Consider the following 274,653-nt stretch of genomic DNA (forward strand, 5'->3'; position numbering starts at 1 on the left):
AGGATTTCAATCATCATGACTGTCACGACCCAGAGCCAGCCTCCCGCTCTCACCAGTCCCTTGGGAGCTGAACCCCCGTCACATTTTCTTAGCCTTCTCTTTAATCTCAACTAGCCCTTTCTCTACAAGCGGCCCCTACATCATCTTTGAAGGCTGGCACAAACCAGAAGGGAGGGAGGAAAGGAGGGGAGTGGCCTGTGGGGACATCCCCAGGAAAGAGCTTTGTTTGTGCTCCAGGACAGCTGTCTTGAGGTTCCATTCAAGAAGGCTGGGCCAGGACAGCCACCAGCCCAACCTTGGGACTGGCTGGAGCCCTCTTGCCCCACCCCCCCATGGCATCTGTGGTCTGGACCAGGCAGGCTGAACCTGGGGCTGGCCATTTTGAGCAGTGTCATGGTCACTGCCTCTGACCTCATTGACCGCATTGTCCCACCCACCCATTCTGTACCCAGTGCTCCTGGGCTCCCATTCTGGCCACTCTCCCACTCAGGCACTGGCTCCCTACGACCTACAGATTTGGGTTCAGAGTAAGCACATTGAGTACCTTCTGCTCTCCAAGCAAGATTCTGGGTGCTTCCATAAATATCAACCCCTTTGAAAGACGCTTCCAGGATTCCAAGGCTGTTTTGGCAGCTCTACTGCCATTTTGGCTAGAGAAGATCAGACCTCTGCTGCCTGCCTGCCCTTGCTTATCTGGCTGTTCCCCCTGGGCCCAGCCCCTAGCCTCTCTCAAGGTCAAAGTCTCAGTGCAGAGTTCAGGTTCTGGTCCTGAATCCCCTGACTATTCCACCTGGGAGGCCCATATCCAAGAAAGACTAGGAGGACAAAGGACATGCAGCCCAGATGCCCAAGTGTGTTCCTTTGGTTGTTCTCCAGCTGTATGAGCTCTCCCCCCACACCTTTCTCTCTGGTCAGGACCCAGTCCAGCCTTGGCTCTACCCCAGACTTACTACTACATTAACCAGGGCTGTGGTGAGTGAGGATGGACATTGCACAGAGAGGCCAACTTCATACCTCAGGATTGGCTGGCCTGGCCTTGCCCACCTTGTTCCTTTGTCTGGACTCTACCCCAGCCTCAGCAAACCCTCCCCAAACCCTCCCCTGATGCCTCCTGGGGTCCTTGCCACCTGTCACACAGGAACTGGGCCGTCTCGGCTGGTTATTGAGGTCCCACATGGCTCCTTGAAGGCTTCTTATCCAGGTTTTGTCAGATAGGTTGGGAGGAGGGCACTCTCCCTTCATGGATGCCGTGTGTGGCCACTGGACACTTGAGACTTGCCCCATCTAGATCGAGATGTGCTCTAAGTAGAAAATACACACCGGATTTCAGAGACTGACAGCTACAAAAGAACGTAAAAGAGCTCAATAGTTTTTAATACTGATTATATGCAGAAGTGATAATATTTTAGATTCTTTTGGTTAAATATATATTTAAATTCATTACACCTGCTTCTTTTTTCTTTCAGTGCCTTTCCTTACTAGCGTGTGTGCCTTACCCTTGTGGCTCATGCTGTTTCCGCTGGCCAATGTTGATTTAAGGGCAGGGTTTCAGACGTCCCTGAACACAGAGCTGTCCGTGCAGAAGAACTCGGAGGACTTGGAGGTGTTGACGGTGGGAGCCCTGGAGGAGTTTCAGCCTCGCACCTGAAAGCCAGTTCTGGGCTTGTGAGGAGGTACATGAAGAACGATTGTGGCAGGTGTGGGGCCGACCAGGACGGGGACTGGGCTGTCTGTTGGCTCCTGGTGACAGAGGTCACAGGGTCTTAGCAGTGAGGTCCCAATGCCAGGGCCCTGAGTGCTTAAAGCTCTGGAACAAGCAGCGCTGGGGTTAAATCCTAGCTCCACCATCAACTAGCTGGGGGCCCCCGGGGACTCTGGGCCTCAGTTTCCTCATCTTAACATGGAGTTACTCTGAATACCCCCGTCACGGGCTCTTTGGAAGAGTAAATGGGTTAATGCATGTGAAGGAGTCAGAATAGCATATGACACATGGTAAGTGCTCGGCACGCAGCAGCCTGTGGCGTCAGAGTCCTGGGTACCCCAAGGGGAGAGTAGAGAGGAGGTAGGTGGGGGGTGCAGCTTGAGAGTCATTTCTACTATGGCCTCACTATCCTCAGTTTCCTCCCTGTCACACAAGGACAACTGGACCCGGGATGGCCCTGGGGTGGTCATGGTGACCGAGGGAGCTTGCACGCTCCTCCTGAATCTCTTGCCCGTGGGAGGCCCCACCATCTCCTCCAGAAAGTCTGTGGAAGACTAGAGTCCCACTGGGGCCTGGCCGGCTGGGAAGGTGACCTTGAGGCCCGGTGGGGCGGGGCACAGGCCAGGCTGGTGAAGGGCTAATAGCTAGAAGACCCAGGAGCCTCAAATCTGCCAGCCCCTTGGAAAGCCTGGTCTAAACACCACTGGAAATTCTTAAGCTGGGATTTCAGTTTAATTACATATTGATTAAACGGAACAAAGGCACAGGGGCTCCAGGGAGCAGGCTCAGTGAGTGCCTGATGGAATTTCAATCGTGCTTTTTTCCTGCCTCCTACTCTCTTAGAGGCTTGGAGCCCTCCCCGCTGAGGAGGCCTGGTTCTACATGGGCTCTGCGGGCATCTCAGTCCCTGCCTTGGGCAGAGGAAACTCATGTGCCCTGGGCTCAGCTCCCTGCCCCAGCTCCCAGCATTCTCATCTACCCACCATCCCCCAAACCTGGTCAGGCTCAGAGAAGTCCTGCCCAAGGTCACACCCAAGGTCAGGGGGAGACCTGGCACCCGAACTTGAGTCTCCTGACCTGGCCTCTCCCTGGGCAGGGTACTACTCTCTAGAAGGCCCTGGGTGGTATGGAGAACTGCTCTGTCTTCTCTGTCACCACAATTCTACAATGAGACGTGGTCCTATTCAACAAGTACCTACTCTGCGTAGGTTCTGTGCCAGACCCTGGGAAGTGAGTCGGCTATGGTCTCTGTCCCTCACGGAGCCCTTGATCTGATCTGGGGGACCAGGTGTGGTTTTCCTGTGGAAACAGCATCTGGCCTGAAGCTTAGAGGACAAGAAGAAGTAGCCAGGCAAAGGTGGGGAGAGAGGCAGAGAAAGGGAAAAGCATTCCAAGGAAAAGGAACAGCATGTATGAAGTCTTACAGGCAAAGGAAGGCACTTCGGTGGACCCGAGGAGGTTAGATCATAGAGAGTGAGGTTGGGTGTGGGGGGACAGGCTGGGGGCAGGCCCTGAACCCAACGCAAGAGGGCTGTGCAGGAGCAGTGAGTGTCACAACTTCCTCCCCACCCATCCCCCCAAACAGCGGGAGAATCCACCGACCTCAGCCCTGGGCAGTGGAGTGGCCAGTCGGTATCTTTACCAGTGAATGCTTGGCTCGAGAATGGACATGTGACCCAGTTCTGGCCAATGAGAAGTGAAAGGAGGTCCACCTACTTCGACTTCCTGTTTTGTGCATACATTTGTCTAGATTTAAGGCAATACTAGTTTGCTGTTTTGTTACTTACAGCAAAAACCATGCTGACGTATTTCCCTGCAGACCACAGGAAGGGACTTTGGACTTCACTTTGAGAGCAATGGTGTGTGTGAGGGGGTGTCCACTGAAGAATATTAACATGAAAATATTATGAATATATTGGCTTAAATAAACTATATCATTAAAATTAATTTCACCATTTCGTTCCACTTTTTAAATGAAACCACTAAAAATCTAAATTATCCTTCTGTGGGATAGGTTGCACCAGACCCAGGACTGACAAACTAGGGCCCGTGGGCCAAATTCAGCCAGCAATCTGTTTCTGTGGCGCGGGTGAGCTAAGGCTCCTTGGTGCATCCTGAAAGGGCTGTAAGAAAACAAAGACGAATGTGCAACAAAGGCTATATGTGGCCCATGAACCATAAAATATTTACTTCCAGCCTTTACAGAAAATGTTTACACTAGACTCTAAGAGTGACAAAGGCAGGAACCCGTCTGGGTTTTGTCCTTCACGGTCCCCAGTGCCTACAGCAGGAGGAGCACTGCCTGGCACACAGTGCATAGATGTTGAATTAATATTCGATGAATGAATGAATGAATGAATGAATGAATGAATGAATTGTACCTACCCCACCAGCTGGCCTATCTGCCCTTTCCCCATGTGCGCTACTACATGGCTGTACCTGAGGCCCATGGATTAGTGGTGGGTTGGGAACAATACACTCCCAGCTGTGTGTGCATCTTACTCCCACCCCTTCAGAGGTCAAAGTCACCTCCATTATTCCTGCTGCTCCATGATCCCTGCCTGGGGGCAAGGGAGATGGACAGAATTCACCCACCCCTTAAATCAAGAGAAATCCAGATCCGTAAGGGACAAATTTTTTTTTTTTTTAAGATTTATTTATTTATTTGTCAGAGAGAAAGAGAGAGCACAAGCAGGCAGAGGCAGAGAGAGAAGCAGGCTTCCCACTGAGCAAGTAGTCTCATGCAGGACTCGATCCCAAGACCCTGGAATCGTGACCCCAGCCGAAGGCAGCAGCCCAACGGACTGAGCCACCCAGGCATAAGGGACAAATCTCTTGACAGAGAGGGAATCAGCCTTGTCCTGGGCAGCTGGGTTTAGATTAGTTCTTCTTCAGGGTCAGTTCTCCAAGGAGTCTGTCAGTGAAAGGCAAGGTGGCCCAGAGCCACAGAGGCCCAGAGCCACCAGGCCCAGCAGACCCAAGGCTTTACTGCCCTGCTGCAGCCTTGACAGATTTGAAACTGGGGCTTGGCAGTCATGTCCTCATGCTTTAAGAAAAAAAGTATGTCTTGATAGTTTGTTTTTGGCTCCTTTGTGCTTTGTTTCTATTTATCTTTTTAAAGATTTGTATTTATTTGAGAGAGAGAGGATGAGGAGAGGGGGAGCAGCAGAGGGTGAGGGGGTAGGGAAAGGGGCAGAGGGAGAGGGACAAGCAGACTCCTTGCTGAGTGGGGAGCCCAACTCAGGCAGGGGCTTGAGCCCAATACGGGGCTTGATCCCAGGACCCTGAGATCCTGAACTGAGCTAAAGTCAGATGCTTAACCCACTGAGCCAGCCAGGCGCCCCTGGGCTTTGTTTTTACACCCCTTTCAATAAAAATGCTTCTGACCATCTTTACCCATCCAGTATAGGCAGTGAGAAAGCAAAAAGGATTTTGAGGATTTGGGCTGCTTTCCTCGTCTGTACCCAACCCAGAGAGGAGGAAAGAGAGAGAATGTGGCTCTTGCTGGGACAGCAGAGGTAGTGGTAGGATTGCCCAGGAGATGCTCAGACCCTCTGAGGGGGTAGGCGTGCTCATATGGGTGGGCGGCAGCATGGTTTCATGGAAAGTGCAGACTTTGAAATCAGACCTACTTCCTAGTGGGGAATCACTTTCTCTTCCTGGGCCTCAGTTTCCCCCCTCTAGAATGGCTTGTGGTAAGTGTTGCTGTGATGATCAGAGCAGTGGTTGAGCCAAGTGCCTGGGACACTGAAGGCCCTCAATGAACGGCAGTTGCAATGTATCATCTTCATTTCATGGACAATTCCCTCACCAGGGGCCAGAGCAGGAGAGGTCTAGAGAGCTCCTACCCGCGTGGTATGGCCAAGAAAGTCTCTGGCCTGGAGAGGGCCCAGTATAGCTCGTCTTGGAGCCACAGATGGTAAGAAGGTACAGTGTGAGAACCACTCTCCGGTCTGAAAGTCTCCCTCCCACTGCCTCTGTCCTAGCTCCGAGCTCCTGGAATGGGATGCCGCAGTGAGAGGCTGGCAGCGTCTGCGATTTTCTTCCCTGTCCCCTGCCCCCCCTCGTTTATTTGTTACTTGTTACATGAGCTGTAATTAAGGAGGGAAAAAATCTGTAAAAATTAAGTGATTCTGAATGTGCTGAGCAGGGACTTGGGACGGAGTGGGGAAGGGATTGGAGGGAGGCTGTGTCCTTCCTTCTTGACAAGGGCTCTTTGGAGAAAACGTCCTAGAGGAAGCTCCTAGAACTATTCCCCCACCCCCTTACCTCCTCTGGAAATCCAACTGAGGAACACACCTTTTTGTGCCTGGCGCTGGGTGAGACAGACCTGGACTCTGATCTCTCAAGTAGATGTAGCTGGTGGGGGAGACAAACACCAAAATAGACGACCACACCGCAGATGACAGAGGGAAGCTGGGGCTCTGTCCTGACTTCTGCTTTCTTCTTGACTTGCTTAGGAACAAGCCCTTCAGGGCAATTCCTCATGGGGAAAGTGGGCTTTCTTTCATATTTGTCCAAGACATAACCTCTCTTATGGGTGGTTCCCTTAGGTGACCCCAGAGAGAGCGACTATGTAACCCAGCCTGGGATAGGCAGGGGGAGCTGGTCAGGGAAGCCTTCTTAGAGGAGGTAACACTGGCATAGGGGTTTGAAGGGTGCTCAGAAGTTTAGCAGTTTGGGGCAGGGTTAGGGAAAAAGCAGAGTTGAGTTTCCAGTCAGAGGAAGTAACATGTGCAAAGCACAAATCTGTATGCAGGGAAATAGGAATGAGGGGCGGGGTGGAAGAGTAACTAGGGAGGTGGAAAGAACCAGGCCAGATGGCCTTGAATGCCAGCCTTAGGACCTTAGAAATCTTGGCCTAGGGATGCCTCCGGGCTCAGTCATTTGAGTATCCATCTGACTCTTGATTTCAGCTCAGGTCGTGATCTTAGGGTTGTAAGATTGAACCTCACGTCGGGCTCTGCACTCAGCAGGGAGTCTGCTAAGGCTCTGTCTCTTCCTCTACCCACCCCCTCAAATCAATAAATACATCTTTAAAAAAAAAGACTTTATTTATTTGACAGAGACACAGCGAGAGAAGGAACACAAGCAGGGGGGAGTGGGAAGGGGAAGCAAGCTTCCCCTTGAGCAGGGAGCCCAATGTGGGGCTCAATCCCAGGACCCTGGGATCATGACCTGAGCTGAAAGCAGATGCTTAACAACTGAGCCACCCAGATGCCCCTAAATAAATAAATCTTTTAAAAAAAGTTTTTTGCCTATAGGTGATGGAAGCTATAGTGCTAAGTGTGTGTGTGTGTGTGTGTGTGTGTGTGTATAGGTGGTGTGTGTGTGTGTGTGTGTATAGGTGGTGGGGGTTGGGGGTCATTTATACCCCAATTTATAGGTGAGGGCCCTGAGATGTGAAGGCCTTGCCCAAGTTCCCCAGACTGTGGGTTGGGCCTAGAAGGCAGGCGCCAACCTCTGCCGGCCTCTGATAACAGTGTTAATGACTCTAATTCACTTAAGTCCATTAATGAGTCTTTATTGAGCAGAAGCAGGCGCCAGTGGTGAGTGAGTGTGAGCTGCCATGTGGGCGCTCCAGAGCCCTGCCCCCAGAGAAGATGGCCATCTGAGTCACCCTGGACATCAACCTGGGAGGTCAAGATGTCTCCTCCTGCTTCCTGTCACCACCCCTGGGCTGCAGTGCCCCCACATGTCCCTCCAGGCTAGTGAAGACTTTATTCAGGAAGTAGATGGCAGACAAGGAGGTGGGCCATCACTGTAGTTGCTTATAACCTGCCTCAGCCTCATCCCTCTTGGGGTCCAACTAGGGCCTTGGGGAGGTGACAGGATGTGTGGCAGGACCGGCCCTGCTGATGCAAGTGTTCCTTCCCACCAGGTGGAAGCATCTAGAAGCAGCCGTAGCAGCAACCAGAAGAAGAAGAAAGGCATCCCAGCACCCAGAAGGAGCATCTGGCCCAGCTTCCCCCCTTCAGCTCCCAGTGTGTGTTGGTGTGGGGTAAAGTGGGCCCATCAGTGGGCTCCCTGAAGGAAACCTAGGAAGACTGGCTGACAGAGAGGGTCCTAGAGCACAGGAGGACCTAGCCAGAAAGTACAACCTCAGCTCAGCTTATAATAGGAATAAATCATACATATGCATGAGGCTTCATGACTGTGCATGTCCAGAAGAAGCCTAAATGCTCCAAGGGGCTGGCTCAGCTGAGCTTGGGACAAGGCAAGGGTCTCTGGCCCTACTATTCCTGTGGCCCTAGGACTTTAGTTTGTGTGGTTGACAGCTGTCAAAGCAGCTGGAACTGGAGCTAGCACCCCAGTTCCTGCCTTGGCTCTGCTCCTGTCTCCTGCTGTGAAACAGAGAAAATTACTGCCTAGCATTAGGCCTCAGCTATCCCATCTGCAAAATTGGGATAAACTTCTGCTCAAATGCCTTTGGGAATTGTGCGGAAGGTCAAAGCCAGCCCTGGGAAGTTCAAGAAGCGCCTTTTAGAGTCAGAGGTTGCCTACAACTCGCAGTTAAGGTCCCAAGGAAGCAAGGCTACAAAATTAACTCCTTTCACCACTTGAAAACTGTGGCCCTGAAAGGTAGAGAAGCAAGGGTACACTAGTGGATTCTAAGCCCTGTGGCCTGGTCCTTGCCACGGTCAACTTCAGGACCGTGGACAGGGCTGCCCCGTCCCAACCTAGGCGCCCATGCTGCTCACTGTCATCTCACCAGGGCTTTCTGAGCCATTTGTTTTTATGTCTGTATGTCGGGCAGCCTGCGAGCAGGGCTGGCGTCCGACTGTGAGTCTAAAACTGACAAGAGGCGCTGGCGGAGTGTGGAAACTGTCAGCAGAGCAGCCGCCTGTGAAATTAACATGATATCGAAAGCGTCAATGTTTATTTACTGGAAATATCTGGACAGGATGCAAAGCAGGGCTGCAGCTGCTGCCTCAGGGGTGAGGGTGAGGGTCACCCCTGCCCATCTCTCTTTGCCAGCTACCAGGCCTCGCTAGCACTATCAGCTGACCTCCTTGTTAAGATTTCCACTCTCTTCTTGACTTGCTGAGGAACAAGCTCTCTTGGAGAAAGTATGGGTTCATTTAAGTTTATCCAAAAGTCATCTCCCTCATGTCCCAGAGTTCCAAGGACGGTGTCCAGGAGCCGGTGAACAAGGGTGGGTCCTTGTTCTCCACGGCAGCCCTCCCCCAGCCCTAGCTGATTGGACCAGTTTGAGGTCACCTGACTACAACTTGGCCAATCAGAGCGTGTCTCGTGGGAATTTAAAATCAGGGCACGACTATTAGGTTAGCTGCAGGGAACTGAGATTCCAGGTTGTGTGGGCTTCTGGCAGGGGCTGCTATCTTGGGGTGGTCAAGCTCAGCTAAGTGCACGTTGGTAAGTAAAAGAAGAGCTTGTTTGTCAGAGATGAGGAGGAGAACAGAGCAAATATGACAGAAGAGCAGAGATGAGAGAACTTCTAGATGGTTTTCAGTTTGGCGCAGGGAAACCTGGCAGTTCGTGGTTCACTCTGCTTCTTTAAATTTCTCTGTAAACTTACATTCAAATGGCATTTTTCTGGAAAAGGGAAGAAATCCATGAAACTGGCCCTAAAACAGAGACTGACCCTAGGACTCAGGTAACAAGAAACAGTGGGATTAGCTGGGAAAGGGTAGACAGTGGCCCATGGTATGTGGTAGCAAGACTGCTAATTGTGCTGTGCCCGTAGTTGTTGGGACTCAGACCTAGGTCCCACCGAGAGCCAGGCTCAGGGTACCACAGAGAAAAGCAGAATCAGAGACTCTCCCCACCGCTTGCCTCTGCTTCTGCCTGGATCCTCTGTGAACTTGGCTCCCAGGTTCACCTTTCCCAGTCTGTACTCCAGAGAAACACCGATATTGGAATTCTCTGGTTCCAAGTTCAGATATCTTAGGGAAGGTTTCTGATTAGCTACACTTCGGGAAGGTGCCATTTTTCCTTGTCTACTCACACTAACAAGCAGATGTGGATATGGATCGGCTCAGCTGGGGTTAGCTACCCTCTCCTACATGGAGCCACGGCCATAGCAGATGGTTCCATTAGAAGACAGAAGACAGTTCTTAGTCTCACCATGTGGTTGGAACATAGGCAACTCACACAAGGCAGACAGAACAATGGATGTCCACCCTGTTCTTTGAGCATGGAGCTCTGGGGGTGTCTGGCTTGCTACCATCACTGATTTCTCTACAGAAGGGATTTGGGGTGATTTCCTCCATGACTGCATATCAGCTGCATGGAGCTGATCAGTGGGTAAAGTTATCATTCAGCCCAGTGTCTCCACTTCGCTTGGTGATAAGAATCAGCAGAGCTCCTCTCCAAACGTCCAGATTCAGTAGGGCTGGACAAGACTGGGGAATCAGGATTCTGACCTTATCTTATCCAGAGGATGGCTTGGGAATCACTGACTTAGGCTGCGGAGGATGAACCTCTCCTCTGGCCTGAAGGGAGACCAAACTAGAGGGATGGATGACACCGTGGTGTGGACTCAGCCAGCAGGAAGTCTTGAAAGTGGTGATCGGTACCCTGGCTGCGCTTTACAATCGCCTGGGGAACTCTTGAAAATTTTATTACTGCAGCATCAACCCAGGCCAATGACATCAGAATCTCTGGGAGTGGGAGTTAGGTAGCAGTATTTTTTTTAAAGCTCCCCTGGTGATTCCAATGTGCAGCCAGTGTTGCGAACCACTGGTCTAGGGAAAGTCACCATTTTTCACTCCACTCACACTCCTACTTAAAGACCCCGCTCCTCCCAAATCCCTGAAGACGTGGCCCTCCCTACCTTCTGGTCCCTCCCTCAGCTGACCGGACAAAGGGTGGACAACTGACCTCATCCTGGCCCATCATGGTTTCTCTGGGGAATTTAGAATTTAACACAGAAGCCATGGGTAGCCGAGGCTGCCCTCCTAGGGTAGCTGTGCTCATTTGGATAGCACCTGATCATTTCTTTCTTTTTTTTTTTTAAGATTTTATTTATTTATTTGACAGAGAGAGAGAGAGAGAGATCACAAATAGGCAGAGAGCAAGCAGAGAGAGAGGGAGAAGCAGGCTCCCTGCTGAGCAGAGAGCTCGATGCGGGGCTCGATCCCAAGACTCTGAGATCATGACCCAAGCCAAAGGCAGAGGCTTAACCCACTGAACCACCCAGTCGTCCCACCCCTGATCATTTCTGCAGAGACAGACGGGTGACCCAAGACCCTGTGCAGCCAGAAGCTGAGCCACGAGGAGAGAGGGGAAGCTGGCTATGATGGGCTTCTCTGAGAATGTCTGCTTCCAGAAAACCCCTTGTGAGAGTACATCTTTAGGAGGGTTTATGCTTCTTGCCATCAGATCATTTTGGATACAGACAGCGCTGAAATCTAAAATGTACCCCAGCCTGGAGCCCCATAGTCCTGGAGGGCCCAACAAAGGACTGCAGGTAGCCCCTGCTGGGCATAGCCCACAAGCCAGGTACTTTCTATAGGAATCGAGGCCAAGCTTCTCCACAAACTGTATGGTGGGAAAGATTATCTCCGTTTTTAGGAAGAAGTGCAGTGCTATGCTCCTGGATGCCTGGCTGATTAGTGTGGAGCACAGACATAAACCAGGGTGTGCCAGATCTCTTCCAGTGAATCTCACCAGAAGCCAATTATGCAAATCAGGGCAGAGTGGAGGTCCTGCAGCAATGGGGGAGTGGGGGGCTGCTGCTTACCCACCCCCTAGAGTGGGAACAGGGCACAAGAGGATAGGGGCTGGCCATTTGAAAAACAACCCCACTTTGCCCAGGCTCTGAGGGAGGCTACAGGAGAACTAGAGGCCAGAACGCATATGGGGCTTGCTTATACGTGGGGCACTATGATCACTCTTGAAATCACTGCAGCAGTTATGCAGGCCACAGAGTGACAAACAGAGTGTAAAAGACAATTATAATTGTTTGTCACCATGGACTCTTGATTTCTGCCCCAATGGGACAAGTCTCCCTCTTAGACAGGGCACCTGCCTTTGGAATAGGTCTGTCTGTGTACGAGGGGCAAACCCTCTGTTGCTCACCAGCTTAGAGTCTCCTGCTCCACGGCCTCATGTTCTGAATGAGGCCAGGCTCTGGAAGCTGTGTGGGGGAGGTGGCATTATTTATAATGGGGAGTCCATAAGAAGAATAGTAGAAGCATTTACTGGTCGGTTGCTCCATGCCAGACAGTGTTCTAAGTGCTTTGCAGGCATGATCTAATTTAATCCTCACCAGCTCCACGGGCAACTTGCCCAAAGTCACACACAGCTGGTATGTGGCAGAGCCAGGATTTAGACCCAGGTTGTCTGGCTCCAGATCCCAAGCATCCCTGTACTTGGCCCCTTTGACCAGCCTCCATCTCTTGGTATCCCCTGTGTTTCAAAAGGCTCAAGGTGTGCTTTTGCTAGTCCCAGTGATGACAAGCTCTAGCTCAGGGACTGACTTCAAATGGGGGCCAGGGACAGTGGTGGCTAGGAAAGGACTATTTGGAGCAGTGACCTATACCATGAGCAGAAGGTTGCCAGAAGAAAAGAAATGAGTGTGTGAGAGGATATGGTGCAGGAAGAGGTGAGTTGGGGATATCCCAAGCAGAAGGGAGAACATGTGGGGAGGTCCCAAGGGGAAAGCTTGGGCATTTGAGGAAAAGGAAGAGGGATGGTGCAAGCTCTTCAGATTCCTCTGGAGTGAGGCCATGGGACTGGGTCATAGAGGCCCCCCACCTGGAACCTTCAAAACCAGGTCCTCCCATAGATCTCTTAGGGTGGGCCACAGGAGGCATCTTCGGCCAGGATGCTCACCGTCTGTGGCCCATGCAGGGTAGGGTGGGGGAGCTAACATCATTGGGATTTGCTTTGGGCACGATATCTCCATTCCTGCCCTCAGCCTAGCTCGGCAATCTAACCCCGAAAAAACCGAGGGCCTCAGGGCACAAGGGTGGGGAGGTGGGGGCATCCCCATGGCCACGCCCTCCCCACCTTCGCAACCCTGAGCCGGACAGCTCCACTGGTTGCCTAGGAGACAGCACCCAGCGAGCTCTCATTGGCCAGCAGCAGCTCCAAGGGTGGAGCAAGGCTGGGGCAGCTGTCTGTGAGCGCACACGTGTGTGCATGCTCAGGCTCGCGTGTGTATCGTCAGGTGCCCTGAGCACAGGGCAGGACGTGGACCTCTGTGAGGGGGCGCCCGGGGGCATGTGTGCAGTGCTTCCATGCGCTGCTCGAAAGGGGCTGCTCTGCGGGTCTGCGCTTTAGTGTGAATGTACGGGTGAGAGCATAGTGGACCAGTGTGAGAGTGTATTATCTGTACCAATGTGTAGACGCATGGTGTTTGCTTGCATGGGTGCATGCACGGGTCTGTGTGGACACATAAATTGCTGTGTGGTTGTGTGGGGGGATGGGTGAGGTTGCGGAAATCCGTTTGCACCTGTGCCTGCTGCAGTAGGTGTGTGTGTGCTTGAGTATGTGTGAGCACAGAGGGGTGCATACTCATGTGTGCATTCTCTGCCTCTGCTTTCTCTGTCCACACCTCAAATCTTTCCTCCTTAGACTCTGAGTTGTGTCCCTCTAATGCTCAGGCACCCACCATAGCTCCCCATGGTCGAGATGGTGCTATACAGAACGCCGGCCTCGGCTTCCGCAGCCCTGCCACACCCCCTGCTCATCTGCCCTCCTTTTCACAGGAGCACTGAGAACTCAGAAGAGGGGTTCTATCCCTGTTACAGGAGAGGCTTCAAGGGCAGAGAGGAACCGACCAAAGCATTTTCCCTCATCCTAAACCGGGAAACTGGAGCTGAAGGCCTGTGGACCCTTGAAAAGCCTTTGGTCTCCCCTGTCTGTACTCTCCACATGAAAGGTGACTGTCCCTTAGCCTCCCTTTGCCTGTGGGATACAGTACTCCACCACTATGGAGTGTTTACAAGCTATTACTCCCTTATCTACCTCCCCACCCCAGCCTCCCCTGCCTACACCTGTGTTTGTTAGCCTCCTTTTGTGGGGAAGGGCTGGATGCCGGCTGGAGGGCCCAGCGGGGACCTGGGAAACCATCATGGGCCTCTTCAGCTCTTTTCCTCATCACAGAACAATCCTCCCTTCTATCCCACACTTCTAGCAGCCCCTTCTGCCTCTGGCCAACTGTAAGGGCCTTGCAGAAATGTCTCTTTCCCTTCCAGCTGCCCCAGAGGACAAAGGGAACAGCTGGCTTCCTGGCTCCTGGCCAGTCAGGTGCCCACCGGTGGTTAGGCAGTCCTGTTTGGGCACATGCGGCTGCAGGGCCTTCCACCAGTCTTACTGCCTTGTTGGTGGCCCCACAGAGCAGAAGGTTTTGTCTGAGCTCTTGGAGTCCATCTGGTCCAACTCCAGCTAGAGAGGGAGGGAAAGTAAGGTGGCGGGGGCAGGGACCAAAAGGGCAGAAGATAGGCAGAGACCCTGAGGAGGTCAACAGAAGACTCCAGAAAGGTGATCTCCAGAGTATGCTTGCGGAGATGGGGCTGCTTAGATGGCCAGGCCTGTGGGGACTTTGTCCTGGCCCCACTCTGAGAAGCACCGATTGGAGGTTGGAGGGAATGGGTAAGATGATGGCCTAAGTGGGCCAGGGCCCAGGTGAGGGCATGGGCTGGTGGATCCCTTCGGCCTCTGTTCCAGGTGATTGCACGGTTGGTACCAAGCATGGCGAGGGCGATTTATGGGCTCAGACGCAGGGCCAGGCAGTAAATGTTCTACTAGAGCGGCTATAATTCCTGCTTTGCTTCAGCAGCTGTGTGGGGGCAGGGATGTGGAATGGGGGACATCATTGAGGTCTGGGATAAACCCTGAAAGCAGAGGGTGTGGGGAGTCCCCCTTGGCACAACTTCTCTCAGGCCCTTAGGAAGGGTCAGCCTCAAAGCACTCAGGGACTGGAGCAAGGTCACACAGGGACGTGTGTCACCTCACAGCCCTGGGGTCTGGAGAGAGCCCCAGAGAGATAGACACCCTATGTCAGCTCTAGGTGCTGCCACCCAGGTCTGTGGTCTTGGAGGGTCTGTAAGAGGCTCTGGGGCTGGCAGGAGACAAAGGAGATGAGCCTGTACTATGCTTACATCTCTCCTCTTTACGACACCACATTTCTTCATAAGTTGGTCAATGCCTGTGGGAAAGCAAATCGACTCCCTTCTTCTGGGGCGGGGTACCCCCTGAGCCAGCCTCACCTTGTGTTTCCCATAAGGATGCTTTCTGGAGGCCACAGCAATTGCCTCCCTGTTGCCACACCCCTGGTTTAGTTGAGTCAGAGCTGCTGCTACAACTGACTCCTTCTTTTTGTGGCCTTGGACCTGTCACTTCCCCTCTCTGAAACTAAGTTCCTTATCTGCAAAATGGGAGCACAATGAACATTGTGTGTGTGTGTGTGTGTGTGTGTGTGTGTGTATGCAAAATGGGAGCACAATGAACATTTTGTGTGTGTGTGTGTGTGTGTGTGTGTGTGTGTGTATGCGCGCGCTTCCCGAGTTGCTACTGCTCAGCTGTGCAACCTTGGGCACTGGCTCAGCTTCTCTGAGACTCATCACCAAACCAGGGAGATAGTCATGCTACTCACGGCATTTGGGCTGAGCTCTGCATCCTGGGAACCAGACATGGTGGCTGTCCCACCCATCCTCCTCCTGCCTGGCTTTTTCTTTCCTCTCCGTCAGCTTCCTCCTCCTCTTGCTCCAGAACAACCTGCTGCCCCCTCCCCAGGATGAGCCTTCTCAGTGTGCCACAGCCCAGACCAAGAGTGAAGGGATGAGGGATACAGCTGGAGGGGCCGTGGAAGAGCCAGGCCCCAGTCCCTGTGACCAGATGGGGTCATATCCAAGGCGGGCTTCGGCACGAGGGCTGGGGCAGGATGGAGGTGGGAGATGAGACACGAGGGCACACTTCGTCTCCACGGCTCCCAAAGGACCCACCACCCTGGACTTCCCAGACACAAGCCATCTGCTGGCATGATGGATAGGGTCTAGGCTGGGGACACAGGATGAGCCACCATAGGTTTACGGGGAGGTTGTAAATCCCGCAGTCAACTCCCTCAGGCAGTCAGAGCTGGTGCCCCCCAGGGAAGACTCTGAACACCCAGGGTTGTGCTGCATGGCTGCTGTTCTCAGACCCCCACCCAGCAGTACCCAGTAGTACCCAGTGTCCTGGTAGGTGCTGGGCCAGATTGCAGGTCTTCAGAACAGGCTGCAGGGCCTCTGGGTCCCACAGAGGCTAGGTGGCCTGGGGGCTGGAAGGGGGAACTGACTGGTAGAAACCTTGATTGCGGCACCTGCCCCTGCACTCACCTGCCACCACCGACCCACCCCGGCCCACAACAGAAGGTGGTCACGGGCGGGGATGTCACCATGTCTGCCCATGACAAGCCTGGGTCTGGGGTGGTTCCATGTGAGGGGCCCAGTCCAGTGCTTTTTCTGCTGTGAAGTCCTGGTGCCCTGAGTTGGAATCCCAGCTTCATCCCCTCCCTGGTGGGGACCCCCAGGCAGTCACTTCTCCCTGAGTCTGCCTTCTCACCAGAAGGGGAGCAGATTAGAACCTCCTTATGGTGGGATTAAATGAGACAATGTAAGTGAGGGGGGCCTGGGTGGCTCAGTCAGTTAGTGCTAGCATCCGACTTGATCTCAACTCAGTTCTTGATCTCAGGGTCATCAGTTCAAGCCCCATGTTGGGCTCAATGCTGGGCGTGGAGCCAACTTAAAAGAAGAAAAAGACAACGTAGGGGAAGCATCTGACCTGTAAACAGTAATGATTATTACTATTGCCATATTACTCCCAGGGTGGGGGGAGCTGCCTCCTGTTCTGCTCAAAAGGACACTGGCCCAGGGGCAGCAAACCTGGTTCAAATCCTGACTCTTTCCTCACCAGCTGGAGATCCATCTGTGGGGCAGTCATCATCACTCGCTAAATCCTTACTCCTGGGTAGACTGTAGAGGCTTGCGCACCAATGAGCGGATCCTAAGAGGACAAAGGCACCTCTGCGGTCCCCATGGAGGTCCCCAGCGGGGGCTGCACTAACCCTCGAGTCCTGCATGCCCATGTTCTGTGACTTTGCGGCTCTTCCCACCAAGAGCTGGCGGCTGTCCTCCCTCCCCTTGAAGCTCCACGGGCCTGTGAATGGCCTTGACTCCTGGCCTGAGCTTCGAGAGAACTGGCAGTCCCCGTTTGGCTGCCTTGGAGTGCTAAGCCACCAGCTAGCCCACTGGAGAGACTGCACGGAAATGGAGGAGCAGGCTGGCCTCCAACCCTCCGGCCTCCCCAGCTGAGACAGACCTGGCCAGAAGCCCCCTAGGATCTTCTGGCCCCGGTCAGGTCTCCCTAATCAACACCATGCACAACAGTGATGAGTCGCCTTTACCAGGCTCTGCCCAGGTTGCACATTGGAGCAAAGAAATGGTTGTTGTTATTTTGGACCACTGAGTTTTGGGGTGGTTGTCATGTAGCAATAAATGACTGATAGGGTCCCTAAGGCCTTTCAGCATCATCTTCACCTGAATTTGGCTTATTGGCTCTTTGGCCTCAGCTAATTGGATAAGGGGATGAGCATCTGAGTTAGGGCAACCAATCCATTGGCTGGCAGGCGGCCAATCAGACTTTTCTCCTCTGGAGATTGTGAATGAAGAGATCAGAGATCCTAGCAAGCCAGATTCCACAGGAGACTGGAGTTGAGTTTTGGAATGGGAACTGCGGTGACTTTTAACCCTGTGTCATCAGAGGAACATCAAATTGGGGAGAGAAGCAGGGAAGGTGATACAGACCGCGGAACTAGGTTCTGTGAGGTCCTCAGTAAATCACTTGGTTCCAGACGGTCTGAGCTGCTCCCCTTCCTTATCCCTCATAAACCCTGACTCCAGGCCCTGAAAGGCTCAAGCCTCCCAGGACTCCTAACAGCAGCCAGGGTCTACATGGCTTCTCTGACCCCTTCTCCGTGGCTCGCTGTCACCTCCATCCCTGCAAACACACGCAGGTGGTGGGTGGCCTTGTCCTCCAGGGCCTCAGGGCACGGCCAGTCTTTCTGTCCTGGGCAAACAGCAGTGAGGGCCTGGGTCTTCTCCCATCCTCCCACACAGCCCCGAGGCCTTTGGCAGCAAATCAGAGGACATCACCAGGCTTGGCTTCTACCCCAGTCTCAACTGAAGCTCCAGCTCCCTGTTTCCCACTGTCCCCCATACAGTCCCTTTCCTTCCCCATTCCTGAGTTCACCTGCCACTTCCCTGCCTGTCTGTAAGGATGCCATGTAACAGTGCCGGTGATCCCTGCACAGCAAGCAGCTGTCACACCTGAGATAGAATTGGACCTGACCCCAAAGCCCTTGCCCATCCATCACTCTGCTGTGTGACTCGGAGTGGGTCACTTCCCCTCTCCGGGCCCCAGATTCTCACTGGTGAGGGGCACACCAGGGGTGGGGATGGGGGTGGCCGAGATCCGGGTGCTTGCTACAGTCTGACTTTGCAACATTCCCCCTCCATCTCACAGGGCTCTTGAGTTCACGACTATCTTCAATACATAGAGGTCCCACGCCTAGGAGGGGGCAGTTCTAATACCCAGGCTTCTTTTGCTTGGGTCAACCCAACCTCCTGCCCTGGGGCATTCACAATCCCCCAAAAGAACTGTCTCCCCTATCTGAAAACAACCTCACAATTTTCTTGCGTCCTTGAAGTTCCTCAGAGGTCTGTTTCCCTCAAGGTAGCCAAGAAGAAATTGGCCCCTTGAACCTCTTGATCTTACCAGAAACTTGTGAAGTCCTAGGCATCTCAGAGGGGTAAGTAACAATCCCACAGGCTGGTTCCTGAGGGAGAACAGTGCTCACAAACGTATCTAGGGCTGGAGCCATGGACAACCTGTGAACCTGTCTCTCTGGAGGTAAGCAGGCCTATCAGCTTCCTGAAGCTTCACATGATAACACTGGCCTCTTGTTATGTACAAGCCATGCCCTTGCCCAAGGACTCCCCTCCCTGCTTCTGTGCTCCCCAAAGTGGTGTCCTGTTAGGTGGGGGTCGCCAGGCCTGGCTCTGAGCAGCCCTCAGCCAGGCTTAGAAGTCTGTGGCTTGGGAGTCTAGACCTCCCAGGCCCAGGTTCTGAAACTTCGAAGCTGTGCGGCTTTGGATACGCTACCACCCTCTCTGGTCCTCAGTCTCTGCATCTGTACCAAAGTTTCCCTTGATAGTAACCACCACCACCACTGGCACAGGGCGTACTGGGCGTCGGGCACCACACCAAACAGATCCACCCGTGCTCCTTCGTTTAACGTCCTAACGACCAAAAGGAGTAAGATCATCTCTTTACGTGACAGATAAGCAGACCGAGGCTCAGAGGGGTTAAGTAACAATCCTGAACACTCGGTAAGTGCTAGAACAGGACCTCCAACCCAGATCTGAGCCCAAAGCTCAGAGCCTATAATCACATCTAGGCTGCTCCCCAGGGACCATCAACCTTTACCATACCAGCGTCCCCGAATCCAGTGGGGAGAGGCTCCTGTTTGTTCCGGGGGATAAAACCACAGTTCCGAGGGCTTGAGGTCTCCCCAGGGCCAAGGACAGCTGTGGGGTGGTTGCTGAGGGTGCAGGGGGGCAGGGCAACGTGACCCAGCTGCAAAGCTGCATCAGCGGGGAAGCAGGAGCAGAGCAGGCTCTCTGGACCCCTGCAGATGAGCCAGGGAGGGAGGGAGTGCCCCTCCGTGCCCATCTGGGCTCGCCATGCCCCAACCAGAGACTTGCTTCAGAAGGTGCTACCCGGTCCGTGCCTGCTCAGGTTGGGCATGTGAGCCCTGGGAGGAGTCCCATTCGGAGACGCTACATTCTGGAAATCTCTGCCAAGGGCTGACTTCCCGAGGGCTTCCCCTCCACGTTCAGCTACGTCTGTGTCTGTCCATTCCTTCAACACCGGACCCTTTGACCTGAGGACTTCCAGGCAGCAGGCCTCACACCACCTCGGAGCTGAATCCAACAGGTCCCTGAGGAGAAAGAGGAACCATGGAGGGGAGAAGCCAGGCCTGCCTGACCCCAGCGCCCTCATCTGTCCGACGGAGATGCTGGCCTTCCAAGCCAGGCCCCTCAGAGTCAGGGAGAGTTACAAGGCTACTGGACTGGCTCTTGGCACCTCTGTCATCTGGGGCAGCCCTTCCCAGGGCAGAGTGTGGAGTGGCTGGGTTTGGTGTGAGTGGGCAGGGTAGCTTCTGACCCTCCAGGTCAGTCTCAGTACAGGGGGCCCCATTCCCCAACCCACGACTCTCCAGAGTCCGGGCTAGGCTCAGCAGACAGTGCCGGCCTGGGCCGCTGTTCTAGCAGGAGCCTCTCTAAGTCCCTGGAGCGAGTGGCCCTTCCCGGCCTGCCCAGGGTCTGCCCCCAACCCTGACCCCATGGAGAGCCCTTCAGGAGCCCCCCGCCCACGGTGAGATAATAATGACCATAATGAGAACAGTCACCCACACATGTGCACAGCGCTTTACAGGTTACAAAGTGTTTCACATACATCATCTCATCAATTCCTCACAACAGCCCTGTGAGGTAGGCAGGGCGGGGAGTCACGTTTTCCATTTGTACAATGTGGAGACTGAGGCCCAGAGAGGGTCAGCAACCTGTCTGAAGCCACACAGTAGGTCAGCGGCAGAGCTGGGACCAGAGGTTAGGCCTCAGTCCCGCCTCCAGCCCCTGGCTCTCTCCACCGACTATGCTGTCCTCCAGGAGGACCCCAGCCCCTGTCCAGAGTCTCAGCCACACACGAGCCAGGCCCCCGACCCCTGGCAGTAGCACTTCCTGGCATCTTGGCCAACAGCCTCCACCCCCATCAGGCAGCCCTATCTCTCCTCCACCTGCTACCTGCTAATGGCCAGCCCAGAGCCAGCTCGCACCTGCCTCCCCTGCCTACTCCTGTCAGCTGCCCGGGCAGGTGGGGCCGGAGCCTCCTTTCCTGTTTTCCTGAGTGATCCCTCCCCATAGGGGAAGAGAAGAGAAAGGAGGAAGAGGAGGAGGAAGGGGGGGAGGAGGAGGAAGAGAAAAACAAGAAACTGAGTTGGAAGAGGGCCCTGGAGCAATCAGGACGTCAAAAGTTTGCATTCCGACTAGCTATAGGAAATAGTTTTTTTTTCTCTTTTTATTATTTCAAGTTTTCATAAAAATCCATAATTATTGAAACCCAAGTTACAGAGGAAGTTCGTAACTTTTTTTTTAATTGAATTATTGACTGTGCCACGTGTCGGTCTGTCGGCTTCCGACTCCAGTCTGTCAACGTGTGCCCCTGTGCAGGTGGGGTCCCCAGGCCTGGCCTGCGGAGGTCCTGGTAGGCAGAGGGCAAGTGGTGAGGGCCGGCGGAGGGGGCGGAGGAGGGGAGCCGCAGGGAACAGGGGTGTGTGTGTGTGTGTGTGTGTGTGTGTGTGTGTGTGTAGGGCCTGGGCGGGGAGGGGAGGCGGGAAGGCCCAAGGAGCGAGCACAGCAGCCAGGCCCCTTCCCCTGCCCGGCCTGCCCCGGGGGTCCCTGCCCCCCTGCCCCATCCTCAGATCATCTTCATGTTGAACTTGCGGGGCGCATCAGCAGAGCTGATACCCGCGTCCGACTTGCGGGGCACGTACTCGATCTCGATGTTGTGCTTCGTGTTGCCCTTGCCCCGGCTCCAGAGGAACAGCAGCACCAGGCAGAAGAGGACGACGCCCAGGAAGGAGATGAAGCCCATGGTGGTGGCGATGATGAGGGTCTTGATGTCGAAGGGGAAAGGCACGGTGGCTCGGGTGCTGTTGGCCTCTCCCTCGCCCGGCTGGTTGGAGATGAAAGCGAAGGTCTTGTTGGGCTGATGGGGCCAGTCGGGCGAGTAGCTGCGCACGTGCAGGTGGGCGGGCATGGAGTCGTTGCCCCCAGCGTTGGCTGCGATGCACAGGTATGTGCCGTTGTCCTGCACCTGGGCGTAGCGCACCTCCAGCGTGCCGTCGGGAAAGACGGTGAGCCGCCCGTTGCTCTTGGCCGAGACCAGGTGCTTGCGGGGTGACAGCCAGAGGATGGCAGGTGGCGGGTCGCCATCCGCCCTGCACACAAACTGCACCGTGTGGCCCTCGTCCACAAACACCTGCTGGGCTTTGCGGTCCCGGATGCGGGCGCGGCGGCAGGTGAAGTAGTTGGGCAGAAGCACGTCAGGGAAGTCCTTGAACTCCTTGCCCTGGACGAACTCGGGCGTGGCGCACGTGGGCTGCTGCCGGTTGAAGTTGAGCCGCCAGCGGCGCCGGAAGACCCACAGCAGCCGACAGTCACAGGCCAGCGGGTTGGAGTCCAGGATGAGCGTCTCCAGGTTGCCCACCGAGTGGAAGGCCGACTCCTCCAGAGTCGTCAGCTGGTTGCCCGAGACGTTGAGCACACGCAGATAGTTGAGGCCGCGGAAGGCATAGGGCTCCACGACGGCCAGCTGCCCACCCACCAGCTGGAGCTCCTGCAGCCGCAGCAGCTCATGCAACATGGAGCCCTCGATGGCGCTGATGGGGTTGTAGGAGAGGTTGAGGAAGCGGAGATAGACCAGGTGGCGCACAGCCAGGTAGGGCACGGAGGTCAGGTTGCAGTGCGTGATGGACAGGGAGGTCAGGTTGAGGCCATAGAGGCAGTTGGGGGTCATGGTGTCCAGGTAGGGCCAGTGCGAGATCTCTAAGACCTTGAGCCGGTACAGCCTCTTGAAGGAGTAGTCCCGGATGGCATTGATGCTGAGATGCCGGAGCCGGAGGACAATGAGACTGTGCAGGTGTGACAGCGCCTCTGTGGGGATGGAGGTCAGGTTACACTTCTCCAGCGTCAGCCGCTCCAGGCTGTTGAGGCCGCTGAAGGCGCGGTGAGAGATGTAGACGAGGTCATTGTCGCCCACCTCCAGCGACTTGAGGTTGTACAGGTCCTGGAACATGTAGTCCAGCAGGATGACGATCTTGTTCTCGCTGATGTCCAGCTTGGTCAGGTTGCTGAGGCCCGTGAACACGCCCAGCGGGATGAGCTTCAGCCGGTTGCTGCGCAGCCCCAGCGTCCGAAGGCTGAAGAGGTTGTTGAAGGCGCCGGGCTCCACGGCGCTCACGATGTTCTCGTTGAGCTCCAGCTCTTCCAGGTGCGGGAAGCTGGCGAACTCGTCCTGGTTGAGCGTCTTGATGCGGTTCTTGCCCAGGTCCAGCAGGCGGGTCTCGGTGGGGATGCCCTCGGGGACTGCCACGAAGCGTTTGCGGTGGCAGAGCACCGCGCGGTCCTGTGCCGAACACTCGCAGCGTGGCGGGCAGCCGGTGGCTGAGCCTGACAGCACCGAGCCCAGGACCAGCAGGAGGATGGGCTGCCAGCAGGCCAGGAGGGGGCTGGGCATGCTCCTCGCGCCCCCCGCCAGCATCCTCTCGCTCACCTGCAGCCAGGAGCAAGCACAGGACGGAGGGCGTGGTTAGAGGATGGTGTTTGGGCCAGCCCCGAGCTGGGCCCTCCTGCCCTGTTTGGGGGGGGGTCCCTGCCACAGGGCTGGGGGGGGTTGCCTGGGACCCCACGGTGAGGTCCAGATGCCTGGGCCAGAGAGCCTCCCACCACCCCATGCTGCGTCCTCCGTGCAACTTACCCTGCCCAGAGCCCTCCCGGAGGAACTCCCCAGCATTCCTGGGATTGGGGTGGGAGTGCATGGAAGGGGCAGGGTCGTCTCAGAGGAGCCTGGTATGGGCACTTCAGGCGGTGTCCACCTCCTTTATATTTTATGTCTCGCAGGCAGGCACCCCGTACCCAGCCGCACACCCTGAGCCTCAGCTTCCCCTGGTGCTCATCAGGGATAAAGCCAGACCTGCTGAGTTGCCCTCAAGGCTCACACAGGGAATCAAAGGGGCTCAAAGGCTGAAGCCTCTGGGAACAGCCTGCAGAGGAGCGTGTCTGGTCCCCGGCCTGCCAGGCCAGGGCTCCAGAAGCTGCTGGGGGCCACCCTCAGCCTGAACTTCCCCAAGCCCCAACACCTTGGAACCCTCCTTGCCCGCACTGCAGCTAAGCCCCTAGCCCAAGAGCCCTGGGATATCAGCAAACCCAGTTTGTCATGAATCTGCTCCCCTGTGGGCTTTCCACGCAGAAAGTCCCAGAATGCTGGAATTCTGCCCTGATGCCTTGCCGTGGAGTCTCTCTGACTCTCCGCTTCCTCCAGGTCTGCCGTGACCCACCCAGACTCCTGAGCCCAGGGCTCAGGGCCCAGTGAATGAGTGCTCCTGGTCTTGGCCCCTGCAGTTGTTTCTTCCCCCGCCTGTTGAAACCCCATCTTCACAGTCTGATTTAATGACCACTGCTCCAAGAAAATTTTTCTGACCGTTCCATGGGAGATGCGGGGAGATGAAGGACCACCAGACTTTGTCTCTCAGGATCTCGGTCCTCCTAGAGCCAGGGTTCTGGGCAGCTGCTGGTCTGAGGTGGGGGCCGTCAGGGTCCACCACGGGCCGCCACAGGCTGGCAGCTGGAGACCCAGTCCCCACTGAGGCACTGACGATGCAAGGCTCGTTACAGCTGGGCCCTGAGAAACATGCAGGGTTTGGGTTCCCGTGACAAGGATAATGGCACCAGGAGAGGGGCCTGGCTTGAGCACAGGCTACAGGAGGAGTAGGCAAGAGGTGTGCGGGAGCTAGCCCCTCCATGACTCTCTGCCAGCCGCCCTGAGAGGTGACTTGTTCCCATTTACGCCCAGACTGCCGCCCCATCTCCTCCGTCCCTCCTCCATTCCACTGCCTGGGAAACTGCCCCAGCAGGGCAAGGAGGGCGCTAGGAGGGCGAGTGTGGACTTCTCCAAACTCCTGAGGGTGGGCCAGATGGTTTTAAGGGGCTGAACCAGAGCCCGACGATGGCTGCCTGTTCACACACTCCACTCGCATGGTGCCCGGGGGCGTTCTGTGCAGGAAGGGGAAGCCTAGGTGGGGAGGGTTCCCACATCTCTCCCTTAGCTCTCCCAGTCCCCCTTCTACACTGGTACAGAGCACCTGCTCTCAAGGTCACAGGTCTTATCACTCAGCACCCCTTCAGGCAACGGGGGCTCAAAGAGCTTGTGGCTCCAGCCTGCAGAGGGGGGTGGTTGTGGGACCAGAGTTCTGCTCTGTGAGACAAGCCACACACCTTCCGGGGCTCCAGCAGTCTCTCCCAGGCCTGACAGGTGCTCCCGGGTTGGTGACAGACTAAGTGACTGATTAACCAGAGGGGCACCTGGGTGTCACTGACACGTTATGGAATCTTAGAGGTTTTGTTATCCCCAGCGGCTTTGTCCACAGCCCCCGCCTCTCTCTCATCCTCTCTCTAGACTCTGGTTCGTCCTCCCCCACCCCACCCCCACCAGGCCATTTTCCACAGTCACACACGCTCCAGTGACCCACCAGAAAAGCAAACATCCTGACAGGCGATCAATAAGTAATTGGGCCGGCAGCTGGGGCCGGCGCAGGTGTGAGGCTGGGGTGTGAGGCTGGGGACCTGGAGAGCTAAACAGGACTTGGGGCGCCCAGCTCAGAGCTGGGCTGGTGGGCAAGGTGGGGGTTGCTGGAGAGGGGGCCGAGGACGGAGAGCGGGGGTGGCCAGGGTACAGCCCACCTGAGATGTTGGGAAACCCTCACACACACACCAGAATGAGGCTTTCAAAGCCACCACCACCTTGCCTCACCAGACCCCCATCTGCATCTCCTACCAGCCTGCCTATTACATGTACCCACCCAGGTGTCCCTCCCCGCCTTATCCTTCTGGAGACCTTTCCCAGCCTCCTGGCCCAGTGGCCTTTGTGACCTCCTTTCCCAAAGGCCACCTCCTCCATGAAGCCATCTGTAACCTACACAGTCAGAACTCATCTTTCTTCTGGAACAGCGAAGCATCTTACACTTACTAGTAGAGATATTTTGCGACTCCTGTACAGCACATGCCTGTAAAAATCACTTGAGCCAACTGACAGAAAATATTAGGTCATAAGTCAATAAAAAGATAAGGCAGGCCAGTAAGGGAAGACTACCACCCAGTCCGGTGTAATGACAAAAGGGGTGAGCTTCCTGGCAACCTGAATGAAGAGGGAAATACGTTCCAAAGCCCAGCACTTGCCACTGCACCTGTGTGTTCGATGCTGGGTCAGTCATGGCAGCTCCTGCCTCACAGAACAGCCCCCCGTGATGTTCTTGGACAGACAGAGCATACACAGGAGTTTTCTGCAAGGGTTGAGGGACCTCTGAGTGAGCAGTGAGAGACCTGGGGAATTCAAACCTGTTGATGGAAAAGCTGACTGGCATGGCCTCGCCTGGCTGCCCTCCGCCCCCCACCCCACCCTCACCCCCTGCAGAACAAAAGGCAATGCACCCCAGGACCAACACAGCTTGAGGAGGGCACGGCCTGCAGACTGCCTCACCCCTCATCTTTTACATGTGGCTTTCCTGAAATGAGGGGAAACTGAGGCCTGGAGAGTTTAAGAGGCCTACCCAAGCCGGCACAGCAGGAGCACCACACACAGGCGGAGTCTCCCAGTCTAACCATCCCCCACCATGGGGTCTCTGTCATCTAGGGGCGGTGCCAGGGCTGTGTCTGCGGGGGACACCAGAGCTGCTGAGGGGGCAATGAGCTGTTCCTGCCTTCCCGGCACCGTGAATCCTGCTGGTTATTCCTGCAACTGCAAAGGATAAGTGTTTTATGCACTTTAATCAGCGTTTTGTTTCGAATCCCTGCCCCCTGAAGGGCTTTCCACAAGGGCAAGAGTTTAAAAATTGGACCAATAAATACAAAGGGAATAAACATCAAAGGCAGGCAGGTGGGCAGGCAGAGGGAGATCCATGCCCGGGACACAGTGTTCAGACCCCATGGCAGCCTGGGTCCTCCCAGTGCCTGAACGGCGCAGGAGGCTGTGCCGTCAGACCTGCGTGCAGAGGGCCGCCTCCACCACCACACTCTCACTCCTGTGCCAGGCCCTAGCTGCTTGGTTCCGTTGCTCCCCACACCGGCCACACTGCTGTGTGACCTCAGGCAAGGCCTGCCCTCTCTGGTCTTCTTCCTCCAATGTGCAGTGAGGGGTGGATTCCAGGCCCCCTGAGAGAGCCCACAGCAGAAGTTGACTTCCTCCAGCTAGAAACTCAACATTCTCAAACCTGGTTAGGGGTGAAGAGGAGCGGGGTCTCGGGCTCCAAACTGTAGCTCCACTGGGGCTGGAAGGATCTATGAGAAAGACCTCACCATGGGGCTGTGCCCTGTGGGGCTCAGGATGAGACAGGTAGCCGATGGGGACAGAAGGGACAGGGTATCCCCTGTGAGTGGACTTAGGGAGGGAGGCCAGGGGTCACTCCATCTCAAAAGAGGTATTTTTTTTTAACCATTTATACATGAGAACCCAGGCTTCCAAAAGGGAATTCATTTGCCTTCAGCCTAGGCACAAAATTAGAGGGCAGCAGAGCTCCATTCCTCCTGGTCAGCTTGCTTGCCCCGAGAGCTCCCAGCTGTGAATCCTTGTGGACACATGGTTGGCCAGCCGGGAGCATCAGGGCAGTGGGTGAGGGCCCAGAGCCCAAGGCAGGTACCTGTCCTCGGATAACTGCAAGCAGGCACCCTGCCTCCCCAAACCCCACAAAAGCCTTTCCTCAACTGCGTGTGTTGGACACACTAAATTTTTCCTCTAGTGCCTGCCGCCACTAGAGGAAACACTAGTCTCTGCTAGTGTCTCACCTAGTTCGGGTGCAGCACGAAGGGTTAGTTATTTTAGGTTTACAGTATCGATATTTCATGGTGTTCCCACTCAGCGTTCCGCAGGGAGCACAGGGCTCCCCAGCACACACAGGCGTGGGGTCCTGGGCAGGGAGGCACCCGCTGCCATGGCTGGGGGCCCAGGGCCTCTGGGGGGGTAGCCCAGCTGTGGGACCTGAGTGCCTGCAGTAGGCTGTTGCCCCATGTGGAAATGAGGCGTGCACCATCACGCCCTGTCTTGTCGGGCTCTGTGTCTGCAGCAGGGGAGAGTGAGGAGGGATGGCTGGCTTGAGGAGGGGGCCGAGGGGGTCTGCCTGCAGCCCTATCCAGCTCTGCCCACCCCCACCCCCGAAATAAGCTGGAGAGAGGAGGGTTGACAGAAATAGAGAAGAAAAGATACACAGCGGCGGGGGGTGGGGGCGGGCACACAGGAAAGAAAAAAAGGGAGGAGAGAGGCAGAGAAAACGGAGGAGAGAGATGGGTACCCGGGGCACCAGGCCGGTAGGGGCAGCCCAGGTTGGGAGGCAGGGGGCAGAGAGGGAGTGAGCTTGGCCCGCAGACTCAAGTACCCACCATAGGGCCTGTTACCACATCCTGGCCTGGACCCATCCCATCCAGGAGGGCTGATTGCTCAGGAAGGGGAAGGCACTCCTGCAAGGTGACCAGGGAACAGGCAGAGTCCTCGTGACTTGCCCTGTCCCCAAGTCTCCACCTGCCTACCTGAGGTCCCTTCTTGGCCTTCAGTTCCAGGACATGCCCGCCCACCCCCCCGGGGATCCCTTTCCTGAAATGAAGTGTGTAAGTCGCAGAGAGCGGGGTGGATGTGGGGATGGAGTGAGGTCTGCCTAGGAAGCCCTCTACAGTCACCCCAGGTCGGGGCCTTTCTCCCGTAGTGCCAGCTGGCTGCCCACCACAGGCCCAGAGACCTCCCACTCAGCTTGCAGAATCCAGCTCAAGAAGGGATCACCCCTCTGAATGCCCCCTCTGGATCTCTGAGGGGGTCTGCTGTGTTCGCCTTGCTCCCTCGCCCCCGTCAGGGGTTTCACAGTTCCTGGGGCCTCCCCTTTGTGTCTCCCAAATTAGGAGCCCCCAGAGGAGGGCTGGGGCTGATGGAACCATGCCCATCTTCAAAGGGGCAGGAGAGCCAGTCAAACCAAAGCTGGGCAGCTCCTGAGAACAGCCCCTCCTAGGCTAGGCTCTTCAGAGAGCTTCCTGGAGGACGAGGAGGCGTCCCCTGAGCTCAGGCTCCACAGGCCAAGAAGAGAAGGGGGGGGCATTGTTGAGGGACGGAATGGTGCAAACTAAGGTGTGTGTGTGTGGGGTGGGGCGGGGTGGGAGCATCCAGGGACTTCTAATTGCTTCTCTTCAAATCCTGACCAGTTGGGGCTCCTTCTAAAGCTACTCCATTCTGGCTTTCCAGGGCTAATCCCTGCTGAGGTGTGAATGGCTGATAATGGTTGCAGGCGTGAACTGCTAATGGGGCAAACTCAGTCCCAGGCCAGCCTAATTGGGCCGGGGTTGCCTCCTGGCACAGGGAGTGTGGGAGGGCAGAGAATCCTGAAAGGAAGGGTCGGGTGCTCCGGCTGGGCTCCCGCCAGAGAAATCCAGCCTGTATGGCCAGCGGGCGACAGCAGAGCAGCCTCGGCAGCCTCCGTCTGTCTCCTCCCCGGCTGCTCGGCCTGCCTTGGCCTGTCCTCTCCCTTGTCCTCCTCTTTCAGCTGCACACCCACCCCTCCCCCCACCACCCCACGGACGGGGACAAAAAAATCAACCTGGAAGAAAATTGAGGTCATGTCCTTTGTCGTGTATAATTCTTTATTTTCCTCTTGCTCTTGGTTCTGGCAGAGTTGCTGGGGCCCTCAGGGCGTGCGTGCGTGTGTGTGTGTGTGTGTGTGTGTACATGCGTGTGTGCTGCGCGCACAGGGGAGGGTGGCCCTTGTGGGTGTGTGGGTCTGCTGTCCCTCCTCTCACCATTCCACTGGCCCAGAGCCTCCATCGTGCTTGGAAACTCAAGCTTCTTTCCATAGTGCTCAGCTGGGCTCTTGGCCGCACCAGGTTCGGGGTTGCTGGCTGGGCCCGGTGTGACTACCTGCCCGCTCGCTAGGCAGCTGCCCCTATGGGGTCCTGGGCAAGCACCCACCCCATGCCTCTGAGGGTGGGATGCCCCTACCCACCCCACAGCCCACTCCACAGGAGCACAGCTGCTCTCAGGAGCTGCCGGCCTTCCGGCCAGCCCACAGCTCCAAGCCATTTTCAGGATAAATTATGAATTTTAATTGTCAAAGCATCTTAGTGTTTAAAGGCTTCTATATATAGGCTCTGGCCTCCAGGAGTGGCCAGCTTGGTAAGGCTGGGGTAGGGCAAGGCCCAGAGGAAGCCACATCTCAGGGAGCAAAGGGCACTGGGCCCACAGGTCCCACACCAAGGCTCCAGTCGGGGTCACTGCACACCTGCCCTGCTGTGTGACCTTGGGTGAACCCTGGACCACTCTGGGCCCTGATGGCCCCTCCATAGTCTTGTTCTGAGGGAAGAGTCCAGCTGGGAAGCTAGGAGCTGTCCTGGGAAGGGTGGAAGGGAGCCACCGGTTCTAGGAAAGTTCCTTATTGTCTGTGCTGAGCCCACCCGAGGAGAAAGCATCCCTCCTTGGCTTGGAGCTGTCCCAGAATTGAGGAGGGCTAGGCAAGCACCCATACGGTGACCTGAGGAGGCTCAAGGAAAACCCATGTCCCTACCCACTACCTCTCCTTTCCCACCTTTCCCGGGCTCCTAAACACCACCCCAGGCTCACAAGGGCAAGAAGAAACCGCTGAAGGTCTCTGGCTTCATCTGCTACCCAGGCCATCTTGAGAGGTGCCTGGCAGATCCCCTCTTCCCTTCCAGGCTGGCCCAGTCCTCAGGGTTCCTCTGTCTTGGGAACAGCTTAGGTAGGCCCATCTCAGGCTTTGGAGGCTTGGACACCAGCCAACCCCCACCCTGGTAGGCCATCAGCCTTGAGCCTGAAAGAAGAGGAGCTCATGGCCTCAGAGGCCCAGGGCAGGGAGCAGGCAGCGGTGAAACTAGCAGGGGCGCTGGAAGGCCCGAGACTTGATCAACAGGATGAAGACAAGAGCCTTTCATGTGCCAGGCATGATTCTGAGCAGTTTACATACAAAACTTTATCTCTCCCACCACAGCGTGTGGAGGTAGGTTGTGTCATTATTTCCATTTTGCAGATAGAAAATAGAGAAGCACAAAACGAAAAAGGTTCTGTAAGTTGCTCAATCAAGGTCACAAAGAGGTTCTGTAACTTGCTCAAGGTCACATGGCGAGTAGGCTATGAACTCAAACATGAGCTTCTTTCCTCTTCACAACAATCTTATTAGGTTGGTACTATGATCCCCGTTTTACAGATGAAAAAACGGAGGCACAGAGAGGTAGGGCAGCCTGCCATGAATCACACAGTGATGGACCGCAGGATGGGACAGGACTTGGTGGCTTAACCTGAGGCTGTCTGACCGCTCCTGCTGACTATGCTGCCTTTCTCTGATTCAGTTTCAAGGGCCTGCTGAGCTGTAGGACTGTGTGGGCAAGTGGCTTCCTGTCTCAAGGCTCAAAACTCCTCAGGGAAGGGGAGGCCAGTGCCCTCTAGGGGCTGTGGGCAGAGAGTTCAAAGAGAAGGAAGGAAAGAGATATTTGGATCGAACACACAGAGTGCTTTGGGAATGACCCCAGCAACCCTCACCATGTACCTACTTCGTGGATGAGGACACTGAGGCTCAAGACACTAGTTTACCTCCCCACAGTCCCCAAGATCGTCTCACTCCAGAGGCCCGGTAACCCTAGAGACACCCCCCCACACACAGGTGAGGGAAGTGAGGCCTGAGAGCATCAGGGACTTGTCCTAGGTCCAACGGCATCTCAGGGCCATGGCCTCAGAAGAACCCAGCCTCCACCCCTCTTCTCTCCCCAGCGTAGCGCCAGAACCCCGCGGTGGGGGTAGATCAGGGTCAAGAGAAGCTTTGCATTACTAAAGCCTCAAAAAGGCGAAAAGATTGAAAAACAACCCCCAGTACATCCCAAACCAAGGTCCAGTGAGTTTTTTTAGAGCATGGGCAAGCTATAAATAAAAATGCCTTTCTACCACCACTGACTATTCAAAGTGCTCTCTGCTCCAGTGAATCTTGGCCAACCCCTCACCAAAACCCATTTTTCCAACCTGTACACCGAGATCAAACCAAGAGGCAGCAAGCCCCTCTGCTCAGATGGGGCTGGGGAGTGCTCTGTTCTGCTCAGGAACCGAGGACCCCTTCGCCCGGCTGGATGCTCATGAGAAGCCCAGGCTTGGGCATAGGCAAACCTCTAAGAGGTGTCCCAAGGCATAGAGGGCAAAGAGCCTGGTGCAGCCCAAGAGGGTGGCATCAAAATGCAAGGGAGGCCCAATTTAGCTCAGTGTGAGGACTCAAATGGAAGACCAGACAGCCCAGGATGGAAGACCTGGCTACGTAGCAGTGGGTGAGTAGTGTGCCCCAAGACAAAAGCAACCCCGGACACCAATGGGAAAGCCCTCTGCTCCCATACGCACCTCAGCAGCCCCTCTTAGCTCTGAGACACCCCCATCTCACACCCACGTAAAGGGACTTGAGATGGCCACTCCCCCACCCCTCCAAGCTCCGTCTACAGCCCTCCTGGGGCTGGGTGGGGCAGAGGAAGCTTGCAGGCCCACGGGCCCCGCCCCCTCCCAGAGCCACAGGCAGGTTCTCTGTAGAGCGGAGCAGAGAGAGATTAATTCCCTGAAAGGGGGAAAAAATAGAAAAACACACACACACACCACACACCCTAATAACATGTAATAAGAGGTTGGAGACAAGGAACAATGCCCTGGTAATGTCACCCTGGCGGCAATCAATTTGGGTGTCACATGAAATAGGCATAATTATTCCGCCAGCCCTGTTGCTCGTCTCTAACCAGCTCCAGGGGCCCAGGTCCGGGAGGGGAGAGCGGCCCCAGAATCAATCCTTGGGGCACCAGGCTGGCGGAGGGAGCGGCTCCAAATCACCTCACCAGCACTGAGCTTCTCGGCCTCTGTGAGGACACAGGGCGCTTGAGGGCCCCCTGAGGGGAACTTGCTGCCGCCCAGGAGCCACCTTGCTCAGCCATCCCCCTCACTCTCTCCGTGGGCAAGAGCAATCAGGGAGGACTCCCCAAGGAGATGGGAATGAAGGAAGAACAAAGATACCTTTTTTCATCCAGATTTGGTTTCCAGCTCACCAACCTCTTATGAAGTACTCCCCAGTGCCTAACGCCAGGCCAGACCCCAGGGTGTGGAGAAAGGGTTTTCAGGGGGGACAATCACTCTCCCTCTGCCAAGCCAGGACTGCCCCTGCCCATCCTCGGGGTGAACACAGAACCCCCTGAGGTCCTATGCAGGACTTAAGCTCTCTTTGCTCCTCCTTCACCCCCCCCCGTTCCCTGGGGAGTCCTTCTGAGTGCCCTTACCCATCCCTGAGCCCAGAGCTTATAGAGACAGCAGCCCCACTAACTGGGGAACTCTGAGGGACAAAGGGGAAAATCGCTCCCTAAGCACCTGTTACACATTGGCTACAGACCATCTCGGCCCCCATTTTCTGAAAATGCACAGCAAGACCATAACGTAACACAGTTTTACTCTCAACCAATTGGTAAAAACCAAGATGGCTGACCACACCGAGCGCTGGCGAGGGTGGCGAGCACTGGGGACACTTTTCTCCAACTGCAGGGCATAAGTGGTCCAACTAATCTGGAAGACACGTCACCACATTTTCGAGGACAGCTGAATATGCCCATGCCTTAGGGCCCAGCAATTCCGCTCCCAACCGTGTGCTCCAGAGACACTCTGCGTGCTCAGGAGACTAGACAAGGCGGCTCCCGGCAGCATTGTTTGTGAGAACCAAAAGGGGAACGACCCACAGAGAAGAACGATTAATCCATGGTGGTAGATTCAAATGGCGGCACATTACACACCAGTGCAAACAAATGAACTACATCTACCATTATTTGCAACAATATAGACGAAGCTTAGGAATATGAAGTTGGTGGGGCCGGGGAAGCAAATTCCAGACGGCTGCATCCGGTTTCAGGCTCTTTTTCAAAGTTTGAAAGTAACCCAAACTGAACAATTCCTATATACTAAAATACATGGTTTTAAAAAGGCAAGGGAGGGGCGCCTGGGTGGCTCAGTGGGTTAAAGCCTCTGCTTTCGGCTCAGGTCATGATCCCAGGGTCCTGGGATTGAGCCCCACATCAGGCTCTCTGCTCAGCAGGGAGCCTGCTTCCTCCCCTCTTCTCTGCCTGCCTCTCTGCCTACTTGTGATCTCTGTCAAATAAATAAATAAATAAATATCTTTTTAATAAAATAAAATAAAGAGGCAAGGGAATGCTAACTAGGTAATTAGGAGAGTGGCTGCCTCAGAGAAAGAGACCAAGGAATCAAGTGAGGAAGCCCATGGAAGATGGACACCATTGTTAGAGCCCTAGTGTTCGGCTTAGGAAGTAGTGTTGTTGTATTTGTAACACTTTTATTGTCCCTAATGCTAAATACATTAATCAGTTACCAGGTCATGCCCAGATGAGCGAGCCCTGAGCCCCAGGGGTCAGGCGGAAGGCATTCTAGATCAAGCTTATCAGCTGGGGACTTGGGGCAAGTCATTCCACCTCTCTGGCTCTCTCCCTTTTCTCAGCTATAAACATCAAATCTCCATACCAGCTACAGGGAAAAGACTGAGAACACATCACCGATATAAATTATGAATAGCTAGCATTTCTTGAGAGCTTACTGTGTACTAAGCACTGTTCTAAATGCTTTGCATATATTAGCATACTTAATCATCCTGCTGGCCCTAGAGGTAAATACCCTTGCTAGCCTTACTTTATGGATAAGAAGACTGAGGCCTGGCAAGATTAAGAAATTCAGCAGAGTTGGAGCTGAGGTCTGAACCCAGGCATCTGGCTCCAGAGTCCACACTCAACAAGTTCACTATAAAGTGACATCAAATGAATCAAGTACACATGAGGAGGAGACTGTCATCAGCACGGCTCTCCTGGACCCACAGCACCCAAGGACATACATTCATTCATTCATTCACTCATTCATTCAATGCATAAACAAAGGTCAGTATCAAGAATGCCTCAGATGCATTTGGAAATGAACTTGCCTTACCATACTCTTTCTACAAAGAACCCTCCCAATTCTGGAATCCCCGGTTTTCTATGTGTCTGCAAAGTCTGCTACCACCTCAGGACCTACTCGTGTCTCTCTCTTTCTGGAGGACCTCTAGCGACCTCAACCTCCCCCAAATAAGTCCCACCCTTCTCTGAGTTCGGGTGGGCTACTAAGTGTACTGCCTGGGCGCCCTTGACGTCACCTAGCTCTGTCTAACCATACAGATGGAGGACTTCATGTCCCCTCCAAGCAGTCCTTGCCACCAGCCAATAGCTGCTCCCTGGTACCTCCCAGTGTCTTCCCTATCCTGAGGGCTAAGCAGGGGGGCTCAGTGGGTGGGTATATGACTGCCCAGGGTTGAACATTCAAGGCAATCCATGGGAGCCCCAAGAGGGCATAGTCCAGGGCAAAACAGACAGGAGATCCTGCGTCTGGAAGGCTCCATCTGTCCTCCGAGTGCCACATGGTGGACAGCAGGACCAAGAGACCCTGGCTAGCAGGCTAAGGCTCTGACTTTGAAATCACCATTGTCTGCTGCCTCCTCTCCCTCGCCTTTCACAAGCCCCACGGGACCAGCCGATACAGTGCCTCATTCCTCCATGGGACCCTGTTTAAATCACTATGGTGCCTCCCTTCTCCAAAGGAATGCACTCTTGGCCCCATTGTGATCCTCCAGCTGTTTGCTCCAATAGGCACCAGTAGACAGGACCAGATGAGCCATCCCTGCTACCTGTCTGGCTTTAGGCTGAACAAAGACCCACACACACGAGAGGATTTGGGGTCTTTTTCGTTTGTTTTTTTGGTTGTGTGTGTGTGTGTGTCTGAAATTCTGAGTTTTAGAGAACAGTAACTAGTAAAGGGCAATGTGGGTGCTCAGAGGCAAGGGAGGGAGCGCTGACCACTAGAATCAAAGAGGACTACCGCAAGGGGCAGAATAGTCTCTCTGCTTCCCTCCAGGCACACAGGGCCCTCTGCCCACAAGCCAAGATTCTTGGGTTTTGAACACACACCTATCCCCCAAAATCTGGCCCCTTGGAATGAGGACCTTCTCTAACTCCAGGCCCTGGGGGACATTGCAGCCTTGACCAAGCCCTATCTAAGGCCCATCTCAAAATTAAACTGGCAGGGGGACGGGACAGAGGCAGCAAGCACCGTCACAGGGGGCCTGTCCTCCCCTTTGCTAAGCACCCCTCCCATAGGGGCATCCGGGTGCTGCCAGGAGTCCCTACCTGGGTTCCAGGGAGTTCTTGGCCTCACCCCTCTGCCACGTTATCCTCTCCCTCCTGCCTCAGGCCGTGGGGAAAAAGCAGGCAAGCTGTCCCAGCAGACCAGGTCCCACACAAGGACAAAGGGTCTGGGAACTGGTGACCCTCTCTTCCCTCACCCATGCTCCTTGCTGGATGTGGGGAAGCCCCAGGCAGCAAAGCGGCAAAGCCTGGGGGCCCCAGGCTCACAGCTCCCCAGGCATGGGAGGCACCAGTGTAAGAGCTGTTGGCGGGGCTGAGCCCAGAGCCCTGAGCCAGGCTGGACATCGCACCCTCAGGCTGCCCAAGCCAAGCAGAGGAGGACTGAAGGTGGGCTGGGCTGGCCAGGAAGGGGCTCATCCAGATGGTACTGATCCCCATCTTAGGGCCTTCCTGCACTCCCAGGGCACCTCCCACATGCCCCTTCTCCCCCACCCTGAGACCAGGACCTCGGAGAACAAAGAGGATGCCTCCAGCATAACCAGAGCATAACCAGGGCTGCATGGGGCTGGGCTGGGACCCAGGGTAGGAACAGGGAGGGAAGAGCCCACCGGGCTTGGCCCCACCCCTCCCCAAACTGGAAGCCACCTGGAGGGACACGTCTGGGGGGGGGGGTGCTCAGCCACCTCACAGAGGGTGGGGAGGGAGAACAGGACGCTTCTTCTTCACCTCCCTTTTCTCAGCTGGTTCCCACCTCCCACCGGCTGCCTAAGAATGAAAAGTGGGGCAGGAGGAGGTGAGAAACCCAAGCTGAAGACAGACAAAGGGAGGCCCCTAAAAGGTTCCTGAGTCCTCCATAACCCCAACTCCCTCCTCTGCACTCTCCCCACTTCCCATTTCCCTTTTCCTCCGTCTTGCTGGGCCGGAGCAGGAAAGGGGCTGCTCCCTTTTAGGGGAGGGAGCTGCTGCCCAGGCTGGAGGCTGTGGAGAAAACTGGTCCCAAACCGGCATCCACCAGCTAGCTGGTGCCTGCTGCTGGCCAGGGCTGCCTGGGGGGGATCTGGGATCTGTGGAGAGGTGCAGCCACCCGCTGAGCCAGAGGCTTACCCTCCAGGATGAATAGTGCTCAGAACAGGAAGGGGCACGGGGAGGGGGGGCCAGCAAGACTGGGACCCTAGCAGGTGCTCCTCCACAGCTACCCGTCCCAGCTAGCCAACCTGGAATTTGGTGGGGTGGGAGGAACGGGGAAGAAAGAATCTTCATTTCTGAGGCTTGAGGAGGGTCAGATCTGCGCCCCCAAAGGGAAATCTGGGTGGCGCCGGGGTGCCCTGCAGCCCCAGGAGGGCGCAGCCGGGCCAACGGCGGCCCTCACGGGAGCTCGCCGCGGGGCTGCCCGCTCGGGGCTGGGTCTCGGCCGCCGGGCTCACCTGCATCTCGGGCGCACCGTCCGTCCGCTCAGCTCGGTCACCAATCGCATGTCTTCCCCGCCGGGCTTCAGCCCCTGCCCAGCCCCCTCCTCCGTCGCCTCCTCCCTGTTCGACACCTCCGCCCGGCAGTCCGCGCGCCCTCGCGGGGCTGTCTGTCCGTCTGTCTGCCCCACGCGGGTGGGAGCCGAACCGGGGCCGGGGCAAGGGTGCGGGAGTGGGAAGGCGGGAGGCCACGGCCCCGGCGGGCGGAGGGGCGGACGCACTTAGGACGCGCGACGCGGGCTCGGCGAGCCTGGTTCTGCGCCCCGGGCCGCCCTGGAGCCGCCGCCGCCGCCGCCGCCTCTGCCGCTGGGGCCGGGGTCGAGGCCGGGCGCGCTCCGCAGCGGGGCCGGGGCCAGGGCTGAGGCCGGCAGGCAGCGGCCCCGCATGCTGCTCGGAGCCCCGCGGCGGGAGAGGGGCCGGAGCGGCGCGGGTGGGGACTCCGCGCGCTCCCGGGGCCGGGGCCGGGACCCGCCGCCGCCGCTGCCGCCTGCGCTGTCGCCGGTCGCCCGCTCCAGCTCCCGCACCGGCTCCCGCCCGGGCTCCGCGCTCTGCCGCGGCGCGGGGAGGGAGCGCGAGGAGCGAGGAGCGAGGAGTGAGCCGGGGAGGGAGGAGGGACCGAGGGAGGGAGGGAGGGAGAGAGGGAGCGAGGAGCGGCGGGTGCCGGGCGGGGGAGGAGAAGGCGCGGCCGCAAAACCAAGGAGGGGGTAGGTGAGGCGGGGGGCTCGTTTTCTTCCAGCGGAGGGGGCGGAGAGCGAAGAGCGCCCCAACCACTGCCCTGCACCGATGGGGCAGTGAAACTGGCAGTGGGGGACGCAGGCGAGGGGCGCGCCAGGCTCACGCCGGAGCCGGCGCCGGGGAGCGCCAGCCCCGCACCGGCCGCGCCCCTCCGAGTCCCGGGCTCCGGGCGAATCCCGGGCCAGCTCGACCCAGGGGAGTCCGGGCTACGGTCCTCCCTGAGTGGGCACGCACCCTCTTGTGTGGCCACATGCGTGTGCACATGAATGTGTTCACACGTGTTAACGAGGGTCACTGCACACGGCCGTGTGGACGGACACACGCACGTGAACGGGCAAGGCTCCCCACCCAGCCAGGGTTGTTTGGAGGACGGCGTGGGAAGGGTAAGACCCGGAGCCTCTGTCCTGCCCCTCTTCTCCAAATGTACGCAAATCTCCGTAGGGCCCACGCCCTGGCGGTCTTGGGGACAGGCAGGTAAAGAGGGAAGCTGGGGTTGGGTGGGGGGATGTCGAGAGGAAGCCCCGCCAGCTCCACGGCTTTACCCTAAGCGGGGTCTTGCCCCGCCCTTTGCAGTCCAGGTCCCCGCCCAACCCGGCTTCCCGTCCACCAGAGGGCAGCAGGCCGTTACGGCCGGCTCTGGCCGCGGGCACGGCACCCACACACCAGCAGAGGGCAGTGCAGAGCCTCAGTCTGGGCATCGCTGTCCCTCACTTAGATACCAGGGATCCAGAGGATCCTGGGTTAGAGCCACGCACTTAGATGGGTCTAGAGAAAGCGATCTCTCTGATCCTCCTTAATCAGCCGATGCAGTGGATCCACTGGCCCGGGTGTCTTAGGGTGCAGAATGGACTACCGCCCTTACCATCTCATCTCCTTCTATGTCCCTTCATCTCCTGTAAGCCAGATGCCCTTTAACACTAAGTTAGTATGATTAGAACAAGCATCAGTGCTGACACCACCTGGCACGTCCAACCCTTCCCGACTATTGAGAGCGCATCCCATTAGCACATTAGCCCCCTGCCACCGGGAGCCCACAGGCGTAGGGGTTCTGGCAGGCAAAGAAGGAAGCTGAGGCTGGGGAAGAGGAGACTAGCCCAAGGCCCCTCGGTCTCGGAGACAAACCCCGGGATCCTGCTCCCACCCCCGACCCCCCCCCCAACTGCCCAAAAGAGCCTGCCTGACATTCATTGCAGATACCTGCCTGGCATGGTGGGGCCACCAGTCTCCCCAGACCCCCAACACCATCTCCCATCTCCACTGTTCAGTCTCACACACACAGCCCAAAGAGTTGCACAGACCCTCTGCTCCAGCGAAACAGATTCTGGGTACTTCTCTGTCTCGCTGCCACACCACTGGTCTGGACAGTCCTGCCTGGAAAACCGTCCCCTGTGTCCATCCTTATCCTAGGCCTAGCTGGAGCCCCTCCCAGCAGGTGCGGATGCTGTTGCTGTGCACTCTACCTTCATCCTCCAACAAACTTCTGAGGAGGCGCTGTTGTTCTCCCGTGACGGAGAGAAGGAACCCGAGACTCAGAGAGATTACATGGCTTGCCCGTGGTCACACAGCACCTAAAGCCTGGAATGGGAATTTGAATCGGCTTCCAGGGCTGAGTAAACCAGTAGGGGGCAGGCTTGGCAGAGGGACTTACAGGTGGGCGGGGAAGAGGGGAGGCGGCACAGGTGTCTTAGTCCCTTTCAAGAGCCCAGCGCAGGCGGTTCCCTGGTCCCTCAACTCTCTGCTGCCTGGACCCCCTTCCCAGACTCCCCAGCTCCCCCACCCCGGCTGCTGGTGAGTTACCCGTGAGCTCCCGCCCTCCCGCGCCGCCTCCTCCCACCAGCCCGACAGGAATAGACGCTCTCCAGCTCCTGCGTAAAGGCTCCGCCAGGCGCCCGGCGGGCGCGCAGACCCGCTGGGGGGCGGGGGCGGGGGCGGGGGCTATTCCTGGTGCGGCGACTGACGCAGGCACCGCGCGGCCACGGCATCTCCGCCCCCGACTCACCTGCTCCCAGCCTCAGTGATCTCGAAGGAGAAATGGGGGAGAGCCCACTGCCAAACCCCAGATGCTGCTTAAGGAAGTCCGTGGCGCCTTCTGGGGCCCACAATTATCTCTCCGCGCCTTGAGGCAGCAGGGATGACCAAAGAGCCCTGTCTGGGAGGAACTGCCCCGCAGTCTTATTTCTCCATTATACAGTATCCAGGCCGTTCCTCCTTGCCTGTCTCTCCAGAAGAAATGACTCCCTTATCTTACTTCACCAATGGAAACAATGGGGTTGGGGAGGAGTTGGGGGAAGAAGTTGGAGAAAAGGCCTTTTTGAGGGTCCAGCCTGGACCTGGTGAGAGTGTTGGCCCTGTTATTCCAAGACCCCATAAAAGGGTGAGGAGGCCTGTCACTGCGTCCTCCCCAGTCAGATGTCTCTGCATAAGCTATGAAACGGGCATCTCTCAATCCAGCTGGTGGGGTGGGCCCCACCAGAGGCCTCTCAGGGATCCCAGAGCCATGGAGAATGTGAAACCTTGGAGGGGCCTGGCCCAAGGCTTAAATGACACAACCAGGGGGTTGTACACTTGAGCTACAGCTGAAGAATGTTCACCCACACTTTCAAGCCTCAATCCTTGCTGGTCCCCCTGCCTGGTGTCCCCTCTGCCCGGTTTCCAAGGGTGCTTCAAGAGCAAACTAAGGCCATTCTCTTCTATTCCTGTCTCCCCTCCCCATACTAAAATGGCCTTAGAAGCAAGCCCCCAGTCTCCTCTCTCTCTGTCCTCAGACTAGGAGCTCCCAAGAGCAGGCCTCAACCCACCTGTCTCACTGGAGGGCACATAGCAGATCCTGGCTTCAGACTGAAAACTTAGCAAGTCCCAATAAAGCAGGAGCTGATGGCCAGAAGCAGCAGCCAGCCTGCAGTGGCCTGAGTGAGAACAGCAAAGCAGAGAGGCTGGCACTCTCCTACTGCACAGATGAAAAACTGAGGCTCTGGGGAGAGCTGGTATCTTGTCCAAGTTCACTGTGTAAGAAGCAGAGCTGGACTTTGAAGCTCAGGGTGCGTCTGATGTCCCAGCCCAAGCCCTGCGCTCCCCCCAACTCTGGGCGGCTGCGGGTGCAGGAAGAGGGGCCAGGCCCCCCGGGGCCCAGGAAGGAATGGGTGGCACACGCAGGGCTACCCATGTTCCTGCTCTGTGCCTGCTTCCAGCCCAGGAGCCCACAGGGTTTTACGATGATGATTATTTCTGAAGCCACTTGAAATTAATGACAGCTCTAAAATGGCTGGGACATTGGAGTCATGGCTGAGACCTCTAATTAGCAAGAAAAACGGAGACCAGGGGCTGGGAGGTGGGGGGGGGGGCTGGGCAGGCCACATGGGGCATGGAGCAGGGGTGGGGAGCAGGTTGGAGCCAGGATCCAGCAGGAGGTCCCTGTGGAGCTAGTGGACCCCATGTTCCAACTGATACTGCAAATTTGATTCTGAGTGCTCTGAATAACTTGCTGTGTGACATTGAGGGGCCGCTGCCCCTCCCTGGGGAAATTGCCCCAGCCAGGCAATAAAGGCTTGGTTGGGATGGGGAGTGCACCCCCACCTAGATAGCCAAGAGGGGGCTCCTTCAAGGCTTCTGGGTTCCTAGGAGGCTGAAGCCTGGGAGCTGGGGGCATTGCAGCCTCCAGGAGCGGCAGAAGCCCTGTACTCATCTCTGGCTACAGCAGCCCTCTGTGCTGGGGCTGCTGAGGCTGTGGGTATAATGAAGTCGGAAAGACTCTGGCTGGAGTGAAGTGGATCAGCACGTGGCAGAAAATCCATAGGTCAGGGCCCTGCACTGGTGCAGCTGTGGAGGGGGGCAGGAGATGGGGGGCTTCTGAAGGGGCTGGCAGAGAAGTCCCTGTAGGAGGTGGGCCTGGAGCTGTGGCCAGGGTTAGAACCTTCTTACCCCCTCGGAAGCCCCTCCTCGAGCCAGAAGGGACTTGGGGATGCCAGGGTACCAGTAAGGCTTGTTAAAGAGGGTCGGGCTCAGAAACCTGTAAGGGAAAAGACACTCATCCACATGCACCCCGGCTCCTGGCCTCCACATCCTGCATGGGGCAGACTGCCCAGGGAAGGACACCAGGGCTCAGCTCAAAGGAACCCTGCACATAGCACATGTGGAGATATGCTGATCAACATGGAGGGACACCACTGTGGCCAAAGCTGAGGCCAAGACTCCAAGGGCAGAAGAGCAGAAAGCCACCACCACTTCCTTGGGGTGTCCTCTTACCTGGCAACCCCCAGTTCAGGCATGTCTTGTCACTGACAGCTTTCTCAGACTCTCAATCCATTTTCTCCCACCCTTCCCCTCTTCCCTTTCAATTCAGGGCTCTGTGTGGCCCCCTCTTTCCAGAAGCCTACTCTGAGCACCTCAGTCTCCTACTCTGTATCCTTGGTTACCTCTCTGGGCCTCAGTGTCCTCCTTTGGAAGATGGAATATAAGTAGAACCTGTTTCATGGGGGATGATGTGAGGATCTCATGACTTTAAAAAAAAAAATACACACACATACACACACACACACACACATACATATATCTCCAATACTCGATGCTGGGCCTGGCACACGATAGGTGCTTGATAAATGCAGGCACACAGTAGGTGCTTGATAAGTGGTTATTATACTGTTATGTTTGTTCTCTGTTCCCTGCCCCCCCACCCAGCCCTTCCTCTGTAAAGACAGGGGTTGACTCTAAGGTTCCTTTCAGTGTTCCCAATAGGAGAAGCCTCGACTAAGTTCTTCAAGAATCAGGAACACGCTGAAGGCAAGGATTGATCTTGTGTCTCCTCTGGTTTCTGCAGAGCCCACAGCCCTGATTCCAGAGCGGCTGGTGTGTACAAATTAAACTCAACTGAAATTCACTAATCAGGAAGGACCAGTAGGTTTCCCCCGGAGGAGGGAGGCCCAGGCCATGGGGACAGGGACACTCAAGTCCTCAACTCTCACTTCCCCTTATCTTGGGGCCTTGGTCACCCACGCCTCCACTGGAAACGTTCCAGCATCCGTGACATTCCCTTAACTAGCAGCAACGTAGGCAGCAGCCTCCACTACTTGGAATCACACTGAGAACTGGGGGGAACCAAAAGGCTCCTGGAGGACCCAGGGCAGGAGCCCTTACTCAGCCCGGCCACACAGTCCTGCTGGGTTGGGTAACTGGTTCCTGCATCCATAAGAGATGAGAGGCAGGGAATCTGTCTGGGGCCTGTAAAGGGGCTTGTCAGCCCTGCCCACCCCAAAGTCCCTCCTGACATTCCTGACCTTGCAGTTAATATCTAAGAAGTGTGCACTCCACTAAAAACGACCCTCTGAAACCACAAAAACATCCAAATGATTAAACTGAGAGCAAAAACAAAGAAGCAAATATAAAAGGCAATTTGTAAAAAGGGACCACTCCCTGGCTCTTTGGGAATCTGGGCTCCAGGCTTGGCAGAGCAGCTTCTCCTGAGAGCCTGGGCTCGGCTGTCCCCACGGATCATGTCAGGGGGCACTTGAGCTAATGTGTGCAAACAGGCAGCACTATTAGCAAATCCATTCATTAAGCGCTTGTCTTGAGTTCCGTTGTGCAGCAGTCTTGTTTATTAACTTAAGTCGGAACCTGTTATTAAGTCAAAGGCAGCGTGTGGAAGCTCGGAAGGTGTCTAGCCTTATTGCTGAGCAGTCCTGAGTTCCAGTTCTGGCTCTATCTCTAAGCGCTGTGTGACCCCGACAAAGTCTCTGAGCCTTAGTTGCCCTGGGATAGGCAGCTCCCGAAGATGACTCCCAATGGGTCCCTACTTTCTGGCATCTAACCCACTGCATGCAATCCCCTCCCCTTGAGCGTGGGCCAGACTAATAGAATCACTTCTAACAGAGAGAATCCGATAGGCTATCAGAGGTGAGCTTTCATCTTGGGGACTCTCTCTCCATCACTTGCTTGTTCACTATAACTCAGAGCAGATGCAGTATTATTATTAGCCGCCCTGTTGAGAAGCCCACATGGAAGGGAACTGATGTCTAACCAGCACCCCGTGAGGCCCTGACACCTGCCAATACCCACAGGAGCAAACGTGGACCCAGACCCTGCCCAATCCAAGCCTTGAGATGCCTGAGGCTCTGGCTAACGCCTGACGGTAACCTCGTGAGAGACCTGGAACCAGACGCCTCCCGCTAAGCCTCACATACAGAACCTGTAAGATAACACAAATTTGTCTTTTCAAGTCACTAAGTTTCAGGGTGATTTGTTATGCAGCCATAACTAACTCATACATACTCCATCTGTGAGATGGGCAAAAAATGTCTTTCTCCCAACGTGGCTGAGATAACGCAGGCCAGGTGCCTGCTGCTGGTCAGGGTGAGAAATGGCATAGCAACTTGGCAGGAAAACATCTGTTCTAGTGAGGAACCGGAGACACCTTGCATGCCCATCACTAGAACGATGTATAAACACAGAGCACATGATCACACAGCCCTGAAGAGGGACACGCTGGAGCTCCATGCATCAGCTGGGTGATCCCACAAACACAAGGTCAAGGGAGAAAAAAGAACCAAAACTACATATAAGATGGTACCACCAATATAAGTCTAAAAGCAAGCCCTGAACCTTATAAATTGTGCACGGATACCTACATATACAGACAAAGTCTAAAAACATGCATAAGAATAACCAGTACCGATTCCAGGGGAGTGCTCCTGCTGGACAGAGTGAAAAGGGAAGAATTAGAGGCAGGCCTACCCTGAACCCCACACTCTGAGGGGCTCACTGTGAGTAGGCTCCACAGTTCTAAACAACACATTTTGTCCTCTCAACAATCCCATGGGTCTATTCTATTATTCTCTCTTCTTATAGAGGAGGACTTTGAGGCACAGGGTTTCCAGGGAGAACTTCCTGGACCTTCAAGTCCAGTGGCAGGCCAAGGCTAGGTACCTTACTCTGCCACGCTCTCGGGGGAGGCCACAATACCTCCCCGATCTCAGTCTATTCTTCGGTAGCACAGGAGGGACTGGCCCTCTTCCCCCTTCCTAGGTGTGGTTTGAGATGCTGGGAGTCTTGATTCATCCTTCTGGAATATTTGTAGAGCTCCCATGAGCCAACCTCAGGCCATACAAGGAGGCGTGGACAAGAGAAGGTGTGACTAAGAGGATTCAATTCAACACAATTCTGTTCAATTCATTGACTCATTTCCCAGACAGACGATGGTTGAGGTTAAGAGTATTGTTTGGGCACCTATGACACATTTGGCTTTGCATTCAGTGCTTTTATAAACCATGTCATGTAAGCCTCAACCCCACCCAGCAAAGTAGGGACCGTTGTCATCTCCAGGCGCCCCCTTCCACGATCGATACGGCCAATGAAGAAACGACCAGCAGCCTCCCCAGGTCACACAGCAGAGCTGAGATTATCATAACTGGCCCTCCCTCCATTCTGACCTGCCCTCTGTCTGGTGCTGGGGGCACAGACGGAGGGTCCAGGCTTTGCTGTCCTTTGGGGATTCCAACCCAGCCAAGAAGAATTTGGAGGAGTTTTGGAGAGAAGGAGGTGTTGGTGGGAGCAACCAAGACGGGTTTCCTGGAGGGGAAGGGGCAGGTGTTTCAGTGGGCTCACTGGTGGCGAGGGAGGTGGGAGATCCATCCATCCATCCGTCCATCTACCCATCCATTCATTCCTTCACTCAACAAATATTCGATACAGCTTTCTCTGGGCCCCAAAGAGCCCACAGTCTAGTGTGCAAGACTTAATGGACTGCGATGCACAGGGACGAGGAGAACGTGGGAAGACTCATGCACAGGAGTCAGGATGGATCTCTGGGAGGTGGAAATCCAGAGGCTAAGTAGGAGTCAACCAATGGAGTGTGGGAGGTGGTGTCTGAGCAGAGAGAACAGCAGGTACAGAGGCCTGAGCCCTGGATGGTGAGGACAGACAGCTGGACCCCTGCACCGGCTCAGCCCTATAGGGCAGGCTGGGCCCTGCTCCAGAGGGACTAAGAGCAGGAGAGTTCGAACCATCACGGTGCATGTAATTATGTGCAAAAATGAAGGCTAGCTCCTTAATAATTGATGGTGGGAGAGAGCAAACATCGGCAGAGGCACCCGGCTGCATCACCCTGTCCCGTCTGGCTGGGACCCAGGGCGGCCGCCTGGCCACTAATATGCCCATAAATTATTGAAGTTATAAAAAAGGAAGCAGGTGTCATGTCGCACCCATAAACAGCTTGTTAGCTAAGACTAACAAAGGGGTGGCTGGCCGCCAGGCAGGGGCTCCCTAGCACCCCGCCTGTTTGCAGAGGAATATTGATGAGGGTAGGGTAGACAGGGCCTGAGAGGCTGGCTGGCCCCGCTCCCCACCCCCTCCCTCCTCCAGACCCCCCTGGGGAGTCAGGCGGTACCGAGGAGGTCCACAGATGGAAAGAGCAGAACCAGACCCTTGAGCTCTCCCTCACTGTGGTGTGCATGCAGGCGCCAGATAAACCCGCATGGAGGGCATTACAGGAGCCCGAAGATCTCTGGGGCGTGCCCGGCCTGATGTACTGAGGTCAGTGCTGTGGAGAACTGGGGGCTGGACCCAGAGACACATGGTGCACATCCCAGGGAAGTCACTTGCTGCTTGTGACCTTGAGCAAGTCACCAACCCTCTCTGAGCTGCTCTCTGTTCAGGCCACCTGGGGATAGTCATGCCTATCTGGGAGATTAGGAGGGTCCCGGGAGTTTGTGGTGTGATATTCCTGGTGCATAGGGCACTCCCCCATCCCCCCAATCTCACAGAAGATCCTAATTAGATCAGGCTTAATGAGGCTTCCTTCTGTTAGGCTCTCTTTCCGCTCCATTAAGGCTGGCGTCCAGGATGTTAGTAGAAAGGGGAGAAAGCTGAGGACGGGGAAGGTGTCCAGCCGCCAGGGCTTGGTCCACCCCAGGCTCCACCAAACACAGGGTGTCCCCACCTGCCAGGGAGCAGAGGAGGAAGACAGAGGTAGGGCTGCCAACAGAGAGAGGCCTCACCAGGCATGGGGAGGGAAAGACAGGGTGGAGGGAAACACTGGCATTTGGGGTCCTTGGTGATGAAGAGCTTGGCACCCCACTGTCTCTCAGGCTGAGGATCTTCAGTCTCTGGGATACTTCCTTCAGGGACGTGGAACCAGGCTGCCCGATTTGGGCACTTGGACGCCCCTGGTGTGCTCAGCTCTGCCGAAGGCCACACAGGGCAAAGGGGAGGCAGTCCAGGCCTCAGAAGGCACCCCTTTCCCTAAACAGGCAGCCAGCTCACCCACAACCTGCTGGAGGCTACACAGGGAGCAGGGCTGGGCACGTCACCCAGGTTTGGGTGGCCAACAGGCTCCTCTCTCCAGTCCTGAAATAGCCCCCACCAGTACCTAAGTTCTGGAAGTGGTTTTCTTCTCCCAGAGGAAAGATGGAAATCCTGGAAGTTCTTAAGCACTGCGCTTTGGGCTGGGCCTCTCCTCTGGGGGTTCTCTCTGCACCCCTTATCTTCTCTTAGGCAGCCTCAGTCTGTCCCACAGCAGCCTGTTCTGCACATGGACGGAGAGGCCACACAGGTCACTGCTGGAGCCCAGAGCCTCAGCCTCCTGCTTCTCCCCACAGCAGCTGGACTCCGTCCCAGGAGGAGGCGCGGAGATTCTCACGCTGCGTGCTCGGTGTCATGTTGTGACAACTGGGACAAGTACTCTGACAGCCACCTTGGTATGGCATTTCCAGGAGCTCTCTTCCTGCCCAAGAGTTCCCAGTCCTTGGCACCTGCCTGCCCATCACCTGCCCAGCGGGGTAGGGGGTAGCTGGGGCGGGTGCCTGCCGTGGTAGGCAGATGGCCTGGGCAGTGAGGGATGGAGCCGTCTCAGAGAGCTATTCTTGGGAATGGGTGCTCACTCGGAGCCCTAAGGATACCTCCCTCCTCTGAGAGGGGACACCACTTGGCCAGGATTACATAGGTTATATGGGGGCAGCTGGAACATGTCTGTCAGGTTTCCGGTTTCCAAGACTACACCAAACTGAATGGCTGCAGGGTACAGGGTCGGGGGAGCATGCAGAAGGTGCAGGGACAAGACTACTGGTTGCTACAAAGACCCGAGCAGGAGACCGGGTTTTGGGGATGGACTGGTCAGGTCAGGCCATGGCCCCTCATGGCCTCCAAAATTCAGCATCAGCCCCTCTCTGACCCCTTGAGGGTCTATCCCTTCCTGTCTCTGTCTCTCCTTCTATCTCTTTGACTTAACTTTCCTTCACTCAGAGGGTCAGGGAGATAAGGCAAGCTAGACCCCTGGACTAGGTAACAAGTGGCCCTGACCAGGCCCTCTGGATGGTGCTGGAAGCTGAGAAGGAATGGGGAGCAGGAAGGCTGCCTGCCCTGGATCCGGTGGGAGAACAGGGCTTTCTAGGGGGTTCAGGGAAGAACCATAATTCTGGGCGTAGGACAACCTCAAAGGCAGGAAGGGCCCTCTGTCCCCCCTTAATTGGGTCACATCTTAGTAAGGGCTGCCGGAACTCTCGGCAGTGGTCAGGTTACATAGAGGGGTGAGAGGCTCATGGAGGCATGTGGAAGGGGGGTACACAAAGAGGAAAGCCCAGGAGCCTCGGGTCCCTGGGGCTTCTTTGGGGCCTCCTCTGGCTGTGTGGCCTGCATTGTCTTTCCTGCTGTTCTTGGACATGCCACCCTGCCCGTCACAGCACAAGGGGCAGGGAGGGCAAGTCCTGAAGGTGGCTCCCTCAAGTTCCATGGTCTAAGGTTTGTACCCCGTGAGGAGCCACAGCGCTGGCCCTGAGGCAGCAGATCAAGGGAAAATCTCAGGCAGAGACTTAGGGGACAGTGTCCTTCCTGAGAGCTTGGTGCCACCCCCAGGCAAGACACCAAGGTTTTGGCCCTCCCACTTCTTCTCCCTCTAGATTGGGGCTGGGGGGGGGGGATATCTGCAAACAGGGAAAGGAGTGAGTGTGATACGTGGGAGAATCTTCTGGAATATGGACTCCTCTGGTTAGGGCACTTGGGCAAGCCCCTTCACCTGCTCCAAAGGGTGGTGAGGATTACTGAGCTAATCCTTTCAGAGCCCTGGGAATTGGGCCCTGCATACACTTAGCCCTTTAGAGGACAAGCCGTTGTGATCATGAGTTTAGTAGGTACAGTGGTGTCTGCTTTGTGTGTGTGTCCAATTTTTGTGGTTGTTGTCGAAATATCACTGTGTTGTGCTAGACATCTGTGCTGTGTGCCTCCCGGTTAAACATGACGTGCTGGGGTTCGGTGGCCTGAGTGGGACTCTTCAGTATCTCCCTCTCTTCTCCAAGGCCCATCAGTGCAGACGGAAGACCCAAGGCCTCAGGGCTTCCCAGCTGCCCTGGAGCAGCAACTGGGGTTTGTATATGGGCAGTGCCCTCCCTATCTATCCCTTTTCTGCCCATGCTGTCCTAGAAGCCCAGGAGGCCAGGTTGTTGGGGGGGTACCCTAGTTCCTGGGGTCCCCGGGGCAGGCCTCAGTATCTGTCCGCTCCTTCAGGGCCCACCTGTTTGGGGCATTTCTGTTTCCCAGGAAATGAGGTTGACATGAGTAGAAGTGTGAATGACAGCAGGAGGGCAAGAGAGAAGCTGGCCCATGCACCCTGAGAGGCCAGGAAATGGGCTCCGGAGCAGGGCTGAGCCAAGAGCAGGCTGAGCCCTGGATAGCTTCTCACTGGCCATTCTTGTGGCCGGTGGACACAGCAGTGGCTCCCTCAGTCCCTCCAGCAACCTACGCAGAAGGAGCTGCTCTGCCCATCTCACAGATGACAAAACAGAGGCTTGGAAAGGTGAGGTGACTCACCCTACTGAAGCCAGAACCAGCAGCCAGGTCTGACCTTGGTGGCAGTTCTAGAGATTGTGGGTCAGATGTGCCGTGGGGTGAGTGACGGGAGGCTAGGGCTGGCAGCCTGAGGTGGAAAGATCTGGAAGGCAGACAATGGGAGAGCCCCCACACTCTCAAACTGCAACATAGACATTCAGGCAGTGTGTTCACACCACCTGCTGGGGCGCGAAAACCAGCCATAAACACCTGCAGTGTCCTCGTGGCTCATCAGTGGGGACAGAGGCCAGTGTGCCTTCAGGAAATTTCCCTGTGACTCAGACTCATTGACCTCCCTGCGCATACCCAGACACTCCTCCCCACCGCACACACCCCTGGAACTCACTTGTCCGGGAGCCACAAAGACAGCGGGGTGGAGAAAACCACCCACCCACTCCCCAAATCAGGGGGCTGAGGGGTCTGGAAGGAAGGAGCCTGGCCAGCCAGCTTGCAGAGACTTCCCATGTCACAGCCCAGGAAGCTGGGGCCAGAGAGTGTCCCCGGGGCATACAATGGGGTGGGCAGGTTGGGATGGAATGGAGGGCTGGCTCCTTCTCACCACCTCATTTTTTGTCACCAGCCCATCTCTCTCCACCCGTGAACTAGGCAGGAATATCTTCACATTCAGTGAGCGTGTTGGAGGTTGGGGGAAGGGAGGCATGCTTCTGCACCTAGCCTGGCTAAAGAGAAATACCCATAACGTCTGAAGTGTGGGAAGCACCGTGAGCAAATCCAGGCCCACCGCGCTGGCCTTCCCCTCCCCAGGCAGTCTGGCCCCCCGCGCTCCCCAGGCTGCCGCCTCGGTGAGCCCACAGAAGCACGCCGGCCCTCACTTTGTGCCCGTGCGTGTCTTACTGGTCCCACGGGAAAGCTGGCTCCGGACCTACTTTAGAAAGGCTGGTGGCCCTTCCTTCAGCTGAAGATTAGCCCTGGGAACTGAAGAATAAAGCGAAGCCGAGTGAAACGCCTTGCTGACATTTCTCCCCTTGCCGTGGAGACTACTACAGCCTTACTCAGGTGCGGAAGAAGAGAGAGCCCCAGAAAGGAAGTTTCCAAAAAACCCCTACTGAGACCTCTACGGCCTAGGGGAGCCAGTGAAGGAGTGAGAGCATGAGCAGGCCTCTGTTTCCGCATCTGTAAAGTGGGACAGCACCACCCAGCCAGCCAGCTTCAAGCAAGCACAACAACATGAGAGGGTGGTGAAGGGTCTTTGGCAAGAGGCTGCTGGGGGTGTGACAGGGAGGACCCTCAGCTGCAGAGGGGCAGACACACCTATGGCCCCCACAGTCAGTAAAGGCACCGACTGGTCCTGCATGGCTCTAGCTGCTTGTCAGGGAAGTGTCAGCGGCCCTGAAGGGGCTTCACCCAAACACCCAGCCCCCACCCCAGCCCACCCTACACCAGCTTGCAGGAGGACCCCGGGTGAAACAGAGGGGCCACCCACCCTGGGCACACATGGTGCCACACTCTGGTTCTGTCCCCAGTGCCCTGCTGTCATGGCAACCAAGAGAGCAGAATCGGGGGTGTGGACGGGGCTTGAGGAGGGGGGTGAGAGGAATGGGCTGTGGCTCACGATTCCTCAAGAGGGCTAAGCTTTCCTTCCCTCCTCTGAGCCCCCAGATCTGTGTGTGGCTGGAGCAGGGCAGGAACCACCCACAGGAGAGCCAGTCCAGAGGCCAGCCAGCCCTCTCTCCTGGGAGCGGATGTGACAGAACAGAAACCTGTGCTCGGGGCAGGATTCAAGGGCCTGTCCCTGGCGTGGACATCTCTCTGTGCTGAGCCTGCCGTGATTGCTCTCCCATCTCCTACCACCAGCCTGAAGTTCCCGCAGGAAAGATTTCCCCCACTGGGCCTCTGAGACAGCCCTGTCCCCAGAAGCCCCCCAAGATGGGACAGGGACTTTGACAGCCTTAAGCGCCTGGCCTAGGATTAGCTGATGGGCCATGGAGGGTGTGTTCCTCTAAACGTGGCCCCCATGGGAGCCATAGACCCTGGGGAAAAATAAAAATGCCTGACACTTCCTAAGCATTACTCAGGGCCCTCCCATACTCTAGACATGAACTTGTTCCATACTCCCAATAGCTAAACGAAGAAAGCACTGTTAGCATTCCACCTTACAGGTGAAAGAACAGAGGCCCAGAGAGGCACAGAGACTCACCCAAGGTCACAGAGAAGTCAGTGGCAAAACTGGGACTGGCCCTCTGGGTACATTCTAGCTGAAGAGTGTGGAGGTGCAGGGAGGGCGCCCGGCTGGTTGGGTGTAGGATAAGGGACTTAGGACTTATGTAGTCTAACTGCCTATTTTATAGATGTTGGTTCTGAAGCCAGGGGACACTTTCCCTGGTGGCCTCCCTGGTGGGAGTCTAGGGACAGGCGAATGGCCTGCTGAGAACCTAAGGTCCCCAAAATCTCTCAGACCAGGCACTGCAATGGTCCCCAGGCTGTCTTGTCCCTGGCAGAAGGCAGTAGAAAGCCAGAGCTGAAAGGGATCCGGTCCATCTGCCAGAGCACAGGCCAGTGAGGAGGCAGACCCAGCTTATAAGAGGGTCTGAACAAGGTGGGTAGGCATCAGAGCAGGAAGGGAGGAGAGATGAACCCTGGGGGGGTGGGAATCCCAGGGCTCTCCTTAGAGCAGGCAGTTTTATAGGACTGGTAAAGTCCTGACATGCAGAGAGGGAACAGACTTTCTAGGAGAAAGGAACAGAAGGTACAAGGTGCAGAGGCTGGACAGAGTGGGGTCCGTACAAGGCCCACAAAGAGGCCACAGTTGTCCAGCGTGGGGTCAGCGTCAGTATATGCCAGAGGCCGAGCGGGAGCCTGGAAATTCCTCTCCAAGGCCTCCCTCCCAGCACTGAGGCCAGCGTTTAACCCACTGCTGAGATGCCTTCTATAAGGCCCAGGGGCCTGGGATTGGGCCAGGAAGACTCACAAATGCACCCAATGGTAACTCTCACAGATGGCTTCTTTCGTCAGCCCTGCCTTTGAACCCGGGTTCGGGTGTGCAGCTCAGAGCAGGTGCTGGGTCAAGGGCAGATGAGCTAGGTGTTGTAAGCCCAGCACGGGGCTGGTAAAATCTGGGGGTCCTCTGTGCTGCCACACCCCATGTCTGTCTTTTCTCCGTCTGCTTCGCCCTTCCCTCCCCGTGCCCCGCCCTTCTTTCCTTGTGTTTTCCTATCATTGTTCCTTGGTTTTATTTTCAGCCTTCAGCACTTTTCTTGAAAAGGAACAGCTGGGCTGCTGGAGTCACACAGGAAATATTTTTTTGACTACTTTGCAGATTCCCCTTCTTTATGAAAACTGACACCACCATTGCTAACTGATGGACAGACAGGGAGCAATTTATTTCCTTGCTTCCTTCTTCCCTCCCTCTCTGTCCTAGGATATCTAGGAAACACAGGGCCGATGGACAGCAGATGGGGGAGGGGATGGGAAGCTGGGAGGACTTTGGTATCAGGTGGCAGCTGGGGCTCCCAGTAGCACCATTAACCCCACTTTACAGATGATGAGACTGAGCCCCAAGATCACCCGGATACAATAATAATTGCAATATTAACGCTAGCCATAAAACTAGCACGTAAGGACCACTTGCTCTGTGCCAGGCACCGTGCTGGACACTTCATGTGCAATGAACCTTCTGAAGCAGACATATCACCGGCCCTGTTGTATAGAGGGGAAAACTGAGGCTCACAGAAGGGCAGTCACTAGCGCCAGGCCACACATTTGGGCCAAGAGAGCCGGAATACCAGCCAGGCAACCACAGATGTGGCCATTCTGCCAGACGTACCCCTCCCCCCCAACTCTAGCTGGCTGGAAAGTGGGAGAACCAAGACTTGAACCCATGTTTAAGCTATTCTCATTCTAAGGCTGGGTTCTCCATCCATGTTGATCGCTATTGCAGAGAGAACATTAAATGGCAATTCTAATCACAGGATGACCCGGCCTGATCCTGACCCTGACCTTGATTTCTGAGGCCAAGGGATACAGAGCTCCTGGCCCCTGGGGCTTTGCTGTCAAGTGACAATCACAGGGAGGACAATTTGATGTGTCTCTGGCGCGTAAGCATGGGCACAGCATGTGCACGGATGTGACAGAAGACCTGAGGCTCTCGGCGACTGCCACAGAGGACAGAAGTGAGGGGGAAGAGGAGGAAGTGAGATTTCAGGATAATCTTAAAAGTGAAAAAAAATTATTACGTGTCAAAAGGAGTCGGGAGGCTTAAATGGCTCCCAGGTGGGACACAGAATAAAACAGGCTTCGCTGTTATTTTCCGATGGTCTCCATGCAGGGAAACCGGTGAGGGTCGCCATAGCAACCCTGGGCATCCTGCAGGGGGTGGCCAGCCCTGCAGCTCTGTCTGGGTGGAGCTGGGCCAGCCAGCGCCTCAGGCCCCACAGGGTCTTGTCCTGGGCCACCAGCTCTTCCTGCCCTAGAAGTCACTACGATGGGGAGAGGACAGACTGGAGTTGCCTGGCAGTGGGGCAGGCCAGGTGGGGGGCCTGGCAACTGCATCTGAACAGGAGACGTCTCAGGGCGGGGATGGGGTGAGGGGAAGGGCTGGGGTTTGTCAGAAGTAGTAAGTGAGTCCTGCAGGGTGGGCACAGAGCACAGAGGCCAAGCATGGTCACACAGACAGCTGGGTGAGGATGGTGGTGGGGGGCACGTGGAAGGAAGGTCCCAGAGCTGGTGTGGACCAGGCACCATGCAGAAGCCGGAGGCTCCCACGCTGCCCCAAGTCTGTGTTAACGGAGGGCAAGTAGACATTCTAGAGGCGGAGTCTAGAGTGAATTTGGCCTCACTGGGAGGCTTCAGAGGCAGGGGAGAGGTAGGAGAGGAATGTGGAAAAGGAAAATACCAACTGGGGACAAGTAGCTATGGCCGACTCATGCATCTGGGTCCACACATGGAGGCCACTTTTTTTTTTTTTTTTTTAAAGATTTTATTTATTTATTCGACAGAGAGAGATCACAAGCAGGCAGAGAGAGAGGAGGAAGCAAGCTCGCGGCTGAGCAGAGAGCCCGATGCGGGGCTCGATCCCAGGACCCTGAGATCATGACCTGAGCCGAAGGCAGCGGCTTAACCCACTGAGCCACCCAGGCGCCCCATGGAGGCCACTTTTGATGGAAAACTGAACAGGGCAGGGGAGGAAGAGAGAGTCCTCCATTTGTGGAAGGAGAACAGGGAGCTCATACCCTCTTTCACGGTGTAACCTTAGTACCTGACACTCAATACCTGCTTTCTGAATAAAAGAATGGATGGCAGAAGACTGAATGAATGCTGTTTAGAAAGCTACGTGGAAGCTCTAAAGAGACACCTTCTCTCGGATCATTTGCAGGCTGGTATTCAAAGATTGGAACCGCTAAAGAAACCAAACCAACCGGACAGTGTGCCTGGCTCGGTTGGTAGGGCACGAGACTCTTGATCTTGGGGTTGTGGGTTCAAATCCCCACATCGGGTGTACAGATTACTAATAAATAAATAAATAAACTTAAAAAAAGAAAAGAAAAGGAACCAAACCGAGCTAAAATGCAAATGAGGAAGTGGCTAGACCTAGAAGCCAGAGTAATCTTCACAGGGTGGTGGAGGGGGGGTGCCAAGGCACGCCCGAGCTTCCCACAACTACTATCGGGAAAATGAAATGTGCTAACAGTTCCTTCTTAAGGCCAAATGCTAAAAGCCCAAATTTGTATCAAGTAGTGACTGATAATAGTCAATTTCTACCAAGAAAGTACCACATCGTACCTAGGTGTTTAGAGCTCTCTCAGTCGTGCTCTGACTTAATAAGCAATGATTCAGGAGCCCACGCTAGCCTCCCGCTTGAAGCCACACTTGATCTCAACAGCTGCAGAGGCAGAACAAGCATGGACAAACTCGAGGGCCCCCGCTGGAGGAGCAAGGGCAGCACAAGGGTCTACTGGGGGGCAGGGTCATGGCCGGCTCCTTGCCCTGGCCAGCTGCCACACTCTCACTTCCTGGGGAAAGACGCCCTATGGAATGTGGGGGCGTGGGGTCCCTGAGTCTCAGGGAGCCTGGGCTGATGGCTGAGCAATGGTGGCCTCGGGAAACACCTCAAACTTGAGAAGTCAAGGAAAGCCACGGAGCGGGAAACCGAGCATCGCTTCCCATTCAGGCCAGAACACTGCCCCATCTATTTGCCAAGGAGATGTCCCCCTGATGAAGGCCATGGGGCTCTGAAAAAGCAGGTACAGATACACCATGGAGTCAAACGAGGTGAGCCGATGTCATAGACCCACCGGCTTTGGCCAAATCTTGCTTCTCTGTGAATCAGTGAATCAGTGGGACAGAGCAGCCCTCCCAGGGCCATTGTGAGGATCCAATAAGACGACAGCTAGCAAAGTGTTTCATTAGTGGTAAAGTGCCAGAAAGAGTTACTACTGTTCTTCTTGTTGTTATTGATTCACCAGGGAGAGAGGTCCCTTCCCACAGGCCCCAGGGGCGGGGGGCTCAGAAGGCTCTCTGGACTTTCCTGCAACATCCTTCCTCTACAGGATGAAATCCTGGCTGACAGCTCATCTGTCCTTCTGAACAATCCCAACTGCTCTTCCCTGCGGCTGCTGCTGCAGAAAGTGTATCTGCATGCAGGCGTGCACGCACATGCGTGCGCGCATGTGTGTTGCCACTAGAACATGGAAATCACATTTCCCCGTGTCAGTATATCCTCCAGGTCACATCTGTCACTCATACTATTCCAGACACACCCCGCCTTCAAGCCATTGTTCCTGCTGTTCTCCACTCACAACCTGCTGCCCATCCTGGCCCAGCTATGTGGTTCAGGGTCCAGCTCCAATTCCTCCTTCACCAGGAAGTCCTCCTGGATTTCTCCAGCTCAGTGGTGGTCAGTGAAGGGACCGAAGGGGAGAAGGTAGGAAATTGGGCTCAACCTACAGCCTCTCTGGTCTGTGCCATGGCTGGTGACCAGTGAGCCTCCTTGAAGGGAGTGTGCCTCACCATACCACCTGGTCTTCGCCAACTACTACAAGGCAGGGCAGGGTCTCACAGGCCTACTGAGTGCAGAACAAGGGATAGTGGATGATGAGGCCCTTTCCCCCACACTCGCCACCTCCCTTTGGCAAGGGGGAATGCTGGCCGGTAAAGAAGGTATCAGAACCCTTCTGTTAGAGTTGGAGATGGCGACTCGGGCCAGTCTCTTAGTTGGGGGAGACTGACAGCCAATAGGGGAAGGGACTTGCCCAAGGATGCACAGCCTTATGTGGCTGTGGACTCAAGTGACCCAAGTCCTAAGTCATTGTCCCTGCCTACTGTCCCTTACCCTTTCCACCTCCCCAGGCGCTGTTTACTCATCTTTGGTTCGCACATCTTAGACTCTAGGGCTGACCTGCAGTTTCTAGCCAGGAAGGATGGCATCTTCCAGAGGGATGAGGGAAGGTGCTGAGTGAGAGGCGGGGTCCCAGCCTGATGGGCCACCCGGACCACCCCGGGCCCTCTTGGTGTAGAACAGAACATTTGTTGAACAGAATTGAATTTACTGTTCGATTGCAAGAGATGTAATTTGATCTGGGTCTTATGAAGCCCTTAATAAAGTCAAGGTATTACTGGTATCTGCTGCTTTCTTTCATTTGTTAAAAGCAGCACTGGGAGGCGGAGGGCGGGGGAGCTCAGCTGGGGGGTTAGGGAGTCTGTTTGCCCATCCTGGCTCTGTGGCCACCATGCCGCGTACCCCTGGGAAAGACACCACCCCTCTCTGTCCCAGAAGCAAAGGTCTTCAACTGCAAGGTGGGGACCGTCTATCAACTCTAAGGACCCATTCAGGGAGACAGCCAGGAAAGAAACAGCCAAGGTATAGCTCACCTAGGACGTGGGAGTGAAGAGGAAGAGAGCTGAACATTTATTTGGTGCCTTCTGTGGGCCAGGGTCTTCCCCTCAGCACACTGTATGCTCATGGCATCCCTGAGGGGCAGAGGCCTATGGTCGTCCAGAAAGAAGATTTGCTAAGATCCCAATTTTCTTCCTTTCAGGCAGGTGGTAAGGAACTGCGCTTCCCCATCCCCTTGGAGGTTGGGCACGGCCACATGACTCACTTTGGCCAACAATCTGTTGGTGAAATTGACCTGTACCACTTAAAAGAGGGAACTTGAAGAGCCAGCATAGCCCTGACCAGGCTTCTGGTTGAGAGGTGACAGCTCCTTCAGCCTGGGGTCCGGAGTGACAATGAAGAATAGACCAACCCTCCCTCCGTGGCCATCAGGGCAAAAAGGGCACCGAAATTTTAAAGGTTATTATTACAGCAAAACCCACTTAGTCTGACTGATTTGATGCTACGCCATTCCCTGTTTTTCTCATGAGGGAAGGGGGGCTCAGAGGGCTTCAGTTAACCTGCTGGGGAGCCAGAGTGGATTGGTAGCAAGTTCAGAATCAGTCTCGAGATGCCTGATGCCAAGACTGTGCTCTTCCTAAGCTGGGGTCTGGGGGCTGCCCTGGGCTGGCTAGGTATGGCCAGAGGCCAGCCACTGGGGATGGGGGTCAGTCTGCTGCTTAGCAGCCAATCCTCCTCATGGTCCTGTCTTAGCTGAGGGCAGTGTCCCTGAAACCCCACACAGCGGCCCATCGGGGAGGCCAGACCGGAGCCTTGGTCTGGGAGGACTGGAACAAAGGGGCCTGGAACAGTCATGGATAAGGTTCTCATCTAGGCGCTGTTGCCCTTGCTGGGTGACCTGGGGAAGTTAACCTCCTTCTCTGAGCCTCAGTCTTCTCAGGTGTCAGGTGGGAATAATACTACCCCCTCCCCCCCCCCCCCCAGTTATCAGAAGAATGACACGAGATATAAAGACCTGGGCACCCAGCAGGGCTTGATGCTTGGGCTCCATTATCTCTGGGTGTTGGGGAGGGGTGCGCTGAGGTGGCCTGAGATGAGCCTCACTCTCCCCACCAAGCTGCACCACCCCCAAGAGGAAGAAAGCCAGACTTCCCTCCAGTTTTCTCTAGACACTTCCCAAAGGAAGCTTGGCCCTCATCTCCTAGAGTCCTTCCCAGCCCCTAGTAGAGGGAAGGATAGCAATCTACATGCCCATTTATAGTTGGGAAAGGGCAATCTGGAAAGCAGGGGCTTGGCCAAGGTCACACATCAGGGCATTCTGTTGAAGCTGCTGTCGCACTCAGTAGTCTCGTTTTCCAAAGATCTAGAGGGGACTTCCCAAGAAGGCAGGCTGGCTCCCGCAGACAGGACCAATCAGGCTTCCAGGAAAAGGAGCCGGGGGAGAGCTGGAGTTCATCGGACAGGGTGGTCCTGCTTTAGAGCTGCCCACATGGCCCGGGCCTGCCTGGAGCCTGGTTCCACCCTTAGACCACCCTAGCCCTCATTATCACCCACTCTCCTTTGCTGCCAGGACAGCTCCTCTCTACACGGTTGCCTCCCCAGGACATGGCCATGCGGGGTCCCACTGGCACGCCTGCACTCAGGGTGGGTGCCCCTTCACGGTGGGGAGCACGGCAGGAAACCTGCAGCTAGGGGCTATCACCCCATTCTACAGAATGAGGAAATGGAGGCTGGAGGAGGCTCATTTGCCAGAGATGCCACAGGTATGAAGAGACGGGGCCAGATTCACACCCAGATCTGTCTGCCCCCAGAGACTGTATTCTTAGCACATCCACCCCGCCCCCATCCCTTACCAGATGGATGGCTGGAAACAGCCCTCTCCTTCCAGCTCCCTGCATCCCCCAAACCCCAGCCCTGCACGATTCCCTGTTCTCCAGGCAGCCTTCAACGTGGGAATCCCACAGCCGAACTAATAAAGCCCGAAGAGTGCGTGATGCACTCGGGTTAGAAGCTTTGCCTTCTCCTGACCTCCTCTGCCCCAGGGTTGCTACCTTCAGAGTGGGCACTCAGGGGATGGAGATGAGGACGGGAACCCGGAAAGAGGCCAGTGAGTTGGCTTGAAATCTCAGGCAGGGTGCAGGCTTATGTGTTGAAAGGAAAAAGTTTACCAAAGGCCTGGGCAAGAGGTCAGAGGGGACACCAGACCCCACTTTGGCCCTGGGCTCAGCTCTGAGGAACACACCCCCCCCCCCGCCCCGATCAAGCCCCAAGAGCTCCAGAGAGCCCCCGTCACTCCTTCTGCCTCCCTCTATCTCTCTCCCTCTTGTCTTTTCCACCCCCTTCCCCTGCCCTTTTTCCCTTCCTAAAAAACACAGAGAAATGGGATTCAGAAGCCCACACCGCCTGCGAAGTATGGTTCAGCTTCCCCAAAAGAGGAAATGCCAGCGTGCGGGTTCTCATGGCAACCCCAGCTCCTCCCCCTGCGCCCACCCCATGCCCATATGGTGAGCTTCAAATGGCACTGACTCAGCTGGGCCCTGGGGTCCAGGGCTGGGCCACGAAGGGGTGATGCTGGTTTATTCGGCTGCTGGCTGCCCTGGCCAGAGGCCCACCCATCTACTGCGGGGACCCTTGCGGTGGAGGGCGGTGGGGGAGGGGATGTCCAGCCGGCCCAGGCCCTCTCCGAGTAGAGGAGAAGTGGGGACAATATTTAAGAGCTGCCTGAACCCTGACCGGGGGTGGGGGGCTTTTTGTGGTCAACAGTGATCTGGCACAGCCTCTGATGGGAGGAAAGGGAACAGGGGCCATAGGACAGGGCTATGCCCCCTGTTCCTTCTGCTTTTGCTCCCTGACATGTGCCATGGACTTTGGGAGTTCCATGTTAGGTGCAGAGGGCCTCAGGGTGCAGGACGGAGCTGGGCAGCTCTCTGTGTCCCTGGTAGTGGTGTACCAGCTACCTGACCCACATCACCACAAACCACAGCCCAGGGGCCCAGCAGCCCAGGTTTCTGAGCTGTGGAGTGACGAAGGGAGGCCGGGGCCCTTGCTACACCAGAGCCACCCCAGGGCACCACCCCTTCATACTCCTGCCTGTTCCCAAGGCCCAGGGCACCATCTATCAGTCCGCCATGGGCACTCCTGCTTTTCCAGGCCACTTGGCATGTCCGTGACTAATGAAATGGAAGCCAGTGCCAGGCAGGCTTGGGGACAGCAGGGCTGGCGGCTGAGAAGCAAATCTTCTAGGACCTGGCACCCATCCTGCTTCCTTTTCCAGGGCCCCGCAGGATAGACAAGCACAGGAGGGCAGTGGAGGGACAGCTAGGTCCCCAGTGCTACTACCTGGCTCTTCCTCCCTCCATTCTGCACCCCCGGAGCAGCTGCCCCAGACCTCAGCCAGCCCTGGGTCACATTCAGAGCACCACCCTGGGTGGGCTTGGTGGGGAGGGGATTAGGTAGTGAGGAGCCCAAGCCCCAAACCTGAGAGGAGTGAAGGCTGGGAAGTACTGAGTCTGGCATCATGAACGTGGTTCTCTCTGCCACCTTGGGGCCATTATCCCTGGGTGTTCTGAACCCCAAATTTCCCTGTCTTCATTCCTCCAGTATCTTCCCCATTTCTAATCCCTCTCCCCAGGTGTGTCTATGAGTGTCAGAGTCATGGAACCCCAAAGGGGATGGGCCTGACCCACACACGGGTGGGGGGAGGTCCAGCGAGGGTCAGGAACCACACAGCAAGTCTGCGGTCAAGCTTAGGCCCCAAAAGAGGTCCCCTGCTTCCGTGCCTGGCGTCCTCTTGGAGTCTCAAGCTGCTTCCTCCGATTGTCTCTTCCCCCCAGCTGACAGGAAGGATGGATGGACGGAGAGACGGATGGATAAATGGATGGATGTGGGTGGGGGGAGCAGGGATTCGGGAACAGATGGGCTTTGAGGCTCCGCTGCGGGGGCCTTGGGGGAGGGGGAGGAGGCCCGGAGAAACTGGAGCTGTTACAAAGTTGCGAGTTAAAACATTCTCACACTCCCGCCTCCTTTACTGTTCTGATGCACCAAGACGTGACAAAAATGTGTCAGATTTTTAAAAAACCACACACATACACAAATGCCAGTCCCTGTCTCTGCCGCCCGCCCAAGCTTAGGCCATCTGTTTCCCGGGGGTGGGAGGGGAGTGGGGCTTGGCAGTCAGTGCCATCACTCTGGATACCCCCAACCCTGGGTCTGGACCAAGAGCCTGGCCCAGAAATGGCCCTCGGGTGATGGTGGGACATCTAGGAAGGTAAGGGCTGCGACGCCCGCTCTCTCCCAGCCCCGCTGTCCCACCTTGCCACTTGGCCACTGCCAGCTCAGTCAACCCAGTGGCCCAGCGCATCTCAGCCCCTCACTGAGCTGGGCTCTACCCCCTTTTTCTCCTCCCTGCTGGCCTGGAGCCCTCCCTGAGACACCCAGAGTCCACCCTCCTGCCACAGAAAGGAAAGTCCGGCCAGAGGGAAGAGAGACTTGTTTGGGTCCAAGTCCACGCCCTTCACTCATTCATTCAACAGACCCACTGAGCACGCCCTGACACCAGCATTCTTCTGGGCACGAGGGAGCAGACATGAGGTTCCTGCTCTGCCCTCTGGCAGCTCAAGGCCAGTAATAGGGACAACTGATCAATGAGGAGAAGCACCTGAACGCTTCTGCTGCTCTTCCAGCTGAAGAGCAGTGAGGAAAGGAAAACAGGCAGGCTCGGCAGAAGGGCCTAGGGGGATATTAAGGTGACCAGTCACTCTGATGTGTCTGGGACTGTCCTGGGTTCAGCATTAAAGTTTTCTGGGAAAGCCCTAGTCCTGGCCAAACCAAGATGTCAGCTGGTGGCTACTTTAAGTGGGGCACACTTGAGCTGAGCCCCAAGCTGGGGAACTCGACTCAAGGGTCTGGGACCCTGAGTGAGGGGGTGGGCTCTGAGGGGAGCCAGAGACAGATGACATAGGGCCTGCCAGGCTCTGGAAGGAAGCAGGGGGTTATCTGATCACAGAGTCAAACTTCATTGCGGTCAAAGAGCCATCACATGGAGCGGCTTATACAGAACTAGCAAGAAACTCACTAAGGCTGGAGGCCTGGGGCAAGGACACCAGCCTGGGTGCCCGAAGCTGGTAGGGACTAGATATTGCCATGTCTCTGAAGCTTCCTGAGGGAGTGGGGACTTCAGGCCAAGGGAGCCACTGAAGGGTATAAGCAGGGCCTTAATATAGTCAAGCAAGAATTCCAAGTCAGAAACTCTAAGGCCCCAGCCTGGTCATAGCTCCATGAAAGTCTCCTTCTTGCCACCCCCAGAACACCATCCACCACTGTCCTCACCCCCAAATGTGAAAGACTCATCATCCTTCCAGGGCCAGCCCAAATGCCCCTTCTTCTGCAAGTCTTCCTTGGCTTGCTGAGAGGCAAGCATAACCATGCCTTACTCTGGACCCCTCCATGCTGAGGACCCCAGGGATGGGTTTTATGGGAACCCTCATGGCAGTGGCCACACTGCCAGCTCCCACACTTAGTCACAGGGGATCCTCAAAGCTATCTGACCTCGATCCACATCCTGGGTGTGGACACAGAGGCTCAGAGAAGGGAAGTGGTTTGCTTGAGACCACACAGCATTTGGTGGTTGCGGTCATGGTACTTCTGAGTTCGGAGTCCCTGGGGCTCTGCCCTCAGGAGCGTGGGGTGGCAAGAAGCAGGGAATGGCCAGCTACCTTCCCATGGAGGGATGGGTAGCTTGTCACTGTCGATGCATGCTGCATGGGATGGGCTGTGGGGTGTGGCAGCCCTATGGGGAAAGCAGGCCATGCTGGGAGATTTGCAGTGGAAGTCTCCCAGATCGATTACTGAATTTCCAGGCAGCCTGACCTTGAACGCTGGCAGGCAGGAGAGGCTGAGGGGGGTTGGTGGGTGGCCAATCTAGGAGCAGCTGCTCAACCTCCCCCAACAGGGGGTACCCAGAGAATCCAGGAGACAGCGTGGTGGAGATGCAAAGGGACTGGGCCTGAAATGCCACCAGTACCTCACATTCGTTTGCTTGAAGTGGTGAGCGTCCCTGTTAGGGTGCAATAAGCCTTCCTCAGCCCTCACTAAAGGAGTTCATTAGGCCAGCCTTCTGGGTAGGAAGATTCAAGCAGTTATTTCCCTTGGAGCCTCAGTCTCCCGACCTGCAAAATGGAGATCTTCGTGCCAGCTCCACTAACATTGCGGGGTTTCTTCGAGGCTTGCATAAATCACACTTCAAGACAGGCTTTAGGGCATGTCCAGCCTGGAGCAGAGTCAACAGTGCGGTCAGAAGGCCAGGTGGCTCTGAAGCCGCAAGAGACTCAGAGGGGTTCAGAGACCACAGAACACACTGACTTTGACTCCTTGGGGCATGTGTGTGATGATTTTTAGCACCAAGGGACTCTGGTGCTCAGAGATCGGGGGCAGTGGGGGTGGGCAGGCTGCCTACCCTGGGATGCCACCTCCCAGGCATCACATGGGAGAACTGTGAGCCCCAGGGAGAAGCAGAGCCTTCCCTGCCCTCCCAAGGTGACCTCAAGCAAACGCCTGACGTGGTTTGCAGTGCAAACAATTGGACTCTTCTATAGCAAGTGGGAGCTGGGATGGAGGAGTGGAGGGCTGAGAGGCTGCCTTCTGCTTCCTCATTCTCCTCCTGCCCCTCAGCACTCTTTCCTTATCCTCGCACCAATTAGAAATTCATCTGGGTTAGTGGATTGATTAGATGATTTAATACACGTCCAGTGTTAACAATAGCACCCGATACAATAAAAACCGAGTGTTGGAGGTTTATTACTGTTATTTTCAGTACTATTGCTATAATGCTCTTCTGTTCAAATGCAAATAGGTAGGATAAATTGCTATCAGTCACTCCCACCTTAGTATGAATTAGTTAAAAAGCTACTTTGCTTCCCTGCTCAACCTGATCTAAGGTCAGCTTCTCTCCAGATGAGGGCAAATTTAGAGCTTGTTGTGTGTGTGTTGCAGGGGGCAGATGAGAGGGTGGAGCATAATAAGCAAGTTCCGGGCCACTCAAAGCAAGTTCCGGGCCACTCAGCAACAGATCTCAGGGTGAACCCTAGATCTTTCTAGCCTGGGTGGATAAGGTGGGGAGAGAGTGGAGAAAAGTCTTCCAAGGCTTCAGAGTCTGCCTCTTGTTCTCAACCAAACCAAGTGTCTAGTTTGGGAGCAGGGAAATCTTCTCCTTTTGGATTTCCAAAAGGAGGCAGGAACGTGACACCTTGGAGCAGGAACATGACACCTTGGAGCACAGACCCCTCCCCAAGACAGGCAGGAAGGAGGAATAAAGGGTCTGAGCCATACCCAAGCCTGGATGCCTGCTCTCCACGGTGCTGGGCACCGCGGGAAGAGGCTGGGAAGAGAGGAACGGCTTGGGGAGTAATGATGGGCAAACAGAGTGGGAAATGAAGCCCTTTAGATGGCAAATGAGTTTAGCAGAAATGAGATGCGCAGAGGCAGTGATGAGGTTCGCAACGCTAGGTGAAGGTCAGCTGAGTCTCCAGTAGGCCTCTGTGGGAAGGCTGCCAGGGGTCACTCTCGTCCCCCACCCTCAGGAGCTGGCCAGGCTGCAGGGCCCAGTGCCCAAACCCCCAGACCCACCCAGAACCAAGAAGACACAGAGGAGAGGTTGGTGCCGGCTTTGGATGACAAGATCAACAAGAGTGGTCAAATAGAAGCACGAGGGGCTGTGGTCGTACTTACAAAAGAAATTCTTGGCGAGCACAGGGAATGAACTGGGAAGTCTGGAGTCCTAAAGACAAGTGGCTGTCCCTCCCAGAGGAGCCAGTCCCAGTTCCGCCTTCAGGCCGGGAGCAAGCCTTACTGAGAGTGTTCAGTTGTGGGAGAATTCGCCACCAGGAGCAGGTCTGTGTCCCTCTTGTGCGGGCACTGTCCCTCCCTATCCAAATGCCCGGGGAAAGCCTTGCTTTGGGCCTCTGCATGTGTATCTGTGAAATGGGGATAAAAGAACCTACCTTACCTGGCCATATGAGACTTCAAATGGGATCAAGGGCCAGTCGCTGTCCTTCCTCAGCTAGGCCATCATTGTCAAGGGCAGGGCTGAAAGAAGCCCTCGTCTGGCCAATGGTTTGGACACAGGCCTCACACCACCCTAGACCTTGCATCCAATTTTCCTGACTTCCCCACCCTCTGCTCCTTTTTCGCTTCTGCCCTTCCGAGGGGCTGAGCAAGCTGGGGCAGGTGGCCAGCCCCCTACATTCACTGGGCCTCAGTTTCCCTGTCTGCACAATAGCTATGCTGAACCAGAGAACCTTACAGACCCTCCAAGGTCCAGTGCTGGGGAGAGATTATCTCAGATTCTGCAGAACCTTCACAGGCCATCCCTGGCCAGGACACTGCCCACACCACACCCTGCCCAGCTCTTTTTCCGACCTTCTTTCCAGTTCCCGATTCTGTTAATCAGGGAGGATACACGCATGTATGTGTCTGTGCCTCTGGCCCTCGGAGTCCTGGGGGCTCCACGGATGCGCTGAGTCAGTCGGGCTAGCAGAGGGATGACGTGCGGGCAGGACAAGCCCGGGGCCTGAGTGCAGGGGTGCAGCGTGGCCTGGCTGGAATGGTGGGGACTGAGGGAGGACGCACCTGGGTATGGCCAGAAGGAAAGAGTGATGGGGCTGGTCAGGGCCCTTGGGGACAAGGGAACAAGGAACTCTTTTCCAAAGGTTCTCAAGGAAGGGCAGGCTGTCCAGGAGCCTCGCTAATGCCACAGGGAAGCCAGTCTGACCTGGAGACCCAGGCCTGCTCTGGGGCCCTATCCAAGGACACCATGACCCTGCCCTCACCTCTACCTCTCAAACTCTAATGCTCTCCACCTGTCTTCAAGGCCTTCCCAGGCCCTCCTCATCTCCTCACTGCAGGCCTCCAGCTCAGGGAGCCTCTCCCCTCTCCGGCATTGCCCTGAGGGCCCCGACCTGGAGTCGTCACTTCATAGTGACTGGTGAGCCACCCTCTCCGTGGCCTAAACAGCAATCCTCGAGCCCCTTCTAGAGCCGGCTGACCTCAGGTCCCACACTCTGAAAGTTTTCAAGTCCGTGAGGTGATTCCTGACCTATCCAGTGCGCATGTCCTCGCCTGTCACATGCATGTATGTACACAGCGCACGTGGGCATCAACACACAAGCAAGTGACTCCGATATTTCAACAGCCACCTTGCCCTCCCCCCTACCAAGGGGCACACATGTCCTGTGCTCGAAAATAAAATGGGCGTCCCGGTGGGTCCTGGCGTAGAGGTTCTGGGACAGGCCGGAGCCCTGCAGGCGGGCAGGGACAGGGCTCTGGAGGAAGCTGGGAGGCCGGGGGTCATCTGCCTCCAGCTGACAGCCCTTTGGAAGACTTGTCTCACCTCCATCAGCACCAATCTGGGGGCTAAGACTGCCCCCATGGCATCAGGAAGTTCTTCCTCCTACCTAGCGGAAATTAAATCAGTTCGCTAGCCCTTGAGTTGACTGACAGAGAGGTTGGCACTGAGAACCCTTCAGTCCTGCTGCGGAAGGACACAAAGTTCTGCTAGGTTACCTGAGAACTTTGTGCCAGGGGCAGTAAGAAGGAAGTAGCTTTGGTGTCTCCCAGGGGTGGGGGTGGAGGCTGCCAGTGTTCCTGGGCAACTGAAAGCATGGCAATTCCCCATGGTCTGTTTTCCCCGGAGAAACAGGAAACCCCACCACCTGCCTCCACCACACGGCCCAGCGGATGTCTCTCTGCAGTCACTGGGTGTGGTGGGGCCCCTGCTATGGACTTCGGGCCTGTCTCCAGCACCCACTTAACCCCTCGGGACTTTAAGCTAGGTCCCCACTCCAAGCTCCATCCTGAAGGGGAAATGGTATCTTGAGCTGTTTCTTTGCCCACCTTCTCTCAGAAAGCCTTTCCCTGAGGCAACCTCCTCGGACTCTGGCCCTCACCGCAGTGCTTGGAATCCCGCCATTAGGGATTCCTCCTCTGGTTCAGGCATTCTGTGCATGGGGTTCCTATTTTCTGGGCCCCAAACCTCAGGGGCCGAAGCTGGAGGGTCCAGTAGGGATGAGAAAGCCTCTATCACCCTCAACACGGCTATCAGCAGAGCATGGCAGAGACGACCTGAGAGTTCCGGCCAAGGGAGACACTGAGGCCACAGGGTGAGGTCACCTGGACAGGGAGGCCCAGGGAGGGCCCCGGGAGGGGCAAGCGCGGGGTCCCTCTGTGGGGCCTTTCGGGCAGGCTAGGGCAGGGCTGAGGCAGGCCTTGGCCATCAGACCACAGCCCGGGTCCTCGACACTGAGCATTTGCTGGGGAAGGTGGGGAGATGCCGTGGAGCCTTCTCTGGGAGACTGACCCAGATTTCTCTCCCTCTCTCAGCCACACAGGAACACCAAGCGTGTGTGTGTGCGTGCGTGTATGCATGTGTGTGTGTGTATTCTCAGCTCTGGCAGGCGGAAGGGTGGGAAGGGAGGAGGCTTGCTGAAAGCTCTGGGAAATGAGAGAGAAATCCTCCCCAAATCCCTTGCTGCTGTCGCTAATAGCTGAAATACGCTCTTGACAACAAGGTAAGAGGCCCTGAGTCCCCAGGTCTGGCCCTTGCTGCCCGGAGCCAAAGTCCCAGCTGAGCCACAACCCTACCCTCTGACTCTCCTGACCTCTCTTTTCTGGGCACCTTGGTGCTGCTCTGGGAGGCGCTGAGCTCCCCATCATGGGGACTATGTAAGGCGGGGAGAGGGACCCTCCCTGGCAGGATCCGCAGGCACTTAGAGATGGGTGGGGAACATGAAAAAGGGATGGACAGCCCTCTCAGCCTGAGCTGTCCCCATGATGCCCACCTCTCCCCAACAGTGTCTGTGCCCAGGAGGCCACACCTGAGCATTCAGGGCTGGGCCTTGGGAGTGACAGGCTATGCAGAGCGGGGCCCAGGCCTGCCAGCAGTGGGTTCAGGAGCTCTCCAGCTCCAGTGGGAAGAAAGGGTGTGTCCTGTGGGGTGCTGGCTGTGTCCAGGGGCTCTCACATCCTCGTACAGAGGCGGCTTTGTACTCCCAAGAGCACCCTCTTCATTCATGTGGACATTCAGCCATACACATAGATAACAGGGGCACACCCATGACACGCACACAGAGGCCTGGGTGTACAGACAGAAGCAAGCCTGCACATACATGAACGTGAGCTGCACACACAGGTGGACAAGTGTGTGTCCATGCTTGTACACATGTGAACCTAGGCCAGGCCGTGCCTGGTTCCCTCATGGGCTGATCCAGGCCCCAGGAGGCAGGTGAGAGAAATTCTCCCCCAATCCTGGCCACCAGGTGCTCCAGATGAATCTGGGAAAACCTTCTGGCAGAAGTCTCCAGAGGGAAGCCTCATCCTCTGCCAGCCTTCCGGGGCTCCTTGTCTGACCTCTGCCCTTCTGGAGCCCTGTACCACCTCCTGTCCTGCCAAGCATACTCTCCACCCCACCTGGTGGCACCCTGACTCTGCCCTGGACCCCGAGAGCGAAGGGACCCGTCCTTTCCAAGGACCCCAATATCCCTCTGAAGGGCGGGAAGTACCCTACCTCAGCCACTACTTGTGTGTGAGTGAGTTGGGGTGGGATCCCACCACTGTGGGGACCTCAGTGTCCCTCCTCCACTGAGGACCCCGTTGGAGGGGCTGCATGGAGGGTTGAGAGCGCTGGCTGCTGGAAGGTGCGGCTCAGAGGAACACAGATCTGGTCTGGGAGCATTTGGTTCCTGAGCCCAAGGCAGCCTGCCAGTCCGTGCAGTCAGGGGGCCCTTGGTGCTCACTGGCTTCCCCCAGGCTGGCTCAGACACCATGCTAGGGAACAGCACCCCAGTCCCACGGACGCTGGCCTAACACACACCACCCCACACTGGGCAGGAAAGGAGACGTACTGAACTTCCCAGCAATGTGCCCTGGGCCTGTGACCACTTGTAGATACCCTGGCCTTTAGGGACTGTCCTCACGGGCCCTCCAGGGGTCCCAAGCACCTGCAGGGGTAGGGGTGCACCTATCCTCCCAATGGCTTCCACGACCAGCCCCACTCCTCCTCAAGCAGGCCCACCCACCTGGGTGTTTTATAATCGATCTTGCCTCGTTCCGAGCGCGACCTGCTCACTCAGACTCAGAGCTTTGTACAGGCTGTTTCCTTTGGCTGGAGTGCCCTTCCCTCTTCTCCAGCTTGAAAGTACCACCTTCTCCTGGCTGCCTTCCTCCCATGTCCTGCCCATAGCCCATGATCAGAGTCTGCTCTGGTACTGCTTCCCCTGGGCAAGTTTTAGCCTGGTCAGGTCAGGTTCAGCTTTTGTCCCCTACAGGCCGTGTGCACCCAGGGTGGGGCTGGGAGCCCGTCATCTAGCATGCTGAAGACCCTCCATAGGGCCCGGGGTCGAGTACACAGTGGTAGGCAAGTGTTTGTCCAACAGAAGAATTGGCCTCCTTGCCAAGTCCCAGAATGAGCTGAGACACAGCTTTGAAAATCTCTTAGTGGTGGGAGGGGCGGGGGAGGGGGGAGAGCGTAACCCAGCAGGTAGGTCTGCCTCTGTCAGCATCAGGGAGCCTTGTAATCAGATGCTGGGGCCTCATGTGGAAAACGCCATGGGAGGGGCATATAGTGCACAAGACCCGAGACCCCAGCCTGCAGAGAGCACACAGAGCTCCCTGGGCAATGGGTGCCCTCCAGAGAACCATGGAAGAGGAACTATCTGCTGAATGCAGTGCTCAGAGGACTGTGCTGTTGACACCGTGACTCTCACTTGCCCATTATGCTGCCTGCTGTGGGCCCCGCACTGGGCGTGGCAGTTGCCTGTCCTGGGGAGCCCAGGGAGGAGATAGGCAGGGGAGGAAATGGCTTGATGGACTACAGGTGGAGGCAGAGAGAGGCAGCTCAGCAGGCGGGCTTGGGTGTGCTCAATTTCCTTGTACCTCAGTTTTCCTCATCTGTAAAATGGGGATGATAAATGTATTTATCCCACAGGGTTGTTTTGAAGATCTGATTCTTGTAAGATGCTTTTAACAGAACCCACCACAGGATAAATAGTCCAGAATCAAGAGTGGCCCCTAAAGCTAGTTTTACCATTAGTGCCAAGCAGCCCTACACTAGGCACACATCAAACAGGCAAGCTGGTACTAGGCGCTGGGGAGATATCAAGGCAGAGTAACTTCTCCCTGGATGATGGTTGGCTTGGCTTCATCTGCTCAAGGAACCAAAGGATCCAGAGAAATATAGGTGGAGGGACACTGAGGGAAGAAGTTCCTGGAGTGGAGGGAAGAGGGAAGCTTGAGGTGGTGAACAAGGAGACTCCCAGGGGTCTGGGAGGGCTCATCCTAGCCCTCCTGTCTGAAACAGCGCACGGCCATATGCAGTGACCTGCAGGAAGGGGCTGTGCTTCCCTTGCCATGGAAGCTAGCACCTTTGGGAGTATGCAGATCTGACTGTGGCAGGGCTGGGGGTATTCTCCCAGCTGGCACAGGGCAGAGGGCTGAGGAGCTGCTCTCCTGCCTCTAGCTCCCTGGGAAGGCTTCCGCAGAATCTTCCCGGGCTATCTTGCATGGACACCTATGGGCTTTCCCCGGGAGTGTGGAGGCCACTCTTCAGTGGAAGCCAGCCTACCAGACCAGTGAGGGGTGAGGGGCCATAGAATGGAGAAGCCAGTCTGGGAAGTTAGCTCCCAGGGGATGGGATGAGGGCAGCTCTAGAAGGCTGTGATCAAGGACAGCAAGTCCCTGGGGGAGAAGGGGAGAGCTGCTGACCTTCTACTCAGCCCTCCACCCTCCTCCTCCCTACCTAAGGCCAGTCCCCCATCAGCCTTGTCAGTGTGACATTAACAGGCTGACATGAATAAGCCGGAGCTTCTCCACTTGTCTGCCAGATCAGGCCTCAGCCGTGGAGGAATTGCTAATTACAGCCACAATAAAGAAATATCAATGATGGACATCAATATTATTGCCTCCTGCGGCCCTGCCTGTTGATGTAGACTAGAGATGGCAAGAGGCCTGGGGTCATCTCTCCATGTGGAGAAGGAGACGGGCCAGCAGGATTCATTCATGAAATTAGAGCCTGTTTCCTCTGGGCAAGCTCCCCTCCACCTGGGGCCACAGGCTGGGGCTGGGGGCCGAGAGTCCCTGCACAGGAAGGAGGAGCTAGTGCTCTCGCTCAAAGCCCTGGTTCACTGGGTGACTCCAGGTTTGTCTCTTTGCCTCTGCAGACCTCAGTTTCCTCATCAGCCAAATGAGTATGATGATTCTAGTCCCGCTTATCTTGTGCAACGTGGAGGAGAGAATGAGCTTGCAAAAGCAAGATTTAATAGGGTGATGCTCAGACCTTCTGTGCAAATACAAGATTTTATGGGCTGGATAAAACCAGTGGAGTAGCTGAGGGGCTGGGGTGGGCGGACACTGACAAAGGGACAGACATGTCCCAGTTCAGTGAACTCTCAGAAGCAAACGTCCTTCCCAGCCTCCCAGCCCCACATCAAGCACTCAAAACTTGGTGGAAACCAAGCACGCTGAAGCCAGAAGACAGGCAAAGCCTGACTCACACATGCAGCAGGCCGGCTGCCATCTGGTATCTCGGAGCCCCTGAGCCGGCGAGGGCTTCAAGGCTGTCAAAACCCTGTGTGCCATGCCAGGCACAGGCAGAACTCACACACTGGGGCAGCCATCCCGCTGAAAGGATGTCACACGTACCCTCCAGCCCTGAGAATCAGAGATCAGGGCAGAGTGGAGAAGCATCTTCAGAGGCAACCCAGAGAGCTGGCAAGCTGCCCCGTCCATGCCAGAGTGTGTCCGCACACAGACACAGGCACACCCGGAACACACACTTGTGGCCAAGTTCGTAAACCAGCGTGCACGGTCTAGAAAACAGGAAGCGCGCATGCACATGCGCGTGCAGGCAGCGTCTTAGACCCAAAGCCCAGGTCCTTCCTAGTCAATGGAAACCTCTCCCCACTGAGAAAGAAAGAAAAAGCCCCAGGTGGCCCTCCAGACAGGTGTGGTCCCTCAAGCTGTGGCCAAACCAAGCAGCAGCGATTAGTGGCTGGAAAGTGAAGCCCAGCATGGCCTGAATATTTCACGGGAGATTTTGCTTCACAGAAAATCCCTTCTTCGCCTCCGTGCGTGTCAGGGTGTAATTACCCATTAGGTAGCAGAGCAGAAGCCTGGGAGGGTGGGTGCGCAGCTCTGGGTCTGGGCCTCTCGCTATGCCTCTACCCTGGGCCTCGTCTAGCCTGGCAGGGCCCATCCCACCTCACCCCTACCCCCCGAGGGAAGGACAAGCAGATGCCATTTGGGGACACAAGGTGTCCTGGCCTATGGTCACCTCTGCCCGAGGTCCTCAGACTCTGGCCCCAGCTAAGGAAGAACCAAAGTTCTCCATCCTTTTGCCCACCCTGCTTAGGCTCTCACTGCAGGGGCCGCTGGCTTCTCACTCCCTCATCTTCCCCTTCCCTCAAGCTCCTTACAGTTCCCTGAGCAAATGGCAGAGAAGACCAAGAGAGAAGATGGAGAGAAGGTAAGAACTGGAGGAAGGGAGAAAGGGTATGTCAGCTGGGCCCTGGGGCCCCCCCTTGCCTCCCAGTGCTTGCCCACCAGGGTGGGGAAAGGGGGGAGGGTCTCACACCTTCCTGCTTTTGTCTCCCTCCAGGAGGACTCTTTTTGCCCTAGAAAATGTCTACTGGGCCTCAGTAAGCTCAAGTGGTATCTCTTCCAGGAAGCCCTCCAAGGACCCCTCTCTGGGTCAGGAGCCTTCTCTGTCTCCTACAGCCCCCCCACATTTCTCTCCACCACTGTTCTATAATCAAAGCCTGAAAACTTAGATGCCTACAGGGGCCAGAGAGGAGATGACCGAGAGTGAAGGGGAACCGTGATGCCATCGGAAGGGGTGGGACCTGAGCATGGAGAGCACCTGTCCAGACTGAGGCAGAGATGCTGAGTCAGCCCAGGGCCCAGGGAACCTGGCCCCAGGAGAGATGCGAAAGGACAGAAAGCACGTTCCCACAAGGACAGGTACGCATGTGCTCCTAGTGGCATCTCTCATAATTGCCGAAAAAAGGAAATAATCCAAATGCCCGTGAATGAACGCTTAAACGAGATATGGTGTCTCCTTAATATTGGGCCATAAAAAGGAATACTGATACATGTTACAACGTGGATGAACTTTGAAAACAGTATCTTAAGGGAAAGTTGTCAGACCCAACAGGGGACCTGGTACATGATTCCATCCATATGAAGTGTCCAGACTAGGTGAGTCCCAAGAAAGGAACGAAGGTGGATCAGTGTATGCCAGGGCCTGGGGCATGTGGGGGAGGGGGGAGTAACCACTAATGGGTACCGGGTTCCCTTATAGGGTGATGGGCAAGGCTCTGAAATTAGAACAATCATTGTTGTACCCTCTTGTGAATATACTAAAAAAAAAGACTGAATGGTACACTTTAAAATGGTGAGTGTTATGGGATGCGAATTATATCTCCATTGTAAAAAAAAAAAATTGTTTGAAATGGAACAAAAAACACGCGCCAGCCACATCCCTGGTTGGGGCCTCCAATTTTTGTCTTCCAGTTCACACATCAGGGTCTCCCAAAAGAATGGAGAGTTGGTCCTCCCCAAGGCCCCTCTGTGGTCCCCAGAGCCAGCATCCAAGAGCCAAATCTTGAGCCAAAACAGTGACCGAAGAGGCACAAGAACGCAGGCCGCGTTCTGTGCTTTCCAGAGCCTGCCTTTGGGGGCTCTGGCCCAGAGACCCAGCCGTGTCTCAGGTAAAGCCACTGGGGTCCAGCTTCAGGCTCGCCTGTCCTGAGGTCGCATCGCCAGCTGGAGACAGAACCAGGCAGAGACCCCAGGCCTCCTGACAGGGAGGAGGCATGACCCAGGGCAGCCAGTGGCTAGCCCCTCGTAGGACAAACAGTGCAGGCGCCCCTGTGGCTGCTTCCTGCCTCAAGGGCCCCCGGTTTCCCTGGGCCTCAGAACGGAGTCCTCCTGCTCCATCTGGCCTCAGTCTTCTTTGGAGCCCCACAGGCAGTTCAGCCACCACAGGGAGGCCCCTCCCCTCACTCCCTCATCAGCACACCCAGCCAGCCTGCAACTCTTCCCATAATCCTAGGCGTAGCCGGGCACCATGACCTGGACACTGAGTTTCCTTCGAGCTGGAAGGGTGTCTGGGAGTCTCAGGGTCTGATTGCCAGCAACTGGGTGCAAAACCAGGGGAAGTAGGCAGGGGAGAACAGTGGAGGGAAAAAACAGGGAGGAAGAGAAGAGATGAGGGAGAAGCTGGTCTCAACTCCAGGATCCCAGGAAGCCTGTCAGAGTCCAGAGAGTGATGTCACCTTTATGCTCATGATATCCCCCAAAGACACAGATCAGTCCCCCTGCGCAGAGTGAAGTAAAGGGGGAAGGAAGCGCTTCTGGGAGAGAAAGGCTAGCTTTAGACACACAGTGACATCTTTCTTTACCCCCACCCTCCTGCACCAATGGGCTGGGAGGCTGCCAGGTACTTACCTGGGGCCTCACACTGAGTCCTGACCCTGCTCTCTCACTGAGCCTTAATCCCGGTCACACACTGAGCCCTGAGCCTGGTCACACACTGAGTCCTGAGTGAGCCCCGACCTAGCCCTGACGCTGGTCACTCATTGAGTGCTGACCCTGCTCTCACACTGAGCCCTAATCCCAGTCACAAACTGAGTCCTGACCCTGGTCATACACTGAAACTGACCCTGCTCACACCTAGCCCTGACCCTGCAGGGTAGACTGGCCGTCAAAGACTAGAAGAGGTTCCAGACCCCTCAGCCTCTCTCCTATGACTGCTCCGCAGCACTAGGTGACAGATTCGGTCTATGGGTGTCAGAGACAATTCCCAGCTCCAAGTGATTGCTGCCAACAGTTGCCCAACATAGTTAATGGGTGGCTGATTTCCTGACCTTTTCAAGGCCAAGCTTCAGAATGTGACCAGCCTCTTCTGCTTCCAGGACAGAGCAAGTGTCTAATAGATGTCAGCTCCTCTATGAGCCCCAGCCCCTGGCTTCCTAGTGTAGCTGCCATCCCGCACCCACCCCACCACCTGGATCCAGCTCCACCTCCCTCTCTTTCCCAAGGGCCCAGAAGAAAGCTGTGAATTGCTGAGTCCCTGCCTCTTCCTCTATCACCCCTCCCTGTTCCTGGCCTTTCCCAGCCCAGATACACATCACACGGGCCCCCATTCGGTGTCCTCAGCTGGCTGTCGGCTAATCCCTGCAGAGGTGTTAACTGATAATTAAGATGTTAGCTATAAACTTAACGTGTGATTCCCTGCCAGGAGTATTCTGGTTTTAACAGGTTCCTCTTCAAAATGGGAAAACCTTCAAGACCCAGCCAAATGGCAGACGGGGAAGCAGAGTGGGGTGGGGGGATGTATTTTGTGCCTGGAGCCCTTCCAGCCTTCCTGGAAACAGCTCCCTTTTGCCTCTCCCTTCACCTGGGTGGACAGAACATGAGAAATGCCTCCCAGGCTCAGCTCTACCTCCTAAGAGTTGGTGCCATTGGACACCAATTCATCCACAGATGAATTCTCACAGAGCCTCAGTTTCCTCATCTGCAAATGGGTATACAGACTACCGCCCCTACAGAACTATGAGGGCACACAGGACGCCCCCCATACTTGAGAGCTCCCATCCTCCCTAACTTGCCTTTGCCTCTTCTCTCGCGGAAGGCAACTGCGTCAGCTTCCACTCCTGCCCCCACACCCTCCACCCCGCCTCGGTGAACAAGCCTCCATTCTCTTGACTTCCCAAATGTCTCCCCAGGCACAGATCAGTGGGACCAAATGATAGCCATGGAGCTACAAACAGAGAGAAAAACTTACTTGGTGAGTTATCAAAGCAACAGGTTGTCACTTGGGAAAAAAAAATACTTGGATCTGTGCCTCAAACCACACACACAAAAACATTCCAGATGAACTACAGATTTACATATTTTTAAATCTCAAGAACAATTAGGAAACCATGTAAGACAACATTTTCCGATTCTTTGCAGTTGGGGAAGACCAGAAATTGTAAAGGTCAAGAGTGCCCGACCTGACCACGGGATAGTTTTCAACATGTAAGGGGTTAAAAAAAGCTCTGTAAACTTAAGTGACAAAAACCCCCACAAAACTGTGAAAAAATATTTGCAACATATGACAGATAAAGGGTTAAATCCTTTAACCTCTTATAAATCAATTTATTCCTGCAAGTCAATAAGATGCATTTCACACATCCGCCCCCTCCCCATCACTGAAACCAAGGTCATCTGTGATCTCCCACAGCTAATGCATGATCAATGTTCCTTCTGCATCTTACTTGACCTCATGCTTGAAGCATGCCTTGCCCTTGGCTTCCAGGACCTCATACCTCACTGGCTGCCCTTTCTTATTCACCCTTTTTGGTTCCTCCCCCAACTTCTAACTGAAGGAGGTCCTCTGGCCAACCAAGTCTTTGATGCTTCTCTTTTCTAGGTATATCCACTCCCTTGATGCTCTCAAGTGATCTCAAGGCTTGAAATACTACCTTTATGCTGATAATCCCAGATTTGTGTCTCCAGCCGCAGCCCTCCCCAAACTCCAAGCCTCACACATCCAACTGTCAACTCCACCCTTCTGGAATGTCTGCTGGCATGACTCATTTTGCATGTCCCTAGCAGGGGCCTGCTCACCAGTGTGCCCGAGTGTGGTTTCATGCTCTTGGTTGAATGCCCTACTATTATCACTTCACAACTCTTAATACTTTTTTTAAACAGAGGGCGACCCATTTTCATTTTGCTCCAAGCCCCACACATTATGCAGCTAGTCCTGTCCACAGATGAGCTCCTCTCCTACCCTATACCAAACTCACTCCTCCTTATTGTCTGTCCAGTCTCCGTTGATGGCAGCCCCACCCCTCCAGCTACTTAGGCCCAAACCACTGGAGTCACTGTTATGGACTGAATGTTTGTGCCCCTCAAAATTCATCAGTTGAAGCCCTAACCCCTGATGTGGTCCTGGAAGGTAGGGCCTTTGGGAGGTAATTGGGATGAGATGAGGTCATGAGGGTGGGGCCTCTTGATGAGATCAGTGTCCTTCGAAGAAGAGGAAGTGACACCAGGGCTCTCTGTGGGGGGAATAAGTTAGAGGTGGGGGGTGGGGAGCACCCGGTGAGATGGTGGCTTTCTGCAAGCCAAGCAGAGGGGTCCTCACTGAGAACTGAGTCTGCCAACACCTTGATCTTGGACTTCCCGGTCTGCAGAAGTGTGAGGAATACATGTGTGTTGTTTAAGTCACCCAAGCCTGTGGTGTTTGCTTATGGCAGCCCGAGATGACTAAGGCAGTTGTCCTTGGCTCACTGTCTGTCTCTCACACACACTCCACCTCATCCAATCTGTCAGCAAATCCTATTGGCTCTACCACTAGCACACACCCAGAACCCATCCACTTCTCCCCACCCCCATCCAGCCCCCCTCCCACTCCAAGCCCCCACCATATCTCTTCCCTAGATCATTACAACACCCTATTGACTGATCTCGATGCTTTCCTGGCTCCTTCACGGCAGCCAGGGGGATCTGGGTAAAACGAAATTCAGATCCCATTATGCCACTATTCAGAAACTTCCATGGTTCCCAGGTTCATCCTGAGTAAAAGCCAAGAGTGGTCCATTGGCCCTGAGTGTTTTGCTCCCGATCCCTCGCCGACCATACCTCCCGCTCTCTCTCGCTCCCCATATCCCAGCCACTCTGGCCTTCTAAGTGAGCCCCGATCAGACCCAGCCTGCCTGGCGCTCAAGGCTCCCATCCACGTGCCTCACTCTCTCGCTTCCTGCCGGTGCTGCCACAGTGCCATCTCCCAGGGAGGCCTTCCTGACTAGCAGACTCAGCAGCCCAACCTTGCCCATCCCCTACTCTGCTTTATTTTTCCCTCCCTCACACTTAACACTCAACACACACACTAGATTTCACTCCTTTATCTGTTTCTCTTGGCTGTCGCTCTTCCACTAGAGCCTGAGTTCCAGGGAGCAGGTCTCTGTTGTCAGTGTGGTTCTCTGCTAGGCCTGTAACCAAAACAGTGCCCCCCGCCCCCGCAGGTGCTCAGCAGATGCGTGCAGGACCAATGGACGGAAGAATAGAAAACCCAGCGGAGGACAGGCCATCAACCGGCAATTCGCAGACAAAGGAATGAAAACGGCCGAAAACCGACAGAGAGATGCTCCACCTCATTCATAATCAAAGAAATGCCAAAGAAAAGCCATTGTACCTAACAGATCAGCAGAGACTTAAGTGACTGCTAATGCCCACAACTGGTAAGGATGAGGGGACGAGGCCTCTTGCATGTGGGAAATCGGCCCAACCTTCTGGAGGTTGACCTGGCCGAACAGATCACACCTGGAAAGGTGTGTGCCCTCTGGCCCCGCTGGTCCACTTTCAGAAACACTCCTGAAGGACCCGTAACACAAGGGCACACGGAGGTACCAACGTGGAGGCCCCCTGAGGGAGACTGCTACACAGCCACACACTCACAACAATCTGAATGGCCACCGACAGGACTGAGCACCGAGACGTACTTTAAAGATCACCCAAACAATGGGCATAAAGGGATAGGAAAGAACTCTGGCATGATCTATACAGTATGTCGTCAGGTGAAAACTCGCGACAGAGCAGTGGCACTAGGATGAGCCTGTGTTTTTGCTTTTAGACTGTTTCTGGGTGCCTGGGTGGCTCAGTGGGTTAAGCCCTTGCCTTCGGCTCAGGTCATGACCTCAGGATCCTGGGATTGAGTCCCACATCAGGCTCTCTGCTCAGCAGGGAGTCCGCTTCCCTCTCTCTCTCTGCCTGCCTCTCTGCCTACTTGTGATCCTTCTCTCTCGGTCAAATAAATAAATAAATAAAATCTTTAAACTATGTTTCTAAGCACACAGAGTCTGGAGGGATACATATTGAACTAGTTAGCAGTGTTTAGTCCTGGAGAGGAAGAGATGGTAGGAAAGGCTCACAGTTCAAAGCTCTAAATGCTTTGGGGTTGTTGGATAGGTAGGTAGAGGACACACAGAGAACATTACCTTACTGGTCAGAAAAATGACTCCACTCGCCATGGGAAAACTTCTGTGTCCCCAGTGTTGCAAGATGCAGAAAGAGGACATTCCAAGCCCTCCACTGTCTGGCCCTGTCTTATCCTGTTGCCCCCCACCTCCATCCCACACCCAAAGCACTCTGGCTTTCAAGCTCGTGAAACAATTTTCTATTCTCGATTCTTTTCACAGCTCCAGGCCTGTCTCACAGCTCTGTTCACAGGCACAGAGGCCTGGACGGCCCCACCCCATGACCTCCTCAGCTGGGACTCTGCTATCAGAGAGCCACATGCGGGACAGCAAGGACCCTGAGACCACTCTCAATGGCTTTCGGGGGAACCCCCACGTCTCTTGATTGTGACCTGAGCAGGCTCCCCCGACGCCCAGCTGTAGGACATCTGTCATAGGCACCGGAGGCAGCTGAGCTAAGGGAACCGAAGTGGGCCCAGCAGGGAGGACTCACCAGAAGAAGAGGGGGACTAAGGGCTTCAGACAACTAGCATTGTCAGATTTAGCAAAAATTGTACAGCCAATGCAGTATTGGGGATATATTTATGCTAAAATATGATTTATTATCTGTCTAAAGCTGTAATTTAACTGGAAATTCTGTACATTTTTCTGGCAAGCCTAGCCCACAACCCATCCCACCTTTGGGGCTGAAAGCCTCCAGCTGGGGTGCCCAGGGGCAGCAGAAAAACGCCAAGTGGACTGAAAGTGAGCTGGGCTGCTCCTGGGGCCTGGGGGAGCACCTCGGCCCCCTCAGGGAGTCCTGCCGAGAGCTGGGGCCTTCTGGGGGAAGAGCCGTCACTCAAGGAAGCACAAACACAAGGCTGGTGCAGCAGCTCTGGCAGAGAGAAGCCAGAGTGACAGCAAAGGGACCCCCACAGATGTAGAATCTACCAGAGCCGAGGTACTTAGCAAGTGTGCACAGGGAAAGGATGCTGAACAGACCACAGCTAGCACGTGTGTCAGGGAACAATTGGGCTTGCAGAATTATATGTCCTAGGGTCTCTCATTGCCCCCCATTCCCCCAGAAGGCACTATTGTGACCAGAGCCTTCGAACCCCACATGTATCCTACACCATCGCCCCTGCTGAGGGCTCACTCACCAAGGCCCAGCCTGCTTCTCGCTCCCAGAGCCCTCCCGCCCAACACAGAGGCATGAGACAGTGGGAGTCCCCTTGCTCTCCCCCTACCTGGGTCAGACGGCGCCGGGAGGCAAACAGATCAGTGTCTGGGGGCCTGGGGAGCAGCAGCCTCTCGGTCGCAGTTCCAGCATGCACTGCAGTGAAGAGCAGGAAGGTTAGTGCAGCTAAGAGGGGCTTCTACTGCTCAACCCAGGATGGCCAGCGTCTGCCTTCCCACGGCCCACAACACCCCCCCTCCGCAAGCTTCCAGAAGGACCCCCCACCATCCATGCTGGTCCCCTGGCCCAGCCTATGTATCTCTGGCTGGCTGATCCTTCCACCCTAGAGGAGGGCTCCCTGACCCCTCTCTTTGATTTCAGGGTGCCCCTCCATCACACCATCCTCAGTCCTCTTCCAACGCGTGGTCACAAGCTGCTGTTTCCTGTCCTCCCCTCCTCTCTCCGCCTGGGCAGCCTGACCCACATGAGTTTCCATGCCCCCCAGTGGCACCCCCGCCCCCGCCTCCTCCCTCCCTAGTGCCAGCCACATCACCACCCTGCTGCTCCCTCTCTCTGGGGGCCCCCACCTCCTCCTGATCCTCACAGGCCTGGCTCCTTCTCCCCATCCAGGTTCAGCTCAAGGCACCTCCTCAGAAAAGCCCTCCCTGACCTCCGTGTGCATGTCACACGACCCTGATTGACTGATCTGTCATTCGGGTTTCCCTGTCTCAGCAATCTCACGGAAAGCTTTTTTCCCAGGCAGGTTAATTGAGCTATAATTTACCTAGAGTAAAATTTACTCTTTCTAGTGCACAGTTCTGAGTTTTGACAGCTGCACACACAGCAGCCGTGTAACCACTACCACAATCAAGACAGAGAACAATTCTATCACAAATCTCCATGTGTCCCTTTGCTGCCAGCTCCCAGCCAACCCCAGCCCCTAACAACCACTGATCTATTTTCCGTCTCTATAGTTTTGCTTTTTCCAGAATGTCAGACAAACAGAATCATCTCCATGTAGCCTTTTGAGTCTGGCTTTATTCGTTTAGCATATAATGCATTTGCGATTTACCTTCATTGTTTCTTTGTTATTCCCAGTTTCATTCTTTTTTTATTGCTGAGCAGTATTCAATTGTTCATCCATTTACTAGCTGAAGGACATTTGGGTTCTTTCCAGCTTGTGGTGACTATGAATAAAGCCGCTATCAATATTCACATACAGGTTTTTACGTTAACATAGGTTGTTACTTCTCTTGGGTAAATACCTAGCAGTAGGATTGCTGGGTTATATGGTAAACATATTTTTAACTGTATAAGAAACTGCCAAACTGTTTTTTTGTTTTTTGTTTGTTTTTTGCCAAACCGTTTTCTAAAGTGGCGGTACCATTTGACATTCCCTACAGCAACCCACTAGAGCTGCAGTTTGCTCTGTATCCTCACCTGGAGTTGGCATTGCCTATTTTGTGGACGTCAGTGTAATAGACATGCAGTGGTGGCTCCCCGGTTTTAATTTTTCATGTACCCGATGTATTGTTTTCCTGCCATCTCTATTTGAAATTATCATCTTAATTTAATTATTTATCTATTTTCCATTTCCCCTATCATATGTGAGCACAGGGACCTTGATGTCTACTCGCCCAGCTCTTAGCATAGTATATGGTACTGGAGGATGATGATGGTGGTGATGGTGATGATGATATTGGTGATGGTGGCGGTGGCGGCTGCAGTGGTGAGGATTAACATTTACAGAGCACTTATCACGTGCCCAGCACCGTGCTGAGTACTTCACAGTACTCAGAGAGTACCGAGAGATAAATACTTTCAATATCTCCATTTTAAGAGGAGAAAACTGAGGCAGAGGGAAGTACTTAGCCCAAGGTCACATTGCTGATGAGGGGCCAAGCCAAGCTTCAATCCCAGGTTTTCTGGAATCAGACCCCACCGTTGTAATCAGTACACTCCATGGCCCACAGCGGCCACATTTGCTGAAGGCATGAAAGCCTGGAAGAAAGGAAGTATCTTCCCACTCTCTCTCATGGCAAGGGTATGCTCTTGGGCTTGGGCTTATAGCCAATGTGCCATAGACTGAGTGTGGGTGTTCCCTCCATCCCCAAATTCATATGTTGAAACCGAAGCCCAGTGGAATGGTATTTGGAGGTGAGGCTTTGGGGGAATGGATTAGGTCATGAAGGTCTCGTGAATCTCAGGAATGGGATTAGGGACCCCGGAGAGATTCCCTGGTCCCCTGTGCCATATGTCTGTCTGTGAACCAGGAGGTGAGCCCTCACTAGACACCAGGTCTGCTAGCACCTTGATCTCAGGCTTTCCAGCCTCCAGAACTGCGAGAAATGAACTTCTGTTGTTTATAAGCCACCCTAGACTGTGGTGTTTGGTTCGAGAAGCCCGAATGGACTAAGACACAGCAGCTTCTGGGTATTTCCTCTTGCATTTTTTCCCTCCAAAACTGAACTCACGCTCACTCTCATTCCTGCTTCTCCTCTTGAGAAATTCATTTGATGGGATGGTGTTGGTATTGAAAGCAATCAACGGGGTAAGGAGGGAGGAAAGGCTGAGTCAAACCTAGAGCCGGGTAGGTGGAGGCCTTGGACCTGGGCCTGCCAAGGGGCCTGTTCACCCACAGGGACTCTTCCTCAAAGCTCTTCCCATCAGGCCCTCCTAGACACTCTGGGATTCCCCCACCTCAGCCACCTCAGGTGGAAAAGATGAACAGCAAGTTATGGCCTTGGCTCTTCTGAAACCCTGGCTCTGAGAGTAGTCCCACCACACCCCTCGTACAGAGGAGTTTACTGGTCGTTGAACGTCTGGGTGCATTTCCTATGTGCCCTCCTCATCCCAGCACCATGTCCCCTTTCCTCAGCCTCCTTTCAGTTAACAGAGGCTACCTGAGAAGTTCTGGCCAATGGGTTGTAAACGGAAGTGACGTGTGTCATTCCTGGCATTTAAGAGCACAGTGCGACTCTACCATTTCCTTCTCTTTGCCACGGTGACTGAAAGAGACCACGTGTTCCAGATGGGGCAGCTGCAAGATGGTGGAGCTTCTGTCAGTCTGGGTCCCTGCACTACTGTACAGACCAGAGTCCACCACCCTCCCTGCTTCCCACACTGGACATGTAATGTGAGGTCAGACTGTAAAGAAAGGAAGGAAGGATACGGGAACCTCTGTTGTGCTAAATCACCGAGAGTTCTCAGAGAACCTGTTAGTGCAGCACAACCCTGCCAACCCTACTGCATCCCCCCTGGCCACCCAGGGCTCGTGTCCTTGACATATTTGGTTTGAGAACATGTTTAGATGACATTCTGATTTGAGAGAACCAAGCTCCATTTGCAAGCCCCTAAATAACTAGGATTTCAGTGGGGGACAGAAGTATGTCAATCCCCAATTTCAAATGTTCCCTAGCCACAGGGAAAAGGGGGAAATCTCAGGCCATGTAGCAGGGTCCATCAGCAGGACAATTCCCACCTGGAGAAGGGAGGTGTGAGCAGAGGCAAGTGGTAGAATCTTCACGAGAATTGGGACCTTGGCCTACATTTAAGGGCTTGAAATTAATGTTAGGGGGTGCTTGAGTAGCTCAGTTGTTAAGCATCTGCCTTCAGCTCAGGTCATGATCCCAGGGTCCGGGGACTGAGCCGTGCATCGGCCTCCCTGCTCGGCAGGAAGCCTGCTTCCCCCTCTTCCAATCTCCCTGCTTGTGTTCTCTCTCTCTGTGTTTCCCCCTGTCAAATACATACATAATATCTTTATAAAAAGAAAAAAGAAATTGACTTTAGAACAAAGGCTGCGGCATCCTCAGAGATTTACCCGTCTCAGGTCTGGGATCAGCTTTAGAAAGGCCCTGGGGCCCCCTACTTGTCTGTCCTGGATTGCCAAGAGGGCCTTGGAGCCACAAACAAGAGCAAGCTGCAAGCTGAATTATGCATTTATATTTTGAACGTATTGACACTTCACTTTGGCAATTACCACCTTAAATGTGGTGCGATCCTGTGGGACAACACAGGGAACAGGGAGAAAAGGCAGCCCCTCAAGATAACAGCGGGCTCTGGCAGGCAACCTGAGGGGACAGCCCCTGATGTCCATAAATGCCCCCTGTGATGCCTCATTTTCTCCAAAAAGTAAGATTTGTCTGTAGAGGATTATACTGCCTCCTGTTCACCCCCTCCTCGGAAAAAAAAAAAAAAAAAGGGTACCATATAGCTTCCTTGCCACTGTTAGAAAGACTTCCCCTTGGGGCGCCTGGGTGACTCAGTGGGTTAAAGTCTCTGCCTTCGGCTCAGGTCATGATCCCAGATCATGGGATCTGGGATGGAGGCCCGCATTGGGCTCTCTGCTCAGCAGGGAGCCTGCCTCCCTTCCTCTCTCTCTGCCTGCCTCTCTGGCTACCTGTGATCTCTGTCTGTCAAATAAATAAATAAAATCTTTAAAAAAAAAAAAAAAGAAAAAGAAATAGAAAGAAAGATTTCCCCTGTAAGGGCAAACTTGAAAAGTTTCTTACATATGAATGTTGATGCCGGTGTCAGTACGTGCATCCAAAGGCTGATCTGGCTTTGAACTTAGGCCATGTTAGCTGGAAATCAGAGTGTGGCATGGCACCCTGCAGAGGTCCTGGGGTGTACTGCGGGAGGGGGCTTGGGTTGAAGGTTGGGGGAGATGTTAAAGAAACCCCAGGGACAAAGCCAGGCTTGGTGGAAACTGAGGACAGGCCCAATGGAACCCTGGGGACCCGGGGACCAGGCTTCCCAAAAGTAGTGATAAAGAATCCTCTCTCGGAGGTTTTGGGGTGGGGGTGTCTGTGTCCTCTGTGTCATCTGGCATAACTGTCCCCTGAAGAAGCACTGAAGCACTGAAGCAAGTTCTGCCATTATTGGGTTCAAAATAAACAGGTGTGCCTGACAACCTTGCAAGTGAAAACAAAATCCTACAAGCAACAGGAAGTGACTACTCCATATTCACCTGGGAGTTTATTCTGATGATGAGAAATCCATAATGGTTAAGTTTGGCCAGTTTGGCAAGAAATTTTTAACTGGGTGCAGACCTGAAGTTTTAACCCAGTCTAAACCCCCTGCACAAACCCTCAGAGCCAGGGATTTGCTTGGTTAGGCTCATGGGAAGAAACTGTGCCCAGAATCCGCTGTGCTTTCTGCTTTTGCTTCCTATGGGCAAGTTTCCTGGCCAATGATGCTGAGAATGACTCATCCCATGGTCAGGGATCTGGTGATAGCTATGGCTAGAGGGGAGAGCTGGCTGGGCTGAGATCAGCTCAGAACCCCTCCACCCCAAGCCAAAAATACACCTGAGCGTCTCCATTCGGGGAGGAAGTAGTTTTAGATGGAGCTGTTATGGTCTGGTTCTCGGAGACCAGATAATGTTGGGATGAATTCCCATGCTTGCAGGAAATGCCTGACTAGAACTGCTTGTGGGAGGACTCCCTGAGTGCAACATTGAATTGTTCTCCCCTGAATGGTTTTTGCTGACTGATTGGTCTTTAATTCACTCTCTGCCGAGGGCTTGGGGGCTGAAAATGGAGGACAGAGCTTCAAAGGCAAGTGTTGGAAGAAGTTCCTCAGAGAACTGAGGAAGAGCTGGCACAGGAGTGAGGTGACAGGTGGAAGGAAGATGCAGGGGAAGGAGGAGGGAAAGAGGGGCACACAGACACAGGTGAGGTAAACGCCTGCCATCACCGTCATCAGGCTCATCGCAGAGAGCATCCGAAGAGACCCTCATGGGCTAAGCACTTCCTAGGCGCTAACACGTTTAATCTCCACCAAAACCCAGCGAGGAGGGTACTGTGATTGTCCACATTTTCAGAATGGGGAAACTGAGGCACAGAGTGGTGTAAGTAATGGGGATGTATGTGCAAACCAGGCAGTCTGGTTCTCGCACTTGTCCTAAGAGTCCCTGATGAAACTGGGTTGGTCAGATGAGAAGTGAATGAAAGGCTCCTCGATGCTGTTCGTGGGAATTCTGTCTGGGTGGGTCAGATCTGAGGTGGCGGGTGGCGGGGGGGGGGGGGGGATTTCTGTCACTTACTGCTGTGTCACACTGAGCAAGTTACTTAACCTCTTTGAGTCGGTTCCTAGTCTGTAAGACATGCTTCATACGGTAGTCAAGAGTACAGAGTGCGCATGCGCGGTGCCGCGTCTGTACAGTACGTGGCAGGGAACGGATACTCCACACCCCCTCCCGCTCCGCGCAGCTGCAGTACAGATGGCCCGCCTCCAGAACTTGAAGCATGTGTGTGCACACATGTATTCATCTGTGCCGTGCCCCTGCATGCATTCCCCCCCCCCCCAGTCCTGCCCCCAGCTCAGGGCGGTGATGGCACCAGCCACACAGCCCCCAGCCTCACACCCGGGCATCACTCCGAAGTCCTTTCTCTCTCCCTCTCTCATCCTCACATCCTCTCACCATGGGCAGCCAATCCTCGATATTTCCCAAACTCACCTTCTCCCTAATATTCCCCTACTCGTCCCACCTCCTGCCCAGTGCAAAGGTCTCAGCTGCTTCCTTCCCTGGCTTGCTGTCCCCCTCCACCCACCCTCTGCACAGTGGCAATCAGAGCGACCCTTCCCAGTCCCCGATCTGACCTCCACTTAAAACCCTTCCAGGAAGCCTGGCCAAGCAGGATGTGAAACTCAGAAGCTCTGAGGAGAAGTCTGACAGATTTGACTAAATAAAGATCTAAAGCTTCTATACGGCCAAAGAGACCATAAACCAAGTTAAAAAGACAAACAGCAGACTAGGGAAAATATATCCGACACACACAACAGACAAAAAGTTTGAAAATTCCTAATATACTAAAAGCTCCTTTATATCAATAAGAAAAAGGAAAAAAAAAAGAAAGAAAAATGGGCAAAGGATATGAACAGTCAATTCACAGAGGAGGAAATACAAATGGTCCCCGACCGCATGAGAAGATGCTCAGCCTCGCTGTGGAGAAGGCGAGTGTTGAAACCACAGCAAGACACTTTCCTGGATGAGCACGAATTAAAAAGCTTGATAATGTGCAGCATGGAGGACAGTGTGAGGAAATGGCCAGCCGCAGCTACCAAGGGTAGGAGCATAAACTGGCCAAACCTTCTGGAAGAGCACTGTGGCAGTTCCTATCCAAATGTAATAAATGTACCCTTCAGATGGGCAATTCCACGTCTGGAAATCTATCCTACAGAAATGCTTACACATGTCAGCAAGATATATATAGAAGGATGGTCACTGAGGCATCATTTGCAAGACTGAAAGCCTGAAGATGGTCTACGTATTCCATCAACCCAGGACTAGTTACATAACCGGCCAAACAAGGGAATATTAGGCAACCATCAAAAGGGACACCATCAATCTGTGTCCCGTGACACTAACAGGTGCCCACAGCACACCGGAAAGTGAAAAAGGGAAGTTGTAGAGTAATGTGCATAAGATGATTCTACTTCTGGGGCACCTGGGTGGCTCAGTGGGTTAAGCCTCTGCCTTCGGCCCAGGTTATGATCCCAGGGTCCTGGGATCGAGCCCCGCGTCGGGCTCTCTGCTCAGCGGGGAGCCTGCTTCCCTTCCTCTCTCTCTACCTGCCTCTCTGCCTACTTATGATTTCTGTCTGTCAAATAAATAGATAAAATCTTTAAAAAAAAAAAAAAGATGATTCTACTTCTTTTTTTCACAAAGTAATATACAGTGCACCTGGTTGGCTCAGTCGGGGGAGCATGTGACCCTTGATCTTGGGGTTGTGAGTTCGAGTCCCATGTTGGGTATAGAGATTACTTAAAGATAAAATCTGAAAAAAAAAATTAACAGACAAAAAATATATTTGCAAAGCACAGAAAAAAGTTCTGGAAGGAGGCACACTAGACCAACAACAGTGAGATCCTAGAAGAAAAAGATTTAAGGGCAAAGAGGGAACTTCCATACTTAACAGGACACATGTCTACTGTTTCAATGTTTTTGCATGAGCAAATAATAAAAAAGAAAAAATACCCCATTCCATGTTCCCTCACAGGCTGTAGGGTAAAGTCCTCAGTGTTGCACCCAAGGTCAGTCAAGACACAGTCCTTGTGTGCCAGCAGCATGTGATCTCCCCTTGACCTGTTCTTAAGTCTAGACAGAGCCAGATCCCTTGCATGTCCCCCAGACAGCCTCTGGATCTTTGTCTGTATGGTTCCCTCTTCTTGGCATGTCCTCCCCTGCCTCTGGGCCTCATCTTTCAAGCTGCTGCTCATGTGTCACCACCTTCTGGAAGCTCCCCCTCAACACTCTGCCTTCATGCTCCCTCGTATGGCCATTGTGATGACCAATGGTCGGGAAGCCACACGGTGTATCTGTGTCTTTACTGTGTGATTCCTCCTGTGTTGACCGCTCAGATCCTCAGAGCAACCCCAGGTAGGTTTGTCATCACCTCATTGAACGGATGAGAAAACTGAGGCATGAAGAAATTCCAGTCATCAGCAGAGCCAGTGAGTAGAGCTGGGGAGAGGGACATGAAGAGTGTCTCCACCAGCATGGGACGTGCCTTGTTCTTGCCCACCACAGCCTGGGCCCAGGGAAGTCTGCTGGGGCCACCGGCCAGCCCCCCATCCTCCCCAGCCAGGGCTCCAGGAAGCATGGAGCCAGCCATGGGGCTGGTTTCCTCAGGGCCCAGGAGCAGGGCCATGTGGGACTAGCAGGCCCAGGACAGCTGAGGAAAGGGTGGAGTTTGTAGAGGTGCAGCCGCTCGCAAGGCAAGTCCCCCACTACCTCCTGTGCACCTACTCTGTGCCAGGCCCTGGGGGTATCTGGCCTGGGAAGCGAGGGCCCTGCCTTCCACACAGCTGCCAAGTCAGACACAGGAAAGCCAGGAGTCTTGGGGGGAGGATGCAGGAGAAAGCTGCAGGGTGGTGTAGGGGAGGGTGGTGGGTGACTTTTGATGGCAGTGACAGCAGACAGGGTGTCTCCATGAAGGAAGTGGCATTTGGGCCCAGCCTGGAAAGAGGAAGGGGTTTGGGCAGATGGGAGTTGGGGAGAGGAGCTCCAGGGGGGCTGGAACAGCTTGAACAAGGGCCTGGGGGTGGGAAAGCGTGGGGAGGGCTGGGGAAGAGTCACTGGTTCTGGCTGGAGGACACAGCGAGGAGGGAGGAGGGATGTGGCAGCGGATGGGGAGGGAGGCCTGGTGGGAGGAGGGAAGGCTTGGAGAGAAAGAGGGAAAGAGGGGAGCTGCCCAGAGGCAAGGAGGGGGTAATCTGGAAGAGTGGCTTCGCCTAGGTTTTGAGCTTGTCGGGCTAGCAGTGTGAGTCGGCCTGGTTCCTGACCTTGCTTGGTTCCCTCCCCAGCAAAGTACTCCTGGATTCAGTGAGACCGTGGGAGGGAGAGCTCAGGGCCTGAGGACAGAGGGCTGACTCCCTAGGGCCATCTCCTATGTAGTGTGAACTTGAGTGTGTACACCGTCACCAAGAGTTTCCAAGTGCCGTCCTGTGTTTACACTGGAGATGATGTGATTTCAGACCCTCTAACCTTGAAGATAGATGAGAGGCAGAGCCCCACAATCTTGGCAGGCCCCTGCCTCAAGTTCCCCCTGTAAGTGGTGGGTAGTGGCTGGGTAGCTACTCTAGGCCTGGTTTCTCCGAAAGGAGAGAAGAAGGAAAATGGGAAAGAGGAGGAATCTGGAGGAACCTAGTGGAATCGGGAGAAGGGAGGAGCAGGGGCGAAGAAAGCAGGAGAGCCTCCTTCCTGGGGCTGGTCCCCTAACCAGCCGGGACCCTTGGCCTCCCTGACTCCCCACGCCCCAGCAGCCAGTGTTACCAGCCCCTCTAGGGCAAGTTCATTCCCAGGCAGGTGCACAGAAACAGTGGTGTGCAGGCCTGGAGGCCCGCAGGCTCTGGGAACTCTCCCCACCAAGCTAGTACGGGCTGATCAACTTTCATTCTGTCCCTGCACACCTGTTTCCTCTTGGATGAAATGGATAAAAATACTGTCCCTATAAGGTAGCATTATCAGTGTCTCCCAGCCCTCTGGGCCTCCCCCACCTCAGCTCGGATTGCTCAGTGCCTGTTTGCTCCTCACCTCCCCCACCAGCCTTGTGGGCAGGGACCACATCTGACTCATCTTGGCCATTCCAGAGACTAGGGTGGGGCCTGGCGCAGGAATCCTGCCCACAGGCAAGAGAGCTGGCAGCGAGGACTGGCGATCTGGCAGCGAGGACGAACAAACTGGGCCTTTCACCCTTCCCACCCCAGCACCGGGTGAGTTACTCTGTTCACATACCCATGACAATGCTGGGCTGTGTGGGACTGGGATCAGGGCTCCATGTAGGACTGGGATCAAGGTCCAGTCTGTCCAGGATCAAGGCTCAGTGTAGGGAAGTTTTCTCTGCCTCCCCACCATGAAGGGCACAGGATTCTCCCCAGCTTTACCCACTGCTTGAAAACCACAGGTTCTGCCCTTCGGGTGCGGGGCCCTGTCTTCTGGGTCCTCATTATGCCCACCCCCTACCCTGGCACAGCCTGTCCTACACTCCAACCCACACAGCTATGCTGGGATTCCCATATTCCCTTTACCCTAGCCCCCAACTGACCCCAGGAGAAGAGGCCCAAGGCAAGAAGTACTTCCTTGCCTTCCTAACTGGCCTTCAGAAACACAGCAAGGATGGGCATCCTTCTGGCACAGATGCATTCCCAGGTCAAGGAGAAGCGGTTTTCGAGTTATCTCAGATTTCTCAATTATCCACCCCACGGCCCCACTCCATTAGCCCTGAGAGAGCCAACAGAGGTAAACCAGGGTCTGGCTAAACATGCAGGGAAAGGTGTCCACTGGACCATGCAATGAGATGTGATACCCAAAATGCCCCCGCCACTCCCAGTGCCCGAGATCCCTCCTTCATGCTCTTTGCTTTAAGCCACTTTTGCCAAACACCCTCTGAAACCTCCGTTCTGGGTCAGTGTTCAGCTCTGAGGGCAGGGATTGGATCACTCAGCCCTGGGTGACTCAGGCCCAGCCCAGGCCGGGCACCCGCAGAACTCAGAAGTGGGAGCAGAAGCAGAGGCTGCCCTGGGTGGGCAGCAGAGCTGGGCTTACTTCCAAGAACGGGGCGGGGGGGGGGGCTGCACCCACCCCTGCAGCCAAGCCCCCCACCATCTCTGTCTGCTGCTCCCAAGCAGAGGGTCAAGTTGGTTTGCTGGCAAGACACATGGTTCTTATTTTAATTAATTAAAGAAAAATCTAATCACTGCATTAAACTTCTCATTACTCTACTTGAATACCCGTTAAGTAAATTTAATTACCAGAGGATTGGGTTTCCCAGCCTCTTTCATTAGCTTCTGATAAGATGAAAAGGGGGAGATGGAGAGGAGAGGGAAACAGAACAATGTCCCTCCCGACCCGCGGAGGGCAGGGTGGCACTGTACCAGGGCTGCCGTGGTCCAGCTTGGGTGTCTCCCCCGGAAACAGGCTCCGCCTGGGACCTGGAGGAGTCCCTCCCACCCCAGCTGCCCTTAGGAAGGGGAAAGCCTAGCACTCAGCTGAAGGCTTCTACCAAGGCCACTCTTGGCTGTTTATAATTTATACCCCACCACCTTCTAAAAGAATTAGAGGCTGCTGAGAACAGCACACGCCGAAAAATAAGAAAAGAAGTCAGAAGAAGGAAAAAGTGAGAGAGAAAAAGCCAGAGGGTAGGCCTCTGAACAACTCTATGCCAGAATCCTGAACATTTAGGAGACATGGGCCACAAACCAGCCATGAGCTTCCTAGCAGCCAGGGTAAAGAGAGCAACACACTTTGGCACGGCTGCTGGAACCCACAGGGTACTCATGAAGAAGGAGGTGTACACTGGCCCTTGGCCTTTCCATCTGGAGAAAGGGTGGAGCTGGAGGAGGGACTAAAGGAGAGAAACATTGGCTGGAGCAGCGAGTAGAGGCTTCCCAGAGAGGGAGGGACCTACACGGGCCCTAAAGAGAGGATGGGGTAGAGAGCAAGAAAGGGCATAGCAGGTGGGGGAAACACATGGCTGAGGCTGAAAGGAAAAACAAAGAACAGTTAGAGGAGAAGACACAGGGGCAGAGGGAGGACAGGGAGGCCTGGGGTGGAAAAAGCTTCTCAAAAGGAGGGGATGAAGGTCCACCCCATCACCAGACCCCAAGCCGGGCAACCCAGCTCCCGAGGGTGGAAGGGACTGGCCCTGTTGGTTGGGGCAGAAGGAGCCAAAGGCAGAGAAGGCAGCAGGCCAGGGGCCTCCAGGATGGGCCAAGTTGGGGACTTGGGTCCTACCTTCCTGTACGAGATGGTGCCTGCCCAGAGGCCCTCCACAGCCGCTGGGAGTATGGGCCGCGTCAGTTCACGGCAACCCCGTCTCCAGAGCACTGCGCTCTGCCAACGAGGAGCCACTACAGGCATGGCCAATAGTCAGTGACTGACCAGTGCAGGGGTTCAAAAGCCTGACTGCCTCATCTGGGCGGCAATCCTACAGTGTCAACTCTACCCCAGGGCCCCCCTGGACCAACCCAAGGTTAGACTTTCCCTGAGACCATGACCTCATTCATTCCTGGGCTCTCATTCCTGCTCCAAGTTATTCTCTTCCTCCCTTCTCCCAAGAGCCCCCCTCAATAAGTCTCATGTTTACAAATGTTTACATGCTTACAAATGCTTTGCTTCTAGGGATCTTGACTGACAACACTCGCTCTGCAGCTCCTTCCCCATTTGAAGAAAACAGGATGTTCCAAATTCCCCAGGAGGGAAATGGAAAGGGAAGAGACCGAGGGTTTACAGAGTACCTGCTGGATGCCTGTGCTTCCCACACGTCATTTCAAGTAACTCTCATGGTACCCCTGTCAGGGTTCATCATCAGATAAGGAAACTAAGGCTCAGAGAGGCATAGGAATTTGCCCAAAGACACACAGCACATCTGGGATACAAGCTGTCCAAGCTGCGCAGACTCCACCGATCATTTGTCACTTGCTTCCTTCAGTGGGTGACTCCTTATGCCAGCTAGACCCCAAGCTTCCTTTGGGAAATACCCTCCCCTCATTCCTGATCACATGGTTGGGGAAAGACAGACCCTGATCCCGCACCTTCATGTTTCTAGGACCTGCAGACTTAGTTAAAGTGCCAGAACAATCCAAACAAGGATCCAATAGGGTGCAAGAGATCAACCCCAGGCTTTTTATTTCTTCTATCAAGAAAGAAGAAGTTGTCTCCAACCCTGACCCCAGAATTAAACCTGGAAGCATGTTGCCCCAGAAAGTGTTGGCAGACATCTTGGGACCATGTCATGAAATGCTCCTAGGAGTGGAGCCATCACCCAGGAAAAGAAGCAGAGAAATACAGGCAGGAAACAGGTCCTGGTCACATTGTTCGAACCACTGGATCAAATCCTGCCTGAAGCCCAACCTATCTCTAGACCCTGCAGTGACATGAGCTGATAATTTTATTTTATTAAAATCTGGTTTTGGCTACATGCAACCAAGGGAATTCTGACAGACACAGTGTTCAGAAAGATATCCTTCCTATTCCAGAGACCAATAAGTCTTAGCTGACTATCCCCAGGAGCCAGGGAATAAGCAGAGAGGGGATGCCACTTACCGTGACTGCTACTGTGCCCCTCTGAGTCCTAAAGCTTGCAGAGTCCCCAGGCTGGGCTGAGGGGTGGGCTCGGGAGCAGGTCCAGGGGCTGCACAGGGACAGAGCCCTATAGACGCAGGTGGGAGGCTGTATGGCCTCACAGACTCAAGGCAGCGAGGACATGGCCATGGGATCCCTGAAAAGCAGGAGAAACAAGAGTGAGCAGTAGGACTTACAGGGGGACAGAGGGGCTCGTGGACATGGGGGTAGGGCAGAAGGCAGCTACCCTGTGGCAAAGGTGAGACCAAAGCCAGCCAAGTTCCTCTTCATTCCCTCATACCTTGCTCTTATTTCCCCTATTCACTGCACCCTGCACCCTGGCCCCGTACCTGTCCCTCTCCTGTGACACCTCCAGGCTGCAGAACAGCAACTGCAAGAGGGGTTCCCTCTAACAGGAAGGGAGAGGTGGGGGGCAGGTGTGGCCGGAATCCCTGGGATGCCAGCCCAAATGTGCCTGCTGGTGGGGAGAGAAGCAGCTTCGCCCTTGTGCTGCGGAATCACTTCTCCCGGCTCCTCTCCCGGTGGTGCCCAGAGCTGGCTTAGGGCCCGAGGCAGCCAGAGCAGGGCAAGATGAGCGAGGCGGCCATCTCCTCTGCTCTCTAGTCCAGACTTCTAAAAGAATCCTAGAGAGGACAATGCTTTCCCTGAGGGAACCAGTGATGTTTCAGGCGGGGGCAGAGAGCAGCTCCAACAGATCCCAGCTGCCATCCCGCCTGAGGAATCAGGAGACACCCCCCCACTCTGTCTTCATGCCAGCCTCCCTTGGGCACTGTCCCTGGTTGGGGCCACCCCTCTCAGGGCCCACACTCTTGCCCAGCTTCTCTCAGAGGTCATGCTGGGACCTCTGGGGAGAGAAACGGGCATGGATATCTCAGACTCTAGATGCTACCAGAGGTCCTGGCCTGTGCAGAGTCATGAAGCCTTGTTAGGCCCTGGATGAGTCCTCTGAGCTCAGGGCTGCCAGCCTTCTTCTTGGTTCCGTAAGAAGGCATGATGACAGAAATCCCGAACCAGAGCACGTTAGGACTAATCGCATTTCTGGAAATGTCTCTAAACCAGCACAGTCCAAGAGCTTTCTGCAACAAAGGGTAGCTGAGCTGCCCAGTGTGACAGCCACTAGTCACGACTGGATTCTGCAAGGTAGACAGTGTGATTAAGAAACTGATTTCAAATTTTTATTTAATTACTTTTTATTTAAATCAAAATAGCCACAGGTGGCTAGTGGTAAACAGAGGGGACAGCGCAGCTCTGGACCAAGCCTTGCCCAGTCCCTGCACACAGCACACCAGGAACACTGAGGTCCACAGAGAGAACAAGGTCATACAGGCTCAAAGTCACACAGAGTGTGTGAGTGAGTGACAGAGACACAAAGGCCAAAGCAGAGCCTCGTTCCTCCAGCTCCTGGTGCCACAGCCCGCCACCCGGTGGCCTCGTGTCCTCCCCCAGTGCTCATCCCTATCATGCCCTGCCTTTCCCACCACGCTCAGGACTGCCGCATGGAGTGGATCGCTGCCGCCCCCGGAGCGGGCTGTCGGGCCCCCTTGGAAGGGACCCACCTCTCCTAGCCCGGTCGCTGGCCCATCCTTCCATCCTCCCAACCCAGCAGCCTCAATCAATGTCCCTAAAGTTGCCTGGGGAAATCATCCATCAGAGGGGAAGGGCTCCGGGCACACAGGTGTTCACAGAAGGGTTATTTTAACAGGAAAGTACTGGAAACCGCCTAAACATCCCACAAAAGAAATGACACGTGACACCTCCGTTCGACGGAATATTACACAGCCGTTACGTGGGATAAACACGAGGACTGGTAATGCCATGGAGCTCTAACGACACTGAGCAAGAAAGCAGAGAGAATGGGTGAGGGAGGGGGTCAGGGAGCAGCGGAGGTCCTCAGGCTGGACTTCCCAACGGCCTCTCTGAGCCATGATGAGAGCATCATGGGTGCCCCCTTCCTTTCTGTTTATTTACATACCGAGTGCCCAGCATCTTCCATAGTACTTTCTAGATATTGACCCGTGTAATCTGCACAAGAAGTGTAAGAAGGAGCAATTATGATGCCCTGATTTTTTTTTTTTTTTTTTGACAAGGAAACCAAGGTATGGAGAGATGAAACCAGTTAGCTAAGGTCAAGGGCCCCTTGTACTCCCCACACGTTAGGCAAGTTTCCAGTATTGTCTTCACAGGAAAAGGGCAAGGAGGCAGAGAGAGAACAGTTGTTGCCTGAGGTGGGTGAAAATACAGGTGTGTGTGTATTTTCCCTTTTAAATTTCATAAAAATTTTTCTTGTGGCAATTGAAAGAAAAAAGTTCAAAGAATAAAAGGAATGTCTCAAAATGTCTTTAAAAAACAAGCACACACACACAAAAGGAAAACATACCAAGGTCAAGCTCCTGATGCCTCCAAGAGACCTCCACTGTGAACATAATCCATCTCCCAGCAGCAGAGCTCACGTCTCCGGGCTTTTCTGCCCACTTCCTGTCGCCCGGACCGTTCCCCCCTGCCTGGGTGAGAGCCTCACCTCTGAGGTCAGCGGGCAGCAGCCCTGTGTGGAGGTGGACTTCAATAAACACCTCCCGGCCCCCTCTGCACAGCGCGGCAGGCCAGCGGGCACACTGCCTGTGGGGTCCCACCACTGGCCAGGACTGACCTCGAGAGACCTCTGCCTCCAGCCCCAGGCAGCCCCATTCCACAGGGGGAGCGACTGAGGCCTGAGGGGTGAAAGACCTCAGCAGAGGTCACAAGGCTACCCAACAGGGATACACGTGTGTACACACACCCATGTGTGCGCGCATGTGTGCGTACACGCACGTGACCAATATGTTCACGCACATCAAGCTTCAGGTTCAGGCCCAGCCTTCTCGTTAAAGGAACAGACGATTCCCAACTTACCCACACACGCTCACACACACACACACACACACACACACACACACAATTATTACACCATTAACTGCTACTGTATCCACAATCAGATAATCTGCTCTTTCTCCTTTCCCTGTTGCTGTGTTGTTTTCATTTCTGCACCACACATTTATTGAGCACTTGCTGTACGCTAGGTATATTCTAGGGCCTGAGGATTCAGTGGTGTTCTCGTGAGGAAGGGGGGCACAGATGATAAGCGAATAAACAAGGAAGATGATTGCAAGGAGCAACAAGTACAATTAAGAAAATCAAGCCATGTAACGTGAGAGCAAGGTCCTGGGGTGGGGCTAGGGCTTCCTCCAGCTGATGAGTCAGGGAAGGCCTCTGTGCAGACGCCACACCTGAATTCATACCTACAGGATAGGGAACCAGTCTTGCCTTGGGCAGGAGGAGGAGAGCAGAGGCCGGCACCTGGGGTTTCTGAGGAGAGCAGGCTAGGCCTGGCAGGTGGGCAGAGGTGGGGGCAACTGTGAGAAATGAGGCCTCAGAGGGAGGGCAGGGCCTCACGGACCAAGGCCAAGGCCTTGGGCGTCACCTCCCATGTGATGAAAAGTCACCATGGAAAGGCTGTGAGGTCTTCTTCATTGTGAAAAGTTCCCTGGGGCTGCTGCGTGGAGGCTGGTTTTAAAGGAGAGGGCACGGGAGCAAGGGGCCCGTGGGATGACTGTCTCAGCTGCCAACACACGGTGACACGGCCGGGGCCAGGTGAGGGAGGACAAGCTGGATTGGGGATGCGTGCGGGAGCAGGGCCAGCTCCTCCACAGTGGGCAGGGGCGCAGGATACGAGGGAGTGGAGGTAAGGAAAGGAACCAAGGATGACTCCTAGCTCCCACCACACACCCGTCCTGCTTTTACCACCACCCCCCATACAATTTACACGATTAGAAAATGACACCGCAGATGAGCCAGTCCCACCCCCCACGCCGCCAAGGCTCACATGCCCCTGAGGCATCGGAAGTCCAATCCTGTCCTGCGTGTGGCATGTGGGAAGGAGCAAGACTGAGTTCCACCCTCAGGCTGAGAAGATTGCCCAAAGAGACGGGAGGGGCAGGGACGCGAGAAGGTGTGGGGCTGGCCCGGAGCCCTTGCGCCACCCCCTGCCAGCTGTGGGACCCTGGGTAAGATCTCCCACACACCCAGGCTTGGCCCCCTCGTCTTCCCCACCACCTCCCACACGAGGCTGGGATGAAGGGTCCGTGGGATGAGACAGGTAAAGAACTGGCATTTATACATATTAGCATCCTTCCCTTTTGTTTTAAAAGGGGGCCAAAAAAGCCAACTGGGGTTTAGACTGGTAAGCTCCCCATCCATTCTAATATAAATTCTAGAAGTGCTGCAAAGAACACAGGAAAGGCACTGGCAAGTTTGAGTTCACTTACAAAGAACCCTGCAGGATACTCATGTCCCCTCTTGGTTGTTCAAAAGGATGACATGACAGCCAGGGTCAAGGCCCCCGCGACATCCTTACACAGGAGGTAGAAAGCTATGGGCCAGCTCACTCAGTGGTTAGCTAAATGACCATGTCCAAGAACGTGGGAGAGCAACTCACACTGGCTCCTTGCACAGGCAGAGGCTGGTCCTTGGCCGTGCCAGAACACACTTTTGGCAGAGACTAGGATGGAACCTTAAAGGTAGGTCTAGCCTGAGAGGGGTCAACTAGAGAGGCAGGGTCCCCTGTTCAAAGCCTTCAATGAACCCTAGGAATGGGTCGCAGTATAGAAGACAGAGTTACCAGAACCTGGTAAGCTCCGTGAGTAACTCCAGGAATCACTACATAGAGTGGCCATGGACTCTGGTCATGGACTCTGTGCTCCTGGTGGCCAGGAGATGTAGAGGCTGGGTAAGCCTGTTGCTTCAGCTTTGGAGACAATGCAGCCACTTCCAGAAAGCCATGCCCAGGCATCTATGTACCTGTCTAGAAGGTCTTTGATAATGTGAAATCTGCCCTTGACAGGAAGAGGTGGGCCAGAAACCCATGTTCCCAGGGGGAGTCTCAAAAGGCCTGGTCAGGATGTTAGGTCCCTGACAAAGATACCTAGCATTTATGTGCCCAGAGAGCAGAGCTAAGCCCAGTGAAAGAAAAAGTTTCTAGGAAAACAGATTTCTGTCCATCATGAGGAGTAGTGAGCTCCCTGTCCCTGGGAGCATGCAAGCAGAAGTCTGGGAACCATGATGGGGATTTTGCCCTAAATGGGGAAGCTGCTTTCAGCCATGTGTTTCTTTAAGTCTATCAGCATGTGAATCAGGGCTAGATTGTGTGTATCAAAGTGGGTGTCACAGAGACTAAAGGGAAAGGAAAGTAATGACCATAATAATAATTATTAGTACTACATTATAGATCACTGCACATTCCCATATATTCTCTAACTGGATCTTCTGCCCATCCCAGGGCAGGATGATTAACCCCATTTACAGGATGAAGCAACTGAGGCTCACATCAGGAAATGGGACCAGCCCAAGTTCCCACAGCACATCAGCCCCCAGATTCCTTCTACAGCCCAACACCTGGGGGGCGGTCTTCCCCTCCTGCACCCCCAGTGGTCATCCCACCACCCCTGCCCCAGAAGGAGCAGAAACCCCTCCACCACCTGGGGTTTCATCTAGCTGCCAAGACTCCTCATTCCTGATGGTTAGAAGCTCATCCCCCTAGAACGTGGGAGGGAATCCCAGCCCAGACGGCTTTTCCTCCCAGGCCACCCAGGCCCTGCTCCTCCATTCTCCCTGCCTCTTCCTCTAGTAAATCCAGCCCCAGCCCCGTACATGGGGTCCTTCAAACCAGACGTGCATCCAGACCTCAGGCTTTGTCCAGGCAATGAACTCGAGGAGAAGGGTCCCTCCACATTGGCCTCATTCTTCTCACACCTACACAGGGGGCTTGTGAATAGGGGAACCAGAGCCCACCCTACCAGGTACCCCTCCTGACCACCTTCCCTCTTCCTAGCCAAGAGGGGCCGAGAGAGAGGGAGAGAAGGTGTTTGGGCAGGGGAGGTGGGCACATCCAGAGGAGGGGACTCATGAGGCAGCCGCACCTGGCACCAGTCCTCACCACAGCACGCCCTGAGCCCTCAGGATCCTTTTACTTTCCAGGTAAAAGGGAATGAAAGCTCAGAGGGGTTAAGGAGCCTGGCCAAATTCAAAATATTAAATGGAACAGAAGAAACAGCTTGTAAGTCCCAGAGTCAGGGTTTGAACCCAGGACCAGCTGAATCCAAAACCTGGCACTTTTATGTGCCCCCAGCGGCCGGCAGGGAAGTCTCCCAGGGCTCTGACCGGCAGCCTGGCGAGCAGAGGACAGGAGTTGAGAAGGCAGGACAAAGGAAAGACACAGGGCAACCAGACGGATGAACTGACGGGTGGATCCTGCAGGGGCCAGAACGAGACAGCTCTAGAAGCCACCCTCGTGATCAATGAAAGCCACCAAGTGCCACTCTGCTGCCATCTGTCCCTCAAATCCAGCCCCTAGTGTTCCCTGGATCCCTCCCCGACATCCAGGTCTGAGCAGCAGATGAAACCTGCTGCCTTAGGCATCTCCCATTCATGGAGGGTCCAGGGCCAGGCCCCTGGGGCCACCCTGGAGGTGGGGTTGGGGGGAGACGCGGGCAGAGGGAGTAGGGGAACCATTCCTAGCCCCGGGCAAGGCCATCTGCCCAGCTCCCACCAGCCCACGCCCAGCTAGAGGCCCTAGCATCCAGACTGCCCACCGGACACAGCGCACCCTCAGGCCCCATATGGCCAAGCCAGGTGTCCCCGCGCCCTGCCAGCAGCCCAGGGCAGTCTGCCTGTCCCCAGAGCGTGCAGGGTTTAAGCAACAGCCTCTCGACTGAATATTTAAGAAGGAAAATACCTTTTTTTTTTTTTTTTCCCCAAGAGAGAGAAAGGGAGGGAGGAGGAAGCCGGCAAAGAAGGAGGAGGGAAAGAGGGAGGGAGAAACCTACCCCATCACTGCAGTCAAGGTCACAGGCATCCTTGTGGGGCGGGCGCAGGCTAGGAGCCTTTAATCTGAGAGTTCAGGCTGAGGAAACTAAGCGCTTGAAGCCGGAGTACATTACTGCCCTGAATGATCTGTCGGCTTCTATTAGGCTAAATATCTCTGTATAATGGGGAATTATCCTCTGAAAAGGCAAACTGCCGGCCTCTCCAGGGAGAGGGGGCGCGGCGGGAACCTCTCCTTGTCGTGAGGGTTCTCCCACGGGAGGGGGGAGGGAGGGAAGAACAGGACCAACTCAGAAAGCCGCCCCCCACCCACACCCCCTCCCCGGAAAGTCACAGTCAGCAGCTGTTTGACGCTCCTGGCGGGTGCTAGCCTCCCTCCCCCTCTTCCTCAGACTCTGCCTCACTCCCTCCGCTTAGGAGCCTGAAAAGATGCCAGACCTGGGGTAGAGGACTGACAATGCCTTGGTGACAGCAGGTGACCCAGGGGCAGTCCCAGGGCCTCTCTGAACCTCCGTTTCCCCATCTTTTAGATGGAGCTAATAAGAGCCACCTGAAGGCTGTACCAGGGCAGGGCTTGAAACTGGCCCAGAGCCCAGCAGAGTGGGCACCCAGGACAATTTCACTCACGCTGTTCTGCCCACTGGTGAGGACCTCCCCCTCCAAGTCGCCTCCTCCTCGTCCTCACTCCCCACTGGGTACCAGCACCTCCTCCAGGAGACACTCCCTCAAGAACCCTGCTCATGGGTATCGCCTCCAGCCAGAAACCCAGAAACCCACCTTCTGGGCTCCCCACCAGTGTCAAGTAGTTACGTGCCTGTGGACAATCCAGCCCGAGGGACTCTCGGACCGGGGCAGCATGGCCTCCTTCTCAGACAGGGAACCTAGACCTCTGCCCAGATCTGGCAGGCTCGGAGACAGGGGCTGGGTCCCCTGGAAGGTGACACTCAGGGCAAGGCAGTCAGCACCAGGGCAGCAGAGCCAGCAAGCCAGAAATCCCAGGAACTGAGTCCGTGAGAGCAAAGCGGTGGGGAGATTGTCCGCAGGACTGTCAGGGCCCAAGGCAGGGCTGGAGCTGGGTCAGAGCAGCACCAAGGTGGACCTTGGTGCTGGGCTCCCTGCACAGGGCTGCGGTGCTGCAGGCTCAGTCCTGGAGGTCTCCTAGGGATCAAGAGGGGCAGGGCTGACCTGGGAGGGGATAAGGGTCAAATAGCTCTCACTAGGTGGGGAATAGGGCAGGAGGACTGTGAGCTGGGTGGGAGATGGTGCAGACCCTGGCTCTTCAGCATTCCCCTGCCACTCTTGGTCTGCTGGAAACCCCAGGACAGCATGGGACCCCTCTCTGCAGATACAGCCACTGCTGTTGTGGTGCACATGGCTAGGCCAGGAAGGCCGTTCTGAGGGTGATTCCAGAACCAGTGACTACATCCCAATAAACATCAGAAAGGAAGGCCGCCCTGAGGGCAGTTAGAGGCCTCCCTGCACTCCCACGTCCCACTATAGACCCAGAGGTCCAGCCCAGAGTCTCCACAGCAGGCGACAGCAACTTATTCCTTGATTCATTCATTGATTCATTCAGCAAATGCTCTCTAGCGCTTTCTGTGAACTGAAGGTACAAAAATTCCCAAGATCCTACATCAGGCAGTTCAGTCCTAATGGGACAAGTGCGTAGGGGGAGCCCACAGGGAGATAAGAGACAATGACTCAGGGACTGTGTAAGAGTGAGAGCCCAAGTTGCTGGGGAAACAGGGTAGGGGGGCCCCAATCCAGGGTTGGGGTTCTAGCCAGGCTTTCAGGGGAAAGGTCTTGGAGATGGGCCTTGAGGGAAAAGGAACTGGGTTTGAAAGCAACTGAATTTTAAACCAGTTTGAAGTTTCAAACTGGGTTTGAAACCATCAGAACGAAGGTTTCTGCAGGCAGAGGGGTGACCCGTGCCAATGCCCAGGGGCACGAACGATGGGTGCAGAGGGAGACAGCTCCTCTCCCCTGGAGAGGGCCTCGTGTGCAGAGACACGGTGTTAGCTCTTATCCCAAGAACCATGAGCAGCTTGAAGGGTTTTAAGCAGGGCTTGACAGGCCCCAATCTGTGCTCCAGAAATATCATTGCACCTGCCCCCAGGTTGAGGATGGAGGACACAGGAGAAGGTAGGAAGCAGTGAAAAGTTAAGACCATGGCAATGAGCAGGGGAGAGGTGGTGGGCCTCAAGGCAGGCCAAGGGCTTGAAAGGAGGGGAGGGTGCAAGAGGGACTTGCCGAGTGAGGGCCGCGGTTCTAACACGGTGGTAAGACAGCGGCAGTGTCCCACCAGGCCTGAGCGGTGCTCCCGTCCAAACCACACTGTCAAACGTTGCAAACCTTTCCAAATCCCAGAGCTGCTTTGATCACACAACACTCAAGTGAGCCGGAGAAGCCAGGGATGAGTTACTTAGTTCACTAATTCAACAAAAATTCATTGAGCACCTGCTATGTTCCAGGCCTTGTTCTGACCTATACCCCAGAATGAACAGACCCAGGAGTGCTGCCCAGGAAGTTCCAGGGTCACACGCATGGGTGTGCATCCATGGCTATAGCCAGTCTCCAGTGGTGAGAGCTGGGGTCATAGCCCAAGAGACGGAGGGGCTGCCGGGGGATGGCCACCGGCCCGGGGCACTCATGGCCTCCAGAACTGGGGAGCAAAACCTGAAGAGGAGGTGTGGAAAGGGAAGGCCTGACACTGGGGGCTGGCTCGGGGGTCGGGACAGGAATGAGCCTTGGTCTGCAGTGGGAGCACCCCTTCTTCCAAGATGGGGTGGGAAGCCAGAGAGAAAGTATGAAGTGAGAGGAGGCAGGTTCATGGTGGAAAGCACCAATCTCCTCTGCAGGCAGGATGCTGGAAAGGGCAGGTAGGGCATAGACAGCAGCAGGGCCTTCGGGCCCACCAGAGGGAGAACGGGACCCGCAGGCCAGGCCAGAAAGAAAGAAGGGTCAGAGTGGGAGATCTGGAGGACCCAGGGCAGGGCTGGGCCCCCTGGGGTGGCTATAGGGAGGCGAGATCAGGGAACCCCAGGAGGGAGGAGCAGGCCCCACGACCACCCTAGCAGGTAGCCCGTGCAGTGGCCTCAGGCTGCCCTGCGCTCAAGGGTTACTAAGAGTCTCCCCAGAGTGCAGGCTCCCAAGGGCCCAGCCAGATGTCTGGAAAAGGTTAGAGCTGCCTAATGGCCTCCAGCGCCTGCTGCCACTGAAGGGACCACCAGGGTTGGCACAGGAGCAGCTCCTGCACTCTTGGTCCCAGTGGAGGCCCCAAGGCCAGCCTGCCCATGCCAAGCACTTGCAAGTAGGCTCCCTACTTCCCTGGGCCCTATTCTCATCAGTAAGCCCAGGCAGGGCCCACCTGTCAGGTGCTCAGGCAGGGAAAGCAGCGCCCAGTGCCCAGGAGGTGCCCCAGATGACTGTCCCCTTCCCCTCCCTGCTGGCAGGGCCTCTTGGAGTCCAGTCTCACAGAATCCCCAGGGCCTGGCACACACTTTTGCTCAATTAACTTTTACTGACCTACGTTTTTCTGCTAAACAGCTGGTAGTGATGAAAGATGACCAGAATCTTGCCTGCTGGAAGGGGCTAAGAGGAAGATGGGACAACCACAGGAGGACACAGCAGATGCCCCAGGGAGCTGACATGCAGATGTGGCAGAGGCCAACGTCGTGGGTGGCGGGAGGAAGAGGCTGGTTCTCACCATACCTGTTAGGACTCTGCGACAACCAGGCAAGCTGGCAGAAGAGCCAGTGGGGGGTAGTGAGAGCTGGTGCTGGGGCACACCCAACTGGAAGATCCCTGGGTAGATGGGCCTTCTGGCTGCAGACCTCCTGATAGCACCCAGAGCCTTATGAGCTGCTCCTCCAACCTACCCCTTCCCCACCTTGGAATTCACCCCACTGTGTGCCCTGCCCAAGTTAGAGCACTGGAAAGAAACTGAAATAAGTCAAAAGGAAGGAGGAGCCACTTCTGGAAGAAGGGGCAGAGCCTGGAAGGCTTCACAGAGGTGGTGGCTTCTAACTGCTCTGAGCCTCACCTTACTCTTCCATGAAATGGGACTGCTATTGTCCTCCTCCTCCTGCTCCTCCTCCTCCTCCTCTTACTCCTCCTCTTACTACTACTACCAATAATAATAGCTAAAGCACATGGATGCTAAGTCTGTGCTGGGCTCTGTGTGAGTACTTGGAGCCCAAGAGATAGAGGTAGAGATGAGGCTGAGCCCGCCCGTCTCCCAGACTCCCTTTGGATCGGCTTGTGGAGGGTCGACTGGGGTCTAGGCCTTGGGCTGCAGGCAAGTTGGGTGTCACTGGTGGCCAAGGTCTGTGAGTTCCCAGTGTTGGCAGCATCACTTTGAGTGGCCCTCTTGAGCTGGGTGGAAAGGGGCTGGGAGCTGCGGGATGGATGCTTCCAGACCCGGGTCAGAGGCGGCAAGGTCAGAGGCTACACTGTGTCTGCAACAGCAGCTCAGCGTGGCCCTTGCGGAGTACAAAACACGGTGCTGAGTGTGCAGGGGAACCTGCAGCATCTCCCCTCCTGATTTCCCAGAACCAACCTCACCCACATGCCTGGTTCCAGAAGTTCTTGGGCTCGAAGCAGACAGGAGTGGAGGAAGAGGAATGAGGAGAAAAGCAGCCACAGCCATCACTGTGTGTCTATGCTGGGACTGCACACCAACCCAGGCCGGTATGATTATTCCCACTTAAAGAGGAAACAGGTTTCCATGGGTATGGTCCCTTGCCCAAGGTCACAGCTGGGAATGACTGAGCTGGGGCTCACACCTAAGGCTGTCTGTTCCTCACGGACCAGGAAGTGTGAAAGGCCAGAAGGACTCATGGGGCTGAGTGTAGAGGGCACACAAAGCATTATCAGCAGGGCAGAAGGGGTTCTTAGGAGCAAACTCTTCCTGACACCCAGTGCTGCATGTTGTCCCATACATAGGGCTGGCAGGGGCCTGGGCAGCTTGAGAAGATGAGGCAGGAGAGGGTGAGAGAGGTCTCTCCTTTGGCTTCCACAGCCCTCTGCTGGAAACCCTCTGCCCCACTCACCCCTCCCTGAAATCATCCCATCTTCCTGGTGAGATGGGGCACCTAGAAGGCCTTATGTGGCTAACAGGGCTTGAGAAGAACCTTTGCAAGGGCAGGGCGGGGCGGTGGGGGGCAAGAGGGTGTGGTTAAAGGGAGATGAAGCTCAGCCCAGACTATGACAAGGCCACCAATGGGCTGAGGCTGGTGCAGGGAGAGGGCCAGGGAGGCCCAAAAAAACAGAAGTCACAGTGCCTGGACCCCTGCGGGTAGAGCATCATTCCTTCGAGTCGTCAGATGTGTTCAGTTTCCATAAGGCTTCTGAGCCTGGGTGAGGCCCACCTAGGAGTCCTGGCAGTGGGAGAGAGAACGCTGAGGACGGTCCCTTCCTCTACACTGTGTTTCTTGGCATGAGCATCTTTCCCTCTCTGGTCCCCATGTGCCCTCTGCAACATGAGATATCCAGGCCTAAATGCCGGTGGACACCTAAGGGAGGTGGTGAGGTCCCAAACAAGCCTCCCCGCCCAGAGCCTGTATCAGCTCCAGGCTACGAGCTCAGCATGATCCTCACTGGTCTTCCCTTACCCTCTCAACAAGGCCACTGTACAAATATCAGCACTTGATTTGCCAGAAAAGCAAACTGAGGCTCCGGCCTAAGAAGGAACTCTCCAAGGTGCCCAGGAAGAACTGCCGACAAGCTTTATGCACCCGGGTTTGTTCAGCACTGGACAGCTCTTGGCCATGGACCTCCTGGCCCCAGGCCTATACACACAGCCTTGGCAATCAATCCCTCTTCCTCCTAAATAAACTTCACCCAGCCTTCCCCACTGCTCTCGCTATGCTCATCTCTCCTGGGCCCCTGGCGCAGCTGCCATCAGTCACACGGGACTAATAAAGCTCTTCCTCCCTTTTACTTTTTTCTGACTTAAAATCTCATTCTCTAGCAGCTTCTTGAAGGCAGGGGACTCTCGCCCTCTCTACTCTATGCCCCAGTCTGGGTACATCATGGGGACTGGATTTGGAGCAGGCAGATGCGGGTGAGAACCAGGTTGGAAAACTCTAGGCCCATCACTGTACCCCCCTGAGCTGCAGATGCCCCTGCTGGAACACAACATGGGCCTGTCCACCTCACAGGCCTCCGGGGTTTCCATCTCACAGGGCAAGTAAACCACACAAGGGGCTAACCCTCCCTCAATCCCCTCCCTCTTGGGACTTCACTTAAATTCTGGACCACTTCTTTCCCCCTGAAATTGTCCAAATGACTTACAAACGGGCAGACTCTTATCACTGATAAATGTCTGAGAAGGGTCAGGTAGCCCCAGGAGAACAGCTGATTCAGCGCTCAGAATCCCACTATTAGAATATGATTGCTCTGTGGGCTCACCCATGAGCTTTGAGCCTGGGAGAGGGAACATCTAGGAACACTGGTGGTGAGGGATAGGTCCTGGGGTGCTGGTCCCTCTTCTCTACTAACATACCATGTGCCTTGGCACAAGTGTCTGTCCTCTCTGGCCCTCAGTTACACCTTCTGTAGGATGAGGTATCCAGGCGGTGTCCAGGCTGTGTCCAGGACACAGGATGGCCCTCTTCATACTATTTCCTGGAGGCAGAAGAGGAAAATGCCTGTAGGAATGATGGCAGGGGTACTGGAAAGGACCCTCCAAACCTCTCAAATTCAGGACCGTGATTTCTAAATGCCTCCACTTGCTCTGCCCCCCTCCCCTTCCCTTCTAACAAAGGGGCAAAGCCCAACTCCTGGGCTTTCTGGGGCCCTGCGGACAGGCCCCACCTATTCCCAGCCCCTGTGAGGATAGGACCTGCTTACATGCCTTGGACATTGGAGGAAAGTCTCCTAGTTCACCCTTGGGCCCAGCTGGCCTACCCAGGGAGCTTCAGCCTGAGGAAGGCTCAACTGACAGCCCCCAGTATACATGGAAAAGGGAGTAGGATTCCCATATGGTACCTGGGGAGGAAGAGCTCTGCAGAGAGCCCCTCTCTGCCCCAGGGAGGAGTGCCGAGGGAGCCTGGAAAAGGGGAAGCAGAGAGATTTATCCTAGTTCTGCCACCTAACTAGCTTGCTAACCTCAGAAAGTCCCTTCACCTCTGAATTCCAGTTTCCTGATCTATAAAATGGGGAGAATAACACACACACACACACACACACACACACAGAGTGTCTGGTACACGGCAAGAACTGAAGGAGCGCCAGACATTATGACCAGATTCTTGGCCAGGACTTTGGCCTTTTTACATCAAGGTCCAGAGTAAATGACTCCAGTCTTGGGCACTTAAATAATAAGCCCCACGGGGGGAGATGAGCACTGAGAACTCTGAGGGAGGGTGGCTGAGGAGGGCACTTGGCCTGCCCCGGTGGGACTCCACTTAGAGAACCAGACTGAGCCCTGATCCTGCTCACCCACTGAACCTCAATCCTGCTCCCACACTGACCCCTGATCCTGCTCTTGCAGGAGCCCTGACCCTGGTCACACACTGAGCCCTGACCCAATCACCAGCTACTGTGGCCAGTTCACACCACAGGCCAATGTCACAGTTGGCTCTGAGGAGGACTGCTGCTCTCCCATCTTCTCATGGAGAAACTGCTGCGTTAATCTTTCATTATATGAACTGGCTCATGCCTATGTGTGCCCCCTAATCCCTTGTCCCTCCCTAGAACTTCCCCATGCCACTGGCTTCTGCCTTGAAGGTGCACCCCCCACCCCCCAGTAGCTTGGAATCCATCACTGTGGCCACGATTTCTAAGCCCCCTAACCAGTTCTGTCCCCTGACCACAAATCCACAGTCCAAGCCTTTGGTTTCTCCTCTCCAACCTCAGAAGATGGAGATCCTGGAATGCCTGAGGGAAAAAGCCTTAGGCTTCATTCATTCACTGGACTCTCCATCCAGGCAGGGACACTGAGGTCACTAGGGGTGAATGGCAGCCCCAGGACTCCCATCCTGGTCCTGTGATTTTTCTACCAGCCTTCTGACTGCCCCACCCAGCCAGCAGAGGAGGGTCCCCAAGCGATGGGGGTCTGGCAAGTCCTGACCAGGAAAGGAGATCCAGGAAGGGAGTAGGAGTGGCAGAGCCCCAGGAAACCACTCTGTCCTGGGCTCCCCTGCCTCAACTCAGGGCTAATTTTAGACCTCTTCCCAGGTTGAATATTAAAATACTTCTAGATCCTCCCTGGTGTAATGGGGCCACAGAACTCAGCTGCCCCTCCGCCCTCCCCTGGGAAGCTAAGGCCTCCTGACCAAGGGCACTACAGATGTAACACTGGGGAGAGGGTCAGAAACTGAACCCAGGTGTGACCCTGGGTGAAGACCAAGGAGGCAACACTGCGAGAGGCCCTGCTCACCCACAACTAAAATCCTACCCCTTGCAACTCATCCCTTCAGATAAGGAGTTGCTCTTATCAAACATAAGACTGCCCAAGGGTGGGGGTCACCTCATGGGGTGATGGCTCTGGGTTCAGATCCTGGCTGAGCAACCCCAGCTTGTGTGGCCTTTCTGAACTACAGAGCCATCATCCGTATAAAGGCGGTAAGAATAGGTCAGTCCCCTGACTGCAACTGCATCTCCCCCACCCACTGATATCCCACAAACACCTCATCCCTTCTCTTCCCCCAAGCCCACCCTTCCTTTGCCAGCATCCCTATCTCTGAGGATGTTTCCACCACTGGCCCAGCTGGGCACGCCAGAAACCTGGGAGTCCTTGGGGCTCCTTCCCTACTCCCTCCCTCAAACCCAGCACCAGTCCTCAATGTGTCTCCAACCCCATCTTCTCTCGGCACCTCCATCCCCAGGCAGCCCCGTCACCCTACCTGATGGATACATTCCACAAGTCCTTGTGCTTCTCCACTGTCTCCCACACGGCGACCAGGACAGTATCACTGAGCCCTGAATTAGACAAGGTCCCTTCCTGCTTAAAACCCTCCATCAACTTCCTCTTAGAACAAGAGGCACCCACCCTCCTGACCATGGCCCACAGACTGTGCCTGACTCAGCCCTGCCACCCACCCTCACCCCTGACCCCTTCCGGCTCTCTTCTGAATGAATTTCCTTCTTCAACATACCAGGGTTCCTCCGGCATGGAATGCTCCTCGCCCCTCCTTGTACACAGCTTCCTCATCATCATCCATCTGATTATGGGATGAGACACTGCCTCAGAGAAGCCCTCCCAGACCGCGCTGTCTCAGTGGGCCACCCCCACCTCTGCATTCTCTATCATTCCCTTGTACCACTTGTCACAACCTGCAATTATACATCTCTTTGTTTACTTGTTTATTATTTGCCACCCTCACCCCTAAAACCTGTGAGCTGCACAAGGGAGGGGGCCATGGCTACCTTGCTGCTGTGCCTGGAACATTGGAGGTGCTCAGGGGACAGGAATCCCCCCTGAGGTTCATCACTCAGGAGCAGACGGGAGAGTGCCCTCCCTGCTTCACCAGGCAGTCCTAGAAGCTATATCTGGAGTCCCAGAAGAGGATGTTGGCAAGCGCAGACACTCAAATAGGCATGGCTCTGGTTCCTTGGTCAGTGCCCATGGTGGTGGCTTTGCTAGGATGCCATGCAGACCCCTGCAGGAGACAGGGCAACTGGAGACTGAGCAGAGCAGGGCCTGCAGCAAACCACGGCCATGCGTGTTGTGAGCACCTGGGACCTCCTGCTCCATCCGCTGGGCAGGCCCAAGGGACAGACGTTCAGGAGGAGCAGGGAAGGGGAGGAAACACCTCGGCCCTCAGATGAGCCTGTCTTAGAGACAGGAAGGGCCCCTGCCCCTAGGGCTCCGTGGTCTGGTCAAGGAGACTTAGCCATGAAGCCCAACCCTCCTATCACTCGATCTCTGCACAAATCCATCCCAGGCATTCAGCATGGTCCCGAGTGGCTCCCGGGAGAGGCACCCACACAAACATGACTCCTTTCAGCCCACCTATGCAACCCCTCCAGAGTCCTGGATGGTGAACAGGAGAGGGGACATGCGCTTGGTTATGGCCATCCAGGGCTAAGGGGGGCACAAGTGGAGCCACCTAGACCAGACTGGGAGGGAGTGAAGACCCAAGGAGCATGCTTCCTAGGAAGGTGTCTGTGCTGATGGGGCTGGGGAGCGGTGCAGCGGCAGGGAAGGTGTGGGACAGGTCGGTACTATGCTCCAACTGCCCTGTCTTCCCTCCCAGAGGCCTTGTCACACACACACTCCCCCCAGCTCCTGACCACCAGGCCCTTGGTCCGGGGAAACAGGTCTCTCTCTCCAGAGATGTCCTATCACAGGCATAGTAGCCCCTGTCCCAAGGGAGTCACTCTGCCAGGCTCTGCAGACATCACTGACATTTCCACATGCTGCCAGCCCCTCACCGTTGCGCACCTAACTAGTCAGTGGAGACCAGAGTAGTCCCAACAGCCTATCAGAACACTGAAAACTGAAAAGGTCAAGACAGGAAAAAAAAAAAAATCCCCATGTGGGGTATCTCCACCGAGGGACACCCTGAGGCCCTCATTTCTCCCTCTACAGCTCCCCTGACACATGCTGGCAACCTCAAGGGAGGGTAAGGCTTGGGCATGGGGCCCTGCTGTACCCACAGCTCTGGCCTTAACAGAGCTGGGAAGGGGATCAAGAAAAAGGGAAGCAATCATCCCTGTAAACACCCGCCAAAACACACACCTAACTCCCCGGGCAGGGGAGGGGGGAGGAGCACAGGGAAGGAGAACCACTCCTACTCAGGGCCTCTGAGGGACACCGAGCTGTTCTTAGCCTCTTCTGGGGCAAGGGCAGCAGCATGGGTTTGCCTCCCACTCTGTGCCCAACATCAGGCATCCCCCACACATGGCCACAGCCTGTGCTCACCCCAACCCTTGAAGAAGAAACAATCCCGCTTACTTTGCACGTGAGAAAACCACCTCAGAAAGGTCACGTGACCTGCCAAGGTCACACAGCCAGGAAGAGAGGAGCTCGGCATCAGGTGAGCACTGAGACTACAGGAGTTGCAGCCAGACACAAAGGAAATCCTGCAAACAGTTCGGACAGAAGCCTTGATTCCGGGAAGACGATCCCAGGAAGATGGACTGGGGTCCCTTCTCAGGAGGCTGCTTGGGGGCAGGGGGTTTTGCTGGGCAAGGGGTGAGGGCAGGGGCTGCACCTATTGACTTCGAGGGTCTCCCACTTCTGTGATTTTCTGTGACCACCAGGCAAGCTCTACCAGGCTCCAGGAGGGTGGGCTTGGGAAGAGACTGGACAGTCCCTGACAATACCGGGGGGGTGGGGGGATGGTTCTGACCATCACAGCATGAGCACCAATCCAAGCCTAGGGCCCTCGGCAACTCTGCTCTTTCTGTGGGAGGCTTTGACTTCCTGGGGCCACTGAGAGAGAGGAGGGTACCCAGATCCCGGGAGACAAAGGGTCCAAGGGGATGAACTGGGGGAGAGGAGGAGCTCAGCTTCCTGGCCAGACTAGCCAGTCGTGAACCCTGTCCCGCTGTTTTGACAGCTCCAGGCACCAGCTCGTCCAGAGCCCCCATCTTGAGCAAGGTAATTACAGTTCTTCCTATGTAATGAGATGGTTTTTAAAGGCCATTCAAAAGAAATTCCCTATAATGAGGTGAAGGGGTTTATAGTGTTACACATCAAGGCGGCTGGTAATTGGTGGGACTGGGGCTCAGTCCCAGAGTGCAGCCCTGGGAGTCCCAAACCTAAAAGGTGAGAAGAATAGGAAAGACTCCCAAGCCCAGGAGGGAAGACAGGCCCTTGGCCAGATAAGTGTCTGCGATACCAGCAAGCCGGTGTGCCCCGAAGAGCAGACAAGGGCACAGCGGGGCTGGAACCCAGTTGGGGCATGGGAGGCTGACAGAGTGGGGGCTGGACAGAGGGAGAGCCTGCAGGATGAAGTCACAGGATGGACATCTGGGCTCAGGGGAAGGAAGATGAATGTACCCGGTTGAACAGTGTCCCCCCAGCCCGCCACCACCACCACCAATTTATGTCCACCTGGAACTCCAGACTGTGACTTTACTTGGAAACGTAATTAGTAATTATAGAGGTATCTAGTTAAGACGAGGTCATACCGGATTTGGGTGGATTCAAATCCAACAACTGGTGTCTTTACAAAAAGAGGTAAATTTGGACACAGACGCACACACAGAAGAATGTCATGTGAAGACGAAGGCAGAGATTGGCGTGATGCATCTGTGAGCCAAGGAACACCAAAGAATGCCAGCAACCATGGGAAGATGGAAGAGGCAAGAAGGTTCCTCCTCCAGAGCCTTCAGAGGGAGCATGACCCCACCCACACCTCCATCTCAGACGTTCAGCCTCCAAAACCATGAGAGGGTGTATTCCTGTCGTTCTGAGGCAGCAGGTCTGCGGTCATTTGTTTCAGCAGCCCCGGGAAGTTAATAGCATGGCCATTCTAACAAGGACAACTAGCCAGCCGTGGAAAAGGCATCCTCAAAAGGTGGAGACGGCCCCACCTCCAGAAGTGTGCAAGCAAAGCTGGGAGTGAGGTAGTCCTCCCTCCAGGACCCTGGACAGCTCCTGGGAGCAATTCTGTACTTAGTCCCCCATCTGACCTCACTGTAATGACGTCCAAGAAACTGGACAAGATGGAGCAATCATTCCCAACCCACAGATTTGGAAACTGAGGCCCACAGAAGGCAGACAACCTGCACAAGGGGGCCAGTGAGCGACAACAGCAGGCCTGGGATCCTGGAATCCTGACTGCCAGTCTGGGGTTCTCTCAGGCTCCCTGTCCTGGGTCTGCCTCCTGCACCTTCCTGGTCTCTAGCCTCAACAGCAGCGAGTCCTCCATCCTGGAAGGCAGACAAAAGTCCAGTCTACCTGTCTCCAGCTGTTCCATACTGAAAGTGCCGTCAATGCTGAGAGCCTTGCTCAATTCCAACTGGATACTTCCAAAGGACACCACTGACATGTGGCCTCTGATGTGTGTGCCGGGTGCAGTCACTGGGACTGGTGCAGTCCCAGTCACCGCTGGGACAGATGTTACACTGGCTGACGGACCCTTACTGAGCACCTGCTGTGTGCAGAGCCCTGGGCACAGTTGAGGATGGGGGTCAAAACCAGGGGAAGGCAGGACCCTATATCTCCTTGGGGACTCACAATCCCGGCAGATAAGACCACCCAGAGAGACCCTACAGGGTGTCCTCAGACTAAATGTTACCTCTGGTTGAGCATCCGAGGCCCTTTCCTAGACCCTCTCAGAAGGAACCCTACCTGGAAGGGGAAGAAGGGGAGGAGAGAGCATGACCAAAAGAGATCAATGGCTCCTCTGCCTTCTCTGGCTCCTTCCAGGCCTCTGGGCCCTGTGAGGAAAGGCTACCTGTGCCTGGCACCCCTGTCCCTCCCCCCGCCAGGGGCTAGCAAACTGAGTGGAGGCCCCCAGCTCTGGCACCAACTGGGCATGCGTGCAGCCAAGCTTGCCAGCCAGGGCAGTCGACTCTAAATGCTGGTTAATCGGCGCTACTCGGCAGAGGAACGCAGAGGAGCGCGCTTTGAAGTCACCTGGTGTGACTTGTCCAGTGGGAACAACGGGCCACCCAGCTGGTGCAGAGTCGTGGCTCCTTCTAATTAGGTGCGGCTTTGAACAAGGAGGCATCAGATTAATGAGGCTGACAGCGCCCGGTTTCACTGCATGGCGGGCTGCCTCTGCTCTCTCATCGCAGTTTGTTGCCAAAACCTTGTTCCCTAAATCAAAGGTTCTCCTGAAACTGCTTTCCGACGCGCCTTGGGTTTCTGCTGGGCATCTCTGCCAGAGAGCTGAAAGCCTTCACCTCCAACCCATCCCTCCCAGCACCGGCTCCTGCTTGGCTGAAGAAGACTTCACACGGCTGTGACACCCTGCCAGTCCCCGGGGAGGGAGCAAGGGGCACCGCGAGAGCCCCATTTGCAGAGTTTGCTGGCTCAAGGTCACATGGCAGCTGGCAGGTCACACCCTGGGGCCCATCCCCCCTACCCTCTGCCTACAGGTCCCCTGCTGCAGCTCTTGGAGGCTGCAGACATGCTGGGCCACAGAGGATCCACTGGCCATTTTCCCACCATTGGCATCTGTTCCCAAGCCTCCAGGTCATCTGGTTCACCCGTCTTCGGAGAAGACTGAGATGTCTCAGGAGCCAGCCCACGCAGCCTTGTCTTCCCGCCTCTTCTGCTCTAGATGGACACCTCCTCTCCAGCCCCTCTCTGGGTCTTTGCTCACACAGCTCCCCTCCCTCATCCCTCTGGTGCCCTTCTCTCCCGCCTCCAGTTTGCGAAGCTCACATCGCCCTTCAAAACCCAGCTCCTCCACCACCAGGGTCACCAGACTTCTCTTTCCTTCTCTGAGATCCTCTGGCCCTCAAATCCATCTCCTTGAGCAATGGTCCCTTGACCTGTGTTCCATTTTTTAATGTTACCACCTTTGCTCATTATGTTGTTCTGTCTCCCCTAAGAGACTGTGGCACAGAGACAGGAGCAGCCTCTGTGTCATCTCTGTGCTCCCCCCGGTGAAGACTGGCTGACAGAATCAAGATTCTATCCTCCCTTGGCTCTCTGGGAGACGAAGGGAGTGAAGACAGCATCTTGTCCTCGGTTTCCCCATCTGTCAAATGGGAATGAGATCCTCACCCTGCTTCCTCCGTGGGTCTGCTGGAGCACCCAGGATGACGCTGGACAGAGGCATGTGTTCTGGGGAAGGTGGGGGGGGGTGGTCATGATGTGGGTGGATGCCCCTGGGGCAGGGGGATGGGCCCTGGCAGGGAGGTTGGGGACCACTGGGGCTTAGACACATCAATTCCTCTCTCTGGCTCTCATTTTCCCTATATGTAAAAATGGTCAGCCCAGGGATTCACAAGATGGATACATTAACTCATTCAATTCTCGGGGCCACCTCTGAAGTGTGTACTATTAATAGCTCCATTTCAGAAAGGCCCAGAAAGATGTAAAAAACAGCCTCTGGGTGGAAGAAGCAGTAACAAACCCAGGCAACATGCTAGTCCAGAACCTGTCTTCTTCCCTATTCCCCTGACTTTCAAGCAGGCCTTGGCCAAGCTCTGGCCATTTTGAAATTTGTTTTACCTCTCTCGGCCTCTGTTTTTCCATCTGAGGGCTGGGTACACAGTGACACTTTATAGATGGTTTCTGCTAGGCCAGAGCCGGCTGACATATACTGGCTCTTCTGAGCCCCTTCTAGACCCCAGCCCCAAATCTTCCCACCTAGAATTTTCTTTCTTGCCCCTTTAGTGCCTACCCCATCAAGTTATCGTCCCCTCCTCTCTTCCTTCCAACTTTCTGGCCACCTCTCCCCATCCACAGAAACGTCCTGTCTCCCTCTGCACTCTGACCAAGACTTGTCATCCTTAAGGTGGCTTCACCATGGTAGGGATGACCAGTGCCGGGGCTCACTGTTTCTCACCTCTGGCCTCTACTGACCTTGGGCCTCCATCCCCCACAACCTCCCTACCAGGCCACAGCCTGCCCCTCATCTCTGCTGCAGCTCTGGGTCAGGCACCAACCCTCCAGCGCCCCCCACTGCCTCCCCTGAGCCCTCTGGCTGTAATTCCTTACTGCACTGAGACTCTCGCACCTGCCTCGTCTCATCCCTGCTCTTCTGTCCCCACTCCCTTTGCCTCACTTGGGGTCTGCAGTCCATCACTGTAATGCCTCCCGCAAACCACTGTCCTATCTCTCCCTCAGCAACCCTTTCATAAACCCCAATCTGGATGAATCCAATGGACACCCACTTCATATCTGTGGCTGGCAAAAGAGCACAGCAAGGAGGTTTCGCCCTTCATGAGTGGAAACTCAGACCTCCAGCTCTAGCCCTGGCGCACTCACTACCCTGCTCCCTGAGAGGGCACTGTCGTACTTTTTCCACCAGCCCCATACCTCCCACCCCTACCTGACTGGTCCCTGTCAACGGAGACCTCTGTCTGCCCTCCCCGAGAAAGCAGACTCCCACTGCAGATTCTAGAACCCCGCTTGCTGCTGCCCGCAGCAGAGGATCCCCCCCACTTCCTGCCTCGGAAGGGGTCATGTTGCCTATCAAAGCTGAGCTGTTCCACTCAGACTCTGAACCCATCATCTGGTCCCAGGATTTTGGCTTATCTTTGGGCACTGTCCATCTTGCCTTCTCTCCTGGATCCATCATCCTTTCCACTGGCAAACAATGGTGTTTTGGTACCTCCCATCTTTAAAAATCCCCGCCTTTCCTTGTGCTGAGTTTAAAGAAACTCCCATCTCAGAAGGTTCTGCACGGTGTGATTCCATTTATGTAATACTCTTGAAGTAACACAGCTACAGAGATAGAGAACCAAGCAGCAGGAGCCCTGGGAGGGGTGGTTGCGGGGCAGAGGGGTGTATGGCCCCACAGGCACCCCGCGTGATGGAACAGTCCTGCGTCCTGAGTGCGGTGCTGCTTACACAAAGCTACGCTGCCCTGCGTACACACAGCGTGCACACCCACACACAAGCGCTTGTACAACTGGGAAATCCCAGTAAGGTCTGAGCCTCACCCCAGCGTTGAGGAGCTGGTTCCATCCTGCGCTAGAGTTGCACAAGCCTCCCCCACCCAGGGCGGCGGGCGGAGGGCATCTGGGACATGCCTGTGCCTCCCTCAGTGGTTTCCTGGGACTCTCCTGCCACCAGTCACCTCCCTGTTTATTCTCCTCTTCCCCAGATTTCCAAGAAGAGTCGACGACGTCCTCTCTCCCTTCCTGCTCCTCCCCCTCTCCTCGGCCCTCTGTGAAGTGGATTCCATTCACCTGTCCCAATACCCATCTCGCCCCAGCCCCCCCCACAGCCCCCATGTTGTCTGCTGCAGGGCGGCATCTGTGTGTCCACTGTGCCCACCCTCACTTTTGGCTTCTGAGACCCCACCACCCCCCTGGCACTCCTCCATCTCCCCAGACACGCCCCGTCAGCCTCCAGTGCTGGCTCCTTCTCCCTCCTGATTCTCCAGGCCAGCGAGCTCAGGGCCTAGGCCTGTGTTACTCTCGAAGCAACACAGCTACAGAGATAGAGAACCAAGCAGCAGGAGCCCTGGGAGGGGTGGTGGCGGGGCAGAGGGGTGTATGGCGCCACAGGCACCCCGCGTGATGGAACAGTCCTGTGTCCTGAGTGCGGTGCTGCTTACACAAAGCTACGCTGACCTGCGCACACAGTGTGCACACCCACACACAAGTGCTTGGCCTCTCCCTCCCCCCACCACTCCTCTTCCCGGGCACTCTGCACTGTGTCTGTAAAGGCTGCTGATAGCAGCTGACTCCCAGATCTCTGTCCCCTCTGTCCCCGGCTCAACCCTCCCCCTCTGCTCCAGGAACTGGTCACAGACTTCTGCCTGTCTCCCAGTCCCAAACCTCCACTGGTCCTCCCTTTCTTGAAAAACAGGGTGGCTCAAGCCAAGAACCAGGGGTTCCTCCTTGCCTCCTTCCCCACCCTCCCCTTAGCCCCAGTTCTGACTCCATCATGGGCCTAGAATCATCTTCCGCTCTCTCTGTCACCATGGTTACCATTTTGGCCCTGGCCTGCAAGACTTCTACCTTACCCTGTTCCCCCTTCTGGCCCCTCCTGCAGCAGCCAGCGAGATCTTCCAAAAGCAGAAATCCTATCAGTCACCCTGGCTGATGCCCTGTTTAACCCACCAGTAGTGGGTCACCACCCCTTAGAAAACATCTCTGGTCCTCCCCACAGCCCCAGAGTCCCTGGCAAATGCATTCATTTGGGGTCCCTCCCCTGCCACAAAATCTCCTCTTCCTCATTCAGCACCCTCCCTCAGGTGCTCCCTCACCTGAGAGAGGGCTGGGCCTCATCTCACAGGTGACCCCATCCATCCCATCACTGCAACATTAGCAATTTCGAATTCCCTGTTAACTCTTATTTTACTGATGTCCGCCTTTCCCACCAGCCTCAGGTAGCCTGCACAGTCAGCACCCAGCACACAGTAGGTGCTCAATAAAGCTTGTTGCATGAAGGAACAAGAGCTCCCTGGTCTCCTCCCCAGCAGCATCCCCCCCACACACACTCCCCACGGAGGCTGGCTCGCCTGTGCACGGGGGACGTGCACGCGTCTATAAATACCCACACACTCCACTCTCCCCCAAACAGTAACTGATACCCAGATGACTCGACGACATGAGAGTTTCCCACGTCTTGCTGGGAGCTGCTTCCAGTGATAAAAGTTTGCTGTTTTATGGACCCGAGAAGACATCAGCCGTAATGTGCTAAAATTATAACCTAGCAGAGTCATTTGCTTAAATACTCTGGAAACCGAAGACTCAGGGCTAAGCGCTTTTCTAGATCATCCTGGATGCCACGCAAGGGCCTGGCTGTCTGGGATGCAGAACTCCCAGGGCTGAGCACCGGAGCTTCACCCAGCCTACTCTACAGGGTGGTCATGTCACCTGTGGGATGCGGCGGGGTCCCGCATCGAGGCCGGCACGCAGCCGCGGCTCACACCCGGGAGCACCTTCCATTCCTGCCACACATCTGGGGGACACTGGGAGGAAACGGTGTGGCCTACTCAGCGTTAGCCCACCAGGTAGCATCAGGACCAGGCAGGGCACGGCTAAGGGGGTAGGGGCGTCACAGGGCTGTGTTTTGGCAACGAGATTTTGGCTGAACCTGTATATCATTGTCGGAAGGAGTAGAATCATATGAAAATGGCCTGAACCACTCCAAAAGGTAGTAAGCTCCCATCACCAGGAGCAGGAGAAAGGGACATTGTAGGGGGTTTTGGAATGGCTGCCCTTCTCCAGGCTTACAGGGCTGGGACTCGGGCCATGGGCAGAATACAGCTTCAGGGTCAAACGGACACATGTTCCAATCTCATCTCTGCCGCTGGCAGCTTGGGTGACCCTGGCCAAGTCACACGTTAGTGCTCAGATACAGTGTCTTCACCTCCACAGAGAGTTAACATATACAAAATGCATATAGTAGGTGCCTACTGAACATTAGTCTGTCCCCTCCCTACTTCCCTCTAAATCAATGTAAACACCTCCATCTGGACCTTGATGCTCTCCAAACATCCTTCCTGCCCTTACCCAACAGGTGCCCAGGTCTACCCTCCTCATCATCTGAGGCCTAGTGCTGGTGCCATCTCCTCCAGGAAGCCAGCCCTGGCTGCTCTGATAAACACTGGCCTCCTTCTCACTTCCAGGCTGTGGTGCACACCTGGGGCTGGAGGCTGGTGGGTTTGGGCACACGTGACTGCTGCCCCTCTGGTTTCTCATGATCAGTAGGTTTGGGGAGGGCAGCGTGCTGTGTGGGAGTGTGGGTGTCTTACAATAATGACAACAAACACTTACATTGCACTTACTATGTACCAAGCACCTTATAGGCAACTCATTTAATCTGTACAAAAAAGTAATGAGAGAGGCACTATTCTGGTTTGGGTTTTTTTTTAAGCTTTATTTATTTATTTCAGGTGGGGGCAGAGGGAGAGGAAGAGAGAGTCTAAAGCAGACGCCACGGTGAGCACAGAGCTGGACACGGGGCTCGATCTCACAACCATGAGATCACAACCTGAGGCAAAACCAAGAGTTGGATGCTTAACCAACTGCACCATCCAGGGGCCCCAGGGAGACTCTCTTCTTATCTCTGTTTTACAGATGGGGAAACTGAGGCTCAGATAGGGTTAAGTGACTTATCCAAGGACACATGGCAATAATAAATGGCAAAGCCAGATTGGCACCCAGGCAGTGTGGTCCCAGAGTCAGTGCTCCTAATCTGGACCTGTATCCCTCAGCTTGTCAATTCAGACACAGTTTTCCACTGTGGGCCCTTTCACAAGTCCTACACATAGTCAGGAGTCACCCCAGAGGTATGGTCATGGTGCTTCATGATCCCAGAGGCCAAAATGCAAGAAGAGATGCTCACACACGCACACACACGCGCGCACGCACACACACACAGGCCCAGGCAGGCATTAGCGGACACACGAGGATTCATGCACACAAAAGAAGCTAAGAGGCCCTTCTCCCGGTCCCACTGCCCGAGGGTCTGTCCAGTCTCCTCTCCCCAAGTCACCATGGGCAGGGGAGTAGAAGGCACGTGAAGTGCTGCCCACCACAGCTGGTCCGTCCCTGTGGTAGCTCCCTTTGCATAGGGGATAACCTGGTGACTCGGGAGGTACTGGACACGCCCTAGATCACATAGCTGATATGGCCCAAACCAGGCCCACATCCAGGCCCAGGCCATGCCTGACAAATGCCTTCTCACACCATCCCCAGGCCCCCCACCCCATAATCCCCAATTCCAGTCATTTCCTCTATTCCAACTTGCTTTGAGCAGGATGGAAATAAGCAAAGAGGAAGAGAAAGATGGGAAAGAAAGGCAAGGAGGAAAGAGAGCCAGGAGAAGTGACAGAGAGGGCAGCAGCGGGGGAAGAGGGGTGACAGCCCCCCTCAGCACCCTGGCTTCCCACATGCCAGCCCCCCTGTGCGGCCACCAAAGCCGCCTGGAGAGGAGCGCAGTGAGGCAGGGGTTAACTCTGCCGTGGAGCAGAAAATGAGGTTCCAGTTATTAGTTGATTTATTGCTCTGTCCTCAATCTGCGCTCAGGTCCTGGAAGGAAATGTTCCACTCGAAAGCATTAAGCGTCTTCAAAGAGCAGAGGCATTAAAAATTGAAATCATAAAACAGACACGTAAATACAGTGGAGGTGAGGTGGGGGGGCAGCCCCCTAGGCAGGCTGAGGTGGGAGTGGCAGGCCCAGGTCCTGGGCAGCCCATGGGGCCTCCGCTGACACTCGAGAGTCAGCTGGGTCTCGTGAGGCCAGGAGGTGTTCCTGCCCAGAAGTGCCCCCCAGCGTCACACAGGTGCCTGAAACCTCACCATTAGCACAACGCGCCTTAGGGCTCCCAACTGCTCTGGCTTTGCAAACCCTTCCCTCCTGATAGAGGGCCATAAGCACAGCCCCTGGGTCTGTAGGATAAAGGGGGGTAGAGGGGTGGGGAAGGGAGGCAGACGGGCCAGAGAGCTTGGGGGCTTCTTCCTTAGCCATCATGTTGGTGGCAAGAGGAACAGGCAGCCCTGGATGCCTGGGGTGGGGGCAGCTCCTTCGGTGCCCAGGCCCAGGTTGCTCTACGTGGGAGGGGGACCCAGGTCCTCCTCAACCCCGCCCAGTCCCCATTGCACCCCTAGGCTTGCTTCTGCAGCATGGGGAAGGGCCCAGCCCCAGCCCAGAGGGGAGGGCACCATGTCTGCTCCAGTCCTCAGCACATCTGGGCAACAGAGTCATAGAACACGATGGGTAGCCCACGCTCTCACCCTACAAGGGCTCAGGGCCTGGTGAACCAGTGGGATCCAGGGCCTCTCCCCAGCCCCTGGAGACAGGGTACCATCTCCCCCGATGCCAGCTCCTAGTGGGGACTGTGGCTCATGCCTCCAACTTGTCACCACCTGACCAGAAAGCCACTCTCTTCCAGGGCCTAGGCAAGGGCCTCACCACATCCGTCAGCCGCATGCACAGACCTACATGGGAAGACACACACGTGTGAAGACAGAGGGGTGGGGCTGCGCCCCAGGCACACACATGTACACATACTCACAGGCATGGACGCGTGTACCCAGGTGCCCTTCATACACACGTGTGTATGTGTGAACACATGCCCACATGTGTCCATGGGTATGCACAGCGGCTGTCAACACTTGCACGGATGTATACGTGTGTAAACGTACATGTGTGAGCACCCACACCCATGTACACAGTAAGCCTCTGGGCCCTGAGAGCAGGCCTCAAAGGTGAGAGCCAGGAGCTGGTCTACACGGTTCTCATGAGAAAGGGCCAGGAGCCTAAGGGGTCACTAGCAGCACTTCCTCTGCAAGCAGGGACCCCTCTGCCTCAGCCCCTCTGCCTTGGCCACCCTCATAACCCTCAGCAGGGAGGGGGCCTGGGCTCTGTGCCTTCCCCGACCCTGGCCCCAGGCTGTGTGACTATAGCCCCCACCCCCGGCCCCACGTACTCTGCGGGCTACACAGGCCCCCCCAACTGCAAACACATCTTCCTCAACTAGGCCACACAATAGAGAGGAAGCCCCGCAGCTTATTTCCTTATTTTTGGCAGCAAGAGAGGCCAGGACTGAGCTGGGGGTGGAGGAGAGAACCTGAGATGTCCCCCACCTTCTGTGGGGCCTAAACACCCTTCTCCATACAAGACCATCCTGCCAACCCTCACGGGCCCTGGCAGACCACAGAGTCATGGCACGCCTCTCTGAGACCAGGGTTGGAAACTCAGACACCCCTAAGTCAGGCTGGAATATAAAAGGGGAGGGGGCGGGAAGGCAAGATCAGCGGGTCAGCGGGGGGCAGCCGCTGCTCCTCTCCACCTGGTGCTGCTGGTGGGGCGCAGAGTCTGGCTTCTGACTTTTCCAGAGACACCCAAAGCCTGGTTTTCATGGCAAACTTCCCAGTCTCTCCAAAATCTATGGACTGTAAATTCTACCGCACCCTAGAGCTGGGAAACACACTCTCTCATACACAGACATGTATCCAGATCCACACCCAAAGTCTCACCAATACATACACACTTAGACACATAAACACACAAATAGCTCTCATATTCTCACACACACATACACATGGAAACACACGCACATTAAGAACATACTCACGCACATGTACTTGCACACAGTCACACACTCACACTCTCACAAACACTCCCGCGTGCCCACATCTATGGGGTGGATTCTGCCTCTAGCCCCCATTCAGAACCTTGGGCCTAGCCAGGGATGAGGAGTCAAGGCTGAGCGACAGGGAGACTCAGAGTCAGCAGAGGAGCCTGTCCCAGAACTCCCAGTTTCTGGCCTCACGGCCCCAGCTCACATCCCCTAGTTCCACTTCCCTGGGAGTAGGAGACCGGTGTCACCACATCCTCCCCCCTTCCTACCTGCCTTCCCTCCCTCGGTCCCCCTGTCGCTGTACCTCCCAGCCCTACACAATAACAACCATCTCGACTTTACCAGGGACTCCCCCCTTTTTCCTCCCCAGGGGCCCATCCTCCTCACCCCACCCCGCCCCTGCCTGTTCCGATCCTCCACCCATCAGACGCAGGGTGGGGGCGACCCCCAGCTCACCGTTCAACCCCAGAACCACTTCCGGCCCGGGCACCCCCTTTACCCCACATGTAATTTTTCTTAATTGGGAGCTCATTAATTATCCCCATGCTTTCCAAAGCAAATAAACAGCAATTAGAGAAATAAGTGGTATTTCTATTCTCCAGCAGACTCAGCAGCGTGGTGCCCCATCCCATCCCCACCCGTAACGACCCGTCCGGCCACCTGTCCTCTCTCCCTGAGTCCGTCCCCACATGTGTGTGAGCGCAGTGCCCGCCACCGGGCCACCCCCGGCAGCAGGTCGCCTCTTGGAATCTGTGTGAAGAGCCATAAATTGCTGAGAAAGGACCTCCTTCCCCGTGCACAGAAGGTTAGAGTGTTTAAAGAGAGCAGTGGAACTGTTTTTATTAATCAGAACTGCTATAAAGAAAGCATTTTAATTAACATAATTATCCCGATTGAGAAAACCAGTCCTTACCCCATAGATACTTTTCAGACTAAAGATGCAAGCTGTCACAATCAGTCATAATTAAGTAAAGCAAGCCATTTTTTTTTCTCTTGCTCCCTTCCCCTCTCGGGCACCGGCTCCTCCCCGGGTTAGATCTCAGAACGGAAGCAAGGCAGATGTCAGACCCTCAACCAGCTCAGACTCTCGCCCCCGCAGCTGTCTCTGGAGCTGTATTTCTGAGAGGGAGATCCGCCCAGGCCAGAGGGTCCTCCGCCACGACCCCTTCCCATGCCTGGCCTCAGAATGGCCTCCCTGCCTCCTAGAGAAGGAAGGGACCCCATCTCAGACCAGCACCCACCTCACCGTCTACTCCACTGCTGAGTGATCAGTCCCAGAGCACCAGCCCTCCCTGGGGAACACCTGCAGGGACCTTCCTGGGTCCGCACACCTAGGGGGAATGAAGTGCAAGAACAGACAGCCAGAAGGAACCCTGGATCACCACCCTGGTCCAAGCCACCAATCCCTCCTGCCTGGATGCATACATTCACCCCCATCTACCTCCCCAGTCCACTCTGGACTCACCTTCAAGCCATTTCCCCACATAATAGCCAGAAATCTGTCTACACCACAAATCTCAGTGTATCCCCATCCCCATTCCAGTCCACAAGGAGGCCTGGCCCAGCCCCCTCCAGTCACACCACCCAGAGCGTGCGCCACACCAGCCACACGGGCCTTTCCTCATCCCCTTGAGCTTCCACCACAGGGCCTTTGTACATGCTAATCCCTCTGCATATTGCCTCCACCCTCCTGGCTCATCTGTTCATTCCGCAGCACTCAGCTCAGGTGTTACCTCCTCAGGGCAGTCCTCCTCAACCGCCGCCTCTTAAATTCCCTGGTGGCACCACATACCCTAACAGAGGTGGTAGATACACAGTAGCCTTGTGACCTTGCTATTGGTTCTATCTTCAGCCTTACTCCTCCGCTCAACTATTAGTTCCGTGAAGCAGCCAGAGATCTTATGTCTGTTTGTGTATTTGATGTTTGATTACACTTTTTGTTTGTTCACTGCTGTATCCACAGTGCCCATCACAGTGCCTGGCTCATGGTAAGCACTTAAGAAATATTCATGGAAGGAAAGAAGGAAGAGGGAGAAAGGAGGGAGGAGGAGGGGGCCCCCACCCAGGGCATTCTCCAGGAGATGGCCCTTGCCCTGTGTCCGCTAAGGGCTGGAGGAAGTGAGGATGCCCCACCAAGCTGGAAACCGTCCACTCCCCTCACCCCATCTGGGCATCATTATACTATCCATTTTGTAGATACAGCCCCTGAGACAGGCAAGATGTACCTAAGGTTACAGGGCACCTACGCGGAGTCTAGGGCTGCCCCCAGGTCCTGAGACTGTCTGATTGAGGTGGGATGAGGAGGGAGGAGAGAAATACAGGAGGATCCTTTGTGGGTACAGTGCCCCCTCGGGCTTGGTGGGGGACACCAAGAGCCGCTGGGGGCAGCTCTCAATATATGTGACCTTGGACCTTTTCATCCCTTGCTCTGGGCCCCAGCTTTTCCATCTGCAAAGTGGGCTGCCTGGAGCAGGTAATTTCCTCTGCCCTCCCCCCAGACCCCCCTCCAACATCCCCTAAGCTTCAGACCTCCCTCCCCCTCCCCCTGCAGAGCTGGAACTGCTGACATATGAACCCTTTCCTCAAGGCACTGCCACCGTCCCAGCCCACCCAGGGAGGTGAGGCTGGGTGCCGGCTGCTCCCCTCAACCAGCACCTGCAGGGTGACATGTGCGTAGGTGACACCATGGACATATTTTAACCTGACATCCTGCAGTTTCCTCCCTGAAAAGGTGCTTATTTTTTAGTACATCTTAAATAGGAGCCACAAAGTGTGTTGTCAGCGCTTTTTAAATGCCTTGTTAATGTCCCCGTAAAGCTCCGTGCTGGCCGGAGGAGACAGCTCACTCCTGGCCCCTGTGCAGCCTGGACACCCTCGCTGCCTGCACTCTGAGCACAGACTCGGCCTGAGCTTCAAACTCTCTTGCCAGGAGGTCCAGGAACTAGATATTCCCCAATAATATATGCCAAGAGCCCCTATGGGGTCACAAGCCTCAGCAACACTTGGAATGGCAAGGGAAAGAGGAATGAGCACTGGTTTTGTAGTCAAGTGTTCTGAGTTAAAATCCCTTCTTAGCCATTTATCAGCTGTGTGACCCAAGGCCAGTGACCAACCCTCTCTGTGCCTGAACTTTCCTCATCCACAAAATAGCAATGCTGCCTACCTCAGGGCGATTCTGAAGAGTGAATCAGGTAACAGATACCAAGTACCAGGTAACATTTGATTCTTAAGGTCTGGTAATGGCATGACGGTTATGTGTTTGAAAGGATTCTTTTCTTTTAGAGATACACGACACTGAAACATTAATGGATAAAATTTTACGATATCAAAATAACCCAGTGGTGGTAGAGAGTGAGTGAGCATACAGGAAACAAGTCTGGTCATGAGTTAATGTTTAGTGACAGGAACATGGGGCTCAATAGATTCCACTTTGGTAAGTGTTGACGTCTTTATACTGAACCCCAACACAGACCTAGTGGTATTCATTAAACCCAGGGCACACTCTCTCCTAGCCACAGAAGACTCTGATGGCAAGAATCAGAGACAGGCCTCCATAAGACAATGAAAGGCATCAATAAGGAACATTAGAGGGTCTGAGCCCTCACTCGGGCTGGAGGCTCCAACAGACCCCAGAAGGGGGGCCAGGCAAGTGGGAGCCTCCAATAACCTGGACACGTGGGAGCCCAGAGGAGTCAGGCAGCCTCTGTTTCAGAGCCATGATCCCAGCTGTGTGACCCCTGGACTAATGCTTTCCCTCTCTGAGCTGCAGGTTCTTGTCAAAATGGGAATGGGAATGCCCTACCCCATTCCACCCTGCTTGGCCCACAGAATGGGTCGGCCTGAGGCGGAGGCTTCATTGCCTCAGAGTTGCCTCACCTTCGGCCACTTTAAAAGACAACCTCCGTCATCTACCACCGCTGTGGTGGGCAGGCAGACCTCCGTGCTGGGCCCAGGGCTGCAGACCCACTAATACCCAGCCCTGCCCTCCGGAGGGCAGAAGTGCCAGGGAGAAGTCCTACTTCAAGCTCCACTGCACCCAGCAATACCACAGGAAACGGGGCTGAGAAGACTTGGGGCCTTGGGAAAAGAGGGATTCCTGGCCTGGATGAAGGGGAGGCTGGTAATAATGACAATGACCAGGCGACCACGGCAGGCCGATGGAGTGCTTCTGCCACCCCTAGAACCATGTCCCAGCCCTTCCCTGTCCCTCTCCTTCAACACCGCTGGCCAGGTGAGCAGCACAGCTATCCCCCGCGTGGCTGGGGAAACTGAGGCTCACAGGGCCAAGGATGGAACTGGTGAGTGCAGAGCCAAGTCCTGTCCTCAGCCCCTGCCCCCACCCCCAGGCCCAACAGGGCACGAGGATGCTGGCCAGGGCCCCCTGAAACAAGGCCCCTCTAGACCTCAGTTCCTTCCCCTGTGAAATGGGGGCAGCAAGACCCCCACCCTAGCCGGTGAGCACCAGAGGAAGGTGGCACGGGCAGTGGAGGAGGAAACATCCCGAAGGTTCCAAACGGAGCCGAGGCGGCTGCGAGGTAAAGTTGGGGCGCGGGGGTGTAAGGCGAGAGAACGAGACAGATCTCTCAGGCTGGGGCTCCGGCGCTGTGATATTTTCCCCGGGTTGTATTTTTAGATGGACTACTTTCTCTCCCCTCCCCCTGCCTCAGTAGGAGGAAGAACACAGAAATAGCTGGGTGTGCGTGTCTGAGCAGCTATATATAGGGGCACAAACCCTGCTACCCAGGGCTTCTCCCACCCCCTGCCCCCTGGAGCTGGAGCCGGGAGGGAAGGGCCACAGCGGGAGGGGAGGGCGGCGGTGGGACGGGGACCATCTTCTTGTCCCACGGCCACAGGGTCTGCTCAGCAGCACCAGCTTCTTCCAGACACCCCCTCTCCCTGCACCCACCTGTGTGCACACATGGATGGCCACACACACATCCCACTGACCCAAGTCCCACGGCGTGCTGGAGAGGGACCAGAGCCACCAGCAAGTCCAACCCAGACAAATTCCTACCTCTCTGAGCTCAGTTTCCGCATCAGCACGAGGGGGAGAAGGTCTGCACCGGCTTCATGGGCAAGTGTGAAAACGAGAGAAGATGAGGCATGTGAAGCCCCCCATTCTGTAAGGAGGAAGAGATCCACAAGTTCCCGGGACTGGAGGTTCCCCAGAGTCTCCTACCGCCTCTCTTGGCCAGAGCCTTGACAGGACCCAGCTCCAGCCTCAAGGTCAGGGGCTTGTCCATCCCCCCTGCCCAACACTCCACCCTGGCACATCTCCACAAAGCCCATGCCTGGTCCACGGCAAGTGGAACCAGCTGCTTCCCAGGCAGCAGGTGGACCCTGTAGCCAGCCACCTGCGGTGGCGGCGGGGGGTGGGGGGTGGGGATGGTGACTGAGACGAAGGCCTGGCCTCCTGCCACCCTCCACTGGTTGTACAAGCCATGGCAGGAGCATTCGACCCCACACTCCATCCTCTCCACTCATGGCGGGGCTTCCTCCTGGGTGCTGAAGCTGGTCCGGATATGCCCAGTCTGGAAGCAGGTGTAAACGAGCTTTGCTGCCTTTCTACCCCAGGACCTGAGGGGGACAAAGAGCGCTGGCTGGGAAATCTCAGGGACTGGAGTCCAAGTTCCAGCTCTGCCCTGTGAGCCTCGAGCTATGGCTTTCACCATCTACACAGAGCAGTGTTCTCAGGGGGCCTCTCAGGTGCCCAATCCAGGACTCTGAGTGCGGCTGACTCCCCACAGAAGAAAGAACATCCATCCATCATCTTGTTTAACTCTCAAAATTCCCCTACGAGAAGGAAACCAGGGTTGTGTTACAGATGGAGAAACTGAGGCCCAGGGAGAGGAAAAGACCTGTCTGGGTTGCACAGAGAGCGAGTGGCAGAGCCTGTTAGCCCACTGGCTCCCCAGCCAGCCCCCATCAGAGGCGGGACCTGCCCCTGCCAGGCCTGGGAAAGCCAGAACATCTGGGACACCGGGGTCAAACAAGTGGCTCCTAACCTTCCTAAAGAGTCCTGAGGGCTCATGAGGGAGGTGTGCAAGCCAGCTGTACACAGCTGTGTTGGTTGGGGTGCGTGGGAGCAGCCACCCCATCGCCACTCCTGTGCCCATTCCCCAGCCACTGAGTATCTGTGCCCAAGTGCGCAACTTCCTTTCTCTGGCTCTAGAGTCCCATTTGGCTCTCTAGGTTCAAATCTCCACTTGGCCACTGGGTTTTAGCCCAGAACTTCCATCCGCTGAGCACCCAAGGTGAGAACTACCTCTTGCTGGCACATGTAGGCCTCTGCGCCTTCATCTAAGCCAGGAGAAGCCAAGGACGTGACGGGCCAAGGCCCTGAGGTGCCCTGTGGGTGACCTTCCTCCCACAGACAGGCGTCTGGTGTTGACTCCTTGGGCCCCGGGTCCTGCTTAAGTCCTCCAGAGTGGACCGCCGCAGGGTATCCACAGCCGCCCTACTGCAGGACTCCTGAGCCCAGGCAAAGGCCCCAGCAGCCCTGAAGATGGATGGATGGGGCCAAGGCCGGCATCTCTGGGGTGGTTCACACCACTCCCATGGGGCTGCCAGCCCCCGCCCTGAGGCAACCAGGCTTGTCCTAATTGGTCTGAGTGCAGCAATGCCCAAAGAAGGCAGGATGAGGAACTCAGGTCCAGGGCAACAGCCAGCCCCCAGGAGGAAAGTATGTGAGCCCTGTTCTCAGTGGACTCATACACCAGCACTGCACAAAAGAAGTGAACTTGAAGTTGCTGTGACCTACATTCAGTTTCTGGATCCCCAGTGCTAAAGAATGAAATTGGACCCTGATCTCACACCATATACAAACATTAACTCAAAATGGATTAAAGACCTAAACGTAAAGATCTGAAACTATAAAACTCCTAGAAGAAACACAGGGGGAAATCTCCATGATGTGGGATTTGGCAATGATTTCTTGGATATAATACCAAAAACACATGCAACAAAATTGAAATTAGACAAATGGAACTATATCACACTTAAACGTTTCTGCACATCAAAGTAAATCATCAACAGAGTGAAAAGACAACCTGTGGAAGGGGAGAGAATGTCTGCCACCCACCTATTGAAAAAGGGCTGATATCCAGAATATACAAAGAATTCCCACAACTCAACACCAAAAATCAAGGAACCTGATCAAAAATGGGCGAAGGCCTTGAATACATGTTTCTCCAAAGAAGACATACAAATGAGGTGGAGGGGAAGGAGTGCCCTCAAACTGAGCCTCTTCAGAGAGGGACTCCCAGGTCAGGGCTGTGTCTCCTCCCCCAGACTGGGCCCCCTCTCTGACTAGCTGCCAGCAGAGAGCCTCTGGCTGCCCTCTCTCTCTACCCACCCAGCCAAGCCTGCTGGTGGTGGATTCTGCCGGGGGATTCGGCCCAGGGCAGACACTTGGGATAGTTCCTCTCCAGCGGTCCAGCAATGAGATGAACACTCAGCCTGCCAGGAGCCCATTCATCATGGCCACACCATGTGCCCACTTGCCCAGGGCGGGGGGTGGGGAGGGGTGCCAGGGCCCGTCTCTGAGTTTCAGCCCCCAGAGCCTGCCCAGTTCCCAGCCAGACTGCAGACCAAAGCGTCGCTGAGAACTGGGGCCCAAGTGATGGCCCCACGTGGAAGAAGACTTCTTGCCTCACTCCTGTCCACTTCTTCAGCCTCCAGGGAGAGAACTCAAGGGGCGGCTCAAGCTCCAGCTTCAAGGTCAGATGGAATGCCTCCCACTTCCTCTTCTCCCTCCCAGCCATGCATACTCAGGCAGGTCTCACCCTCTCTGAGCCCCGCCTCCTCCGTCTGTAAGGGGGGGGGGGGTCCCATTATTCCCTCCCCAGTCCTCAGGAGGAGCCAAGGAGTTAGTGCGCACCAAATGCTTGGAATATCACGGACGCATAATAAAAGGTGGGCCCCTTCCCTTTCTGTGGAATCCGGCTCTCTGGGTTCAAATCTCCACTTGGCCACTCCAGGGCTGTGTTGCTCTGAGCAAGTCACTTAGCCACTCTGTTTCAGTTTCTACAGTAGAAATAGCCTGAGGGGTTGTGGCCAGGATTAAATAAATAAAGATTTGTAAAATGCCTGGAACAGTTTCTGGCATCTGGGAGGCACTCTGGAAGCATCAGCTAGGTTTGCTGCTGGTATGCTGTTGGTGTCCTATTTCATGGGCCCTTCTGAGGTCTGGACTTGGCTGAATATATGCCCAGACTCTGAGCACTGAAGAACCCATCCGGTGCCGTTCCTAAAAGTACCATCTTCCTAACCCTCCTTCCCTGCAAGGCTTTATGGAGTCCCCGCTCCTCTGGGAATCCAGGCAGCATTGGGAGGGAGCAGGAAAGACTCCCCCCGTCTTTGGGGTGTTGGAGGGGCAGTGGGGAGGAGAGAGGAGGTTGGCACCTCCAGCAACCATCCAAACCCATAAGCACCTGCAGATCTGGACCACAGGAGAGTGTGCAGAAAAGCCCCAAGGGCTGAGCTAGGCTCAGGGCTGAGAGTCGGGGAGGCCAGGCACAGGGAGCTGCAGCCCAGGCAATGGGGAGACGCTGATAGTTCTCGAGGTGAGAAGTGGAACAGCAGAGCAGGCTTCAGGACCTGCCCTGCACATGTACAGCCACAGCTGAACAGCAGACCCCCGGGGTCGGGGGAACTGAGGGGCACCAGCAGCAGGAGCTGTGGCCCAGTGCCGACCCCACATTGTCCTTGCCCTGTGCCCCAGCATCACTTTTGTGCAGAGAGGGGGTCTTCCTGCCTGGAGCTGGCCAGCCCCCTGACCCAGATCAAGCATCTGACCCCACTCCCTAAATCCGGAGCTTCTGTGGGGCACAAATGCTGTCCCCACCATGGCCAGCCAAGATTCAGAGGGGAAAGAGCACCCTTCATCTCCTCCTGTCTCTCAAGGCCAGACAGGCCTGGGTTCAAGGCTGGCTCCTTCCAGCTGTGCAGCCCTGGGAAAGTTGTTCAATCTCCCTGAGCCCCGGCTTCCTCATGCCCACCCACAGGGCACAGTTAAGGAGGAAGTGGGTAGTGTCTTTAGAACAGCTGGCACATAGGAAGTACTCAAAAGTCCCCTCTGGACCTCAGTTTCCACATCTGCAAAATGAACGTTAAAAGAGATGGCCTATGAGAGCCCTTTGGCACCAGATGAGATCTCTGAGTCGGGCCCAGCACTGCCCTGGAAAAGGGGGGCTGGGGGTGGGGATCCCAACAGGATCAGGCCTGCTTCACTGTTCACCGAATTCAGTCTCCCTCAGCCCAGGTACCAAGTGCAAATGACACAATGGAGGCCTCCCCCCAGACCCCAACCAAGCACTCCCAGGTACTTTGTCTTCAACCTCCCCACCCCGCCCCCCAGCCTTCCAGGTGAACTTCTAATGTCAGGATTCCTGTGCTGAGGAGGGGGCTGTGGCTGCTTTGATCCAACCTGACAAGTGTGGGGAAGCCTGTCAGGTCCCATTCTCCCAGACCCCTCCTGGAAACCCACTGCCTCTGGGGACCTAGGCAGCTTAACTCCCCAGGAGGGCGGGAATCTTACAGCTAATGTTTCCCTTTTTGCTCTGACCACCAGGAAGCACAGGATTAAATATGCAACCCAGCATCTAGCCATATGCATCCGTGCCCTAATGTGCCCCAAGCCTTTTCTTCCTATTACATCTATGTTCCCCGCCCTGGATTATGTCTGTCTTATTAGTATCCTGTGTATGTTTGAAAGCCCTCACAAATACTTCATGGAATACGGTGGGTATAAATATGTACATGGTTAATATGTAAAATGGCCCCCCTCCCTACCTCCCACAGAGCTGCTCCCCTATTACTCCTCGACTAATAGGGAACTTGGTGCAGAAGGCCCAGAGTGGGAAATGGAGCAAGAGGAGATAGAGGCAGACTTCAGCCTTGTCCCTCTTGGCTCTGGCCTCTAGTGCCACAAAGGAGCTGGGAGGGCCCCGCTCTCATTCTAGAACATTCCACAGCCCTGCTAATAACATCACTGACAACTATGACTTGAATTTGTTGAGAGCATATGACCTAGAAGGCATCACTGCTAACGCAGGGTGTGAACGCTCCAGCTAATCTTCTAACTACCCCGGGGGGTGGGGGGGGGGGGGGAGGCGGTTCTACCATCATGCTAACTTTTCCAGATGAGAACACTGAGGTATACAAAGCTTAAGGATCACGTTGACACAGGTCACACAGCCCGCAAGTACCGGAGCTGGGGTCCACAGCAGGCTTTCTGAGGCCATGGCTCAGGTCCTTACCAGCGACTCATACTGCCCCAGGCCATTGAAAGGACCTGTGACTGAGGGCGGACAGGGCTCAACATGACATCCCAGCCTGAACCCAGAGTCCAGTCCCTGCTCCACACCCACCTATCTGTGTCCTTCTGTCTAGACCTGCCCAGGCCTCCCCCTCCCTCCAGCTTTTAAGTAGGCATCAGGCTTAGCGGATGGGACAGGATACATTTACTCCACAAGTAGCAATGGGGGCATGAACAGCCAGAGGGGATCGCCAGATACTCTGGGTTAGCAGGACCAAGGGACAAAGGCCCAACTTTGATATCACAGTGGTGTGAGCCCGTTCTGAGCCTCAGCTTCCACATCTGTCATATGGCCCACATCCTGGCTTCTTGGGGCATTGAGGGGCTCTCCTGAGGGACAGCCTATGAGCAAAACCAGAGATGGGCCCCACCAGCCCCGAAGCTGAAGCTGGAAGCTGAGGCTCAGAATGGGCTCACACCACTGTGATACCAAAGTTGGGCCTTTGTCCATTGGTCTTGCTACCCCAGAGTATCTGGTGATCCCCTCTGGCTGTTATCCCCCCATTGCTACTTGTGGAGTAAATGTATCCTGTCCCATCCCCACCACGTGGGTCAGAATCGTGCCCATGGCTGCTCAGCTGTGTGACTTTGGGGGAGTCACTGTACCCCTCTGGCCTCCATTTCTTTAGCAGCAAAATGAGGATAACAGAACAATTTTCACTTACCCGTACCTGACATACAATGTCTTAGCTACTAATTATCTTTATTATCCCTGAGCAACCCCCTTCCTGACAGGATGACTGTTTGGAGGGCTGGACAGAACCATAGGAGGCATGTGAGGGAGAACATGCCAGGCCTAGGTACCAGGCTCCAGGACAAAAACTGCCCTCAGGTGCCAATACTGTAAGCAGCGGTTCAGAGCCTCCCCCTGCCCTCATTTCCCAGAAGGCTTTCTGCTGAGGGGGTGGGCGGCACATCATGGAACAGTCCCACATGTATAGGCAGCCAGGACCGCGTGTGACCGCTGCCCTGGACAGCCAGAGCCCAGGAGGGCTGGGGGCAGCTACTTTGGGGTGGCCTCTAGAGGGGGACAAACTGAGCGGAGGGGCCGTCCGCATGCAGGCACGGAGGAGAGGAAAGTGTGTCCTGGGAAGGATGGGCTATGCCCCCGAGAGGGAGCCTGAGAGAGGCCCAGCCCATGGCCCCCCCACCACAGCCCCGCCGGGTTTGCCCACTGACCTGATGCAGCCCCAACTCCCACTCCCCACGCCAGCTCCTCTTCACCAGAATGGTAGCGGCTTCTCAGCCGCCAAGGGCTGCAGCTCTCCGTCCCCCAGAGTCCTGCAGTACCCCCCTACCGCGCGATGCCCCACACGAGGCTCTGGGCATGCACAGCTCGGTCCATGCTGTGGAGTAATGTGAAAACACGTGTTTTCACATTTATTGAGCACCAGCCACGCCAGACTCCCTCCTTGGCCTTGCCTTTACCCCACACGCCGGAAGGATGCACCGTGGAGTACCCCTTGTAACAAACGAGGAAATGGAGGGGCATGGGTCATACAGACAGGGGCAAAGCCAGAACTCCAGCCCCTTATCTCAGGGAAGCCCTGCCCCGGCTCAGTGTGCCGCAGGGCTCTGCCCGATGAGGGTGGAAGGCCAGGTAGCCCCACCGGGAAGGCTCTGCGGCTTCCCACCAGCTGCTGTCACTATGGCGGGCTCTGGGGGTGGGAGGGAGCAGTGCCAGCCCCACCCTTTTCACCCCTCTGCTCAGCAAACCCACTCGGGCCCCCTGACACCAAGCTAGAAGCTAGAAGCCCTTCCAGAAATCATCCACCTGGCGAAGCCCCCTCAGAAATGGAGTCGGAGGAGACGTGGAAGTTGATGGGGAGGAGAAGCTGGGCAGAGGATGACCTGTCTGTCCCCTGAGACTTCTGGAGCCTGCCCCTCATCCAACCACATTCTCTAGGCACAGGAGGCATAGCCCCCAAAAGGCTGACTCACCACAGAGCACGACCAAGCCTCTGAGGCCAGTGGCCAGCCACCCAGAGCAACCACAGCCTCAACCTGGCCTGCCCACCCACCCCCAACAGGCAGGCCCACCTCACCTGAGGGGCCCACAGCTCTGCACCCTGCTTCCTGAGGGGCCTCCAGGCTCCCCAAGCTTCATTCCTGCTGGTGCCTGACCCAAGCACCCCCAGGATCCCAACAGCTGCTCCCTAGGGGGTTCCCCAGCACTGGGAACCCTAATCCCATCAGAGGAGCCACCCTCCTTCTTTCCTCCTGAGAGCTCATCCCCAAACCTCCTCACCCCTATCTTCACCCTGTGACTCAAAAGCCCCAGGAATGTGGTTGCAGGAGGCCAAAGGCAGCTCCAGAAGATGGGAGATGAAAGGGGCTGGCAGAGAGAGGGCCGAGGAGGGGAAGACGCTGGGCCTGGAACCTGCCCCGCACACACCCTTGGCCCCGCCTCGTGCATCAGCCCCAGGCAGCAGCTGCTTACCTCACGGGCACACACAGGCTCAAGGGCTCGTGAAGGGGACGCCTGCAGAGAGAAGGGAGGAAAGGACGAGATAATAGTTGGATGAGGGACCTGCAGACTCACTGCCCATAGGACCCATCCTGCTGTCAACCTCAGCCCAGGCTCTGCCCAAACCCTGGAGTAGAGGGAGCCCGAGGAGACCTGCACGCCAGATGGAGCACCAGCCTTCACTACCCGCACGTGCCCACAGCCAGGGGACCCCTGCCCAACACGTGCACAGCCAGGGAGACTGTACTCTGGCCCCTGGACACAGCACTGAACCTTAAACCCTCCCTCCTGGGGCCAGATACTGTAGTCAGAAAGGTACCTCCAGGCCTTCACCTTTACCTCTGACTGGGACCTGGAGCTCAGTGGTCTGGCCCTTGACCCTGGGCCAGTCTCAACAGGCTCTGATTTCCCCCAACACTGCCAGCAGGTACATCGGAGTCACCTGGAAGGCTTATGAAAATACAAGTGCTGGGTACTGGGCCCCCAGCCCCCTAAATTTCTGCTTCAGCAGGTCTAGGCTGGGACCTGAGAATCTGCATTTCCCACACGCTCCCAGGTGATGCTGAGGCTGCCATTTGGGGATCACACTTTGAGAACCACTGGTCTAGACGTGTCCAGACCACAAAGTACACAGCACACATCCTCAAGGAGCGCATAGGCTAACAGAGGAGATCACACACACGGGCGCACACACTGACAAAACGTGGCCTCAGCGGGAAATGTGGCTTCTACCCACTAAGGAGAACTGATAAGCAGTGAGGTACAGGTTGGTGCAATCATGGAGGACTGCCTGTAGGAGGTAAAGACCTCACTGTCCACCTTTACCTGTTGCAGTTTCATTATACAAACAATACTTGAAACTTTCTCTTGGTAAGAGCCTCAGCTACAGGCTCCTATCGAGGAAACACTCCTGGTCACCTCTCCAGAGGTCCCGACCACCATCCCTCTGGTGTGAAACCTTCACACACTTACCCACACAGAGAGGTACACCAGGTGGATGATACAGCAGGGAGCAGACCCTCTGTGTGGGTGTATAACTGTGTTCCTCACCTACCAGTGGATCTGGGAGACTGCCTCTGTCCATGCAGAAAGATAAGAAGGGTCCCTGCTTGTGTTCCCTGAGTGCCGACCAGATGCCCGATGCCACATGCCACACTTTATGTATGAATCCCCTTAATTTTCATGATGACCCCTACGGTCAGCTTAGCTGTGTAGATGAGCAGACCAGAGCACAGAATGATGGTTGGTAATGGGACCGAGAACCCTCAGCCTAACAGGGCGGCCGCTGAAAAGACGACCCAGCAGCATCCACACTCCCGATGGAGCCCAGCCTGTGCTGAGTTCCCTGCGGTGCCACACGGGGGCGGGGGGGGGCTCCACATAGGGGCATACCTTCACCTGTTTAAGCAGACACCCGAGGATGGGTGCTTAGGAGCTCCTGGTTTCTATTTCCAACCTTGCTAGGAAAAGATACCCCGCCTCCTGGCACATGCACGTGAGTACTGCTTAAGGGCAGCTCAAAGGGTGGACAGATTTTAGATTTTGGTACTCCCCGTCAAACTGTCCTCCAAAATTGCCTAACCTGATGCCCAGCTGCCCTTTTCCCCCGGGGGAACCCTTACTTTGTTCTTACTGAGAACAGTTCGCATTTACTGAGCATCTACTACGCACCAGACTGCTAATTTCCCCGTTCTGCAGGTGTAACACGGAGCATTTAGGCTACCTGCCCAAGGTCATGAAGCTAGCAAGAAGCATACAGAAAAGCATCATTATTGTGAAGGAAGGGAGGGAGGCATGGAGGGAAGGAAAGTGGGAGGGTCCTTGATCCCACATACCCTTCATTTTTCTGCTCCCTTTCATCGCAAAACTCAAGAACTGTCTCTACCAAGCACCCAGGCCTCCACATCTACTTCCGTTTTTCCCCCACTTCCTTCTCCAGCTGGGCTTCCGTCCCAACCACTCCACAGAACTGCTCTTATCGAGCTTCCCAGAAACCTCTGTTTTGCCAGACCCAGTGGTCATTCTCTGACACAGCTGCCTGCCTCCTCCTTTGGGAAACACTTTATGTCTGGGCCCCCAGGACTCGGCCTCTCCTGGTTGTCCTCCCACGCCTTCCTCCCCTCCCAACATCTGAGGCCCCATGGCTCACCGGGGCTCCCTGCTCTCTCCTGTCTACTCACCCCTTGGCTGGTCTCCGCGGGCCATATGGCTTTCCGTCCCAGCCATGCCCCCGATCTCTTCCCAGCCCCAGCTCTCTCCGAGTGCCAGCTGCCATGTCTGGAGGTCTCTGTGTCACCTCCGCTTGCTCAGCCGACAGAACTGTCCAAAACAGAATTCTTCATTCTCATCCCCCGAACGACGTCTCCCTCGGCCTTGACTGCTTCTCTCTCACCCCACGCCCCAGGCCACAGCAAACCCAGTCAGTGTGGCCCCCGGGCACATCCAGCAGCCGCCCACTGCCCCTGCTCATCTTCCCCTGCCCTCTCTAGCCCTTGCTTGGAGCACTGTTGCCCCAGCCTCCTGCCTTGATGGGCCCCCTGCTCCCGCCCTGGCACCAAACTGTCCCGGCAGCCAGAAAACGCTACAGACCAGATCTTGTGGCTACCTTGCCATAAGCAAGGGGTTTCCACAGCAGAGAGAACGAGTTGCCCCACAGCCTGTCCACCACTTAGAACTTGCCTTCTGCCGTGTTCCCCCGAACCTCCCACACTGGCCTGTCTCAGGGTCTGTCCTTTCTGCTCCTTTTGTCCAGAAGGCACTTCCCCCAGACTTTCCTGTCATTCAGGTTTGAATGGGACCCCCTTCATCTTCCTCGGTCACCTTAGGGCAAATGTCCCCATGCACCCCAATCTTTCCCATTTTTCATTGTATTTATGCCCACCCAACATCATCTTGCTTCTTTATTTGCATCCTTGTCACTTCGGGGTCTCCTCACCGTAACATAAGCTCTATAAGGCAGGGAGGGACTGAGTCCTTTTCGTCTGGCTCTGTTGCCTCCTCTGTACTGTGTACAATACTTGGCACACAGTAGATGCTCAGTAAATATTTATTGAATGAGCGAATGAATAGGCAGAGCCAGCTCTATGGGTTCCAAAGCCTGTGCTCTCATTTCCCTACACAAACTGCCTCTCCTCTGAAGAAATGGGGAGGTGCCGGAGGGCACACCCAGTGGGACTGGACCCTCCAGAGAAAGGCAGGCTGGTGGGCGCAAGGCTGAGCCAAGGCCAGCAGGCACAGCCGCTCCATACGGGGTAGCAGCGGGGCCTCAGCTCTCCCTGGGAGGACAGGCCCAGCAGCCCACGCCCCACGGGGGCCTGGGGCACTCACACCTGCCAACCTGTCCCATTCAGGAGAGAGCCTTGGGGGCAGCTGGCAACGGAGCGTGACGGGCAGGGGGCCAGGAGGCCTGCCAGCGGCGGGTGCCGCTGCCAAGCAGCCAAGTAATCGTGTTAGCCAGCGGAAACTGGTCCAGGGAGTTTTTCCCTTCGCCTCCCGTTTTCTCTCTCTCCCCTTCCCCCCTCCCTTGAAGCTGCAAGGCTGGGAAGATTGATCTTTGCCTGAAACGGAGGAGATAACTCGATATAATGAACTCCGCCGTCCCTCTTGCTGTTTGGAGCTTTTAAAAAATTTAAAAGGGCTGGGGACAAAAAAGCTCATCCTCAGGGCTCTCCCCCCTACAAAAGCCCCTGCCCCTCTTCCAACTCTCCACCTGCCTCCTTCCCCCCTTCTTTTTCCCTTGGGATGTCTTGATGGAACAAAGGTTAAAAATATCCCCTTTCTCTTGCAGGTTTTAAAAATAATTTTGTTGAGGTCAGGGCTGGATCTACCAATGGTCCTGCCTCCCGTAGTCTCTGCCCACGTGGTGGGCCCCACTCCTCAGAGCCACCAGCCAACCTGGGGGTGACCAGTCTACTCAGTCCACCTGTTCTCAAAGCATTTCCAAAGGGAGCAATCAAGGCCGGGCCCGCCCACTGAGGTGCTGTCAGAGACTGCTTTTGTCCCACCAAATAGCTCTTTAAAGACCCCCCCTAATGACAAAGGGAGCACAGTGCCAGCTGGGACCCAGTCCTTGTCCCCACCTCACTGGAGGCCTGTGCCTTCCCCCATCAGCCCCACTCTCCACCAGCCTGGCAGCCCTCTAGCCTGGAGCTCCAGGGCTCTGTGCCCCTGCAGACATTCACATATTCAACCAACATTTACTGAGCACCTACTCTGTGCCAGGCACTGGGCCAGGAGCCAGGAATCCAGGGGACAACCAAATCCCTCTGATTCCTGCCTTTAGTAGCCTTACATAAAGCCTGGTGGGCAATCCACGGTCACATGGGAGAGGGGGTGCGCCCTGGGATAAGAGTTTTAAAGGAAAGGTCCTGGAACTCTGAACACAGACAGTGGTCAAGGAGGACTTCACGAGGAAGTATTCTTGGAGCAGAGATCTGTAGGACAAGTAGGAGACCACCAGGCAGGGGCCAAAGAGAGGAGGAGAGCTATAGCCATTATAGGGAGGGTCTGCTCTCAGGAACACGGGGCCCAGTCTGGGCCTCTCCCCTGGTACTCTCTGGCTGCAGAGGGAGGTCAGAGCCCAGATTTCTTACCTGGCATTCAAGGCCCTTCCTAGCCTCACGGGCCCCAGCCCAGGAGTTGTTACTCCTTCTGGGCTCCCACATTAGCACAATCACACCAGCCTGCTGCTGGATATTACAGCCCTTCCCCCCCCCCCGCCCCCACACACAGGCCATGCGGAACAATCTCCTTGCGTCCAGAGCCCCATACAGAGCCAGGAGTGTGTGCCAAAGAGTAGGAAGCAACTGGGGACACCATCAGAACTTTCAGACACAGATCAGTAAGGCATAAAGGCATCAGGGAGAACTTCTGGAAGACGCAGGTTAAGGCTCGAATAAATATGGATTGGGGAAACAGACAGGGGAGCCCAGGGCCACAGAGAGAGAGGTTCGGGTAAAGGCCTGAGGAGGTGGCCTCCAAAGATGGAGGCCTGCCTAGGCTGATCTCCAACCTGCAGCCCCTAAGAAGTCATGACGGTGAGGGGGAAACTGAGTCTCAGAGGGAGGAGCTGCCTCTACTAAGCTATGCAGCCTGGCAAGCATGACAGAGTTCTGTCTACAGGTGGCAGCAGTCTCTCTTGTCCTCATAAGCAGTTACTGCCACCATCACCCCCATCGCCCAGAAGAGCTCACAGACCAGAAGTCCGGCAACTACAACCCCAGGTGGCTAATGGAAGGGGGTAGGGAAGCAGGAGACACGTGAAGGCGTTCTGCAAGAAGGAGATGCTTGCTGGGCTGGCATCCCAGGGCTGCATCCTCGGCAAAGCCCCAATAATGCCTCCTACAGATTCGCTTCCTTGCCCCTCAGGGGTTCTAGCCCAGCTGGGCTCCTGGGAACATGGCTCTACCCACCCAAGCCTGAGCCCTGAAGGAGCCAGCCTCCTCTCCACCCACTACATTGGTCCAAAAAGCTGTTCTGGGAACCTCTCGGAACTTGTCCTGGCCAGTCTCGGGTTTTCTATCATCCACTTTCCAGCCCCCTTGGGTTGAGGACCCAACAGAGGCTAAGTAAGGGCTTTTGCCCAGTAAGGCCCCTGACTGAGCCTTCCCTGAGTCCTCAGCTTAAGCTCCCATAGCACGCAAGGAAGCCCCAGAAATAGACAACACTGGCCGGCCACTCTCCCCCAAGGTCCACCACATCCAGCAAGAAATGGAAAGATACAACCTGACCTTGTAGTTCTATAACCAATGGGCTTGCCACCTTGGCCTCCCTGATGGAGCCCACTGGGGCTACAGGCTCTCCGGGCACCAGGGACAGCTGGAGTTGTGCGAAGCTCGGGTTAACGGGCCCTGCCCTGCCCTGGGGGCTGAATCTTCAGTCCCTGTGAGGATCGGGGAAGCCTCTCCCAGAACACGAGGATTCACAGGACCTCGGCTGTATCCAGAGAGGAGGGGGTCTTCAAGGGAATCGGGGTTCAGGGGGAAGGGGAGAAAGTCTGGCAGAGAAGAGGGGCAGAGAGGGGCTTGGGCCATACCCAGGCGACAGACCCCAAATATCAGGCAGATGGAAATGCTGGGCACCACCTTCTGTGCCCGGAGAGCCATAGGCTGATCTAAACAAAGGAGTGCGACTTTCAGGCTGTTACGTAGCCAAACGGGAGGCTGGACGGAGGGCCTACTCCAGCCCAGGCAAGCCAGAGAAGCTGCCACGGGCAGGACTGGAGTCGAGCGTTCTCTCCTAAGCCTCTGAGTGGGGAGAAGGCCGGGGGCAGCACCCCCACCGGCTTCCCCAGCAGGCCAGCCTGTCTCCACACCCTCTCCTTCTGGGGGGCAGTCGTGGCAGACAGGGCCTTCCCAGAGCCACCCTCTAAGTAGCTGGCACACAGCTCACATAGCCTCCCAGCCATTGTCCGAGGGGGAAACCCAGGCTGGGTAGAAGTCGCAGAGAACATGGGTCCCAGCATAACAAAGAGAAAAAGCCAAATGATCTGCACACCCATAACTCTAATTCAGCCCAGTGGAATCGAGGTCACAGGGCAAGCAGGGGAACCAAACTGCAAAGGGTGACAAGCTGCTCCGAGGACAGTGGTCCCACACACGGCATCACCTTCAGCAGAGACTGGAGGAAAGGGTACCACCTGGCCGCAGGGAGACAGGAAAAGAGATGCAGGTGTAAGGAGCCTTAGGAGTGGAGTGTGGGCTCTCCAGAAGCTTGAGAGAGAGCGCGCGTGAGGCATGGTGGAAGAATGGAGAAAGACCCCTCCGTGGTGCATTGGCAGGACACCCAGCCCATCACTGACCTCTCTGGTAGGGAATGGGATCGCTGGACAGCTGGACTGGAAGGGCAGGGAGGCTGGGGGAGCCTGCTCCCCCAGCTTCTCTGCTGCCTTGACTCTCTTGACTGGCCCCCTCCCTTCCCCCATTCCCCAAACCTCCCACAAATTCCCCAAACTCCCGGCCAGAAGGGATCTCCATAAAGGATTTGGGAAACTCCTTCTCCCCTCTGGGCTCCTTCCCTCCTCCCCTCCATCAGTTGTGACCATCACTAACACACCTCTACTCACGGCTCCCAGGGTAGTGCTAAGGGGCCGTGGGGAGCCCTGGGGCAGGGTGGGGGGCCAGGGGACAGGAAGGTGAGGGTCCTCCCTCTCCTCTGTAAAAGAAGGAGCATGACCTGATCCCCCAAGATGGAGGTGAAGGCTGAGTGGGTACAGATTCCTGCACACGTGGGCAGAGCTGAGGCTGCCTGAACTCCTGCGTCCTGCCTGCGTCCTGGCTAAGCGGAGCCCCAGTCTAAAGAGGGTTGGCAAGGTTGGCCCCATCGCCTCAGCAGATAGAATCTCCTCTGAGCACAGATGGGGAATGATTTCTTTTCCTCTCTCCTCTAGGAACCTTTAGACAGTCAAATTATAGTTCAATATAAAAGCAGAAGCAAAGACATCAAGTTCAGGAGTTATTCTCATCTTAACGACCAAGCGGGGAGGACCGGAGAACGCAAGAGAGAAGATAAAGATGGGCGGGGTCTGGAGAGTGGGAGAAGAGGGGAATCGAGAGCCTTCGGCTCTGGGCTCTAAGAGAGAAGAGCAGCAAGGCGGGCAGCTGGTAGGTATTGCAAGTATCAAGGCAGGAGGGGAGTGCTGCTGGGGGCCAGGGCAGGGGCCCACCCAAACAGGCACAAAAGATGGAGGTGTGAGGAGCTGGGGAAGTGAGCACTGGGAGCCGCACCAGCAGTTAGCCGCACTGGGAGCAGCAGCCAGTCAAGTACCAAGTAATTTCTTAGCACCTACTATATGCCAGGCCCTGGGGGTCCTCAGGGAATGAGACAGACAAGGTTCTACCCACAAAGGACTTGGAAGAGAACACACTAGGGTCAGAGCCTGGGTGCAACACCTCAAGGGAAATCTCTCCCCTGGTTGGACATTAGACTCCCCAGGCAGACATCAGGAGCATCCAGAGTAAAGAGAAGAGGCGTGGAATATAATGGGCTCTGGCCTAGATCCGGAACCTTCACCACAAGCTGTGTGTCCATGGGCAAGTCCCTTCCTCTGAGTCTCGGTAAGAACAGCAGCTAACTTTTACTAAGCACTTACTATGTGCTGGGCATTATTCTAGGACTTTAAAAATACACTCATTTCCTCAATACAACACCATGAGGTGGGTACTACCAGTATCCCCCTTTCCTTGGAGGAAAGCAAGACACAACAGAGAGGTTGCGTGCTTTGCCCAAGGTCACACAGCTAGGAAGTGGAGCAGCCAGGATCCACAGTTCAAACAGCCTGGCTCCAGAGCTTGCACCCGTCATCAGGAACAACTGATTCAGAGGCTGCAGAGGCCCTCAGTCTGGTTCCAGGCATCCCTTTGCTACCTAGAATCATTGCCCCCCTCTTCTGTCTTTGCCCACAGAAGTCCTAGTCACTCTCTGGAGTCCATTCCAAATGCTCTCTCTGCAGCGAAACGGAATGATCCCTCTCAAGATTAAGGAGGATTCAGGCTCAAGAAGATGAAGGGGCTTGGGGTGCCTTGGTGGCTCAGTGGGTTAAGCCTCTGCCTTTGGCTCAGGTCATGATCCCAGGGTCCTGGGATCAAGCCCCGCATGAGGCTCTCTGCTCAGTGGGGAGCCAGCTTCCCGCCCCTCTCTGCCTGCCTCTCTGCCCACTTGTGATCTCTGTCAAATAAATAAATCTTTAAAAAAAAAAAAAAAAGATGAAGTGGCTTGTCTAAGGTCAGGTAGATGGCTGGGGACAGAAGCTGCCATATGCCACATGCCTCTCACAACGATAGCTGTGGGAGTACACTGTGACTGACGGTCAATGTCAGGGTCACCTGATGTTTCCTGAGAAGGATGTAGAGCACCCGAGCCTGAAAGAACAGAAAATTACAAAAACTGGGGACAGGTTGGGTCAGCTGGTCAACAAGCCCTGCCCGGGTGTCCTCCATAAGGAACAGGGATAAGCAAGGGACCTCCTCCCCTTTGGCCCATGGTCTCCCAGGCCTCTTCCAACCGCATGCTGAAAGCACCTACTCTTCTCTCCACCTGTCCAGTGCCTGCCCAGCTATTTCTAAAGGTCTAGAACCAATATTGCTACCTCCTTCAAGAAGCCAGCCCTGATTGCCCCAGCAGCCCTTAGGGCACCCTGAACCTGCAGGCCGGCTGGAGCAGGCTGGAGGGCAGAATTGCCTCCATGCCCCCTGGGTAAAGGGCATTCAGGTACAGGAGCTTGGTAGGGGTGAGGGGAGTCCTCTTGGAGGAAAACAAGGCACCCTACCCCGCAGGAAGCTCAGGCAAGAGCCAGCCGTGCCCCGTGGCAGCAAGGCTAACACAATGGATAACACTACTCAGGAAGAAATAAATCCCAAGGCTCATGCACCAGGTGACCTGGGCGAGGGGGGTGGGCTGGGAATCCAACTTAGAGGTGCTTAATGAGTGTGCCAGCCTCATACATCTGCCTCCCACCCCTCTCTAGCGCCTTATCCTCTGAGCCCACCTCTACCACGAGGTGCAGCCCCTTCCCCAAGCTTTCTTAGAATCAAGACATCCAGACCAAAACTCCCATTGCACAGATAGGAAAACTGAGGCCCAGGGAGGACAGAAAATTACCCAAGGTCACATAGGGAGCCAACTTCAAAACTTGAACTAGAACCCAGGCCTCTACCCTCAGATCATGTGGTCCCTCCCTCAAGGCTGCACATTCTCCAGGGGCCTCTCCAAATCCCCTCTGCGCTCAAGCTCTGCTGAGGCCTCAAAGAAGAGCTCCTGTCCACTCCCATCCCTAGGCCCAGGCCGGCTCCTCCACAGCACTGATCCTAGATCCCTCAGTGCCTTTCTGTCCCTCCACTACTCCCGACAACACGACCATGTCATGGTGGGCACCCCTTGGGTAGAACCAAGTGGGTGAGTCAGGGCAGGTGTGCAAGCAGGCCCTTGCAGGGGGAGGATAGTCTATGTTAGGGACCAGATAAGACCCATCTCTGGGGATTCTTCCCTAGGACACCACCCCCAGGTTCCCTCCCCTGGGGGTTCATCACGCTCCCTGTGCCCGTGTTAATTACCCTCTACCCAATGACCACTCACTTCCTAGAAGAGCAGAGGTCAGCCTGGTCTGCCTGCCTCAAAATGCCCAATTCCCAGGCCAGGCTTCCACAGAGCCGATGAGCAAGCAGCTTGGAACAAATCCCTCAATCAAATTAACGAGAGACGCTGACCTGCCTGTGAACAGAGCAGTGGGAGCCGCGGGAGAGGGGTGGGAGAGAGATGGAGAACAAGGCCCACACACGAAATAGGAGCCAGCGAGCCTCCCCCGCCACCCCCGCCCCCTGCCCCGCATCTCCCCACAGCTGCCACCATGCCTGAAGTGTCACCATTAAAGGGAAACATCGTTCCACTGGGGTTCACAGGCATTAAAGCCTCCTATTAAAGGGAAAACATCCCAGAGAGAAATTGTACCCTCAGCCATTGCCCATCTCCACAAGTCAGCAGAGGAAGTGTGTGAGGGGAGGGGGAAACGCCAAGAACCTACTATGTGCCAAGCACTGGTGGCAACACTGAGGCTTGGGGGTCAAGTGCCTGGACATATGTCACTTGGCCTAAGAGTGGCAGAGCTAGGATTCAAGCCCAGGCGGGGACAGACCCAGAGCCAAGCTCTCTCCTTCCACACAATCCAGTCAGGGGTTATGGCTGTCTCTCTCCTGAGCCCTCCTCTGATGGGATGAGCTCTGGATCGCCACCCTCAGCCCTGTGGGGCCTCAGGGCATAGCTTCACTGGGACCCCAAGTGTACACAAACCAGGACACTCTGAACTCTCCCAGTGACCCGGCATTTTTCCCACTGCCCCACCTTCTGGAAATGCCACCTGCACCCCCACCACAGGACCACCAAGGTTTACACTGAGGAAAAGCAACTGTCTTTGGAATCAGGTGACCCAAATTCTAACCATGTCCCTTAACTTCTGTGGGCCTCGGTTTCCCCTCCTGTAAAATGGAGAGAGTAACACCCACCTTGCAAATTCAGTGCAGGGATTCCATCAGAGATCTGGAAGAAGCCCAGCACAGAAACTGGCACAAGGTCAGCCCTCAGGGTAGCCCACTCTGCCTCTGGGTGCAGCCACCCATCTTGACTTCCTGCAAGAGCCCAGCCCTCCGGGTGGTCCTGGAACTCTAAGGTGGCTGCTGTAAGGGGAGAGCTCAGGCACAGTGAGCAAAACAAGGAGAACAGAGGAAGAAGCATTGGGTAAAGAAAGGCCAGGTCCCTACCCTGGCCTGCCAGGACAAGGTGTTGGCCCCCAGTCCCAGCCCAATTTTCCCTGGAGGCGCTAGAGGGAGATCCTGGATGAGCACCAGCCTGGCCCACTCCAGGGCTCCTCTGAGGACCCTGCCTTGACCTTGACCACAGGTAGCACTGGCAGAACACAGGCACAATGCCATCCAAGAAGCACAGTTCCACACCCCGTCTCTGGGCTGAGATCCTCCTTGAAGCTCCTCCTGGGTCCTCCCTCTCAATCCTCCCACACCCTGGCCCCACAGCCCAGAAGAGAAGACAGAGGCTCAGCAGGGCCGCCAGCCTGAGTCTCCACAGCAGAGCGAGACCTAGAGCTAAGACCTCTAACTCCTAATCTTGTTCCTCCAAAGCTATCCTTCCCCAGCCCGGTTGCACCTAGGAGTCTGGGGCCTCACCCAAAAGACTTCCTGAGGAGTCTCCTTCCTGCTTCCACAGCCCTGTGTGGGCCTCCTCACTGCAGCTCCTGAGGCTGCTCTGGCACTCCTGGGGCCCTGCCAGAAGCCCACCCTCAAGCCATCTCATGCCTCTAGGCCATCTACCCACCCCACCCCCACCCCCACCCCCACCCCACCACCCTTACCCCAACCCCACCACCAGGGGATCTCCTGAAGAAAAAGGGCAGGACTCCCGCCATTCATTGGCCGTCAAGGGAGTCGCTTACTTTCTCTCTGCCAATGAGCTGAAAGCAATCCAGGAATGTCAAGAGAGGTTGAAACCCAGAGGACTGGCCAGCCTGGGACGCTGGTGATGGGAGTAAGGAGGTACAGGAAAAAGCACTCAGGGAGCACAGGCTATGGGGCAGCCTCGTTCTAATTTAATCCCCCCAACAGCCCTGGGGAGGGGTATACTATGCCCACTTCACAGTAAGGAAAAGTGAGCCTTTCTGAGGTTAAAGCACACAGCTGAGTTTGGATCTGAACTCAGTCTGCCTGACTCAGGCTGGGGCTCTCCCCATTGCTTCCCTTGCCCCTGTCCCCCACCCCAAATGCCGAGGAGACGCAAGCATATGAAGGAACCGTCCTGGAGAAGGAGCTGGGGCCATTTCCCAGATTTCCCCTTGGAACAGCCTTGCCAATGATCCCTTCCTCCCTGCCCTCAGGGTCAAAGGCTAGGCTGGCTGACCCCAGGGTGGGAAGCGCCTGCTGCCTTCCTGTGGGGCTGTCTCCCTCTCCCTCCCTCTCCATTCTCACTAGCAAATGAGTAAGAAGAATAGAATTACAGTTTGGCTACACAAGACACAGAATTAGCAGGATTAAATATAAATAGCTATTAAAAGTGTCTTATAATTAAATTCATTTTCCAGTTATTTGTTTTACACACACACACCCGCCTACACGTGTGCACACACGCACGCGCTCCCATCCTCAGCTCCACACAGAGTGGGAGTCAGGGCCCCAGCTGCTCTCCAGCCTCCTCCCTGCTGTTGTCTTCTTCAGAGTTCCGGTCCCGGCCCCCCCCCCCCGGGCTTCTCCTTCCCTCCTCCCCCGCCCACTTCCGCTTCCGGTGCGGCCCCCCAGCCCCTTGCAGAAGAATGGAAACCACTGTTCCTGCTCTTCCCCAGTGCTGAGCCTACAACAGGCCAGACACGTCACACTGTCACCTCCTTTATTCCACCCAAAGATATTTTTCATTCAATAAATATTTGCTGAGCGCCAAGTACTTAAACATGCACAGTCAGATTTATTCCACGAACCGACACTCATTCCTTCATGAAACGACTACAAGCCAGCGCCTGGGAAGAGCTAGCCATACTTTGGCCCACTGGAGCAGAGCCTCTGTCCTTGTGGAACCCACTCCAAGGAAGCCCGAGCCGGGGGTCAGGGCGAGGTGATGGGAAAGATACAAATGCCACCTGATTCGGAAGAGGAGGAGGTCAGGAGGGACAGGGAAAGCCTGGGGGAGGGGTCTGATTCATCCCACTGTGAGCTCCCCAAGGGCCCAAGAGTGTCCCATCATCTCTGTGGGATGGAGGAGAAGCAGTGGAGACGCAGAGCAGAGACATCACTCGGGGCTGTCAGCCTAAAGGGACCTGAGCCGGGTGTGAGTTCCATCTCTGCCCTCTTTTCTGCGGTGCCCTCAAGGGGCCCCTTCACCTCCTCCGGCCTTACATTCCTCCTCTGTAAAATGAGGATAAACCGAACCCCATCTCCTTACAGTAAAGCAGTAATTACACGTTGAGAGATTTGAGCTGTGCCTGGCACACAGTAAGTTCAGTAAGAGTTAGCGGCTTTTGTGATTACCATTATTACTACATTATTGCTTGTACTATTATCCACCTCGCCTATGGAGCCTATGGAGCCAATGAACCTGGGGAGGAGAGAACTTAGAAAAGGCCTCGTAGAAATGGGAAGGATCATAAGACCATCAGAGTTGGGGGAGGGGAGGCCCTAGGAGGAGCACAGTGAAAATCTATGATGGGGGGGAGGGCGGGGGGATCACCTCCAGCTGGTCCCCAGAGAGCTTCTTGCAGAGGGGATCAGGGCTTTAGGCCTCTCCACCCCAGCCCCCTCTTGTCTGCTCATTGGTCTGCTCTTTAGCTCCTTCCCAAAGGCCACAGGGAAGCGCCAGCCCCAGAGCCTAGCACTTCAAAACCTTTATCCTTGGGACGCCTGGGTGGCTCAGTGGGTTAAGCCTCTGCCTTTGGCTCAGGTCATGATCCCAGGGTCCTGGGATCGAGCCCCACATTAGGCTCTCTGCTCAGCGGGGAGCCTTCTTCCTCCTCTCTCTCTCTCTGCCTGCCTCTCTGCCTACTTGTGATATCTCTCTCTCTCTCTCTCTCTCTCTGTCAAATAAAAAAATAAATAATCTTAAAAAAAAAAAAGAAGCTTTAGCCTTTGAACCCAGGCGTTCAGCAGGCCTCCACTGCCTCCTGAGCCCTACAAGAGGCCTAAGAAGACTTCATTCTCCTAAGGGGTCAGATGGCTGAGAGATGGCACACAAGTCCAAGAGGAATAAGGTCTGACACCAAGGTAAGGGCATGGCCCCAAGAGATGAACCCTAAGGCCACCAACACGTTCTAAGTCTCTGCTGTGCATCAAGCACTCTGCTCCGTTGTTCGACTCAAGCCAAAGAACCACCCTCTCAAGCAGTGGAGATTACCATGGCCCCATTCCTCAGAGGAGGTGAAATGCAGACAGGTCAAGTGCGACTTGCCCAAGGTTCCACAACCTGCAACTGGCGGAGCTGGGGACAGAACCCAGATCTATCTGATTCAGGCTTTTCCTTATCCCAGCCTGCCCCTAGGAGACAACATTCCTGGAAAGCTCTGCCTATGTGCTTCCCCAACCCCTCTCCTTTTTCCACTGTTGCCCTCAAGGCAGATTGTGACCCCACTGGCTCCCTGCAGAGCCCCATACTCAGCCAGCCCCAGGAACACAGCAGTAAAGACTTTTTGTCCTCAAAGTAGCCAGCTGAGCTAATTAGCAGAGACTCCATCCTTTGCTCAGTGAGGACATTATTTCATTATCCAAAGCCAAACACAGCCCCACGGTGTCCGGCAAATACATCAGGCAGCTGCAAATCGATGGGCAGCAAGAGGCCTGCTCTGGCTCGGCCTCCCCACTGGGCCTGGGGCTCTGTCCCATCTTTCTGACAAGCGCTGGGAAAGAGAAAGAAGCCTGTGTTGGATGGGAAAGATTAGAGGCTGCAATAAGGCACAAAGGCCCCATAGACAACTCACGCCTTTTGTCACGTCCAGATGAAATCAGCCATCTCCAGGTAAAGGAGGGAGGGCAGGAGAGGTGGCGGGGGGATACAGGTAGCAGGCCAGGCTGTAGGCCTGGAGAGCCCAGTAGAAATATCTGTCTCTGGAGCTCTTTTCACAGGCCCCATGGAAACAAGTCCATGGTTCTGTTGTGTCTGCCATGCCCAGCTCTCGCCTTTGTGGTTCTGGTTGTTGATCTGTAGGTCCTGTTGGGAATGGAAGAGAGATCTTGCCTCCTCTATCCCTACCCATCATGGAGCTTGGTAGAGAGACAGGCACACAGTAGGTGCCTAATAAGTGTTTGCTGACAGAGCATTAGGAAATCCTTCTGTGGAGAACACTCTCAGGAGTTCGAGACCAGGGCTGTGGTCAGCCCTAAAGCGAAGATTCTGTGTACTTTTGGGTAAGTCATTGGCTTTCTCTTGGGTTACTGTCCCAGTCTTTGAAAGCAGAGTTTGAGGCAAAAGGACCTCTGAAGCTCTGTTCAACCAGGAGAAGGGTTGAGAGCTCTGGCTGTGCCAGGCGCTGTTCGTGGTCCTGAACCTGGGAGCGGCCCTATCTGGGGCTGGTGGGTGCAAAAGATGGACAAAGTCCTTGAGACCGAGGATTGGAGCCTGGGGGGTGGGGAGCGGCGAGATGGAATGTACAGCCAAGAGAGATAGTTTATTTGATTGCTAGTTCTGAGCACTGCCAGGGGCTGTCACCATGGGGCCTCACGCTCATGCATGTAGCCATGGCTCAGCCTCAGCCCTAAGGAACCAGCAGTCTAGCCACTGAGACACATTGAGAACCAGTCTGATGGAAAAGGGGGCTGGAAGCACACACACATCAGCTGTGCACACACAAGTACCCACGGAGCAATATTTATGTCAACAGTGAGTGGTCAATCTCACAGGCATGGAGCTTTCCAATCCAGAATGTCTTCCAGGCACAGCCGCACTTGATTCCCCCCCATATCCAGGGGAAAACAGGGAACCCCTTACGGCCCCATTTAAAAGAGAAGGAAAGTGAGACTTGGTTCCCGGATCCTTCTCACTTCCAGAGTGTGAGAAGCTATTGCCCAATCCCCTTCCTCCCCAAACTGTGCCAGGTGCTTGTCTTCAAGAGAGATGAGACAAAGAAGGCATGTGCTGTGGGAGAGCAGGCAACACGCCCAGAGCTGGGAGAAGTGGAAGCCAGAAGGGATTGGGGCGGGGAGGGAAGGAGGGAGGGAAAGGGGGAAGAAAGGGAGGAAAAGAGGATGGGAGGAAGGGGAAGGGGTAAGGAGGGAGGAGGGGAAAGAAGGATGGAGAAGATGGGGAGGAGAGGGAAGGAGGAGAGAGATGGAGAAAGGGAGGAGGGGAGAGGGAAAGAGGGAGGGAAAGGAGAGGGAAGGATGATGGAGGGGGAGGGGAGGGGGGGGGAGATGGGGGGATGGGCCCAGGCGGGGAGATAGGATGGGGAGGGAGAGGAAGGAGGGAAGGGAGATGAGGAAGGGGAGAGGGAAGGAGGGATAGGGGGAGTTGGGAGCGGGGAGAAAAGGAGGGGGTGGGGGAGAAGAAGATAGGTTCCCCTGCTACTGAGGAACAGATCTTGGCAAGGCCCTGTGCTGGCCCAGCCACCGTCCGCTCTGAATAATTTCTCCAACAGAAACTCCGTAATTATGGGTAATAATCACTCTGATTTGCATGTATTGAGCACCTTTCAGCCTGAGATCTCCAAGTGCTTTGCCAACATTAATTAATTCATTAGGCACACCCGCCTTCCCGGGACAGGGTGACATGACACTCCACCCAGAGCACAGCTGGCTCCAGGGTACTCAGAGGGTGGCCATCCCAACCTGGGTGCATGCTGGGCATCCTGGGGTGAGGAGCTCTGAGGAGGAAGAGTCAGGGAGTGTCCCCTCTGGCTCTGAAGTCCACCTCTGGCTGCCCCTTCAGCGGTCAGAGCTGCCCTCTCTGGGTCCCGAGGTGCAACCTCCCTGTCCTGGCCCGTGAGAATGCCAGGCCACAGGCCATCAGGTGCACTGAGGCAGCCTTGCCCCAGCTCTGCCGTCAGTCAGTGCAGACCTTGGGAAACTCACAAGCTTCCCAGAAAGTTTTTTCACCCGTGCCAAAAGAAAGATAGGGGGTCCAGCCCCCAAGGGGGTTGTGAAGCTCCAAGTAGGCAGTGTAGGTGGGAAGGGTTTAGACCTGAGCAGGGCTGTGCACGGGGAGGGCGTCCCTGCCCCTCTGCTGGCCAGGCCTATGGGAAAGTGGGCCAGAAGGCTACAAACACATGCACAAGCTCTCCCTTCATGGCCAGGATCCGCCACAGTCCCCTTCAGGAGCACGGAGATGTCCCTCACTCCAAAAAGCTCGCAGCCTTGCCCCTATTGCCCACGCTGGGGCCTGGGCCCACACTGGCCTCAGTGCCAGCGGCCCCAGAGATCTTAAGATCTTACTGGGAAGGAGGAGGTTTCCCAACAGGCCAGGCACAGAGTCAGAGCCAAGAAGGAACACAGCGGGGGGTCGGGGGGCAGCAGGCTCTAGCCCCAAAGCAAGGCACTCCCCACACTCCCAGAGCGGCCAAATCCAAGGTCATCTCCTCCCAGCTCCAACAATACTGATGGGCACACTGAGGCACGGGGGATGGGGCGGGGTGGAGAGGAACTCAGGCTTTGAATCAAATCCTAGTCCCATCATTTATTTGTACCATCACCTTGAGTGAATCACTGCCTCTCTGAGCCTCCATTTCCTCATCTGGGAAGGGACGTAATAATACTAACCCCAGGCTAACAGCATGGCCCCCACCGTGGGTGTCAACAAATAGAGTTATCATTTATTACACTGTAGTCACACTTTCTATTTAACACCATCCCTAAGGTCACATTGAAAAATCATTAGGCCCTCGGTTTCATGTCACCAGTATTTCCTGAGGTTCTACTATGTGCCAGGCATTCCACTGCCCAACTTGCTAACTCTTGTCTTTTGTAAGAACCCTGTCCCCAGCTGGCTGGCTTCCTCCCGAGCTCCTCCGCACTCTTGCCTCCTTCCTGATGCCAAGCATTTGCTCTTGTTTTTTCTTCCACCCGGATTGCCCTCCTTCCTCCCCTCTGCAAAACCAAATCCCTTTTCAATCTGCTGAGACCTGCTCCAGGCCCGTCGCCTGCAGGGGGCCTTCTCTGATTGTCCCAGTGTGGTTTAACACTTAACTGCTCCCAAGTTTCATCTCCCATCTCTTGCGTGGGACCAAGGGCTCCTCCAGAACTAAGACTGGCCCCTTCCTCATCTTGTCTCCACAACGTGGCATGGTCCCCAACTCTGCTGGGCAGGTCTCCCTATACCTATGGCCCATACTGCCTGGGGGAGTGAGGCAGGAACCCAAGCCTGGGCCAGGTTAGATGCTCAGACCCCTGCTGTCTCTCTACTTGGCCAAGCCACCCTCCCTCATCCCTCTTCAGCCAGCATCCCTGTCTCAGGGTCACCTTCTCCTGGAGGCGTCTCTGGCTCCCCGGAATCATCTTGGTTCAATATTTGACACGTCTTCAAGGTGGTTTTCTTGGGCAGTCTATCTATAGGTCCTAACTCTGGTCTGACTGGACAGGAGGTCTGAGCCCCCAGAACAAAAGTGGCCAGGCTGTGCTCAACAGACACTGACCATGTGTGGGAGTTGACCCCAGGGACAAAGCATCACAGGAAAGGGGCATCCAGTCAACCAGATAAAACTGACGTAGGGGTTGGAGTATCACAAAGATGCAGGCTGAGCCCACTGGGAGCCCTTTCCACCTCTATGCCTGTTTCCTCCTCGGTCAATGGGGATATTGTATAGACTGAGTCAAGGTGGTTTTTGACCCAAAAATGCCATGTAGGCATGAGGGTCTCATGGTGTTTTCCTGCAGGGCGTCCTTAGGGAAGTCTTCTGTTTCCCCCACAGTAAGGGTCGTCAGTGGACCCTGAGCAGCAGAGACGTCATGTTGCGTCCCCAAAGGAAAGGACAGAGGGTACAGAGCCAGGGTAGAGGAGCAGCAAGGGACTGGAGTTGCCCTAGAGAAGAAGGAAGAAGAGAAGAAAGGCAGCCACAGGCCTCTCATGAGCAAGGGCCAGCTAGCATTGCCCAGAACCTGGGGCTCCCCATCCCCCCAGCCTGGAACAGACACCAGGGCACCCATCCCCTGGTAAGGAGCCCACCTCCAGTTCTTTAGCCAAGACCTGCTCGTTAATCACCAGGGCCTGCCTCTCCCTGCCTTGGCTCTGTCAGGCCATAATAATATATGAATAACATTCATTTATTCACCAACTTCCCACTCAGGAAAAGATATATGGCATTGTAGGAATGGATTTATCCTGACACCCAGCTTTCAGCAAAGTGAGGCTAATTTAAACATTTATGTCAAAGGCTTGCCCCTCCTTTCCCCTCCCCTCCCCATTTTTTTTTTAATGGTGGGAAGGTGAAAGATGGGAGGAAAGTTGAAAACGCACAAGCCTGCGTGGGGTGAGGGGCAGAGGCAACAGAGAGGAAAAAGGATCTCGGCCTGCTTTCCCTCTGGCCTCACGCCCACCATCCACCCTGGCCCGGGCTCTGAAATGGAATCAACACAAGTGGGTGCAGAAGCAACAGCGCTGAATGGGAGGGGAGCTTGGGGGGGTGGGGCAGCGTCCCGTTTGGCCACTATCTGACTGTGCGCCCCTGACGAGCCCGTGCCCCCTCTCTGGCTTCCACTCCCTTGTCTGGGGAGCAGAGGGCCAGGCAAACTAGACACCATCCAGGTCCTCTCCGGCTGCTGGAGCTGGGTTCTTCTGTCCTCTCCTGGGTGTCTCCTCACCCCTGTGGTCCATCTGCAGGCTCCAGGGAGACAGAGAAGCCCGAGTGGGCTCTGCCACAGGCAGTCCTCCGCTGTGGCCAAGATAGCCAGCCTTCCAGGGAAGGAAGCTGAACCGGAAGGAGTTCAGAGCAGGCTGAGGCAGGCAGGGGAACAGCCAGACACTGCCCTCCTCAAAAGGATAGCCTCTGGGGTGGGATGCCTGAGCAGGATCCCTGCTTTTTCATCTACTCTGTGTACTTGGCTGATTGCTCACACGCTCTGGACCCCCGTTTCCTCATCTAAAAAGTGGTGACATGTGTGACTACCCCACAGGGTCTTTGGGAGGATCAGATGGGGCGGGTATCCATGAAAAAGCCCCCCGCACCACGCTCAGCACAGAAAAGGAAACGCAGACGACGCCAGCATCACGGTCATCGGGACAGACGGGAGGAACAGAGGGAACTATCTGGGTGAGGTCAGTCTCCCCAGGGCTTATCCCTACTTCCGCTCAGGCCCAGACCCGTCCAAGTGGTCCCACGGTGGGATCTGCTCCACTCAGCCCTTAGGAGCCCACCAGGCCCCTGGCGAGGCAGCAAGATTTCTCTTCGCTACAGACTGAGACCCAACCAGCCCACCTCCAGTGAGCTAGATGCAAAAGCAAGCAAAATGCTTAACAGCAGGGTAGGCAAGACGGTATCGGGCAAGGGCTGGGGGCAGGGGGTGGGGGGCAGCCTATGGAAATAAATCACCCCCGTGGGCACACACACTCGCACACACCACCTTTCTCATGGCTTCCTCACCCTTCTGTGGCTTCTGGTCTGAGTTTACAAACCTCTGACTGTCCCCAGGACTGCCCCCCTGAGCCCCAGGGTGAGCTGGTATGCGGGAGACATACAGATTGGAAGGGCCCTGCTTAGGTCAGAGGCCAAGGGCAGCAGGGAGGGAGGATTCGACCCAACAGGCCAACTAACCCCATACTGCCAGGGCCAACTTGATCCAAGTGCACCCAAGACCATGGACCACAGCCAAGTTATCCCCAGAGCCCCCATGTCCCCTTCTGAAGAAATGGAGCATCTGCCTTCGGCTCAGGTCATGATCCTGGGGTCCTGGGATGGAGCCCTTGCGTTGGCATCTGTCGGGCTCCCTGCTCAGCGGGGAGCCTGCTTCTTCCCCTCCCTCTTCCCTTCCCCCATTTGTGTGCTCACGTGCTCTCTCTCACCAGCTCATTTGCTCTCTCAAATAAATAAATAAGATCTTCTAAAACAATGCAGCCAATGATGCCAACTTCACAAGGTGGTGGTAAAGAGTAAGTGGGGCCTGTGGGGATGCCACGAGCCCAGTGCCTGACGCACAGTAGAGGCTCGAGGGGTACCCCTTCCTGCGATGCCCCGCCCCTCACTCAGGAAGAACAGGGACTGCCAAAAGCAGCTCACATCTCATGCCCCACTGGAGCAGGAGACCCCATTAGACAGTGACCAAGTGGAGCCAGCCTCTGGGGAAAAGGGGACCTGCTTATGTGCCAGCATCAGTTTCTCAGAAATCTTGCTCTAATTGAGTATCCTATTACTACATACTGATTGGTAACACTGCCATTTTAATAGAAGAGTTCCTGTGTTATTTATAAAAGTCATAACTGGACAAACATGCCGGACCCTCTTCCCTGGCCACGCCCTCGGGAAGCCCAGCATCTGAGCCTCACCCTATCCCCAGGACACCACAGATGGGACCCAGGAGGTGGTGACACCCCAAAAACTGACCACCAGGTCTTAAAGCCTCCTCCTTCCCCAAGCCCGGAGGAAGCTTATTTTGCTCCTCAAAAGGGAGTTTAGCAGTGACTCACACCTATCTCCCCAAAGCAGCTTGCTTCTGTGTTGTCACTCAAACACACACCTCGGGACTCCTTCACCCCATGGTGGGTGGAGGGCGCCCACTGGGGTTGAGGAGAGGAACACTGAACAGCCCAGGCTGGCTTTGGGGAGGGCGAAGGAGATGGCGTGAGCCAGGCCACTGAGGATGTCCCAAGCCTAGCTCCCAACCCCCACCCAGCAACCCCAGCCTCAATGGGTCTGTCCTAAAAGCAAAGGTTGGGCCATCCACAGGGGTTATAAACTGGGCACCAGGCTCATTGTTTCGCCTGCACTCTGGTTCCCCACAGTCCCCACCTTGCCTGTTTCACTCATTTCCCCTCCCGGCCTGGCCTCTGGGAGCTGGAGACCCCCAGGCATCTAGTTCTGGGGTTCCAATCTCTAAATCTGTACCAAGCCTCCCTGTGCTCAGCCTGGGGCTGGGGAAAATGAAGCCCAGGAGAAAGAGGATGTGAATACATCTCGGGGCTTTGGGGGGGGTGCAGTGTGGGTAACCGGACTCACAGCTGTACCCAAATTGGGAATACAACCCAAGAACATACAAGCCACAGAATTTATCATCAAAGGTTTTATTTTGTTGTTCTTAACAAGTTTCCATTTTTAATTCCTGCCATTCTATTAAACCAAACATTTACTCCTAGGTAACAGGAGTGCTCACACCCGTCACTCAACTGAGAGGGACGAGGCCATGGCAGCTCAGCCCAGACACGGGACTGCACTCAGTCAAAGACTTTTGTAGCGACCTTGCTGATTAGTACAGGAGCTAGGATGGATGTTCTTTGGTCTCAGATTTGGGGGTGTAATAACCAGTTTAAAGGATTGAAGTTGTTATTGTGCAAATATATGTAATGAGCTAAAAGCTTTTTTTTCTGCTATGATTGCACTCTTCCTGGTTCAGATACCCACAATCTAGAAATACCATTAATCTGGTCCAGGTCAGGTATGAGACACTGAAGGTAAATAACCTTCCACTGTAATTAAGTTCTAGAAAGAGAGATTCCAACAAGGGTTCTCAAAAGGAAGGGCACCAATGGCTGGGGGAGCCCAGGCAGTTTCCCAGCTCAGGGCATGGAGCCAAGTTCCCCAACTAGTTGCCTGGAGCCCCTTTGCCCAAGAACTCCCCCCAGGACAGTGGTATCAGAGAAAATGACCAGAAGGAGCCCACTGAGCATCTCTGACACATGGCCTCTTTGAGCCTCAGTTTTCCCGTCTGCAAGGTGAGCATAAATGATGGAGTAAGACCTGCCTGGGCAGCAGTGACCAGGGGGCAGGCCTCTGCTTCCATTTCCCTCATCCCTGAAGAAAAGGCCCACTGGCCTCCCTGAGACCCTATTCTAGGCTATGCTGTGTGACCCCACTCTGGGCCCTGACCCTCTCTGCTTTCATGCCTTCCATCTGCGAAATGGGGTTTTATACCCACTAGAGTCTTTTGAGCCCTAGAACTTGATGATCCAGCCCTGAAGTCACCTGGACATGCTTGGCAGTGGCCACAACAGCCTGAGGCTTCCTGGAACCTAGGGGTAGTGGGTGAAAGGGAACAAGGAGAGGGCCAAGGCAGTGCTGGGTGGCCTTACTAGGTGAAGGCAGAGTGGGTTGAGAGCAGTAACATGAGGATAGGGAGTGCAGGCCAATGTTTCAGGCCCCTTGTGGTGCTGGTCACATCTGGATGGGATTTGGGGCCATGGCACATAACAAGCACATCTTACAGTCAAAGACTCAAATACAAGGGCAAGATACAGTCTCACAGCTCCAGAGCAGCAGGCCTGGGGCAAGCCTCCTCCAGGAAGCCTACCCTGACCACCTTCCTCCCAGGGTGGGGACCCCCTCCCCAAAAGCTCTCCAGGTAGGTGCGGCCACAAGAGGAACAGATATCTGCCCAAGATATGGAGCCTTCAAGCCTCCAAGCCTCCGCCCAAGAGATCTGGATTGGAGGCTGAGAAAGCAAAACCAGAGCAGGAAAGCCCTTTGGGGAAGGTACACAGTAGTCAAGACATCAAGAACGAAGTTTTTATCCCAGCAGGAACCCCTTCCCAAACCCAGGTCTCCAATATACCTGGTAAACACCTTTCTACTTCTAATACTCAGTCCATAGGCCCCTTTTTCCAAGAAGCCCTCCCTGACCCCCCACCCCAAGAGACATACCACTTCCTCCGCTGGATTGCCCTCTGGCCAAGCAGCCCAATATACTTCTGTCTCAGCCCCCGCAGTCCTCCCCACAACATCTGCTTACGGAGATGCTTCCCCACAGGGCTGGGAGCATCCTGAGGCGGGGAATGGCTCTGACTGCTCTCTGTCACCCCAGTACCAGCTCCGGGACTGTGCCTGACACAGAGTAGGTGCTTACCAGATGTCTAAGGGAGGAACGGAGGACAAGAGGTGAGGAAGCCCAGGAGAACCGCCCAGAAAGGGGGGTGCCCATGGGCTCCCGCCGCCCCAGGCAGGCGTGTCCCGCCCCACCCCGCCCTCGCCTGGTTGGCAAAAGCTGCAGAATTAGGCACAAGTTATAATTAAGACGGGATGTTTGAAGAGAAACATAATCTCCGTTTCCGTGGGATCCGCGGGCACAACAGTAATTAACGTCTCATTAACATTCGCCTAATTAAGCAGTTTATGAAAGTGTATGGATTTGCATACCGCCACACCAAGCTCGCTCAGGCGGCAAAATTAACCCCTCAGGCCCGGGTGGGCCAGGAGCAGCGGGCTGGGTAAGGCCTGGGGAGGAGCACAGCAGGGTGGTGACACAAGGCAGCAGAGGCCTGGGTTGTTGTGGGGGCGGTGATCGCACCTCCCCAGCCCCACCTCCCCAGCCCCTGCTCCCCGCCCAGTGGACAGTCCACTCCTTCCCTCATGCCTCTGCCCACTCCCTGGGCCAAAGTCAGAGTTTCTCAAAAAGGCCCTTTTTAAAGGTGGCTGGTCCCACCACCCCAGGCTTTGCCTGCCCACCCCTGATCAACCTCTGGAAGGAACATTCCTTCCACCTAAAAAAAAAACCTTTTCAGCTCCAGGTACTTCTACCTACAGAGTCTCAGTCAGCACCCCCAGCTCCCTCAGGGCCATGTTAGCACCATTCGACACAGGAGGAGAGGCTCAGAGAAGCCCAGACCGGGCCCAAGATCACAGAGCTGGTAAATGGCAGAACCCCAGGCTCGGTGACCCCAAAGCTCCTTCTGCTGCCCAGACGGTAAGATGCTGGAGTCATGGACATTCTACTGCAGCAGCAACGCCCACGGCCCCGGCCAAGGGGAAAGGCAGGCTGTGCCCCATCACCGCCCCTGAACACCAATTAACCACCCTCCCCAGGGGCCCCTCATCTCCCAGCCCAGTCTCCATGGCTGGAATCAGAGTCACCTATGCCCGGGCTACCACAGAGGCCTCGGTTCTCCAAGGGAAAAAAAGAAAGGGGCCTTTTAGGACGGTGTCAAGGATCAAGTAAAGCATTTCCATCTAAAGCACTTTGAAGCCTTGAGCAATGTACGCACTTGAGCTGCTCATTAATTATCTTACTCCTTGATCCCTGCTCCACGGCAGTCCTGCCCGCCGTTTGTGCACCTGGGATGCCCATCAGCTCTCAGCCCATCCCAAGGGCAAATTAGGACAACTTTCCTCGGTGGTGACGTAGCAGTATATATCAAGAGCCTGAAAAATGCTCATTCCCAGCAAGCTATAAAAAGCATGAGCCATAAAGGTGAGAAATTTGACTTTGTTACAACTTAAATCATCGGTGCGACGAAAGACATCACAAAGGGGAAAGACAAGCCATAGACAGACCAGAAGAACGTACCTGCAGTACACACAGCTGGCAAAAAAAAATGTGTTTCCAGGCTATATAAAGAACTCGGCAAATCAATAAAAAGACAAATCACCCACTTTTTGTAAATGGTAAAGAGCAGAAGCAGACATTTGGTGGATGAAGGGACCCAAAGGGCCAACGAACATGACAAGACTTGCCTCTGCACAGAAGAGTTCCCAGAAATGCCAAGGAAAACTGCAAGACACGCTCTGGACCACTAAGTTGGTGGGGATCCAAAAGGCACAGGGCCGCGTGTTTCCCGGGGCCGTGGAGCAACAGGACCTCTCGTGTGTTGCTGGGGACCGTGGAAGTGGCCACAAGCATTTGGAGAAACAATTTGGCCTTATCTGCCAGAGCTGAAGATGCACACAGCCTACCACAAAGCGATTCCAGGCCAAGAGAAACTCTCCCACACAGCGCGCAAGGAGGACGGACAATGCTCACAGCAGCCTTGTTTGTAAGAGTGAAAAGGGGAGATGCTCTGCACGTTCCCCAGCAGGAGAACAGATCAACGGGGGAGGGGGGCATGTGCAGATTCCCAGCCACAGCCTGAGCACATGCATTTACACTCACTCCTTTCCAAAACTCCATTACAACAATAAAGGATCTTTTTGTCCGTAAATCCACAAGGACAAAGAATGGGAGAGGAAACAGAAACATAATTTTGGAAGTTGGAAAGCAAATGAGTGAGTGGTAATTGATTTGGCAGAGCTGAGACAGGAGCGTCCCAAGTCCCGGTCCTATTACCTGGCAGAACCCACCAGAGGCTCTCAGACACTGGTGGCACCAGGCGACCCTGGACAGAGGAATGAAGGACTGGTTGGAAGGCTATGTAAGAAGCAGGTAGACCCCCAAGGGGGTCCATCCTTGGCTCCGCCCAGGGAAGACTAGAGAGACCAGGCCATGTGGAGGGAAGGGCCCCCACAGAACATGGTGGGAGCACAAAGTGCAGATGCGGATTCCAGGGCTCAGCCCCAGCCTCCCTTTCCCACCCGGCTCCAAGAGGCTCAGCCGTCAGGGCTCCCCAGCCCAGGCAGGCCAGCCATGGGGAAGCACAGCTGTTGAGACTACCCACACACAAGGGCCGCCAGTCAGACTTCGTGCCCACTCCTAACAGGATCTACCAACTGAGTATTCCCAGACATCCGCCAGACCAGCTCAGAGACTTCTGACCATTTTGGCCAAGGCTGTGGGATGGGGCTGGTACAGAGCTGGTGCTCCATGAATCTCTTGCCGAGGGAATTAACTAAGGAAAGCGCTAACAGGAAAGACAGAGTCCCAAACACGCCAGCCAGCAAGGGAACAGGCCATGCAGACAGAAGGAAGCCTAAAGAGATAAACGGGAGAGCTATTACTATCTTCACAGAAATCAAATATAGTATCCCTGAAGCAAGAGCGGGGTACAGCATGTTTTAAAGAGAACATTCAGCAAATAAAAAGGAATCCTTGAAATTTAGCATGTATGCACCAAACGCTTTATGAGAAGCGTAGAATGGTAACAGAGAGCAGACCTCCTTGAAACAGGCACAGGTAGGCACGGAGATGTGACAAAGGAGGGGAAGGACCAGGAAGTGAGGGGTCCCTCCGGGAAGCACCACATCGGGTTAACTGGGGCTCCAAGAAAGAGAACAGAGAAAATGGAGGTCAGGAAATCGTAAAGGAGTCCATCAAAAACTTGCCCAGAGCTGGAGAACGTGAATTTCCAATTCGAAAGGGCAGGCCCTCAGCAAGGCACAGCACCATGGATTATCAGCACAAGGGGACAGAGCAGGTCCTACAGGCTTCCAGAAGGACATGTCCCAACTGGCGGGCACAGGATCGATGTCCCACCGGCCAGGGAGCCCCCCCACACCAGCCCTGGAAGCAACAGCAAAGCAACGGCTTCAAAGGGAGGGCCCCCGTTAACGTTGTGGGGACGAGATCTCCCTCTGGGGTTCTATACCCAGCCCGACTGTCACAGGGAGGGTCGGCACCAGAGTCTTCAGACAGGCAGGTCTCCGGATACCCCTCCCACGAACCCTCTGGAAGGTGTTGGAGGGCTGGTTCTGCCAAAGTAAAAGTGGAAACTAAGAAGGGGAAGATGTGGGATCCAGGAAGCAAGAGGTCCCAGCCCTGAGAGCTCAGTAACGGAACCCCAGGCAATGGAGGTGGGCCATCCTCTATGCCCGCGGCCTGGCCGCTGTCCAAATAAACCAGATGGGAGCAGGTGCGAAGGCTCAGGGAGAGATTCTCCAAGATAAGACTGACACAGTCCTTCATGTATTTACTTACATTGAGTACTTTATATTTACCCAACTAGGGGAGAGAGTGGAATTGAATTAGCGATAAGCATAAAAAAGAGAAATTAAGACCCCTTCCCCACTCCAAGAAAAAAACTATTATTAATGCTAGGGAACACAGCCAATCAAGAAAGGAAAAGTCATCAGAGTATTCTACATGGCTCAGCTGGAGAACTCAGCCAACCAAACATATGGGGTCAAGGGGAGTTGGTGAGAGGTGGTCAACAGAGCTAAATCCTCAGCTTCCACGGTAAAAGTCACTCAGCAATGTCTGAAACTGGAAAACCAAGGAGCAGCCATATAAGCCAGTTGTTTAGAATGAGGGACATCAACACAGAGTCTACTCCAGAGTGGCGGCAGATGGCCCACGGAAGGGCAGAGGACTATCAGCTTTGTCACATGGCAAAGCAATTGGCCTCCTCCCACCTCAGTGGGGTCACACTGGGGTCCAAACGCCCCCCTCCTCTGACCCCCCTGCCCTGCCCTCTCCTGTGTCCATTGCCCAGAGCACCCCACCCCCCACACCAGCATCCCACACTCCTGCTCAGCCCCTGCCCCCACCTGTGCTGGGTTTCAACACCTGGGCCCCATTCCCTCCTCAAAGGGTCAGAAAGGGAGGCCTTCCTCTTCCTCCTCCTCTGCTCTTTGGCTGGGGGATCTGCTTCCCGAGCATGGGGGTCTGCCCAAGCCAGCAGCCTACTAAGTTTTTCTATCTGTCATTTAACAAATAGTTCTTAAGCACCTCCTCTGTCCCAGGCCCCGGGGATAGGGCTGGGAACAAGGCAGCTGAGTATGAAGAAAAGAAAGCAAAAAGCATAAACTGAAGGAAGAACCATGTGGGAAGAGAACCAGGTCTGCAGAGGGAGAACTTGATTTCTTCAGAAACAATGACCCTGAGGGGCTGGCTGGGACAGTGACAGGGACATGACATCTGGGCTTGGAGAAGGGAGGAAGGGAACAGGTGATAGGAAGGGGGGGCCAGAGATTCTGCAGCCCAGCCCCAGCTCTGTTTTGCTTCCCCACTTTTGCTCCCCACGCATCACCCTGGCCAAGCCCAGAGCCAGGCTTGTCAGAGGAGAGCAGGAAAGAGAAATCATGGCCCAAGCTTTCAGTGGAAATTGATGCCCACCTCGCGAGGGTGATCTACACCCTCAATTCTTTCCCCACTCAGGTCAGATGAGGCACGGCTGCCATAAGGGGAGCGAAGGCAGCAGGGTGTGGGCTCAGGTTCCCTATGTCGGGGAGTCCTCTCTGCCTGGAGCAGCCATTTACCACACGTGTCTTCCTGCCCTGTCCTTTCCCCTAAGCTTGGCTTTCACTCAGCCCTCCCCTGCTCAAGATCTTTCCATGGGTCCCACAACTCTCGGGAACAGTTTATGGGTCCTGCCATGTAGTCGTGGCCAAGCCTATGGCCACAGAGCTGAATCAGGGACTAATCCTGACCAGAACAGAGAGGTCGTCCGAGGCAAGGCAGAGCCCAGAGAGAGAAACCTCTATCAGCCACCACAAAGCCAGGAAAAGCCTCCGGAGGGATCACATTGAAGCCAGCCTGAGGACGAATGGAAATCTGCTAAGAGCTCACACAGAGGAAGGAAACCCCACCAGGCCTATTCCCACCTCCAGGCCTTTGCTCTTGCTGGACCACCTGCCTAAAGGGTCCTCCCTTCTCCAGCCTGGTTAACCTACTCCAAGTTCCCCTGAGGTCACTGTTTCAACCAGCCTTCTATGACCTCTCGCAGTCCCCCCCACCCCCGTGACTTGGGCCTTTTTCTTTCCTCCCCCAGCACATAGTGGGTACTCTGGGAGATCTGTTGGCCAACAGAGTGATCAGGATCAGCAAGGGGGAGGGAGGGTACATTCTTCCTCCCATTTGGCCATACCCCGATATTGGGCTGAGCAATGTCAAAACCAACTAGGGTCAAGGACAGAGGCAGGGGGATTGCTGTGGTGACAGGTAAGGGAAGAGCGCCAGCTCCTCAGCACCCCAGCTGGTGGACAGCACCCATTCTGACAGGGTTGGACAACGGTCATCCACTCACTGGCCTTGTGCCCCACCCCCGCCCCACACCAGGATCAGAGACAGTACAAGGAGGAGGGGCCGGGGAGGGTCTGAAATAACCACCATCACCCAGGACCTGCTACAGGCCTCACAGCACCCCATGTAAGACCTGCCTCTCCTTACATGCTCGCTCTGTGCTAGATGAGCAACACACATGCACTTAATTCTGAGACCCTGATTTTCCAAGTGGAGACACTGAGGCCTAGAGAGGTTTAGGGAATTACCCACAGTCACAGTGTGGGAAGAGGTGGGTCTAGGATCTGGGCTCCAATATGCCAGCCTGGAGTGCTTGGTTCTCAGGGGCTGCCTGAGATGCAGGTCCTCAGGACCATATGACTTGGCACCTGAGTCCTAGGAAGCAGATACAACCCCGGTGCTCTCAGCTGCAGTGGAGGACCCCATGGCACCTCTTCCCAGGCTTAGCCCCAGAGAGGCAGGCCCCAGAACCAATGCCTTCCTCCCAGGGAGAGAAACTACTGAGTGCTGGGTGAATCTTCATGACCGCCCAGAGGACTGGATCATTGCTGCACTTACAGATAGGAAAACTGAGGCTCTAGGAGGCTAAGGAACTCAGTCAGGTAATCCACTAGGAAAGAGATTCAGACCCAAGCCTGACTCCACACTATCAGGAGCCCTTCCCCGGGAATATCTTATCCTCCTCCACTTGGCTGGCCCTGGACTAGGACTGGACTAGGACTAGGACAGGTACTCCCGGCCCGGCCCAGAGGGAGCATCTAGACACCACCACCTTCTATCCCTGCCCAGACCAGTCAGACAGATGGGCCCCAAAGGAGTGGCCCCTGAAGTGAGGATGGCAACCCTTCCCTGACCTCAAGTCACCCAGAAAGCCAAATCCTCTCCCACCCCATCCCACTCCCAACAGATCACCTCTGCTTTGCCCACAGGTACCTGGGTGAGTGAGACGGGTCAGATAGAGGAAGAGGACACACAGAGGTGGGTTGACAGCATCACAGTCCTGAGAGGAGGAGTAAGCCCCCTTCTAGAGTTAGGGTTGAGCCAGGGGCTCAGAGGGTCCCTTCCAAATTCCTTAATGTTTGACCCTGGGCCTCCAAAAATCCGTGATGCTAAAATCTCATGCTTCTGGAAATTTTATATCAGCTACCAAAATCACACAACCTCCTACTTATGCCCCCCATCACCCAAACAGGAAGTGGGGTTTTTACCCACTTTTCTCCTAGGAAACAGAGATCTGCCCAAGCCCCAGTGATGACAGGCCAGCCAGGGTCTCACTCCGGTGCCCTAACTAGGGCTGCTGTGCACTGAGTCCATAGCCCGCATGTCCTCATGCTTCAGAGTGTCCCACGAATCTGTCCACAACAGATTCCTCTGACCCAGAAAACCCAGGGTCTGAGAGCCATTACTTTGCAGTAGGGATTCTCCATAGAGTGTCCCCCAGGGTAGGAAAAAAGCCCCCATCCTCGCCCTGCCTTCCAAGACCCTCCTTAATCTCCACAGACAAAGGCTCTCAGTTGCTCACTGAGACCCCCGAGGAGAAGCAAGGGAGGCTTGACCTCTGGGCCCGGGACTGGACTGAACCCAGAAACTACTGCCAGCCCATGGTCTGCTTGTCAATAAGGTGTGACTGGGCCCATTCCACAGATGCAATAACTCGGGAAGGAAGATTCCAGGCTTCACTCCACATCCTAGGTACAAGGTACCTGCTGCCATCTCAGCTCTGGCCCTGAGACACTGCGGGGGACTGGGCAGGCCGCCTGCCTCTTTGACCTTGAGTTTCTCTCTGTTCAGGGCATCCTCTATGTGGAGAGACAAACACTGGGGCCTACCTCAGGATTGGTGTGACCACAGATGCTTCAGGGCCAGGGCTGGCCTGGATCCACAAAACCGCCGGCCTTCCCTAACTTGTGCTGTCCCCAGCCCTGGGAGTGATGTGGCTGGACTCCCACATCCCCTGGGTCAGGCAGGAAGACACAGAGCTTGGTGTCAGCCCAGACTCAAATGTCACACACCAACCCCTAGAATTCTGAAGGGGTGGGGGACAAGTCTTTGAACTTCCCTTGACCTAGGTCTCCTCATCCATAAATGGAGGCCATAAGAGCTCCCCTAAAAGGAGGGGACGTGTGTGAGCAGGCAAAACATGAGGCCCAGGAGGGGGGCCTCTACCCAGGCCTCTCTATCCAGCCCACCTGCCCCCACAACCCCCACCCCGGGTCCTCCCACCCTGACACCTCAGCTTCTACTCTTGATGCCCCAAATCCACAGCCATGGGGCGGGGAGGAGTAGGGGGAGTGCACTATGTAGTTTAAAGTAAAGTGGGATTTGCCTCTCATTAAAATGAAGTTTGTCACCTCTATCATAAATTGCCCTTCTCGGCTGCAGAAAAAAGGTCCATTAACACTTTTTTTCCTGCTCCAAATGAGGCAAGAGTGGGTAGGTTTGAAAATCCCCGTGGGCAGTAAAAAAGCCAGAAAAGCCCTCTCCCCCACCACCTCCAGCTGCACCCCCAGAAGCCAAAAAATCATTGTAATTATCTGTCTGGGAGCAGGCTTGGGGAGAGTGCCTTAGCATGGTTCGTTAAGGCGCTAATTAGCAGGAACCGGCTTGGCTACGGGAGTTGGGGGACCCCGGGAGCGGGCTTCGGTCTCTCCCTCCCCTCCTACCATCCCCCAGCCTTCTGCAACCCAGCCTCACCTGGTTCTCAGGCATCTGTTCCCAGGACCCAGGTCCCCCCGGTGGCCCTCTCCCTTGAGGCCTTGGTCTCCACCTCTGAGCTATGGAGGCCAGCCTACGTGATGCCTAGGCCCCACGGAGCCGTGGAGACTCTATTCCTGGGAGGCTCTGTTTTAGACAGAACAGAGCACAGACAAAGCAGGCTGGTGGGAGCAAGAGTCTGCCTAGAGCTCCAAGTACATTCAATTCTGATATTGTAACAGCAAGGACCAACATTTAATATGCACCTACTATGTGCAGGGCTTGATTCAATAGACTCATTCCGTCTTGGCACCAGACCCCTCGAGGCCATCCCTCCCAAGATTTTTTTTTTTTTACTAAAGATTTTATTTATTGATTTGGCAGACAAAGAGTACAAGTAGGCAGAGAGAGAGGAGGAAGCAGGCTCCCTGTTGAACGGAGAGCCTGATGCAGGGCCTGATCCCAGGACTCTGGGATCATGACCCGAGTCAAAGGCAGGGGCTTAACCCACTGAGCCACCCAGGCACCCCCCTCCCAAGATTCTTAACAGATGAGGAGGCTAGTCTCAGCCAAGTTCGTGGTAGCTAAGGGGTGACATCTGCACAAAGGCAGCCAGACTGAGCCCCACTCCCACCAACCCACCCTGGAAGCCAAGGCACCCCAGCCCCTGACGCCAGCCCCATGCAGGAAGGAACAATGATTCCCCGGCTCTCAGCACCTTCTGACACAAGGGGCCCTAGGAGACAGGAACAATCATTACACGGTGATACACAGGAACAAAGGCACTCGCTAGGAGTCACACAGCCCAAGAGAATGAGGAGTTTAAGAATAGGGTTCTTGGGGCAACTGGGTGGCTCAGTGGGCTAAGCCTCTGCCTTCAGCTCAGGTCATGATCTTACGGTCTTGGGATCGAGCCCCGCATTGGGGTCCCTGCTTGGCGGGGAGCCTGCTTCCCCCTCTCTCTCTGCCTCCTCTCTGCCTACTTGTGATCCCTCTGTCTGTCAAATAAATAAATAATATCTTAAAAAAAAAAAATAGGGCTCTTGACCCCACTTCATAGCCCTGGAAATTCACTTGGGGCCAACCAGCCCCTCTCCAGAGGCCCTGCCCAGAGCAGAGCTCCTCAGTGTCCTCACCCTAAGGACCCCCCCAAGGAGCAGCTACTCTTCCTGTGCCCAGAAGCCCACCCCCTAGCCCCCACCTCCACCCCACTCCAGTTTCCTCAGGGGCCAAGCCCCACCCACCCTTCCTTAAATCTTGAGACCACCACTCAGGCTCCCTCCAGCCCCTAGTAAGCAACATCCTCCTGAATCCCACAGCTCCAAACGGGTCTCCAAGTCATGAGTTCCGGACGGGCCCAGAAAGCCTCCCAAGCTCTGACCACCAGAGCAGCAGATACACGACCCCACATGGGGAGCCCGCCCCAGCCTGCTGTCCTCCTCAGCAGCTCCCAAGGCAGGAGGCTCCCACTCTGATCCCTGCCCAGCCAGAGGGCCCTTTCTGGGGAGAACAGGCACAGGGAGCTAGAGGCCATGGTGGGGCAGTTGGGGGTGGTGAGTGTGTGCAGGGAGGGTGCCTTGATTTCCCAGAAAGTTCTCTCAGCTCCTCAAGTAAGCAGGAGAGTGTGGGCTCTCACTCCCATGAAACACAGAGCTGGAACGGGCTGCCCTCGCCACGCCTGACAGGTGGCCTCCCCTGCCCGATGCCCACTCAGTCCCCAGCCAAGCGCTCCAGCCCCCTGCCTGCCTCACTCAGGGCCACTGCCCCTCCAACACCCTGTAGGGTTTCACTTTTGAGTTTTTTTTAATTAGCAGAGGGGAGTGAGTAGAGGGATGGGTGACAGAGGTGAAGGGAATTAAGAGTAGGTTTACCATGATGAGCACTGAGTAACGAACAGAAGCGTGGAATGGCTGTGTTGCACAGCCACTGACACTAATATAACACAGTAGGTTAAGCACCTGCCAGGTTAGAGACCACTCACACGTACCAGGATGCCAGAGGTCACACGGCTCCAGCCCCCAGCACTCGGTGCACACACACAACACTCACAACACTCACAGACACATTCCCGGTGCCTGCCCCCCAAGCAGAGCCTGAGTGCCCACCACATGCACGGCCCAGCGGCTCCCCCAGCTCAGGCCAGTCATGTCAGTAATGAGGGCATCAGGCCAGTAGGTCATGGAGCCCATGGCTCTTCAGAGGCTGCAGATGAAAAGAAGCTTGCTGACCCCGGGCTGAGCCCCGACCTTGCTCACGGAGCTCATCGATCCACGCTCCTGGAGTTGTGGCCTCACCCTTCCCCCGGCTCCAACTGTCTATGGGGCCAAGTGGCCAAGAGGGTCTGGAGTCAGGGTCTAGTGTCAGGCCCTAAGGTTCCCCCTCAGCAGCTCCCAGGCCAGAGCCCCGGTGCTCCTGGTTCCTGCCGCAGAGAGGCCGAGAGCTTCAGCTGGAGTCACACAGCACATCAGGGCCGTGCTGGCACTGGAACACAGGTCATGAGCCACCTGTCCATCTGTAACTCTAACTGGAATCCCCCTCCCTGGACCTGGGGCTCAGGTGTGATGCAGATCATGAGTGGAGCAGAGCCACGGGCCCAATGCTCAGGTTATGGGCCTGCTTATTTCCGAGAACTCAGGATGGCAGGGCCTCAGGCCATGAAGGACAGGCCCAAACCTACCTGTCTCCATTTCTCCATTTTCTCCCCAGGAATTTCTTCCCCAGTCTCCTTGGCCATGCCCATCAAGCTCCTGCTTGCATACTTCTGATGACAGCAAGCTCACCACCACTCAAAGCAGCCTGTACATCTGTAACTCTAATCAGAATCCCCCTCCCTGGACTGAGCTCTGCTCTGGGGCAGCTGGTCCCCATTGCAGGCCAGGCTTTGGAGGGCAGGCTTCTGGCCCCTCAGAAATTTCTGGACAAGTGCTGCCCCCAAGCCTGTCATTTCCAGCTCGCAGATCCCAGTCCTCCCGGCCTTCCGCCTCCTGGTGTGTGTGCACCGAGTGTCCCTGGAGGGCTCCAGGCTGGACCACTGACTGGCTGGGTAGCTGAAGGCTAGCTCCTCCTACTCTCTGAAATGAGACCACTTGGATAAAGCCCTCACCCCCAGAGGCTCTGGCCGTGTGGCCCCATCACACTCAGCCAGGGACAGAGTGGCCCGTTCCAGGTATGTCTGAGCCGTCCTAGTCATCAACTCCTTCACACCGACTTCACCGCTCCTTGTGATAGAGCCTCCCCTACCTGGATCAAGGCTCTCCAGCACTCTCACTGATGTATTTGCCTCTCTAGGCCTAGAACATTTTGCAGGTGCGTCCCACGTGCCCATCACTAGAGTTAGGGAAGGCCTGTAACTTCATAATGTCTCCCTGACAGCTTGGCTTCTCTCTGAGGTTGGCCTCGGGCCAGAGGCTAGCGGCTGGAGAATCTCCTCCAGACCCTGGCCAGCAGCAGGCTCCCCACTGTCCCCCCAGATACCCGGTTCCAAGCCCCGATCCCTCGGCATTCCCACCATGCCTTCATTGTATCCCGCTGTCCCCGAGCCCCAGGCCTGGTGAGTTACAGCCCATCCATCCCTCCCAATGTCCCCGCCACTGCCACCATGGGCCCATATTACCGCGTGCACATCTGTCAGCCCTTGGCCGCCAACCGCCGCCACTGTTTCCAGGGAGACAGACTCGGTTTATGACATTATCAGAAAGTCCGGCCCCTCCCTCCTCCTCCCAACCCCTCCTACCGCCTCCCTTTATGAGGACAGAGATTTGGGCTGTAAATATCACCACATGTCTTCCCTGCAGACTCCAACGGGGCCTGAATGGATGCCGCCGCTGAGGCCGCGGAACCCCACACAGGGAGCCGCAGCTAGCTAATGGACGTGTGAAGTCTTCTCTGGCTGCCCTGGCCACGTCCCACCACACCCAGGGCCACCGGAGAGTCCCCAGCCCCCATTCGTCCATGCACCATGCCCTTGCTGCCCCACAAGCCCTAAGACAGAATCTGCTCCCAGTAGAAGTGGCCTGGGGGATGGGCACCTGCCCTGGGCTTTGATGGGAAAAAGGAAAGGGAGCTGACCCCAGCTGAGCCCCCAGCTTGGGGGCCCCAACATTACAGGCCCTTTCCATATCAGCCACCAAGCCCTCTCCCAACAGCCCTGCAGGCAGCTAGCATGAGGAAGAAAAAAACAGAGACTCTAAGGTCACATAGCTGGTCAGTCTGTGGGGGAGCAGGGATTCGAACCCAAAACCATGGACTGTCAAGCTCTTCCCCACAGTCCTGGCTTCCCCAGGCCTGAGGGTTAAAAACCGGACATGTTCCAAGTGTTTTCACATGTTTCTATGCACTAATGTCAGCCTCGGGGTGGCCCCCGGGGCCATCACCACTAATTAACCCAATTTACAGACAGAACACTGAGGCCCAGGCAAGGCCATGGGACCAGCTTGCGGGTGGGGGAGCCAGGATGCAAAGCCAGGCAGGCTGGCCTCAGAGCCCAGCTCATGAGGGCTCTGCTCGGAGCAGCCTTCTAGCCTGACCAGGGGAGGTCTGCCCACCACCCCAGGGGGTTCGGGCCCTTCCTCAGAGCCCGCCCTGCAGAGACATCCCCCCACTGAGATAACACTGGAGGCCAGAAGGCCCAGCCCGGCCATACTGCAGACGTTTCCTGATGCCTTCCCACGCCCCGCCCCCCACACTCCCCCAGGCTTCAGTCAGCTCCAAGGGCAGGGCAGGCAGGCCGTCAGTAGAGACAATCTGACTCCCAGCATCGCTATCCTCACAGTGGTTTCATGCACTCATGTGGGCCCTCTGACCCCACAGCCCACAAGCGGGCACACAACCCTCTCTCTCGGGGCCAGGACATGGTAGGAGGTGGAGGGCACCCCACCTGCGCACTCCCCAGGCGAGTGACCCCTGCACCGTCTCCCTAGGGCTGCTGTAACAATCACCACAGGCCGGTGACTTACAACACAGGGACTTAGCCTCCCCCAGTTCTGGAGCCCGATACTCGGAAACTGGTTTCCAGGGACCCAAACCATGGTATAGGCAGGGCTGGCTCCCTCTGGAGGCATTCGAGGAGAATCCGAGCCCTGCTTCTTCCAGGATCTGGTCGGTGACTGTCAGGACTCCTTGGCCTGTGGCCACATCACGCCAGTCTCTGCCACAGTGGTCACTCAGCCTTCTTGTCTCTGTAGTCAAGCTCCTTCTGCCTCCCATTCTAAGGACGCGAGGGGCGGCGGACCCCCCCCCACCCACCGGAGAATCTACCCATCCCAAGATCCTGAACGTCACCACGTCGACAGAGACTTTTGCCATACAAGGTAACTTGCCCAGGTTTGGGGGATTAAGACACAGATGTGTCTGGGAGGCATCCTTTAACCCACCACAGTCACCAACGAGCTACTGGACACCCACCCCAGACAATTCAGATGGACCTCGCCCTGCCATGATCACAGCTGAGTGCCTCGTTTTACCCCAAGCCTGATCCTGCTGGCTTCTCCTTTCAGGTAATGGAATCCCCATCTACCCAGCCCCCAAACCGTGGGGTCAGCACTTAGCTCCCCTCTTTCTCTCACCCCCACCACTGACCCACCACCAGCAAGTCTTGTTGGGTTTACCTTCAAAATCGATCCAGAATCTGAACACTTCTCGCCACCCCCACGGCCAGCACCGTGGTGCAAGCCCCCAGCCCTCACTCCCTATTCCTGCCGCAGCCTCCTCCTTGGGTACCTGCCTCCCACGATTTTCGAAACGCCGCAGCCAGAGGGACCCTGAGACACAAGTCACACACCCCACAGTGACTGCTGTGTCACTCAGAGCTAACACAAAAGTCCTTACAAAGGTTCTGCAAGTTCTGATCATGATTGCTTTCCAGTATCAGCTCCCACCCTCTCTCCCCTTCCCCTTCTTCTCCTGCCACCAGAGCCTCCTCCCTGTTCTGCACACAGGCCAGGCCGGCTCCCACCTGGGAGTACTTGTTCCCTCAGCCTTCAACACTCTCCCCATGTAGCCACAGGTCTCCTTTACCTCCTCCAGGTCTTTACCTAAAAGTCACCATTTCAGTAGGGTACCCCTACCCTGCACATCTCCTCTCCCCTCTTCCCTGACGTTCTTCTACTTGACATTATCACCAACACAACACATGCCTTGCTTACCCATCTTGTTGAATGTTAGCTCCATGACGACAAGCCTCCAGGGTCCAGTCTCCCACAACTAGTGGGTTCTCAATAAATAATCATCCATTCATTCACTCCACAGATAAGGACAGGACGGAGACACTGAGGAGGTACTGGGACCCCACGGTGAACGAGACACAGCCCCTGACAAGGCCCATCCAGGGTGTTAAGCACAGTGGCAGGGAAGCCCAGAGTGTCATGGGGGTTCAGAGTAAGGAGGGACCAACTAAGCCCAGGGGATTGGGGAAGGCTGTGCGTAGGAGGGCTCTGCAGGATAAGTAGGAGTTTACTGACTGGATGAGGAGAGAGTCTATACCTGGCAGAGGAACAGCACGTACAGAAACAGGGAACAAAATAATAAGACCAGAATAATAAGGGGCAGGAGTTGGAAATTCCCCCAAACTGTGGCCCCAGCCAGGGACGCTTGAGCTCGCCATGTCATCATGGAGCCCCTGGTATACCCAGGACAGTGCTCCAAGGGAGGCGACCTTGGGAGAAATCAAAGCTAGTGATTTGCAACAAATGCCAGAGCGTGCTGCTTCACTGTAGCCAGGGGACAGGAGAGCGGGGATGGCCCCCTGTGGACCAAATTAAGTCCCCCAAAATTTCTATGCTGAACCGCTAACCCCTCACTAAGACTAAAATTATTTGGAGTAAGGAAATAATCAAAGTTAGATAAGTCAAGTCCTACTGTGATAGGATTAGCATCCTATGAACACTAGACAGCAGAAAATCTCTTCATCCCTGTCTTTCTCTGTCATGTAAGCACACAAGAAAGCAGCCATCTGCAAGCCCGAAAGGGGGCTCCCCAGAATCTAACAGTGCTGGCGCCCTCATCTCAGACCTCCAGCCTCCAGAGCTGCGAGAAAATTACCATCTGTTGTTTAAGCCACCCAGTCTATAGAACCTTGTTAGAATAGCCAAGCAGGCTAAGGCAGTGGTGAAGTCAAGGGGAACTTCCTGGAGGAGACATGATTTGGGGTTGTCCTACGGCTCAGAGACAGGCCAGAGTCTGGCCAGCTAGAACTGTGGCCACACACCGGACCCCAGCCAAGGCTTATCCTTCACTAGACCTGAAAAGCCTCGGCAATTTCTTTGGAATTTAATTCCTCTGCTGAGGAGTACAGGGACAGGTGTGGGACTGAAGGAACTTTGCATCTTCCAACAGCCAGACTCTCCGAGATGGAGGTAGGAGGCTGGGCTTCTGTGGCTCCTGAGCCCAGGATCCCAGGTTCCCTTTCTGCCCCCTTGAAAGGTAACCCAGTCTGGCCCAATCCAGCCAGGAGTCAGCCTGCTAGGGCTTCCCCCTCCCCATGTTCTCACCCCTAAGGGGGCTGCCTGCAAATGGAGACTTGGGCTGGGCTCTGAATGACAGAAATGATTAGGATATACAGAGAGAGAGCAGGTCTATAAATAAATATACATTTTTATAAGACACGTTTAATTAAAGTGGATTAAAATTAATTTGCTTTAAGAAAATGAGAAGTGTCCTGGAGGATTTCAGAAGAAGGGCAGGAGTCCCTGAATCTAAAGCCTCCGTAGAAGGGCCTGGGAAGAGGGTGAGGGGGGCATCCCACTCCCCGAAAGTGGGCGGCGTCCTCAGAAGGAGGTGGATCACATTTACACGGCACTCTACACCACAGGTGGGTTCACTGGGGATGGCAGGTATGTTTAGACCCACTTTCCCAGGGGGATCTAAAGCCCAGAAAGAGCAGTGTTGTGCCCCGAGTTGCACAGCACGCCCATGGCAGGGCTCGGGAGGAAGCTACCCAGCTTTCTGCCAACCCTGAGCATTTCATTCATCTTCAGCACACCCAAAGTCCCTTACCCTCTGTGCCTCTGGCCTGAGCCGCTGCCCCCCAGGTGCCTTCTGTCGGCAGGGTGGGGCCTCTTACTCAGTGGCAATCTGGCTCCACCGGGAAGGCGGAGGGAAGAAGCCCGGGGGGTTGGGGACAGGAGGAAGAAAAGGAGAGGACCCGAAATCAACAAGCATCCCAGAATTTGAAGCAGTTTTTGGAGGAAAATGAGGCGCAGGTTCAGCTGTAGCAATTTGCTCCAGGGGAAAATTATGTTCCCATGCTCTATTATACAGAACAGAAGGAACATTTGGTGGGTTGAATACTTGTTAATTTATTTCTCTGTTTGTTAATGGGCCCGACACACGCGCATGCTCGTGGGCACACATGTGCGCATATGCGTGCGTGCGCGCGCGCACACACACACACACACACGCCATCAGCAGGAGATGGGCCCGAGGTTTCCTACCACCCCCTACCAAGCATCACGTCCAGAGGAAGGCCCTGTATGCGACTGAGGTGAGCTTCTCGCTTCCTCATCGAAAAAATGGACTTGGCAAGGAGATGATGACTCGACGTGTTAGAGCAAAGCCTTTGACCTTGGAAGTAGTGTGACGGGACGTGAGAAGCCGTTTTGAGAGCAGCTACAGACAAGCAGGTGTTCCAATACCAGCGGAGAGAGTGATGCTCCGCTGGGGGGCTCCTTGGCACCTTACACGAACCAAATCTAGATACCGACAGTGGTCATGCTTCCCCTGGGCCAGGATCCATCTCGGAAAATGGTGCCCTCACCAAGACTGTCACTCCGGCCAAACGGACAGCCCACCCCAGGGCCAACTCCATGTCTCCCACCCCCCGCCCCTGGCCATGACCCCAGTGCTCTCCTCCAGACTGGCCCTGGCCTCCACGCTGGGCTCCCTGCTTTCCCTGCCACAGACTCTAATCCATTCTCTCCCCACAGTGGCCAGATTTGAAAAGCACAGATCAGATCCTGTCACTCTCCTGCTTAGCGCTCTCCTGAGCTCTCCACTGCACTCTGAATAAAACCTGCTCCCGTAGGGCCTCTGAGCCCCCCTCTCCTTTACCCACTCCCACTTCCCCCCCTCCCTCCTTCCGCAACCTCCTGCCAAGCTGTCTTCCTCCTGGTTTCTGAACACACCCAGCTCCTTCCCACCACCCGGCCCTTGCCTAACGGTCCTGCCCACCTGGAATGCCATCTCTTCTCAGACTTGCGATCCCAGCTGCACTGACGCCTCTTCAGGTAGGCCCGCCTGGATGCCTCCTGCTCCAAAGCCACTCAGCCTACCCCAGCCAATTCCCCTCCCAATTCCATCGCAGTATGACGTGACCCACATTATTTGTGGCCTGGCTCACTGTCCCTCCCTCGAGAACCGACACCACCTGAGGTCAAAAGTGTATACCCTTCCAGGAGCTGCTTTCCAGGACTAGAGCAACACTTGGCATCCAGGACAGGGTTTCATACTCCTTTGGGAAGGGAGTGAGGGAGTGAATGGATAGTCAGGTCTAGGTCAGAGCGGCTGGTAAGAAGGGGCCAGGGCGCCCTGTGCCCAGGGTCTCCGGCGCCCCTCCTCTTCAGCTGAGGAGAGGGAGGGGTTGGAGACAAGCCCTGCAGAGCAGCACCCGTGATCCAGGACCCTTCCTCCAAACATTAGGAAGCAGTTACAGGGTGTGCGTCCTGAACCAGCCACTCTACACGACTTCCCCGTTGTCTCTCACCTGTCCCTCTGCTGCCTCACGGGCTAACACAGGACCCTCTTCCCCAGACTGTTGCATGGGGGAATGCGACCGTGCTCTCAGAAATGAGAGGCGAGGGTGAGGCTAACAAGAGCCCCCTCTCACAGGGGAGGAAGCTGGGAAAGACTGGGGGGTGGCCTGGGTGCCAGAACCCAACACAGCTCTGCATGATTCAGAGCCCATGCTCCGTTCTCTGTGCGGGCCACACCTGGGCTGGGAGTGGGAAATGGAACCCAGGAGGCCTTTCTCCACCACCAGCACCTTCGAGGAGGTGTTCAGAGTGTGAGCTGGCTCAGCCTCCCTTCCCCAAGTTCAGCACAAAGTGAGGAGGCAGCAGGGAGAGAGCCGGCTGGGGAGAACAGCGCAGCCCCAGCCCTTCCCATGCGGGAGGCAAGGGATCTAGGGAGGAAGCACTTACCCAAGCTGAGGGGTAAACTGAGACCAGTCCGTGTAGAGACTCCCAGAGTGATCTGAGGTGGAGGGGCAGGCAAGCCTGAGTCCTGGGAGGTGCAGGAGGCCGGAGAGGAAGGGCAGGACCACCTAGAGGAGGAGAAGGAACTACTATCTGGCGGGTACTGCCCCTTCCCACCTGGCCAAGGGCGCAGAGCTGGGGGAGAAAGCAGGGCTCCAAAGGTCCTGGTGTAGGTGCTCTAAGGACAGATCTGGGGCCTGCTCACTTCCACTCAACTGGCTGATGGGAGTGGAAGGTCATCACTGAAAGTCCAGAGGCCTGGAGGCAAGGCTGCCCTGGCAGAGACCCTGCTCAGGACCAGCTAATGAGTGATCGTGGCTGCCCGCGGCCAAGGTGCCTTCCGCTTACAGCCGGTGCACATTAAGAATTATTCCTCCTGCGAGCAAACAATTTGTTACAATCTCCATCGCACGCTTTTCCCGGCTGGGCGCCCTCCCATACATCCTGGATTAATCCCGGAAGTCACTCCATTCATTTAGGACATGCCTGAGTGTGCCTCCTCTTTTATTAGGGAAATTTTTCATTGTTTTGAAGCCCTCATAGGTTTTAATTTGGGGCTGAGATTTTAAAGCCTCCCTCAGGGACAGAGACTGGAGTAGGCTTGGGGCTGGAAGGCTCCCTCTGTCCACAGCAGGGGCCACCTGACTCTATCTGATAGAGAGGAGCGTGCTCATCTCTTCAGGAACCCAGGGACGCCAGACCCCAGTGTTGTGTGATACTGGGACATGCCCACAACTCTGAGCCTCCCCAAGAGAGACAAAACCAGGGTGTCCTTTTAACTGAGCTCACTCAGAAAAGTCTGTCATCACCTCTAAAACCACAGTGTGGGGCCACTGAAAAGGCACGAAGTCTGGAGTTCAGATTTGAAATGTGAACCGGGACGGGTGAGTCACTAGCCTCTCTGAGCCTAGTTTCCAGGGCCCTAGGCCGAGGCTAAGTGCCAGCCCCCTCTCTGGGCTGTTGTGTAAGCCCAAGTTCAGAGCAAGTCTGACTCAACCTGGCACACAGTGGGTGCTCAGTAAGGGGGAGCCCCCCAGCTCTCCCATCCTGCCAGAGACCCCTTCCACTTCTCCAGCTCTTAGTCTCTTGATCTTGAGTAGCCAAACTGCCTGGTTGCTTCACCCTGGCTCGGCACTGTCCTTGGACTGACCCCCACCTCCAGTCAGAGCTTCCCCACAGGCCTATCGGGGGCAGCTGCCACCAGGCCTCACCTCAGGCCTTCATCTCCCACCTGAGGGCCTGCAGCCCAGGGAGTCCTGTCTGTACAGGAACCCTAGGCTGAATCCCCACCCCTCCCCACAGGCTCCATGCCAAGCTCCTTGCTGGAATCTAGGCTGCGAGTTTGCTGTCCCCTTATGTGAGGAGAAAGCTGTCCCACTCCCAACTCCCCTACCCCCACCAGGGTTCCAGGACCAGGACCTCTCTGGGCTTTGACCTATACACCCACCAGTCCCCCACCCTCCCACTGCCTTTTAGGAACTCACAACCTACCCTGTGTTTGGTCTTTGCTCACACTATCCCCTACCAGGTGCTCCACCTGCTTCCCAAATCCTCTCAAACATTAAGGTCTGACCTTCCTCCAGGAAGCCCTCCCTGACTTCTCTCCAGCTCCCATCTCCCTTTCCTGAGGCTCAGAGCCTATCTCCTCAGGCACTCTAACTACATACACATTGTACCTAAAAGCAGGGACAGTGACACCTATTCACTTTGTGGCCACCAAGTCCAGGCAGAGCCCCCTGGGTTCTCAGGAAGAATGGGCTCATTAAATGATTCAGGGGGAAGGGCACAGAGGAGTCCCACAGATGAAGTACACAAGCGTGAGAAGGGTATTGTTCTGCCTGTTATGCAGAGGTTAAGAGAGATGAAGCACTTGTCCAAGAGGTGGGGCTGGGATGTCCACAGATCCACATTCCACATACATGGCCCCGTCAGCCGCCCTCCACTGCGTACAGGCCATCCTCCTCACCTCAGTTCCACTGTTCTGCTCCTGGTGCTACCCAGGAGGAAACGGAGGCCCAGAGAGGCGTGTCATGTGCTCAAGAACACACAGGTGGTCAGCGCGCCTGAGGTCTCCCCAGAGGCCCACCCTCTCCCCGGCTGCCAGGTGGCCCCCTCCCAGGCCCCAACCAGAGCAGCATACTCTCCCAATTACTGGCCCAGCCCCAGGGCTCCAGAGAGTGCCTGCATGGTCGGCTGGCCTTTCTGAGGGGCCCGGCTCTCACAGTGCTGGGTGTGTACACAGACAGCCTCACTGCGGTGGCTTCCAGAAAGTAGGACATTCTGCGGGAGGGGGTGGCCGGTGTGGGCTGAAAACACTTCCGCCACCCTCCACGCTGCCTGGACAGCGAAGCCATCCATGGCAGGTCTCTTCAAATGACCTTGGCAACTCCTAGGCCTAGACCCTCCAAGCTAGGGGTAAAGGCCTGACCCGCCCACTGAGGGGAGGGTTTTGGCCAATGTATTTCCCCCCTCCCCACCCCACCCAGCTCCTTTCTGCTCAGCGACCTGGAAGGCCTTGGTGGTCGGGGGAAAACAAGCCCCTTTGAGCAAGAACTGCTCTCCACGTCGAGGGGTCCCCTCACTTGACTGAGCCTCTGCTTCCCCATCTGTGAGTAGGGTTCGGACAGGAGCTGCCTCTAATATCCGAGGCACTCGGGGAAGCGAGGCTGCCTGTCTCCGGCATAATCTGAGGGTGCTCCCTTCCCAGGACACCTAGCAGATACTCAGCCCCTACCAGGCCAGCTGTGGCCTCCCAGGAATCTGGGGGTGCTGGGGTGGGAGGGCCAGGCCACAGGGCAGGTAGACACACCCCACCACACAGCAACAAAGCCATCCTAGGACATCACCAGAAGAGCCAGGGGCGGGGTAGCAGGGAACCTGCCATCTCACTAGCCCCACCATCTGGCTGCCACCCCACCTCCCCACCCCCCACCCCACCCCCTCCCGCACTAGGTCCAGGCCGCATCCACCGTTCCAGAGGCCCACCCCGCCTCCTCCCAGCTCCATGGGGCAGGAGGGCAAGAGCGCAGGGTCCCTTGAGGAAGACAGAGAGGTCCTTGCAAAGGGCGCTGGTGCATTCAGCTCAGCCTGGGGCCAGAGGGGCTTAAAGGCTGAGGGGGCTCATATGGAGACAATTCCCCCTCTTTGCCCTCCCCGCACCAACCCCCACCCCACAGAGCCACTGTTCCCAAGGCTGGGGTGTCTTCAGCATCCCCCCCCCCCCCGCCACCTTCTCGCTGGCAGCTCAGGCTCCACCCGCCTCTCCAAACCCAGCTCAAGCCCTTTTCTTACTCAGAAGAGCCTCTTGATTGAAAAGGCCTCCAAGGCATCTCACAAATAAGAATCCTTTAATTGGGAAGTTGTTCACTTCTCAAAGAGGAATTTTAATTTGGCTTCCCCACCATCTTCTCTGCCCGAAACCTGGGGACTAAACACAAAGGCTAACCAAACCAAGCACCTCAGCACCCCTTCCACGCCCGCAGAGCACCCTAGAGGCAGAGGTAGGAGTGGCAGCAGCCACCCCCCACCCCGCAAGGATCCCCAGAACCCTCCATCCATGACTGTCGAAAGGTCTCAAGCCTCCCCCTTTGGGTCCACCTGCCCCGCGTTCCTCTCAGCACCCCACACTCAGAACTCGGGGTGAGCAGGCTGGCAGGGCAACCCACAGGGCCCCAACTGCTGGGTTCCCACAGCCCAACACTCCCTGCATAACCGCTCATAACCCCCTCTACCACCCTCCATCACACTGGCCTGTAGCTGGTGACTTAGAATGGTGTTTACTGAGTATTTACTATGGGCCGGACCCTGCTCTAAGCCCTTACGTGCACCAGCCTACTTAATCCACACAAGGTGAATGCTGTTATTACTCCCGATTTGCCGATGAAAACACTAAGGCCCAGAAAGCTAAAGTGAACAGCCTGAACTCATACCTTTAGCAGGAGGCCTAGTTTGAACTGGATCCCAGGTAGGCTGACTCCAGAGGGGCCCATAACCTTCACCCCCACCCCCACCCCTGCTCACCCATGGCCTATGAGCTCCTTGAGGGCCTGAATCGTAACCCTCTCATCTCTTTATCCTTGGGAGAGCATAGGGCCTAGCAAAGAGCCACAGCTAATAAAACACCCACAGAGACAACAAATGAAAAGGAACAAAAGCAAAGCGCCTTCCTATTCATTCTCTCCCTAGCTAGAAGCACGGGGCAGGGGGCAGGCGGGGTGTGGGGGGGGAACAGGCAGGTAGACTGAGCTGCCCCCCAGAGAAAGCAATTGCCCCAGGTCACCCATAGGGGGGCGCAGAGGCCAAGGACTTCTTCCCAGCCTGACTCTGTGTACCTGCCTTCCATCTGGCGTGTACAAGGACTGGCTTGTTGGGGGCACACCCTGGGAACTACGTTCCTGGGTCCCTGTTAACACCCCGAGCTGAAGCAAACCTCCTCTAAGGAGTCCTGGTCTCAGTGCTGATGTAGAAATCCCTCTTGGGGATTGGAGCAGTCTTGACACTCCCCTTGCTTACCTCATGGCATGTTCACCACCACCAAAGCAGCCTGGTCCACCATGGTCATTGCTACGGAAATCCCAGGCCACCTGCGCGCTGTTATGAGTTGAATTGTGCACCCCCACTGCCCCCGCCGCCAATGGACATGTTGAACTTCTAAACCTCAGGGCCTCAGAGTGTGAGCTTATCGGGAAACTGGGTTACTGCAGGTGTAATTAATTAATTAGGGTGAGCTCATAGTCGAGGGGGGCACTTAATCTCATATAGCTTTATGCCCTTAGAAGAAAGTGAAATTTGGACAAGACCTAGAAGGAAGATGATATGGCTAGACAGAGGAAAAACAGCCATCTACAATCCACAGATGTCGTCCAGTCCTGTTGACACCATGTCTCTTGATTTCCAGCCTCCAGAGCTGGGAGACAGCACATTTCTGCGTAACCCCCCGATGTGTGGTGCTTTGTACACCAGACCCAGCAACTGCGACAGCCACACACCCGGGTTTTCATGCTGACTCAGGCCTGCAGCAGCCGTGCGGCTCTGGACGGGCCCCGCCTTCCCTAAACCCTGGCTTGTTCCCATCATCCTCACACAGCGCTGGGCACCCAGCAGGGCCCCCATGAGCCTGCAAGAATGGACGGGATCCCAGCATCCACCCTCCACTGGGCTGCAATAAGGAGGAAATGAGGAATGGGCCATGCTCTTGAAACACCCTGGTGCTGACTAGGTCAGCAGAGATGCCCAGAGGGCCAAGCGTGTGGCTGCAACCACGATCTGAACATAGTGGGAGCTGCTCCAGGCAGGCGGGTGTAGCTGGGGGTGAGTCCTCCCTCAGGCCACAGACCTCACCCGAGTCCCCACACTTTGCCAAGACCCCTTGCCCACCGCGAGTAGGAAAGCAGAGCTCCCGGGTGCCCAATACGGCCCCCGGCCCATTGGAGCCGATGGAGACCCACCCACGGAGGCTTCCAGGAAGCAGGTTCAGTTGAGTCCGCAATCCGCACAAGGAGGAGCTGGGTCCACAGCAGCGCTGCCTCCGGCGCCTGGGCTGGCCTGGAGAGAGCGAGGTCCCCATCCTGGCCAGAGTGGAAGGAGAGGTCAGAGGCCAAGCTCCCAGGGACCTCGGCACTCCCCTCAGCGTGAGTCTGGGCTGACCTGGCACAGTCCCAGCCAGCTGACCCTCAGAAGTGACGATGGGGCTCGTCAACCATCCAGATTCCTGGGTTCCCCTGATGACTCTGGATCAGAGGTCCTGATGGGCCCCTGATGCAGAGCCAGGCTTGGGCCCCCGGCCCAGAGAGCTCCAGGGCTTGCGCCCAATTCCATTGGCAAGAGCTTGGATAATGGGGCAGGGGACTGAGGCAGGAGATGGGAACAGGGCAAGATAAAGACAAGGTGAGGATAATAACAGCAAATGATGGGGTAGCACCCTAAAGAAAATGTACAGCCATTCAAAGGGGCCAAAGTGTACCCACTTTGAGGGGGGGAGGCATTCTGGAAGAGGTGGGATTTGGCTGGTGGAGAGAAAAGCTTCCCGGAGAGAGGTCATGCAAGGTGAGACCGAGCCTGCTGTGGTGGCGGTGGGGAACAAGAGTCCCCTGCGGGAAAGAAGGACAGGAAAGGCCCTGAATGCCCAGGAGGAGGAATCTGGAGCTCCACCTGAGACAGCAAGGAGCCCTGCAGGCATGTTGTGGAGGAGCCTGGCATGAAGGCAGGCCTGCAGTGACCACCAGGTGGACTCAGGGGTGGCTGGGCTGCTCCAGACTCCCCGGCTGAGGTTCCCCTTGCGGGGACAGAGTGAGAAGCTTGGGCCCAGCATCAGCACGCTGCTCCCTGCCCACAGCAGCCCTGAAGGATGTTACAAAATGGCGGTGCCAACCGTGAGGCCACTGGGGAGGAGCAGCTGGGAAGGTCGCTGGCGGCATTCCCTCTAGGCTGGTCATTCCAGAGGGCTCATCCGTCGCAAGGCTGGAGTAACAGGCACCCCCAAGGGCTGGAACCCCCCCATGGGCTGAGACCTGGTGCAGCCCCAGAAGCTTTAAAACACCCCATCCCGGTGCCCCCCCCCACTCCCTCCAGCACTCGCCCAGCCCCAGCCCCTGCCTCCGCTGCAGCCTCAGAGACCAGAGGCCTGCCCAGACCCGCCCAGACCCGCCCAGCTCCCCAGCCCGGAGGATGCTGGCTTCTCCAGGGCACCACCTCCAGGCAGCCCTCTTCCAACTATTGGCTCTTCCAACTATTCCTCAGCTCGCCCCCCTATCAGTCAGAGGCTGCTCCACCCACCCTGTTCTCCGGCTCTGATCTCCCCTGGCCCGAAGCCCATCCTCAGGCTGTCACAGCCAGCCACACTTCCCCGCTGAGGCCTGGCCTGCCATCTCTCTCCTGATGGAGGCTGGGACCTCCTAACCACCAACCAGCCTCTACTCTCCCCCCCACAACCCCCATAGCCTTGTCCCCATGAGCCAGTGAGCCGTAGCCCCTGAGCCACAAATCACCTCCATCCATCCTAACTCGAGGCCCTGCACAGTCCTATTTCTTGGCCCCTCTTCCCCACCAGCTGCTCCCAGCTCAAGGCTTGTCCCCTCCCCTCGGGTCTCTCCGCTGCAAGGGCACCTCACCTGAGATGCCTTTTCCTGACCAGCCTGCAGAGAATGGCTTCCCCTGCCCGTCCACTCCCCTTTCCCGCCTTATTTTTCTCCATGGCACTTATTACTCCCTAAGGTTATACGATGAATTTACTTAATCTGGTTTTTGGGTTTTTTTGTTTTGTTTTGTTTTGTTTTTGTCTAGTCTGGAGTACTGAGGATGGGCCCAGAGCTCAGAAAAGCCTCCTGAAAGTGACACCACACACCCAGTCTCCATCCCTGGCTCTCCACTTCCCGCCAAGGGGATGAAGGAAGGCTCTGATTCAGGAGTTGGTAAATGCCCAGAGCCTCTGTGCATCCTTGCTTCAAGGTGGAGACACCAGCGGGGCTCGCCAGACAGAGAGGCTTGATTTTAATGTCCCGGAGCCCACCAGTGAGCGAGAAGTCAAGAGCTGCAGCCCCTGGACCCCTAAGCCTTGCCTGTCCTTCCCCCGCCCTGCCATCCTGCCCCCTCCCCTCCAACCGCAGGAGCACCAGCGGACTGGGCAGGGGAGCTGGCACAGGAGGGAAGGAGGGAGCAAGGCAAACCCTGGCTTCCTCCAGCTGTTCAGAGCTTCGCTGGGTCAGGTCTCAGCACCCCCTGCCCCGGCACCCCTCAGAGGCCCCCTGGGACTATCCCTGCACCCACCTAGGTAAGGCACCCGCCTAACCCTCCAAAGCCCCCTGCTTCTACACCTTTGCTCCGCCTGGGCCTTCCCCCTCCCCCAAACCATCAGAACCCCACATACGTCTTCCCGCTCGAGCAGGTCCTATTTGTAATGACACACGGTTGGAAGCCATCAAAATATGTAACAGAGAATTGTTACCCATGCTGCTGTACACACAGGCTGGAACATTATGCTGCCATTAAAAATCACATTACAGAAGAGTACTTCATGATGGGAAAACTATCTTGGTATAGTATGAAGAACAAAAGGCGGGTTAGAACACAGTAAGTACAGTCTGATCCCAATTATGTCACAAATACATATTTGGTAAAAGACTGACAGGCAAAACACCCAAATGCTCGTGTTTTCTATAGAGAATGTGTGCTGTTTTTTTGGGGGGGGGGGCGGGGTTAATAATCAGAAACATAGAGCATTTTAAAAGAATCCGTTAGCCTTCATGGTTCAGCCCAAGCATCCATTCCAGACCCAGTGAGGGAGCAGCCTATGCCCAGCATTAGTTCCCTAGTCTATCTCTGTCTGCTGAGCTTCCTGCTGCCTGGGGCTGTCCCCCTGGGCAGCGGGGAGGACACTGTGGCCCCTGACAAGGTTGGGGGCAGGGCCCAGCCTCCCTGCCTCCCTGATGCCCCTGCACATAGCCCTCCCATCGCCCTTGGCGGCCTTGAAAATAACCCTGAACACATCCCCTCTCCCTGTCTCCCAGCAGCAATTACAGGTTAAACCAGAGGGGCTAATTAGCGCTCGATCCACTCAGAACTGACTGATTAGCAGGAATATTTCGATAGAGAAAACTGGACTTCAAAGTGAGGCTTAGAGTTCGGAAGGAAATCCAGCCTTGGCATCCTGCCACACCCACCAGCTTCCTGGGTGGGAGGTGGGCGTTGGCTAAGCCTCGGCCACACCTTCCCGTCACCTAATCCTTCAGGAAAAGTGGTTCAAGGCCCATGGCCCTGCTGAGCCTCTGGGTTTTCTCCCTCTGAAAATAGGGATAACATTCCAGTCTACCCTGCTGCCCCCAGCCATCCCCTAGCATTCCTTCTCTTTAGTAAAATCTCTCTGCAGCCTTCTGGTGGATCCCAGAAGCCTGTCAAGAACAGCAGATTGGCCCAGATAAAGAGTAGAAGTCACTTATCCAAGGTCATAAGCAAGCCAGGAGTCAAGTCAGGCAGCACCCCAGGTCCCCTTCCTTCCCCATCTACCATTTCTTCAGGACTCGCCTCACATGGGATGCACTGGGAGGGCCTTGTCACCTTCCACATTCTGAATATCCTGTTCCTCGTGATTCGGTCCAAGCCAGCCACTCTACTCACGCAGAGACAAGGTCACCTGGCTGCCAGTACTTGTCACATGCACACACCTGAGCCCGAGCATCCTCCTGCCCTGAAGGCATCTGGATCTGTGCACTGACTCTGGCTGAGAGCTCCGGTAAACTCCACAGGCTAGGGTCTGTGCCAGTGTCACTTGACAGTTTCTTGAGCCCTGACCTGCTCAATCCACACGTTCCCACTCCCTCCTGAAGTCACGCACACATCTGGTCAACAATGTGACCGAACCAAGGCCAGATCCCCTCGGCTCGCTATCGGTGACCTCCCATACCACATGAGGACCTGTCAGCCAGCGTGTCCATGAAACCATGTTTTCAGAACACCCCAGGCTTGGGATCTCAAGGGCCAACAGAAGGGGGCACTGCCACATCAAACCGCCCGGACTTGGCTTCACATAGGGCAGGAGAGAGGGGGGCACCCCCAGAAAGACTGCTCTTCCTTGGCTTCCCTGCAGCCTCTCCCTTGGGGACCCCACACCTTCCTCCATGGCTGCTGCCACCCCCACTCTGCCCTGCGCCCCACAGTGGCGTCTTACCTCAGGTCAGGCGGGCGTTTGGGAAATGCAAGTGGGCTGGGGTCAGCCTGGGATTGGCTCAGTTGCCCTCTTTGCCTGTAGGCAGCGGAGCCTCACAGCCTGTGGACACAGGAGGCTGTGGGAGAAAGAGATGATCTGTCAGCCAGAGCCAGGCCACAGGGGGCGCAATTCTAGGGAGTGGGGCGGGGGGAGGGGGCCCAGGCACACAAATAGGTCTGATTGCACCTGGATGTGCAATAAACACACATCACATACACACATACACACACACACTCTCTCTCTCTCTCTCACATGCCACCAGCTGGGGCAGGTGAGGCCCTTGGGAAGGGTGGGGTTTCTGGCCCCAAGTTGGGGGTGGGGTTCTGAATACGATTCCCCACCCACTGGCTCTATGACCTTGGGACAATCAGATCTCTGAGCCTCACTTCCCTTCTCTGTAAAATGAGGATACCGGTGTTCTTGCCTGGTCCGCTGGGAAGATAAACAGAGAGAAGGGGTCCCCTGCCTGGCGCTCAGTGGTATCCAGCCAGCACCTGGCCCAGGAGGCAGGCCTAGAGAGGGGTGCAGGCAGAGCCCCCTGGGGGGGTCTCTCTTGGAGACTGAGCTTCCTGATTCCAAGGGACCCACCCACCCACCCTTTCCTTCCCCACCTCTCCTGATTTATTACTTCACCATATAGTCTCCAAGGGCAATTTCCATGAGTGGGGAGTGGTCCTGAGGGGCTCCGTCTCCTTGGCAAGGCCCCCAGACACAGGCCTCAGGCTGGAAGTTCAAGAAGGCAGCTCTCGAGCATGCCAGCTATGCGGCCTGGGCCAAGCTCCCTCCTGCGCCCTGGTTTCCTCCACCTCTCAGATGAAGGCCCGAGCCCCTGCCAGAGCCATTGCCAAGAGGTGCCCATCTGATCAGTGCTTCTCAAAGTGTGTGCAGGCCCAAGGGGAGTCTACGTGGTACACAGACAAATGTTTTTATTTTCACAGATATGTGTTTATTCTTCCGTGTATCAAAAATAACAATAATATTAGCAATACATCACAGCAGTGACTTCACGGATGTGTGGCTTGGGGAGCGCTGAGAAACCCACTTTCAAATATGAGTCAACACAAAGGCAAGGACTAGGAAAACATGAGTACAAGTGGCCTCCAGTGGGGGCTCAAGCCCGAGACGATGGGAAGGAGAGGCGGAAAGCGGGCCTCTCACCTGGCCTGGTTTCCAGCTGCCCTCCCCAAGGGTCAGCAGCAACCTGCCTTCCTGGAGGGTCAGGCTGACGCCTCATTCCCCTCTTGGTTCCCCACGTGACACCGTCCAGCACAGGCCTAGGTCCGTAGGAGGACTCACGAGGCCTTCCAGATGGGATGAATGGAAGGAAGCTTGGGTTGATGGGGTGCAAAGATGGCTGCCATCATGTAGGCAGAAGATGGCCTCTTGAAAGAGGCAGCAAAGGCCTCTGGGTCCCTCCGAAGATCAATATTCTGTCAAGTCCAAGATGTGAATGGTGGAATTTCTCACTTACATAGAAGGTTAAGATGGAGGGACTCTTGGGAGGCCAGCGTCTTCTTGTTTCGTAGGCTGCCAACCTCTCAAACAATGAGGCAGGGAAATGGGCACTGAGCAAGTTTCTGGGCCCACTATGGCTATGGGCAGGGTAGATCCCATAACATAGGACTAGCTTAGCCCCACAGTTAGCCAGCCCCAAACTCCACCCCGGGCTGCCAGCAAGCCCCAGCCCTGCCTTCCAAAGGCGGCTGTTCCTAAAGGACAAGATAGGACATAGGGGTGCCAGCCTGGGACAGACTGGTAACCAGAGCCTGGCCATTCCCTCAGGCCTGAGTCCTCCAAGCCAGCCCTAGCCAGGCAGGGGTGCCCCCGGTGGCTGCCCAAGCTGGCTCCAGGTAGACTGGCACAAGCCAGCCAGGCCCAAGCCAACCCAGGCAACCCTGCTCCTGGCAGGCCTCCAGACCACCTGGCTGGCGGCCCCGAGCCCAGTTCCCCCTGAGCCTGGCAGGGCAAGCCATTTCCACAGTGCCACCCCAAGCCCCCAGCTGCCATGTTCCAAGATAATGAATGGGCCTCCGGCTTCCTTCTCCCCAAACCTTCCTGAAGCTCCCACTCTCCTCAGCGGCATCACAAGGAGTTGCTATGGCAATGGGACCACAGGCAGAGCATGACAATGATTTGGGGCAGGGAGACGCAGTGGGAGCCAGGAGCTCCCCTGGACCCGGGCTGGCTTGTGTGCAGAGTTCCACAAGGGACAAGAGATCCTGGCTGCCGGCCTCACAGCCAAGGAGGGGAAGGAGACCACCACAGAGCGGGGGGGCTTCCCCCCTGCCTTCCCGGCTCCCTGCCCGTTCAGGGGAGCCCAGGGAGCTGCAGGAACCAGAGGTCTGTGTGTTCAACAGGACTGCGACGTGCCCTGGGGACATGAGAACTCCACAGAAAGCCCCACTCCAGGGTGCTGCCAAAGGGGTTCAGTTCTGTGGAGCGGCGCCCGGCAGGTGCTGAGCAAACACCACCATCGAAGAGGAGGATCCTGGGATGAGGGGGCGCAGGGGATGGGGAGAGAGACTGAGAGACATAGGCCTGTGCCTGCTCTGGTCAACACAGTCTCAGGACCACAGAGCTTGAGGGACCCACGCCCACCAAGCCGATGCGCAGACTGAGGGTCAGGGTCACCCAGCCTGTCAGCAGGAAAGTCAAGCCCAGAACCCATGTCTCTTCTTCCCCAGACCTGAACCCTTTACCCAACTCCCCCAGCTTCCCATCCATGAATCCCTCCATCTATCCGTCCATTCATTCATTCACTCATTCATTCATTCTAGTCTTGGTAAGGGCCTGTTTTGTGTTGGTGATTGGGATAAAGAGACATAAAGGACACCACTGCTACCTGCCAGGACCTCAGAGAGGAGACAGGCCATCATGGACAGAAGGAAGGTGCTGGGACAGAAGTCTAGAGGGACGTGGGGGAGCCCAGGGAAGGTCCCCTCAGTGCCCCACTTCTGGGCCATGCTTCAAAAAGCCTCCGGGTCTCCCTGACTCGTCTCCCAGCTGCTCCTTCAGCCCAGAGCCTCCCGACGGCCCCATACAGAGCTCTCCAGGGCGAGGCAACACTGAGCCCACCTGGGGCCCTCAACACCCAGAGGTGTTCCCCATGAGCACCCCCAGTCCCTTGGAATAAGGACTCATGAGGATAGTGCCTTGCTACACAGAAGGAGATCCCAGAATACCATGCCTGCCTGCCTTCCCCCTCTGCCTCCCCCAGGCTCAGCAGCTTCCTACCTTGTTCCCGCCTTCCCTGGCACTTCCCTCGAGCCAGGCCTTTGCACTAGGCCTGGGGCCCTGCCCTGAGCAGAGAACAAGTGAGCCCTAGCCATCGGTCACTGCCTTTGTGGAGCTCAGCAACAGGAAAGTTCCCTCCCGTGGTGTTTGGTTTTTTGGTGGGAGAGGCTCGGACTGAAAGAGCAGGAGGGAACACCTTCCAGAGCTGTATCCTACGCAGGCCACGCCTCTCAGCAGCTGGTACAGACCCCCAGGACCTATTCTAGCCAAGTGGAAACCGAGATCCCAAGAGGTGAACCCAGGTCGCGCAGCGCTGAGAAGGCAAGATGGGGAATGAGTGAGGACAAAGAGGCTGGGTCTGGGACCTTGGAAGTGACAAAAAGAACTATCTAAGAAGGCTCCCCAGGGGAAGGGAGACTTAGTTTGGCTCAGAGATTGCCCTAAGGCTCCCAGCAGGAAACAAGTGTCTCTGAAAACAAAACAAAACAAAACAAAACAAAAAAACTGGCCCATAGCCTGCCCCATCAGCCCACAAGACTTGGGGCTAGGCTAGGTGGGCTGGGCGCGTTCTCGCCAAACCCACCAGCCTCGCAACCCACTGAGGACTGCCACAACTGCCATCACCCGTCCCTAATTACTGCTGTCCTACAGGAAACCAGCTAGGGGTAGAAAAACAGCAGAGACATAGAAAGGAGGGGGCAAGCACATGAGAGACAGAGATCCAAAGAGATACAGCGTGACCACAACTCCAAAGCCAGACAGAGAGAGGGAAAGGCAGTGACAGAAAAGAAAGGATAGACGCACCATCCCTCCCTCCCCCAGAGCCAGGGCTGCAGCTGGCAGGAGAAGCCTGCAAACCGGAGCTTTGCAAAGATTTTTCAGCAATAAAATTCTTATTTGAAATGAAATCTTATGCAGTGGGGGAAGGCTTTCTATGCCAGACATTAAATCCAGAAGCCATAAAGTGAAAATTTGATAAATCCAAGTATATAAACACGTAAAACATCTGTGCGGCAAGAGACACTATAAACAAGTTAAAAGGCAAGTGAGACACTGGAAGGAAACATCACTAATATACAAAGAGCCGCTACAAATCAATAAGAAAAAAGACAAAAGAAGAGAAAATTGGCAGTGAATTAGAAATCCACAAAGGAAGAGCTCAATTGGCCAATAAATGTATGAAAAGATGTTCTATCTCACTAGCAATCAGGGAAATGCAAATGAAAATGACATGATACCATTTTTTGCCCATCAGATTGGGAAAAATTAAAATGATTGATAACAACCAGTGCTGGCAAGGATGTAGGGAAATGAGCACTCATAGGCCATTGGAGGGAGGGGGAATTGGCTCAACCTTTGGAAGGGTAATTTGGCAATATCAAAAAATGCTTTAAACCCACACACCCTATAAACCAGTAATCCTACTTCTAGGAGCTTCTCCTATAGAAACCATAGCAGAGACACTCACTTATATATATTCAAGGATGCTCACAGAGCATCACTGGTAAGAGTAAATAAATTAGAAATTACCTCGGTACTTATCAATAAAGGAATGTTCATATAAAATCCAGCACATCTCTACTCTGGCATAGTCTGCAGCCATTTGACAGAAAGAGGCATATCTATGTATAACAATATGAAAAAAACCAAGCTGTACCATGCTATTTCAGAATGAGCCTATTTTTATAAATAGCAATTTGTTGGTATATGGCCCAAAAGGCTGGAGGACAATACCCAGATGTTACAGCGAACACCTCTTAGGAGGGGACGAAGGAGCTGCCACGGGCTCTTATCCACAAATGCACTGTTGGATTTTCTTTTGTAATCAGAAAAACAAAATCAATAAAGAGTTAATGGGTTTTTCCTTTAAGTCCTGCCCGAACCTTCATATAAAATGCAGATCTAAGCAGCCGTGCTGTGATGGGAAGGGAAGGGGCCTACCCAGCTCCTCCCTGGCCTCCAGAGCCCCCAGGCACCTTCCCAGACACCCGGGCTCTGGAACAAGTTTGAGAATCTATGCTGGAGAAGGTGCAGCCTGTATGCCTGCACCCTGAAACCAAGGCCGACAGGCCAGAAGGTTACTCAAGGTCACACAGATGATCCAGACCATCTGGGGCTAACGCCTGGGCCTCTGGCCCCTGAGCAGGGCCCTGGTTCTCCACCACTAGCATGGGCGGCTTCCTGAGGTGTCCAGAAAACCCTGGGATAACACGTTCTTGGGAGACTCTAGGCTTCGGCTTGGGGAGTCCAGGGGGCGGGGTAACCTGAAAGAGTCTTGACATAAAACTCGAGGGGAGGAGTCTTTGAGGCTCAGCTCTGGAATCTTACAGGGTTCTCTGTATAAAGAGAGGGGATGGGTGAGCCCATGGGCCCACCAGGCAATGGGGCCCGGTGTGTGCAGGTGTGCAATGCTCACAGAGGGGAGCCCACGAGGTCTGTGGGGAGGCACTGTGGAGGGTATGTGCGTGCTCATGTCTGCAGTTAGAGTCAGTGGGACCGCACGCACACGTGTGTAAGCATGTGTGCATATGTCAGCACAGGCAGCCAGCAGACCTGCGGACAGGCCAGGAGCAGGTGGTAGACAGCAGAGGCCCATCCCCAGCTGGCCCTCAGCCTCATGCCTGACCCAGTGCCTCCCAGGGCTCCCCTCCCCTCCGCAGACTGGGCCGTCTGCCACCAAGACAGAAACAGGCCTGGAAAACTCTGTGCTTGTCGCTTCCTTTGCAGGGATGCTGCCCCTCCCTGGCAAATCCCGGTGTCCTCCAAGAGGCCTCTCCCAAAAGGCTAGGGTGGGAACACCTCTGTCCTGTCCTGACGCCCCAAGTAGTGAGTGCTGACGGACATGATTTCCAGGGCCAGGGGTGGGTCCTGCTCTCCTGTGCGCCCAGAGCCCAGCGCAGGCCTGGCACCCACAAGGCATCAAGGACTCATGTTTGTGGGAAGAACGAGCGGGTGATCCTAACGCTCGACCCCAGCTGGGCACAGAGTGGCGTCTTCACGGGGTCAGAGCAGAAAGAGCACGGCCTGGGGACTGGTGACATTCTCCAGGTCACATGGGGAATGATGAAAGCAGGAGTTTCTAACTGGGGTCCCAGGGAGAGGGGACTTGGGAATCTGTGAGCCTTGAAACTGCACCAAACTAGATGAGAATTTACGCATGCTGTAGGGGAAGGGGGCGCAAACCTCCCTCAGGTAGAGGGCAGGGCTGCCTGGGGAGGGAATGAGCTCCTTATCAGCAAGGGGTGCAGGCACAGACTGGACCAGGTGAGGTCACAGTAGGTGAATGGCAACCCTGAGTCTCCTTCTTGGACTCTCTGGGCCTTGGCTCCTCCTGTCTTACACCGCAGGGCTACCACACAGCGTCCTTGTGAGTCCACTCTGAGTGTGAAAGGAAGTGCCAAGGTCATGCAGGGGTGAGGCTCCAGACTACAGAGCTGAGTGTTCAGTCCTCCCACTTGATTGTGGCCTGAGTCCCTCATCCCTCCTCGGGTATGGGACAGACAGGCTTCCTTAACGGCCCCTTACTACTAGCTGGGCCTGCAGAGCCCAGGTCCTTCTTGGGTGCCCCCATCACTATGTCCCGCAAGACGGTGAGCCCAAAGAGGACAGGAGCAAGAGGTTTCATTATGAGTCTGGCCTGGGGCCGAAGAGCCCAGGGACCAGACAGAAACACTGAGCAGGGGTGGCAGCCAGGCCAAGGGCCCACGAGCTCTCGGGGGCCCCCAAACTCACTCTGACCCCCCATGGGGCCTCTCTCAGACTGGCCTGGGGAAACTGAGGCACCGAGAGAGCCCACTGCTCAGGTCACACAGGGACTTGGTGGCAGATCTGGGCCAGGATACCGGGCTTTCTGCCCCTAGCTGAGCTCACTCTGGGCATAACTGCACCTTGGCCCCCTCAGGCAACTCAACTCGCCTCAGCACCCCCATAATCCTGCCAGAGAGAGGCAACAGGGCTCCAATCAACTGATTCAAACGCAGGCCTAAAGCATGTCCCAGATCTGGCCACTCTGAGCCTCAGTTTCCTCCTCTCTAAAACGAGGCACAAAAGCCCACCTCCTGCTCCTGTTGTGGGGGTCATACCAGCATGGATGTATAGCTTGCTTAGAGTGGAACAGGGGCCCTTCCTAACCACCCCTATCTGGGCCTCAGTTTCCCTAGCTCTAAGCTAGCAGTTTGCCCCAAGTTATTCCCCAGGTCCCCAGAGCCTCACACCTGTGTGAGCAGGGAGACCAGGGCCTGCCCTCGGGAGCTCCCTGCTGGTGGGCAGATGACAGCTCTGGCCGGCCATCACAGGGCCCCCACGCCCTGCCTTTACGCTGCTCATCTCTAGCCCTCCTGACTGGATCACACCCAGCCCCCTCCACTCCTCAGCTGCCTGTCCCCTTCAGGCACCAGGTTTGCACCCCCGTTCCAGGGGCCACACGAGGCTCAAAAATGGAAAACCCAGTGGAAGCCAGGCAGTGATCAAGGAAGGCTTTCTGGAGGAGACATGATGAAGTGGGTTAAGTACACAAGGGGCCCTGAATACCCAGATGAGGAATTCAGACCCCAAGGAGCCTTTGGCAGTTCCATAGGTACCTCCCCTACCTGAGTCCATGCATTGATGCCTGACCCAGCCCAGGCCAGCCTCGGGGCTGTGTCTCCAGCCCAGGTCTAAAGGGGAGAGGGGACTGGGCATGAGGCTTCCCCTGCCCCTCGTCTGTAGCTGTGGACTGTGACTCCATCCCAGAGAAATCGGTCCTGGCTGGTGAAGCCCCGCAGCCGCTGGGGCCTCACTGCAAACAGCGCAGCTGCCGGAGAGCACCGTCTGGCCAGGGAGGGCTCCCCGACAGATTAAGAGCAATGCCGGCCCCGGACTCATTCATATTCCGGTCGGGCTGCCGGCTTCAATATGGCTGAGAGACGCGAGGGCAGAGGCGGCCCTCCGAGAATGCCCGGCGATGATTCCTCTCCGATTCCAATTTATTTTCTATCATTAATGCTTTTGAAAAGCCCCACACGCTCTGCAAACAGGGAAGGAGCACAGGGCTCGGGAGAGGAGGGGAGGAGAGGAGGGCCCGGGGCAGAGGAGAGCACCGCAGAGGGGGTGGGGGCAGCCAGCTAGGGCCCTGAGACCTGGGTTCAAAACCCCAGGCCCTCTCCACCTGCCTATACAACCCTGGGACAAACCTGGGCGATCCCTGGCAGTGGGAAATGGCCACCTGCTCCGCCACCTCAGGGGATGGTTTCTAAGGTCACCTGAGGGGTCAGAGGTCAGCAGGCTCCGTACACCCTAAAGGGTCTTGAGGAACCCAGAGCCAGGCAAACCTGACTGACTCTGACAACAGACGACTATGAGCTGGACTCCTACCCTGGGGGCTCCTCACCCCAGGGCCCAGGGAAGGCCTGGGGCACCTCTTGTCACAGCACAAGCAGAGGAGAGAAGCACCAGGAATTTGGATCCTGTCTTGTTCCCGCCAGCTCACCAGGACCAGCCTGGCAGTGGGCAGCCCCTCCTCTCCGACCCCTGCTGTGAAGCCAAAGGGATCTCCCCAACATGTCCTCAGTTCCAAACCCTTCCAGAGCTCCCCCTCACCCCTGGGATCATGTCCAAACTCTCCACCTCCATGGAAAGCTCTTCCAGGCAACTCAGGGCCCAGCCCGATAGCCTCCCCTCCTCCGCTGCCAGACCCCACCCTCGGCTCTGGTGCTCACCACCCCTCATCTCTGCACACGCTTTTCCTGCTTCTTGGCCTCTGTTCACCTGCCACACTCCTTCCCCCTCCTCAGAATGCAGCCCAGGCCCTCCCCTGGGCGGCTTTTCCTGACTGCCCTGCCCTGCACTGGGATCCTAAGTAGCCAGCAGGCCCCTGCGTGAGGTCTCAGAAATGCAGCAATAGGTTTATCTGGAGGATCCTCGCCCATCAGGGAGCTCCTGTGGCCAGTGGCTGCCTCTGACCCATCCGGCTGCACCCCTGGGGCTTGGCAAAGCGCCTGGCTCACAGTGGGGCCGCTGATCCAGTCCACTGTTCTTTTTTTTTTTTTTTTAAGATTTTATTTATTTATTTGAGAGAGAGACAGTGAGAGAGAGCATGAGCGAGGAGAAGGTCAGAGGGAGAAGCAGACTCCCCATGGAGCTGGGAGCCTGATGCGGGACTCGATCCCAGGACTCCGGGATCATGACCTGAGCCGAAGGCAGTCGTCCAACCAACTGAGCCACCCAGGCGTCCCCAGTCCACTGTTCTTAACTGAGCTTGTACTCACACTCTGTGCTGGGTGCTGGGGATGCGGCAGCAAAGACAGAGCCAGTCCTGGCCCTCGAGCTGCTTCCCCGGGGTGTGCTCCAGGATGTCTGCTGAATGAATGAACGGACATAGGACCACCTTCTAAATGGGGAAACTGAGGACCGGAAAGCAAAAGGCCCTCTCCAAGCGTGCTTCTGCTTCCCCGCCCACATCTTTCTCTACTCCATTTCTCTCCCAGAATCTTCTTAGCAGCCATGAGGAGGAACTCAAAACGATAGGTTAGAAAAAAAAAAAAAAAAAGGAAGAAGAAAATGTGGTGGATTTTTCCCCCTTTCTCCATAATGTAAAGAAAATTGCTTTTGCCAACTATCGCAGCTTAAAAGCAATTAGAGTTTTTGGAGGGGACTCTGGGCACAGGCAGAAGCGACAGAGTGAGCGCCCAGCACAAAATTTTTCCAGCATTCGTTTGTATCAAGCAAAAGGGAAAAAAAGGTGTTAAAAGCAGCAATTTCCGCAGCAGAGATGGTGGAGATAAAATATTTACAGCCTCCAAGGGAGGGGCTTGGGAGGGGCAAGGGACCCCCGCTCCCCACTCTCACTCCACGCTCTGGGAGGCCCGGAAAGGGAGCGCAAAGAACAGAGACAGGCGAAGATGAACCACGCCCTCGGCCTATACTGATATGGGCTCCGAACAAGGAGGGGAGAAGCCTCCAGACGCCCTCTGTTCTCTCACCTCTTCACCCATGGCCCATGGTCACTAACCAGCCCAGCCACCAGACAGCCATCTCTCCAACCTTCAGACCTGGCTCTGCTCAAATCCAGAGAACATCCACGGCTCCAGGCCGGCACTGGAGGCCTGCACAGCCGGGTCCCCCCTCCGCCCTCATCTCCAGATGCTGTCAGCACGGCACACTGCCCTGTTTCTGTCCCACCTCCAGGCCTTTGTCTGATCAGGAACCATAGGAATGTGCACCACTCCCCTGAAGGGGAGTTAAAGCAAGTTTGAGGATACAGACCCAGAGCCAAGGACATACAGCCCTAGACCCCAGCAGGCCTCTCCTCTCCACCTTTCACCTGACCCTTGGTCCCCTCTCCAAGTACAGAGCAGCCACCAGAGGTCCTTCCCGAAACTTAACTGCCCTCCTCCCAGCAGCAGCACAGACCCAGGCTCATACCTAGTTTCAAATACCAGCTCCCCCACTCACTCGCTGTGTGATCTTTGCAATTCTCTCAGCCTCTCTGAGCCTCAGCTCCCTTATCATTAAACAGGAATAGTGATAGTCCATCTCTCACAGGGTTGTTCTTAGATTAAGTGAGGTAGTGTATGTAAATCCCCCAGTCCTGTGATCAACAGTTGGTGTTCAACGAACTCAGCCTGGCCCTACTCCACGCTCAGTGCTCAAACGTGCCTCCCCAGGCCTCTGGGTGGCCCACGTATATGCACACGGGCTCCCCCACTGCCTTGCAGTCACCTCATAAATGCACAGAAGGCCCCCACCAGCTAGGAGCAAAGAGGGCGGGAGGCTCTGAAGGGCTCTCCACACACCCAGAAGCCCAACCCCTCAGCACAGCGCTGTGGAGCCTCTCACTCACTTTGGCTGGGAAGGATCCCTCCTGAGAACTGCAGTAAGCCTCAACCAGAACCCTTAGCTTCTAGCAGGCCTGGTGGAAGCTCAGCCTCCCCTCCAGCCGGTGGCTGCAGCTCCCTGAGCCGCCCCCCAGGCCCCACTGGCCAAAGGCAAACACCAAGGCCCAGGGAACAGCAGTGAAGAGCAGAAGCCAGGTCCAGAAGACAGAGTGGTCCAGCAAAGCCAGGGTGTTCTAGCCTCAAATCCCAGGTTCCTCACTGACCAGCTGCGAGACTGTCTAAGCCTCAGTGACCTCGTCTGTAAAACGGAGCCCATGATCTCCACCATGCAGGGCAGTTGTGTGCATTAATAAAGGTACTGTTCTGTGCCCTGCCTCAGTTCCAGCAGGCACTGTCCCACCTGCCCCCTGGACTCCAGGTACTGTGCTCACCCTATCCCTCCAGCACTGGGAGAGCGGAGGAAAAGGATGGGGGAAGGGGCAACAAGGACCTTCCCTCTTTCCTCTGACCTTTCCCAGCTCCCTTTCCAACCACAACAGACAGGCTGAAACCCATACCCTGTCCGCCCTGCCTCACTCTTGGGACAGAAGGAGCCCATGACCTGCCACATTGTAGCAGGAGGAGTGGTGACGTCATCCAGATCAGACAGGCCCCATCCAGCCTCTCGTGCAAGCTTGGGTTGTTTTCCTCTCCTTTCCCAACTGCCAAGAATACACAGGCTTGATGCAGAGTTTGGCAGCACCATAGGACCACAGACCAGGGATCAGAGAGTGCTTTGATATCTCTGTCTCTTGCTCTCCCTTTGGTTACCTCTCTCCCAGGGGCCTCTCCTGCCCCACTTCCTGTCCTCGAGAAATAAGCCTGGCACTGTTCAGGGCTCTCCTCATTGCAGAGACAAAGATGGGAGAACAGCAGGCAACTCCCAGCCCTGGATGGCTGGACCTCAGGACACCCCATTAAAGCCTTCTTCCCGACTTGCACGCCCATTCTCCTCCCTGATAAGTAACTAGGAGAGCGTGACAGTGCATGCATGTGTGTGTGCACGCACACACACACACACACACACACACACACGCAGAGGGAGGCAGGCCCTAATAGGGGAACCTGGGCCCACCCCAGGGATGACTGACAGCCCTTTCCCAGCTGGGCCTGCCTTCTCCCCTTTGCACACTGGGGAGCACTAGTGTGTCTAAACTACAAGCCCAGCTGGCCCAGAAGCAGGGGTTCCTGAGACTGAGAAGCCAGATACCAGACTATTGCCAAGGCTCTACAGTGCTCTTCACTGTGAGCCCTAAGACAAGGATAACCATGCCCTGTGCCTCAGTTTCCCTTCCTGAAACCCGTAACAAAAATGAGATCATCTCTGGGGCTGCCTTCTAGTTCCAACTTTCTCCAATTCCATACCTGGGACCTCGGTGACCCTGGCAAAATCAAGAGATACTAAGTCATTAACAGCCAAATAAGGAGTCCCAGGCACATGTGGGTGCTGGGGGCAGGATCCCCTGACCTTAGGGAGACAAGAAAGCCCAGGAAGGCCCGCACCTGCCCTGAGCTGGCAGAAGACACCAGTCCTATAAGAGTCTCCCCAGGGAAAAACTGGGCTCAGACAGGAGAGCAGGAGAGAGAAGGACAGCTCCTCAGCATGGCTAGAAGCATCCAGGGCTCTCCCCCGTTCCAGCACACAGTCATGCCAGAAGCTCACCCCTCTGGTGCCTCACTTCCATCTGTTCCGAAGGTACAGTCTTCAGCCCAGCCCAGATCTCAGGCTCAGCCCCAAGCCCCTGATACGCAGATTCCCCCCGCCCCCAATGAGAGCCCAGACTGGGATCCTAAACCCTCTTATCAGGCAAGCCCTCCCCTTGCCTTCCCCACTGTTCCCCCCAAGCTGGATAGTGGGGGGCAGCCCTGTTTCTTGTGCCAGCAGAAACTCCCCTCACTTGTATGGCCAGAGCCTGATAACATTCTCCTAAATTAAACAATAAACAAGACGTTGTTTTAGGTTTCCCTGACGCTGCAGTTCCTGATTAATCCCGCAGCAAACAAAAGGAAGAGAGCAGATTAACCTAAAAGACAGTCACTTCCTGTTTGCAGGCAGAACCCCCAGCCTGAGCCAGAGGAACCCCCTCCCCCCAAAGATGGAGATCCTGCTGCAGCCACCTGCCCAGCTCTGGACCACCAACGCCCTCCCCCTCCCCCTGGGCCTCCCCCTCCCCCTGGCAACACTGCCAGTCCCAGGCTGTCACACCTGTGGCCACCTCCTAGGTCCTGCCTCTCTTGTCCCTTACCCATCTTTGCTCTGTGACCTTGGACATGTCAGGCCACCTCTCAGGGTTCAGTCCCTCATCTGACAGCATCCTCATCTCTCAAGGATAAAATGAAAAGGAATATATGACCACTTGAGGTTAAACAGAAATTTTCTCATATCTTTCAGAGACCAATGCTGAAATATTTAGGGGTGAAATGGCATGATGTCTATAATTTACTTTAAAATACTCTGGGGGAATAAAGATAAGGCAAAATGTGGCAAAATGTCAACAATTGTTAAATCTAGGTGAGGCTATATAAGGTTTCCTATTCTAGTCTCTCTACCTTTCTGTATGTTTGGAAATGTTCCTAAGAAAAGTTTAAAAAAAAAAAAAAAAGGCCTTGGTGACATGAGCCAGGAGCCCCACACACAATGCCCTGTGCTCCTGGCGATCCTGAAAGGCAGCTAGGTCTCTCAAGTAGATTAAACACCCCCCCCCCCCTTGCTGGTTCCTTTATGTGGTTTCCCTAGAAATCACTTTTGCACAAATTCCACTGAGTCCTGACTCCACATTGAGAAGCCTTAGAACATTCAGGAGCCAGACAGAGCACTTGAGAGAGACAACTGTAGTCTTCCAAGCAGCCCGTCCCTCCCACCCACCAGCTCACTGTCCCTTCTGCTGAGCAGCCCTGAGCTGAGGACTGTGATGCTGGCTCTCATCGCCAAGGAGCCACCACCTTCTCCAAGCCTCAGAACGCCCTCACCCATTCAGCACAAATGCCGTCAGTGACGGCCAGGCTGTCTCACTCAAAGGCACAGTGTTACCCCAAAGACTGAGATCCCCATTTAACAGATGGGAAAGCAGAGACCCAGAGCCAGTTGAGACCGGGATTGGAGTCTGCCTCCTATGTTCCAGAGGCAGAACATAGAAGCTGGGGACAGAGGGAGATGGAAAGAAGCAAAAACTCCCTGCTCACCTCAGTCTCCCTCTCCCCAACCCTCTATCTCAGCCCTGGCAACTCCAATCTAAGACAGTGTGGCCTACACCTCCTTTCCTCTGACTCCTGTTTCTGGAGCTTCCCGGTCAGGAAGTCAGTGGTCATGGTCGCAGTCTCCCAGCCAGGCCCAGCTGACCTACACCAACACTAGCTAGGCCCTTTCCACCGATCGATAATGGAAGAATTATCAGTACCCCAAATAATCAGTCACTAATTGCCAATGCCATGCAACTCCCCAGAGCCAGTTATGTGCGGCCAATGACTGGGCACCCCGGCGCAGCCAGGTGGAGCCTCCAGGAGCAAGGAAGTCCGTGTCTGTGGTGAGCACCTCAGCAGAAAAGCCATCCATAACTCGGGGGCTTTTCAAGTAGACGTTCCAGGCCTCGCCCACATCCCCAGGCTCAAGAGGCAGGAAGAAGTGGCGTTGGCCACAGGGGCCCTGGGGGCTTCCCCTCATGTCTCTGCGCCCGCCTAGCCCCAGGTGCCTGGACATGGCAGGTATCCAGGATGGAAAAACCTGGTCCCTACCACCAAGGCGTCCTAGAGAGATAAACCACCATAGTTCACAGGCCACCCATACACTAGGCCTTGCACACAGTAGGTGCACAGTCCTGAGGAAAAAGCAGCTACTTCTAGCTGGAGACTTGAAATACGGCACATGGGCCGAGTATTAAACAGTGGGAGGGAACCACAAGGGCAGAGGCAGAAGAAGGCACCAGGTGGTGGGGACAGCACGGCCAGACCCCGGAGGAAGAAAAAAGCCACAACAGGTGTGAAAGGGACAGTGAGTGGGATTTGGCTGGCATCTGAGTGCACACAGAGGACCAGAGGGAGATGGCCAGAGCGAAGGCTCCGACCCCATGCAAGGCACTGAGGAGTCCAGTCGCCGGCCTGAAGGCAACAGGGAGGGTTCAAGGGCCACAGCCAGCGTGGCCTTGGGAGACCGTTAAGAACTACTGCGCGCAAGTTCGCTACTGAGTGCGGGCTGCACACCCCAACAGGGCAGGGGCTGGAGTGGCTCATCTCTGTCCCCAGAGCGGCTAGCACAGCCAGGCCCAGAAGAAGCACCCCAAAAGTGAATCGCTGAATGATCCTAGGACCAGCAGCTGCAGGACTGGGGACTCCTGGACTCGCAGCTGTGGAACGGCATGTCCGTATAAAAATAGGTATTTTGAGGGGCACCTGGGGGGCTCAGTCTTTAAGCTTCTGTCTTCAGCTCAGGTCAAGATCCTGAGGTCCTGGGATTGAGCCCTGCATCGGGCTCCCTGCTCGGAGGGACACACGCCCTGCTTGTGTTCCCCTCTCTCACTGTGTCTCTCTCAAATAAATAAAATCTTAAAAAATAAAAATAAAAATGGGTATTTCGGGGCACCTGGGTGGCTCCGTCATTAAGCGTCTGCCTTCAGCTCAGGTCATGATCCCAGGATGTCTCTCTCTGTCACATAAATAAATAAAATCTTAAAAAAAAAAAAAAAAGAAAGAAAGAAAGAAAAGAAAAGAAAGAAAACTTTTAAAAAAATAAAAATAGGTATTTAGAGTTGAGCCTCGAAAACAGCCTTGTGAGGCAGGCACAGAGGTAATTCTCTCCCGTTTACAAAGAGGGAAGCTGAGGCTCAAAGAGGGCCCAGACGCTGACCTGGCCAAGGTCACACAGCTGGTCAGGGGCAGAGCCCAGTACCCTCCCCACCCTCCCCAAAAAGCAGAGCCCTACTGGCCTAGGCCTCACCAGGAGGTGAAGGCCCCCTCCTCCCTCCTCCCAGTCCCCACCCCCACTCCCACCTGGCCAGCAGAGCAGAGGGTGTACATGCTGCCCCACTGAGGGTCACCCATACCCACCCCAGCTGGGACTGACTGCTTATCACCATGACAGCCTGTCCTTGTATCTGTGACGAAGACAGGGCTGGGTGGGGAAACTTTAGGACTCCCAAGCTTGATCTAGACAGGCCTTGTCGAAGACAGACCAACTTCTCCCCAATCTCTATCCCCAAGGTTTGGGAAGAAAACCCATGGAGCAATTGTTGGGACCAAGGGTCCACCCAGCTTGCTGTGCAACTCTAAGAATGCCTTCCCGGTTTCCTCATCTGTGAAACGGAGCAGGCTCTCTGCCTCCTTTGCAGAACTGCCATAAGGTCTAGAGGAGGGAAGGAGTAGAAAAACTTACAGAAAGCCGTAAAGCAGATTTTGTTCTGGAAAACAGTAATAATAAGGTTTCTCTCTACTTCGGTCTAGATATGGATACTTTGAGAGGCCTCATTTCCCTCTCCCAGCAGAGAACAAAAATGAACCAACATTCCCTGAAGATTCTTATATGCATCAGGCCAGTGCCTGCCTTCTGCGTGTCACTTCAAAGTACACCCATGACACCCCAATGAGGCAGGGATATCATTCTCCCGTGGTACAGATGAGGAAACCGAAGCTCAGAAAAGTGAAAGAACTTGCCCGAAGTCACCCAGCCTGGAAGCAGCTGAGCCAGGACTCAGACCCAGATCCAGAATCCATCCATGCCCACGCCCTTTTGACCACCCCAGGCTGATTCAAGGGACCCGTTTCCACACCCCCCAAATCTTAGAGCTACAGAACCCACGCCCAGGGCGAGGCTGCGTGTCACACACACATACTCCGCTGAGCCCTGAAGCCCCGACATCAGATGCCCTGTAGCACCCACTGCCTGTGCACCGCCAGGGCATCCGAGCCGGGGGGAGCTGCACAGCTGGCCTGGGCCTAATTGGATCAGGCCTGGGCCTGAAGCCGCCTGTCCGGCCGCTCTGGCAGATGGGTGTTGGAAAGGGACCATCTGCCAAGACCCAAGCTTCATGTCCAAACCAACCTGGACACCAAGGCTCCATTCTGGCCTCCTCCCGCCCCGACCCCAAAGGCTGGCAGTGCCCACATAGATCCAGAAGGCCAGGATGGCAGCCGCTCCTTCTCCTTCAGCGGCTGGCGTCTCCCCTGATGGGGCCATATGGCCCCATATGCTCCCTGACAGCTGGACTGCAGAAGCCACTGCTTGAGGACGTCCTCTGCAGAGGCCTCGAGGCCCTGGGCATGCCACCCGCCCCTGCCCCGCAGACCAAAGACCCAGCCAGGAAAACCCCAAGCAGGAACACCCTGCCCCCAGCTTGTCCTGTGATCTCATTCAAGCCACCACCCGTCCCCGGTCCTCCAACTCTTCCTCTGTCCAAGAGAAGTGTGACCAGCACTCTACCCCTTCTCTTTGTAGCCCACTTCCACGGTCACAGATTCCCACCCAAACCCACCCCAGGTCTCCAGGGAGACAAACTTACCCATTTTGCAGACCTAGACACAGAGGTGGGAGGGATCAGGGGAACTGCTCAAGCACACCCAGTGGGAGGGCCAGTATTTGTGAGTCTCAGACACCGGCTACCTTCCTCTGCCCAGGTAGTGGGACCCGTGATATTCCTGAGGCCCTGCCCAACTCGGGATGGATGGCGTCCTCCGCCCCACAAGGCTCCTCCCCAGGTGGAATCTCTCCACCCTCCTGGGGTGGAAAACCATCCTGTTGCCCTCACCCCCAGCCTGGATTCCCTTGACAGCCTCAGGACCTCATCCCCGCCTCCTGCTCCCCTGGTCAACCCCTCCCACAACCACCAGAGGGAGCTGTTGAAACTGCAGATCTGCTCGGGGGTTCCTCCAGAACTTCCACCCCGCAGCCCCTGAATGTGGAATCAGCCCACACTCTCAGCTGGGCACTCCAGACCCTCCTGGGTCTTGTGCCAACCTGCTCCGGGCCGGCTGTGCCCCGGCATGAGCTACTCCCTTGCAAACATGCTCCACCCATGCCTGGTGCTTCCCACTGCCATGCCTTCCCTAACACTGTGCCATCTGCCTGGAAAGCCCTCCCTTGTTCGTGCCCTCCTTCCACTTATGCATTCAGCATATTCACGGGGCTTCTACCAAGTGCCAGAAACATCTGAGCAGGTCAAAACACACCAGCCTCCACTCCACCTGAAACAACCCGCTGCCAAACCCTGTCTCACGTCCCTCTGCAGCTGCCCAGCCCACTCGGCCTCATACCCCGGATGGATACCTGTGTCCCTTCCAGAACCCACCCAGGGAGGGACTCAGGCTTGTCACTGGAATCCCCAGGACTCAGCCCAGGCCTCAAACCAAGAGAGGACCCCAAATGTGGAGCAAGCCCCTGACTGGAGAATTCTAGGCAATGAGGAGCAAGGCCAAGTCATGGTTCTCGGGAGCAGATGTGCAAGCCCCAGAAACCCGTGGAGGAGACTCTGGTTGGCCAGAGTGGCCCCCAGGACCTCCCAAATGAGGCCTGAGCAGTCAGGGGTAAACATTCCCCCCACTCAAATCACCCCAAGGCCCAGCCCACCCAACAACTTATCACAGAATTTGTTAGAATATGACACTTTTCTAATTTAAAACACACTCACAGCAGAGTCAGAGACTGGCTGGAGAGGGAAAGAAGGGGTCCCACTGGTCAGAGGTCTGAGGGGGAGTAGCTCTTCCTAAAGCTAGGGGCACCTGGCTGGGATTCATACCCCTGACAGCACAGACCCAGGGCCAAAGAGGTACCCTGCTCCCTCCCTCCCCATGGCTCGAGACCGAATGGCAGGCTCAGCCTGCTGGGTCCTGCGGTGGGAAGGGGGAAGAAAAAGCTGGGCAGAGATTAAAGTGGACCTGGGTAGCAGGGGGGGCACCAAGCAGGCACCAGGCCGCGCTCTAGCCACCTGGGGGTCAACCAGAGCATCAGTCGACACACAGGAAAGCGGAGAGCTCAGGGAGCCACAAGGGGATGGAGAAGGGGGGAAGAGAGAAAAAACAGAAACAATGGGTAAAAAAGGCCACTGAGTGAGAGCAGGGCTACTGGAACATGAAGCCAGTAAAGAGGCTGAGCAGCCACCACAGAACACAAGAGCACCCCAACCCCAGGAGGAGCTTTGGCCACCGCTGCCCCAGAGGCCTCTAAGGACCAAAGTGGCCCTGGGGATAAGTCCAGGCTGCCACCAGGTCAACATGGGGGAGAGCGCTCACAAAAGCCTGCCTGGGGCTGAGAGCTGGTCTAGCTTCTGTTCCTCAGGTGGGCCACCAGTGTAGGAAGTGGTCCCAAGAGCCCCCAGAGTCCATTCCCCCCAGTGTACACTGAGATGTCTGTGAGGAAGCCATCTCCCTGAGGTGAGCTCTCTGGGCCAGATGGGGCTCTAGGATGCAGATCTCAGGAGAGTGGGAAGGATTCCAGGACCCACACAAGAGGGCAATGCCAGGACCTAGCCTACAGGGCCAGGCTGGGGGTGGGGAAACCCCTTTGATCCCCAGAACAATACAGACATCCCAGTGGATGGATTATAGGAAGCCGGTTTGCAAACCAGGAAGCGGAGCCCAGGTAGACTCCATCCCCAAATCTAAGAAGCAAAACTTAATGAAGCTGGGGACAAGAGGTGCCAGAAGTCAAGCTAGGGAGAACAAGGCTGAGAGTGGCTATGCCCATCTTCTTGCCCATTTGGGAAGGGTGCTGGTCACAGGCAGCAGGACAGAGGCCCCAGGAGACTCTCCAGAAGCAGGAAGCCAGAGTCCCTCCCCATCTCACCAAGACTAGGGTGAAAGGCTACCTTCCCAGTGGAAAGGGGCTGCCTGGAGCCTGGAGTTCTCCTAGTTCCATCTCTGTCTCAAAACCACCGTCTGTGAAATAGAGTGGCCTTGCGTCCATGGGCCTTGCACTCTCACCAGATGGCTGGCAAGGCTCCAGAAGGATAAGGAAGTGGAAGCAAGGTTTAAGTCTGAAGGTTGGTCAAACAAAATATTGCCATCCCCCAGAGAGCCAGGTAGATCCTGCATAATGCATAGGCAGAGAACCAAGATTTCTGACCCCCACGGGCTAACAATGAGTGCCAGGAGAGAGCACAGGAACAAGGACTGCTGGGGAACCCAGCTGCTCCAACGCAGAAACCAGAGCCCAGAGGACAGATTCAAGGAGCAATCAGGAAAGACTTCCTAGAGGAGGAAAAACCTGCCCTGGCAGCAAGGAGGATTTGTATAGGAGAAGTCCTAACCTCTGACCTTTCCTTGGGCCTCTCTCAGGAGGGGACCTGGTCCCTCCATCTCAGGGGCACCACCTAGGGCTACTTCCCCTCATCCATCCTATCCAGGGGCAGGATTGCCATTTGGGGAGGGGACCTGGGAAGTTCCCTGAGGCTGCCAGCAGTGGGCGGGACAGGAGTGTGGAAGGAGACTCAGGAACAGAGTGGGGTGGGGAGTTGCACAACACAGGCACAGCCCTGACACATGGTAGAGCACACAGAAGCCTGGCTCCAAGCAAAACAGGCACAGGGGCCGGGGGGTGCACCAGGCCAGAGACCTAGAGGTTCCCCTTTCAATGCCTGGCCTCTTGGGAGCTCCTGGGGGCCAGGTCTAACGCGATGCCTCTATCTGGCAGTTCCCTTCTTTCAGCCGCCTGTCCCACGCAGCAGAAGGCGCGGGCACACACATGTACACACAGGCACGTCTCCCCACTCCCCACCTCAAACCCTGTGTCCTCAGCCTGGCTGCAAAGACGACCTTGCGGCCCCAGGGCCTGGAAGCTGTCGCCGCGCGGTCCCACCGGACCCTGGAGGAGTCACAGGAGTCCAGCGCCGGGAGCGGCTCCAGCGCGGCGCCAGGGTAAGGGACTGGTGTCCCAGAGAGCCGGCGGCTGTGCCGATGGGGTGGTGGAGACGCACCCCTTGGCCTGCCGGGTGGCACAGCCGGCGCCCCCGTCCCATCCCTCCCTCGCGTTCTCTCCTCAGGAAGGCAAGGCCGGAATTCCTCCATTAAAACGCCTCCATCTCCTCTCCCCCCACACACAAAGTTGCTCCAAGTCGCCGGGGTTCCGGCGGCAGGCGAGGGTTAGGCGGGGCCGCGCAGCGGGCGGGAGCGCGGTCACGGACCGGGATGCCGAGCGCGCCCCATCCATCTCCGCGCGTGCACGCCCCCCATGGGCGCGCACCCCACACCCCACCCCCACCCACTGCCCCCGAGGCTCCCGCCCAATCAGAGGCCGCGCACGCGGCGCTGCCGGCGGGCAGACACCCCAGCTCGCCGGCCTGCGCCCCCGCGGCCCCGGCCCAGCCGCAGCGTCCCGGCCTGGCCGCACTCACCGTCCCGGGCGCGCACTTTGCGCGCCGCTCCGCTCCGGGCCCGCATTCCCCGGCTCGGCTCTGCTCCACTCCGGTTCCCGCTCCGGCTCGGGTTCCCGCTCCGCAGGGCTCGGCTCCGAGATGGTGGCAGCGGCAGCGAGCGAGGCAGGGAGGGCGTGTGCGTGTGCGTGTGTGTATGTGTGTGCGCGCGCGGCGTGTGCGTGTGCGCGGGAGGGCCCCGCGCTCCCCTGCGCGCCCCGCTCCTGCCTTCTGCTCTCCACGCTGCGATGCCAGCAGAATCCCTAACGCGCGCTCCCACCCACCCGGGCGCTCACACTCGCACACACACGCGCAGCCCCGGGCGCGCACACATCCCCGCCGCCGCACACCGGGCTCCGCACTCCTGGGGCGCTCACAAAGGCCCCCTTGCCCCGGCCCGCCGGAGCCCCCGGAGCGCGGCCCTCGGGGCCTACGGACTGGCCCTGCGTCCCTTTCCCGGCGGGCCCGCCTCAGGTCCCCCGCCGCTTCCAGAGGGGGCCCCTCCGGCTTCCCCGCTCCCCCACCATGTCCGGCCGGGCCGTACTCGCCTCCCGAACCCCGGCCGGGGCGCCCAACTCTGGCTTCGGGCGCTCCCACCCGAAGAAGCCGGCCCCCTCCTCCTCGCCTGCGCCGCCGCCCGTGCCGCGTGTTCTCTCACTCCTTTCTGCCCCCCCCCCCTTTCCTGTCCCTGCCTCTCCTTTTATCTCTTCTCTTTTCTCCCACCTGCTCCCCGTTCCCTGTCCTTTCTCTCTCCCGCTGTCTCTCTATCCTGCCGCCGCCCTCTCTCGCGCCCCCTCCTCCCCACCGCCCTGCGCTGCCTCTCACATTCTCCGCATTACACTGGGCGCCGCCCGCCTCGCCGGGCCCAGGGTTCGAGAGCTCAGCGGGCGGCGAGGGGACCTGCCGCGCCCGGCCCCGCCGCCACCTCCGCTCTCCGCTCGCTCCGCGGCTCCTGCCTCTGGCCTGGCGGGCGGCGACGTCCCGCTCTAGCCTCGGCTGTCGCTGACAGCTCCCATCTCGCCCGGGCTTAAAGGGATAGCGCACCGGGCTCGACCTGCCCCACCCGGGGGCGCCAAGGAGGGCAGCCTCGCCGCGCCGGAACTCTCCCGGGCGGTGGCGCAGCCGGGGCGGTGCGGGCGGCGCCCTGTCAGCCGCGGTTGATCCCGGCCCTCCGGGGCTGGAGGTGAGTCAAGGAGAAGGGCGGTTGGGAGCTGTCCGGACCGTGCCATCCAAGGGTCGCGCAGTGCTTGTTGGCGGCTAAGCCTAGGGGCAGGCTGGGGTGTGGGGCACTGCGTCCTGGGCGCCGGAGACTGCGGGGCCAGGAGGAGGGATCAGGGAAACAGCTGTCCGGATCTGAGCCCAGGATGAGGACACCTGTCATGCTGGAGGACAGGGCTCATAGGATGGCCTCCCACTCCTGCTGTGTGACCTTGGGCAAATGCCTGCCTCTCTCTGGGCTTCAGTTTACCCTTCCTTGGAAGGACATTGGCTTACATCATCTCTGGGGCCATGCCGAACTCTGATACGGTGTTAGATCCCTTAGGAGAAGGAGTCCCAAGCCAGCCCTTAGCACTCAGAATCCCACCCACTCCTTGCCTCTGAGAGCTGGGGCAAGGGCAGAGGCTGCACTCCTTCCCACCCCACCCTCACCAGCCCTGCTCTGCCTCCTCCCTCATTCTTTGACCTTTCTCTCCACCCTCATCTGGGGAACACGGCAAAGTTGAGAGGTACAAGGACCTACCAGGGACAGCACACTACAGTTTATAGAACTCATTCCCATCCAAGATCTCCCTGGAACTTCATGATGCCCCTGAGAAATAAAGTTTAAGTTCACCCCTAAGGCTCCCTGTCAGCTTGATCCTGAACAGGCCTGATGCATAAGCATTTCATCTTCTGTGTACCCCACACCTACTTCCACCCCAGACAGACCCTCACTCTCCAACCTCCGCAGAGGGATGTTGCCCATTTGCTTACTAAGCATCTATAATGTGTCCCATCCTATGCTAGATCCTGGGGACACACAGATGATTTAGACACAGTCCTGCCCTTAAAAACATGAAAGAACAGGAGATAAGATGGACTTTGGGGGATGGAGGAAGTCCAGGAAAGCTTCTGGAGAAGGTGGCATTGAAGCCAGGTATTGAAGGATGAGCAGGAGTTGGTCAGGCAGAAAGGAACCGAAAGGGCATCCCATGCCAAGAGAAGAGCATCTGCGAAGACATGGTAGTGGAAAATAGGGAAGGATGGGTGTATTTGAGGAAAGAGAAGCTATAAGAGCCTTGAATTGATGTGTTTCAACTTTGTTCTTGGGCAGCAACAGAGCTGCCGCTTAGCAAATCCAGGCAGAAGTCCTCCCCATCTCTCCGCCGTCACAGAGGCATGGCTAAGGTCTTCCAGAATCCAGAAGCTTTTGAAAGGAGACTCCTCTCCTCTCCTAGCAAACCCAGTCCCAATCTCTGCTCCTAGTTCCTGCTGCCAGATGCAGCACAGCCTCCCCCTGCTGACGGGAGCTGGAAATAGGAGAAATCCAGGCTTTGCTCTGGCTGTGATGTGAGTCCAGAGAGAGCCGAACTTTGGCGCCCCCACCCCATCAAGGTGCCCTGCAGAGTCCACACTGTGGTGATACCCGGTGCCACTTCCAGCCTCAGTGTCCTCCTCTGTACAATGGGAGTAAAAATACTCAGCCCCCAAGGAGGCTGGTGAAGAATTCGTAAAGAATAATGCACACAGGGTCCCCTGGGTGGTTCAGTGGGTTAAAGCCTCTGTCTTCGGCTCAGGTCATGATCCCAGGGTCCTTGGTCATGGTCTCAGAGTCCTGAGATCGAGCCCTGCATCGGGCTCTCTGCTCTGCAGGAAACCTGCTTCCTCCTCTCTCTCTCTCTCTGCCTGCCTCTCTGTCTACTTGTGGTCTCTGTCTCTCAAATAAATAAGTAAAAAAATCTTAAAAAAAAAAACGAAAACAAAGAATAATGCACATAGGGGCACCTGAATGGCACAGTCCATTGAGCAGTCTGCTCTTGGTTTTGGCTCAGGTCGTGATCTCAGGGGCCATGAGATCGAGCCCTGCATCAGACTCCCTGCTCAGTGAGTTGTCTGTTTAAGACTCTCTCTCCCTCTTCCCCTCCTCCCTGCTCCTACACCCTATCTTTCTAAAATAAATAAATAAATCTTAGAAAGAAAAAAAAAGAGGGGCTCCTGGGTGTCTCAGTTAGTTAACCATCTGACTCTTGGCTTTGGCTCAGGTCATGCTCTCAGGATTGTGGAACTGAGTCTCACATCAGGCTCTGTGCTCAGTGCAGAGTCTGCTTGAGATTCTCTCTCTTCCTCCTGCTCTCTCTCTCTCTCAAATAAACAAACACAATATTAAAAGAAAAAAAAAGAGGGAGAAGAATGCACATGAATGACCCAACACAGTAGGTGTTCAGCACATGTCATTTTCTTTCCCCACACCTGAGCTTGGCTTTATGGCCTATCCCAAAGGCCCCTACCGTCTTCCTATTCCCTCCTTTCCTGACCATTTCTCCTCTGCCTTTGTAACAGACTTCCTGGGGGCCTCAGGGGAGATGAGCTCACGGCTGTTGCCTGCTGTGGCTCAACACACCTCCTGAGGAGTCTTCCCAGGGCCTCTAGGTGGACCCCAGGGAAGCCAAACAGAGACAAACAGCCTTTCCCCGGAGTGCCTGACATCCAAGCAGAGCAACAGTTCCAGTCCATTTCTCCCACTTTACTGTTGTGGGAGCCATGCAGCCTTTGTGTCTATGCTTGGGAATTTATGCCCCCAACTTTGCTGTGCAACCTCAGATAAGTAGCACACCGTCTCTGAGCCCCAACTTCCTCGCTAAGTTGCCCAAAGGGGCCATAAACGTAACTCACTTATTTTCCTTCCGCAGCTCCAGGCCTCAGCCTTCTATCCAAGAGTTCCACACAGAGGCAGGCAGGTACAGAGGTCTCTTTGGGAACCCCTTGTATCCAGCCCCTGTGCTGGTGGCCGGGAGCTATTGTCACCTCTGGCTCCCAGCAGGCTTTACAGAGAGACGAGGCATGAGTAATGAACAGACCCACTTAGAGGAATCACTCCCCACTGCCAGACAGCAGCATCTGGAGCCTGGGGGCCAAAGGCTGGGGGTGGGCCAGTGTGGGCAGCTCCAGGAAGGAACTCCTTCCCCAGAAGTTGGGGATTGACTGCTTCCTGGCACGAGGGCTGGGTCAGTGCCCCTACAGATGCCCACCCAGGGCTCCTCTGCTATTTTTAGCTCTCTGCGTAGGCCAGTGGGGGAGACTCTGGCAGAGTCCCAGACCCCATCACCAAGGCAGGTCCAGCCTGGAACCAAGAGACCTATATGGGGTCCCAGGAGGCAGTGGGCATTTCCCGCCTGCCTTCTTAGCCAACCCCGGGCATCCTGGGTCAGGCTGAAAAATAAATAGGGTCACCCAAGATTCAGAGAACGGCCCCACCCAGCCAGGCTATCTCAATGCATCTCACATCCCAGCTCCCCACCTCCAGTCTTTCCCGAGATGCCTACTACTGGACTGGCACAATCCGTCTAGCTCTCAAGTCCTTCCACCCCTGAGCAGCCTTCCTCAACTACCCCCTGCCCGCTCCAATCTCTGGCCTCCTCCTTATTCTTAACCGACTATGTGGCAGGAATCTTCATTTACTGGCTCACCCTCGCACCGATCCTGGTGTTGTTATTCCCTTTTCAGAGAAGGAGGAAACCAAGGTTTGGTGTGAAGTTTCAGGATTTTAACTGAGAGCTGTTGTTTTTCATTCTTTCCACAAACATGGTTTTTGTTTTTGTTTTTTAATTTTTTTTAAGATTTTATTTATTTATTTATTTATTTATTTATTTAAGAGGAAGAGAGCTTAAGCAGGGGAAAGGGCACAGGGAGAGGGAGGAACAGACTCCCCGCTGAGCAGGGAACTCGACTCAGGGCTTGATCTCAAAATCCTGGGATCATGACCTGAGCTGAAGGCAGACAGTTAGCCAACAGAGCCACCCAGGTGCCCCTCTTTCCACAAACATTTATCAAGGGCTTACTCCCCACCCGGCGCTGTGCCAAATGTGGAGAATACATATCAGAGAACTTAGAGTCTAGGGGAAGAAAAAGGATTCAAGCCACTGTGCAAAGAGTGGTGGAATTATACCTCGGACAGGGCTATGAAGAATTATGGGGCTGGTAAGTGGAGGCCCAGGCTGGTCTTGGGAATCAGGAAAAGATAGGATGTGACATTCGACCTAGCCCCAAGAGGTTGGGTAGACATTAATTTGTAGGAGTGGGGCTACAGAGAGAGGGAACAGCACATGCAAAAGCCCTGCAGTGAGAGGAAGGAAACCAAGCCCATGTTGTCAGAGCATGAGAAGAGACAACTGATGATGGGGCTGCAGGGGGGATGGGGCCGGGACCACGGGTTCCAGAAGGCCCTGTCAGAAGCTGAGAGTTTAGCCTCGTGGCTCGGCAGGGGGAGCTAAACTTGAAATAGTGCATTTGGGAAGGGCTGGGGAAGGTAAGCTCAGGAATGGAGGAGGGATGAGAAGGCAATAGGCCAGCAGCGAGCTCCAAGCTGAATTGGATCCTACGGCCTTTGGTTTTCCCAAGGGTATAATTCTTCACTCCTCGTGTGTCCCTAGGTAGGAGGGAGGATAAAGGAAGCTGGCAGCTCGAGCTACACTACCAGGGGCACTGACCCCTTGTCAAGCATTCTCCTGGGAACCTGAGATCATCACCAGTGGGGGACACAGACACATGCAGCAGGAGGGGTGGATGTTGGGGTCTTGTTCCTAAGAGATGGGATTGGAGTTGCAGTTTGGGAGGCCAGTGGGGTAGGAGGCATTTGGGGACCTGGGAGGTCTCAATGCTATGGCAGGGGGTCGGGGGGAGACCGACCTGCCATTCAGCTCCCACTCACAGAAAGCGTGCTCTGTGCCAGGCCATGGGGCCCTGCCCTCAGGAGACTCACAGGCTCTGGGCAGACAGGCACTTGCACAGCCCTTTCCACAGAGTAAGGCCAGGGTTCCAAGTTCTGGAGAGGGCACGGGTTGGTGTGGGGGGCTGGAGGCCAGCAGCGTCAAAGAGCTGAGAGTCAGGAGTCCCTAGAGCCTGGTTCTGAGCCTCAGAGGGGAGCAGGGAGTCCACAGCCCTCACTGGGCCGACATGGGCCTGATCTGGCTCTCCTAAAATGGCCACAGAAAGGCAGCCCTTGAAGGAGCCTAGGCATTAACAGGGGTGTAGAGGGTGGGGGGCTAGGGAAGGAGGAATGTGCGGGTGGGGTGGAAGGACACAACTGGGTCTGGGTCACTTCTGATGCCTTGGCACCCACCGCACCCACCAGCCCAGGCCTGGCCACTGCGGGGCTCCAGGGAGCATGTGCTGGCCACGTGAATGGTGCTCGAATGCAGAGAGGGGGCAGGAGGGAGGACTGCAGAAAAATTAGAAAGCACCCACACTGTCGAGGAGTGTGTGCTGCTGGGAGGAGGCAGGACAGGGGATTCAGGCCTGGTCACCAAGTCCTTGATGCCATGGGAGGATGATTGGACTTTGAAGGGTTTTAAGGGGAGGCAGACAATCAGATCAGAATTTGTGGATACTCCCTCCGGCTCCTTTGAGGAGGATGGAATGGAGGAGGTGAAACTGAAGGACTAGAGCCTAGAGAGGAGGCTATGGGGGTCACCCAGGTGAGAAGATGCCGGTGGGGTGGAGCAGTCCAAGGGTAGATACTTAGGAATTCAAGAGACACTCACCCCCTGGTGAGTGTCTGGGGGGAAGGCAAAGAAAGGAGGGGGTCCCCAAGGTCTTTTCCACAAAACCACTGCAGTTGAACTATAAGCTGACTCCTGCCCAGTTCACAGCCCTGTTCCAGGGAACCCTCACACCAGCCTCTCTCGACTGTCTGCAGAGTGCGAGGAGCCCCACGGTGCCCTTCCCAGACCCCTGCAGGCTGAGACTCGCCCCCCTGCTGCTGGGGGTAATAAGTGAGTGACTTGCCCACAGTTGCCCAGTGGTAAGTGGTAGGTCAAAGCCCGGCTGGGGAGGTCTGGGCCCCTGGCCAGCTAAAGATTGGAGAAGAGTCCGTCCCCAGGGACGACCAGTCCAGACCATACGCCAGTGCAAGAACCCAGAGGGAGTTATTCCATCTGTCTCTCTCTCCCCATTCCACAGATGGGGAAACTGAGATCAGAGAAGGGACCAGACACCCAGACTCAAAATGTCAGTTGGTGATGGCCCCATGAGTATTCCCTGGGGTTCTGCTTCCCAGCCCATCATGAGCGTTTCTGGACCAGAGTGATGCTATCTTCCTGCCTGCCCCCCTTTCCAAGCCCATCACCAGGTCTCAGGCTGGGGGACCCAATTGTGTTGACCCCTACTTGACTTCCCAAGGTGGGAACGAGGTGCCTGCAGCTCCAAGGCCCATGGCAGACACCACTGCGAGCGCCTGAGCTGCCCAGTCCCGGCCTGGAATTGGGCTCAACTCGACCAGGCGGCCAGGCAGGCATCTGACTGGCACAGCAGAGCAAACAGACGGGAAGGAAATCAATTTGAGTGTTTGATTAATTTTAATTTTTAATTTGCACGGAGAGTAACGCACCCCATTTGACACTGCCTACTCACTGCGAGCTGCTGGCACTGACCGTGGCCGCCGCCACTGCAGCTTACTGGGCCCAGCGGCTCCCTGCCCTTCTGCTGGGCAAGCCAACCCTTCAAATGGCAGGCCTGCCTTCTGTGAAGCCAGGGGGATAGGACCCCTCCGGGGACCTGCACCCCTTCTGCCTAGGAGAGAAAGGTCTGGTAAGGGCCCTCCATGCAAAATGGGCAGGACCAAAGATGTGCTCCCTCCTAGGGAGATGGGCAACGTCTCTTCCAAAGTCAAGGCACTAATGGACTTTCAGGTGTGGTGATGGGCCGATATGGGGGCCAACGGGGATTCTCTGTGTAACTCAGCTGGGAGATGGTAAGTAGTCACCCAGGCCACCTGGGTGCAACCCTATACCTAGAGGCAGATCTGTCTTAAAACTGGTATAGTCCTAGCTCTTATGTTCTGTGACTTCAAGGGTCAGAGCTCTGTTGTCTCTTCATTTATCTGGTATTTGACCACACACACATGGGTTGGGGAAAACTGGTCTTAATTGAGAGAGACTAAGTCCATCGCATTGTCTAGCTCCTGGCCCTTCCCTCTCCCCAGACCTGGCCTCATGCCATGAGAGCGCTATCCTATGGGATTGATTGAAAACAAAGACCATGGAGAAAGGCACACCTTGTTGGAATCTTGGCTCTGTCACAAGTTGTATGACTTTGGGCAAGTCACATCATCTTGCTAAACATGGCCTTCAAGGACCCTTCTGACTACGCTTCTGTCTTGTTCCCCTTCAGACCTCACCCTCTCTTGGTATTCAGTGACCTCCTCCAGGAAGCCGTCCCTGATTAAGCCTTCTTTTCTCCCCACCACTACTATTCCCGGATGCTGGGCCTGCCCTGAACATGAACCCTCTCTGGCCCCTTCTCGACCTTCAGTGGCTTGACTATACACTGCATACTCTGCCTCAAGCTGCATGAGAATGTGGCCCTTGATAGGAATAACCCTGGTTCAAATCCAAGCTCACCTCCACGCTGGCTGCTTAAGCCGATCCCTTAAACACCTTAAGTCAAACAGATCCAAAACTGAACTCGTGATTCTTCCCCAAAGCCACTATTGTCTCTTTTTCTTCCCTATCTTAATAAACAACACCCCAGTCAACCAATTGCTCAAGCCAGAGAGCTAGGAACCACTGAGACCCCTCCCTCTGCTTCATTCCCCACATCTTATTCTACCCCAAGTCCTCTGTCCCCACCTTCTATTACATATCCTCTGATAGGGCAGGCAAGGTAGGGAGAGGGATTCTCCGCTACATGACTGGGCTGTAGAGCCTTCAGAGAATGCCCAGTCCTACCTTCCCATTTTACAGAGGAGGACACTGAAGCCCAAAGAAGGACAAAGACTTGCTCTAACCCTGATGGTGGGTTGCCCATAGCAGAGCCACACTGAGAAGCTGGGTCTCCTCTGTGGCCAGGTGGGAATCTCAGAGAAGTCATAGTCAAGGCCAGGGCCTGTGATAGTGACAGTAGGGAACCTGAAACTCTTGAGATCCTAGCCCAATTCCCCCACCCCAGTCCCAGAGAGGCAGCAGGGAAAGAGTAAGGGGCTTGGACCGTGTTCAAATTCCCAGGCAGAATGAATAATCCACAAATGAGAGCTCGTGATCATCAGACATCACTTTATGATGACTCCACAGCCAGGCCCCTGGAAGTCCTGATTGGATGAGACCCCAAGAGCAAAAGGGAAGGAGCTTTAGCCATGATTGGAGTCAATGATCATTTTCTGTGTCCCCCTCCTCACCCAACTCATAGAGCCTGAAATTCCACCATTGTGCCTGGCTCAGCTACAAATTAAAGCATTTCTGATGCTCAGAAGGGCTGGTATGAGGGTGGGAGAGAGAGCATGAAGGAGGTCATCTCAATTAGGGGTTCTGGAGAGGAAATTAGGATGGACAGGGCTTTTATTGAGCACCTTCTGCATGCTGGGCACTGTGTGAAGTACTTTATAAACTTCTTCCCAGCAGCTTCAAGGCCCCTCCATGTGACCCAAGCATCACTGAAACCCTCCAGGGCTCAGTTTCCTCTCCCGTAAAATAAAATTAGTAATAATAGCTACCTCTAGAACCTGTTGGGTGGTTAAATAAGAAAAGGTGTGTAAAGTGCTTCCTACATTGCTAACCATAAAGTAGATGCTAATTAGAAGCTAATTATAAATGAGACAACTCACATGCCAAGACCTAGAACCCATCCAGTTCGCACTTGTCAAATCTGTGAACAGGATCAGTGTTTCACCACTTGCTACTGGAATGGGACAGAGCTGGAGGTGGAGAGTGGTATCTTCCCAGGGCTATGGGACAAGGAGTCACCTAGAAATCCAGGGCATTTCCACTAAGGCAAAGCCTAGAGAAGGGGTGAGCCTACAAGGAATGGGCCACCAGGGACCAGCACCCTCTCTAATCCTTTAAAAGCCTCTCTCTGAGGTTTGGGCCTCAATGGGCTGACTGCAGAAATCCCCATGTCCTCTGAGTGGAGCAAGACAGGAAGTCAAGGAGAAGGAGTGAGAATCTCATCCCCTGGGAGAGAGAGGGGAGTGGCAGAAACTCAAAATGAAACAAAGACACTGGGAAGACAGCCATGTGACAGCCACGACCACGCAGCCCTCACAGCACCTGTGCTTGGCCTCTATTTCCATGCTTTTATTTCATCCCCTGCACAACCATGCCAAGGGGTCATCATAGCCAGACACAGAAGAGTCTATCACAGGCCAATAATGACTTACCCAGGATCATTGCCTATAAGCCCCAGAGCCAAGATTTGAGCCTGCATCTTGCTGGCTCCTCAAGATCATTCTTGGAACCACCATGAAGAAGGAGCAGGGAGGGAGCACCCCTCAGGGGTCCCAAATCCATGCTTCTTCAGACATGCCAACAGCTTACAAGTCCAGAAAGCAATTGCCTCTTCCAAGTCTGACCCTACAAGCAAGACTGGGGTGCCTGAGTGGCTCAGTCGGCTAAGCATCTGCCTTTGGCATAGGTAATGATCCCGGAATCCTGAGATCAAGCCCCGTTCAGACTCCCTGCTCAGAGGGGAGCCTGCTTCTCCATCTCCCTCTGCCCCTCTGCCCACACTTGTGTGTGCACGTGCTCCCTCTCATAATAAATAAGATCTTTAAAAAAAAAAAAAAAAAAGAACCTGGTCATGCATCAGAGCTGGGGCAGAAATGCTTGGATTTAAAAATAGTAACATTTTACTGCACTAACCACATGCCAAGCATTGCTTTCAATGCTGTATATGTCACGTTTAATTCTCACAGCACCGTATGATGTAGGTGTTTTGTCATACCCATTTCACAGAGAAGGAAACTGAAGAATAGAGAAGTTAAGTAATGCACCCAAATTCACACAGCCCCAGAGAGGCAGAGCTGAGATTCACTTTCAAACAGTGAGTCTGCAGAAGTCATGACTGTAACCATTCACCCCACTGCCCATCCAAAAAACCAACTACTGCCCCCTAAGCCCAGAGCTACCCAGGGTGGTGTTGGGAGTAGGATTTAACTCACAATACTTCTATTTGCACACACTTTTCAGAGTACAGAAAGTGACACCTATGTCTTTGCAGACTCAGCACAGAGAAGCAAGCTGGAGTGCCCCTAATTTTGCTTCTGTTGCAGAGGACGCAGTCCCTGGCAGTTAGGTCACATGGAAACATGAGGCTACTGACCTATTAAATGACTTGGGTATGTCATGCCCCCAGGTCCCATGCATATGATGACTTCCCAGGATGAACCTGAGCAGTGCCTTATTCCACCCATCTTCATAGTTTGGAGTACTATCCAGGGTCCTGAAATACTTCTCCTGCCTATAGGCAGAACTTCTGTAGACCCCAAAGCTGACTTAGTTCTCTGAACACGTTCTTTAAAACCAGACAGGTAAGTCAACATTTTAGACATGGCCTATTACCATAAGCACACACAGGGAACTATTTCTTAGATTCACTGCCCTCACACCAAGGAGAATCCTTTGGTGAAGTTCATGAATTAATGCACCTCTCCCTCTCACCTGTCTGTGGCTCTGTTCCTATCTGAATTTACATGTAAAGGCTGTGCCTCACTAAGGTGGGCTGGTCTATAGCCCTGAAATAGGGTGCTTGTGGCAGGAGGTATACAGGCCAGGTGCTCAGTAAATGCCATCAGTTGCTATTACCACTACCATTTTCATCATCTTCCCCAGGCAGCCCCCATCCTGTGGGACACAGATGTGAAAGCACACCCAGAGAGAAAGCAGTGGTTTCCATTGCTGTGCTTGAAAGACAGCCAGATGGCAGCATTAAGGAGAAGGAAGAGAGAGGCCCTCTTTTCAAAGGATCCTCAGATCCTCTCTCTCCTAAAGTGCCCCCATTGGAGGACCTGGAATATCCCTGCCCTACCTTGCTTTAGGTTAAAAACTGGGTAAAATGTCTTTCTCAGAATTCACACCCACCATTCACAAGTCTTGATGGGGCAACCGCATGAGTTAACTCCAAGACCAATTGATTATGGGGGTAGCTGTTCCCTCTATACCCTGCTTCTCCAGGGCCCCCAGACTCTACATTTCAGTTGAAAACTAGGCAGCCAACAATCTAGTGACTGAAGAAGGCAGGGACCATTCCCATTCAAGGAAGGGGCCCAACTCATGGGGGAAAGGCTGTGTCCACACTAGAAGGGTGGAGGATGGGGAAAGGAAGGAGCTACACCTAACTTTGCTTCCTCCTCCCATATTATTCCAGTCACCAAGCCTGGAAAGGGCAAGGTCCCAAGGCAGAGGCTCCTTATTCTTATCAGCACATCCAGCCCCAGCCAGCCACAGGACACCGTTACTCAGTCTCCATTGCAGAGCAACTGTGTAGGCTGCACTGCTAGGCCTGGGAACCCTCAACTCCTCCTTTCAGCAAATACTTATTACGTCCCTATGGTATGCCTGACCTGTGTCAGGAAATTCTCTTACACTTGATCGCATTTGATCCTATGACAGCGCATGGAAGTAATTATTTTATATGTGAGGAAACTGAGCCCAGAGAGGTTAAGTTATTTCCCCAAGATCACACAGCTGAGGGGTGGGTTATGAACTCCATCTTCCAGCCTGAGGAGAGAGGCTCTCCTAGCGCTGCCCCAAATGGTTGATTCCACAAAGCTGGCCACAGCATAAACATTTGCCTGAGTACAAGGGAGCCTCACTGAGGGATTAAGGAGAAAAGAAATGTCTCGCTTGCTTACACCTGCTCTGGAAGAACCTGCCAGCTGGCTCCATGGGTCTGGGAAGGATATGCCATGTGGGCAATGGTAAAGGCAACAGAGGAGAAAAAGTGGTCACATTCAAGGGTCAACTCCTTCCTTGCTTCCTACCTGGCAGGAAGTCAGGCTCCCAGATCACAGCTGGAGCTGAAGGGTGGGGAACAGCGGGGGTGTGCACTGAGGGGTCCAGGAGGCAGCTGCGCCCTCCTCCCCCACTTGAATACAGTCCACTCACTTGTCTGGGTCACTGGGAAGACCCCACTTCTTCCGAAATGTCAACCTTTTCTGAAAGGACCAGGGGTCAGTTCACCCAGGGGTCAGGTAACCAGAAATGGCCCTGTTCGTTTTTCAAAAGAAGCCAAAAGCCAATGTTTCCTCAGAAACTGTCTATTTTTAAAATATTGGTCACTAGTTCAATTTTTTCAAAGTACTCCTTGGGCCAAACGTTCACCACCTCCTTAGACACTCCCATTGGCCAAGGCCCCAGTGGATACCAGCTCAGTGTTGGACCAGCAGCTCACAGGTCCTGGAGACCCTGCCATGTTCCCTCATCTGAGCCTCAGGGTTTGGAAGTCTGGTTTTATAGATGTAGAGGCTGAAGGTCAGAGAGGACAGAGTCCTTGGTGAGGCCAGGTCCTGGACCCAGGCCAGGCTGCCTCCTCCTTGCCCCAGGTCAGTAAACTGACTCCTCAATATAGCCCAGGAACACAGACAGGTCCTTTGATGAGAAGAAACCTGGGCTCTACCTAGAAGGGCCCAGCCTGAGCACAGAGGAGGACACCAGGCTGCTCAAGAGAACAGGCCCGAGGGCCTGGGCCAGAGCGGGTCACTGGTTTTATTCATCCCTCTATCCTCTCTGGGCCCTTGTGAGTGACATTCCGTGTGGCAGCAGATGCACAGGGCCCCGAAGAAGTAAAACTGGGTAGCACGTAGGCTGCCAGCAGCCCTGGCAGTGGGAACATATGACGGATTGAGTGGATTTTCTCCATTTGGAGGTGATGCTGGCTCCACTGTGTGCTAGACTCGTCAATATTTTGTCGCTGCGCTGGATATTGTGGGGACTGGGTGGGGACAGGGCTCAGGCTCCTGAGCCTGCAGGGAGCTAGAGCCCAGGACCCAGGATCTCAGGCTTCTCATGGGAAGATGGTAGGGAGGTAAGAAAATCCACAAGTCCAATAAAGGAGACACCAAGCAGTATCCTTTCTTGGCATTTAACACACATAGACATGTGTGCTCAAGGCGTATGCGTGGAAGCACCAACACATGCATGCATGTTGTGTATACAGACAGATAGCCAAGCATACATTCTCATACACATCCCCAAGCCTTCACTCACACGGTGCTCCCCACCTTGGACACCCTCCTCTTCTCTCTGAAGTCCCCATGTCATTTTGGGGAGTCCTCTCCTTTCTCAGCCCCTGGAGCCAGAGAGGAGCATCTGGACCATTACTCAGGCCTGGGGATAAAATACAGATTCCCAGCACTGGGCGTGAGCCCTGAACATGTGTAAGAGAGAAGAAAGGGGTTCTAGATCAGGGAGGATCCCAGGGACCAGGACAGTGCCAGGACTGGCAGAGGGGAAGGAAGGTGTCCCAATACTCCCAGGATGAGAGTGCTGAGGCTGCCAGCAGACGACTGAGGAGGGCACCCATTCCGGAGAAAAGGAGGGCAACGCTGGGTCTGAAAACCCCTCCTTCGGCGCCCCCTCATGGAAGTTCTCCAGGACGGCCCCGGGCAGCGTGCTTTCTCCTCCTGAGTTCCAGCAGCCCTGATGGTGGGCAGAACCCACTGGACACTGCGCCCAGGAAAGCTTAAATCCATCTTCCCGCAGCACCCAACCTCCTGGATCGGCTCCAGACCAAGAATTGGGCTTTTAAAACCCAAGCCCTTCCGTTGTGGGGAGGTAGCCTTCTGCTCCTAGCAACGGAGAAACCAGATCAAGTGTGATTGGTCAGTTCCAGCTCAGAGGAGGGAAGGCATGAGCTGATTGGCTGGCGATGTTAATAAAAAGGAGAACCAGCGCCCCCAAGGTAGCAAGTCCCAGCAAAGGAAGTTGGTGTGGCATGGCTGAGCTCCATTCCTGAAGCTCAGAACTCCACCTCCCGCCCAGGCAGGCCAGAGAGGACCTCTCCCAGTGGAAGTGTCCAGTTTCAGCCATCCCAAATTTCCCAAGCAGAGGAGCCAGACTCAGTCTGCTTAGGAAGGCAGAATTAGTAGCAATAAAGCAAATGTTTTGGCACCCAGATAGTTAAGCCTGGATCAACCAGGACAAACCTAAAAGTATTCCCTAGGGCGCCTGGGTGGCTCAGTGGGTTAAGCCGCTGCCTTCGGCTCAGGTCATGATCTCAGGGTCCTGGGATCGAGTCCCGCGTCGGGCTCTCTGTTCAGCAGGGAGTCTGCTTCCTCCTCTCTCTCTCTCTCTCTCTCTGCCTGCCTCTCTGCCTACTTGTGATCTCCCTCTGTCAAATAAATAAATAAATAATCTTTAAAAAAAAAAAAAAGTATTCCCTAGAGGGTCCCAGCTCCTGTATACACCAACAAAATACTGGAAGGATGCCGGAGAGCTTCCAGGCTGGACGGACTTGAGGATAGAGTAGCCCAGTTCCCATTACACAGATGAGGAAACTGAGGCCCAGAGGCAGCAAGGAAGGGGAGGGCGGGCGGGATTTGTCCGTGGTCATGCAGATTCTTACAAGCAGAGCTGGTACTGGGACCCTGTTCTCTTGACACCCGGTCTGCCTCACACTCTTCCCTCTGCTGCAGACAGGCCTGCAGATCCTTCCTGAAGCCCAGCTGTTAGGCACCAGTGTGCCTTTGTGTGTGCACCTGGAATGCTTTCCTTCCATCCCTGCCAGGCAAACTCCCATCCATCCTCAGTTCTCAACTAGGGATCACCCTGTCTAGGAAACCTTCTCCATCTTGTGCACCTGTGGCTTCCTGCATGCCATCTCTTGGAGTTCTGGCAGCACTGGAGCCTCGCTGTTCACGTGTCTGTCCCCCCACAAGAATGTGGCCCCTCAAAGGCAGGGTCCATCTACTCCATCCTCACATCTTCACCACTCAGGCAGGGCCCAGGGCACAGCTGGAGGCTGAGAAGGAAACATCTCTTCAAAAAGAAACGAAAGACTTCAATAATTTAATCTCAAGAGCTTGCCTCCAACATGATTTCTATTTTCCATGTGTTCAGCCCTATGCTTGATAGGGGAGAAGAGGAGAGCAGAGGCCTAGGCCCTGCCCTTAAGAGCTGCCAGGCTGCAGCTGGGGCAGAAGATGTGTTAAGTCAGGAGTTCAGGCATAGTGTGCTCAGGGTTATTACTTAGAGGTCCTGATGTGGGTAGGTGCAATAGCCCCAGGCAGGGCGCCATGCAGCAGGCAGACCCAGGCAGGGGATTGTCTGCTTCCCAGGTCTTCCCAGGAGTTATGGAGCTATGAGACTGCTACCCTACAGCTCTCAAGGGCTATCTGCACACCTTTAGAGGGCATTATTCATGTTGTTTCCTGTGTCAGAAGTGCCTCTCTCGACCCCAACTTCACAGTCTGCAGTGGGAATGGCTTCCCCTGGAGCTGGGTAATGTGATGGCCCTGGATTCTCAGGGCAGCCAAGTTGATGGTGGACATCGGCAGGAGTCCTTCATCTCACCTTTACAGGGTCCCTAGCGGTGGTCCTGGCTGGCGCTGACTAAAGACAGCCAGCTCCAATGCCCCTGCACAGAATGGGACACTGCATCTCTGAGCCTCTCCCCTCTGCCCCTGCTCTCCCCTCGGCAGCTAGCTGGCAGCTGCCCAGAGAGGATCATGGATGGCATGTGTGCCGCACCCTGAAGGCAGCCAGGCCGTTGTTAACCATAAGACACTCATTTACTGTGGCTGATATTGCCATTTTCCAGGACTAGGCAAAGAGGTGGCCAGAGTAACAAAGATGGGTGCGTGAGGACCTCCCCATGTGATGTGGCATTGTTCAAGAACTACCCTCTGCATGCCAGACACCATGTAGCATTTCTAATTCTCACAAAAGTCTTGGGAAAGAAGTACAATGACTCCCATTTTGCATATGAGGAAACTGAGGCTCAAAGAGGCTCAAGACTTGGGTCCTGCCTGACATCAGAGCTTTCCACTGGCCCCTACTAGCCCAGCCCCCAATAACCCTCCTTCCCTGGGGGCTGTCAAGGTGGCAGCAACTCATATCTGCAGTAGCTTTGGCTGAGTCGGTGTGACAAGAGGGCTGCACATAAGGGTCCCCTCCCTGAGGCTGTGAACTGTCCTTTCCACAGCAGACAAGAGCTGTCACCTGGTGCTGTGTGGACACCAATGTAGTTACACATGCACGTGACCCTGTGTTCGTATGCTTTGGGAAACAGCCGTGCGCCGTGGTCTCAAACAGGTTGGCCTCAAATCTCAGTCATTTACACATGAGCTAAGAGCATGGACCCTGGGGAGTCACGTCTCAGCTCTGCTACTCACTGTCATGTGACCTTGGGTGAGCTACTTAACGTCTTTGTGCCTCTAAGTCTTCATCTGTACAATGGGATAATAATGGCACTTGCTCAGAGGTAACCGAGTTTATCTATGGCACCGCATGCATTATAAGGGCCATATGAGTATTAGCTAGTATTTTTTCAGCAAAAACTTACTGAGCACCTACCATGTGCCAAGAAGCTTCTTAGGTGCTCCAACTGCAATACTAATAAAGAAAGGCACAAGTCCTTCAGGGGAGTCAGTCTATCAAGGCTCCTCATGACTGCCTCTTTGCACAAAGATGTACTGACGAGGCGGGGGTGGGGGCGCTGCTGGGTGGCTCAGTCGGCTGGACGTCTGACTCTTAATGTTGGCCGGGGTCATAATCTCAGGGTCAGGGAACCAAGCCCAGTGTCCCCGCCCCAGGCTGTGCACTCAGTGGGGAGTCTGGTTGAGATTCTCTCCCTTGTTCTCTGCCCCTCCCACCACTCTCTCCTTCTCTCTCAAATAAATAAATAAATCTTTAAAAACAAAAAGAAGAAACTGTACTGACAGAGGGGACAGATAATGATTGAGACAGAGGATAGAGAGGTGACATGAGAGACCCCACTGTCTATCTCTTGTCCTCTGCCAGCCCGATCATGGGGGACTCCCAGGGCTCTGTTCTTTGCATTCTATCTCCCCACAGTGCGCCTACATGGGCCTACCCACCCTCTTCCACCTCCACACAGATGGTCCCCACATCTCTGCTTCAGCCTGGCGTGCCCCGCTGCGTGAAAACACCTCCACCTGAATGTCCACCATGTCCGGATAACAAAACACTCTCCCCTACCACCTGGTCTACCAGGGCCTGCCACCCCTAGCCACCCGGTCACCCAAGCCAGGAGCCTGGAAGCCTCACTCTCATCACCCCCTCATTCAACCAACCACTAGGTTCTGTCAATGACCATGAGTCCATCCATTCCTCCCACCCCTGATGGGCTCCCCTTCCAGTCCAAGGGTAGTAGGTGCTGTTGGAAATCCACGCAGATCCCTTTTACCAGTCATTTGTCCCCCAGTTGCTGTGAGTGCTGGCTGCTAACAATGCGGCTGCCCACGGTGAAGCGCAGGGGCTGGGGTTAAGCTATCGCCAATGCTGAGAGATCCAGGCACAAAAGCCCACCGCAAGCCTCCTGACAGCGCTGGTGCCATCCAAGTCCAAGCTCGCGGGCTTGGAGCCCCACCCGGACAGCGGCTGAGAGCAGACTTCGATGGATCCCTTGTCCTTGCCTAGCTTCCTCCCCCTCCTACCCTGCCCCCCTCACTCCTCTGTGGATATCATTCATTTAATAAATCTCTGGCACTCAGACCTCCTTTTCTGGCTGCTACTCAAAAATGCCAAGACATCCTCTCCCATGTTGAGCCAGTCAGAGCTACGCATCCCGCCACCCCCTCCGCCTCCGGGGAACAAACCTGGGGGGACAAGTGGGGGGTCGGGCTAGGGCAGGGGACCCTGGAGGCCCCGAGAAGAGAATGCCAAGAATGGGCTCAGGTCCTCCCTACCCACCTTGCCCCCGCTGGCCTGAGGGAACCAGGCCAGGACCCACCCGGCCTCCAGACTCTGTGATTAAGTTTTACGCCAGAAGGAGAATTGGGAACCGGTGCTTTGCCTCCTCCCTTTTTTTCTTTTTTACTTCCCTTTTGCTTTTTTCTTTTTTTTCCAAAGCCTCAGTCCAAGTTAATCAGATAAATTCCTCGCCAGTCACACCAACAATTTTTCTAAGGTTCAGTCTCCCCAGAGCAACTCATAATTACTCCAGACTGAGACATTAAAGCAAAGGGGAAAGAAGCAAGGGAGAAAAAGATGTTTTTAATTAAAAAATTAATTTTTCCAACAGACCCACTGACAGCTGCCCGGCTGTGGTGCCTCACTCCCCCCGAGACAATCCCTCTCCATCCCTTTCTTCCTCATTAAACCTTGAGAAAGGAGCTGGGCCAGGCAAGAGCAGCCCCCTCCCCCCAGCAAAGCTTCCTCTCCCTCCAACCAAAGCCTCCAGCTCTCAGTTCTCTGTCTCCTATAAAGTAAGCAGTTGGATTGCAGGGTCCTCGGTGGGACCAGAAGACACAGAGCACAGGCTTTGGAGTCAGGCAGACACAGGGGCCTGTTCAATCCCTGAGGACATGTGCAACGTGGCCAAACTCCCTGGTGCCTCCCTACTCCAGTGAGGCCCTCAGACCAGCGGAGTCGGCATCACCTGTTAGACCCCAGAACCTTGCCCCCCTCCCCACCAGATCACATGAATCTCAATCTGTGTTTTAATAAGGTCCCTGGTGATTCACATGTACATTACATTTTAAGAAGCCCTGCTTTGGTGGTTGAGCCCCAGCCACCTCCTCTGGAAAATCAGGATAATAACAGCCTCTGCCTCACAGCTTAGTTTGCAAAGATTATGAAGATATACAAAAGAACGGTCTGGCAAACAGTAAAGCAGGAGCCGCAAAAAACACTCACTACTTATTACTCTGAGCTGTTCTGTTGCTTGGTGTCAAATCTCACGCCGTCAGTCAGGATGGTTCTCTAAATCCTTGCTCTGTGGACCCACCACTAACCCCCTCCATGTGTCTGCAGACCCTTAGCAGTGACGGAAAAAATGCTTTAAGAAAAAGAAGAAATAAAGTATAACCCAGGACAGACAGAGGAAACTGGCACAGCAAAGCTGCATGCTGCCTTGGGACTGCATTTGAGATGCCCACAAAGTCACCAAAGGAGAAGGGTCCTGAGCAGAGTATTTAAAAAAAAAAAAAAAAAAAAAAAGGATAAAACTAAAATCTGGAGGGCATCTGGGTAGCTCAGTCGGTTAAGCACCTCCCTTCGGTTCAGGACATGTTTTCAGGGTCTTGGGATCAAGCCCTTGGATGGCTCCCTGAACAGCGGGGAGTCTGCTTTTCCCTCCCACTCTGTTCTGTCTCTCCCAAATAAATAAATAAACCTTTAAAAGATCCAACAAAAAGAATAGAAGGTAAGAGGGATTGAGAGGTTCTAATAAACACCTAACAGGAATTCCAGAAGAGAATCGAGGGGATAGTCTTCTATCTTCTATCTTCTTTCCTAAAAGGAGCGGAGAGAGTAGATTCTCACAGTGAAAGTAAACACCGAGAGTCTGGCCCCTTAAATCCAGTTACCACACACCCGGGCAAGGGCAGCAGAACCGCAGGCTGCTGGAGAGAAGAGACACCTCACTCACCAAAGAAACGACAGCAGGGCAGGCAGACCTCTCCCCAGCAAGAGAAGAGGCCAGAAAACCACGGAGCAAATGTCACAAAGTGCTGAGTGAAAAAACACAGAGGGTACATTTCCAATGGCAACTAAGTAATCCCTCAAGATTAAAATGAAATAAAACCTTTCTCAAACACAGGAAGATAGGAGTGATATCTTAGAGACCTTTACTGAAAGAAGTACTAAGAGATGTACTTCAGCAAAATGTAAAGTAAACCTAAGGGACGAAGGGGATAAAGAAACAAGAATGAGTGCAGAACATTGTTTAAAGGGGGGGGGGGGGGCAGGGGCAGGGGTGCCTGGCTGGTTCAGTCAGTAGAGCCCACGACTCTTGATCTTAGGGTTGTAAATTTGAGCCCACGTTGGGTAGAGAGATTACTTAAAATAAAATCTTTTTAAAAAATGCTTGTATATAACTGAACTATTGGCCACAAGATAATAATAATAGTGACAATAACAACTAAAATTGTGTTTTGCAAAAAAAGTCATAAGATTTAAGACAACAATTTAAAAAATTCTTTACTTGTCCAGAAGGATGATAGAGATACCAAATAACCTTGAACTTTCTCAGAAAAACTTATAAGTAAATACGTATATTAAAATGTAAGCTTAGGGGTGCCTGGTGGGCTCCGTTAGTGGAGTATGGGTGAGACTCTTGATCTCAGGATGGTGGGTCTGAGCCCTATATCAGGTGTAGAGATTATTTAAATATAAAATATTTTATGTGGAGAAAGGGGGACCTTCCTACACTGTTGGTGGGAATGCAACCTGGTGCAGCCGCTCTGGAAAATAGCATGGAGGTTCCTCAAAAATTGAAAATACAGCTGCCCTATGACCCAGCAATTACACTACTGGGTATTTACCCTAAAGAGACAAATGTAGTGATCCGAAGGGGCGTGTGCACCCAAATGTTTATAGCAGCAATTCCACAATAGCCAAACTATTGAAAGAACCTAGATGTCCATCAACAGATGAATGGATAAAGAAGATGTGGTATATATATATACAATGGAATACTATGCAGCCATCAAAAGAAATGAAATCTTTCCATTTGCGACGATGTGGATGGAACTAGAGGGTATTATGCTTAGCAAAATAAGTCAGTCGGAGAAAGACAACTATCATATGATCTCCCTGATATGAGGAAGGGGAGATGCAGTATGGGGGGTTTGGGGGTAGGAAAAGAATAAATGAAACAAGATGGGATCAGGAGGGAGACAAACCATAAGAGACTCTTAATCTCACAAAACAAACTGAGGGTTGCTGGGGGGAGGTGGGTAGGGAGAGGGCGGTGGGGTTATGGACATTGGGGAGGGTATGTGCTATGTTGAGTGCAGTGAAGTGTGTAAACTTGGCAATTCACAGACCTGTACCCCTGGGGCTAATAATACATTATACGTTTATAGAAAAATTTAAAAATTATTTTAAAAATAATAATAAAATCTTAAAAAAAAATAAAACGTAAGAGTAACCACTAAAGATTATAAATACAATTTCATAGCTTATGAGATGCAGCTAAAGCAATATTTAGAAGTAAATGTATAGCCTTAAATAAATTTAGTAAAATAGAGAAAATTTTAAAATACTGCATTGAATTATTTAACTCAAAAGGGGGAAAAAAATGACTGATGCTTGGCAGAGGAGCGGTGGGTGGGAGAAACAGGAGATGGAGATGAAGGAGGCCGTCTGTGTGGACCGGCTGATGTACAGAAGTGTTGAATCCTGAAACTAATAGGACACTGTATGGTAGCTACATGGAATTGAAATTCTTTTGAAGAGGGGAAAATGAACACAAGAATAACCCAAAGAAAGTAGAAGAAAACAATAAAGATCAAAATTATTTATAAAAGAAAATGAAAAGTAACAGAGAGATATGATTTCACAGATCAACAGAGACATGATTTCATGGATCACACCCACATTTTTCCTCTTTACCTGCCATAAAAATTTTCATTCTCACTTTGCCCATTTTCAAAAGTTATAACTTGTTTGGGGAGGTATTTTTCAGGAGGTTTGATGGTGGACTTTAGATTCAGGCCTGAATGGGTTTTTTGACCAGGGGCTGGGGGTAGAACTCTGTGCCAAATACTTTTAGGATTCCCACCTCATTTTTAACCTCTCAACACCCATGAAGTGGGGAGGGTGGAGCTGTCACCTCGGGGCCCCCAGGGTCTGATACTTGTCCACGGTCATGCAGTGGTTAATGGCACAGCTAGACACAGAACCCATGTCCCCATCCCCCACCACCCCAGTCCCTCCTGCCATCTCTCCCGGCCACCTCCAAGTGCATGGGGAACTGCCGAGTCTCTTTCCCTTAAGTCTCCTTCCTGGGGTGGATTCGGACCTATATGTGACCTCATGGGAAATGCCAGTGGTGAGAAAACCCCAGTGCCCCCCAGGGGGATACCTGCACAGTCGAGGGTCCCCACACTTCGCAATGGGGAGCATGATGGATCCTGGAACCAGGAGAGTGACACACTCATCACAGCACTGTCTCGTCTCATTCACCTGGTGTTCTGGTGTGCGCGGGCTCCCCTTGGTAGGCAGTCAGGAGGAAGGGCTGTCTTACAAGACCGGAGACAGCTGGCCACCAGGGTTGGGGCGGGGGGGGGGGGGCATCGTTCTCTGGATCTGCTTACAGTGAAGTCCAGCTGTTCTTTAGTTTCATACTGCCTACTTGGGAAGAAAGGTACATCGTCAACTACTTCTCCCTAGAATGACTTGGCCCAATATTGCAGTAATAAAACCCAAGACAGGTTGCACTCCTTGCTCAGCAGAGAGCCTGCTTCTCCCTCTCCCTCTGCCTGCCATTCCCCCTGCTTGTGCTCTGTCTCTGTCAAGCAAATAAATAAAATCTTTAAAAAAAAATAAAAATAAAAAATGAAACCCTAGACTGGTCAATTCCCTCAGCTGAGAAATGTCCTTCCCCAGAGAACTTCTAGAGCATGGCGAATGTCCAGCCATCTGAGATGGGTGCAGTTAGAGCAGGGGCTGGAGGGAGCATCTGGGTTCTCTGCTGGGGCTGCTCTGCCCCCTCACCCCCGCTTCTCTGGGCAGGCTGCTCCCTATTTGTTTGGTTGGGCTGGCATCTGATGTGCCCACAAGGTCTGACCTAACAATTTGGACTCTAACACAGCCTTGAAGACAGGCACCAGCCCACTGCTTATGCGCTGACCTGGGGCTAGAGACAAGCTTCCCCAGAGGAGAAAGAATGATGCCCTCCTTGTCTGGGGCTCCGGTGGAACAGAGGGAAGACAGGATCAGGTGCAGCAGTGGCTGCTTCAGTCCCGCCCAATCCCTTCGCACCGTGATGATCTTGGAAGAAAATGCAATGCAATCTGCTTTGAAGTCTTCAAAAAATAATAAGTCACAGAGTTGTCAGAGCTGAAAGGAGCCTCAGAGTACAACGGGTCCAACCCTGTTGTTGCTCTGAGAAGGAAACCGAGGCCCCAGGTCACACCATGAGGGTGAAGCAGAACTGAGTCTGTCCTGAGAAACCCATGCAGTGACGGGACCGAACCTCCGCTGCCCAGAGGGGAAGCTTGAGAAGCAGAAACACAACGAAGAGGCGGGGAGAGCAGACACAGGGGCAGGAAACAGCATGAATCTGCCCAGCCCGGTTGTAGCATGATGGATCGCAAGGGGCAGCTGCAGCGGCTGCAGGAACCACAGCTCCCCCGAGCCCCATCACTCAGCGATATGATAATAAAGTGGCCAGGGCTGGAAAAATGCTATGAGACTCCAGAGAGCTCAGGCTCATCCCGCTGGATTACAACCCTGTTATCAACACCCCTGGGGCCAGTTCTGTCTCCTTCAACCCCAGCTCTAGAGATGAAACCTGCCAGGGGTGTCAGAGGGTGGGGGGTGGGGGGCAGCTGGGATGCAGCCTGACCCAGTCCAAGGGCCAGGGAAGAGGGGAGAGGCCATGGATATCTGGGGCAACTTCTCTCACTGAGTCCCCACTCCAGTGTCCACGGAGGCTTCAGCCCCCATGTCCCAAGGAGGGGGACGGGGAGGGAAAGACTGGGAGCAAGGCCTGAGGGTGTTGGAGTGCCCCTGGACACAGTCCTCACGGGCAAAATTTACCTTACCAGGTAACAGGGATTGTATGCCTTCCGCCACTGATACTCAGAAGACAGAAAGGGCCATGGGGTTTCTGAGGGATAGAAAAGCTTCCTGGGGGAGATGAGGCTACATCAGCCCGGAGGGGTTGTAATTCTATCCTAAACCATAGCCACAAATGCCTGCATGCCCCCTGCCCTTCTGCCCCTCTTCCCACACGTGGATCACCAAGCACCCTAACAGCGGGGGCCGTTCCATCATTCTATGGGAGACTCCCCCCGGGCACAACAGCGCTTCCAGGAGAAAGTCAAAATCCCATCACGTCATAATAACATTTGCCATAAACAGAAATGAAATTCTGATATGCGCCACAACATGGGCGAAACGCGAAATGGTTATGCTAAGTGAAATAGGCCAGACACAAAAGGACAAACATTCCACGTACAAGCAGTACCAAGACTAGGCAAATTCACAAAGCCAGAAAGTAGAATGGTGGTTGCCAATGGGCTGGGGGCGGGGGGCAGGGAAGTTACTGCTTTGTGGGTACAGAGCTTCTGTTTGGGAAGATGAATGAGTTTTTCAAATGGATAGTGGTGATGGTTATACGACATTGTGAATGGACTGAATGTGGCTGACCTGTACACTTTAAAATGGTTAAAATGGTCAACTTTGTATTATATATATTTTACTGCAATTAAAAAAAAAAATCCATCACGTGCCGCCATGCCATGCCCCTGCCGACTAGAATTAGGGGACGGAGAACTGGAAGTCTTGCTGGCACAGGTAATGCCACCACAAGCACATAGCTCATTCCCTGGATGAAACTCTGTCCCAGCCACAGCAAACCGTTCTCTGCCTCCTGTAGGCACTCTGTCTGTTCACGCCCCAGTGCATTTGCACATGCCATTCCTTTGGCCTTGAGCTCCAGCTTCCCTTTCTCTCTCTCATAACACTGCCTGGTTCTTCCGATTCCTGGATGTGCCACCCTCTCTGTGAATTCTCCACCACCATGCTCCCTGCAGAGAGATAGGTCCACCCTCCTCCAGGCATCCACGTCTCCCAAGATGGCCATGCTGACATGTGCTGAATTTCTGGGTGAAAAAGACCATGCACCCCCTTGAAGCAGAGCTAGATGGGACAGTCCAAGACATCACAGCAAAGACTCCAGTGTCACTTCCTGTAGGGACTCTTAGTTAAAGCAACAACAAGCCACCTGGCTGATCAGAGGTAGAATTTGTGTTACTTTCCCCAGCATTTTCTATTCAGATGTAAGCCATGGCTCAAACGTAGCTGAGGTATTGCTATAACATTAGGGTCAAGCTTAATATTAACTTCTCAAGTCAATGCAGTGATATTTTGGTCTACCAGCAACTGAGAAAAAAAAAAAAAAGAAGAAGGCAGGAGCTTGGAGAAAATCAAAAGAGCAGCTAAAAGCCAGAGCTGCCCCATCTCTCTAGGGAAATTTTTAAGTGGTTCCAGCTAGAATTTAAAACATGGGTATTAATTTAGGAACTTTCTAACCTATAAAAATGATAATCCACAAATCAAGATCTGGTTCCCTGTTCTAGTCCAGAATTGAGGATGCTGGATTTATATAAATAAGATCACATTCATTAGATAGATAGGTAGATAGATGATAGAGAAACGACAGATGGATAGGTAGATAGATGATAGATAGATAGATAATAGACTCATAGAGACATAGGCATCTATATATGACTAAAAATACTAAGATTTTTTTTTAATCCTTGTATAATCATGATGAGATCTGCACACCTGCATATCTTCCTTATTCATCTACGCAGTACAACATCTACATCCCTATTTCCCCATCTCGACTGTGAGCTCCTTAAAGGCAGTCCCCTTTATTTGTCTCAGCCCAGCAGAGTCTGGCATCTAAACAGGAGTCAATAAATGTCCGCTTGGTAAATTAATGAGTTATCGTCTGTTTCTCCAGCACCCAGCACAGTGAGTGGTTCACAGCGAAAGCTTAACACACATTGGGAAAAAGAAAGGACGTGATCACTGACACGCTGTCCTCAGCTCTAAAATGGCCCCGCCTCCTGGTGCGAGACAAATGCTTGGAAAAGCAGAAGTTGCTGCCCGTAGGCCAGCTGCTGTGTCCTTGCTCATTAGTCAGCCAGCCTGGCCGGGTTGGGGGCCGGATAGCGGGAAGGTGAAGCCACACAGCAGACTTGCCTCAGTTGCTGAGAGGTCCACACTGCCTAGGTTCTGGGGCCTTGAAGGATGAGGCAGGAGCTGCACAGAACTCTCTGTGAGTTCCAAGTAGCCCACAGTCTACAGCGTGGGATGATGAAATCCAAGTGAAGGGGCGCCTGGGTGGCTCAGCGGGTTAAGCCTCTGCCTTCAGCTCAGGTCATGATCTCAGGGTCCTGGATCGAGCCCTGAGTTAGACTCCCTGCTCAGAGGGGAGTCTGCTTCTCCCTCTGCCTCATGGTCTCTCTCTCAAATAAATAAATAAAATCTTAAAAAAAAAAAAAAAAAGATATCCAAGGGAAGTTTCAGGAAGAGATTGTTCACAGTAGCAGTGTTCATAACAGCAAAACAAAAAAAAAGTCAGACGATCCAAATGCCCTTTGAAAGAAGAATGGATACATGGCGTAGAACCATTCCATAAAACACTGGGCCTGCAATGAAATGTAAGAAACCACAGCCGTGTACGATAATACAGATGGATCTTAGCAACATACTGTTGAGTGAAGAAATAAATCTCAGAAGATCACTTATAAGAAAAGATCAATGAAACTAAGAGCTGGCTCTTTGAAAAGATAAACAAAATTGACAAACCTTTAGCCAGACTCATCAAGAAAAAAAGAGAAAGGACTCTAATAAATAAAATCAGAAATGAGAGAGAAGTTACAACTGAAAGCATAGAAATACAAGGGATCATAAGAGTCTAATATGGACAATTGTATGCCGACAAATTGGAAAACCAAGAAGAAATGGATCCATTTCTAGAAACACACAATCTTCCAAGACTAAATCATGAAGAAAGAGAAAATCTGAATAGACCAATTACTAGTAGAGATTGAACCAGTTCTCAAAAAGCGTTCAGTAAACAAAAGTTCAGGACCCAGATGGCTTCACGGGTGAATTCTACCAAACATTCAGAGAAGATTTAATCCTCTCAAACTATTCCAAAAAACTAAAGAGAAGGAAATGCTTCCAAACTCATTTTCTGAAACCAGCGTCATCCTGATACCAGCACCAGTCAAAGACCCCCATGAAAAGGAAAATTACAGATGAATATTCTTAGCAAGATATTAGCAAGCCAAATTCAACAAGACGTTGAAAGGATCATACACCATGATCAAATGGTCCAGGGAGGCAAGGAGATTCAACATCCACAAATCAATCAACATGATATACCTCATTTTAAAAATGAAAGATAGAAATCATATGGTGATCTCAATAGATGGAAAAAAAGCATTTGACGAAATCCAGCACCCACTTAAGATAAAAATTTTCAACAAAGTAGGTTTAGAGGGAATATACCACAAGGCAATAAAGGCCAAATGTAACAAACCCAGTGCCAACATTGTAAGATGAAAACCTGGAAGCTTTTTCTCTAAGTTCAGGAGCAGGACAAAGATGGCCACTCTTGCCACTTTTATTCAACATAGTATTGGAAGTCCTAGCCAGAGCAATTAGGCAAGAAGGAAAAACAAAAAGCATCCAAACTGGAAAGGAAGAATTGTTACTATTTACAAATATATAAGAAACCCTAAAGATTACACACACACACACACACACACACACACACACAGAACTATTAGAACTAATGAATGACCCTGGGGATAAAAATATATGTTTATAAAAAATAAAAAATTTTAAAAAAAAAGAACTAATGAATGAATTCCTTAAAGTCGGAGGATACAAATGAATATACAGAAATCTGTTGCATTTCTATACACTAATAATAATCTAGCAGAAAGCGAAATTAAGACAACAATCGCATTCACGATGACATCAAAAAAATAAATCACACTCTCTCCTTTCCTCTTCCTCTACCCCTCCCTCCACTCTCTCTCTCTCTGTAAAATAAATAAATAAATAAATAAATAAATCTTTAAAAAAAAAAAAAAAAGGAATAAAGCACTTGGGAATAAATTTAACTAAGGCAGTGAAAGACTTGTACTCTGTAAACTATAAGACGTCAGGGGTCCTGGCTAGCTCAGTCGGTGTAATGTGCATCCCTTGATCTCCTGGTTTTCAGTTCAAGCCCCACACTGGGTGTAGAGATTACTTAAAAATAAAATCTTTTAAAAAACTATAAGATATCAATGAAAGAAATTAAAGAAGACACAAATAGGGACGCCTGGGTGGCTCAGTTGGTTGGACGACTGCCTTCGGCTCAGGTCACGATCCCGGAGTCCCGGGATCGAGTCCCGCATCGGGCTCCCAGCTCCATGGGGAGTCTGCTTCTCCCTCTGACCTTCTCCTCGCTAATGCTCTCTCTCACTGTCTCTCTCTCAAATAAATAAATAAAATCTTTAAAAAAAAAAAAAAAAAAAAAAAAGAAGACACAAATAAATGGAAAGATATATTGTGCTCAAGGATTAAAAGAAACAATATTATTAAAATGTCCATACTATCCAAATCAAGCTACAGATTCAATGTAAATCCAAGTATCAATGACATTTTTCACAGAATGAGAACAAATAATCCTAAAATTTGTATGGAACCACGAAAGACCCAGAATAGCAATCTTAAGAAAGAACAAAGTTGGAGAGATCATGCGTCCTAATTTCAAGCTACACTACAAAGCCATGGTAATTAAAACAGTATGGTATTGACATAAAGCAGAAACATAGACCAAGAAGACAGAATAGAGAGCCCAGCATGAAACCCACACACATGTGATCAATTAACCTATGGCAAGGGAGGCAAGAATATACAATGGGGAAAGGACAGTCTTTTCAATAAATAGTACTGGGGAAACTGGACAGCCACAAGCAAAGGAATGAAACTGGACCCCTTTCTTAAACCATGTACAAAAATTAACTCAAAATAGATTAAAGACTTGAGTGTAAGACCTGAAGCTGTAAACTCCTAGAAGAAAACTTAGGCAGTAAGTTCCTTAACGTCAGTCTCAGTGATATTTTGGGGACCTTACTCCACAGGCAAGGGGCAACAAAAGCAAAAGCAGGGGCCCTGGGTGACACAGTCAGTTAAGTGTGTGACTCTTGGTTTAGGCTGAGGTTATGATCTCAGGGTTATAAGACGGGGCCTGTGTCAGTCTTGGTGCTGGATTGCCTAAGCAGAGACCCTCCTAAGACTCTCTCTCTCGCTCGCTCTCTCTGTCCCTCTGCCCCTCTATACCTCTGCCTACCATCTCAAATAAATTTTTTTTTTAAAGCAAGAGTATGGGGTGCCTGGGTGGCTCAGCAGGTTAAGCCTCTGCCTTCCGCTCAGGTCATGATCTCAGGGTCCTGGATCAAGCCCCGCATTAGGCTTTCTGCTCAGCGGGAAGCCTCTGTTTCCCCTGCTCTCTCTGCCTGCCTCTCTGCCAAATAAATAAATAAATAAATAATCTTTTAAAAAATAAATTTAAAAAATTAAAAAGCAAGAGTAAACAAGCGGGAGTACATAAAACTAAAAAGCTTTTGCACAGCAAAGGAAACCATCAACAAAATGTTAAGGTCACCTAGGGAGGAAATATTTGCAAATTGTATATTTAATGAGGGGTGAATAGTCAAAATGTGTAAGTAACTCGTGCAACTCAACAGCCAAAAAATCAAACAATATGATTTTAAATGGACGGAGGATCTGAACGTGTTCCCAAAGAACACATATAGACAGCCAACAGACACGCGGAAAGATTCTCAACATCACTCATCATTAGGGCAGTCCAAATCAAAACCACAATGAGAACTCACTTCACACGTGTCACAATAACTAGTATCGGAAAGAAAGAAAGAGAGAGGGAGGGAGGGAGAGAGGAAGGAAGGGGTTTGGCAAGGATACAGAGGAAAAGGAATCCTTGAGCACTGTTGGTGGGAATGTACTGGTACAGCCACTATGAAAAACAGGATGGAGAGTCCTCAAAAAATAATAATAATAGAACTACCCCACAATCCAGCAATTCCACTTCTGAGTATTTACCTGAAGAAAACAAAAACACTAAGACAAAACGATACAAGCGCCCCTACACTCCCTGCGGCACCGGCTACAGCAGCCCATTCGGAAGCAGCCCAGGTGCCCATGGAGAGATGAATGGGTAAAGAAGATGGGCTGCTACTGAGCCACGGCAAAGAATGAAGTCTTGCCATCTCCGACAACGTGGGTGGGACTTGAGGGTTCTACACTAAGTGAAATAAGTCAGATGGAGAAAGACAAGTATATGATTTCCCTTTGAATGCGGAATCTAAAACACAAATAAGCCAAACAACACCAGACTCACGGGTAAGAACAGACTGAAGGTTGCCAGAGGATAGGGGGTTGGGGGTGGGTAAATGCACAAAGGGGATCAGGAGGCACAAACTCCCAGTTATAAAATAAGTCACAGGGATGTCCTGTGCAGCACAGGGGATATAGACAATAATATTGTAATAATTTTGTACGTGACAAATGGTAACTAGATGCAATATGGTGATCACTTCATAATGTGTATAAATGTCGAATCACTATGTTACATTCCTGGAACAAATACAATATTGTATCAATTACACTTCAATTTTTTAAAAAAGATCCCTTGGGGTGCCTAGGTGGCTCAGTGGGTTAAAGCCTTTGCCTTTGGCTCAGGTCATGATAAAAAAAATTTTTTTTAAAGATTTTACTTATTTATTTGACAGACAGTAAGCAGAGAGGCAGGCAGAGAGAGAGGAGGAAGCAGGCTCTCCGAGGAACAGAGAGCCAGATGCGGGGCTCGATCCCAGGACCCTGGGATCATGACCTCAGCTGAAGGCAAAGGCTTTAACCCACTGAGCCACCCAGGTGCCCCAATAATAATAATTTTTTAGTAAATAAATAAATAAATAAAGATCCCTTATAACATGACATCCTTTCTGTAAAGTTCATGAGCAACTCCATGCTCAGCAGGAGTCTGGTTTCTCCCTCGCCCTCTGCCCCTCCCCATCATACTCTCTCAAATAAATAAATAAAAATTTAAAAAAAAAAGGCTAGGGAATGGTAAACACATAATTCACCACAGCGTACACCACTGACAGGGAAGCAAGGGTTATAATAAAGGAGGAAAACAAGATAGGTGCAAACATCGTTAAGGCTCAAGATCTCAGGCTAAATTCTGAGTTCATATGTCCCCCATTGTCAAAAAGAAAACCACAGGCCCCAAATAGAGTCCCTTCTGCGAGGCCACGTCACCAAACCGAGACTTCATGCCTAACCTAACCCCACTTTCACCCTCCCTCAGAAATGTAGTCTTAACCAAAAATTTTAATTTTTGGTGTTAATTGTGGTTAAATTAAAAAATTTAACCAGAGTGGTGCCTGGGTGGCTCAGTTCGTTAAGCCTCTGCATTCGGCTCAGGTCACGATCTCAGTCCTGGGTTAGAGGCTCTCTGCTCAGCAGGGAGCCTGCTGGCCCCCTGCAGGCCCTCTCTCTCTGCCTGCCTTTCTGTCTACCTGTGCTCTCTCTCTCTCTCTGTGTCATATAAATAAATAAATAAATAATTTAACCAGAAAATTTCTGGCGTACAAACAAGGAGATCTGTCACACAGGATCTCTTCTCGCCCTAAAGGAAGATGAGTTAATCCAACTAATAACTAATAAGTCCCTTTTGTCCCACCAAAGGAAGGTGACCTGACACAAAATAGTCCTTTTGTTCTGTTGATGGCTTCCTTGCCTTGCCTTTAAAAATCTTTGTTTTCCCTGCACCTTGATGGAGTTCCTTTCTGTGAGGGGGGGCGGATGCAAACTGACAGGTAAATTGTTTAACCCAGCCAATTTGATCTTTTAAACTAGTTAGGTAAATTTTTGTTGTTTGATGTCACTGTTATTATAAACAAAAATATAGCACCCTAAACAGAGAAATTAATTAATTAAAGTGGCCCTGCAGGGGCCAATAATGCGAGTGGGTCATAGGCAGTGTTGTGATTAACCCAGTTCTGTCTTCCTGGGGTTCATTTGAAAGGGAAAACGGGGTCGCCTGGGTGGCTCAGTCGGTTAAGTATCCGACTCTTGATCTCAGCTCAGGTCTTGATCTCAGGGTTTTGAGTTGAAGCCCTTCGTTGGGCTCCGTGCTGGGCTCCACGCTGGGCATGGAGCCTACTTAAAAATAATAATTAATAATAATAGGGCACCTGGGTGGCTCAGTGGGTTGAGCCTCTGCCTTCAGCTTGAGTCATGGTCTCAGGATCCTGGGATCGAGCCCCACATCGGGCTCTCTGCTCTGTGCGGAGCCTGTTTCCCCCTTTCTCTGCCTACTTGTGATCTCTCTTTCTCTGTGTCAAATAAACAAAATCTTTAAAGATAATAATAGTAATAATTAATAATAATAAAGGGAAAAAGGAACTGTCATTTAGATATGAGCTGGAAAGCCAGCCACGGCACCTTGCTTCTCATTCTGTAGGCAATGTACACAGTGTAACCAAAGTGTGGCAAGAAGGATGGGAGGAGCTCAGAGATGTGGTTTCTTTTCCTAATTCCCCCGGTCCAGGGCCTGAGATTCCATTCCCGACAGCCCCTCCTTCAGCAATCCCCCTAAGCTGTCATTCAAGACAGCTGGTTGGGAAAGTAGGAGACAGGAGAGTCCCAGAGCCTTTGTTCCCGGCAGCTTGTCAAACCTGCCCCAAAGCCTCATTTCAACACATTTGCATGAAATGGTTTCATCGCAGACATCTCGGGTCCTCCCCCACCTCACCCCCACCCCAGTGGCTCCGGCAGGCCTGGCTGGGCCAGGGGACCCCATAGGCCCCTGGACCACCCCAGGCCCCCAGACCCACCCCAGGCCCCCTTTGATGGTGTCATATTTACCACGAAGAACTCTGGTTTTTCTGTACCCCGGGCATGATGAATCTTACATAACTCGGCCTCCTTGCCCTTGATGCTAGAATCATCGCCTTCAATGAGAGCCACCAGGGAGCTTTAAGGAAGAGAGGGTGCAGTGGTGTTTGCAACTGGGAAGCTGCTGTGGTGACCAGTGAGGGACAAAGGGGGCAGGGGGTGGGGGGGGATGGCAGGAAGAGGTGTTGGAGGCACTGGGCAGCCCTGAGGGCCACTGGCAAGGTGGAATGGAGAACTTGGTCATGAGTCAGAGGGACGGAGCCTAGCTCCACGGTCCCCGACTCTGCTCCCAACACTGTGGGGAGCAAGGGGGAGGTCCGGCATGGAGAGAGAGAGAAATATCAGGGGAGACAGCTGTGGGGTTGTGGGATTGTGGCCTGTGGAGGAGACTGGGCTCAGAGGTGGGGGGGAGGCAGAGGACAGCCGTTTATCTTTGGACTTTTACGACTATTTGCATACAGTAATTTGACCATAAAGATTTGCAACTGGGAAAAAAAAAAAAAAAGAAAGGAAAAAGCATGTTAGATTCAGTCATGTTCTTATATATGCGAATTTCAGGGAGTTCAGAACCCTAGAAATTGTGTACCAAGTCGTGGGTACAGCTTTCTTTTGAAAAGGGGTCTATATGTTTTATTGGATTCTCAAAAGAGTCTGGGACCCGGTGATAATATAATTATAATTAACATTTATATAATACTATACTTCAGGCTCTGAGCTATACACACACACACACACACACACACACACATCCTCACAACAGCCCTAGGAAAAACATTCTATTGTGTTAAGTCATAAAAATTCAACAGAGTAAATTTGAAAGATCTAATTGGCTTTATCGATTTATGAATCAGGAAGCATCCCGTCTAGCAAGTAGAGGGGACTCTGGAGGGCTACAGGAAAGTGAGACAGGGAGCAGAAAAAAGGAAAATATTAGCAGAGAATCCATTGTTTTAGGCAAGGTGGCCCTCCCAAGCAGAAGGGAAGGGGCAGATCAGTAAATGTCCTAATGCCGACCAGAAAATGTGGACTGGCTACAGGTGCATTCCTAGGGCGTTCAAACTACAATTAGGTTAGGTAGTAAGTCTTGGTTTACTGACTTGGGGCCTTAACCTTTGTGAAGCCATTTTGGGCCTCTGGATTTCTTTTTAACAGTTATCATCTCCATTTTACAGATATAGGGACTGAGGCCAAGGGAAGGTAAGCAAATTGCAGAAGATTGCTGGGTTAGTCAGATTTGCATCTCCAGAATGTCAGCCACTCATCTGGACGAGCCTGGCCCAATACTGAACATGCTGCTTACATGGGCAAGTCAGGCCCTCGGAGGCTCAGGTATGGAAGGCTTCTCCCAGGCCCTGCAGACAGTGCTGGCCAGCCTGGATGTGTGGCCCTCTGTGTTCACAGCCCTTCCCACGCCCCTCATTGTAGGAACAGTGGGAAATCCTGGTCCCTCGTGGTCATCTCTGACCACACCAGGGAAGACAGTTTGGTACCAGGGACATCTCAGGAACAAGCTTTGTGGAGGGAAGCCTTCTCACCCACCAGCACCCCAGCCACTCCGGGCTCCCCAGGCACCCCTGCTGAGGCTGGCCCAGCCTGGCTGACCCCTCACAGGGGCAAGGACCCACCATCCTCAAAGACTAAATCCCATTTTCTCCCTGGCCTCTCCTCCACCAATGCCCTCAGCTCCATCCAGCCTGAGGAAAAACATCACATTGGCAACCTTGGGTGGGACCCAGCCCCTCTGGCCTCAGTTTCCCCATCTCTCCTCCCTGCAGTCCTGCCCCAGCATGGATTGGTCTCTACTTCATGGGTAGTCCTCCAAGGCCTCCTCTGGGTCTACCCTGCCTCCTCGCAGGACTGTGTGAGCCCCGCAGCCAGACCATAACCCTTCCCCCAAGGAGCTCGTGGCAGAGGCAGGACCCTGGGGAGAAGCCGCCAACAGGGTGGGGTAGGCTCAGGAGGTAGTGAGGGCCCCTCCCAAGGAGACCTGTGAGTAGAAGCTGGATGGCCAGGCATTGGGAACAGGACTGGACTAGAGGTCATGCCCAGGATTTCCTGTGAGGTCTGGTGATGTGGACATTCCACAAAGATATACAGAGGGCTCCAGCCAGCTGGACCTCCCACAGCCTGCTCTAGACCTTGACTCCCTGGAGGCCCAGAGAGAGACAGGAGTTTGCTCAAGGCCTCAGAACATCCAGGACCGCTCTGGGGGAAGGGAAGCCCTCCCCAACCCCCAGCTCTGGGCGGGGTGGGTCGGGGGACAGCTTAGATGAGTGGCTGGTACTTTGAACAAAAGAATCAGAGAGGTTTTCTGGAGGAGGGAAGAACTTCATGAGCAGACCCCAAGGTAGGGAAAGCTTGAATAGGCTGAGAAGTGGGGCCGAGAACAGGACATGTCCAGGCAAAGCAGGAGATGGCTGGAGTCAGGTAGCCCGATGAGGGTTGGGGGACTGTAGACCATGAATGCGCAGCTGGGCAGGAGAGTCCCCTAATGATCCCTCCCTAGCCCTCCTAGGACAGAAGCCTGTTCTGGTGCCTGTTCCCAGCCTGAGAGGAGGATTCATCGCTCATCCCAATGGTGTGTGGGGGGGGGGCCCTCTGGGTCATCAGTTCAGAGCTCTGTTTCCCTGCAGAGTTCCCACGCCAAGGGGAAAGCCCCCCACAAGCTGGCCCTTGCCAGCCTCCCCAGCCCCAGCCCACCTCTGGGCACCCGCCGGCGGTACAGGCAGGGTTTCCCAGGGTTCCTGTGTCAGGCGAGAGCGGGCTATTTTTAGCAGGCTCTCTGCAGCAGCAAGCTGTCTCAGAAGTGCCAGCGCTGTCGGTCCCACACTGTTCTCAGCTTTTAGCTCTTGTGGGGAGTGATTCTCGCACTCAGCACGCTCCGATTACCCGAATGACCTGAGCAGCTACATCGCGTCTCCTCCTCCACGGAGCCCACAGGCCAGTGACGTGAGAGGAGGCTGCCGGGAATGGGGGGGACCCACGGCGAGGGGACCTGGGGGCGGAGAGTGGGCTGGACTGGCTGACTTGATGGTTTAGATTTGCCTGATGCCCCTGGTGCTTCATGAGGTGTGGGGGACGCTGGGGGAGCCGCACCTGCCTCAGCTCTGCACAGAAGGACACCCGGTGGGGTATACCGACCCCAGGAAGAGGAGCCCCACACTCCCCCCGACCCGGGCAGAGACGCACTGTTTTCAGGGGTTCAGTAGTGCTTAAACAGTCGGCACCGATCTCCGGTTGCACCCTGCGTTGGTAGGTCTTAGGCCACGTGAAGATTCAGAATCTGCTGTGGACTCTCCCAGGTTTTGAATTGGCACCTAGGTCAAATTTTGAAAAGAATGTTGTGTGGCTTGAACAGAACACACCCAGGAACCCCGCCGGACACACCAGCTGGGAGATGGGAGTGGTGCCCAGAGAGGGTCTGGCTCTCCAGCACCTGCTCTGCTCTAGACCACGATGTCCCAGCCCGAAAGGCCCCTGCAGGGGCAGGGGGCAGCCTCAGGACCCCAGATCCCAAAGGGCGGGGTCCCGCACAGGGGCCCAAACAGCATTTTGCAAATGGTCCTCCAGGGAAATGAGCTCTGAGAGCTGTTCCTGGATGTTCCTTATTTATGGGCAAACACTCTGGGAATCTCTGGGTTCAACAAAGCCAAACAGACGTCAGCGCAGGCCTTACCCAAGCCTGTAACATGACACAGAGTGCCTCGTGAGTTTCCAGGAGGGGAGGCATATGCGGCGTTTCTCAAACTATTTCCCCATGGCACTCATTTTTAACACATACCCATTAATGGTGCAAAGGTACTTACGATCCAACGTCACATTTTGGCAGTAGCACGAGCATGGGGGTGGGGAGCATGGCCAAGGGGAAGCCAGACCAGAAGGCGCTGGTCAAGAGACTGGCTTTGTCTTGAGGGCAGTGGGAGCCACCAAAGGCTGTTAGGCCTAGAAGGACATGGGGAATGGAAAGGTAAGTGCTCACTACTCAGAGAGCTGACCAAAGGAGGAGGACCAGGCCAAGGTAGGAAAGGTGCTGCCGAGTGGCCAAGTCCTAAGGATATTTTGGAAGTGGAACAAATCATCAGGACTCGGTGGCTGGAAGACTGGCGGGAGAACAGGGAAGGGAGGAGGTGAGGACGGGGCCCAGAGATGGGCTAGATGGACAGAGTCCAGACAGAGGCTTCCCTTGGGGTACCCTTCCCCACTGCCCATCTCAGAGGGGAGCCGAGCTCAGGCAAACTTAAGCCACCTGTGGTTCCCATGGCAACCATGGGAGAGAAGCTGCAGAGCACCTGGGCAAGCAGGAGAGGAGGTGGGAGGAGCAGGTTGGGAGGGGCTGCTGGCCTGATCCGTGCCCTGTGGGCCCCAGGAGTTCAGACCCCCATCCCCGCTTCCCCCAGGCAGCTGACAGTGGCCAATGGGCGGCCAGGAGAGAAAGGCAGGGCCCTCCCTCCTCCTGCCCCCAGGCTCCTGTTCCCAGAAGCCAAGTTAGGAGGTTGGTCTGAGTTCTTGCTGCTGCAGTGAACCCCAACATCACTCTGGGTCCCAGACTGTGTCCGTTGACTTTCAGTAGCCCTTGGTCACTACCTCTGGGAGGAAAGGTGGGGGCAATTCCCATGACTATCTCTCCTGCTGCCCCCACAGCCACAAGACTAATTTTAGCCCTGACATCAGGCTGCAGCCAGGGGCGTTGGGCTGGAGAGGGCTGTGTGTCTGCCCAGCTCTAACTTCTGGCCCTGGGATCCCAGCAGGAGGGCCGGCCGGCTGACCATATCTACCCCCAGACAAACGGAGCCGCTCAGCCAAACAGGCCTTCCCAACACTCTCCCCCACCCCCCGACTGCCCACCTCCCTCTAGGACTTTCTACTCTCATGGGGACCCACAGCCACACCCCACATCCTCAGCCAGACACACAGGCCCTTCGGGGGCTGGCCCTGCCCAGTTTTTGGTTCATTCCCATTGCTCTGGGCTCTCTTACCGACCTAGTTATTCTGCTTGGGACTCAGCTGTCCCCACCGGCACACAGAGCCAATACATGCCATCTGTGTCCACACACACAGGATGTTTCCAGCAACCCCAGAACCGCATGCTAAAATCCTACCTGTGGTTCAGATCAAATATCCCCTCTCCATGAAGCGTTCCCCCATGCCTCAGTCAGAGCTAATTCACCTTCTTCTGTGCGCCCAAGTTTCTTGTATCCCTCCCTGGGGCTATCTGTGCACATACTGTCTCCCCCATGAGACTTTAAGTCCCTGAGAGCAGAGACTGAGCCTGTTCATCTGTTTCCCCCATAAGCCCAGCCCGGTGCTTGGCATATGGCTGGCATCGCTGGGGCCTGGAGAGGACAGAGGGTGAGTGTGGCTTCTAAGAGACTAAGAGGCTCCTGATGTCAGCCACTACTTTGCTGTCCCCTCCCAGGCCCCGTGGCTCTGTCTGGGTCACCCTGGACTGGGCATGAATGTCTGACTCCTGAGGACATTCACTGATCTCTGGCCTGGTGAGAAATGACTCAGGCCAGACTGTCCCATTAAGTAATTTGACCTGAGAACTTCCACGTGAGGTCATCAGTTCAGGACAGAGGCAGAAGCCAAGAGCCTGTGTCCAGAGCCACCAGGACACAGAGGTCGTGCCATGGTGAAGATGTAGGAGACGAAAATGAGCAGACAAGGACAGAAAGAATGGTTCTATAGCCCCGGGCTCTGCCGAAGCCCTCCTTCTGCAACACCCCGCCCACCGTCTGGTTCCCCCTGGTCTCACCGCCACCCCTGCACGGGTGTCCAGGCTCTGGGCCACTGTGCCTGGCATGTTCCTGATGCTGACACAGTGCCAAGGGTCCCCAGACAGCCCAGGTGACTGCCCAGCTTGGGGAAGGGAAGCCCAAACTCACCCCTCTGGGACCCTAGAAGAACCATGGCATAAAGAACACTTTCTCTGCTGTGGGAATGGGGTCTCTGAACACAGCCCTGGGCCCTACATCCCAGCGCACAGGAAAAGACACCTGTCAAGAGTCCAGGCCACGGGGACCAGGGTACCCTGAGTCCATGCTCCAGCTCTGGAGAGACAGGCCAAGGCCTCAGGGCCTCCATGTGCCAGCCCACCGGGTAGGGGCCCGATCCGCTAGCACAGAGCGAGGGACAGGCCTGAGAATCATGGCCTCCGCGATCCAACCTGATGCCAACACCCCGAGGCTTAGCCTCCAGGCTGAGGCCACGGACATGCTGGGCTGAGACCGGACATGCAGAGGACACCCCTGGCCCTGTGACTCTTCTCCCTGGGCCTCACTTCCCCCCTCGAGTGAGCTCCTGCGGGCTGGACTTCGGGTGGCTTCTCTGTTTCCCAGTCAGGAAGCTGGAGCTCGTGTGATTCCATCTAGTTCACCAGGACTGGGTGGGCACCCGGCCTGACACAAATGTGTGCACTCCCTCCCTCCTGAGTCAGAAGGTTCTGGAAAAGGGGAAGGCGAGAGAAGCCTCGAAGGCCTAGGGTGGAGCAGGCCCAGGAATGACCATCCCTGCCTGGCCCCTCCCCCACCACAGGCAGCCATCCCCGAAGAGCCATTTCTCCACGAGAGGGGACCCAGGTGGCAGCCGGCGGTCATAAAGCCATCTCGGAAAGGCTCCTGATGGCCAAACGTAAGTGCCCGTGCCACCGGGACTAGTGGAGCTGGTAAATTACCGCCAAGGGCTGTACACCCTCCTCCTTTGTATTTATATCCACCTTGGTGCCTGAAAATGGATATTTATGCATTTTCAATATTCAGGGCAAACGCTCCATCACTCAGCGCTGCGTGGCTGCCGCACAAGACACCAGCCCCACGGAGACGTTCCTCTTCCACCTGGTTTGCCAATTTGGGGGCTTCCAAGTGGAGCCTGGACCCGGAGGCATCCCCCTGCAAAGCCCCTGTCTCCAAAGCCCTGGGGGAAAGTGGAGGGAGCAAAGGGCCCCGCCAGCCTCCCCTTGGAGCCTCAGGACCAACTCAGAGACAGGGTGAGTCCCCACCCCCTCCACCTCCACTTTACAGACAAAGAGCCTAGGCTCAGAGAGGTTGGGGGGTCAGGGCAGGGTCACACAGCATCCTCTTCAGGCCAGTTGTCTTCCCTCCCCCATCCCCATGTGGGGTGACTCCCTCCTGACCAAGGAAAGCAGCAGAGTTGGGCTATCTCTCCCCATCTCCACATCTTTCTTTGTATGCCTTTGCTGAAGGTCTCCCTCACCCTGGCTCTGACCTCTAAATTCCTTTCTGGGTCTCTGGGCCTGTCCAGCTCTCGGCTCTCGCGGGCTAAGTCTCAGTCTCTCATGTCTATTCTCTTTCACCCCTGGTCCCTATGTCTCTGTCTCACTCTCGTGCGCCAACTCCCCTCTCCTGTCTCATATCCCCTCTGGCCCTCAAAGTTCCCATCTTTGTCCACCCCGTCTCCCTGACTTTGTCCTTGGCGCTGAGATCAGGGGTGGGGTGGGCGAGGTTGTTCTGGTGTCCAGGAGGGGCCCCCTTATGGGGTCGCCACTCCCCCCATGCTGGCCCTAAGAAAGGAAAGCCCCCACAGAGCTCAGCCCCCGAGCCGGGGACCCACAGAGCACAGGTGGGGCCAAAGTCAGGAGGTTCCGGGAGCAGATCTCCACTCAGCAGAAGCCAGTGGGACATGGGGTGAGCCCCCCATCCCCAGAGCTGTGCAGGGGGCCCTGCAAGGAGATTTCTGCATTGGTCCAACTAACCTTGAAGGGCCCATCCGGTTTTGTGGTTGGGGCTGAGTGATGGGGTCCCTGGGCCTGCCCTGAGCTGAAAGGGTTAAAGCCTGGGTCCTGAGAGATTCTTGACCCTGCTCCCACTCCCACTTCACCTCCCCAGCTGTCCCTTTTCTTCTCTCCCTCCCTTTCCCGCTCTGTGTCTCCCGGTCTCTCTCTCCATCCACCCAGTCCTCTCTCCCCCTTCTCCTCCTTCTCTTTTTGTCAGGAACGGTAAGAACCACGGTGTCCTCATCTCCCGCCTCCTCACTTCCCCCGGGACTGAGACAGCCCCAGCACTGCGGGCCTTGTTAGATTCCACAAAAAACATCACACTTGCGTGCTCTGTTGCACGCATATGTGCAGGTGGGCATTCCTGCACACGATGGCATCTACGCAGGAGCGTGTCGTCTCCCCTCGTGTGTTCTGTAGTTCTGCTCTGCTGGTTCATCGCCGTGTCCAGGGCTGCGTGCTGCCCCACACGCACTCCTGGGTCTGGACACACGTGTCAGGACGCGCCTGTGCACACACACACACGAGCGTCTCGGTGTGGGTGAGTGTCTGGGTCCTGGATGGGCATCGGCACGTGCACGCTGCTTGTCTCTGGCACCGAAGTCTGCCTCTGTGTGTACTCGTCTCTCTCGAAGCCGTGTGCTCTATGATGGGTCCGGATGGCCTGCGTTCCCAAGCCGGCCTGTCTGGATATAGACATGCACATCTCTGTGTTCTGCGTGCATGTGTGCGTGACGTACACCTACGCATGTGTCTAACGGCACGTGTGCACTGCTGGACGACAGTGTCTGTGTGCTTCGTGTGTACACGAGTGCGTGTGTGTGTACACACACCATATACCTGCACACAGCTCCCTCCTGTCTCCCCAGGGGGCCCACAGCCTTGTTCCCAGCAAGAGCGGTTGGGCTGCGTCTCCGAGGTGATGACGATGGTGGTGGTGGTGGCAGGATGGGTGGCAGAAGCCCGAAAGTAGGAAGGGGGAGGTGGTACCTGGGAAGCCACTTGCTAATGAGGCCACCTTCCTTGCAGGCCCAGGAGCTGGTTCCACTAATTATCGCCTGAGTAAGCAGCTCCCCGGGGAAGGGCTGCTGCCAGGGCCCTGCTCTCTCCCTCCCCAGGGACCCCGTTCTCCACCTCCTCCCCAGTCCTGAAGACACTGCAGGAGCCCTGGGCACCAAGAAGAGAGGCAGACGGAGAGGGGAGCCAGTACTTGGCCAGTACCTGGTCCCATGAGGGTACCCAGGATGACAGCCCGCCTGCCCATCAGCCCGCTACTGGAAAGCCCACCTTTCCACATCTCTGTTCAGAGATGTGGTCTCCAAAAGGTCTCTGGAAATGCAAATGTGCTTCTGTGGAAGCAAAGGCCTGCACACCCTGACCAGTCATTTCCTCCCCAAACAACAAGCACACTTCTGAAAATTGAGCCCTAGGCTGGGAGTCAAGTGGGCTGGATGACAATCCCAATGCTGTGTGACCTTGGGCAAGTTCCTATACCTCTCTGGATCTTGGTTTCCTCGTCTGAAAAATAGAAAAGGACTAGAGCTACTTTTCTCAAAGAATGGCATGTGCACCATTGGTGAGACATGGAACTATTTTAGGTAGTACGTAGAAATGTGCATCTGCTATTTTCATTATGTATTTTCATGTGTACATTCTCACATATGTGTGTATATGTGTATTTAACTAGCACATCGGACCTCTGATTTCACAAATATTGCCAAAGACAAGGCTAAAACACATACATACATTTTAAAAGCAATAACGAGAAATGTTGCATAAATGAAAGTAAAGACTGGCATCTGGGTGTGACCAACGTCCCGGGAGAAGCTAGCAGATGACTGCAGTCCTGGGTCAGAGGGTCTGTGAGAGACTACTGTCTCTGAGAGGCAGTGGGTTCAAGGTCCCAGACCCCTTAGAATAAGAAATACACAGACTGATGCCTGGTTTCCACATTTATCCTCATCATGACCGCAACAGACCATCACCCAGAGCCACAGGAGAAGCTGCTATGGGGTACGTGGGATGGTCCCTCCTGGCCACAGGTCCCCATGAGATCTCAGAGGACACAGGGCGTCTGTCCACGCATATGACAACTAGGGTGATTCAGGACAGATCAGGTAAGGGCACGGGAATGGCCTGGATGAAAAGCAGAAGGTAACCGGGGTCTGAGCAGAGATGGCTCAGGCTGGGCGTGGGGTGTCCTGAGGGGTTCAGCAGCCACACATCATGTGGAGCCTGAGGAGGGGCTATCTGCACCCGCCCCCCAGGCCAGTGATCAAGGTACTCCACCTGTTCTGCCCAGGGAAGAACAGCCTGTCCCACACCCCAAATGTCTCTGTCCTCCAAGAGGCCCGGTGTGAATCACAGGAATTTACAGCCCAGGCTGGAGTGGGATTTATGAGTCCGCCTCAAGCCTGGCCAGTGGGGAGGGGCCGCCCGTCAGCCCCCCATTGCCTCTGATTGATGAGGCTGTTTCCTGCCAAGACAAGCTTCCCTCTGTGGCAGGCAGCAGAGGGAAAGGCTCCCAGATGCAAGGGCCAGTCCATCACGCCAGACCTATCCCAGATCTGGACCCCTCTCCTGCTCTTACAGCCCACAGCCTCTCATGACCCAGCTCCACACACTGACTGCCAAGGAGTACACGCACCTGGGGGGCCTGTCTCCCCAGAGCTCCGCCTGCCCAGACCTACCACTTACTCAACCCTTCCCCGTGCCCTTCAAGATAGAACCATTCCAGGGCCCAAGGCTGGACAGGCCGAACTCCAGAATGGGTCTCAGAAGAAATCTAGCATGTGTGTGCATGTTTCAGGTGAGCCAGAGGTCCAGAGAGGGATGGACCTTGCCCAAAGTCACACAGCAGCAACAGTGCAGTGGCTGAGACCTGAGCCCCCAACACCCTGGAGTGGTCATTTCAGTGTGTGGTCATAGCTGAATTTTCATGGTGCTGTGGGAATACTTTCATCTCCAAATAAGGACTCCTCTCTAGAGAATGGGTGGACTTGGGTTTTAATCTGCCCTCTACCACTTTGTATCTAAAAGTCACAACTTCTCTGGGCTTCCTTACCTGAAAAATGGACTCAAAAGTAATCCCGACTTTATGGGGTTATTATGAGGTTCAAGTGACATGATGCCAGAAAAGTCCCAGGACAGAGCTGGCCCCCAAGCAGATGCTTCCTAGGTGGTGAAAATGGCCTTCCATCATCCCTGATGACTTAAGGGTTCCCACTGCCTGCTTTGCTAGGAGAAGAGGGAGCCGTTTAGGGCAGGTAGAGCAGGAAGAACAAGGAGAAGATGTATATAGGGCCACAGGATGGGAGTGAGGCCACTTCCTGCTGGAAGAAATCCTGAAAAGCTTTGTGGAGGAAGTGGCTTCAAGCTGAGGATTCAGAGCTCCACTACTCTTGCCCTAAGGTCACTTGGGGGCTTCCTGAGCACGACAGGGCTGAGGGGAAGCACTCTGTCCTGAAAGCCAATAACAACCCAGGCTTCTTCCCTGGGTGACCTGAGGCCAAGCCCCTCCTCTCTCTAGGCATCTGCAAACTGGGCCAGAAAAGACCAGAGGACACTCCCTAGAGGCATTTGCAAGCCCATCCCCTGCAGTACCCAAATTTTGCCACTGGGAGGCAGCAGGGAGTAAAGCTAGGGTCCCGCCCCCTTCCTGCTGCTGAGGCCGCAGCTACTGCCGGCCAGGCCCACCCCCAGGACCGGGAGTTCTCTTCCCCTCCACACCGGGGAACTAGGGCTGGATAACCACCCACAACCAAACATTTGATCCTTCCCCCAGCCCCACAGAGCAGCCAGAGTTCTCTGCATTTTTCAGATGGGGAAACTGAGGTCCAGAGAGGGGAGGACTTATTCTAGGTCACACAGCAATCATGGCAGAACTAAGTCTCCAACCGTCTTTCCCAGCCGCCAGCCCCCTGAGGAGGCTGTGTGAAGGGACAGACTTGGGCTGGAATCCTGGTACTCCCAGCCCCGCTGTGCGTTCCTGGGCAGATCAGCCACACTCTCCGGCTCTCAGCTTCTGAGTGCTGAACTGCTTTGTTGCAGATAGATTTCACACACCGCCTCTCCCCAAGGAGCAGCCACATGTCCATCTTACCCCTCTCCGTGTCCCAGAGCCTGGCACAGGTGGAGGACCTTCAGATGAGAATCACTGCCTGGAGGACCCTCCTGCCTGCCCCGCTCCCCAGTCTGAGGGTCTTTGTCCCGGGGTGCCTCCCACACTCCCAGGTCAGCATTTTCATTCTTCTCCACCCCTCACAGGCCTGACTGGTCACGGCATGCCCACAGCCCAAGGTAGTGGCGGCTGCTCTCTCTTGGCCCCCAGGCCCCTTTTCTCCTCCCCTACCTCTCCCTCAGTCCCTCTCTCCTGCTAGACTGCTCTGCACTATATATTGTGTTTACAAGACAAGGATGACTGTTTTGTATTTCTCTCTTTTGTCTCCCTTCCTCCCCTGAAGGGAACCGTGCTTCCCCTCTCCCAGGAAAAAATGAAGGCTCCGAAGAGAAAAAGCAAACAAAGGACCTGGCCTGCACCCACTCTCACCCACAGGCCACGCATGTGCACACAATCCTCCCTCCGGTGTTTGGGGGGTAATTGAAAATGTCGGTCTTTATTGTTGAGGATAAACAGGGCCGAGGGACTGGGAGAGCAGGAGGGAGAGCGAGAAAAGAGAAAGGGGAGTCAGAGGGAGGCGGGAAAGCCTAAGAGGGGGAAGAGCCAGGTGGGGAGAGCTGGACAGACGGAGCAGGACCCGGCAGCCACTGTGCCTCCACTGAGCTTGGAGTTGCAGCTCCTGACCCACCCCAGGAATCCAGGGGATAGGCTCTCCAGCCCGACCCAGCCGCACCCCAGCTGAGAGCCAGGAACAGGATTGTCAGGGGGCTGGAGTGCCTATCCCAGGCCTCCTGTCCTTGGGTGGCCCCCAGAGTGGGCATCTCTGAGTGCTGAAGGCAGGGAGAGGGGACCTGGCTTGTCTTCATCGATGAGGGCTCACAACCAAACACACCCCACCCAGAGGCAGAATGACCTGATCCAGACTGGATGGCTGGCCCCCAGCTCCCCACCCAGCTCCTTCCTGAACATGGAGACCATCCCAGCCTCCCCTCCACAGCCCAGCCCACCCCCACCTGCACCAGTGCATGGGGGTGCCCAGAGGAGGGGGCGCATTCCTGTTTACTTCTCCAGGGCAGAGGGGGCACAAGGGAGCCTGAGGGGCCTTCGGCGATAGTCACCTGGAGAGGCGGTGTGGCAGGAAAACGCAACGTAGTGTGTGTCATGGGTGTGTGTGTGTGTGTGTCATGGGTGCATGTGTGTCTGTCTTCCATGTGAGCACAGTATAAAGCCTGTGTTTGGGTGGGTCTGGTATCCGGGGTATACACGGGGACAGTAAGGGGCTGCCTAGGTGCGCATGCGCATGTGAGCCGGTACTGGACGAAGTACCTGTGTCTTATCACCGTGTATGTGTGGGTAAGGGGTGTGGGTTTCTGCACAAGCCCTGCCTGTGCGCCTGTGTACAATGGCTGGTGTCTCTCTCAGACAGGGCTCCTCTTGCTCTTGGCCCCGGGCCACCCACCATCCTCCCAGCTCCTGGGAGTCAGAGCAACAACTGGCACTCAGGGTCTCTCCAGCAACAAGAGAGTAACAGAGAACCAGACCTCCCCCCCAGCCCATGTCTGGGAGAGTCCGTGTGACCGCAGTTTTGCCACCACACTCTGGCAGCAATGACCGGTGGAGCCCAGGCTTCTCCCTGCCTCTGGAAGGAAGGGAGGAAGCTCTGGTAGGCACACCCTGCCAGTCACTGACTGTCAGCGACCCTCCAGTGTCTGCCCATGGCTGGCGAGAGGGGCTTCTTATCCTCCCGCCGAGCCACTCTCTGAACACCTGGGGGACACTAATGGGTCTCCACAGTCTTCTGGTATGCCCAGGCGTGCAGCCAGAGCCTGCCTTAGGGCAGGAGCACATCAGATATCTACTGAATGAAAGAATGCACCTGAGGGCACAGTTTTAAGTCCTTGGAGAATTCAGACCAGGGCTTCCGCCGGTCAATGGTGCCACGCCTCGCTCTGAGTCAGAAAGAGTGGGGTCAGCACTCAGCCAGGCGTGGGAGGCCCAGCCCACCACCCTTCTGCAGGTCCCCTACCCGGTCACCACCATACAGGCAACAAAGCCGAGAGAGAGGGGCCCTGCTTTGTCAAAAGGTCAATCCCAAGCTAAATGACCCTGTCATTCTGTGGGCAGAGGCACAAGGGAAGTCCCATTCATCTTCCCCAGGGCCGCATCCCCTTCTTGGCTGGGCCATCTCTCTTCCAAACATCTTCATCCCCCAAAGACTCATTTTGAGTCCTCCAGCCTCCTCTCCTTCCCTTGGGATCACAAAGCAAGGCTTAGTTCTAGCTTTGGGGCTAATATCCGGTCCCTACCCATATCTGGTGGCAGCTGGAACCTGTCAGGTTGAGGGTCTGTCCCAGACTGAGCCCTGACTCTAGTCACAGACTGGCCCCAACCTAGCCGCACGCTGAACCCTGGGCCTGGTCCCACATGGAGCCCCAGACCCTGGGCACACACTTGAACCTAGACCTTTATTTAGAGACAGGCCATTCATTATTTCCCTGGCTCTGGACCTTAGTTTCTTCATTTGCCCAGTGGAGGGCCGCGGAATGGGGCAGGCACTAAATCCGAAAAGCCCTGTTCAGAGGTTGGCCTGTAGCTTCCCCGACCTGGTGACGCAGGAGAGCAGCAGCCGCTGCCACCTGCCAGCCCCCCCACACCCAGCACTTTCAGCCAAGCATCCCTAATTTTTGCAGCTGCCGTGATAAATGGCATTGTCGGCAAAATGACATCTTTCTAATCTGCTACAAGACAGATGGGTCCCCAAGCTCACTGGCTTTCCCGAGCCTGCCCAGACCAGCCTCGCTGAGGAGTGGGAGGACAGGACAGACACAGTACCTCGGGTCTGGGGGGCTAGCGCTGTGCGGGGAGGGGAAATCCAGGCCCAGAGTCAGGTATGATCCCAGTGGGCTTTCCTACCAGCCCCTTTTAAACATACTCAGTGTTGGGGCTGTTGTTTTAATATTCCAAAAATATTCTCTGATTCTTTCTATCCGAAGTTCTTCAATTTTCATTTTCAGTTATTACCTGAATATTGGGGGCACCTGGGTGGCTCAGTGGGTTAAGCCTCTGCCTTTGGCTCAGGTCATGATCTCAGGGTCCTGAGATCGAGCCCCACATTGGGCTCTCTGCTCAGCAGGAAGCCTGTTCCCCCTCTCTCTCTGCCTGCCTCTCTGCCTACTGGTGGTCTCTCTGTCAAATAAATAAATAAAATCTTTTAAAAAATTAAAAAAAAAAACCTGAATATTGCTCCAGCTCGACCCCAGCCTCCCCAGAGACCAGCAGAAGAGCAGGCACCTGGCACAAAGCTGGAAGGGGCCTGCCTGGTGGGCAGGTGGGCCAGGCTTGGACTCATGAGTAAGGCAACACTGCCCCCTCCTGGCTGCTGTGCGGCTCCTCCTCTCCTCTTCTGGTGAGTCTGGGACAGGCAAGCGACTCTCCAAAGACAGCATTGGGCAAGCAGACCCTTCTCCCAGCTGTCCACTTGGCCCCTTGGCTTCCTCCTAGGCTGACTGCGGCCTCCAGGCTCTGGCCATTCTGTCCAACTCTCTCTCACTGCCCAAAGAATCCCGAAAATCACACATCTTATCTAGCCCTGTCATGCTAAGGACAAAGCCAGAATGCCCTCCAAGTGCCCACGACCTGGTCTTCTAATTGGAGGGCCTCCTGCAGCCCGGCTCCTGCCCTCAGAACTTGCCCCGGGGTCCTGCCCTGCACACTTTGGTCCCACATGCTTGTCATTGTTCTCATCTTTACCAACACCAAGAACACCCCCCACACCCACTACACAGCATCTCCACTTGTCCTCTTGCGTCCCTCTGCCAGGAAAGAACCTGTCGGCCCTCATCCCCAACCAGACGACCCCTCCCTCCTCTGTCCTGCTCCTCTATCGCATGGTGACCCCTGTCAGGGACCAGAGTCTCACCGTTGCGGAGCTGGAGGGAACTTGGACATGCTCCAGACATACATTCCCCCCTCACTGTCCCAAGGGCAGCCCTGAGGGGCCCAGAGGACAGGAACTGCCCAAGGCCACATAGCACTTTAGTGGCAGAGTTCGGACTAGCTGACCAGAGTCTTCCCAGAGCTTCTGGCTGCCTTTCCTGCTGAGCTGGAACAGACCTTCCCCAGAAAGGGATCCCTACAAGGCCTCCCAGATCCCAGCCCCTCACCCAGGGCAGGTCCCAAAGGAAGCAGCCGTGTTTGCAAAACAAAAAATGAAATAAGTGAAAATGTTTATCTAATGCTTTCTGTATGCTAGACACAGCAGACACCAGCTCAACTACTTGAAACCTTGGTAAATTGCTCAGTTCCACATATAAAAATAACTTCTGTGGGGAGAGATGGGTGAGGGCCCTAGGAGGGGCCTTAATCGTGAATGTCGATGACCAGCGGACATAGGTGGGGTGAGTGCTTGATGCCCATGGTGAATGCAGGGATGCGGGGCTTGTGCACCCAGACCTGCTGGACATCGTGGGAGCCAGGGCCGGGCCGAGGCGTGTGGTCCATCGGGTAGGCGAATCGCTTGGCCATGCTGTAGTCAGGGCTACGGTTCTGGTACACGGAGGGCTCAGGCCGGGCGTGCATGGCCGGCCCGGGGCCTCCTGCCACATCTTCCTTGTAGAACCAGTTCTTATGTTCCAAGGCCAAACTATAGCAAGGGGCAGCTCTGCTGACGGGGTTGTTGGGACCCAGCAAGAGTGGCAGCTGATACCGGTTGGGGGCTGGATTGGGGTCCATCACTCTGTATGGGCACCGGTAGCCAAAAGCATACTGGGGAGCCCTGCGTTCCCCGGGTGGGTGGGTCTTCTCCAAGGAGTAATGGCAGGAGGCCGGGTTGGGGCTCACACCTAAAAAGGGATGAATGGAGGAAGGGTCTCAGGGTGGGAGCCAGGCCACAGCTCCAGGTGTCCAACTGATGGGTCCAGGTAGAGGTATAAGAGGTCTTGGTTAGCCAGATGTGATGTTACTGTAACCACTTTGTCATCGGGCAGGGATACCACCACCGAATAGGGCTACAGGCAGGAGAGGGACTTAGGCCACAGTGACATCAGGACTGACACTGTTATCATAAGATAAAAATCACAAGTGTCATCAGAACGTCACCCTTGGGATGTCAGCCTCCTGCTATCAACCCCATGACAGTGCCCAGAAAACATCCTGAAATCACTACAGTCTGTGTGATCATCAGCATGACAATATCCCTGATGCCCTGGGAGCCCCATGACATTTTTATCATAACCTCGCCTGCTGACACGCATGCATAACATTGGCTTCCAGACTCAGCATGGTGACACCGACATGGTGACATCAGTGTCTTGATATAACCTTTCAGGGAGATGCCAGGATCCAAAGACACACCTGGCAAAAGGGAGTCATGACCCTTTGTCCCTGCTCAGGTCCTAAGGGTGGATCCCCATTTCCCATCCTCCCAACCCCCACATCCCTCTCCCATCCCATCTTACGCAGGTTAGAGAGGCGTTCCTCCATGAGGACCTGTGGGCAGCTGGACATTCCAAACCGGGTTATTTTGGGATCCAAGAAATGGCAAGGCCCAGGACTGCAAATGTCCATGACCCCTGCAAGAGAGCCCCAGAGAGGCCCAGTCAGCCGCAGAGAACGCCCCAGGGTAAGCCTGGACTGCCTCAGGGTGAAGAGCCCCTTTGCCCAGTAGAGAAGTAAGGGTTCCCTTCCGATTCCTTAGACACTTGGGTGTTCCCCAACCCTTGATTTCCTGATCTGCAAAATGGGGCTTTTAATGACTAAACTACCAATCTCAGGAACTTGCTTGGAGGAGCAGAGAAAATCACAGCTGCGTAGCAGCGTGGTTGGCTCCCATCGGGGAGCGGTGCCAAGGGGTAATAATAGGCACAGTGGCTATTGTTAGTACCAAGAAGGGGCCCAGTCCTGGATAGGGGGTTCCCCTGCTGAGGAGGTCATGTCATGTGAGGGAGGGACCCAGCAGGCCTATCGATCTCAGACCCCTCGACAGGGCCCCCCACCCTTCCCTCTCGCTGGCCTTGACCAGCAGCCAGAGCTCTTCTGTGGCTTTCTGCTCTTGCCCTCAGGCAAGAGGTTCTAAGCCGCCTGGAAGGCTTGGGGGGCCAGCAGATTTCCCCCACCCCCCAGCTATTTCTGCCCAGCTTCTGGGGTAAGTGAACCCACAGAGGCCAGAGCTGAAGGGCCACGGCCCAGGACAAGACAGAGAGGAAACTCTACCCCACCCGCTGGGAAGTGCCATCGGCCTGCGGGTCTCCCTGAGGCGGGCCAGCTGGGAGCTCCCCACAGAGCTGGCTTTGGAGCGGTGGGTCCCCTGGGCATCCCTGCTGGCTTCCTTGCGGACCCAGTGAGCTACCTGGGTGTCCTCTTCAGGGCAGGCCTGGGTTCCCAGGGTTCCGTGGCTACAGGTAACGGCTCCCTAGCTCTCACCATCACCCCAAACACCCAACAATAATAACCCCGAGCCTGAGGGCATGGCGGGCGTGGCGAGCACTCACGCTTCTCCGAGTGCCTGGTTTGCAGAGTGTAGGCTGGCTCCTGGAACATGGAGATATCGTGGTGTGAGTAGCCCGTGCAGGATGGCCGGAGGTACTTAGCCGGGCCCGGACCTGCGAGGACGGACAGGGGAGCCCTCAGCCTCCACGCAAGGGATCAGAGGCTGGGGAAGCCCCCAACACAGGGTGCCAGGAGGACATTGGGATCTTCGCTTCTGCTGACTTCACACAGCCGCAGATCCCACCATCCGGCTTCCTCTGGGGAAGGGCAATGTTGCGATCTATCTTAGAAAGGCAATGGGCAATAGGAAAGATAATCGTTACAATTAACGGAGAACTTACTCTGCGCCAAGCCCTACTAAGTATTGACACACATTATTTTAGCTAAGCCTCCTGACAACTCCATGAGGTTGATAGTCTTTGTGTTTCCCATCTCACAGATGAGAGAAATGAGACTTAGAAAAATCAGGATGCTCAAAGTCACACAAGTCCTGTAATGTGAAAATTCAGAGACCATCAGCCAAGAAACCACAAACATCTAATCACATACTAAACCACCTCCCACATAGACCAACAATCTGTCATTAGCAACATAGTAAGAATTAGTTTGTTTGCTTTCAGGGGAGGGTTAGATTTTAGGGAAGTGAGGAAAGCTAAGGGTGGGCTAAAAGCTCCTTTGAATCCCTAGCTTTTGTCCCAAACTGGAAAATCATACACCATGCTCCCTCCCACTCCCCCACCACCACCCCCACCACCACTCCACCAGAAAATCCCCAGCAGCTAATACTGCCTCTGAGGTTCAGCTTGAAGCTGCAGGTCTTCTGTGGGATTGGAGGACAGTCCTCGGGAGCTTTGCAGGAGGCAGGGCTGGAAGGCTGGGCACCTTCAGCAGCCCAGCAGAAAGAGGAATCCCAGCTCAGGGAGGGGCTTGCTCTCACCTTTGATCATTGCCATGATCACAGGGGTCTGCTTTACCTCTTGCCGAGAAGGCACCTGAACGTTCTCCTCTGGGGGCTGCCCATTGAACCCAGAGTTCCCGGCCCCCTTGGGCGGTTTCATGGCTGGGGCCCAGGAGGGGGCAATGGCTACTGAGAGATCAGGGGTTGGCAAGGGGCTAGGCTTGTGTGGAGCCTGGTGCAGACCGCCCTAGCCCCAAGCCCCTGTGTCCACTCTCTCCCCGACTTGAGAAGCTGCTTGGGGGTTGGGAAGGAAGTCGATCCTCTGGCTTGAGCAGCTGAGGCCGCCCAGGATGCAGCCAGCCACAGGACCTAGCAGGCTAGAGCTGGGGATGACATCACCACAGAATTTGGACCATGAGCCCCGGAGTGTTTATTTCCCCCAGTTACCGTGGCAGCTCAGCTATAGAACCCTGAAAGCTGGGCCCCACCACCCCCGACTCCCCACCAGGCTACACGGCCTATGGGTGCCCACAACGCAGAGTCAGGGAAGGAAGAGAGGAGGAGAGACAGGGCCAGCTGTTCTCTCCTAATAGGTGCCCTGAAGACAGAAAAGAAAGGAAAGGAAAGTGTGGGTGGATCCTGGGGGAAAGGTTCCCGAAGCCTGGACTGTCTCCTGGGGTGGCCCTCTAACGCCTGCCCCTCCCACCTAGTCCCCCAGGTTCTGGACACGCCCTCCCCTCTGTCTGTTTCCCCTTGGAAAAGGATCAAACCGATTATTTCTCAATAAGGTGTTAACTGATAGCTTCCCAGACTCCTATCCCAGGGCACGATGTCTTTAGAGATCCATGTCTGGCTCAAGGAAAGCTTGCTTGCCTGCTACTGGCATTTTAGGCAGGGAATGAGGAGCACATAAGAAGGATGGAGGCGTGGCCTGAGGCCTTAACAAGCCACTTCCTGGGCTTGTGGTCCAGAGTACCCCCTGGGGGAGGGGCAGTGTGAGAGGGAACATCTGGGTAGAGAAGCCACCTCACTGCCAAATGATGGATGAGCCCTAGGACTGAAGAAATTCTGGGGATACCTTCACCCTCTAAAAACCCATGATGTTTGGGGGACTCTAGGGCCTGCCTGCACCTACCAGTTCATAGTTTAGACTGGTAATTTGATCCGAACCAGCTAAGAGGGGTTTCGGTCTTGGGAACAGATGACTTCCAGCTTTAGAGATGGTGTCTGTCACAGGCCTGGCGCATAAATGAAAAAACCGAGGCCCCCGAAGGGGCAAGGACTTACCCAAAGTCTCCCATTATGTCAGTAGCAGAGATGGAACCAGGACACAAACCCAGGGCTATCTTGGCTCACCACCTCTGATCTAATGGAAACCAAACACCGCTCTGAGCTCATTCCAGCCGGCAGGCTCAGAGAGGATTCAGAGCAGACAGGCCAGACAGGCCGGGCACTCCAGAAGCCCATGTGGGACTGAATGGCTCAGAACAGAGAGCAGGGCCCCACCCAGTGGCTGCAGACCACCACCACCCCACCCCGCCCCAGTGTGTCCCTCACCTCACCCAGGGGCCCGCCAAGCCTCTGATTTCTGGAGTGAAAGGGCTGGGCAAGGCTGGGATTGGCCCAGCCTCCACTGGCCTCAGGCCACAGGCAGTGCCGCCTCCTCACCTCCATCCTCGTCAGCTTTTCCTGGAGGAAGCTGTGGGCCTGCTGGGCACAAGCCCTGATGGTCCCCTCCTGCTGCTAGGGGCCAGATGTGGGGCTGAAACCTCCACCTTCCTGATCTGGGGCGGCAGGCGGGGTGGAGTTTCCAAGTGTTCAGACCCAGGGAGCCTTCCTACAATACCGCCCCTCCAGCCGGCACTGCTCCCATCTGTCACCTGTGTGCCTGGCTCTCTGGGGCCAACTGACCCATGCTAGACCCCTGCCCATCGCAAGCCACAAATTCTGCTCCAAATGCTCCCTTCTTAGCAGCTTTAGCAGAAACCTAGCTCACCCCTGTAGGCAGCCCTTATTCCTCTCCAAGCTGATTGTCTCACACCCCTGTCCCTCAGAGTCCAAGGTGGAGAGGATTCCTGGTCTCCTTGGCATTCACCTGGGGGCAATGTCCCCTCCCTGTCAAAAGTACCACCCCTCAAGGGCTTCAGCATCCAGGGCCCGCCCGCCCCCATCTGCTCAGGACAGCCATCTGTCCTGACTGGTAAACCTGGCTGCCTTGGCTCAGGGCCTTCTTTCCCACCTGCCCCACCCCTGCCATCACCCGGGTGAATGAGGCTTCCCCAGGGGCCACCCATTCCTTGGCCTCCCAGTTCCCAGACCTCCTCCTCCCCAAGTACCTCCCCCTCACTCCGCAGTCTGCTCTCGCCAGCACATTCTGAGCTGCTCACCACCACCCGTAGCCCCGATCCTATGCCTCTCTTTGGAATGTCACCCTAGCCACCATCCTGTCACTCTGACACTCTGGTTGGACAAACTGCCTGCTAACGTGGAGACCCCATCATCACTCACACTCCTCTCCCTCCCTCGGTCCCCTCCGGCCTTCGCTGCCCACCTCGTCCAGCTGCCGTCCTGGGAAACCCCAGCCCTGAGTCCCCAGGTGTGCCTTGTCTGCCTGCACCAGGCAGCAGAAAGCTGTTGGGACAAGTATCACAGCCTCTGAACCCCGGACTTGTCTCCACGCCACCCACTGCCCACCTTGCTCTCGCCTGTTCCTGAGGTCAGCTTGCTCTCGCTGCTCCTGAGAGGCCATGGCCAACGTGGCTTATTCCCTTCTGCATGCCCAGCCCTCCTTTGAGCCCCCTGCACCCGCTCTTTCTCAGCAGAGGAAACAGGCCAGCAGAGTGGTTTCTGGCCCAAACCCACCCCACCACGCCATCGGGACCACGGGCTCCCACTGCTTCCAGCAGCTGAGGAGGACACCAAGACCTTCTTCCATTCCCTCTGCCTAAGCAAAGTTGGTTAACCTTCCATGGGGTCCCTCCCCACCCCACCCACCTCCGTGATCTGCACACTCTATGTCCCTTCCATATTTTAGAAATCATCTCCCTGACCTCCTCCCCAACACACACACACACACACACACACACACACACACACACACAGTCTCCCCAACAGCCTGTCTCCCTCTGCCCCATCCAGACAAACCTCCCCTGAGAAGCATTTTCCCTGTTGTCTCTGTTCTCTCCCTCCTTTCACACTTCAGCTCTGCAGGTCATCACGCCACCGAAAGGACCACCTCCGTGGGGAAGTTATAGCCAATAGATGCTTTTCACCCCTGCCTGCCGGACTGGCCTCCCGTCTGCCCCAGCCCCAGTGACCAAAGGCTCCCTCCCTTCAGCACTTCCATCCGGCGCCAAGCTGTTTTGGTCTCGCTCCCGTGTCCCCACTGCCCCTTCACAGGCTTTCCTCCTGGCCCTTCCTCCTCAACCTGACCTTTCAGTGTTGGCTTAAGTTTATTAATCGCGAAGGGAAAAACAGTCACTTCACAGGGAGAATCCTGGCAGGCATCACCTCAACCAAGTGAGGTAAACTGATTCGCCAGCAGTGGGGCGGAGACATGCAGTGGACCTCCGAGAAGGTCCCCAGAGGAGGCACAGCGTCACCTGGGCCGGTCCCGCCACAGACGCGGGACCCGAACTCGATCAGGAAGAAACCACATAAACTCAAATCAAGATTCACTTTACAAAAAACTGGTCTGCACTTGCCGAAAATGGCAATGTCACGAAAGCCAAAGAAACAGTGAAGGAAAGAACTTTCCCAGATTAATAGAAACTCGAAAGGAAGGCAACTCAACACAGTACAGCAGCCAGGATTCCCCTTTGCTTTTAAGGGTGTTACTGGAGAAATCGGCAAAACGGGACAAAGGTCTGTAGCTGGTTAAAAACATGATACCAATGTTAATTTCCCAATTTTGATCATTGCTGTCTGGTTATGAAAGAGAAGGATCTTGTTCTGAAAAAAGAGCCACTGGATGGGGCGCCAGGGTGGCTCAGTTGGTTAAGCGTCTGCCTTCCGCTCAGGTCATGATCCTAGGGTCCTGGGATCTGAGTCCTGCATCAGGGTCCCAGCTCAGCGGGGCCCCTGCTCCTCCCTCCCACTCACGCTCTATCTCACTGTCTCTCTCAAATAAAGAAATAACATCTTTCCCACAAAAAAGAAAACAGAAAGAGTCACTGGAGTGACGATAAGGGGGTCACGTCTGCAGCTCACTCTGGACTAGCTCAGGAAAAAATATGCATATACACAGAAAATCTAAGATCTGGCAAAATAGTAAGATTTGGGAAATCTAGGTGAAGAGTATGTGGGAAATATTTGCAATGGCCTTGCTGCTTTTCTGTAAGTCTGAAATTATGTCAAAACAGAATGTTGAAAGAAAACCCATTGGTGGGCGCCTGGGTGGCTCAGTGGGTTAAGCCGCTGCCTTCGGCTCAGGTCATGATCTCAGGGTCCTGGGATCGAGTCCCGCATCGGGCTCTCTGCTCAGCAGGGAGCCTGTTTCCTCCTCTCTCTCTTTCTGCCTGCCTCTCTGCCTACTTGTGATCTCTCTCTCTGTCAAATAAATAAAATCTTAAAAAAAAAAAAAAAAGAAAAGAAAAACCATTGGTGTCCCCGACTTCAGTCCTGGACCTTCCTGTTGTTCTGCCCCGCCCTCCACGCACCCGGGCTGCCCGCCCTCTCGACGCTTCAGTCCCACTGTCTCTACTGCAACGGTTTCCAAACAGATGTGCCTCTGGCCCGGGCTGTCCCCGGCGCGTTCAGCTCACATAGCCATCAGCCTACACAGTGTCATTGGCTTTCTCACAAACACCTCAAAATCGACATACCCAAAGCTTCTCTCCTAAGATATAACCTGCCCCTCATTTATCTCAATGAACGACACCACGAGCCACCCGCCTGCCCAAACTGGAAAGCCGGGCTTGTCCTGGACCTCTCCCTTGTCTTCTGTCTCCACATCCAACAGTCACCGTGTCACTCTGGGGTGCCTGTGAGCACCCGCAGGCAGCCCCCGGCCATTTAGTCTCCAGCATAGCGCCTGACATATATGGTAAGTACTTAAGAAGTATCTGTTGAGGGGCGCCTGGGCGGCTCAGTCAGTTCTGTGTCCAACTCGTGATTTCAGCTCAGATCATGATCTCAGGGTCCTGGGATTGAGCCCCACATCGAGCTCCACACTCAATCAGGTGTCTGCTGGTCTCCCTCTCCCTCTGCTCCCCCCCACTAGCTCTCTCTTTAAAATAAGTAAATCTTAAAAAAAAATAAATAAAAGATGTGTTGAATGAATGAATGAGTTGATCCACTGACTGATCAAGGGAAGGTCTGTCCATGCAGGAGCAGAGTCCTACTTTCAGAGTCCCAGACCCACGCAGGCTCCCTGGACTGTCACTTACACTCCCACAGATTCACATCTGTTACCTGCTGCTGCAAAACAAATGATCCCCCAAACCAAGAGCTTAATGTAGCAATATACTCTTACTACTGAACATAGTTTTTGTGGGTCAGCTCAGGAGCAGGTCAGCAGGACGGTGCTAGCTCCAGGTTTCTCAAGAGACAGCAGTCAAGACGTCAGTGAGGGCTACGGTCATCTGAAGCTTTGAGTATGCAGGCAGACCCACTTCCAAGACGAGCAAGGATCTGGGGCTGACTGTCAGCAAAAGGCCTCAGTTCCTCCCCTATAGGGCCTCCACGGGCCCCACAGCATGGTGGCCACCTTGCCCTAGAGCACACAGTCAGAAGCTGCCGTATCTTTTAAAGATTTTATTTATCAGAGAGAGTGGGAGAGAGAACAGGGAGAAGCAGACTCCCCACTGAGCGGGGAGCCTGATGTAGGACTCGATCCCAGGACCCGGGGATTATGACCTGAGCCGAAGGCAGACGCTCAACCGGCAGAGCCACCCAGGAGCCCCGGAAGCTGCCATATCTTTGATGACCTCACCTTGGAGGTCCCACTCTGTCACTGCCGCAGTTCTTAGTGGCTTTGCAGTTCTGCCCTGTTCCTTGCGAGAGGGGGCAACATGAGAGCCGAATGCCAGAAGGTGGGGACCGTGGAGGGCCATCTTGGAGGCTGGCTACCGTGGGCTTATCACTACACCGGGACCACAAGCCCATGGGGCCCCAAGAGACTGAACTCCAAGCTGTGTGTTCTCGAGGAAGGTGGTTTATGCACTGAGCCGCACTCAGACTGGAGACTGTCCTGCCGGCTCCCCCTGGTCGTCTCTCGGTTGTCAGTCTTGCCGTTCCTTCAAGCGGCTCCTGGGAGGTGTGCAGAGGGCAGGATCCTGGCATCAACATCATAACCACCAGGCACTGCCCCTTCTCAGTTTGTAAGCCCCAGCGCCTCCGTTGGAGAACATCCCCAGACCCCACCCGGTAGCTACAACTTACAGGTGAGAGAAGAGGCACAGAGACAGGAAGTGGCTCGCCTGCAGCCACACAGAAGCAGCTTGGCAGACCCGGACCTCTGGCTCCTAACCCGACATTCTTTCCACTGCCCTGCCCAGCAGCCAGCCCAGACCCACGTCTCCTAACGCCCATCGCAAACCTCATTTCCGTCCTAAGCAGGTACTTCTCATCCCTCTTTTAGGAGCCCTGCCCTAGCCCCCAAAGGCCAGACTCTGAGCAAGTATGTTCACGAATTTTCCATCCAAACAGGAACTCTTGGTTTCCCCCTCCCAGACACACTCTCTGCAGGCAGCCGATGTCTACTGATGGAGTGCAGCAGGGGTTAAAAGCATGAACCAATATTTAGAAATAGCACAATCCCAGGGGAGTCAGCTGTGGCCAGCTGCTCATAGCCACTGAAGCCACAGGCTTTTGTGGACATGGTGTGGCCTGCCCCAGGGACCGGAGATGGAGGGGATGCTGCACCACCCCTCACCCCTGTCTCCCCCATTCAGCCTGGGTGTGGCTCCAAGCCCTCTCCTGCTCCCAATCAGGGCAAAGCCCCGCCACTAGCCTCCCATCCAAAGCTGGCTCCCGAGGACAGCAGACACAAATTTTCAGCTCCTGAATTGTGTAATTGTTGGGAATGGCTGCCTCCGCCCCTCCTGGGCCTGGCTGCCCGGGCTTACAGGAGTCTCACAGATGCCTCCAGCCAGGAACAGAAGCAAGACCACTCCTAGCAGAGGCCCCTGGTCAGAAGCACAGGCCTGGGAGCCCCTGGCCATGAAACTACAGGGACACAGAACTGGAGCCAAAAACCTGTGTCCCCTTGCACAGCAGCGGCCTGGGGTCTTTCTTTGTCCTTCATGGCAGAAGGCCAGTTCCCTAAGGGCAGGACCTGGGCAGCTGGAGTACACCCCAACGCAGACACCAGCCCATCTAGGGCAGAAGCACCCACTGTTGGCCAGCTGCTGGCTTTGACCAAGGGTTCCCTGGGTGGAGTGCCTGTGGTCAGAGTGCAAAACACAGAGGCACTTGGAAGGCCCAGTGCTGGCCAGGGGCAGGACAAGGCTGTAGCTGCTGTCAGAGCTCACACTGAGTCCAGGAAGCTTGGAGGGTAAGAGTGACCAGGAGTCCCTGGCCAGCATCATAGCAGAACTCTGCTGGCAGGGAAGTGGCTTAAGCTGGGCTTGCTGCTCTCTTGTTCTTGCAGAGGCTGATCACTTAGAGAAACTGAGGCAGCCCATACTACAGGTCCCTGAAGCTTCAGAACATGCATCCTCCTTTGGCTGAGCTGTGGGCATCCTTCTTCATTCTTCGAGTGTATTCTGAGTTTCCCTCTCCCCTGCCCCGAGTACCGTCCTGTGCTTTGCTGAGAAGGAGTTAGTCCAGGGGCAGGGGACACAGGGAGTCACACTTCCTGACCTGGCTAGGAATGCCCTGGGAGGCACTCAGAGAATTCAGAGATCATTATTCCAGGGAGTCTGTGGAAAGGCAGGAAGGACTGGGAGGGCTTCCTGGAGGAGGGTGAGAAACGGCTGGGGAGGCAGGGGCCATCCAGGATGGCCACCAAGGGCAGCTGGCCAGCCCAAGCCAGAAGACTTCATGGCAAAGGCTAGAAGGCAGAGGGAGAAGGCCTGAGCCAGGGAGATCCCAGGGAGGCCCTGGTCTGCTCTGCTCAGGACCCAGCCTTCAGGGACCCAGGGAGGCATGCTGAGGAGGCCGGGGAGGAGGCAAATGAGGATCTCCAACAACCTTTGCTCTTGAGACAGTAGGAGGCGGTCAGGGATCAGCTCCAAAGCAACATGGGGCCTCAACTTTCTGCCAGTCTGCTGGCGTGACATCACTCCGCACCAACCCGGGGTTCTGGCCCCGGGCTATAGGCCGAACAAAGGCCAGCCTGCGTATGCTGCTACCGTGTCCACTGGAGCCTCAGTGTTCCTGTCAGTGCAAAGGGAACGCTAGCTCCCAACACACATACTTGCCAGGGTTGTCAAGAGCCAGGGTGACTGTTTTGTAAGCTGGGAAGCCCCAGCAGAGAAGCAAGCGTGGGTTATGACCGCTGCGCTGGCTGCCACTATTTTCCCGGGGCTGTGTTTCTCTCCCTAGCTAGCAACAAGGCTGGGGGAGGCTGCGCGCTAATCCTGACTTGAACCTCAGCTGTGGGCTGTGGGCTGTGGGCTGTGGGCTGTGGGCTGTGGGCTGTGGGCGGGAACTCCATCTGGAGGCTCCACAAAGGACTCCTGGTAGTGGTGGGTAAATGTGCGTGGGTGGGAGTGGGTATCGGGGAGAGAGAAGATGGAAAAGGGAAGGAGGAGAAGGAAGGGGAGGGCGACAGGGCGGGTAGAAATCTCCACCCAAGTTTTTGATTCATAAAGAAGCAGCAGCCTTCTCTTCTTTTTTCATTCTTAAAAGGAAAGCTCTTTTCCTCCAAACATAGTCTTCCCAGCAGCGCCCCCAACCCTAGGCCCACACTTGGCCAGTATTAGCCCCTAACAAGGACCAGGTGTTTTGCTGACTGGGGTTGGGGAGGAAAAACGGGGACAAGTTGTGGAATCAATGGCTTTATTGCCACCGGAGACCACAGAGACCCGCAGAGCACAGCCCCGCCCCAGGCCTCCAAGGTGAACCAGATGGGATTTCTTCTGTTTGCCAAAATCCCCACAGAACAGCAGCACCAGCTTCTTAGTCAAACTCAGTGCACATTTATTGAGCACTTACTGTATGCAGCTGCCTCTGGCAGGGAAAATTCATTCCTCAAGGGACTGACTTTTCATCAGAGGAGGTGATGAGTGTGGAGCTGTGTACCAACCATAAAGGGCAGGGGTATGTGAGGGCTGCAGAGAAGGAAAAGACAAGCATTTGTGGAGCTCCTACTGCACGCCAGCCCCTGGGCCGGCCACGTGAGGTACCTGAACGCATTTAATCCTCACTAACCCATTTCCACAAATGAGAAAACTGAGCCACAAGAGAGGTGCGGCAACTTGTTCAAAGTTGGACAGCTCCAGTAGGAGAGCTGGGATTTAAACTTAGGGCCTGGGTTCAAGATCAGCACTCACAACCACCACACAGACGAGCTGTATGCTAAGAGCACCAAGCTTGAGGTCAAAGACCTAGTCCTGGGGCGCCTGGGTGGCTCAGTGGGTTAAGCCTCTGCCTTCGGCTCAGGTCATGGTCTCAGGGTCCTGGGATCAAGTTTTGTATCAGGGTCTCTGCTCAGCAGGGAGCCTGCTCCCCGCCCCCCACCCCCCGCCTGCCTCTCTGCCTACTTGTGATCTCTGTCTATCAAATAAATAAATTAGATTAAAAAAAAAAAGACCTGGTACCACCTGATCACAGCTGCGTAGACTTGCTCAAGGCCCTTGATCTCTCTCAGCCTCAGTTTTTTCATCTGCAAAATGGGGCTCAATTTTGTGGCAAACTAGGAAGTGTTGTACACAGGGTGGGATAGTCGCTAGACAAGGAGAGGGCCTGAACTCTCTGGAACACAGTACAGATGTTTCCTCAAAAAACTCAAAATAGAAGTACTATCTGATCCAGTATTTCCACTTCTAGGTATTCAGCTGTACAGAAACACTGACCCTCCAAGATGCAGTCTTTCCCCTGCCAGGAAGAAGAAAACAGAAACATGAATTCGAAAGGATACAGGCATCCCGTGTTTACTCCCTTATTATAGCTGCAAGATATGGAGGCAGTCCATTGACTAATGAGAGGAAAAAGAAGATGTGGCATATACACACAATGGAATAGTACTCAGCCATCAAAAGGGACGAAATCGTGCCATTTGCAATAACATGGATGGAGCTAGATGGTATTATGCTAAATGAAATAAGTCAATAAGAGAAAGACAAATACTGTATGATTTCACTCGTGTGGAATTTAAGAAACAGAAACAAATTTAAGGAACAAACAAGCAAAGGGAAATAGAGAGATGCCAAGAAACAGACTCTTTTTTTATTTTTAAAGATTTTATTTATTTATTTGTCAGAGAGAGAGAGCACAGGCAGACAGAGTGGCAGGCAGAGGCAGAGGGAGAGGGAGAAGCAGGCTCACCGCCGAGCAAGGAGCCCAATGTGGGACTCGATCCTAGGACGCTGGGATCATGACCTGAGCCGAAGGCAGCCGCTTAACCAACTGAGCCACCCAGATGCCCAAGAAATAGACTCTTAACTGTAGAAAACAGATGGTCCCCAGCAAGGAGGTGGGTAGGGAATAAGTTAAACAGGTGATGGAGATTAAGGAGTGCATGTGCCGTGATGAGCACTAGCTGATGTACGGAAGTGTTGAATACTAGACTCTACACCTGAAACTAATATTACACTGTAATTAATTATAAAAAATTTTAAGGTACGCAGGGGCTGGGAAGAGAGTGCTGGTGGGTGGGGGTGGGGGTGGGCGGAAGCAAGCAGCTGTGGAAAAGGGATTCTTTTTTTTATTTTTAAGACTTTATTTATTTATTTGAGAGAGAAAGAGCATGAACTGGTCGGAGGTGGTGGGCAGAGAGAGAGGGAGAAGCAGGCTCCATGCAGAGCAGAGAGCCCAGTGTGGAGCTCGATCCCAGGACCCCGGGATCATGACCAGAGCCAAAAGCAGATGCTTAACCGACTAAGCCACCCAAACACCCCTAAAATTTTAGTTTTATCTTTTTTAAAAAATACTCTGCAAGCCTGCTTCCCCAACCCCACCTGCCTGTGTCTCTGCTCACTTGTGATCTCTCTGTGTCAAATAAATAAATAAAATCTTTTTTAAAAAAATATTTTATTGGGTGCCTGGGTGGCTCAGTGGGTTAAAGCCTCTGCCTTCGGCTCAGGTCATGATCTCAGGGTCCTGGGATCGAGTTCCGCATCGGGCTCTCTGCTTGGCAGGGAGCCTGCTTGCTCCTCTCTCTCTGCCTGCCTCTCTGCCTACTTGTGATTTCTGTCTGTCAAATTAATAAATAAAATCTTTTTTTTTTAAGATTTTATTTATTTATTTGAGAGAGAGACAGTGAGAGAGAACATGAGCGAGGAGAAGGTCAGAGAGAAGCAGACTCCCCGTGGAGCTGGGAGCCTGATGTGGGACTCGATCCCGGGACTCCGGGATCATGACCTGAGCCGAAGGCAGTCGTCCAACCAACTGAACCACCCAGGCGTCCCTAAATAAAATCTTTTTTAAAAAATGTATTATTTATTTATTTATTTATTTGAGAGAGAACATGAAAGAGGAGAGTC

General features: G+C 54.9%; 2 protein-coding genes and 1 long non-coding RNA gene across 8 annotated transcripts; 1 reads left to right on the forward strand and 2 right to left on the reverse strand.

Annotated features, from left to right (window-relative positions):
- The first annotated feature begins 462 nt into the window (after positions 1-462).
- On the forward strand, positions 463-7,836 carry LOC116589906. Its single transcript, XR_004285441.1, has 3 exons — positions 463-527; positions 1,467-1,673; positions 7,584-7,836. It is a non-coding gene; the product is annotated as an uncharacterized LOC116589906 (long non-coding RNA).
- A 12,290-nt stretch (positions 7,837-20,126) lies between these two features.
- On the reverse strand, positions 20,127-211,530 carry LINGO1 (leucine rich repeat and Ig domain containing 1). 6 transcript variants are annotated; one of them, XM_032342371.1, is made up of 5 exons: positions 210,216-211,313; positions 188,777-188,891; positions 94,226-94,400; positions 80,747-80,832; positions 20,127-23,047 (listed from the first exon to the last, which is right to left on the reverse strand). In XM_032342371.1, the coding sequence occupies exon 5, from the start codon at positions 23,033-23,035 to the stop codon at positions 21,191-21,193; it is 1,845 nt and encodes a 614-aa protein (XP_032198262.1). In that variant the 5' UTR covers positions 23,036-23,047; positions 80,747-80,832; positions 94,226-94,400; positions 188,777-188,891; positions 210,216-211,313; the 3' UTR covers positions 20,127-21,190. The 6 variants fall into 6 exon arrangements, 5 of the variants coding, with proteins under 5 accessions (XP_032198262.1, XP_032198264.1, XP_032198263.1 ...); XR_004285634.1 differs by lacking the exon at positions 20,127-23,047 and adding an exon at positions 41,494-41,729 and having other exon boundaries at positions 210,216-211,530; XM_032342373.1 differs by lacking the exon at positions 80,747-80,832 and having other exon boundaries at positions 210,216-211,314.
- A 48,374-nt stretch (positions 211,531-259,904) lies between these two features.
- ODF3L1 (outer dense fiber of sperm tails 3 like 1) lies at positions 259,905-263,447 on the reverse strand. The gene is made up of 4 exons (XM_032341643.1): positions 263,105-263,447; positions 262,170-262,280; positions 261,138-261,251; positions 259,905-260,522 (listed from the first exon to the last, which is right to left on the reverse strand). Exons 1-4 carry the CDS (start codon positions 263,223-263,225, stop codon positions 260,041-260,043), a joined length of 828 nt encoding a protein of 275 aa, XP_032197534.1. The 5' UTR covers positions 263,226-263,447; the 3' UTR covers positions 259,905-260,040.
- Between the last annotated feature and the right edge of the window lie 11,206 nt (positions 263,448-274,653).

The sequence above is a fragment of the Mustela erminea genome, chromosome 5 (assembly GCF_009829155.1).
Source record: "Mustela erminea isolate mMusErm1 chromosome 5, mMusErm1.Pri, whole genome shotgun sequence".
In the NCBI taxonomy this organism is placed as follows: domain Eukaryota; kingdom Metazoa; phylum Chordata; class Mammalia; order Carnivora; family Mustelidae; genus Mustela; species Mustela erminea.

Bases quoted from the DNA above. Each gene is read 5' to 3' on its own strand.
- ODF3L1 (XM_032341643.1), bottom strand. From the start codon at position 263,225: ATGAAACCGCCCAAGGGGGCCGGGAACTCTGGGTTCAATGGGCAGCCC. The intron at 261,252-262,169 runs GTGAGTGCTCGC...GCTCTCTTGCAG, and splicing joins AACCAGGCACTCGGAGAAGC to GGGTCATGGACATTTGCAGT. The intron at 260,523-261,137 runs GTAAGATGGGAT...ATCCCTTTTTAG, and splicing joins GGAACGCCTCTCTAACCTGC to GTGTGAGCCCCAACCCGGCC.